At 42.4% G+C, this 243,793-nt stretch overlaps 9 protein-coding genes and 1 long non-coding RNA gene across 20 annotated transcripts; 5 read left to right on the top strand and 5 right to left on the bottom strand.

The window, feature by feature from the left end:
- Positions 1–277: 277 nt before the first annotated feature.
- LOC139544083 (uncharacterized) lies at positions 278–3,169 on the bottom strand. Its single transcript, XR_011668800.1, has 2 exons — positions 2,979–3,169; positions 278–2,580 (listed from the first exon to the last, which is right to left on the bottom strand). It is a non-coding gene; the product is annotated as an uncharacterized lncRNA (long non-coding RNA).
- Positions 3,170–5,375: 2,206 nt separating this feature from the next.
- On the bottom strand, positions 5,376–59,826 carry LOC139544082 (phosphatidylserine decarboxylase proenzyme, mitochondrial-like). Of its 8 annotated transcripts, XM_071350824.1 has the most exons (9): positions 30,799–30,949; positions 26,078–26,694; positions 25,176–25,628; positions 21,255–21,420; positions 11,531–11,767; positions 11,209–11,356; positions 10,798–10,947; positions 10,330–10,490; positions 5,376–8,766 (listed from the first exon to the last, which is right to left on the bottom strand). In XM_071350824.1, the coding sequence occupies exons 3-9, from the start codon at positions 25,205–25,207 to the stop codon at positions 8,491–8,493; spliced, it is 1,170 nt and encodes a 389-aa protein (XP_071206925.1). In that variant the 5' UTR covers positions 25,208–25,628; positions 26,078–26,694; positions 30,799–30,949; the 3' UTR covers positions 5,376–8,490. The 8 variants fall into 8 exon arrangements, with proteins under 8 accessions (XP_071206925.1, XP_071206922.1, XP_071206921.1 ...); XM_071350821.1 differs by lacking the exons at positions 21,255–21,420; positions 25,176–25,628; positions 26,078–26,694; positions 30,799–30,949 and adding exons at positions 48,410–48,585; positions 50,905–50,975; positions 59,692–59,826; XM_071350820.1 differs by lacking the exon at positions 25,176–25,628.
- A 2,805-nt stretch (positions 59,827–62,631) lies between these two features.
- Positions 62,632–80,673, bottom strand: LOC139544081 (uncharacterized). Of its 3 annotated transcripts, none has more exons than XM_071350817.1 (10): positions 80,266–80,673; positions 79,234–79,627; positions 78,717–78,777; positions 77,384–77,698; positions 73,332–75,312; positions 73,135–73,191; positions 72,722–72,914; positions 67,744–67,877; positions 67,554–67,625; positions 62,632–66,193 (listed from the first exon to the last, which is right to left on the bottom strand). In XM_071350817.1, exons 2-10 carry the CDS (start codon positions 79,606–79,608, stop codon positions 65,923–65,925), a joined length of 3,459 nt encoding a protein of 1,152 aa, XP_071206918.1. In that variant the 5' UTR covers positions 79,609–79,627; positions 80,266–80,673; the 3' UTR covers positions 62,632–65,922. The 3 variants fall into 3 exon arrangements, with proteins under 3 accessions (XP_071206918.1, XP_071206920.1, XP_071206919.1); XM_071350819.1 differs by having other exon boundaries at positions 72,722–72,911; XM_071350818.1 differs by having other exon boundaries at positions 80,475–80,673.
- A 5,898-nt stretch (positions 80,674–86,571) lies between these two features.
- On the bottom strand, positions 86,572–97,511 carry LOC139544077 (myb/SANT-like DNA-binding domain-containing protein 4). The gene is made up of 15 exons (XM_071350812.1): positions 95,829–97,511; positions 95,455–95,525; positions 95,191–95,367; positions 95,041–95,102; positions 94,869–94,958; positions 94,740–94,781; positions 94,498–94,671; positions 94,383–94,418; positions 93,730–94,284; positions 93,337–93,448; positions 88,160–93,242; positions 87,785–87,980; positions 87,565–87,673; positions 87,353–87,475; positions 86,572–87,147 (listed from the first exon to the last, which is right to left on the bottom strand). Exons 1-8 carry the CDS (start codon positions 95,984–95,986, stop codon positions 94,383–94,385), a joined length of 810 nt encoding a protein of 269 aa, XP_071206913.1. The 5' UTR covers positions 95,987–97,511; the 3' UTR covers positions 86,572–87,147; positions 87,353–87,475; positions 87,565–87,673; positions 87,785–87,980; positions 88,160–93,242; positions 93,337–93,448; positions 93,730–94,284.
- Positions 97,512–97,560: 49 nt separating this feature from the next.
- On the top strand, positions 97,561–102,744 carry LOC139544080 (vesicle-associated membrane protein 5-like). Its single transcript, XM_071350816.1, has 3 exons — positions 97,561–97,733; positions 99,763–99,906; positions 100,147–102,744. Exons 1-3 carry the CDS (start codon positions 97,731–97,733, stop codon positions 100,375–100,377), a joined length of 378 nt encoding a protein of 125 aa, XP_071206917.1. The 5' UTR covers positions 97,561–97,730; the 3' UTR covers positions 100,378–102,744.
- Positions 102,745–106,395: 3,651 nt separating this feature from the next.
- Positions 106,396–111,857, bottom strand: LOC139544078 (uncharacterized). Its single transcript, XM_071350813.1, has 2 exons — positions 111,661–111,857; positions 106,396–108,261 (listed from the first exon to the last, which is right to left on the bottom strand). Exon 2 carries the CDS (start codon positions 108,243–108,245, stop codon positions 107,400–107,402), a length of 846 nt encoding a protein of 281 aa, XP_071206914.1. The 5' UTR covers positions 108,246–108,261; positions 111,661–111,857; the 3' UTR covers positions 106,396–107,399.
- A 57-nt stretch (positions 111,858–111,914) lies between these two features.
- Positions 111,915–121,832, top strand: stard4 (StAR related lipid transfer domain containing 4). 2 transcript variants are annotated; one of them, XM_071350814.1, is made up of 6 exons: positions 111,920–112,063; positions 112,354–112,465; positions 112,700–112,749; positions 113,028–113,154; positions 113,425–113,539; positions 120,588–121,832. In XM_071350814.1, exons 2-6 carry the CDS (start codon positions 112,361–112,363, stop codon positions 120,824–120,826), a joined length of 636 nt encoding a protein of 211 aa, XP_071206915.1. In that variant the 5' UTR covers positions 111,920–112,063; positions 112,354–112,360; the 3' UTR covers positions 120,827–121,832. The 2 variants fall into 2 exon arrangements, with proteins under 2 accessions (XP_071206916.1, XP_071206915.1); XM_071350815.1 differs by lacking the exon at positions 112,354–112,465 and having other exon boundaries at positions 111,915–112,063.
- Positions 121,833–129,794: 7,962 nt separating this feature from the next.
- On the top strand, positions 129,795–150,038 carry LOC139543429 (uncharacterized). Its single transcript, XM_071349534.1, has 18 exons — positions 129,795–129,982; positions 130,730–130,842; positions 132,480–133,475; positions 133,721–133,941; positions 135,258–135,293; positions 135,457–135,599; positions 136,629–136,800; positions 137,275–137,325; positions 138,325–138,439; positions 140,256–140,316; positions 141,307–141,408; positions 141,772–142,420; positions 142,551–142,718; positions 144,627–144,760; positions 147,563–147,748; positions 147,950–148,121; positions 148,479–148,520; positions 148,796–150,038. Exons 3-18 carry the CDS (start codon positions 132,497–132,499, stop codon positions 148,892–148,894), a joined length of 3,330 nt encoding a protein of 1,109 aa, XP_071205635.1. The 5' UTR covers positions 129,795–129,982; positions 130,730–130,842; positions 132,480–132,496; the 3' UTR covers positions 148,895–150,038.
- Positions 150,039–170,771: 20,733 nt separating this feature from the next.
- Positions 170,772–206,833, top strand: LOC139543428 (TNF receptor-associated factor 3-like). The gene is made up of 25 exons (XM_071349533.1): positions 170,772–171,164; positions 172,498–172,629; positions 173,965–174,055; positions 174,709–174,778; positions 174,964–175,067; positions 175,410–175,505; positions 175,619–175,690; positions 176,141–176,221; positions 176,423–176,534; positions 177,369–177,485; positions 177,766–177,856; positions 178,151–178,255; positions 178,766–178,850; positions 179,355–179,391; positions 183,007–183,217; positions 183,436–183,514; positions 183,841–183,939; positions 184,172–184,333; positions 184,487–184,561; positions 184,764–184,838; positions 185,009–185,095; positions 185,614–186,090; positions 186,251–186,428; positions 190,194–190,342; positions 203,344–206,833. The coding sequence occupies exons 1-25, from the start codon at positions 171,052–171,054 to the stop codon at positions 203,560–203,562; spliced, it is 3,117 nt and encodes a 1,038-aa protein (XP_071205634.1). The 5' UTR covers positions 170,772–171,051; the 3' UTR covers positions 203,563–206,833.
- A 25,938-nt stretch (positions 206,834–232,771) lies between these two features.
- On the top strand, positions 232,772–234,947 carry LOC139544076 (chloride channel CLIC-like protein 1). The gene has a single exon (XM_071350811.1). The coding sequence runs from the start codon at positions 232,799–232,801 to the stop codon at positions 234,005–234,007; it is 1,209 nt and encodes a 402-aa protein (XP_071206912.1). The 5' UTR covers positions 232,772–232,798; the 3' UTR covers positions 234,008–234,947.
- The last annotated feature ends 8,846 nt before the right edge of the window (positions 234,948–243,793 follow it).

Below are 243,793 nucleotides of genomic sequence, written 5' to 3'. Positions count from 1 at the left end.
CTGTTGTGTGACTGTTACACCACAAACTAGTCATGGTTGGAAAGAAGATTGCAGGAGTAACCCAGTACACAGTACACACCATCATGAAAAAGGTCCATACTGTATTTGGACTGAACAATAATTACCTAAGAGTTTTTCCTCACCTAAGAGGTAACCTGGCCAGGAAAATCTCTGGGGCCTGCAGTTTTTCTTGGTTAAGTCACATTATCTTGTAAAACTCTAACAATAATAGTTATTCAATGCAGTTAACACACAGTTAATAACACAGCCACACAACTCAATCAATTCAATATAATTCATCCATTCTTCTCTCTTATTGCACTTTCTTATTACAACAGTCTATCATACGCAGTGTAGGTCTTTGTTATTATTCCTTGCTGTTTGACAGTGGCCTTTAAAGTGTTGCTCCAGACGTTTTGAATCATTTCAGCCAGTAGTTTTAAAAGTACTGCTCACGAACATAAACGGGTCCCCAATTTTTTTTCACACAATTATGTACTAAGTCATTAATTTTGTGTGATATGTTACGAATTACAAAAAAATTATATGTTTCGAATTCTGATTCGTACAATATGTTATGAATTTGTAACTGGATCTTTAACTTTGTGCCCTAGTCACCTGAGTAGTTGTAGTCCACTGCTGACTGGAGAGAAAGTAGCAATTCATACTCATGCATGTGTTGCCATGTAATTCTGTTGGGGGCTTAGGGTCTAGTGGTTAGAGCGTTAGACTAGTAACCAAAAGGTTGCAAGATCGAATCCCCGAGCTGACAAGGTAAAAATCTGTAGTTCTACCCCTGAACAAGGCAGTTAACTCACTGTTCTTAGGCCGTCATTGAAAATAAGAATTTGTTCTTAACTGACTTGCCTAGTTAAATAAAGGTAAAAAAACAGAGGCTTTCACACATGGAACCAGTTCATGGTGAGGTGACCCTGATATGCTGTAGTAGCTTGCTAAAAATGAAAGATCATTTCTATAAGCTAACGATGCAGAGTAGAATTTTAGTAATGGTTTCACAAGGCTAAACTATGGATGGTTTTGTGTAACTCAAACAAATAAGACAGCATGAGTGTGATCACATTACATTTCAATTCTCATCCAGTCAGACGAATCAGGCCTCTTGTTTCAACTCTTTTTGTCCAGGAGGAACAGTAAGGTGCTGTCTACCACATACACAGAGAAGAATGACTGGGGTTGGGGCTGTGCTGCAGGACCTGTGGCCTGGTTTCCTGAGACCTAGTTGCACAAAGGCAGCATTGTAAACCCTCAGCAGCAGAGGGACCAGCCCAGCAGACGGATAAGCAGGACAGAGTGGTGTGTTATGGTGTGGAATGGGTTGGGGTGGGGAAACTGGACTGATCAGTAAGGCCCATGAAAACTGAACCAGCCTCTAAACTAGCTTCCCCTCTAGTTTCACCTCACTGGTTCGGCCAGGTCTGTCAGTGCCAAGCCAAAGGCCTAGAATGTCATATTTTGTGACGGGTCAGTTTAAGAGAGGAAGTAAAGGGCTATTCACATTCTAATTCCTTGACATCTGTCTACTGTAGCACTTGTCTTACTCTCTAACACTCCCTGAAAACTGGCTAAGTGAATCATTCACTCAAGGGTGGCCTTTTCACATCATTCAAACACTGACAGACAAAAACAAAATCAGGCACAAAGGCATTAGGGTATAAATATAGCAAAAAATATTTCCATAGCTAAATATAGCACAGTTATGTTCGACAAGAAGAAAAAAAGCAAGCGTACAAAGTCATAAGTGAAAAGATTATGTGAATGACCTCTGTTTCAAAGGTAGATTCTGCCATGCTGGCTGTGAGGGCATTTTCCATTCAAGAAGAATCCATTTCGGAATTGCATACAATTTAAATGATACCACTGATGAATCCTTCAAAAACTATACATGTTTAGCCAGTAACGGCTTTTGGCTTTTAAACCAGCTGGTAACACTAGATTGGACAGTGTCTTCAGACAGTGTCCCTTGATTGTCTTAGTTCATATACCCAGAATCCTATGTGGCCGGGGAGTTGTAGGACTATTTCCTGATCTGGGCCCATGTTCCCGGTTTACTTCCGTCGGCAGCGAAAGCAGCAGGTCCGACAGCGTCCAAACTCCTCTTCCGTGTCCTCCTTTACTGTGTAGGAGGTCTGGCCATCATAACAAGGGGTGTTTGAGGCGCCACCATCTCCATTGTTGGTACCTTCTGAGGGGAATGGCGACTGCCCCCCGGGTTTGAAGGCACCATAGGGGTTAAGGGAGTAATTGCGGTTGCTGTAGGTACTGTCCAGAGCGATGGGGTTGATGATGACCGTGCTGTCCTCTGCAGAATGTAGCTTGGCCCGAGGGATGGTCACGTCTCCATAAGGGTTTTCCAGAGACAAATTCATTATGACTGACTGATTATGGAAGGCTGAGAGTACGAAACACAGGCAGATAGGGTCTGTGGCTGTCAATCTCTTGACAGGCTTTTGGTTTGATGTGTTGGATCTCAGACTGGGTATTGAGGCTCTGATCTGAAGCTTTGCTGTCAACGTTTGTTCTAGTTTCCTCTGGTGACTTGAACTGGCTCCAAGAATACTCCTATAAAAGACAGATTTAATCATTTTAATACAACTGTATAGTTATAAAGAGAATCCTGAAACTACAAAAGCTCTGGTTCTGTTCTGCTTGACCTTCACGAAATTCGGAGAAAAAAGTATTATCACAATGCAGTGAAATGACACTTGGATGTATTTCTTCATTTTCATCCCGACTGCTTCATCATTTTCCTGCGTATTCCTATTCGTTCTCAATTTAGGGTTTATCGATAAACTCCTCATATTGCTAAAATTCGATCCCATTCTCTTTCCAAATAATATTCATGATCATATTTCATGTTGACACCTTTATATGGATGACTACATATTTAAAAAAACACATCCTAACACCAACAGTAAAGGCAAAACCACCAATAACAAGCACTGATTGTTTATGCTTACCTTTTCAATTTGTGGAATTCCTCAGCAGTCAAGTGTTATATGATATCCCATGTAAAGTCCCCTGGTCTTCTGACGGTTCATATAATCCAGTCAGCACTTGAAGGTTGAATGGTTGTCTCTTGCAGATCTTTCTTAGTGTACTCCCACTGTGTCTTCATTGGAAAAGGGAGCCACACCTGTAGCGATGTGTGTCAGAGTGAGGACTGAGGTGGTGGCCACACACACACACACACACACACACAGGTGCAACCTTGACTCAAGGATAGACGCAACATAGTAAACGTAAATCGGTCTGCCTCCATTTAGTATGATACTGTATGTTACTTTTCGGATGGTATGTATCAGTTTGTGGATGTCTATCATCCATTTCATATATGTTACGAATTCCACTTTGTTGTGGCTAACGTTAGCTACGCTAGGGGTTAAGGTTACGGGTTAAGGTTAGCTAACATGCTAAATAGTTGCAAAGTAGCTAAAAGTAGTAAGTAGTTGCAAAGTTGCTAATTAGCTAACATGCTAAAGTTGTCCTTGATGTGATTCAAACACACAACAATTGGGTTGCTAGACGTTTGCGTTATACGCCCACCCATCCTCCCTTGACCAACCTCCCTTTTTTCGTTTTTTTTACTTTAGTAACCTGTCTTATGCAACCATACCAAACGTAACATATCATACTAATTTGAGTGTCAAAGATTTATGTTTGCTAAGTTACATCTAGACTTTGAGGCCAGGCTGTCAAGTGAGAAGGAGTGTTGTTGGTGTACCTGGGAGTCACCTGGTCCAGTCCCTACGAGAGCAGAGCAGCAACCTGAAACCCAAAGAGGGCGTGGTGATGACTGGCTGCCTCAGCCCTGGTTTATCATTCCTCTAGCTGCTCAAAACACAGGCGTATTTGTCATGGCAACCAGGGCCCATATCCACAAAGTTTCACGGAGTATGAGTGCTGACCAAGGATGTCCTTACAAGCTTATTCATTATGATCGAAAAGTTAAAACTGATGCTAAATCAGCACACCTACTCTGAGACACTTTGTGGAAACGGCCCCCTGCCCCTCCTCTCTCTTTCTCTCACAATATCTCAATCGGTATCTGTCACCTGCTGCTAACACCACCCATTGCAAATATTCACTTAAAAGCCCTAATATAATGTAACTGGTAAATGACAGTGTAAACATTCAAAGTTATAATCACACAGGTTGATCATGATAATGACAGCAACAAAAACCCTATGACAAAGATTTGTGTTTGTTATTTTTAGTCTGCGTTTGTTGTATTTAAGAGTTTTTTAGTTGCAGGGAGTGGTTTATAGAAAATAAAAAGAGAGCATTCTAAGTTTAAATCATGATATTTCAGTCAATCTGAACAGGACTGCCGACACAGCAGCCTAAATGGGTGTTTAGGCTAAGTTCCAGTGTTAAACATTAACCTGGTTCCATATGAAACACCTTCCTGCAGCTATTTCCTCTGCTTTGACCCAGAACCTTTACATTTGCACGTGGGTGCGCTCAGCAAAAATTCCTCATACCAATGTTTGTTAAACGGATCAAAGTGAACGAGAGCTTGCTCACAGACAAACGTACACACACCCCACACATACGCAGGCAGGCATTCACACACACGTAAACAGCAATGATTTATATATACACACTCGATGACTAATAGGAGGCACAGTGCCTCCATCTTGGCACTCCCCCACCATTGTACAAAATATTTTGGAAGCTTTAGAAATGCATGTATTCATTTGTACATTTGTTTTTGCCTTTAATATATGTTTTACAGATTAATGTTACTGTCCCCAATACAACAACAAAAATACGCTCAGACGTCGTGCTTTTGTAAGATAATTCTATGGCCTTTTGTTTTCCTCAAGTGGTTTTCCTCGTCAAACCTTTTCACTTTAGTTACTAAGGCATGGTACCTTTTTTGTGCATTTATGTTCTTAGCCTGCATATATTCGAGTCGTTTTTCACTTTCAGAATTGGCCTCACAAATTCTTAGAGCTCATAACCATGTAGACATACATTGCACTTTTCCCCCATAGGTCAGTGCAGTACCCTCATTTCACCAGTGAGAGAAAGTAGCGTGAGGTTAGTTTAAATTGCTTCACCAGTGTCAGATATTCCTTCATCCTTACTATCAACATTAGGAATGGGGGTAGGGGAATCTGATCCTTGATCTGTGATTTTGGGTAACTTCTACCTTAAACTAATTTACATAGCAGGGGATTGCTCCCATTACCCAATATGACCTTTATATTACCCAATATTTTTCCCTTGTGCTCCAATCAAATCCCTCCAACATTATCAGCATGGAGTAGCTTAGCTCTGGAGGTCAACTCTAATCCTATAAATATGTGAAGTACATACTTTCTCGTCACACACATATATTCAAAAACACATTTTTAAGAATACGCAAAAATTTATTAGACATGTTTTCTTGCTTTTCAAACAATTTAGGTTAAAATCTATGCAGTGTTGAATGAGTCACATGATTCAAGTATATTACAATGTACATATAAAAACAAGTGTGCAACAGGCAGTAGCCAGGCCAGACCCTGGTGTTTGGTTTCTGTATGCAACACTTTTTGTGGAACGACGATGTAGCCAAGGGGAGTTTGTGTCACCGGCATCTCCCCGGTCTGTCACAGCTGTGACCCCCACTCCTCTGAGGTTAAAGTTAAAAGTTCCTTTACCCAGGGGTCAGAGTCAGGTGAGGTCTCTACCCCCTCATGCAGAGAATTAATCCAGCAGCAGCAGCAACACAAAAAGCACCAATGTCCACATTTGTTCAAAGCAAAACAAATAAAAAATAAATTGAAAAACTAAAACCCCCAAAATAAATTTTTGGCACTACTATAAAACAAACAGAACTACAGAAAAAAATTGCTTTAAAACAGCTCAGCCCTGGGTATCTGAACATTCTGCCAAGGGTGTCACAATCGTTATACAGTAAGTGCATGATACATAGTTAGTATTGATATCAGCATAACTTAAGCTTTAGTCTTAACAAAAGTTTGTTATTTAACACTGTCATAGGCAGATAACTTCCAGTAACAACTTATTCCAATTCAACCGAACAGTAGAAGACAAAAGTATCAGTTGCCAGTACCAGTTTGCACATTCTCTCCCATGATCCTACCACCAGTGCTGCACATCGTCATAGGTTTGTTTTTGGAATGACGGTCAGAGGGCTGTACTGTATATTAGCATAAAAAGGTATGGCTCCATTCAGAGGAATACGTCAGGATTTAGTCCATTAATAGATTGGGTTAGATTAACACACGTCATCGATCATCTCAACTCATTATCATATGTTAAACAATGTGTATTCAAATGTGACATACACCTTTTAGCAGTCATTTAGGAATGAAAGTGCCATGTGAGTGAGTTATGCTGGCATGCTAAACTGTAACACTACAATAGAACTCCATTAGATGAGATCCACCTGGTTTGAACCCCCTCCATGTAGACACCTGTTAGCAGTGCTTGACTTGGAATGAAAGTAGTGCAGGAGCTGTCTTTTTCCAAGTCCATCCATTAGATCATGTTCACCGAAATTCACAACTGGTATGCTACAGATATTATTTTAAGAGTTCATACACATTTTCCATTACTTCAGACTTTTAACCAAATGTTCATGACTATTATTATAGCCTACATGAAATAGTAAGCATTATTGACACTGGAAGACTGCGGTGTCTGATCCCATGTAGGCCTTCCATCTCCTGCCATTGTGCCCTTCATCAAGGCAAACTTGTCAACATGTGGTCAACCCTCCATCTGGAGCTGTTGGATGTGCAGGCTTCGCTTTTGCTCCGGGCCTGAAACACTTCTTATCAGGGTTCTGTTGAGCAGCTGATGTTAATGCTACAATGTGGTTAGACCAGGACTTGAAGAAAAGCCTGCACACCCAGTAGCTATCCTGGAGGATGGTTGCCACACTTCATGTAAAATATAAAAATTACGTTACCTGCAGCAGAAATGAGCACACAGACACGCACTGAAGGGTCATTCCGATGATGGCTGATATGTCCATTTTTAAGTGTGCCTTCATGAATTACATTTGCAAAAATCATGAAATACATTTCCATGCCTTTTCATGACCTGATAAACCCTCTTTTGGCAAAAGCCCTTCATGCGCATTCAGGCTGGCTCATTTTCAATAGGCACAATCTTGAACTCACATCCTACTGTCAAGCACAGATTCACAGACCAGTGGAAAATGAATGCCCATTGGCCATTGCTAGTCAACGCAGATCCTGCCTCCATTCCACTTTGATCAAACTTTTTTGCCTCTGTATGAATCTAGATCGGTGACAGGCTACTTTGTTTTAAAGAGGAGCCGGTACGCAATTCATCAAACATTTGAAGTGTCGGTAAGGCCTCCGGGTAGCTCAGTCCCAAGTCAAGCACTGCCTGTTAGGCATCACTTACAGTAAAACAACAGCGATAATTGGCATCAGGCAGGCAACGCTACTAGCTACCACTAATGGTGATTAATAACGCATTGCTGTGATGGCAGAGATTGTACATCATGGGCTTACTACAACAGGGTTGTATTTATTAGGGCAGACTGAGGCAAAACATTTTACAACAGAAAGTCCAGGTATTCAGCCTGTTTTCTTCTGGCAGGTGCCTAATGAATACGACCCAGACTCGTCTGACTGGGAGGAGTGGTGCCAGTCTGTACCTCCATGATAGGGAGGGAAGAGTCCACATAATCACCCCCAACACAAGCACCTTCTCTGGGGATGGCAGAAGAGGGAGACCAAAGGAGAACAGGAAGGCATTCAGTATCAGAATGAAGGAGGGAAATTAGAGAAGGAAGAGGGTAGACGTGTGGCCTCTGGTACATTCCTTCTTCGTGGTATGTGTACTGTAGGTGTGTGTATACTGTACATTGTATAGGGAAGCCTGTCCACATGATAGAGGCTGTCTGTGACAGGGGTTATCTGTATGTGTGGAGATGCCTCTTGCTAGCCTGGTCCCAGATCTGTTTGTGATGTATTGCCAAAGGCCATATGAGTTGGGCTACACAGCACTAGCCAGATCTGTAAATCAGGCTGGTGTCTTGCTGCTTGTGTCTGAAATCTCAGGAGGAACTCCTAGTTGAAGAGGATACCCCTGACAAAAGGCAATATGGGTACAATTTTGCAATTTTTTTTATATATATTTTTTTAAAGCTATGTTGTTATTCTTATGGAACGTAAATGTAACTAATTGCTATAAACGATCTTGCTTTTGCTGGTCAGGTATGTACACTAGTTGTAATCAACTGTCCAACTGACAGAATAAGTAAATTGTTAATAGAAACTCTAGTCAATGAAACGGGGAGACCCCCTTAGTAGTAATGCAACAGTGGTGACTGAGTTTTTTCTGTAAGTCCATCAGTGTGTCGTATGCCAGCCGTACGTCTCAATTTCGATGTACAGTACAGTGTGTGAATGAGTGTGTGTCTAAGTCAGCCTGTGCACCTCCGCTCAAATCTGTACACACGTTAGTGTGTCCATCAGTTTATTTTAGTCCGTTTCCCCCCAGAAAGTGTCTCTCTGGTTGGCCATCTCGGCTCACAGTCCCCAGGGGTTCTCCGTAGCGGATCTTCTGGCCGGCCTTCAGGTTGAAGCTGAAGTCGTGCGGAGCCTCGAAGAGAAGGACTATAGTGGAGCCCAGGTTGAACTCTCCCAGGTGCTCCCCTTTCCTCATGCTCACGCCCTCCTGGTTGTTGTTGGACAAGTAGCTGAAGTCGTTGTACGAGCCTTTGCTGTAGCGTGGGCTGTTAGTGCGCAGCTCCTGGATACAGACACAGAAAGAGAGAGAGACAGAGAAAGGATACAGTTTAGTAAATCCAATACATACAATGTCAAGTGTTTTGAGCATCTGGTGGAAAGGATTTGATATAAAGCGACGTATAGTCACGCATATATTAAGTACACGTGACACATGGTGGAATCAAACCCATAGCCCTGATGTTGCATGCACCCTGCTCCAACCAACCCTTAACACTGAAAGGATATCTCATAACTGTCCCATTTATCCAGGGCCCATCATGTGATGTGTAAAAAATTTGAGGAGAATAGTTGAATTGGACTAAGCCCCATTAGACGATGAGCAGCATGATAGCTGCTGAATGAAGTCATATCCTCCTGTTATGTTGTTGACGGTCTGGTTGGGAACAGCTTATGCCACTGGCCCCCCCCCTCACTTTTCCTCTTCCCATTTAATCTTTCTCGTCCCCCATCCCCCCTCCTCGTTGACTCCCCTCTCCTCCCCTTCCACCTCCCCCCTCTCCTCACCCTTCCTTCGCTTCCCCCTTCCTGATCAGGCTCTTCTTAATGACAGCCAAACCCAGAGCAGGTGATGGTGTTGGCTTACAGTTAACCCCCTTACCTACATATTAAAACGACCACGTCATCCTAAGCCTCTGGTCTAATCAATGGAAGTATATGGCTCCTATGGGAAATCAGTCAGTTTAAACACAGAGTGGAGAGATTAAATATGCCTATCCGGTGTGTGTCGGCAGCTTAGGGAAATGGCCTGACGTACAGGTAAGTGGGACAGGAAGCAGAGGGAGCTGAAGGGAGTGAAAGCTCACACTGCGAGAAGTGTAATAGGGGTCAGATTGACATGGGGTTAGAACCTCTCTTAAGTCAGCATTATTTCTACTGTATGTACTGCTTTGTCCTAATAATTCATCTTTGAGTAAATACTATGGCACAGTACCAGAATAGGCTCAGACCAGGCCCTCAGTGTCTGGTCTGGAGTGTGAAGTCACGAGCTCTGCTGGTTGGCTACTGCGTAGCTACCTAGTGGTGTCAAGTCCTGGTCTGCCCTAGAAAGCCTATGTAAATTACGATCGTCAGAACAGCCAAACTATTCTTTATTTTTACGTCTGTTTTGGGCTCTAAAATGTGTTTATTATGATGAAGTTCAATCCCCAAAGTGAATTATTTTAAAGTTCGCTACAAATTGAGATATTTAGTTAAATAGTGATCCATTCTGACTACTACATTTGTCGTCATACAGGACCACGTGCTGACACAGACCAATCACGGGCTGGCAGGCTACGAGGAGGCTCTCGCCCTCATGCATTCTTTGCGCGACTCTTAGGCAGGATGACAACGACTACGTCGACCATGATCCTTTGCTAGTTATGGCCACTTTCACCATGATCCTTTGATGTTTTTGTGCCAGTCAGCAATATGGTGGGCTTCAAATTCAAATACTTCTATGGAAATCTCCCGATGGCGCGTGGAATACGTGGATGACGTCTGCGCTATCACTATCTACTGGTTTTAATGTCTATGGGTCAGACTAGTAAACATTCACATTAAGTGGGCTGTAGCGCTAACTAACCTTGTCAAAGTAGATGCGTATGGAGCCCACGTTGGTGGCCCCTACAGCGGTGAGGGAGAAGAAGCCGTGCGTCCACTCTCCGCTCAACACCACCCTCTCGTTATGGCAGAACAGTTCTTTGATCCAGCGGGCCACACCAGGGTTCACTGACATCAGAGAGCCTGGGAGGGACACAGACAGGGAGCAGGAGGTAAATACACAGCTATACAGACACGACACAAAACATGAGGTATAATACAAACTCTGCAAGCAGCACCATATTTATACACCAAATATGATTTTAGGACTGTGCCATTTTAGATCAGATAGGAGTGAGGGTGCAAGGTGCAGCATGGCGAGTCTGAGTACGTAGAATGATTATGGTGTGTGTCCTGGACATCCTGGGATTGTCCTAGCATCCTCCTACCGTAGCAGAGTAATTCTGGTGTTTATATATGATGCATATAGTAGGAGTGGGACGGTACTGACCAGGGAAGTGTCTTCTGTGGGCCACCCTCCAGTCTGTGGGGGAGTGGAAGCAGTGGTAGTCTCCTGGAGCCAGGTACACCACACAGTGGAACAGCTCATTCCCCTCTTTAGTCACCAGCAGGTCCTGAAACGAGCTGGGGTCCTCTTCATCTGGGAAAACACACATACATCCACCGTTATGGTCAGCAGGCAGGGTGTGCAAGGTGTGTCATACAAACCAATCCTAAATGACCCCTAATCTCCGTGCTAGACAAAACAAATGGGCAAGGTGAGCCTATTAGGTCTATAACATTAGTGAAATATTTCCACCCAATCCGTTGAGATCAACAAGTCTAAAGGAGGTAGGGGGGATTAAGGGTCAAATTGGGATTGGGCATTAGACCAGGAGGGGGAAAGGGTAGAGGTATTCACTTGATGGCTTGATGGTACTGTTGATGGCCTCAGCCCAGGTGTGTGGTCCCAGGAAGGTCTCCAGAGAGTAGGTGACTCCTTTGACTTGCTCCACCTCACAGTTCCGCACCCGCCCAAAGTGCAGGATCTTCCCATCTGCTGGGCTGATCTGGGGAAAAACCCGGACATAATGGCTTTAGCTAGGGATCTACTCCTCTGTGTGTATAAAAGCCAGTAGAGAGAACTCTGATCAGACACAGAGCAGAAAGAGTAGTTCAAATTCACACACACCGTTCACACACATAGACAGACAGTTCACATATACGTGTGAACACACACTTACCACACAGTGTGAGTCACACACGGGCCGGATAGCCGGTTTGAGTTTCCGTCTAAAGAACTCTCCCAGGTTCCTGTACTGAATTAGGTCTTCCACAGCAGCCTCCTGCATGTTGACACCAAACGTCCAGATATACAGACTGTAGACTGGCTTCCTCAGCCAGGTCGGCAGCTCCACCTGGTTCAGCCGACCCCAGGCCCGAGACAGCAGCCGTGTCGGGATGGTCTTGTACAGAGCAACCTGAACCAAGGAGGAGGAGAATGTTGGGTTACACTACACATAGCTAGACTCCATGTTCTCACATTGGCTACATCCTGGCTCCTTGTTTTTGTGGTCTGGCCAACTCCTATGGTCATTGTTACACCAAACGACCATAGGAGTTGGCAACAGTGCACAAACAGATCTGGCACCGGGCAACTGCTTCTCTACTGGGAGAACTCTAGAAGGAGAAGCTAGAACCCTGGCAGACGAGGCTATTGAATGCAAGGTGACATCTTGAATAAAAGTATTCGCCTCCCATATCACTAGGTCAATTGCATCAAGGACATGTGCGGGACAGGTAGTAAGGTTGAGGTGTTGACAGCGTTTTAAAGGTACCTGAATAGATCAAACTTTTGCACACCTGAAGTTCTGTCTTGGTGCATTGTAAAAGCCTAAAGTGAACAGGTAGAACTCAAACTGTGTACATTTGCAAATATAACTTTTCCAGATAACTGCAAAGTTTCAGTCGCATAGAAAGCCATCAATTCACGGCTTTAAGGATATCTAAACATAAACCTAGCCCTAAGCTGCACTCACCAAAACACGACCACATCTGAGCAGCAGCGTCGGTTTGAGCAGCAGCATCAAAAAAACAAATTAAATCGAAAGTTAATTGATTCCTACATCCCCTTCTGCTCCATTTATCTCTGTATCCACGAGATGTGACCAGTCAAGTTGAAGGAGCCGCCTGTCACTTGACTTCTCTGCACAGGTGTAGAACATCCATCTGCGACTCACGCAGAGACACTTACAATGTGAAGCACGAAATTCAGTGTGCGATGAAGTGATGAGTGACAAAGAGATCTGATGATCTGACCCTCCTAGCACCTGCAAGCAGTCAGGACTGTTTAGAATCCTCTATCGCCTGAGCGATCTATATGGTTTGCTGCTTGACTTGCTGCTGCTGCTTCTAGCTGTTCGCTGGGCCAGGCTGGCATCATCAATAGCTTCTGCCTAGCTAAGTGGATTAGTCAGGTTCTGGACCAGCTGACATGTGGAAGGAGGAGAAAAGGGCTCTAATAAAGCTTACCTATCCTCCCCTTCGAAAATGTTGCGAATCGGATGTTGCAAGATATCTGATGATATAGATGGGGTTTAATACGCAAAACATGATTAATTTAATACCGGGCTAATCCTGATGTGTGGAAGCAAGCCTCGTTAATTATAATTAGTTGACTGTGCACTTTAGGGATCTGCAGCCTACGGGATCAAATCCGTCTTCAAGTCCAACACGGCTACGAACAGCACAATATATATATTTTTTTACATGGCCTCAGATGCGAGGACAGAATAATTAATAAACACAATGGCAGATTTAAAATCGACCTAAAATAGAATAGGAGTTAAACAGGTAGGTAGGTAGGAGGGGAAAGGGCCTAGAAAATCCATTTGATCCACAGTGTGGCTCAATCCACATGGAGTTCAGGGCTAAATTAAAAACCATGAAGGTGATCAGAGTTCAGACTGAACAGAAATACAAACGTAGGAGAAATACTGGGGCTTATTTAATGTGGGTTACAACCAAAATTATTTTCCAATTGTTTCGTTCTGAACAGAACCATTATTTTTCCCCTTCCAGCCAGCAAAATTAAGTTCTGAACCGACTCAAACCGCCAAAAAGTGAATGTTAATATCGTTACTTTCTGATCCTTTTTTTATTATTTATATATATATATTTTTTTACATTTAGCTCGACATCAAATTACTTCACCAATCAGTGCACATAGAGCAGCTTGCTATTGGGCAAGCAAGTTATAGTTGTTCACATGCATTGGAGAGACAAATTTGGGTGCGAGATGCGACAAATTTTGCAGGTGGGGAGGGAGCAAGAAAGGGTGGAGAAGGAGGCTTGGTTTGAAGCGCTGGGCATCTTATGACATGCACTATCTGAATTAGGCCCAAAGAATTATACCTATGGAGGAGCGGCTTTTATGAAGAAACTTTGAATGTCTTCGACCAGAGAGTTGACTTAACGTTGGGCCACAGCTAGCTAGCTAGCTAACAAGCTTGTGGATGCAGAGGCACCAGAATTTAAATAAAAACATCTTACCTTTTAGTAGTTAATAAATCCAATGTGAAACATGATTACAATAGTATCTTTAACTTCTTTGGGAAAGGGGGCAGTATTGAGTAGCTTGGATGAATAAGGTGCCCAGAATAAACTGCCTGCTACTCAGGCCAAAAAGCTAAAATATGCATATAATTAGTAGATTTGGATAGAAAACACTCTGAAGTTTCTAAAACTGTTTGAATGATGTCTGTGAGTATAACATAACTCATATGGCAGGCAAAAACCTGAGAAAAAAACCAACCAGGAAGTGGGAAATCTGAGGTTTGTAGGTTTTCAAGTCTTTGCCTATCCAATATACAGTGTCTATGGGGTCATATTGCACGTCCCAATGCTTCCACTAGATGTCAACAGTCTTTAGAACCTTGTTTCGGGCTTCTACTGTGAAGGGGGAGAGAATAAGAGCTGTTTGACTAAGAGGTCTGGCAGAATGCCATAAGTCAGGCGCGCGGCCGTGAGAGCAAGCGGCGTTCCTTTTCATTTCTAAAGACAAAGGAATTGTCCGGTTGAAACATTATTGAAGATTTATGATAAAAACATCCTAAAGATTGATTCTATACATTGTTTGACATGTTTCTACGAACTGTAATATAACTTTGACTTTGTCTGAACTAATTGCTTGCGCACTGTGCATTTGGATTACTGGGCTAAACGCGCGAACAAAAAGGAGGTATTTGGACATAAATGATGGACTTTATCGAACAAAACAAACATTTATTGTGGAACTGCGATTCCTGGGAGTGCATTCCGATGAAGATGATCAAAGTTAAGTGAATATTTATAACGCTATTTCTGAGTTTTGTGACACCTCTCCTTCTTTGGAAAATGGCTGTATGTTTTTCTGTGACTTGGCGCTGACCTAACATAAATCGCAAGGTGTGCTTTCGCCATAAAGCCTTTCTGAAATCAGACACGGTGGCTCTATTAACGAGAAGTTTATCTTTAAAATGGTGTATAATACTTGTATGTTTGAGGAATTTAATTATGAGATTTGTTGTTTTGAATTTGGCGCCCTGCAATTTCACTGGCTGTTGGTTAGGTGGGACGATATCCCAGAGAAGTTAAATAACATTGAAAAAGTTCATCCATTCTAAATAAAACAAAAACAAAACTGTCCCTAATTTCTGAACCACGCTTGTAACGTCAGTAGGCTACAGTAGCCTATGCTTTGGAGGGGGAAGCACAGGTAGCCTATACACGCACTGGCAAAGATTTTAAGCTGGCAGGCAGACATAGGAACAAGTTTCTGAGTGACAGAGTGAGGGCTTTGCATAGGCACTTTGTTGATGGGAAAAAAGTTCCCGGAAAGTAAAATAACATTATTCCCAAGCTTTTAAAATAACGGTTCTGTTCCGGAACAGTATAGTTCACTTTCGTTCCCGGTTCCGATTCGGTTCCTCAAATGTGCTGAGGGGGGGGGGGAATTTGAGGAACCGAATCGGAACCGGGAACGAAAGTGAACTATACTGTTCCGGAACAGAACCGTTATTTTAAAAGCTTGGGAATAATGTTATTTTACTTTCCGGGAACTTTTTTCCCATCAACAAAGTGCGCAACATACGGAACATTGCAGATAGAACTATAACGTACAGATCAAACTGATGAAATGAGCTGACAAAATGATTCAATGTGATCGGAACCGGGAACGAAAGTGAACTATACTGTTCCGGAACAGAACCGTTATTTTAAAAGCTTGGGAATAATGTTATTTTACTTTCCGGGAACTTTTTTCCCATCAACAAAGTGCGCAACATACGGAACATTGCAGATAGAACTATAACGTACAGATCAAACTGATGAAATGAGCTGACAAAATGATTCAATGTGATTGATAGAGAAGCACCCTACATGACCATAAGTATGTGGACACCTGCTTATCAAACATCTCATTACAAAATCATGGGCATTAATATGGATTTGGTCCCCCCTTTTCTGCTATAACAGCCTCCACTCTTCTGGGAAGGCTTTCCGCTAGACGTTGAAACACTGCTGCGGGGACATGCTTCCATTCAGGCAGAAGAGCATTAGTGAGGTCAGACACTGATGTTGGGTTGATTAGGCCTGACTCGCAGTCGGCGTGCCAATTCATCCCATAGGTGTTCGATGGGGTTGAGGTCAGGGCTCTGTACAGGCCAGTCAAGTTCTTCCACACCGATCGACAAACCATTTCTGTATGACCCTCGCTTTGTGCACGGGGGCATTGTCATGATGAAACAGCCTTCCCCAAACTGTTGCCAAAGTTGGAAGTACAGAATCGTCTAGAATGTCATTGTATGCTGTAGTGTTAAGATTTCCCTTCACTGGAACTAAGGGGCCTAGCCCGAACCATGAAAATCAGCCCCAGACCATTATTCCTCCTCCACCAAACTTTACAGGTTGCACTATGCATTGGGGCAGGTAGCGTTCTCCTGGCATCCGCCAAACCCAGATTTGTTCATCAGACTGCCAGATTGTGAAGCGTGTTTCATCACTCCAGAGAACGCTTTCCACTGCTCCAGAGTTCAATGGCGGCGAGCTTTACACCACTCCAGCCAATGCTTGGCGATGCAAATGGTGATCTTAGGCTTGTGTGCGGCTGCTCGGCCATGGAAACCCATTTCATGAAGCTCGCCGCCACGTTGCTTCCAGAGGCAGTTTGGAACTCGATAGTGAGTGTTGCAACCGAGAACAGACGATTTTTACACGCGTCAGCACACAGCAGTCCTGTGAGCTTGCGGGACCTACCACTTCACGGCTGAGCCGTTGTTGCTCCTAGACGTTTCCACTTCACAATAACAACACTTACAGTCAACCGGGGCAGCTATAGCATTGCAGAAATTTGACGAACTAACTTGTTGGGAAGGTGGCATCCTATGAAGGTGCCACATTGAAAGTCAGAGCTCTTCAGTAAGGCCATTCTACTGTCAATGTTTGTCTATGGAGATTGCATGGCTTTGTGCTCAGTTTTATATACACCCGTCAGCAACAGGTGTTGCTGAAAAAGCAGAATCCACTCATTTGAAGGAGTAACCACATACTTTTGTATATATAGAGTACGTCTGTTCTATAACATTACTATCTGAATGTTCTGGAACGTAACACACCGTCCTGAATTTAAGCCACCGGTGCTGCCTGCTGAGTCTAGATCCGCCCACATAATTCACAGGCAGTTAGCTCCTGTAACTAAAGATAAATCACAGATAATGTCCAAACTGCAGAAAATGAGATCAGCAGATGCTATGGATGGCAGACAAGTTTCATCTCCACGACTGAGTTTCCCCTTTGAAAAGTGGTCCAGGGGAGGTGGAATAGATCAACATTTCATTAACATTAAATGCTTATTGGCTGATGGTAAGGGAAAAACAGCGTCCATTGAAACTAAGTGCACTCAGTCGCCCTGTGACTATGACAGCGCGAGCGAGCAAAGCAGGAGAACAAAACAAAGCATTTCTCTGTTATTGTGTGGCCCACACAAAGGGCCTTTGATAGGCTGTACGGTAGGGCCTGTACAGTGAAGCTCTGCAGGTCCATATGGGCCCAGCCATCTGTGTCAGGGGAGGGGGGGGGGGGGGGGGGGGGGTGCACGTCACACAAGGATGGGCATTTTAAATGATTTCACTATTCGTCTCAGGAGAGGCAGTGCACTATGTACAGACGGGTGGGGGTGGGGATGGTGCCCTCAGCACAGACGGGTGGGGGAGGGGTGGTGCCCTCAGCACAGACGGGTGGGGGAGGGGAGTGAGAGGACCAGGGGCGGGCGTGTCTGACATGGAGGGAGATAGAGTAGCCAAACCAAGTTAGACAAACTTGTTGCTGCGATAGGTTCTCTATCCTCTCATCTGGTAGTGTGTGTCTTGATGTAAAGGAGCTAGCTAGCTACACTAGTCAGCTAAGTTAGTAAGCCAGCTAAGTTAGTAAGCCAGCTAGCTAGCTGGGCTAATTGAGGCCATTTTGTTGTGCGTCCTTGACGACAACAACTCACTCATATTAAACAGCCTACCAGTTGGTTGATCATTGAAGCCTACTCCTAATTTAGCCAACTTAATTCTGTAATTGTAAATCCATTTTGCATTGATTAAAAATCTCTCACTTCACTTGCTACACATGGAGCCTCTGACGGTAATGCTTTGATTGACCGACAATAACAAGAGTGAAAAGTGTGTAGGTTACCGGTACATTTTATTATTATTAAATGGGGCGCACTCATAAAACTGTTGTTTTATTAAAATGCATAGTCTAATCATTTTATTACATTTTAGACAAAGTCTTTACATTAAAAAAAGGCAGACAGATACAGTACAGGTCAAAAGTTATGACACACCTACTCATTCAAGGGTTTTTGTTTATTTTTTTACTATTTTCTACATCGTAGACATCAAAATATTGAAATCATGTAGTAACCAAAAAAGTGTTAAACAAATCAAAATAGATTTTATATTTGAGATTCTTTAAAGTAGCCACACTTTGATAACAGCTTTGCACACTCTTGGCATTCTCTCAGAGCTTGAAGGAATGCTTTTCCAACAGTCTTGAAGGAGTTCCCACATATGCTGAGCATATGTTGGCTGCTTTTCCTTCACACTGCGGTCCAACTCATACCATCTCAAATTGGGTTGAGTTTAGGTAATTGTGGAGGCCAGGTCATCTGATGCAGCACTCCATCACTCTCTTTCTTGGTCAAATAGCCCTTACACAGCCTAGGAGGTGTGTAAAAACCTATGATAGTTCCACTAAGCGAAAACCAGATGGGACGGCGTATCACTGCAGAATGCTGGGCTAGCCATGCTGATTAAGTGTGCCTTGAATTCTAAATAAAATCACAGACAGTGTCACCAACTCCACACCTCCTCCATGCTTCATGGTGGGAACCACACATGCAGAGATCATCCATTCACCTACTCTGCGTCACTAAGATACAGTGTTTGGAAGCAAAAATCTTTAATCTCAGACCAAAAGGACAAATTTCCACTGGTTGAATGTCCATTGCTCGTGTTTCTTTGCCCAAGCAAGTTTTTTCTTATTATTGGTGTCCTTTAGTAGCAATTTCTTTGCAGCAATTTGACATTGAATGCCTGATTTCACGCAGTCTCTTCTGAACAGTTGATGTTGATGCGTTTGTTACTTTAACTCTGGGAAGCATTTATTAGGGCTGCAATTTTTTGAGTCTGGTAACTAATTAACTTATCCTCTGCAGCAGAGGTAACTCTGGGTCTTCCTTTCCTGTGGCGGTCCTGGTGAGAGCCAGTTTCATCATAGTGCTTGATGGTTTTTGCAACTGCACTTGAAGAAACTTTCAAAAGGTCTTGAAATTTTCTGGACTGACTGACCTTCATGTCTTAAAATAATGATGGACTGTCGTTTCTCTTATGCTCTTTGTTTGTCTATGCTTATTTCAGCTGTTCTTGCCATAACATGGACTTGGTCTTTTACCAAATAGGGATATCTTCTGTATACCACCCTTACCTTGTCATAACACAACTGATTGGCTCAAACGCATTAAGGAAAGAAATTCCACAAATGAACTTTTAACAAGGCACACCTGTTAATTGAAATGCATTCCAGGTGACTACCTCAAAGTTGGTTGAGAGAATGCCAAGAGTGTGCAAAGCTGTCATCAAGGCAAAGGGTGGCTACTTTGAAGAATCACAAATATAAAATATATTTTGATTTGTTTAACACTTTTTTGGTTACTACATGATTCCATGTGTTTTTTCATAGTTTTGATGTCTGTATTATTCTACAATGTAGAAAATAGTCTAAATAAATAAAAACCCTTGAATGAGTAGGTGTCTCCAAGCTTTTGACTGGTATTGTGTGTATGTATACATACACACACACATATATATATATATATACACACACATATATATACAGTGGGGAGAACAAGTATTTGATACACTGCCAATTTTGCAGGTTTTCTTACTTACAAAGCATGTAGAGGTCTGTAATTTTTTTATCATAGGTACACTTCAACTGTGAGTGACGGAATCTAAAACAAAAATCCAGAATATCACATTGTATGATTTTTAAGTAATTCATTTCCATTTTATTGCATGACATAAGTATTTGATCACCTACCAACCAGTAAGAATTCCGGCTCTCACAGACCTGTTAGTTTTTCTTTAAGAAGCCCTCCTGTTCTCCACTCATTACCTGTATTAACTGCACCTGTTTGAACTCGTTACCTGTATAAAAGACACCTGTCCACACACTCAATCAAACAGACTCCAACCTCTCCACAATGGCCAAGACCAGAGAGCTGTGTAAGGACATCAGGGATAAAATTGTAGACCTGCACAAGGCTGGGATGGGCTACAGGACAATAGGCAAGCAGCTTGGTGAGAAGGCAACAACTGTTGGCGCAATTATTAGAAAATGGAAGAAGTTCAAGATGACGGTCAATCATCCTCGGTCTGGGGCTCCATGCAAGATCTCACCTTGTGGGGCATCAATGATCATGAGGAAGGTGAGGGATCAGCCCAGAACTACACGGCAGGACCTGGTCAATGACCTGAAGAGAGCTGGGACCACAGTCTCAAAGAAAACCATTAGTAACACACTACGCCGTCATGGATTAAAATCCTGCAGCGCATGCAAGGTCCCCCTGCTCAAGCCAGCGCATGTCCAGGCCCGTCTGAAGTTTGCCAATGACCATCTGGATGATCCAGAGGAGGAATGGGAGAAGGTCATGTGGTCTGATGAGACAAAAATAGAGCTTTTTGGTCTAAACTCCACTTGCCGTGTTTGGAGGAAGAAGAAGGATGAGTACAACCCCAAGAACACCATCCCAACCGTGAAGCATGGAGGTGGAAACATCATTCTTTGGGGATGCTTTTCTGCAAAGGGGACAGGACGACTGCACCGTATTGAGGGGAGGATGGATGGGGCCATGTATCGCGAGATCTTGGCCAACAACCTCCTTCCCTCAATAAGAGCATTGAAGATGGGTCGTGGCTGGGTCTTCCAGCATGACAACAACCCGAAACACACAGCCAGGGCAACTAAGGAGTGGCTCCGTAAGAAGCATCTCAAGGTCCTGGAGTGGCCTAGCCAGTCTCCAGACCTGAACCCAATAGAAAATCTTTGGAGGGAGCTGAAAGTCCGTATTGCCCAGCGACAGCCCCGAAACCTGAAGGATCTGGAGAAGGTCTGTATGGAGGAGTGGGCCAAAATCCCTGCTGCAGTGTGTGCAAACCTGGTCAAGAACTACCTAGGGTCACGACGCAGGGGTTATTAGAGTGATGATAATGCTTTTTAAGTGTTCACGTTGTACTTTACCTTGTAAGAGAGGAACTCTCATCCTACTCCACAAGTATTCTAAGAGTTGGTGCCCCTGGATGCTGAGATTGACATTCACACACAAACCCACAGATAGACACAAATAAATTATGCAGCAGCTGTTAGCAGGTAAATACTCACCCTGCTTGTTGGTCTCCAGCCAACCTTGGCCAGGGGCTTGAGTGCACCGAAGGTCAGGAAGTAGTAGAGGAAGCTGAGCGGCCATGAGCGCAGCCGCAAGGCGGGCCGGGACATGCAGCTCAACTGGCCAAGACGACGCCGCAAGGCCAACTGAGGGAACTGCAACCTAGGCAACCATACAAAACGCTGGGTTGGCACAGGTATGGCCGTGTATACATAGTACACACAAAACAGTCTCAGTACAGAAACACTGAAAGAGGACAGACAGACGACAGGCAGGGACACCGACAGGCAGGCAGGGACACCCCCGGCAGTCCACCCGGCAGGCAGACAGACAGGCAGGGACACCCCCGGCAGTCCACCCGGCAAGCAGACAGCCCAGCAGGCAGGACAGAGGCTCACACATTCACCCACAGACTCTCTCCCCCACAAACACCCACACAGGCAAAGCACGTGAATAATGCACATACCTATGTCCACGCAAAGGACATGACACAATGGTTATACACAAAGACGTGTTAAATACCGGCATAATGGGAAAAACAAAATGACACAATGATGCCCTCTTACTTTATACTGTTCAAACACAAATCACACAACACATTCCTATCAGGAAATAGGCTACTGTAGGTTCACATGTTCTGACTGCACACATCCTCCCCACTGTATCCCCAAACTCTCCTCAACAATGCAGATGGTACTCTTCTACAGTATCTCATCCAAACCACCACATGGTTTCCTAAGAAACTCCTCATATATTCATATTTCATACAGAATCCACCATACTCTTCAGGCTGCTTTTAGTCAGGCCAACTGTGTGTGTCCTTAAAATATCCTAATGCCTAACTGCCATCCATCCAGATCTCTCAATATGCCATGTTAAAATAGCTAAAAAATAAATGAGCCTTCGCTGATAAATGCGGAGCGGGATTTTGATGACAAACCTTGTGCTTGTCATCAAAGTGTGGATGGTAAACACACCGCATAAAATGCATAGAAACAGCATATCCACCCAACAGCCAAATCAAATCATCTGTGCATGAATATGCCTGGCTGCACTGTAAAACAGTCTATTAAAATAGGCTTAAGTGGCTGTGATGTATTGCCCTGGTTCTGTACAATAGGACCAACTAGGGCAGCAGTGGCCTCTAAAGGGGGGAGGCCAATGTTACCGCAACAAGGGACATCAACGCACGCAATGTGCAAAACCACCGTCTTTGTCCAAAACCACAGGACGTGTACAAATACCCGCACTTGCGTTCTAAATAGTAGGTATTTGGGTATGCATTTCCCCCCCTCCTTTCTATTATAAATCTATATTTTTTATTTGATTTTTTGCATACCCAAATAATTTATTTTATAGTATATACATTTTCAAATAATAATGAACAAATGGCTCTGCTATGTCCACATTAGCTTCAGTATGTCAGGGGATGTGGATCATACTTGGCCCTGAGAGTGATGAGCCAGAGCTAATAGGCCTGAAAAGGGAGGGAGGGGGGAGAGAGGGGGTATAATACATTCTGCTATACAGCTATCTATAGGCCTAAAGAATACCAGTCCACTCTAATCAGGATAAGAGACAAGCGTGCCATGGATAGCTTCAACACTGACACCCTAATAGACAGTCAGCAGCACCTTAACACCTGCCACTGGCATACACACAGACACTGCCAACTAGAGGTGACCTGTAGGCCAAACCGAGGAGGCAAGTCTAATGACAACAATGGAGTAGGACCGGATACGTTCAATTACAACAGTTGACCCTGACAATCTCACGCATGCACACACACAGAAGCTCACAATCAATTGACACAGACACACTGACATAACTAAGCTAAGGACCCTGGGACTAAACACCTCCCTCTGCAACTAGATCCTGGACTTCCAGACGGTCCACCCCCACGTAGTGAGGGTAGGCAACAACACATCTGCCACGCTGATCCTCAACACCGGTTCCCCTCAGGGGTGCGTGCTTAGTACCCTCCTGTATTCCCTGTTCACCCACGACTGTGTGGCCAAGCACGACTCCAACACCAACATTAAGTTTGCTGATGACAACAGTGGTAGGCCTGATCACCGACAATGATGAGACAGCCTATAGGGAGGTCAAAGACCTGTCAGTGTGGTGCCATGCCAACAACCTCTCCCTCAATGTGAGCAAGACAAAGGAGATGATCGTGGACTACAGGAAAAGGAAGACCGAACAGGCCCTCATTTACATCGACAGGGCTGTAGTGGAGCAGGTCGAGGGTTTCACGTTCCTTGGTGTCCACATCACCAACAAACTATCATGGTTCAAACATACCAAGACAGTCATGAAGAGGGCACAACAACACCTTTTCCCCCTCAGGAGACAAACTATTTGGCATGGGTCCCCCAGATCCTCAAAAAGTTCTACAGCTGCACCATCGAGAGTATCCTGACCGGTTGCATCACCGCATGGTATGGCAACTGCTCGGAATCTGACCGTAAGGCGCTACAGAGAGTAATGTGTACGGCCCAATATATTACTGGGGCCAAGCTTCCTGCCATCCAGGACCTATATACTAGGCGGTGTCAGAGGAAGGCCCAAAAAATTGTCAAAGACTCCAATAACCCAATTAAGTTATAGACGTGTCTCTCTGCTACGGCACGGCAAGCGGTACTGGAACGCCAAGTCTAGGTCCAAAAGGCTCCATAACAGCTTCTACCCCCAAGCTATAAGAATGCTGAACAATTAATCAAATGGACACCCAGACTACTTATATTGATTCCCCCCTCTTTGTTTTTACACTACTGCTACTCGCTGGTTATCATCTATGCATAGTCACTTTACCCCAACCTACATGTACAAATCACCTTGACTAACCTATACCCCGCACATTAAGTCAGTACCGGGCCCCCTGGATATAGCCACGTTATTGTTATGTAATTCTACTGTTACCTTTTATTTTATTTAGTAAATATTTTATTAACTCTATTTCTTGAACTGCACTGTTGGTTAAGGGCTTGTAAGTAAGTATTTCACGGTAAGGTATATACCTGTTTAATTTGGCGCATGTGACAAATAAACATTTGATTTGATGACACATACTCACAGGTCGGTCAGTGGCCCTGTTGTGTCTTTAATCCCTGTGTCATTATAGACCTGTTTTGCCTCAGAGCTGAATCAGATCAATTGAATGGTGCTTTACAGGCTGGTGTTGATGCACCCTTTGTGAAACTACAGACAGTGCTTAACGATTGTCCCCAGCACAGCCATTCAGACAGAACACTGCCCATATTGTTCCACATACACACACAGATCTGAGGATGCTTTTTAGATCCGGAGCAGTGTGTGGAGCTGTGCGGTTCAGTGGGTCTACACAGACAGTCCTATCACCACCTTTAACTGTCTCATTTCTCAAGGGTTTGATCACCACAACATAAGTCGGGAGGGGGGTCATCAACAAATCTAATGATCCACAGCAAGAGATCAAAGATACGCCTGATTCTAGAAACCTGGAATTATTGAGTCATCAGGGAAAATCACATCTCTGATTACTTTGGCTACACGGATGACTGGGTAGGGGATGACTTCCACTGAGGCATGCTGCTGATGTGGCTGTATGGTGCCGTTCACTAGGTAGTGTACTGGAGCTAGCGACTGCTCTCCTCACAGTCACCGCTGGTTGGCTAGCCTAGTTTGGACTGCAGAGTGTGACACTGGGCCACTCATCTTTTCTACACTCTAAACAGGAGAGCAATATTTACTACTCACAGCCTGGACGGGTACACAACAGCATATAAGATTAGAGCTAATATAGATAATTTAGCATAACGTTTAACCCCTTTATAAAAGGATATAAAAAAGGCTAAGAAATAATTTAAATGTAATTGAATCTCAATTCTCATACAAGTCTACCAGTGCAGAACGTTTTAAATATTTAATATCTTTACCATAACCTGTCATATGCCTTGGTTTCAGCCATCGTATAGCTTAAACATCCCAGACACCCGGATAAATGTCACAAAAGTAACAAATTCAACATGTAAAGAGTACACTTCTACCCCTTAAAAAAAAAAATCCTGGCTATCCCGTCTGTAGCTCGCTCTCTACCACACAAAACACACGCTCCAGCAGCACCCCCCTCTCTTCCTCAATGCAGGCACATATTAGCCAATCACTGACTGCATAGCATTCTCTCTCTCCTGCCTCTATCCACACTAGCCGAGTCTTAGCCTTCACGCAGCTATTGAAAACTCCATCTATCCGTTACTTCTTTCAGGACCACTTCTGAGGCTGGCAGGGTAAGGCTGGACCAGATGCTTTGTTCCCCCTTTGACTGGCCTGCCTGTTCGGGGCTTAAGGATATTACGTTGCAATTAGGCCAAACAGGGGCTTTGTGCTGCCTGGGACACAGAGAGAGAGAGAGACAGACAGAAGATTGAGAGAGAAAAAACATTGAGGGGGCTTTGGGAGTGCAGACCAACTGTACCCACTCAATAGTCACCCCCTTGGCTCACACTTGTCCCCATGCTCATGAAGCAGCCAGGGCACAGCTGAACACAAAGTACACAACACAAACACCCACTCACAAACCACACCACTGCTACACCTTCAATCTCGCGGCAGAACATTACATTAATAGTTCCCTCTATGCTCGCTCAAGTCATCTCTCTCAAGCTCTTTCAATCTATCTCTACCACTCATGTACTGTAAACAATCCCTCTATAGGCTAAGTACCATTCATTCTCTCTCCATGTCAGTCCTCTCTCTGTCATGTACAGCAGGCATGTTATACACACGTCAAGTCATCCTGTAGTCATTCATCTCGTTCCCTCTCTCCCTCTCAGCATACCTGAATCGGTTCCTGTGGCTGAGTGCTTGGGCCCCCTGGGTGCCCTGGCCTGAGCTGTTGCCGCCGCTGACTCCCCCCTGCTCCCCAGAGGAGCTGATCGGCCGGAGCCGGCGCACATCAACCCTAACTCTGTGGAGATTGTAGCAAGACGGAGGGCTGTGCAAAGACTTGCAGCATCTCACCATTTCCCTGAGCTCCGCGCTGCTGCCCGCTGCAGGTTCCTGCTCTGACACATTATCACTGAAGGTGTGGGGGGATTACAGACACTTCTCTCACTGGGGCTGCCTCTCTCTCGCTCAGCGTGCACACGTCTGTTCTCTCGCTGGATCTTGTTCTCTCGCTCCGCTATTCTCAAGCCCGGCCCCCTTCTCTGGTAGGACGGATGTGACGTGGTGAAGGGGGGTAATCCGCTCGCTCCCTCTCTTCGCTCTCTGTCATCTCACTCTCTCTCGCTCTCTCAGGGTTCCAGGGGCCTCAACGTTATTTTGTACCAGAGGGCAGAGGCTGGGTGCCAGAAGGTGGGGTGACTGTTTCACAGCTGATCTGAGAGGAGCTGCAGCAGACTGGTGACAGTGAGAGACCTCAACGAGGACTGGTCTGCCTGGGGGGAGGGGCAGCTTAATGAGAGAGAGAAACAAATCCCATCAGCTATAGTGTTCATGGACCTTGTTAAAGATTCCTGGCCGCTCCCCTATACTGCTAATAAGTGTTGTGTAACAGTATAATTCAGCATTCATATGGATGCTGGCCGTACCTTGTTTTTTAAACTTAGGTTTTGGCCTGTTTTGAAAGCCTGGCTAGACTCCACTGCTTCCTACCTTATCCTATCCTACAATCAGCCGATTGGGGGGGGGGGGGGCATCTGGACCCTCTGTCTCCCAACTACACGAATAACAGAAATTAGACTAATTGTCATAATCTGCTATCTATTCATTCCCTGTTGTTTTGTTAAGAGTGAATCATTTCAGAACGTTAAGCATTGGTTACCATGAAGATAACTTGGTTAAATTAATGTCTATTTTTAAAGCCCATCAGCTTTCTTACTTGTCTGACTTTTCCAAAATAGCCTCTCGTCGAAATCTCATGTCTTGTTAAACACATAAAAAATTGCTTTTATGCACTAGCAAATAATCCCGTTGGTTTGGTGTCAGTTACATTAATCACGGTTCAAAGGGCTGAAATGCATCTTCAGTAGCCTTTTGAAACCATCCCTAAAAATACCACAGTCAGACAACACATGTCTAACGATGACACTTATCATTCTGAAATGATTCACTGTTTACAAAACAGCAGGGAGTGAAGAGACAACAGATCATGATCTTATTAGCTAGGTTTCCATCCAATTGGCGACAGATTTTCAATTGAATATTCTAAAATCTGCATTTAAAAATGTTGCATTCTCTCACCGTGGTGTGTTTCCACCAAACAGAGTTGTTGCGGATAAAAATCTGAGCATGATGACGTAGTGTGCGCAAAATGTACTTTTCCGTTTAAAAAATGTCATGCACTGAATAAAAATCTAAAAGTTCAATATGTTTCAATCACAGTTTCAACTCTACCGATAGTTTTGTCACAAAAACTGTTGGGTTAAATATCAAATGTGCCTATTCTGGTCCTGGCACCTGCGCTCTAGCCAACAGCTCACAGACACAGTCTGGGTAGACTGTGCTGGTAGGCTAATCTACATGATGAGATTATTATGGATAAGAGCTAAAATACTGTTATGTCAAATGGCAGTCAAGCATCGATCACGTCATCAAAGTAAGACCAATATTATTGGAAAGGGGCCAGCCGGTAATCCACTCGAGTGTCCCGGCTACCGGTTCAAACTTTCTCCATTCAGGCTGCAAAGGCTTCGACTTCCTCAACTTTATTACAGTTGAAGTCGGAAGTTTACATACACCTTAGCCAAATACATTTAAACTCCGTTTTTCACAATTCCTGACATTTAATCTCAGTAAAAATTCCCTGTTTTAGGTCAGTTAAGATCACCACTTTATTTTAAGAATGTGAAATGTCAGAATAATAGTAGAGAGAATTATTTCTTTCAGCTTTTATTTCTTTCATCACATTCCCAGGAGGTCAGAGGTTTATATACGCTCAATTAGTATTTGGTAGCATTGCCTTTAAATTGTTTAAATTGGGTCAAATGTTTCAGGTGGTCTTCCACAAGCTTCCCACAATAAGTTGGGTGAACGTTGTCCCATTCCTCCTGACAGAGCTGGTGTAACTGAGTCAGGTTTGTAGGCCTCCTTGCTCGCACACGCTTTTTCAGTTCTGCCCACAAATTTTCTATAGGATTGAGGTCAGGGCTTTGTGATGGCCACTCCAATACCTTGCCTTGTCCTTAAGCCCTTTTGCCACAACTTTGGAAGTATGCTTGGGGTCATTGTCCATTTGGAAGACCCATTTGCGACTAAGCTTTAACTTCCTGACTAATGTCTTGAGATGATGTGGATATATTGAAGCAACATTTTCCTCCCTCATTATGCCATCTATTTTGTGAAGTGCACCAGTCCATCTTGCAGCAAAGCACCCCCACAACATGATGCTGCCACCCCTGTGCTTCACGGTTGGGATGGTGTTCTTTGGCTTGCAAGCCTCCCCCTTTTTCCTCCAAACATAACGATGGTCATTATGGCCAAACAGTTCTATTTTTGTTTCATCAGACCAGAGGACATTTATCCAAAAAGTACAAATCTTTGTCCCCATGTGCAGTTGCAAACCGTAGTCTGGCTTTTTATGGCCGTTTTGGAGCAGTGGCTTCTTCCTTGCTGAGCGGCCTTTCAGGTTATGTCATTATAGGACTCGTTTTACTGTGGATCTAGATACATTTGTACCCGTTTCCTCCAGAATCTTCACAAGGTCCTTTGCTGTTGTTCTGGGATTGATTTGCACTTTTCGCACCAAAGTATGTTCATCTCCAGGAGACAGAACGTGTTTCTTTCCTGAGCGGTATGACGGCTGCATGGTCCCATGGTGTTTATACTTGCGTACTATTGTTTGTACAGATGAACGTGGTACCTTCAGGTGTTTGGAAATTGCTCCCAAGGATGAACCAGACTTGTGGAGGTCTACAATTTGTTTTCTGAGGTCTTGGCTCATTTCTTTTGAGTTTCCCATGATGTCAAGCAAAGAGGCACTGAGTTTGAAGGTAGGCCTTGAAATACATCCACAGGTACACCTCCAATTGACTCAAATGATGTCAATTAGCCTATCAAAAGCTTCTAGGATCGTGTCATGCACAAAGCAGATGTCCTAACGGACTTGCCAAAACTATATTTTGTTAATAACAAGAAATTTGTGGAGTGGTTGAAAAACTAGTTTTAATGACTCCAACCTAAGTGTATGTAAACTTCCGACTTCAACTGTAATGGTGAGAAGGTGAAAAAAAAAATGCTAATCGCGGATGTTGCGTATCGTGTTCAGCCATTCAGGTTGCTGCAGTGTTTTTTCACGCCTAACCTAGCGTAGCAGGTGTAAAAGAAACAGGACCCCTGGTCTGATTGTTTCAAAATAAAAAAAAGTTATGCTTATTGAACATAGTTTTTGTATTGGATTTGTTGGCATGAACTCGTTTACGGAACATTATTCATAGTTTTAATAAATAGTAAATATTTGTGAAATAATGCATCATACCGGCTGTATTTCTATATTATACATCTTGAAAACTTGATTGCTGATATGCAACAAAAATAAAACGGCACTATATCAACAATGGACTAATGAAACAAATACCAAAAGATAGTTTTGGGGTGGAATTTTCCTTTAACCCTGAGCAACATGGGCCTGGTATCCACAGTACTCCACTAATTATACATTTTTCAACACGATAACATCTTGTATCCACCCCCCCCCCATTTCATTGTTTTACCTAAATGTACTGTAATTTAAGATTTAAAACTGCAAAGTTCTCTGCCGCATGGCAAAATGTGTAGAATTGCAGGATATTAGCTTTAAAGCGGAAACAACAAAAATGATGTCTGAACTATGATAAATGTGTAGAATAGCAGGAAATTTGCTTGAAAACGGCAAAGTTCTCTCTCCGATGCCAAGAGGCGGGCCTTTAATATTGGTTAATCTGGCCATGCACTGCCGAAGTTATAAAACTCATATGCTATTTTTATCTAATGCGAGTTGTGTGCTGATGATGGGGTCCATAATGAATTTGCTATCACAAATGAGGTCCCAGCCGGTCCCAAAAAGTTTGAAAACCTGACCTAGAAGGCCTCTCTAGAAAAATAGCACACTATACTCCCAGAGCGTCCAACTATTTTCTCAATATTGTTTATCCATCAGTCTGATGTTGCACCTTTTTTGGGGGTGAGAGTCTTCAGTTAACACTATTAGTCTCTCAAGCAACGCATGTCTTCAACAAACAGGGAGCCGGTCCCTAAAAGCAGGACAACACCCACTTCCTTCCTTATCTGACACACTGATGCTACGGACTACTGTTATGAGTAATCTACTCATAATAACAGTTACTGTAAAGACATAGGAACTGTCAAAGTAACACTTCAGTACAGATTCTGTTTATCCCAAAATTCACTTTGGATTTTGTTACCACTTCCTGTAACAGTTCCCTATTAAACACTATTCTGTTGAATTAGATTACATTGAACACTTACATAAACATAGTTACATATTTCAGATAATGCATTATACAACGTTAATCTAAAATTGTGTTTATCCATTTTCAAAAAATAAACTCCGAACATTACCTTCTGTTGTCTGAAGCGTGAATCAAATTGACAAAGGGGAAGTTAAGTCTCTCACTGCGTGCTAGTTAAAGGTGAAGGCTAGTCAGTTCCCTCTACTCTCTCACAACAAAGTCCTGCGTACTGGCTGGACAAGCCCTTTAAGAGACTAGAGGGTGGGCGGGCAGATATCACGTTCAAGGGAGTATATTTGCTGGGTGATGTCATCTGACTCACCACATGCCAAAGTAGCCTAATGGTCCAAATGCACAAAACTACTGTAGAATCTACAGCTGTAATACGATAATCATCTCATCATTCATCAGATTGACAGCGGGGCCATCTTAACGATAAGTTTGGGGTGATGAACTAGACTTCACAAATATTCAAATGTGTACAGTAAAGATAGCACTGTGTAATCAACTAAGCCTACAAGCAGCCATGTACATGTAACTGCTAAAATAAAGGAAACACCAACATAAAAATGTCTTAATAGGGCATTGGGCCACCATGAGCCAGAACAGCATCAATGCACCTTGGCATAGATTCTACCAGTGTCTAGAAATCTATCGGAGGGGTGCGACACCATTCTTCCATGAGAAATTCTATAATTTGGTGTTTTGTTGGTGGTGGAAAACACTGTCAGGTGCCGCTCCAGAATCTCCCATAAGTGTTAAATTGGGTTGAGATCTGGTGACAGACAGCCATAGCATATGGGTTACATCGTCGTCATACTCAAAACATTCAGTGACCACTCGCTCATGCCCCGTTGATGGGGACATTGTCATCCTGAGGGCATAGCCATGGTAGAATAAATTACCCTAAGCATGATGGGATGTTAACTGCTTAATTAACTCAGGAACCACACCTGTGTGGAAGCACCTGCTTTCAATATACTTTATAGCTCTCATTTACATTATTTTTTTCAGTTACCAGTAGAAAGCGACCAATATGGATTTTTTAGGGGCGATGCCGATTTCTGGGGGTCAAGGAGGCCGATATTAAATGTTTTAATTACAATTTCCCAAAGATAGCCATGTATGCATTAATGCATACATTTGAATGGTAATACTTTTATTTGAATGGTAAATCTCTTTATAAAATGGATGCATAATTTTTCCATTCAAATAAAAGTATCTATTCATGTTAATGTTTTTAAATGTATGTAAACTGTAAAGTTTTTTGTCTGTAATGCATTTGTGCCAATCAGTTATGTTGTGACATGGTAGGGTTGGTATACAGAAGATAAACACATTTGACCAAATAGGGATAACACTTTTGGTTACTACATGATTCCATGTGTGTTATGTAATAGTTTTGACGTCTTCACTATTATTCTACAATGCAGAAAATAGTAAAAATAAAAACCCTGGAATGAGTAGGTGTCCAAACTTTGGCTGCTATACTAAGCTTACTAATGACAATGAAATTATTATAACAACAACGAGATCAAGGAAAAAAAGAGGGTTATTATTATTATAAATATCATTTGACAATTTGGAAGTGTAAACACTAAATAAATTTGAAATAATACCAGGGAGGCTGGTCTAATGAAAAAAAAAGTGCAAAGCATTTATCACAGCATAGCAAAGATTAAAAACTGCAGAATTTGTGAAATTGTTGTGTGAGCCTTGGTGCTCACGGAATCAGTAGGCTTTCAACCAAACACTCAAACAGTCAACATAAATCAGGATCGGTCTTATTTCTGTAGATATATATGGATGATTTATAAAGCCAGGCACATTTAACAGTTAGGCTATTGGTTATAGACCTAATTAAGTTGGGGTTTCCTCTATCCTCTCTTTTCTTAGACAATAAGGCATGGGCTGTTTTCTCGTCTCCTAACTCTGCTGCTGCCTCCGCCGCATTGCTCTCAACACCAATATGGTGGTTAACTTTGCTAATATGCACATAGCAACATGGTCAATGAAAAGGCGCCAATTCAACAGCGCACTGATGTGTTTCAGAACCGTGGACAGCAACCACTATCCAACGCGGGAGAAAGTGCATTAGCTTATAAAATAATATTATTTGTATTGCACCATTGTTCTTACATAATATGACCATATACAATTTCAGTTGCATATGTCTTAGACTGATGGACTGTGCCATCCCAATGGATCAGTCCACTCAGACAGGCATGAATCAGAAAGGTATCTTGTATACCATGATTTTTTGTTTTGCTACTGTTAACTTAAGAAATCTTCGTCAACCAACAGCCTATCGACCAAACAATCGACCAGTCGTCTAAATCTGGTCAGCCTTACAATTTATGCATATAATTGCGGCTGGTCAGATCAGCACACCAGTAAATAGCTAACATTACACCGCAAGTCACCGCATTGCCGAAAATGGTGCATGTTCAAAATGATAACCAGCTAAAGCTAGCTAGCTAGCTACGTTTTCTATTAGCTCCCATCTAATATCGTAGGACCATCTTTATCTAGCCAACTAGCATAGTAGCTAATATAGCTAACACCACAGATTAAAGGGTTAGTTATTGTAATCTTTGCTAACAGGTCACATAGCTATCTGGTTAGCTAGCTTGCTTATTGCATGCATATCCGGGCAAGTCGACACGAGCCTTATTATTAGTGAATTAACTAAAACTAATAATTTGCAACAGGAGTTCGATTTGGGTCACTGTGTCAGTCATTCATTTCTCAATACTGCACCTTTTTGTTGGAGAATGAGCTAGCTTGCTGCTGCTGGTGATCTCCCCAGATTGACATTTATGGGCATGGTGCTGTGATCGTGGCTCAGACGGAGAGTGGCGACTGGTGTAAAGGGACTATCGGCAAAGCCAATATCGGTCCGATATAGCAGCCCAGCCGATTATCATTCATTCTGTAGTTACCTGTATACTGACATAGGCTAAGCAGATGGAAAGCACCGCAATTAGCCTATTTCAACATACGAGATCTTCAGTTTCTTGGCAATTTCTCACATGGAATAGTCTTCATTTCTCAAAACAAGAATAGACTGACGAGTCTCAGAAGAAAGTTCTTTGTTTCTGGCCATTTTAAGCCTGTAATCGAACCTACAAATGCTGATGCTCCAGATACTCAACTAATCTAAAGGCCAGTTTTATTGCTTTTTTTAAATCAGGAGAGTTTTCAGCTGTGCTAACATAATTGCAAAATGGTTTTCTAATGTTCAATTAGCCTTTTAAAATGATAAACTTGGATTAGCTAACAACGTGCCATTGGTTGGTGATAATGGGCCTATGTATATATTCAATTACATTTTATTTATTTAAATCAGCCGTTTCCAGCTACAATAGTCATTTACAACATTAACAATGTCTACACTGTATTTCTGATCAATTTGATGTCATTTAAAAAACAAGGACATTTCTAAGTGACCCCAAACTTGAACAGTAGTATTTATCCGCATTTATCCATACTACATGCAAATGTAAAATATGTTACATAAACACACAATACCTGTCTTTACCCAAAGAGGAACTGCTAAATATGTCTGTAGAGAGTGAGACACAGGGAATGCTCCTATCCCCAATTTCCCTGTAGCTGGCTCAGAATGCTGTGTCTTTGGCTTGTCGGAGGGGAAATTGAGAGCCCCTGTCTAGTCTGCTCATTACCATTCCATTCACGTCTCAGCCCAGATTCACCCTGAGAAGAACTCAGGCCATTGTTAGGAGGCCATGTGCATGTGGGTCTTTGAGAAGCCAAATGAGACTTGTGAAGTGTGAGCCTAACTCTCTGACAAGTGTGTGTGTCCACAGTAGCGCTGAGCAATAAGTGCTTTTTGAGGTCAGTTCATATAATCACGGTTTTCAATGCTGTAACACAAAACAAATGATGGTAGTGATTGGCCATTACAGCATATCACTTTTTAATAAACCATCCTTTATTTCACATTACTTTAATAAAATATTTCAGTTCTGTATATTACATTTTTTTATTTGATGAATATTTTACTCAAGTCATCATATAATCTCTGCTCAGGCTGTAGCAGCCAGCTATCTCTGTGCTCCCCAGAGTCATCCTTCAGGTTAACCATAGCAGACTTGAATCACAATTTCAGTAGTACTTCAAAAAGTAGATCAGGCATACTTTTAACACTGCTAAATAACAACTATCAATCAATTACATGTACTGTCGTGTAGAGACCTAAGCAAACGCTCTTTATTCCCCTCGTATCGCTCTATCGCTCTTCCTCTCCATGTCTGTCTGCCTGCCCCACAGGCTTGCCCGGAAAGAACCAATGAGAACAGGCACAATGGATTCTGGTCACTGTAGTTAATTACCATCTTTCGGCGCTTAACTATGATGAGTTGGGACAACATATCCCAGAGACAAATCTCTCTAAAGAAACAGCACAAATGGTGTGTTGAGCGCACAAAAAAACATGGAATTCAAATACTTGAACAGATTTCAGTCAGTTATTTAAAAACTAAAATAAATCAACATTTTGGTTAATTGCTCAGCACTAATATAAGGCGAGTGTGTATGGGTGTTCACACTTCAGAGTGTGTGTGTGTGTGTGTTCATAGTCACGGTGGGAAGTTGAGATGCCATGATGACAATGCTGACCTTGACAGTGACCAGGGGACCTTGCCAAGGCACTTTCTGATAGTCGCATGTTGTATTGGACAGTTCAAAAGGGGGTGCGACCAAAAGTCCACCACGTTGACAGTTCCATGCTTATTTACAATATAGCGAGATAAAAACGTCAACTTAAGTCTGGGAAATTCCCTAACCCGATCCCCAAACTAGCCAATGAGCTTCCATTTGCACTGTGACAAAACCTCACCCCACACTCAATTCATTGCAAAGCCCTATTGAGAAAGTCTGCATACCAGGCAAACAAAGGGTACACTTCAAAATAGGCAAGAATTTATTACAGTACTGCCGTATAAATATTCACCCTTTTGTAGCTAAAGCAAATAAGCCCACCAATCTGTTCGTTTACATAAGATTAGTTCCTTTACATACAGAGGTGAAACAGTTTAAAATTGATGTTTTGTCAAATACAATTTTGTCAAAATAAATTCTCTCTGGGTCACAGTAGTATAACAGTATAAAAGAGACTATGGTGCATAAACAACAGCACTGATTCTACAGAAAGGTAGAGATGATAGAAATGACATACGATACATTTTTACAGGGTCGGGGGAGATTCCATTTATTTTCTGTATGTTATTTGGTTAATGAATGTACATAAAATGAAGAGAAGACAATTTGAAGTGATGCCTTCTGTACTTCTTTGCATTCTCATACGGTCCCATGGTATCTGTAAAATTACGTGCCAGTGGCACAAGTCCTAGACCAGGGGTCTAAATCACATTCAGCTGTGGGACGATTTTTCCTTGAGCAGATGGTCGGAACATAGTTACAAATAATTTGTACACTGCAAATCGACTGCAAGAAACCCAAACAGATATAGTATGAGAAAAACAGAATACTTTCAAACCATGAATACTTTGGTATATGATCACATATGCCCAGAGCTTGACTTAAATTTAAAAAAATATATATAATAAATAAAATTAACTAGGCAAGTCAGTTAAGAACAAATTCTTAAATACAATGACGGCCTACACCGTCCACACCTGGACGACGCTGGGCCAGTTGTGCGCCGCCTTATGGGACTCCCAATCACGGCCGGTTGTGATACCGGCTGGATTCGAAACAGGTTGTCTGTGGTGACAACATCTAGCACTGAGATGCAGTGCCTTGGACCGCTGCGCCACTCGGGAGCCACAGACTTGGACTGAAATAGTACTGGCACCCAAAATGAGTACCGGAACCTGTTTATATTTAGGTGCAGGAGCTCCACAATACTTTTGAGATAATATTCTATAAGAAGAACAGGAGCTCAAGCACTAGAAAATGTGAGGTGTCGGTACTTTGCTCCGGTGAGCTCCTGCCCAAGTCAAGCACTGCATATGCCTATTTATGTGTGGGAATACTTGGGAACAGATTTCCTAAATAAAGAAAAAGCACTGAGCTCATTTCCTGGTGATATTACAATCATGTCCAAGAACAAAAATGCTAATTTTGTAAGTATTATTTTAAGTAATTTTTTGCTCAGAAAACTTGAGAAGCCCCAAATTAAAATCACCGGCAGGCCAAATTGGGGAACCCTGTTTTAGACTCTACAAAGTCATGATTTAGCCTATATCACTTAAACCTTTCCCCTTAGGCATTCAACATGGACCTTTCAGGCTACCACTTGACCTCAAAACGTACACAGTGCCTACACCTGCAATATTGCAACCCTGGGCTTTCCCCATGATAATTTGCGCTAGCATAGAGCTCTATATTGCTTCATATATAGGCTACACAGGGCTCTACAGTGCAACCATTTTACTCGCATGTGTGCCTACAAGACTCCCAGTGATTTGATAGATACTGTATGACCAAGTCAAAGACTAACACATGTATGGTAAGATGATTACACTACAGAAAGGGAGGGGAAAAGTCACAGAAATGGCATGGAAAACAGGCTTACGATTGGTCGTTCTGATCGGTCTGATCTTATGGTTGTCGGTTATCTGCAATGACATCACCTATTTTGACACTTGGCCGTCTCCCATGTTAAATAGCCTAAACAAACAATAGGCTACGTGGAGCTTGTTGTGCTTACTACCATGACACACCGACACGGGGCCTGTCGGGATTACTCCTATGACACTAACACTACGTACACTTAAAAGATCACTATTCCAACAATAATTTCCCATGGAATGAGCCTCAGTATCACTTCTGGATTAAGTTTGCTAATCCAGCTGTACCAAACCAGTTTGATTAGGTCAACAACTTGTAAGGCATTAGAGACAAAGGGATAGACCAAATACACCTAGTTCTGCACTCAGAAAAATAGACAGAACGAAAAACTGACAAAGACCATAATTTGAAGCTATGATTTACGGAAATCCAGAGAGGACAGATTAATAAAAAATAAAATAATCTGTTATGTCGAGATCACGACAGATGTGCTCTAAACAAAGTCTTAGATCTTTGTAGTCTTACTGCCTCTGATGCACTACGACATTGCTGTCAATCTATCATTAATACGTCCACTCCTATTAAATCAAGTTTATCTTGTGATCTCGACAAAACAACTTTTGGGTGCTTTTTCTTCACTCTGTGGTCCAACTCAACCCAAACCATCTCAATTGGGTTAAGGTCGGGTGATTGTGGAGGCCAGGTCATCTGATGCAGCCATCCATCACACACCTTGGTCAAATAGCCCTTACACAGCCTGTTTTGGGTCATTGTCCTGTTGAAAAACAAATGATAGTGGGACTAAGGGCAAACCAGATGGCATGCGTAATGCTGCAGAATGCTGTGGTAGCCATGCTGGTTAAGTGTGCCATGAATTCTAAATAAATCACTGACAGTGTCACCAGCAAAACACCCCCACACCATCACACCTTCTCCATGCTTCACGGTGGGAGCCACACATGCAGAGATCATCCGTTCACCTACTCTTCATCTCACAAAGACACGGCGGTTGGAACCAAAAATCTCAGACCAAAAGGACAGATTTCCACTGGTCTAATGTCCATTGCTCGTGTTTCTTGGCCCAAGCAAGTCTTCTTATTGGTGTACTTTGGTAGTATTGTCTTTGCAGCAATTCTACCACGAAGGCCTGATCCACGCAGTCTCCTCTGAACAGTTGACGTTGAGATGTGTCTGTTACTTGAACGCTGAAGCATTTATTTGGGCTGCAATTTCTGAGGCTGGTAACTATAATGAACTTATTCTCTTTAGCAGAGGTAACTCTGGGTCTTCCATTCCTGTGGTAGTCCTCATGAGAGCCAGTTTCATCATAGCACGCGATGGTTTTTGCGACTGACCTTTAAAAAAAACGTTCAAAAAAGTGATGTCTTAAAGTAATGGACTGTCATTTCTTTGTTCATTTGAGCTGTTCTTGCCATAATATGGACTTGGTCTTTTACCAAATAGGGCTGTCTTCTGTATACCCACCCCTACCTTGTCACAACACAACTGATTGGCTCAAAACGCATTAAGGAAAGAAATTCCACAAATTAACTTTTAACAAGGCACACCTGTTAATTGAAATGCATTCCAGGTGACTACCTCATGAAGCTGGTTGAGAAAATGCCAAGAGTGTGCAAAGCTGTCAAGGCAAAAGATGGCTACTTTGAAGAATCTCAAATATATTTTGATTTGTATAACACTTTTTTGGATACTAAATGATTCCTTGTGTTAGTTTCGATGTCTTAACTATTATTCTACAATGTAGAAAATAGTAAAAATAAAGAAACCCTTGAATGAGTAGGTGTGTCCAAACCTTTGACTGACTATGTAGAATGAACAAATTCTACGTACGGTAAATTTTTAATATATTTTTCTCAAAGGTTGCCTGAAGAGAGCGCTCTATGAGATTCTCATTGAACATAATTCATCCCTAAGTCACGACGTGAGAAAGTGGGCATGGTAGTTTGACGATGAGTAGCTTGCCACAGCCAGTGACAGCATATTTGAATAAGTAAATAATCAAAAAGTATACTTCACCAAGCAAGCAGCCCCTGTCCTCATCACACTCTCAGTTAGTTAACGTTAGCCGTCTAGCCAGCAATGTGGTTAGGCTCTATCTAGATCTGTTCTACTTGTGTGCTTACACTGGATTGTCGCCAAAGTGAACACATAAATAACACAGTTACTGTCTGGGCCTATTAGTGGGCTTCTTTAGTTTTACGAAATATGCCATCTGCAAAAAGCAAGAGAGTTGGCGCAGATCTATCATTCAGGTCATGTGCTTGCATTAATGATGAGATAAGATTGTAAGCCAGCTTGCTAAATTAGAATGTGTGTGACTAAAACCATATCGGCAAGCATTTTGCTGCATGAACTTTCAGTCTTCAGCGCATGCCATTTTCAATTGAAATATATAGCTAATACATTTAGAACCGAAAAACTATTTCACATTACGGTTTCAGTAAGAAAACATTGTCGTAATGAACAACTTGCGTGTGCTTGTCATATAAGGTTCATAACAAGCTCTCATTGCAAGGTTGCCAAGGTTCTTTACATGACCTTTGACTGCTGTTGTGAATCTATATAGTTGCGTTGGTGATTATCATGTAAACCACAAATACAATTCTTAAATAAAGTTAATTTTAACATTTAGTTAAAGATGCTCTTTGCAGAAATCCCACTGACATTTCCTGGTTGCTACAATTCTAATAGTTTGCCAAATTTCAGTTTGTGACAAAACAAGCAAGTATAGTTTAGAAAATCATTGTACCATTTAAACCGCTGTGAAATATATTTTCCATAACAAAAAAACATTGTATTTTCAGCTGTTATACAAAACCGAAAGTAAAATATGCAAAAACTAAACTTAATGGGAAGCATAGAAATAGCACATATAGAACAGATCTACCGCTTCTTCAACTTGCTTTCATTGAGAATGACAGATCTAAGTAACATTTCTATGTGAATTTGGTCAGGTTGTCCAAGAAGTTACACATTGCAGCTTCTTTAAGAAATCATAATTTAGAGTATCTGTTAATCATTTGGTGCACAATGTGTAAAAATGTTGTCTTTCAAAAAACGATATACTGGTAAAAGGTGTCTTTCGCTTCCCTAAATTTCATATCGTTCAAGCTTAAATTTTTGCCTACATACAGTGCATTTGGAAAAGTATTCAGACCACTTGATTTCCCCCCACATTTTGTTACATTACAGCCTTAATCTAAAATAGATTAAAATTGTTTCCCCCCCTCACCAATCTACACACAATATCCTGTTCTTGCTTTGTCATTATGGGGTGACATTTTTGTAAATCTATAAAAAAACAAACTGAAATTTCATATTTACATAAGTATTCAGACCCTTTTACTCAGTACTTTGTTGAAGCACTTTTGGCAGCAATTACAGCCTTGAGACTTCATGAGTATGACGCTACAAGCTTGGCACACCTGTATTTGGGGAGTTTCTCCCATTGTTCTCTGCAGATCCTCTCAAGCTCTGTCAGGTTGGATGGGGAGTGTTGCTGCACAGCTATTTTCAGGTCTCTCGAGAGATGTTCGATCGTGTTCAAGTCCGGGCTCTGGCTGGGCCATTCAAGGACATTGAGACTTGTCCCGAAGTCACTTGTGCGTTGTCTCTTGGCTGTGTGCTTAGGGTCGTTGTGAGGTCCTGAGCGGGTTTTTGTCAAGGATCTCTCTGTACTTCGCTCTGTTCATCTTGATCCTGACTAGTTTCCCAGACCATGCCGCTGATTAACATCCCCACAGCATGATGATGCCACCACCATGTTTCACCGTAGGGATGGTGCCAGGTTTCCTAATGACGTGATGCTTGGCATTCAGGACAAAGAGTTTATCATGGTCTGAGAGCCCTTTAGGTTCCTTTTGGCAAACTCCAAGCAGGCTGAGAAGTACCTTTTACTGAGGAGTGGCTTCTGTCTGGCCACACTACCATAAAGGCCTGATTGGTGGAGTGCTGCAGAGATGGGAGAACCTTCCAGAAGGACAACCATCTCCACAGAAGAACTCTGGAGCTCTGTCAGAGTAACCATTGGGTTCTTGGTCACCCCCCTGACCAGGGCCCTTTTCCTTTGCTCAGTTTGGCCGGGCGGCCAGCTCTAGCTAGAGTCTTGGTGGTTCCAAACTTCCTCCATTTAAGAATGATGGAGCTCACTTTGTTGTTGAGGACCTTCAATGCGGTAGACATTTTTTGGTACCTTTCCCCAGATCTGTGCTTCAACAAAATTCTGTCTCGGAGCTCCACAGACAATTCCTTCGACCTCATGGCTTGGTTTTTGCTCTGACATCTACTGTGGCACCTTATATGTGACTGACCGGCTCAAATCGGTCTTATGTTGCAACATTTGAAAGTGTTTTTTACATTGGCTAAAAGTAGAGACTCAGAACTAGAAAATGGTATATCATACATTACAGTTGAGGAACAATGGGAAAGTAATTTTGCTTTGAAAGTTTATAAACTCACTTATGAGAAAATAATGTTTTGGTACCACTATTGAAGAGCCCCTCTGTCTACACCCATTCAGCATCGTTCACACGTTAAGCTTTAGCCCCACCCATCTCTGTAAGGGTTGATCTGAATGTACTAACAGCAGTCAAGCCCCCAAGCTAACTTGATAGCTACTTCCAGACATCTACTTGAGAGAGAGAGAGAACAGCTCACTGAACATTACTCGCCCTAGCGGAGCTGGTTTGGCTGTTATGTTATCCAGAGCGTTGGTGACTGCAACTGTGAAGTCAGATTGTCCTTTCATAAATTCAGAGCATTTCACGTTCAGTGCGCACACCGGATGCTCTGGCCGATGAGTAAAGTTGATCCGAACGTTCTGACCTCACAACAGCAGTCAAACACCCAAGCTAACTGGCTAACATTGGCTAGCTACTTCCAGACAGAATGAGAACACACCCCACTGACCATTTTACTCACCGTAGCAGAGCCGGTTAGGCTGTTTTCATGTTATCCAGAGTGTTGGTGACTAACTGTGCTGCTGGCAACAATTTAATTACGCTTTTTTTGCTGACTTTTACTGACACCCGCCATATTCAACGGGCGTGGAGCGTTCGTAAATTCATCAGTTATTCAGCGCTCTCTGGCACACTCCGACTAGAGTGCTCTGAAAATACAGTAGATGGCCAGACTGTATTTACAAATGCACCAGAAATGGTTACTTGCATAGTGGAGTCTTTTGTTAAAACAAGTAAACAACTAACCATAATACGAATAATAAGGTCATACACGTAACGTTAGCAAGCTAGGTAAACAATGAACCATAATAACTCATGACGTTACTTCCTTGCATGAATCTGCAGGTTGCTAACCAACCAGGTTCAATGTTAGCTAGCTAATATTAGGCTATTGCTAGCCAACCAAATGGCTCTGTCAAAATTAGAAACGTGTAATATCTGAAAATGTAGCTAGCTAGACTATCTTACCCGTCCGTATACATCTTTCATGGTTGGATGCGTCTCCTCTCGGATGCCATGGTTGCCCTTGGTTTGAAGAAGACAAGTGTTTTCTCCATGTCCTTAGCTATCATACTCAAATTCCACTGATTTTAAAACTCAGTCCTCCAGAAAGTGGAGAGCAACACATATGCAGTTAATTAAAAAAAAATAAAAGTCGTGTTAGACAAAATTACCTAGAAATACTGACCAGCTCAAATAGACAGAAGTGTGCTATATGGCAGACCAATCCAAACTCATCTCTCGGCATGACCAGCCTTCTCATTATCTCAGCCAATCATGGCTAGTGGGAAGATTGCTGTCTTTCTGTGGCTAAACCAACTAGGCTCGTAATTTAACAATTTTATTCGTATTTACAGATGGCATACAAGTTTGTTAAGGCACATGAAAGTTCACATGTTTGAGAAGGCATTTTCTCCCCCCCAAAAAATCGCATTTTGATAAAATAAAATAAAGTTTACGTTCGAACGGCTCTACTGTAGTAGAAGTAGTGGCCCGCGACATACTGCGTTTCAAAATCAAAGTAGACAGCCCTCAGCCCTTGGGGGAATCCCCGCGGCCATATTTGTCGTCGGTCAAAATGATTAGCTAAGCAAGGGAAGCTTGCAACGTAAGCCCCTCAGCCCTCGTTTTTAAATTAAGTTTACGAATGTACAATTATGTTCACTTCGGAGCCTGAAACGCTCCACAATTCAATTTGCGATGACTGTACATCCCCTAAGAAAAGTCAGCCAAAACTTAAAACCTCAACATGGAGTCAACATACAAGTGTAAGTAAATAAGTTAGAAATTGTGCTACTAATGCACAAACAAGTCTCATAAAAGCAATGATGTTTTTGTTTGGTTGGCTATTGGAAATCGTAGAAATATAACATTTTCCTTCTTCAGAAGTAGCTAGGCAGGCTAATGTTAGTTAGCCAATTAATTTGCTAGCTATCATACAGTAGGCATATATTAATAATTATATAGTTATTAATATAAGTAGACATGCAATCATAATTGACTGTAGCGCATATAAAGCACCCACAAGCTATTAGACGAATTTAGACGAATTTCCGGGCAAGGGCGGTCCATTTAATAATCCTTCCTTCCTCCCTCGCCTCATGCCCTGCAAGTGTACACCCGTCAGATGTCATGATACGTCATCAGAAGTGTCCACTTAATTTGAGGGCTGAGGGGATAGGGTGTCTTAAAGTGTTTGGAATGCAGCCCTAGTTTCCTGAAACGGGTCACATAGACAGGTGTGTGCTTTTCCAAATCATGTCCAATTTATTGAATTTACCACAGGTGGACTCCAATCAAGTTGTAGAAACATCAAGGATGATCAATGGAAACAGGATGCACTTGAGCACAATTTCGAGCCTCATAGCAGAGGGTCTGAATACTTATGTAAATTTGTTTTTATTTTTTAATATATTTGCAAAAATGTCTAAAACCTGTTTTCACTTTGTCAATATGGAGTAGTGTGTAGATTGATGAAAAACATTTAATCATTTAAAAAATGAATACTTTCCGGATGCACTGTAGGCAAAACCATAGGTTTAACAGAACTGAAAATGTTTTCAGGTGAAAGCAATTACTTTAGCAAAAGCTGCTCATCTTGAACTCAGGGGAAGGTACATTTCAACTATTGGGAAAGGAACCGTTATGGCGACACCCCAAAAATATTCTCTGAGAATCCACAAAATACAGACATTGCAACAGAGCATCAAAACACAGACAAGCAGGAAGAAAAGAAAGATCAGCATCATGAAGGAAGGACACAAATGGAGTCCGACAGACAAACACACCCAAGCTCAATCACACACATCCTTTGAGTCTAAGCTCTGTACACACTTCTCAGCATCCAGAGGTATCAAATAGGTATCAACTATTAAATAGCCATCACTAGCCGGCTACCACTCGGCTACTCAACCCTGCAACCTAGAGGCTGCTGCCCTATATACACATAGAATCACTGACCACTTCAATAATGTTAACATACTGCTGTACTCATTTCATATGTACAGTTGAAGTCGTAACTTACATACACTTAGGTTGGAGTCATTAAAACTCGTTTTTCAACCACTCCACACATTTCTTGTTAACAAACTATAGTTTTGGCAAGTCGGTTAGGACATCTGCTTTGTGCATGACAAGTAATTTTGTTCAATTAATTACAGACAGATTATTTCACTTATAATTCACAGTATCACAATTCCAGTGGGTCAGAAGTTTACATACACTAAGTTGTGACTGTGCCTTTAAACAGCTTGGAAAATTCCAGAAAATAATGTCATGGCTTTAGAAGCTTCTGATAGGCTAATTGACGTAATTTGAGTCAATTGGAGTTGTACCTGTGGATGTATTTCAAGGCCTACCTTCAAACTCAGTGCCTCGTTGCTCGACATCATGGGAAAATCAAAAGAAATCAGCCAAGACCTCAGAAAGAAATTGTAGACCTCCACAAGTCTGGAAATTGATCCCAAGGATGAAACAAACGCCTGAAGGTACCACGTTCATCTGTACAAACAATAGTACGCAAGTATAAACACCATGGGACCACGCAGCCGTCATACTTCTCAGGAAGAAGACGAGTTCTGTCTCTCAGAGATTAACGTACTTTGGTGCGAAAAGTGCAAATCAATCCCAGAACAACTGCAAAGAACCTTGAGAAGATGCTTGAGGAAACAGGTACAAAAGTATCCATGTCCACAGTAAAACGAGTCCTATATCGACATTACCTGAAAGGCCGCTCAGCAAGGAAGAAGCCACTGCTCCAAAACCGCCATTAAAAACGCCAGACTACGGTTTGCAACTGCACATGGGGACAAAGATCGTAATTTTTTGAGAAATGTCCTCTGGTCTGATGAAACAAAAATAGAACTTGTTGGCCATAATGACCATCATTGTGTTTGGAGGAAAAAGGGGGAGGCTTGCAAGCCGAAGAACACCATCCCAACCGTGAAGCACAGGGATGGCAGCATGTTGTGGGGGTGCTTTGCTGCAAGATGGACTGGTGCACTTCACAAAATAGATGGCATAATGAGGGAGGAAATTATGTGGATATATTGAAGCAACATCTCAAGACATCAGTCAGGAAGTTAAAGATTGGTCGCAAATGGGTCTTCCAAATGGACAATGACCCTAAGCATACTTCCAAAGTTGTGGCAAAATGGCTTAAGGACAACAAAGTCAAGGTATTGGAGTGGCCATCACAAAGCCCAGACCTCAATCCTATAGAGAATTTGTGGACAGAACTGAAAAAGCGTGTGCGAGCAAGGAGGCCTACAAACCTGACTCAGTTACACCAGCTCTGTCAGGAGGGATGGGCCAAAATTTACCCAACTTATTGTGGGAAGCTTGTGGAAGGCTACCCGAAAGGTTTGACCCAAGTTAAACAATTTAAAGGCAATGCTACCAAATACTAATTGAGTGTATGTAAACTTCTGACCCACTGGGAATGTGATGAAAGAAATAAAAGCTGAAATAAATAATCCTCCTCTATTATTCTGACTTTTCACATTCTTAAAATAAATTGGTGATCCTAACTGACCTAAGACAGGGAATTTTTACTATGATTAAATGTCAGGAATTGTGAAAAATTCAGTTTAAATGTATTTGGCTAAGGTGTACAGTGAGGGAAAAAAGTATTTGATCCCCTGCTGATTTTGTACGTTTGCCCACTAACAAAGAAATTATCAGTCTATAATTTTAATGGTAGGTTTATTTGAACAGTGAGAGACAGAATAACAACAAAAATATCCAGAAAAACGCATGTCAAAAATGTTATAAATTGATTTGCATTTTAATGAGGGAAATAAGTATTTGACCCCCTCTCAATCAGAAAGATTTCTGGCTCCCAGGTGTCTTTCATACAGGTAACGAGCTGAGATTAGGAGCACACTCTTAAAGGGAGTGCTCCTAATCTCAGTTTCTTACCTGTATAAAAGACACCTGTCCACAGAAGCAATCAATCAATCAGATTCCAAACTCTCCACCATGGCCAAGACCAAAGACCTCTCCAAGGATGTCAGGGACAAGATTGTAGATCTACACAAGGCTGGAATGGGCTACAAGACCATTGCCAAGCAGCTTGGTGAGAAGGTGACAACAGTTGGTGCGATTATTCGCAAATGGAAGAAACACAAAAGAACTGTCAATCTCCCTCGGCCTGGGGCTCCATGCAAGATCTCACCTCGTGGAGTTGCAATGATCATGAGAATGGTGAGGAATCAGCCCAGAACTACACAGGAGGATATTGTCAATGATCTCAAGGCAGCTGGGACCATAGTCACCAAGAAAACAATTGGTAACACACTACGCCGTGAAGGACTGAAATCCTGCAGCGCCCGCAAAGTCCCCCTGCTCAAGAAAGCACATATACATGCCCGTCTGAAGTTTGCCAATGAACATCTGAATGATTCAGAGGACAACTGGGTGAACGTGTTGTGGTCAGATGAGACCAAAATGGAGCTCTTTGGCATCAACTCAACTTGCCGTGTTTGGAGGAGGAGGAATGCTGCCTATGACCCCAAGAAACCATCCCCACCGTCAAACATGGAGGTGGAAACATTATGCTTTGGGGGTGTTTTTCTGCTAAGGGGACAGGACAACTTCACCGCATCAAAGGGACGATGGACGGGGCCATGTACCGTCAAATCTTGGGTGAAAACCTCCTTCCCTCAGCCAGGGTATTGAAAATGGGTCGTGGATGGGTATTCCAGCATGACAATGACCCAAAACACACGGCCAAGGCAACAAAGGAGTGGCTCAAGAAAAAGCACATTAAGGTCCTGGAGTGGCCTAGCCAGTCTCCAGACCTTAATCCCATAGAAAATCTGTGGAGGGAGCTGAAGGTTCGAGTTGCCAAACGTCAGTCTCGAAACCTTAATGACTTGAAGAAGATCTGCAAAGAGGAGTGGGACAAAATCCCTCCTGAGATGTGTGCAAACCTGGTGGCCAACTACAAGAAACATCTGACCTCTGTGATTGCAAAACATGACTTAGTACTTGGTGGCAAAACCCTTGTTGGCAGAGGGGTCAAATACTTATTTCCCTCATTAAAATGCAAATCAATTTATAACATTTTTGACATGCGTTTTTATGGATTTTTTTGTTGATATTCTGTCTCTCACTGTTCAAATAAACCTACCATTAAAATTACAGACTGATCATTTCTTTGTCAGTGGGCAAACGTACAAAATCAGCAGGGGATCAAATACTTTTTTCCCTCACTGTATGTAAACTTTCGACTTCAACTGTATATACTCTATTCTACTGTATTTTAGTCAATGTCACTCCGACATTGCTTGTCATAATATTTATATATTTCTTAATTCCATTATTTTACTTTTAGATGTGTGTTTATTGTTATGAATTGTTAGATATTACTGCACTGTTGGAGCTAGGAACACCAGCATGTCGCTACACCCGTATACTAACATCTGCTAAATATGTGTGTGTGTGACCAATAAAAGTGTATTATATGTAGGGACTGAAAAAGCACGGTGCACAAATCATACCGGGTGTGGATTTCCCTTCGATTAGGCTATTTAAGTTCAATCAGTAAACAATGGGCTGAACTAGTGTTGACAGCAAGCATAAGAACACCTGTGATATTGTTCTCCATAATACCCATCCTGGTACCTGGGACCATGACTAGGTCCAAAGATACAGTAGATTGACCCCAGAAGTTCTCCCTACCTGGGTTTCATTGGCGATGCGTGGAGGCACCTCGATACCAATCTTTGTTAGCTCCCGGTCCTTGTAGCGGCCGTACTGGTCGTATCCCATGTAGCCTCCGCCAGTGGCGATGAGGAGAGTAAAGGGCCTGCTGCGAGCCTGAAGGCCGAGAGAGGCTGCATTGAACCGCTGTCGCCCTGCACCATGCATATAACACAAGGGTAATATTAGGATAATAATTTTTGGTTCCAACCGCCGTGTCTTTGTGAGACGTAGAGTATGTGAACAGATGATCTCCACATGTGTAGTTCCCACGTGAAGCATGGAGGTGGTGTGATGGTGCTTTGCTGGTGAAACTGTGTGCTTTATTTAGAATCCAAGGCACACTTAACCAGCGTGGCTACCACAGCATTCTGCAGCGATATGCCATCCCATCTGGTTTGCGCTTAGTGGGACTATAATTTGTTTTTCAACAGGACAACGACCCAACACTCATCCAGGCTGTGTAAGGGATATTTGACCAAGGAGGAGTGATGGAGCGGTGCATCAGTTGACCTGGCCTGGATGTCATTTGGATGTCATTTTCATGGACCGATGCAACGACTCAACGTTTTCCCAAGCTATGCTAACCTCCCTCCACAGCAACCATCTGAACCAGAATGATGCCTGGGCAGTGGTCACAGATAATGCCTCCTACTGCCTGAAGGCATACAAGGAGGTTCTGAAAGAAGTGATGCCCAACAGTGTCCATGTAACCTGTCTCTGCCATGTTATCAATATGGTGGGTGAGACCTGGCAACACTACAAATACTTCTCTGAAGTTGTGACATGGAAAGAGAAGATGGGTGAGCTTCCTCATTATGAAGGAGTTTGTGCAGGCCAAGGCTCCTCCTGAAGCAGTGAGCTCCAGTTGGAATAGCTGGTTTGAGGCAGTGAAGTACCATGCAGAGCATGTTCATCTGTACAGAGTTTTTGTTGGCAGAAAAGTTATCATCCCAGGCATTCACAAACATCCTCAGCCAGCTGGAAACAGAGGAGAAGGTTGCTGCATTGTAAACTAGATTCTTGCATTACTTTTTTTCAATTTATAATGAAACACTTAGTAGAACTCTGTATTGAAGCACTTGACTTGATAAAAAAATAGTGCACTGTTGTGTTGCATCATTACACATTTACTGTTATATCTTATTAAATTGTTGACGTTTAATTCATTCATATTAATAGACATTCTTTCTGATGATAAAATTAGCGTAAATCGTAAAACACAGAATCCCAGAAAAATTTCAAAAAAAAATTAAAAATTTGGAAAAGAATAAAACAGATTTCCAAGGGCCCTAGGAAAAGCAGCCAAAATGTGCTCAGCATATGTGGGAACGCCTTCAAGACTGTTGGAAAAGCATAGATAATGCCAAGAGTGCGCAAAGCTGTCATCAAGGCAAAGGGTGGCTACTATGAAAAATCTAAAATATTTTGATTTGATTAACACTTTTTTTGGTTACCACATGATTCCATGTGTTATTTCATAGTTTTGATGTCTTCACTATTATTCTACAATGTAGAAAACAGTACAAATAAAGAAAATCCCTTGAATGAGTAGGTGTCCAAACTTTTGACTGGTACTGTATATATTTTTATCATAATTCCTACTGTAGCTAAATGTGCACGTCATGTTATTATAAATAAACCATAGAACCTGGTAGACTAATTACTGAGTTGAGACAATGGCCTAGGCTACTCGCTGGATAGTGTGATAGAGTTGACTCACAAATTATGTAATTATTTGTGTCTGTGAAAGTTTTTACTGATAATGTACTGGCTAGAATGAGAGAAGCTCTAATATGAACAATTAATAGACCAGTGTTTGGCAATCCCACAGCCCAGGGTGGTTGCGCCAAACGTAGAATAATATCTAGGCCTAACAATTTATGTCTCGATTTTTGCATCAATGCACACTGAAACCATTGTGGTGTAACCAGAGGTGTAGTAGAGGGTAAATGTTTACCAACCTTTTGTTATTTTGCACAAGCATTTACACACATTTTTTACCCACTACATTACTGCGTGTAATCCATTAGCGCACAACTTAAGACTCAAATGTCTTGTAAAATATAAAAAATATATGGCTTTGTCAAAAGAATACTATAGCAACTGATTGATACACCTACTAAGGCCATTGGAATGTTCAGTAAGTTGGTACTACAATTTGCACCTCAGTTTCTGAATTTGCTACATTGGTGTCAGAGGAGAGATGGCGCCCCTGTGACGCCATTGGAGTAATGCACTAGTAAGGGTCTGAAGGTGTTTTAAAGAGAGTTTAAGTGATACAGGATAGCAGTAATGCCACTTTACTTTTGGTTAACACACTACTTACTACCACTGAGCATGTTCATCTTATTAGCACAGAGACTAATGGGAATGTAGTCTAAGAGTGTTTGACAGCCCCAGTCACCATGTTGGTTGTAAAAGCCTGGGTCTTGTCTGGGACTGTTGTGTGAGGATGTCAGTGTGAAACTCACCACTGGATAATGAACGCCATGGCCCTGGATGAAACTGTCCGGCTCCTTGTGCTCTGAAGTGGAGCCAGCCACTGCAGGCAGACAGAAGAAGCACATACTCTAGTTATATATTTCAATAACTATCCCAATACCACATTAAGAGATCGGAGATACAATATACAGTACCGGTCAAAAGGTTTTTCTTTATTTTTACTATTTTCTACATTGTAGAATAATAGTGAAGACATCAAAACTATGGAATAACACATATGGAATCATGTAGTAATATGGAATCAACTACGCCTGCAGCAGACGTGATACCCTCTGTCATGCATTGAAACGCCTGCTCCTCAAAACTGCCGACACAGGCTATGAACAAGCGATTCGGTGGCATTCTCTCTTTACTGTGTCTGTGCCTTGACCTAGCCTGCCAGCTTAGTGGAGTCTGCCACTAGCACAGTCAGTGTAGGCAGCTCAGCTATCCCCATTGAGACCGTGTCTGTGCCTCGACCTAGGGCAAAACTAAACATGGCGGTGTTCGCCTTAGCAATCTCACTAGAATAAATACCTCCTCCATTCCTGCCATTATTGAAAGAGATCGTGACACCTCACATCTTAAAATAGGGCTACTTAATGTTAGATCCCTCACTTCAAAGGCAGTTATAGTCAATGAACTTACCACTGATCATAATCTTGATGTGATTGGCCAGACTGAAACATGGCTTAAGCCTGATGAATTTACTGTGTTAAATGAGACCTCACCCCCTGGTTACACTAGTGACCATATCCCCCGTGCATCCCGCAAAGGCGGAGGTGTTGCTAACATTTACGATAGCAAATTTCAATTTACCAAAAATAAAATGACGTTTTCGTCTTTTGAGCTTCTAGTCATGAAATCTATGCAGCCTACTCAATCACTTTTTATAGCTACTGTTTACAGGCCTCCTGGGCCATATACAGCGTTCCTCACTGAGTTCCCTGAATTCCTATCAGACCTTGTAGTCATAGCAGATACTCTAATTTTTGGTGATTTTAATATTCACATGGAAAAGTTCACAGACCCACTCCAAAAGGCTTTCGGAGCCATCATCGACTCAGTGGATTTTGTCCAATACGTCTCTGGACCTACTCACTGTCCCAGTCATACTCTGGACCTAGTTTTGTTCCATGGAATAAATGTTGTGGATCTTAATGTTTTTCCTCAATCCTGGACTATCGGACCACCATTTTATTACGTTTGCAATCGCAACAAATAATCTGCTCAGACCCCAACCAAGGAGCATCAAAAGTCGTGCTATAAATTCTCAGAAAACCCAAAGATTCCTTGATGCCCTTCCAGACTCCCTCTGCCTACCCAAGGACGTCAGAGGACAAAAATCAGTTAACCACCTAACTGAGGAACTCAATTTAACCTTGCGCAATACCCTAGATGCAGTTGCACCCCTAAAAACTAAAAACATTTGTCATAAGAAACTAGCTCCCTGGTATACAGAAATTACCTGAGCTCTGAAGCAAGCTTCCAGAAAATTGGAACGGAAATGGCGCCACACCAAACTGGAAGTCTTCCGACTAGCTTGGAAAGACAGTACCGTGCAGTATCGAAGAGCCCTCACTGCTGCTCGATCATCCTATTTTTCCAACTTAATTGAGGAAAATAAGAACAATCCGAAATGTATTTTTGATACTGTCGCAAAGCTAACTAAAAAGCAGCATTCCCCAAGAGAGGATGGCTTTCACTTCAGCAGTAACAAATTCATGAACTTCTTTGAGGAAAAGATCATGATCATTAGAAAGCAAATGATGGACTCCTCTTTAAATCGGCGTATTCCTCCAAAGCTCAGTTGTCCTGAGACTGCACAACTCTGCCAGGACCTAGGATCAAGAGAGACACTTAAGTGTTTTAGTACTATATCTCTTGACACAATGATGAAAATAATCATGGCCTCTAAACCTTCAAGCTGCATACTGGACCCTATTCCAACTAAACTACTGAAAGAGCTGCTTCCTGTGCTTGGCCCTCCTATGTTGAACATAATAAACGTCTCTCTATCCACCGGATGTGTACCAAACTCACTAAAAAAGTGGCAGTAATAAAGCCTCTCTTGAAAAAGCCAAACCTTGACACAGAAAATATAAAAAAACTAAAAATCGGCCTATATCGAATCTCCCATTCCTCTCAATTTTTAGAAAAAGCTGTTGCACCGCAACTCACTGCCTTCCTGAAGACAAACAATGTATACGAAATGCTTCAGTCTGGTTTTAGACTCCATCATAGCACTGAGACTACACTTGTGAAGGTGGTAAATGACCTTTTAATGGCGTCAGACCGAGGCTCTGCATCTGTCCTCGTGCTCCTAGACCTTAGTGCTGCTTTTGATACCATCGATCACCACATTCTTTTGGAGAGATTGGAAACCCAAATTGGTCTACACGGACAAGTTCTGGCCTGGTTTACATCTTATCTGTCGGAAAGATATCAGTTTGTCTCTGTGAATGGTTTGTCCTCTGACAAATCAACTGTACATTTCGGTGTTCCTCAAGGTTCCGTTTTAGGACCACTATTGTTTTCACTATATATTTTACCTCTTGGGGATGTCATTCGAAAACATAATGTTAACTTTCACTGCTATGCGGATGACACACAACTGTACATTTCAATGAAACATGGTGAAGCCCCAAAATTGACCTCGCTAGAAGCCTGTGTTTCAGACATAAGGTAGTGGATGGCTGCAAACGTTCTACTTTTAAACTCGGACAAAACAGAGATGCTTGTTCTAGGTCCCAAGAAACAAAGAGATCTTCTGTTGAATCTGACAATTAATCTTGATGGTTGTACAGTCGTCTCAAATAAAACTGTGAAGGACCTCGGCGTCACTCTGGACCCTGATCTCTCTTTTGACGAAAATATCAAGACTGTTTCAAGGACAGCTTTTTTCCATCTACGTAACATTGCAAAAATCAGAAACTTTCTGTCCAAAAATGATGCAGAAGAATTAATCCATGCTTTTGTTACGTCTTGGTTAGACTACTGCAATGCTCTACTTTCCGGCTACCCGGATAAAGCACAAAATAAACTTCAGTTAGTGCTAAATACGGCTGCTAGAATCCTGACTAGAACCAAAAAATGTGATCATATTACTCCAGTGCTAGCCTCCCTACACTGGCTTCCTGTTAAGGCAAGGGCTGATTTCAAGGTTTTACTGCTAACCTACAAAGCATTACATGGGCTTGCTCCTACCTATCTTTCCGATTTGGTCCTGCCGTACATACCTACACGTACGCTACGGTCACAAGACGCAGGCCTCCTAATTGTCCCTAGAATTTCTAAGCAAACAGCTGGAGGCAGGGCTTTCTCCTATAGAGCTCCATTTTTATGGAATGGTCTGCCTACCCATGTGAGAGACGCAAACTCGGTCTCAACCTTTAAGTCTTTACTGAAGACTCATCTCTTCAGTAGGTCATATGATTGAGTGTAGTCTGGCCCAAGAGTGTGAAGGTGAACGGAAAGGCTCTGGAGCAACGACCCGCCCTTGCTGTCTCTGCCTGGCCGGTTCCCCTCTCTCCACTGGGTTTCTCTGCCTCTAACCCTATTACAGGGGCTGAGTCACTGGCTTACTGGTGCTCTTCCATGCCGTCCCTAGGAGGGGTGCGTCACTTGAGTGGGTTGAGTCACTGACGTGATCTTCCTGTCTGGGTTGGCGCCCCCACTTGGGTTGTGCCGTGGCGGAGATCTTTGTGGGCTATACTCGGCCTTGTCTCAGGATGGTAAGTTGGAAGTTGAAGATATCCCTCTAGTGGTGTGGGGGCTGTGCTTTGGCAAAGTGGGTGGGGTTATATCCTGCCTGTTTGGCCCTGTCCGAGGGTATCATCGGATGGGGCCACAGTGTCTCCTGACCCCTCCTGTCTCAGCCTCCAGTATTCATGCTGCAGTAGTTTATGTGTCGGGGGGCTAGGGTCAGTCTGTTATATCTGGAGTACTTCTCCTGTCTTATCCGGTGTCCTGTGTAAATTTAAGTATGCTCTCTCTAATTCTCTCTTTCTGTCTCTCGGAGGACCTGAGCCCTAGGACCATGCCTCAGGACTACCTGGCATGATGACTCCTTGCTGTCCCAGTCCACCTGGCCGTGCTGCTGCTCCAGTTTCAACTGTTCTGCCTGCGGCTATGGAACCCTGACCTGTTCACCGGACGTGCTACCTGTCCCAGACTTGCTGTTTTCAACTCTCTAGAGACAGCAGGAGCGGTAGAGGTACTCTCAATGATCGGCTATGAAAAGCCAACTGACATTTACTCCTGAGGTTCTGACTTGTTGCACCCTCGACAACTACTGTGATTATTATTATTTGACCATGCTGGTCATTTATGAACATTTGAACATCCTGGCCATGTTCTGTTATAATCTCCACCCGGCACAGCCAGAAGAGGACTGGCCACCCCTCATAGCCTGGTTCCTCTCTAGGTTTCTTCCTAGGTTTTGGTCTTTCTAGGGAGTTTTTCCTAGCCACCGTGCTTCTACACCTGCATTGCTTGCTGTTTGGGATTTTAGGCTGGGTTTCTGTACAGCACTTTGAGATATCAGCTGATGTAAGAAGGGCTATATAAATACATTTCATTTGATTTCTGTCACCACCATGCTCATGCTATGTACAAGGACCGCTACTTCGATGCAGACAAGAAACAGGGTTTACGTGAAATGTTACATACAGTGGGGCAAAAAAGTATTTAGTCAGCCACCAATTGTGCAAGTTCTCCCACTTAAAAAGATGAGAGGCCTGTAATTTTCATCATAGGTACACTTCAACTATGACAGACACATTGTAGGATTTTTAATGAAATTATTTGCAAATTATGGTGGAAAATAAGTATTTGGTCAATAAACTTTTGTTATCTCAATACTTTGTTATATACCCTTTGTTGGCAATGACATAGGTCAAACGTTTTCTGTAAGTCTTCACAAGGTTTTCACACACTGTTGCTGGTATTTTGGCCCATTCCTCCATGCAGATCTCCTCTAGAGCAGTGATGTTTTGGGGCTGTTGCTGGACAACACGGACTTTCAACTCCCTCCAAAGATTTTCTATGGGGTTGAGATCTGGAGACTGGCTAGGCCACTCCAGGACCTTGAAATGCTTCTTACGAAGCCACTCCTTCGTTGCCCGGGCGGTGTGTTTGGGATCATTGTCATGCTGAAAGACCCAGCCACGTTTCATCTTCAATGCCCTTGCTGATGGAAGGAGGTTTTCACTCAAACTCTCACGATACATGGCCCCATTCATTCTTTCCTTTACACGGATCAGTCGTCCTGGTCCCTTTGCAGAAAAACAGCCCCAAAGCATGATGTTTCCACCCCCATGCTTCACAGTAGGTATGGTGTTATTTGGATGCAACTCAGCATTCTTTGTCCTCCAAACACGACGAGTTGTGTTTTTACCAAAAAGTTATATTTTGGTTTCATCTGACCATATGACATTCTCCCAATCTTCTTCTGGATCATCCAAATGCTCTCTAGCAAACTTCAGACGGGCCTGGACATGCAGGGGACACGTCTCGCACTGCAGGATTTGAGTCCCTGGCGGCGTAGTGTGTTACTGATGGTAGGCTTTGTTACTTTGGTCCCAGCTCTCTGCAGGTCATTCACTAGGTCCCCCTGTGTGGTTCTGGGATTTTTGCTCACCGTTCTTGTGATCATTTTGACCCCCCGGGGTGAGATCTTGCGTGGAGCCCCAGATCGAGGGAGATTATCAGTGGTCTTGTATGTCTTCCATTTCCTAATAATTGCTCCCACAGTTGATTTCTTCAAACCAAGCTGCTTACCTATTGCAGATTCAGTCTTCCCAGCCTAGTGCAGGTCTACAATTTTGTTTGACAGCTCTTTGGTCTTGGCCATAGTGGAGTTTGGAGTATGACTGTTTGAGGTTGTGGACAGGTGTCTTTTATACTGATAACAAGTTCAAACAGGTGCCATTAATACAGGTAACGAGTGGGGGACAGAGGAGCCTCTTAAAGAAGAAGTTACAGGTCTGTGAGAGCCAGAAATCTTGCTTGTTTGTAGGTGACAAAATACTTATTTTCCACCATAATTTGCAAATAAATTCATAAAAAATCCTACAATGTGATTTTCTGGATTTTTTTTCTAATTTTGTCTGTCATAGTTGAAGTGTACTATGATGAAAATTACAGGCCTCTCATCTTTTTAAGTGGGAGAACTTGCACAATTGGTGGCTGACTAAATACGTTTTTTGCCCCACTGTACACTGCTGGACAAGATGGAAACGGACACAGTGACAGTGCGCACTAGAGGTCGACCGATTATGATTTTTCAACGCCGATACCAATTATTGGAGGACCAAAAAAGGCCGATACCGATTAATCGGCCAATTTTTATAATAACATTTACAACAATACTGAATGAACACTTATTTTAACTTAATATAATACATCAATTTAGTCTCAAATAAATAATGAAACATGTTCACTTTGGTTTAAATGATGCAAAAACAAAGTGTTGGAGAAGAAAGTAAAAGTGAAGTTTACTTTTTTTAAGTTCCTTGCTCAGAACATGAGAACATATAAAAGCTGGTGGTTCCTTTTAACATGTCTTCAATATTCCCAGGTAAGAAGTTTTAGGTTGTAGTTATTATAGGACTATTTCTCTCTATAACATTTGTATTTCATATACCTTTGACTATTGGATGTTCTTATAGGCACTTTAGTATTGCCAGTGTAACAGTATAGCTTCCGTCCCTCTCCTCGCCCCTACCTGGACTTGAACCAGGAACACATCGACAACAGCCACCCTTGAAGCATCATTACCCATCGCTCCAAAAAGCCGCGGCCCTTGCAGAGCAAGGGGAACAACTACTCCAAGTCTCAGAGTGAGTGACGTCACCGATTGAAACGCTATTAGCGCGCACCTCGCTAACTAGCTAGCCATTTCACATCGGTTACACCAGCCTAATCTCGGGAGTTGATAGGCTTGAAGTCATAAACAGCTCAATGCTTGAAGCATTGCGAAGAGCTGCTGGCAAAACGCACGAAAGTGCTGTTTGAATGAATGCGTACGAGCCTGCTGCTGCCTACCAATGCTCAGTCAGACTGCTCTATCAAATATCAAATCATATACTTAATTATAACATAATAACACACAGAAATACGAGCCTTTGGTCATTAATATGGTCGAATCCAGTGAAATACGGAACCGTTCCATATTTTATCTAACGGGTGGCATCCCTAAGTCTAAATATTGCTGTTACATTGTACAACCTTCAATGTTATGTCATAATTACGTAAAATTCTGGCAAATTAGTTTGCAACGAGCCAGGCGGCCCAAACTGTCGCATATACCCTGACTCTGCGTGCAATGAACGCAAGAGAAGTGACACAATTTCACCTGGTTAATATTGCCTGCTAACCTGGATTTCTTTTAGCTAAATATGCAGGTTTAAAAATATATACTTCTGTGTATTGATTTTAAGAAAGGCATTGATGTTTATGGTTAGATACAGTCGTGCAACGATTGTGCTTTTTTTGCAAATGCGCTTTTGTTAAATCATCCCCCGTTTGGCGAAGTTGGCTGTCTTTGTTAGGAAGAAATGGCCGATTAATTAGGGCCGATTTCAAGTTTTCGTAACAATCTGAATTCTGTATTTTTGGACACCGATTTGGCCGATTTAAAAAAATGTATTTTTAAAACACCTTTATTTAACTAGGCAAGTCAGGATCGGTGTCCCTCCCTGCAGGACAGTTGAGCTAACGTAGGCTAATGTGATTAGCATGAGGTTGTAAGAAACCAAATAAAATCCCAGAACATAGACATATCTGATATGGGCAGAAAGCCCATTAATTAATTCTTGTTAATCTAACTGCACTGTCCAATTTACAGTAGCTATTACAGTGAAAGAATACCATGCTATTGTTTGAGGACAGTGCACAATAATGTACTTAAATGTATCAAAAAACAATTAGGCACATTTGGGCAGTCTTGATACAACATGAACAGATATGCAATGGTTCATTGGATCAGTCTAAAACTTTGCATATTGCTTCCATCTAATGGCCAAAGTCTAAATTGCACCTGGCTGGAATAATGCATTAAGGATTTACATTTCAAAGATGGTACAAAAAAAACGTTTTTTTCCTTTGCATTATCTTTTACCAGATCTAAGGTGTTATATTTTCCTACATTAATTTCACATTTCCAAAAACTTCAAAGTGTTTCCTTTCAAATGGTATCAATAATATGCATATCCTTGCATCAGCTCCTGAGCTACAGGCAGTTAGATTTGGGTATGTCATTTTAGGTGGACATTTAAAAAAAGGGGGGGATCCCATTAGGAACAATGACGGCCTACATCGAAGCAGGATGTCTAGTATGGGTGGTCCCGAGAATCAAATCGACTACCCTGGCGTTACAAACACCATACTCTCCCACCAGTTCAAATTTTTGCGCCAAAAGTACATTCATCTTTTTCCTGCCAGCATGGTCGCCAAACCACTAAACTGTTAGTGGCACTGTCACAATGCAGAATCATAACATGGTAGGTGGGGTTGTAAACAACACAAATATTACTGACTAGTAGTAACGTTAGATATAAAATCTTCTTGACACGAGTGACAAGACATTGGCATCATAAGAGTTAGTTATGTGGCTAATGCTAGCCGCAAGAACCTGTGAAGTGAGCAAACCGGTGTTCATTTACTCCCATCAACACAATTATATTATGACTCTTCCAATGGTGTGTAGCCACCATGCATTGGAATAGCAACATCATTCTGCCAAATAAACTTTCACAAGCAAATTACAACATTACCTGCCAATTTTCCTCGCTGTCAGTGGCAGCTGATTACAGCACAACTTTCCTAAGGACGCTGCCATCTTGTGAGTGTGTAGAACGCTCGTGTAAACAACCAATCGGACCTCGGTATTGAGGAAAGCTTCTTCGTCTTCGCAAGACAAATATTAATCCTAGCTGGAGGTCTTTGTCGCCACCTAATGGATTGTGATACTGTAACACTGTGTCTGATTGTGCCAAAGAGTATGGTAAAGATTTGTATAACTAACCCAAGATAGACCACAGCCTGTTGTTTCCTATAGGAGCAAATTAATCATAGTGGGCAGAACGAGCAAGAAGGTGGGCAGAGCCAAGCACGAGCTAGTGAGAGCCTATTGGGGCGTTCTAGCATGTATTTGCATATTTCCGTTAGGGAACGCATACTCTGTGAGGTGCGCGTGTGCCATTTCTTCATTCGCGCTTGCATTCCTTCTAAACAACGAAATTTTTAGAAACTTTGAAAAAAGGGTAAAATCTACAGAACTTAGTCCACTCTACTCGTAACGTCTTTTCGTTTTCGAAACAGAAAACTATTCAGATCAAATGTTTAATAGATGGGACAATTTGCAGAATGTCGGGCAAAATCCATCTCGCTCTATCTTCTCCCACTTCCAGTCACATCCGGATAAATATCTTGTCTCATTGTTCGAAATTTGAGTAGGAGTTGTGGCGAGATTTACCATTGAAATACCGCGAGAGTTTGGACTTCCCGGCGAATTCCGTTGCTATGGAAATTGCTTCCTAGAGTTAGGTCCTTTGGCGATGGTAGAAAATATACTTTTAACTATAGACTGTATATTGGTTTGCTCAGTCATCTGTGATGACAGTTAGTATTCATAAGGATACGTCATAAGGATGCAAGCTAAGGGTAAATTGATGCTTATTTATAAACCCCTCTTAGGCCTCACTCCCCCTTATCTGAGATACCTACTGCAGCCCTCATCCTCCACATACAACACCCGTTCTGCCAGTCACATTCTGTTAAAGGTCCCCAAAGCACACACATCCCTCGGTCGCTCGTCTTTTCAGTTCGCTGCAGCTAGCGACTGGAATGAGCTGCAAAAAACACTCAAACTGTTTTGTCTCCATCTCTTCATTCAAAGACTCAATCATGGACACTCTTACTGACAGTTGTGGCTGCTTCGCGTGATGTATTGGTGTCTCTTCCTTCTTGCATCTTTGAGCTGTTGTCTGTGCCCAATAATGTTTGTACTATGTTGTGTTGCTGCCATGCTATGTTGTCTTCTTAGGTCTCTCTTCATGTAGTGTTGTGGTGTCTCTCTTGTCGTGATGTGTGTTTTGCCCTATATTTTATTTTTAATCCCAGCCCCCGTCCCCGCAGGAGGCATTTTGCCTTCTGGTAGTTTGTCATTGTAAATAAGAATTAGTTCTTAATGGACTTGCCTAGTTGAATAAAAATAAATAAAAGGATGTCACCGTGACATGCCAATTAGCTAACATCACTGTCCTCGGGAAGGACGACAAGAAAGTGCACCATTGCGTTTATGTTGTACTTGTACGGAGGTGCTTACCAACTTTAAGTGCGTCAACATGGCAGCTGTATTCACAGTTTGGCCAATGTTTTCTCTGCCATGATTTTATTTCAAGTAGTATAGTAACAATACGTTATTTATTGTGTAGGCTGTTAATATACTACTTGAAATAAACTACCACTCTAGATCTGTGATTCCCAAACCTTTATGCTCGGCCCCACTTCCAGCATTGGTGAATATCCCGATTTGGACATGAAGCGCGAACATGCAAATATATACTGAACATAAATAGAAACGTAAAGTGTTGGTCCCATGTTTCATTAGCTGAAATAAAAGATCAACATTTTCTATATGCACAAAAAAACTTTTTTCTCTCTCAAATGTTGTGCACAAATTTGTTTATATCCCTGTTAGTGAGCATTTCTCCTTTGCCAAAATAATCCATCCATCTGACAGGTGTGGCATATCAAGAAACGGATTAAACAGCATGATCATTACACAGGAGCACCTTGTGCTGGGGACAATAAAGGCCACTCTAAAATATGGATTTCACATGAATAGGCAGGGGCGTAGCCATGGATGAGCCTGGGAGGGCATAGGCCCATCCACTGGGGAGCCAGGCCCAGCCAGTCAGAATGAGTTTTCCCCCACAGAAGGGTGTTATTATAGACAGAAATACTCCTCAGTTTCATCAGCTGTCTGGGTGGCTGGTCTCAGACGATCCCGCAAGGGGAAGAAGCCAGATATGGAGGTCCTGGGCTGGCGTGGTTACATGTGGTCTGCGGTTGTGAGGCCGGTTGGACGTACTGCCAAATTCTCTAAAATGACAGAGGCGGTTTATGCTAGAAAAATTAACATTCAATTATCTGGCAACAGCTCTGGTGGACATTCCATCAGTCAGCATGCCAATTGCGAGCTCCCTCAAAACTTGAGACATCTGTGAAAAAACTGCATATATTAGGGTCTTATATGAACTATAACGGAGTAAAATTGTTGAAATTGTTGCGTTTATATTTTTGTTCAGTATAGGTACCATTGACTTACATTGGATTTGTGCCACACATGCTAAAAAGTTATAATTTTTAGTTGTAAGAGGCCAGGTAAACAAAACCAAAGCATGGATTGCTGTCATACCTTGTCCATAGACTGTTTATCCTATGTAACCGGTGTGAAATTGCTAGTTAGTTAGCGGGGTGCGCAGCTTTTGTGGAGCGATGGGTAATGATGCTTCGAGGGTGGCTGTTGTCTATGTGTACAGAGGGTCCCTGGTTCGAGCCCTGGTATTGGCGAGGAGAGGGACGGAAGCTATACTGTTACACCTACATGGTCTCAGTTTCACTTCCAGATTTCTCAAAAGGAAAGATGGTTATTTCAGCCAAACAAGTAAATCAGTTTGCATATGCAACTAATTAAGAAATTACACAAATACACTTTAAACACTATTTTATTCGTAAAATGTATTACAATTAAAACGATTGACAATACTAATCTTTAGTGTTGGTCTGTGAGATGCATGTCTACGGTAAGAGCCCATCACTTTTAACATAGGATGAAATAAGGAATACATTTTTTTTTTTTTTAAGCAATGTAAAGTTTTATTTTCAGACATGGGGGATCCCAAAATGTGTTGTGTTTTCCACTACACGCCAGTGTAAACTAAAGAATCCTGTTAAAGTCAAATTAAAAGAAAATATATATTTCACATCACTCACCAATAACTTTGTCACATTTTTCTACCAACTCAAGAGCAGAGGTCAGAGTGAGGAAGAGAAGGGGCACTAGAACACTTCACAGGGTCTGGCTCTTTGGGAGTAAATATGTGCAGACTTCCGCCACACCAGCAAAGCTACTGGCAAATAGGTCCAGGGCAGTGGAGGAGTATATAAACAAAGATTGCAATCCGCATGAAGGCTCTCTTAGAAAGTAACCATACACTTACAAAAGAATACAAGAGAAAATAAATGACAAAAGAAAAAAGTTTTTATAATGGCAGAACACTAGAAGTTATGGAGAAGTTTGAACAGTGGAATACTTGGGTGTTAAATGCAAACCCCATTAAATCAGTCAGGTAATGACACTTTTGAAAAAATATGCTGAACAATTCATGAAAGGATTATGTCAATGTGTGCTGATGCTGAGCTGAATGTTTCCACTTGATTCCAAACAAAGACCTATCTGATATGTAATGATGATTGACCACAGATAGACAAAGTATTCACTTCAAATGAGTGTTCCACAATAAATTGTCATGATTTAAAAATAATGCATGATGGGAATTATGGTAATGAATTGAACACTACAACTATTTCATTGCTGGCTCCTAGATAAGGATTTTGTTAAAGCAGAAACTTATCTCCACAGTCATTATTCAATGTAAAAATAAGATTGCAATAAGGACAGGCTGTTTGGTATGACAATGCTAGAAGTGTAAGCTGAAGTAGAAACAGATCGGGCAACCAAGCTAGGTCTTCCAATCTAAGGCATCAGAGTTCTTAACGGACCTATTTACAGGCCTGATTTAACTTTTACATGAAAGATTGCTGCACACACACAAAGAGAAGATAGGTAAATGCTGTTTTAAGACAGACCAGTTAGTGGATCCATATTTTGCTCAACATCATGTGGCATGGACTGATGTGGATTTTATGGATCACATGATTAAAAAATTATAATTAAATACAAAAAAAAATCCATTCTTAACTTTAACACAACATCTATAATATACATTTTGCAATATAATATACTAGGTAGGCGGTTTAGCAGCAATAGGAATTAGGAAAACATCTACAGGCCCGCAGCCCACACTTACTTATCCAAGCACAGGACCACTCAGTGCACATTACTTGTAATCCTCATGTTGTGAAGAAATGTTAGAAATGTTCAGCAGCTATTAGAAGATGAGGCCAGATCACAGCCAGACAATTGAATAACCCTAACCTGTGACCATCCAGCATTAGAATACTGGGAGACAGACACGGTCAATGGTGTCAAGAGTCCCTATTCAGAGGAGTTTGAAGTCTATGACAGTTTAAACAAAAAAGGGTCTGCCTACAAAAAAATCCAAACACAAAGATGTTGCATATTTCATATGTCCAAAGAAAAATGATGCACCAAAAAGGAAAACCAATCCACAGGAAGGAACCGCAAGAAGAAAAAAAAAGAATCCAGTTTGTGATCAAAGATTAGGTACATTTCTACCAAATGACTATTTCCATGGATACCGAGTCCTTTACAGTGAGCCAAGGGACTTAAACCTTGAGGCCTTTCGACCCAAAAGGTCCTCGTAGTACGACTGTGTAGCTAGGTCAGGGAAAGGCAAACTTTTTGGCTTCAGGGCCACATCGGGATTTCGAAATTCAATGGAGGGCCGCACAGATTTTTGGGGGACGGACGGGTTTGTTAAAATCAATTTGCGGGCCGGAAAAACTGCTGTTATTTGGAAATATATAGGCCCATTATAATTTCTACATACCATCATCTAGATTTAAACGATCAAGAGTGGCCTTGAGTATTTTATCTAACCCAAAATAATCATTTTTATTTTAAACTTGTATTACTCAAACCTCCCGTGGGCCAGATTGAATGGGCTCATCGTTTGCCCAGTCCTGATCTAGGTCCTCAACACTGAAGTAGAGATAATATACCATCTATAGGAAATACACATTTTCATCAAATCGTGTTCGCACATCAGATGATGGACCGGATGATGCACATCAGGTGAAAAAGAAGACTGTTAATCATGGACTTTTCCTTTTCTTTACAAATACTGCAAAATATACATATTGTTTCACTATGATTCAAGATGGGAAATCCTCATCATCTAGATCCCAGTCGGGTTATCAGGGGGATGTACTGAACTGATGCCCCCACATGTAACATCTTTCCCAACAATGCATGAGGAGGTAGAGAGAGAGATGTGACACCAATCCAAGTTGCTACTGGTGGTCAGTTACCTCCATTCCTAAGGCCAGGCTAGCAGTGAGGCTGTCATCAGGTGACTAAAGCTGCACATATACCGTTGACTGTCAGAAACGGTTGTGTCCTCACAAGGTCCCGTTCAAAACAACAATTTAATGAATGAGTTGATGAGAAATCTGAATGAGGTAAGAAGGAAAGTGCTCAGGTATGGGTTATCAAACTTGTTGTCCATGTGTTCACATGCGAAAGTTCCATGTGTGTGTGCATGTGTGTGAACGAACACACGCATCCAAGTATCAGCGCACAAAATTCTGTTATCACAGTTTCAATTATAGTTCCCAAGAACAAAAAAGTAATTGTTCAACCACTATTCATTATCTATCATAAAAATCCTCTCTTTGCTGGATTGAGTTTAAATTTCCATAAAGGCACACATTAAGTCGATTTGTTCTAGCACTTCAAAGTCTGCCAGTTCTAAAACAAATAATCTGAATGGGCATTTCAGGGGCCCCGAAGTAGCAAAACCTAACACGATCATAGAAATCTCTTTACATGCTCTAATCATTAAAATCCAGTTTCATAAGCCCAATCAATTTACAAAACAAGCTGCCCAAAAACTGAGAATGATGAACTGTGTGCAATGCATGTGTGTAGCATGTCACAATTGATAACTTGTTCACTCTATAATGTGCTACTTTGACCCGATGGGCTTGGGTCAAAAGTAGAGCACTATGATGAATAGGGTACCATTTGTGAGAGTCTATATTTGGATGTGAAATAGGGGGTATTGTGGGACTGCTCAGTCCTCCAGGCCTTGGCGGGTGAAGAAGTCTTCCAGCTCGCTCAGCCTCTCGATGAGCATGACATCCAGGTCGGTATCGTCAGGCCTCCCCCGCCGACCACGCCCCCTGGGGCCCTTTACGCGCAGGGGAGCCATGTTGGCCCGGACTTTGCGTTTGCGCGGCAGTGTGAAGTCGGGGAAGTCCAGTACACGCTTCCTCTTCTGGTGGCCAATGCAGACCAGCGATCCGTTCTTCTCCTTGGGCTCCTCGAAGATGGTCTCCAGGCTCCTGGTATGGGAAAACAATATGATAAACCATATACTAAACAATATGATAAACCATATACTAAACAATATGATAAACCATATACTAAACAATATGATAAACCATATACTAGTGCTGAGCGAATAGTGCTTTTTTGAGGTCGGTTCAGATTCGATTATTAAAAAATACATTACTGTTTTCGATTACGGTTATTTAAAAAAAAAAAAAAACATTAAATGCACTATGCATTATGTGTGTTGAATGCTTTAACACAGAATAAAACAATTAATAAAGGTCCCATGATGGTAGTGACTGCCCATTACAGCTCATCACTTAAATCATAATATATTGACATTAGTTAAAACAAATATTTCAGTTGTGTGTATTATATTTGTTTTAGTTATTATTTCATTATAAGTCATCCCATCTCTATAGAGCTGCTGTCTTTGCTGTCTGACAAAATCACTATTTTAGAAGTTCTTCAAAGTAAATAAGGCATACTGTTATGACTGCTGAATACCAACTATCAATCACTAAGATCATGCATTTTCAGGTTGAGATACCTCGCTAAGCAACTGCTCTCCTCTTGATGACCCATTTTTCTGTCTCTTTTACAAAACATGCGTAAAAGCTACACAGACCGGACAAGTAGGCGCATAATGGTTTATGGTCATTGTAGTTAATTACCATGTTTTCTGCGCTAAACTACAAGCTCACAAAAAAAAAAGACCGAAATGGAATTCAAATAACAACCAACATTGGTCAATGAGTTGTTTAAAAAAAATGTCAATAACAGAAATGTCAGTTAACCGCTCAGCAATACCATACACTAATCAAAATGATAAACCATATGATGAACAATATTAAAGGGGAAATTACACTGAGATTAAGATTTTTCACATTAAAATGTATACCAAACAAAAACCTTTGAAATCAAAGTTTAATAAACCATACAACTACGTACAAGGAATACTTTTAACAATTTCCCCAGAAAATGTTACAAAAACAAATTTACAGGAAGAACTGTGCAGATACAAAGTTTGGTAACAGAATAAATATCAGGGAAATTTTACAGTAACTGTTACCAAACTTTGTATCTGCACAGTTTTTACAGTTAAGTTTTTTTTAAATTTACTGTGTAAATTGGTAAAAGTAGTCATTGTGCATAGAGGTGTATGGTTTGTTAAACTTTGAAATCAATGGTTTTAGTTTGGCATACATTTTAAAGTGCAAAATCTGAGCCTCAGTGTAATTCCGTTACCTTGGAATTGCCCTATGCCTATTTTAAAAGCCTATTGACTAACAAGTGGTTTCAATATACTGTAAATTGTCATGTTCTCCAACTTGAGGTACAGTTTGAATAATAAAAAGGATGATGGCTGACCTGTTGGGAGTGGGTGATTTGTAATTCTTGTTGGTGTAAATCTCCTCCAAGCTGAACTCCTTCTTCTTCAGTCTGATGGGATGTACGCAAAATAAAACATGTAAAACACAGTTGGCACTCTGTGTGATCACATGAGCCGTGGTATTTCAATAATCCCATTGTTTTGTTAGTTACTGAGTTTTTAACTTACCTCTTTGGTTTGGGCAGGCCCATGGGAGTGAGGTTGTTGTCTGGTTTGGGAACAGTCTTCCGAATGCGGATCTGGGATACCCTCTTGGAGCGCTGGCATGGCTGGGTTCCCACACTCGCATCATACAGACCACCCTACAGAACAAAAGAAAGAAAAAGTGAGCAAGATCACAGAACCAGAAAGGAATTATATTTTAATAATATGGAAAAGAAGTCACAAGGGACAGGTACAACTAGCTGGATTGCAAGAGTTTGTGTTCAGACAATGGAAGAGGTGCTTCCTTGAAAAATCAATGATGCTCACAGGAAATAAAATGCAAAACTCACTCCGTGGATCAAATGAGCATCCTCAGTCAACACCAAAATGGTGTTCCCACTGTCACACAACATTCATCAGCCGCCTTAGGTCCAGGACTAGACTGCAGAGACTGCAACTAAGAATTAGCTAAATTGCTCAAATCTGGCAGAACGTTTGTTGTGCATGATCCCTATAAAATGTAAGGATTGTACAGAATCAGAGCCACACCTACAGGTAACTGCCAAAATAAAAGGAAACACTTGAGTAAATGAGGGATACAAAGTATATTGAAAGCAGGTGCTTCCACACAAGTGTGGTTCCTGAGTTAAGTAATCAACAACAAATTCTGGGCGGGCCATTATTTTGGCCCCCATAGGTTGACAATGTCCCCATCCACAGAGCACGAGTGGTCATTGAATGGTTTGATGAGAATGAAAACAATGATAACCATATGCCATGGCTGTCTCAGTCAGCAGATTTCAACCCAAATGAACACTTATGGGAGATTCTGGAGTGGCGCCTGAGACAGTGTTTTCCACCACCATCAACAAAACACCAAATTCTGGAAATTCTTGAGGAAGAATGGTGTCTAGGGATGTGCATCTCTTCTTTCATATGCATCTAGATACATGGGCTCCGATAGAAAACATTTTCATTTGGAACAATTCGGTGCGATTTGGTTTGATTAGGGGAATGAATTTATGTGATTTGGATCAATTCGATACAATTACATGCATTTTTTTGTATGAACACATTCATTTTCCATTTATATCTGCTGCTGATGGGAGCTCAGGAGCTGGGCCTCTGGATCTGTCTGAGATGACTTCTCTAAGCTGAGTGGCCCTCAGTGTGTGTATGTTCCTCAATGGTGTGTGTAGGTACCTGAGCTGAACCATAGGGCAAGCTCAGGTACCTATGCTTTTTGTCCCCCTACTTTTTTATCTGAAAAATCACCAATTTGTCATTTTTGCAGATAAAATGTTGAGTTGACATAATGACAATACTAATCTTTAGAAATTAGAATGGCATTTAGCCAATTAGTATACTGCAGCTTTGGATTTTACCCAGTCTCAAAAGCAAATAGTTTAGACCGATTGGAATTTTAAGGAGAGTTTCTTCCACTCCAACCAATGAATGTGACCATGCACAGCTCCAAAAAAGTATTGCTGTCATTTATGAAATTACCCTGTTCATGTAACAATGACCAAATACACTGACTGTTTAAAGCAAAAACTACCAAAACGATTTCTTATAGTGAACCTAAACAACTAAATCAAATATGAATGATTGAAAACCCCAATCAGCTGTTGGATGGGAGTTGCGTCCACTCCGGTAGGCTACACAACTCCGGTAAAACACAATTGGTAACATTTAGTTGAGTTACAATTAGTTGAGAGACATTCAAATTACATTAATTGTTTTATTTAACTAGGCAAGTCAGTTAAAACCTTTCTGAACCACCCATCCCGGATATTTGTCATCAGAAACACTGACTAGCATAGCGTAGCCTAGCACGAACGGTATATAATAAAATATAATTTCATGAAATCACAAGTGCAATATTGCAAAACACAGCTTAGCCTTTTGTTAATCCATCTGTCGTCTCAGATTTTGAAATTATGCTTTACAGCGCAAGCAATACTTGCATTTGTGTAAATTTATCGATCGTTCGACAAAACAATAAGAACACTTAGCGTCAGGTAACTTGGTCACGAAAATCAGAAAAGCAATCAAATTAATCGTTTACCTTTGATGATCTTCGGATAGTTTCACTCACGAGACTCTGTTAGACAGCAAATGTTCCTTTTGTTCCATAAAGATATTTTTTATATCCAAATACCTCGGTTTGTTTGCTGCGTTATGCCCAGGAATCCACCGGAAAAAGCGTTCGCGACAATGCTGGAAAAAATTTAAAATTATATCCATAATGTCCACAGAAACATGTCAAACGTTGTTTATGATCCAACTTCAGGGTGTTTTTCAAATATCTATTCGATAATATATCAACCAGGACAGTTGGCTTTTCACTAGGACCGAGAGAAACAATGGCTGCCTTTCACTTTTGCGCAAAAATCACTCGGAGAGCCCCCACCTATCCACTTACGCAATGTGCCCTTTCACGCTCATTCTTCAAAATAAAAGCCTGAAACTATGTCTAAAGGCTGTTGACACCTTAGGGAAGACATAGAAAAAGAAGTCTGGTTGATATCCCTTTCAATGGGCAATAGGTATGCATGGGAACAGAGAGGTCTCAAAAACAGGGCCACTTCCTGGTTGGATTTTCCTCAGGTTTTAGCCTGCAATACCAGTTGTTTAACACAGACAAAATTCTTAGTTTTGGAAACTTCAGAGTGTTTTCTATCCTAATCTGACTATTATATGCATATTCTAGTTTCGGGGGCTGAGAAATAGGCCGTTTCAAATGGGTACGCCTTTTTAGCCAAAAGCGAAAACTGCGCCCCCTAGTCTTATTAAGAACAAATTCTTATTTACAATGATGGCCTACACCGGCCAAACCTGGATGACGCTGGGCCAATTGTGCGCCGCCCTATGGGACTCCCAATCACAGCCGGTTGTGATACAGCCTGGATTTGAACCAGGGTGTCTGTAGTGACGCCTCTAGCACTGAGTTGGTGCCTTATACCGCTGCGCAACTCGGATGCCCAAAACTGAACTGAAGGAAAGGAAGCACCAATTCAGTCACAACAGATGAGGTATTTTCAGAATAAAGTTTTTAAAAAACAGATTGGTAACTTTTGAATCGGTTTTCTGGCTGATGCATGCTTCATTTGGATCGGTTAGGGTTCATATCTTAAACATTTGAACTGAAGACCGTTGGGTATTGATGAATGGTGAATCGTTACATCCCTAACATGTGGGCTCCCAAGTGGCACAGCGGTCTAAGGCACTGCATCTCAGTGCAAGATGCATCACTACAGTCCCTGGTTCGAATCCAGACTATCACATCCGGCCGTGTTTGGGAGATCCATAGGGCGGCGCACAATTGGCCCAGTGTCGTCCGGGTTTGGCCAGGGCAGGCCGTCATTGTAAATAAGAATTTGTTCTTAACTGACTTTACTAAGGGTTGGTAACAGGCTGATTGGTCTGCTATTTGAGCCAGTAAAGGGGACTTAGGTAGCGGAATGACTTTTGCTTCCCTCCAAGCCTGAGGTCACACACTTTCTAGTAGGCTTACATTTCAGATATGGCAAATAAGAGTGGCAATATCATCCGCAATTATTATTTTTAGTTAGTCTCACTCAGATACCCTTAAAAACTGCAAACATTTCTCCCCACCTTATGACAAAATGTGTAGAATTGCAGGAAATTGGCTGTAAAACAGCACATTTTCCTCTCCGCCCTATGGTAAAATGAGTAAAAGTTTAAACATAATTTTTTCTCTCTAGGGCTGCACGATTTGGACAAAATATATAATTGCGATTTTTGGGCCAGATATTACAATTGCTATTATGAATTGCAACACGTGGGTGAAAACTTGGTAATTCCATCAGACATGGTTAAAACAACTGTCAGGGTAGAGAACATCACTTCTAATATGAGATCATGTGAATTAACACACTGTGCTAACTGAACACAAAACCAAATGAAACTCATCTTCCCAACATTGTTATAGGCTACATATGATAACAGATAGGATTATAACCCCTACATATTAACAAGTCAAAATATATTATTGATTCATTCATGAATAACATTATGAGTTCCTATTTCCCAATACGAGTTCTTAAATAACCTAAGTTAATTATTTATTCAAGCAGCCATGGGCTGCAGATGGAATATGAAGCTTATGATTGTGTAATTATGTATAAATAGGCTGAATCATTATTATAAGTCAAAGTGCCTTAAAAAAAATTGTAACACGTAGCCTACTGATTGCAAGGTGCAGTCTGTGTCCAAAACATTGGCGTCTGGTCCAGTCATTCAATGTGACATGTTTCAACTCCTCCCTTAATTTTGTTATACAGTGTTGGGATGGTGATTTGGGAGAAATATGTATACTTCTTATCCAGCTTGTTTATCATCTTCTTGAAGCCATCTTTGCTGACTGTGTAAATAAGAACCATGTCTTTGGCTATCTGATAGCCCCTGACTTCTATGCGGCTGCGGGATGTTTTTTTGTAGGGTGTTACACTTGAAAACGCATCAGCAACCAATGCGTGTTTCACGTAGGCGGCTGGTTGTGGCTGAGGGGCTTTGCTGCTCTCGGGTTCTTTTTTTACTATTCAATCATCGTAAAGTAGTGGATGGTTATTCTTCAAATTATTAAATCAATTGTCGAGACAACTCAGACAGTTTTTGAGGTTTGCCTGTAACGAAATACTGCCATAGCACTGAAGATGCGCCCTTCTTTGGCACCAAATTGACATTCTTGTTAGCATTAGCAGCACCGGACACACTGAGGTAAAGCCACAGAATTGCTAAACCTCATACTGTACTGTCTTTGGTGAAGCCCTTTCTCTCCTCACCAGCATCTAAATGTGCGCTCTAACCAGGGACGCTTGTGATTGGCCAGCATGTGCATGCCATGCAGAGTGTGAGAGTCACCCGCGAGCAAATGCGGCCCCTCATGAGTGTGGCCCCCACACCCATCAAAGTTGCCCATCCCTGTCTAGTCAATCAAAGTCCATTCTAAGACAGTTACTGTACATGCCAGGCTCACCTCTCTGGATGGGCTGCGGCCATGCAGACCAGGGTATTTGACGTTGGCAAAGCTGGGTACAGGCTCGGGCTGGTTATCCAGACGCATGGTCTTGGGGCTGTGGCTATGACTGGTCTTGGGGCTGGAAAGGGCCCGTTCTGGGGGGAGTCTGACCCAACGTCGCCGTGTCGGTGAGAAGGTGAGAGACGTACTGCTGGGCAGAAAACAGGATGGAGACACACAGTTCGTGATGATATTCAATAATAGGCATAGGTTGTGCATCACTTATACATGCTGTTTATCCTTTGAGATGCCACTGACAACAGCAGTAACAGATGTAATGTAGCCAGCCCATATTCGTTTGCCAATCAATTATTACATTGCATTTGCATTTCATGGACATTCAATAGTGCCACGTCTAGACGTCTGCTCACCTTGCTGTGCTAGACATTCTGACAGAGGTAGCTTCTTGACTGCATGATTGAGCATAACTGCAATTACAAACCAACAAGCAAGAAATCAGCAGAATATCTTCAAATGTTTACTATAATAAGTAAATCTTTATTCTCTCTATTAACATAGAGCCATTTTCATAAGCCATTAGCACATGAAAATGCCTATCAATACTGACCTGTGGTCATTGTCCAGGCCAGGAGGGCCTGTGTAGTCCTTGAGGGGGGGATACATGTACTTCTTCTGTGACTTTATAATCTGACACATCACCGTCTCCACCGCTGTGGCCGACAACCTCATGAGGGGCATGGGGCACTTATGTCTGAACGAGAGGCGGAAGGAGGCGGGGGAGGATGCAGCCAGCATGGTGCTCAGACCCGCCTTGGAAAACTTGGAGAAGCCCATCTGGCTGAAGAGTGACATGGGAAACTGGCCTGTGGCATGGAAGAGGCTGTGCTGCAGGGTAGAAACATCTCTGTCCAGGGCCTTGCTGCTACAGCAGAAGGAGGAGAAGGTCTGAGCTAGGGGCCCTAGCTGCAGGGGGGACAGAGGTAAGACTGGGCTGCCCAGAATCACCAGGGGCTGCCAGTGGTGCTGCAACGTCTCCTCCTCCAGCTTCGGGAGAGACATGGCTAGAGCGCCACTAGTGCTGCGAACACCTTTCAGGGGCCGCTTCTTACAGGAGGACCGGTCCTTATTCCAGTGGTTCTTGAGCTTGGAGTTGAAGAAGCACGGAATGTTCCCCCATCTGCTTTGACCACCATCCGGGGGTAAGGGGAGCTCCGGGGAAGGGCTGGAAGGTACGAGCTGGCTGGCTGTGTCCGACAGCTGGAGTAGGAGGGCCTGGCCTTGGGGGTGGATGGATCTAACACCAACCATGAGAGATTTAGAAGAGCCATTTCGGGGAGAGGAGAGCTTGGAGACCACGGAGGAGTCTAGAGAGGGGCTGGAAGAGTGGAAGGGCAGGAGGGATCGATCCGTGGCTTGTTTTCCTTTCTGAGGGTCCACGTAGCCAGACATGGGTGGGGAGGGCAGAGGGGACCAGGAAGAGGGTGCAAAGACTGAACCTGATAGTGACGATGCTCCGTCTGGAGACTTCAGCTGGGCGTGGGACAATGGATTGTGTTGCTGATGAGGAGGTATGGTAAAGTTCAGAGTCTGATTTTCTCGGCCACCATATGACACCCTCATACTCTCTACAAACTGCTTGTGTTGTTGACTCTGCTGCCTCTCCTCGGCTGCCTCCCTGCCCACACCAACCTGTGGTCGGTCCTGTATCTGAGCAGAGAAGCTACTCTTGACGGACATAGTGGCGGTAGAGTTAAACTCACCAACCGAGTGTGCCTTCTCTTCTCTCTTGTTCCGCCTCTTCCTCTCAGGCTTCCGGTCTTTCTCTGCCTCTTTGGAGGACTGAGTGTAGGCCGTGTGGTCAGTGCGAGGTGGGCTGGTGACCCTAAGTTGGACATTAGTTGAAGCAAGAGCTATTCTTCCCATGTGCTCAGACCTAGATGACTCTACAACTTTAACGGAATGTGGCGACAGAGAGCAAGCTCCTATAGGGCTCAACTGTACCCCCTCAGGAAATGCAGCCATAGTCCTACCCTTATCTGTAAGTGGACACTTATGGAACTCAGTGCTTTTGGACTGGCCTTGGGATTCAGTGGGGAAGTGTACATGAGGAGAGTGTGGATGTATCTCCATACTCTCGCTCCTGTTCCCAGATTGTGCCTTCTGAGAAGGGGATGGAAGGGGCACTTCCTGGCTGTCACTAGACTCTGTGTCTGCCAGTGCAGAATTGACCAACCAGTTAAGAGCATCCTGCCCCTTCTTGGCCGCCAGCTCCATGTCCAGATCTTCAAAGTCCGACACAGGGGAGTAGTTTCCTTGTTTGCACCCCTCAGTGACCCCCTTAGAGGGAGCTTTTCCTATGGGGGATACGGACCGGCCTGACTCTGTTCTTTTCATTTTCCCACCTAACCCCTCTTTGCTCGGGGCCGGACTGTGGCTGGGTGAAAATGTTGTCGTCATCATCCATTGACATCCAGTGACGCTCCCCTTGTCTAAGTCTGTTCCTGAGGAGCCCATATTGCACGAAGGGTTAGGACTGTGTGGTAACAACTTTGTGAAGTCCTCTTCTTTCAGCACTCTTGGTTCCTTTCCTGTACAACACAAGAAACATTACTTACCAACAAAATAATCTTCAATCAAGTAGTTAAACACTGGCAGCCCGTGGCCCCCATGTTTGGGGTCACTTAGAAATGTCCTTGTTTTTGAAAGAAAAGCTAATTTTTTGTCCATTAAAAACACTGTGCAGACAGTCATTTACAACATTAACAATTGTAGCTGGAAACAGTGATTTTTTAATGGAATACCTACAAAGGCCCATTTTTCAGCCACCATCACTCCTGTTTGTCAATGGCATGTTGTGTTAGCTAATCCAAGTTTATCATTTTAAAAGGCTAATTGATCATCAGAAAAGTCGGAAATTTACATACACCTTAGACAAATATATTTAAACTCAGTTTTTCACAATTCCTGACATTTAATCCTAGTAAATATTCCCTGTCTTAGGTCAGTTAGGATCACCACTTTATTATAAGAATGGGAAATGTCAGAATAATAGTAGAGAATGATTTATTTCAGCTTTTATTTCTTTCATCACATTCCCAGTGGACAGAAGTTTACATACACTCAATTAGTATTTGGTACCATTGCCTTTAAATTGTATAACTTGGGTTAAACATTTCAGGTAGCCTACCACAAGCTTCCCACAATAAGTTGGGTGAATTTTGGCCCATTCCTCCTGACAGAGATGGTGTAACCGAGTCAGGTTTGTAGGCCTCCTTGCTCGCACACGCCTTATCAGTTCTGCCCACAAATTTACTATAGGATTGAGGTCAGGGCTTTGTGATGGCCACTCCAATACCTTGACCTTGTTGTCCTTAAGCCATTTTGCCACAACTTTGGAAGTATGCTTGGGGTCATTGTCCATTTGGAAGACCAATTTGCAACCAAACTTTAAGTTCCTGACTGGTATCTGGAGATGTTGCTTCAATATATCCACATAATTCCCCCTCCTCATGATGCCATCTATTTTGTGAAGTGCACCAGTCCCTCCTGCAGCAAAGCACCTCCACAACATGATGCTGCCACCCCCGTGATTCACGGTTGGGATGGTGTTCTTCGGCTTGCAAGCCTCCCCCTTTTTCCTCCAAACATAATGATGGTCATTATGGCCAACAAGTTCTATTTTTGTTTCATCAGACCAGAGGACATTTCTCCAAAAAGTACAAATCTTTGTCCCCATGTGCAGTTGCAAACCGTAGTCTGGCGTTTTTAATGGCGGTTTTGGAGCAGTGGCTTCTTCCTTGCTGACCGGCCTTTCAGGTTATGTCAATATAGGACTTGTTTTACTGTGGATATAGATACTTTTGTGCCAGTTTCCTCCAGCATCATCACAAGGTCCCTTGCTGTTTTTCTGGGATTGATTTGCACTTTTCGCACCAAAGTACGTTAATCTCTAGGAGACAGAACGCGTCTCCTTCCTGAGCGGTATGGCGGCTGCATGGTCCCATGGTGTTAATAGTTGCGTGCTATTGCTTGTACAGATGAACGTGGTACCTTCAGGCATTTGGAAATTACTCCCAAGGATGAACCAGTCTATAATTTATTTTCTGCGGTCTTGGCTGATTTATTTTGAATTTCCCATGATGTCAAGCAAAGAGGCACCGAGTTTGAAGGTAGGCCTTGAAATACATCCACAGGTACACCTCCAATTGACTCAAATGGTGTCAATTAGCCTATCAGAAGCTTCTAAAGCCATGACATCATTTTCTGGAATTTTCCAAGCTGTTTAAAGGCACAGTCAACTTAGTGTATGTAAACTTCTGACCCAATGGAATTGTGATACAGTGAATTATAAGTGAAATAATCTGTCTCTAAACAGTTGTTGGAAAAATTACTTGTGTCATGCACAAAGTAGATGTCCTAACCAACTTGCCAAAACTATAGTTTGTTAACAAGAAATTTGTGGAGTGGTTGAAAAACAAGTTTCAATGACTCCAACCTATGTGTATGTAAACTTCTGACTTCAACTGTATATAATCCACACTCAGTCTTAAAAACATTAAACTTTTCTCCTTTTTAAATGACTTAAAATGTAACAGGGAGGCATGCACACACATTTCAGCGTGGTGCCTTCTAATCTTTAGTGCGTCAACTTCAACTCACCCAGACCATGGAGAGGTGACAGGTCCTGTTTGGCGACAGCAGCAGTCATCCCTCTTGCCAGCTGGCCCACCTCGTTCCTGAGCAGAGCCAGGCTGTTGCCATGTGTGGTGCCCTGCTCACAGAGCTGCTCCATCCTCCTCTCCACCACCTCCAGACGCTGGCACAGGGAGCCGAGGGAGCCCGTCAGCAGCCGCTTCATCTCTGCCTGGTGGGCTTCCAGGCAGCGCTTCAGGGTCCCCAGCTGCTCTCCCGTGGGGCCAGCCAGTGGAGTAGAATCAGAGGGGCACACCGGAGGCGGAGGAGGGGAGGTAGGCTCTGTGCACAGAAAACAGTCACAGAGAGGGTGGGTTGGAACTGGGGAGGTTGATTGTCAGGTTTGGGTAGCTGAAGGACACTGTTTCATAATTTCACCCGATCACTTCTCCTCACGTTTCAGTCTGATCATTTAGATTGCTGCTGCCTCCTGTTAGCCTACTACTATGATAAATCAAATGGTGAGAACGTTTGCTAGCAAGATATAGCCTATCTAACAAGCGGGGAAGGGGCAGGTAAATATAAAATCCCGAAACGCATAATATATATATATTTTTAGCCCTTTTTCTCCCAAATTTTGCGGTATCCAATTGGTAGTTACAGTCTTGTCTCATCGCTGCAACTCCCGTATGGACTCAGGAGAGGCGAAGGTCAAGAGCCTGCGTCCTCCGAAACACAACCCAACCAAGCCGCACTGCTTATTGACACAATGCCCATTTAACCCGGAAGCCAGCCGCACCAACGTGTTGGAGGAAACAGCATGCACCGCACCCGGCCCACCATAGGAGTCGTTAGTGAGCGATGGGACAAGGACATCCCTGCAGGCCAAACCTTCCCCTAACCCGGACGAAGCTGGGCCAATTGTGCGCCGCCTCATGGGTCTCCCGGTCACGGCCGGGTGCAACAGAGCCTGGACTCGAACAAAGAATCTCGACTGGCATAGCTAGAACTGCAATGCTGTGCCTCAGACCACTGCTCCACTCGGGAGGCCCCGAGGCGCATTCTTACTGAGTGACTGCAAATTTGTCTGCCTGCTGCAAGTTAAGGACAGACAGACACACACCTTCAAGCGCTACACCTAATATGAAGCTTTTTTGGTCTACAAACTTGTAGACAAATAAGTAAATGTTGACAAAATACCTAGGCATATTACAACACTTCCGTGTTTTCTGAACATGAGTATCTTCCAATCCAATTCGGCTATCAACTGTCAATTTACAGATACGATCACGAGTATGGCCAGGTTGGCACCCCCTTAGTTTCTATGCACAACAAACTGATAACAACAATTGTACATTACCTAGTTGTTTTGGATGAACCCAGACATTGCCTTTGTTGCCGGGTCTTTGAGTGCCTTGGACCTGAAAATTACCACGCACAAGTTTACACACGATCCAATACACAGACATTGGATACACATGCAGAAACATACTCTAAGACAGGGTTGCCCAACCGGCAGCCCAAGTTTTATTTGGCCCTTCACGTTTTTTGGGGGTATTTTTATTGTTGGACATAAGCCTGTAAAAACACCAGGAAATCAGCTCCAAGTGACTTCAATTTAATAAATATGTTGCCAAGTATTCCCATGCATAATAGAAACACACGTGATCATACACAAACATAAACAAGGTTTGAAATTATTATGTTTTAGTCAAACATATGTGATAGGTCCAACAGATTGCGGTTCATTTGCAGTCTAAAAATTATTTGTAATTATGTTACGGCCGCCCCCACTCAAGAAAAATAATAATACAATAGTCCTACAGCTGAATCTAGTTGATGATCGCTGCACTAAGAACACCACACACATTCCCCACCTGGTCTGACACTTGTGTCTCTGTTCTTCTGAAATCGGAAGAGCCTACAGTCCCATAGACAGGACCTCTCAAACTGGAGACTGAGCCCAAATCCCTCTGCCTGTGCTCTGCCAGGGTCTGTCTCTCTCTCACACCAGAGTCCACCCCAAGACTACCATCTCTAGCTCTGCTCTCTGCTGGTCTGTGAGACATAGTCACAGTCACCAGAGGTCCTCCACCCTCCGCAGCATTCCTCTGGTCCTTGCTAGTCTCTCTGCACCCCGTGGCCAGTTGTTCATGGTACAGCTGGGAGAGAGAAGGGCATGGACCCACCGACGTGGAGCCGGGCAGCTGCTGACCACCTCTTAGATCAGCCGAAACAGATGAGAACATCATCACACATGGGCTGAAGGGCCTGCGGAGCAGAGAGGGGACAAGAGGGGTTCCTGGGTCAGATTCCAGTTCAGATAATTGTATTGCCAATACAACATGGTTGATTAACCAAGAGATGCTCAGTGATTTAATATAAGATCTTATGATAGCTGGATAATCAACTACATTTAATACACAAATCTACATTTTTAAAAATGTCTAAAATAAACATATTTCAATCTAATTCTTGCATGCAACCTTGAGGCGAATACCAAATAATTTCTCTATTATTACCCAGCAGTGTGATACATTTAGTTAATCTAGCCATCGTTACCTAACCCCACGCATAATCCCCGACTGCTACAACAAGTAAACTGGCTCGCTATCTTCTGTGGTTTGACAGATCGAATCAACTACTAGCATGACAAAAATAGACACCAAACAAAATAGCGAGTCTATTGCAGAGTCAATTGTGAAAACACTGATCAAGCGTAAATCCCTCACTCACTGCCTGCCTGGATTCCCAATACTCTCTACAATATCACGACTGTCTACATCTTTTATACTATAGCTATAATGTTGCTAGCCACTGCGATCAAAACGTCGAAGGGCCCGTGCTACACGACTCGCGCTTTGTTGAAGCATTTTAGCCGGTAGGTTTAGACAATTGTGATAACATACCTCGACCAGAGCTCTGCGCCCACTGTGGATATGTGGCTTTACCAAACTTTCCCCAAGACGTGCCCTACAAACTCCTAGATAAAATTCCAGTTTGCTGTTCCACCCAGACGTCCCGTACTAATGATTTCTATTTCAACTGCGCTTCCGGTGGAAAGCGGCGCTTGAAGGAAAGGCGAAAAGGCAGTTTAGCATTAAATTTCAGAACCTACCCACTTTGTAAGCCAGTATACAGAGATGGCAAGATGTCTCTTCAATGTCTAGCTAACCGTATATTTGCAAAATAGTTATATGCTAACATGGCATTGTTTTTTTTGCAAGAAATACAGATTTGTTTACGAACAAATAACTAAATGAATCTCGCTCTCGGATCAGGGCGAGACAATTGGCCAGATTGGATCGTAGCCTACTTCCTTTTGAAGGACTCAGCCATTGGCGCAGACCAGCCGGCTCGAGCACTCTTCTCCTCCCATTGGTGCATCGATGAGAAACGGCATTATGGGTTACCATAATAATGTACAGTATAGGCCTTGTTTGCATGACGTAATATTTACAACATATACGTTTTAGACAAATCACACACACAAAACCAGTCTTTTTTTTTATTTCGTCAGTAGTGCTGTCATATTGGGGTCCATATCAATAAGATTATAAAATATTTTTATTTGGTCCCCAACTAAAAACAAAAAAATGTAGGCCTGGCAAAAGGACAGGGTTCCGGTCTTGATGCATGGTTTCGAATACTCCTACAGTTTTGCTTCGGTACTGCACTTTAACTGACGCCCGGCCTAGAAATACAATTTCCAATGGTAATGGAGGCTCCTCAGAGGAGGAATGAAATAAAAATGGTAAAATATTGAAAAAGTTATCCTTTTCAGATAAAACTATACTAAATATATTAATGTCACCAAATAACTGATTAAAACACACTGTTTTGCAATGTAGGTCTACAGTAGCCTCAACAGCACTCTGTAGGTAGCACCATGGTGTAACCGGAGGACAGACAGTTTCCATCCTCCTCTGGGTACATTGACTTCAATCCAAAATCTAGGAGGCTCATGGTTCTCACCCCCTTCCATAGACGTACACAGTAATTATGGCAACTTCCGGAGGACGTCCTCCAACCTATCAGAGCTCTTGCAGCATGAACTGACATGTTGTCCACTCAATCAAAGGATCAGAGAATGAATCTAGTACAGAAAGCATTAACTACAGCTAGCTTACTCTGCAGTGCATAAAATGTGGTGAGTAGTTGACTCAAAGAGAGAGAAAGAAAATAGTTGAAAAGTTTTGAACAAATGAATTTCTTCAAATATTATGGCAAAGCAAGAGAGAGAGAAAGCTAGCTATATTTCCTTGTATTTTTTTTTACTTTCACTTACATAGCTAGCGAATGCAGCTAGCTAACGTTAGTTTAGCCTACTCAAACACCCGGCTCAAACAGAGAGGGATAGTATGTTAGCTAGCTGACTGTGGCTATCCAACACTGGAACTCTTCCAAGTCAAGGTATTCATTTATTTCCACCGGGGCCCGCCGGTGTAACTGCTAAAACTGCTTGCTGACTGTACACTGTACTGCATGATTGTAGCGGGTTTACAAATGTGTTAGTTCTATTAGCTATGTTTACTATAATGTTAGCTAATATGGTGACAACGATGTAGGCTATGTGTAGAGGTTAGCGGTTATGATATGATGGTTTGGCTTGGAAAGGTTTTTTCGCCTGGTCACAGACAGTTGATGTGTTGTGCACTGAAGTCCACAAACAAAGGGAAAATGTGAGAGCTAGATGTAGGCTAGAGTGTGGAAGGCGGTTTTGAATGTGTCACTGTCTGTCACCTGATTACTCAAATTTATCTCGACCTGTACACAAACGTTATGAACTTGGCTAAGGTTGTAGCAACCTCATGATGGGTATAGGGAAAATGTGAGTATCATATAGTAGCCTAAACTTATCAATGTTATATTGTTGTACATCAATGTTACAATATGCTGTAATAGAAATAAGACCATGCTCATTAAAAAAATAATCGTCCTTCCTAATCTTAAATGGTACCGATTGCCACTGATTTCCAAACATGGCCACATATAGAGAAATCAGATTTGAAAATTCCTAATAAGAAACTTTAGGTACATATTGTATAAACACAAACTCACTTCCTTGACGACTTCCTTGAATGGACAACTTTGACTAAAGGCTATCAGAATAAGTTCACATATAAAAACATCTTTATGATACCTTGTGTAGTGATTTTAAAGACACGAAAATGAGTTGGAACTCCTGGAAATAATTTGGGGAGGTATTGGGCACAGGAGGCCGGTGGCATCTTGATTGGGAGGACGGGCTCATAGTAATGCCTGGAATGGAATAAATGGAATGGTATTGAACACATAAAACACATGGTTTCCATGTGTTTGATGCTGGATTGGCGCACATTCAACAAATCTGATACAATAAAGTGGATATTTGTCAAATCTGTCATGATTGATGTATTGTAACAGGCCCACAATGTGGATACTAAAATCTGATTTTGATATTTGGCTGTTTTTGCTGCATAACATTTAGAAGTTGTCCCTTTTCAGGTTTAGAAAAAGTGACTGCCAAATGCTAACTCCTGTTCGTATAAGCTGGTAGCATAGCTAGCATACAGACATCGGTGGTGGTAGTCAAAGTAGTTTCAATTGTAATGCAGTTGATTGATGATGATGACATTAATATGTATTTGGTTGACATCCATACAAGCATTATACTCCGAATTTTAGCTCAACATAGTGTGAAATACACATATAAACAATAGCCTAAATGTGGGAAAAGTTTTGCTGGGGGGCAAAGGGGAGATTCGGGATAGAGATTGAGGTTGGAAAATGGTGTAGCCTTTTTAATTTATGTTATTTTGGCTGAGCTACTAAGTCAAGCACCGGGAAACGGACTCCAACATTTTAGAAGAGGTAAGGTCTTGTCTTTCGTTTAGCCAGTTGCTTGTAATTACCTGGATGGCTATAGCGATTAACCCTGAATCACTACGAGTGGTGCGGTACAGTCCAATTTATTGGATGCAGTATGACAGCTCCTCAAAGCACAAGAAGTATGAGAAATGCTGACTTCTGCAGAGAGGCATTGCAGTAAATGCTTTACAGCCACTGCAGATGTCGGATTGACCATGAAGAGTCTTTGAGGCGCACGGCATCGCCTTACAGAGGCATCGATTTAGCATCCGCAAGCCTCCAGAGGCTCCGCAATTGTCTCACACCATCCGTATGGAGCCTCCGGACCCCATTTTCGGATCAAGCATAAATAGTTTTTTATCCTCCTTCTGCTATCCCTAGTCAATCCTATACATATAATGTCTTGTGCTGCAAAAGTGAGTATAATTTCCTAAATAAATGTACTCCACTGTACAAAAGTTTTGTATCCCTACTTGAGTTGTGTTGGTGGTTCTACCACAGGGTAAGTAGTGCGTCAAGTGCAGTTGCCAAGGGCCACAGCTTGAACCTAGATTTAGGAAGACTTCCCCTGACAGTAGCCTCTCCACTACCAAGACCCTTGCAGTGCCTCCTCATGGCAAAACATATGGTAACTAGCTAACTTACGACTTAGGCTAAACTGCTTGCGATCTTGCAGCAGCAGTGGGCCATAGAGGAGTAATGTGCATGCCCACTGGCATGTGGACACGCCCAACCACTGCCCCAACTATGTGTTAATAGCCAGTTAAAGAGCTCCAAGCATCAAAGGGTGGAGTAGGACCTTGAGCTAAAATGTCAGGAGGATCTGTTCCCCCTGATCTACTCTGATGCTCCAGGACATGGGGAGATTGAGGCAAAAAAGATGGTAATTGTTGCCAAATAGTTTTCCAATTGTAGAAAATATAAATTTGATTCTTTATTTGTGTTCTTATATCCATTGATATGTCTGGTTTCTATCAGTTATTCATAGAAATGTAGGTCATGTAGGTAATTAGTCCAGACTCATCAAAGAGTAGGGTTATTGTAAGTACACATGTTGTATAAGGAAATTATTTATCTGCAAATTAACATAAAACTATGGTCAATAAATACAATGTCAATAAAGGTCTAGACTGGATTGTATCAATACTAATATGTTGGGGTGTGGATAAGGCAATGGAACTTAGATGTAAGAAGCATGGGTTGAGCAAGAAATTGGGTTTAGGTGCAAGTTTGCTGCCAAGCTGATGTGTGGCAGTAAATGACTGTTTTGTTCATTTACAAGGACATGATATTCAGAAGATGTTACCCTGCATCTCAATTTTTGTTTTAATCTATTTTAAGCCATTACTTCTTCAGGATTGGTGGGTCCCCCACGGACGGTTGAGCGAACGTAGCCTAATGCGATTAGAATGAGGTTGTACGTAAGTAACAAGAACATTTCCTAGGACAAAGACATATCTGATATCTAACTCCACTGTCCAATTTACAGTAGCTATTACAGTGAAAGAATACCATGCTATTGTTTGAGGAGAGTGCACAGTTTTGAACTTGAAAAGTTATTAATAAACAAATTAGGCACATTTGGGCAGTCTTGATACAACATTTTGAACAGAAATACAATGGTTCATTGGATCAGTCTAAAACTTTGCAGATACCCTGCTGCCATCTAGTGGCCAAAATCTAAATTGCAACTGGGCTGGAATAATACATTATGGCCTTTCTCTTGAATTTCAAAGATTTTTCTTAAACAGTTGGTTTTTCTTTGTCTTTTACCAGATCTAATGTGTTATATTCTCCTACGTTCCTTTCACATTTCCACAAACATCAAAGTGTTTCCTTTCAAATGGTATCAAGAATATGTATATCATTGCTTCAGGGCCTGAGCTACAGGCAGATAGATTTGGGTATGTCATTTTGGGCGAAAATGGAAAAAAAGGGTCTAATCCTTCCACACGGAGGAATACACCTTTTCTCTCAAGAGGGTTTATAGCAAGATAAAGGAAGTGTTTTTTGCAGCTGACTAGCTTCCTGCAGTGGTGGCCTATGTCCAGGCTCCACCAGCAAATCTTTCAGCAGCAGGTTCTGAAGGACATGTTTTCCTGCACTGTATGCAGAGGTGAGTGATGGCTGACCTCAATGACTGCCATAATGAAAGCAGTGTGTAGGTTACACTATAGTCTTTTGGAATATGCGTTTAATTTAGCTATTGTCCTTGCTCATCCAACAGGATGTGTTACACACAGGTTTTTCAGCATTAGAGACAAGGACTATAGAAAGTACAGTACTTTGCCCTCTGGGGAGCATAAGGCAGCATCAAGCACTTGCCATGCCTAATGGTCCTTGGCAACATTTTCAGCTTCCCCCAGACAGGCTCTTGGTCTTCATTCCTTTGTGATTGAATCAGAACTAGGGGTTAAGGTTAATAATGACATCAAAAACATGTTGTCCTGTCTAATTTGGTAGGGACAAATCATTCACTAAACGCTAAACCTGAACAAAATATTGTAATAATTAAGGTGGAAAATGAGCAAGTTGAGGAGACTAAACTGCTTGGAGTAACCCTGGATTGTAAACTGTAATGGTCAAAACATAATAATACAACAGTAGCTAAAATGAGGAGAGGTCTGTCCATAATAAAGCACGGTTCTGCCTTAACGCTACCAACAAGCCAGGTCCTACAAGCCCTAGTTTTGTCGCACCTGGACTACTGTTCAGTCGTGTGGTCAAAGAGGGACATTGGAAAATTACAATTGGCCCTTAAATGTACACGGAGAGCTAACAATAATATACATGTCAATCTACCCTGGCTCAAAGTAGAGAGATTGACTTCATTACTACTTGTATTTGTGAGAAATATTGACATGTTGAATGCACCGAGTGGTCGGTTTAAACTACTAGCACACAGCTCAGACACCCATGCATAAGACATGCCACCAGAGGTTTCTTCACAGTCCACGTCCAGAACAGACTATGGAAGTCACACAGTACTACATAGAGCCATGACTACATGGAACTCTATTCCACATCAAGTAACTGATGCAAGCAGTAAAGTTAGACTTAAAAGTCAAATAAAAATACACCTTATGGAACAGCGGGGACTGTGAACAGACACACACAATAACATACGCACTATACACACATGGATTTTATGTTGTAGATATGTGGTAGTAGAGTAGTGGCCTGAGGGCACACAGTGTGTTGTGAAATCTGTTAATTGTTTATAACTGCCTTCATTTTGCTGGACCCCAGAAAGAGTAGCTGCTGCCTTTGCAGCAGCTAATGGGGAGTCATAATAAATACAAAAAGCCAGTTGAAAGTAGACTCAGCAAAGTATTCCACTCAGAAACCAGATCATAGACATAGCATTACTTTCATTTATAATTTTATTCATACAAATTTGTAGAGTGATAAGAGCCAAAGCAAAGTAGCTGTTAATGAAATTATAACACTCGAGGATAAAGTTCATAAAAGAAAAAGCATGGAAAATATACAAGACATGAAATTGTATTTTAGTCACACCAACTGACAATTGTTGCAATCGCCATATCAACACAGTTGATAGAAATTAGTTTTAATGCAGCCAATACAAACAAAAGACAGTAAAAACAGTGTCACAAAATAAGACAAAACCTCCATAAAAGCGTTCATATTTGATGATTGAGGGCCTCTGTACATACTAGTGTAACCAGAACAGTATTGTCCTCACTAAAGTGACAGAGGAAGCTACTAACTCGACTATTGAGATTCAGGCACAGTGTGTGTCGTCAAGGTGAGGAGCTGTTGAAGGTGCCCCTTGGGGGTTGGCGGGAGGCGAAGGGAGATACGTCTTCGTGGGTGAACATGAAGGCGTCGCTCGGTTTTTGAAGTAAGTAAGTCAGCCATCATACCGTAGATCACCGGGTGCTTCGCAGGTTCGAGGCATGCTCCGCCTTCAACTCCTCCTGTAACACACAGGTCATGTTGGAAACTTAGGGGTTAGTGGTTTAAGTTTAAGGGGCTAGGTGAGAGTAGGAGGTAATGGTTGTCTCCCACACCAGACACCTCTTCTCAAACACTGGCTTATCCTCCCTCACCTCTGACACACCACCATGTAAAAAGGGGGAACATTCCTAATTGTGTGTATGTATTTGGGACACGAGAGCTCACCTGGACTTGGCCAGGTGCCTAAACAGGATATGTCATCACACGGGGAGAAAGATGGCAGGAGCAGTGTGTCCCAGGTTCCCCTTGTGTAGGCCAGGTTACTGTAAAAGCACTTTGTGACAACTGCTGAAGTAAAAAAAAAAAAAAAAAAAAAAAAAAAAGAGGCAAAATTTAGACTTTTGATTGACTGATTGTATAAGTAGATGTCCACTTACCTGTCATGTGGGAAGTAGCAGTGCCGACACTGCCAAGTGGCTGGGATGTCCTCCACTGAGTCCACTGTCCTTGCTACCCCAAACACCTCCACCATCTACACCCAGCTCCCTATGACCACAGTTTGACACATTGGCAAACCAGACTCATCACACAGTTGGGTGGAAGTGTCTAGGAATTAAATCAAAACTGAGAACACATAGAACAGTGTAGAACACTTACCTTGCACAAAAAAAATGAGTAGGGCAGTGACTAAAACAACTGACTTGAGATGTGTGTGTGTGTCCTGGTGAGAGGAAGGTCATGTTCTTCGAGACGTTCTTCCTCATAGGGAGCAGCAACAGAAGCAGCAGGCTAGAGCCTTCACACACTAACCCCTTCAGAGGACAGAGGGTAAAACAGTCTGCCTCCTCAGTTCCTACACACACATACAGGTTAGAGCCTTCAGATACATACCCTCTAACAGAGCACATCAGGAAACACACCACCTTAACTCACCACACAGACACATGCACACACAAAGAAACCCCCTAAGATTCTCAGTGCAGACTTTAAACCTTTCTATGCGGAAATGATTACCATGTGTGTGCTCGTTACCTGTAGGAAGTTGTCGATCTGCTGCAGCAGCTCCTTGTCTATGGATGTTCTTCTCTCCTGAACATGTGCAGGATAGGAGTATAATTCTGCATCCAACGTCTCTATGGAGAACGAAGATTCTACACAGTTAAATACAGAGTGAATTTAGTTAAATCGCACATTACACACAGTCCCTGTCGAAAAATGTCATTATACTCTAGTATAGGGGTATTCAACTCTTACTCTCCAACAGCGTTTTCCAAACTCAGTACTCGGGACACCAAGGGATGGACGTTTAGTTTTTCCCCGTAACACTACACAGCTGAGGATTCTTCTTCGGTATCATGGCGTTCACACATTTTGTCTGTGCATGCCACCACCTACTGTGCGGTAGTGTATGTTCAATTGCAGTACATTTGTGATACAAAAATAAAAAGGGGGGGGGGGGGGGGGGATTTTTTTATTGCACCACCAGCCTACCCTACACCTATATACCACTACTTCATCCAAAATCTCTAAAACATCTTATAAGTCTTCTGCAGTAAAATATTTTACACCCAGGTACTTCTCTGCAGCTGCCACCTACACTCTAAAAACCCACTACCCCAGTCCACTACTTTGACCCTATTGACCCTGCTCCTGCACCATGCCAACAGCACACAGCTGATTCAAATTATCAAAGCTTGATGATTAGTTGTTTATCAGCTGTGTAGTGTTAGGGCAAAAACAAAATGTGCACTGAGTTTGGGTAACTCTGCCCTATGAGGTCCAGAGCCTATTGGATTTCTGTTCTACCAGAATGAATTGCACCCACCTGGTGTCCCAGCTTTAAATCAGTCCCTGATTAGAGGGGAAGAAAGAAAAAGGGTTGTGGAACTGGCTTTGAGGTTCAGAGTTGAGTTTGAGTGCTCTAGTACAGTGGTTCTCAAACTTTTTATAGTCCCATACCCCTTCAAACATTCAACCTCCAGCTGTGTATCCCCTCTAGCACCAGGGTCAGCACACTCTCAAATTATGTTTTTTGCCATCATTGGTAAGCCTGCCACACACACTATACAATACATTTATTAAACATAAGAATGAGTGTGAGTTTGTCACAACCTGGCTCGTGGGAAGTGACAAAGAGCAAAGAGCTCTTATAGGACCAGGGCACAAATAATAATCAATAATTTTGCTCTTTATTTAGCCATCTTACATATAAAACCTTATTTGTTCATCAAAAATTGTGAATAACTACCTACAGATTAATGAGAAGGGTGTGCTTGAAAGGATGCAGATAACTTTGCAATGTTGTGTTGTATTGGAGAGTCTGTCTTAAATAATTTCCCACAGTCTGTGCCTGTATTTAGTTTTCATGCTAGTGAGGGCCGAAAATCCCCTCTTACATAGGTACGTGGTTGCAAAGGGCATCAGTGTCTTAACAGCACGATTTGCCAAGGCAGGATACTCTGAGCGCAGCCCAATCCATAAATCTGTCAGTTGCTCCTGATTAAATTACATTTTCACTGAACAGCTTGTTGCAATTTCGATGGGGCTCTCTTGTTCAGATATCAGTAAGTGGACTGGAGGCAGAGCATGAAAGGGATAACGAATCCAGTTGTTTGTGTCATCCGTTTTGGGAAAGTTCCTGCATAACTGCGCATCCACCTCAGATGCTTCGCTATATCACATTTGACATTGTCCGTAAGCTTGAGTTCATTTGCACACAAAAAAATCATACAATGATGGAAAGACCTGTGTGTTGTTCTTATTAATGCAGACAGAGAAGAGCTCCAACTTCTTAATCATAGCCTCAATTTTGTCCCTACATTGAATATAGTTGCGGAGAGTCCCTGTAATCCTAGATTCAGATCATTCAGGCGAGAAAAAATAAATCACCCAGATAGGCCAGTCGTATGTGATGACGAGTTTCTCACAAGCAGTCAGACAAGTGAAAATTATGGTCAGTACAGAAAACTTTAAGCTCATCTCTCAAAAAAAAACATCAATAATTTGTCCCTTGATAACCAGCACACTCCTTTCTGTACATTGTAAAAGCATTACACGGTCGCTGCCCATATCATTGCATAGTGCAGAAAATACACAAGAGTTCAGGGGCCTTGCTTTAAGAAAGTGAACCATTTTCACTGTAGTGTCCAAAACGTCTTTCAAGCTAGCAGACATTCCCTTGGCAGCAAGAGCCTCTCGGTGGATGATGCAATGTACCCAAGTGGCATCGGGAGCAACTGCTTACACATGCGTTACCACTCCACTATGTCTCCCTGTAAAAGTTGTTGCGCCATTAGTTCAAATACCAACATGAGCAGCAGCTATGTTTGGCTACATTTGGACCGTTAGTGGAATTCCTGCGAGAGAGTAATGGTTAATGTGATTGGATGTTAATTATTTGACTAGGCTACCTGTATTTGACATTGTGTTATTTCACTGAACACCAGCAGGTATTTCTCACTGGTCATCCCCAAAGCCAACACCTCCTTTGACTGCCTTTCCTTCCAGTTCTCTGCTGCCAATGACTGGAACGAATTGCAAAAATCGCTGAAGCTGGAGACTTATATTTCCCTCACTAACTTTAAACATCAGCTATCTGAGCAACTAACCCATCGCTGCAGCTGTACATACCCCATCTGTAAATAGCCCATCCAATCTACCTACCTCACCACCATATTGTTTTTATTTACTTTTCTGCTCTTTGCCCACCAGTATTTCTACTTTCACATCATCATCTGCACATCTATCACTCCAGTGTTAATTTGCTAAATTGCAATTACTTCGCTACTATGGCCTACTATTGCCTTACCTCCTCACGCCATTTGCACACACTGTATATAGACAATTTTTTTCTATTGTGTTATTGACTGTATGCTTGTTTATTCCATGTGTAACTCTGTGTAGTTGTTTGTGTCACACTGCTTTGCTTTATCTTGGCCAGGTTGCAGTTGTAAATGAGAACTTGTTCTCAACCAGCCTACCTGGTTAAATAAAGGTGAAATAAAAATTAAAAAGATGGTTTACTTTTATTATGGGCAGTGAAACGAGGCTACTCAGGCGAGAAAAAAACATCACCCAAATGTATAACCCTGTTGGAAAATATAAATGGACTGTTTGAAAATGTGAAGCAAAAAAGTCACACAAAAAAAGTATATTTTTTATTTGGGTACCCCTGTTTGGGAATACCTACTCTAGTATATACGAAGCCATACCATGCAAGGAATGGCAGTGCCTGCCTGTACATGTGTAGTGTCACCATCAACCAAACCAGCTTCAATCTCATGCAGTGGTGCAGGTGTAGTAGTGGCCATATGCAGTATGCCCACCTATTTCTCTACAGATATACTCACGAACTACCATTGAGAATGATTGAACGATCCATTTTACTTCCTTAAATCTCTGCCATTATTAGGTGGAGGGAATTACCACCTACATACACCATACAGAGTAGAAAATTGTTGATCATTAACTCATACTCACCTGATGGCAGAGAAAGGGTCATGGTCAAAACTCGGTATGTCAAGCCGTGTTAGCTGGGGCTGGATAGTCTTGAACGATCCTTGTAACCTACCATAGACAGACATACATACATGCATACATACATACATACGCACACTCACCTGGGGCCTGTTGCACAAAACTAGGATAAGGGATTAAGCCAGGATATCTTGGTGATCCTGGCTCAATTGATCCGTAATCCGGTTGCACTAAAGATGGATAGGGGGCAGGAGGATATGTTATGGTATAAATTACCATGGAGATTTATTCTGTGGAGCTAGCCTGCTCCAGACCAGGCTAAATTCCAGGATCTATTTAATCTCATCCCTAATGTCAGTCAGCAGTCGCCACAAATGGAAACCAATAGTTATTTCACTGCTCACTATACATTGTTATCACATATAACTAGACCCACTGTTATTATTTAAACGTTTGTGATCATTAATTTCAATGATTTTGGATAAAAAATGATTTCTAGATGATGTTGCTATCATTAGATAATTTACAGTTTCCCATAGACTATAAGGCTATATATAAAATGATAGAATATTAGGGCCACAGAGGGGAAAAAAACACAAGTCATAATATTGTAACCAGTTGTTTTAAAGGAGGACAGTTGTTAAAATGACAGATGTGGGGCATTTCGTGAAATTGTACTTCAGTATGGTTTCATAAACAAAGACATGCTGATGTGCCAGAATATTAAGTATCACATTGTCATAAGTATCAAAACTGTAAAAACAATATGTAGCTTTTCTGCAGAAAGAACCAGCCTCATAAATTTATGACTTTATCCTTTTTCTTCAGTGTGGCCCTAGTACTCTGTCATATAAACAAATACACATTCCATATGAATATAAAAACACAATGTGTAACATTATGTTCCTTTATTGAATAAGGACAAAACAAAGCAGGTAAACCATCAGCTCCTTTCGAAACTGAAGTCACAGTGACTCTACAAGATGGAAAGCACAGAATCCAAGCATATTATACAAAATGATACATACACATTCAAAGGTCTGTATATAACACACCCTGCATGTCTGCACACTAAAATAAATGCAGGACAAATCCATACACATCAACTGAACAGACAAATGAATGGATGCAGTAGCCTCCCTGCAGCCTTGTATTACACACAGTATACCGCACAAACATCATAAGAGGCCAAATTCGTCAAAAAACTAACCCAAAAAAACCCAAATTCCTCTGCCACCGCAGGACATATTTAACCAAAATTGAAAGCACACATACTAACTAAAATAATTCAACACATATTGGTCCCTCAGCAGCCGACCACTGTCGTCATCAGGCAAGATTGCCGGATTGTCCCAGTCCATGGCTGGTGGCACTCTGGGGGCCCTCTCCTTCCTCAGGCAGGCCACATTGTGGAGGACAGCACAAGCCACAGTAATATCACATGCCCTAACAGGGCTGACCCTTAATTTGTGAAGGCAGTGAAAGCGTGCCTTCAGGAGGCCAAAGGTCATTTCAACTCTGGCCCTGGTATGGGCATGGTTGTAGGCCTGCTGTGCTTCCTGGGGGTCTGTGAAAGGTGTCAGGAGAAAAGGCTGGCAGCCATACCCCCTGTCTCCCAGCAACACACCAGAGAATTCACCTGTCAACACAAAATCTCATCATTACTACCTCATAAACACAGTGATATTCTTGACACAGCCATGATGGTTATAAATAGGGGTTGTGTGGCTTACCTTGTGATAGGCACTGATAGATTTCAGAGGCCCGAAAGATTCTGGAGTCATGGACTGAGCCAGGCCATTTTGCCACAACATTGCTGATCACACAGTCAGCATTGCAGACCATCTGAAATCATAAGATGAGGAATATTACACCAATCAATGCACATCACTGGCAATGCAGAGTGTTCGTCAATGGACAATATCAAAAAGTTATGTTCACCTGAACATTAATGCTGTGAAAGGATTTCCTATTCACAAAATCGGCCTCATGGGCACCTGAGGGGGCTTTTATCCTTATGTGTGTGCAGTCCACTGCACCAATGACATTGGGGAAACCTGTCACACAAAGTAATGAGTATCCTACTATGTGTTAACAGTTGTCCTGTAATTTGTAGATCCTCTTACCTGCAATCCTATAGAACTCCTCTTTGATGTCACAGAGTCTTCTGTGGCCAGGGAAGGAGATGAAGACATCTGCTAATGCTTTGATAGCCAGACACACACTCCTTATTGTGCGGCAAATTGTGGCCTTGTTCAGCTGTTCTGCATCCCCCACTGAGTACAGGAAGGCTCCACTAGCAAAAAAGCGCAAGGCCACACAAACCATTTGCTCCACACTCAGTGCATGGCTCCGTGCAGTGCGGTGCTTAATCCTGGGACCCAGTAGTCTGCATAGATACCTGATGCCATCTGCAGAAAACCTGTATCTTTCATATAGATGGTCATCAGGGAAGGCCAGTGGGTCCAACCGGTCCCTGAAGACCCTTTCTCGCCTGAAGGCTCTCCTCAGCACAAGTGCTTCTTCATCCACCACATCTCGCACGAATGGGCATGCCATTGTCAGAGCAGAAAGGAACACACAATTTTGGGCCTTCATATAGGCTAGTGGCCACACCTGGTGCTGGGGGGGTGGGCAAAAGAGGGCGATGCCTTATAACGATGACTTGGTTGTACTGATTGCTGGGAAAATAAAAAAAACCTTAGAAAGATGCCACCGTCCTGTGTGCTCACAATAAGAGCTCATATGTCATGGCTCACTTGACTTTACGAGAATATACCTAATTTTTATTTTGAGCTGTGTCATCTTCTTGGAGCTGGGGGAGGAAAGAAAAATAATGAATAATACATTTGTGTTACAGTTAGCATACAGTGTACATTGAAGGCATATCTCACCTCCCTCTCAAGTTTTTTTATTTCAAGGTCCAGTTTCCTAATTGTCCTCTTTTTTATTTCGGACTCCAGTGCAAGATTTTCCATCTTTTTCTTCTTGTACTGAATGTCTATGTCTGCCAGTTCTATTTGGCGCCGGAGGTGGTTGCCATACAACTTTCTGATAGCTTGTGAGCTCTGTGAACACAATACAATTAGCGCAGCTGGAATTTGGCAGGATGTGGTGTCCTTTTATTAATACGCACTATGTTGCCAGGCTGGTTTTCCCACTGTATAGCATCTGGGTCCTGTAAAAGAAATTAGATTTTTTGATTTTGATGAGGACTCCTCACCATTGTAGAGTAAATAGTACTTTCACAGTCTTAACATGATACCTCATGCCTTCTGGAATCCAGAGAGATGGTCTCCTCCTCATCATCGTCGTCTCCATCATGTGCTGTTGCTGCTGCACTGGGGCCTTCACCCTATCACATTTAATCGGATTCATATTGAAGCTAGTAGACAAGACATGCCAGGCCTACAGTATGCCTTTGATGGAGTACTCACTGGATCAGCATCGTCTGGTGCTTGTGCTGGTGGCTCTAACAGGAACACAGTGCTGCCAGACACTGCAAGGCAATAGGTAAACCAAAGTCAGACAGTCCAAATTGATTCAATATGAATGTGGTTGTATCCCATGTAGATGGAAGGACATACCTTGAATGAAGCGGGTGGCATCTTGGGAGGAACCTATGCTCGTCTCTTTCCCCCCAGGGATCCCCTCTAAGACGGGCCTGCCTTTATTTAGCTCCAAGGCCATGTCCTCTGCTGGGGTAAGGTCAGCCTTTGGTGACCCACCACCCGTGCCTTGTCTGTGGGTATTCTTTTTCACTGCTAAAACAGTACAGACAATGTGTGAGCAGGCACCTTCTGGGTACAATATATGCTTGTGCTTTGTTAAATATTAGTCAGGGACCATACCATTCTGCAGAATGTTCTTGTATTTGATTTTGACCTGCTGCCATGTCCGTTTTGGCCCGTTCATGTTTAATCTACACACACACACACACACACACACACACACACACACACATTTAATGGAGTCACACTGCAAAAAATTACTTGGTATTTTTGTCTTGTTTTCAGTAAAAATATCAAAAAATTTATCATAGCTTTATACAGTGTGATGGAGTTACTTTACACAATTTCACTCATATCTGCAGTGCATTTCAATTAAAAATTTAACCGTTTCATAATTACAGTACAACTGCATTTTTGGAGATGTGAATTAAATATTTGAATTGTAATTGTGATGTTTCAGCGGAGCGGTGAGTGTGTAATTGTGCACTACTTACGCATTCAGGCGGTCTGCAATACTTTGCCACGCTTTTTCTCTTTGCTTTATCACTGTGGCGGTGTTGCCTTTCTTCTTAATTATATCTTTTACCTCCTCGTATGCCTCCATGAGGATTTGTGCTTCCGACGGGGAAAAGTACGCGGCTCTAGTTGCCATGGTAAATCAGTTAATCTGTGGCGGGGTCTATTTGAGTGAGCCGTGAGCGCGCACCTATCCAGGATTGGTTTCACCTGGCTTAATGAATCCGTGTCTGCTCATCCTGGCTTGGTCTTTGTGCAACCAATTAAGCCTGGACGCACATGTTTTGGCTTCATTGAGCTCAGCTGAGTCATTTATCCCGGATGTCTTAATTCTACTTTTGTGCAACAGGCCCCTGTTTGGTATGATAGCTAGCTAGTTTTAGCTCAATGCCTGGTGGCTTATAATATAATCTCCCTGTCGTGTCTGTAAAGCCACCAATAATTGAAGGCAGCTAACTAACTAACGTTACTTATTGGTGACTTTAATTTATAACTAACCTGCGAAAGCTAGCTAGCTGGATATGTTCAGGTAATATCAGTAACACAGCTTTTACTTTGAAACCAGCTAGCGACGTAATCATGTTGCAGCCCCTCCTCTCTATGCCCACACCATCTCTGTTCAATCTTGTGGACGACATAAAAAAAATGAATTAATGCAGTCGAAATGATTATCCGTCTTGGTTGTGTATATTCGGAAGTTGATTGAACGAACAGTACACGGATGACATTTGAACAAACAAATATAAAACGATCATGTTGTAGTTCCCTCCAGTAATCACAAGAACAAGCGTTCCTTGATTTTAACTGGCGGCTTTATTCTGTAGATTTAGTCAGAATTATCACCTTCCGTGAGAACTATAAAGCAAATGAAAATACAGTTAAGCACACTCTTACAACCTCCTTATCTTACGAGTGACTTATTAGCTTGGTATAACTCTGAAGTGCTTACATACATAAACAGTTTACCCAGCGCTATAACAGTATCAGATTAAACACATGAATAAAGGAAAAATACCTCATTGGCTGCTTATTACAGAAGGGAGGAAATCAAACTTCACACTTATTATTTCTAGCATGAATTCACACTTCATTCTTAATTATTCTAACTTTACCATCCTAACATACATGCTTCAACCTTTACGAACTACACCCGATGACATGAAAACTTAGCTAATGGGATTGCCTTCCCTCCAAAAGTGTGTTGCTACAATAAGGATCCCCGTTACAACAGTTATTAGCTACGTAGTTCCGCTTGTCTTATCATTTCCCCCGCACAGCGAACACGTAAACAATTCAAACAAAAAACAACGACATAACCTGTAAGTCTAACTGTCAGTTACACATGTGAATATATCATGGGTAGCCATGGAAAAAGTCCCTTATCAATAAACCTTGCCACTTACACTATAAAGTGTAAACTATATGCTTTAACGTGAGTAGAATAACTATCATAGATTAGAATATAATAACTTCCCTGAGATTCTTTCAAGCTGCAATAGAACATTTATGCAAAGTCAACCAGGGAGGAAGGTTACCCTCCTCTTCCTTCTACGATATGTCAGGCTGCAGAAAGAATGTTGTAATAATAATGTGCAGAGCAGTTCACTATCACGAACGAGGCGGAGTTAGTAATTCCACATTCACATGCTAGTCCTCCTTACTGGGTAACTCGGAAATGTCAAAATGACTAGATGGTTGAAGTACACGTGCCGTCAACCAGTTAGCAAGTCGGAAATTTCCGAGTTCCAACTAGCACTTGAACGCGGCATAAATTCCAAAAGTCTTCACGCTGTCTCCCAACTAGAATAGTTTCTACTGGATTTTTCACCGACTCGGATAAATTATTTATTCTCGGGATAACAATACGATCGTGCAGAAACATGGTAAGCTATTAATCCAAAGTAAATCAATAAAAGGGAATTGTTTTGTGTGACATTCAAAAACAATTTATTATCATTTGGAATTTAACTTCAGATGCATGGGCTACTTCCACTTTCTTTTTGCCTTTGTTGACGGAATAATGTTCTATGTCATTACTTTTGAGACTAGGGAGGATTCATATAGAGCCTAGTCCATATGTTATGATAATACAGAATATTTTGTAAACACCAGTTACAAGTGGTTAATTAAATGCGTGTTTGAAACTCTGCTTTGTTTGAGCATTCACCTTGGGTGCATCTCAATAGCCAAAAGTGGGTTCCTCTGCTCGTCCCTCTCCATTCGCCTGTAGTCTAGTGATTTCAAAGAACATGACAAACAGGTAAGATTAGATTCCACATGCTATGTCGGGATTTATTTTACAGTTTAGTTTTCAGACATTGCACAGATGAGGAGACGGAGAGAGGAAGACAGTATACGTTGAGACATATCCCAGCATATCCTTGCCTAGTTGGAGGTCGTTGACACATTTTATTGCACCTACAGGATAACAATTTAACATATAGGCCTATTCATATTTCAGAGGTGTATCATAAGATTGACTTACTGTAAATCAAAACAGACAACATATTGTAAAATAGATAATATTAATTTGAGTTTTCAGAACACAGTTCAATCAAATGTGGAATTGATTTGACAAATACATTATATATTGAAAGGGTATCATTTATCTTCATATTTTGTTGAATAAAAACATAAAATCAAAATCAAATCAAATGTATTTATATAGCCCTTCGTACATCAGCTGATATCTCAAAGTGCTGTACAGAAACCCAGCCTAAAACCCCAAACAGCAAGCAATGCAGGTGTAGAAGCACGGTGGCTAGGAAAAACTCCCTAGAAAGGCCAAAACCTAGGAAGAAACCTAGAGAGGAACCAGGCTATGAGAGGTGGCCAGTCCTCTTCTGGCTGTGCCGGGTGGAGATTATAACAGAACATGGCCAAGATGTTCAAATGTTCATAAATGACCAGCATGGTCAAATAATAATAATCACAGTAGTTATCGAGGGTGCAGCAAGTCAGCACCTCAGGAGTAAATGTCAGTTGGCTTTTTTAGCACGTTCGGTGAACAGGTCAGGGTTCCATAGCCGCAGGCAGAAAAGTTGAAACTGGAGCAGCAGCAAGGCCAGGTGGACTAGGGACAGCAAGGAGTCATCATGCCAGGTAGTCCTGACGCATGGTCCTAGGGCTCAGGTCCTCCGAGAGAGAGAAAGAAAGAGAGAGAAGGAGAGAATTAGAGAGAGCATACTTAAATTCACACAGGACACCGGATAAGACAGGAGAAGTCCTCCAGATATAACAAACTGACCCTAGCCCCCCCGACACATTAACTACTGCAGCATAAATACTGGAGGCTGAGACATCCATGAATACAACCCCATGCATTATTTAGCTGTAGCCAACAATTACAAAAAATACATTCCTTGACAGCTGCTTGGTTTACAGTTCTTCCTGTTTTAGAGTGCTACATTTCAGCCTTGAACTCAGGGTGAAGTTGCCCCTATAAATGCTGATCTGGGGCCAGTTAATGGTTAAGGTTAGGATTGGGGGAGGGGGAACTGATCCTAGATCTGTACCTAGGGGAAACTTCACCCTGTAGCGAAACACATTCTACCTCTTCCTCTGGCTAAAAAAGAGAATCTCTTAAATCTCAAGGGAGTTTTGTTTCATTGTTTATATTATATTTATTGTTATATTTTCTTTTCCAGGTGGTTACAGGTTGAGTGACATCTTCAACTTTTCTGAGGATGATATCAATATCTTGATTCAATTATGAGATCTTCCTGAAAAGGGGTGACAGTTACAAGCAGGAGGCTCATTATATTTTCAATAAACATGGTGTGGTGCTGTATAATATGCAGTATCCAGTTCATATGTTTTTCAACCCAGTTCATATGAGTTTATCAGCATTCCAGTGCTTTGACAGAACTGTAGGAAAATATTTTTATTTAATTCACGTGTCATCTCTCTCAGCCTGACAAGAACAGTCGGCTGCGTCAGGCTCAGGAAGAGGCGGAGGAGGTGAAGGTGATCATGATGGACAACATGGAGAAGACAGAGGAACGCAAGGCAAAACTGCAGGACCTTGATGAAAGGGCTGAGGAACTGGATTTTAAAGTGAGACTGGGATTGCTTTTTAATTATTATTATTTACACACACACACTTGCACTGATACCATTTTTATCCTGATCTGATCCAATTCAGATATTTTCTTCAGATGCATCACTTTTTAATATTAAAGCTGTGGCCAAGCCTTCCACAACCGGAGGTCCTTTTTGGTGTTCAAGATAGACAGTGGTGTTTTGTCAGAACGGTGAATTGACTTTAGTGCTTGATTGGTTTGTTTGTTTGTTTAGAGCAAGTCCTTCCACAAGACCTCAAAGAAGTTGAAGCAGCAGAAGAAATTTGACAACATCAAGGCCAAATGGAAGCTCATTGCTGTTGTTGCAGCCTCGGCCATAATTGTCATTCTAGTAGCCACCTTCATGTTGGTCAACAGATCTAGCCCTGAAAACACACATGATATAGGCAGTATCCCAATGAACGAAGGAGGCATTACACCAACAACCATTGGGCCTGGGAAGTAGGCTACAGCCTAGAATCAATAGGGCTGAAAAGGAAACAAATAGTGGACACTACTTGAAGGATACTACTATCGGTCAAAAGTATTTTCTAGCTTCTGTTGTTGATACTTTACTTGTCTCTAATGGGTGTACAAGGACTTCTACAGATCCATCAGGGAAGATAAATAATTTATTAGGTGCAAAACTTGTTAAAGAATTCCATTATTCAGAATCTTGTTGGGATTACCAATTATCTGTAAACTATTACATCTGATAATATTGAAATCAGAAAAGGTAAGACATTAGGGGTGATGACGAGATAGATTTGATCTATTTCCTTTCAACAGCATTTATAATGCATTACTGTACATCTTGGGATACATAACTAAGGTTAACCTGAACATAAAATAGTTGTATTTTGTAGTTTATTTGAAAATACCATCTTTTCAAATACTCGTGGCAATCATTTCCTTTGATATTCAAATACAGGTCTCAGAAAAATATATATATTTTGAATTCGTCTTTCAGAAAATACTGCAGAGAAATACCTATTTTTTTGAAAACAAAATATTTTATGGTTGCCAAATATTTTATGAAAAACCAAAAACTACAATAGTTGAGTTGAAATATAATGACCATAAGCACATGGTTTGGAGGGCTCCTAGATATGAATCTTAATATAGCCTAGAATTAAATACATGAAGGACATGGAATCCCCTCAACAGCTTAAAAATGACCAACAAATATACAGTATTTTCATAATGATTGAGACAAGGTAATATAGTAACAGTTGACATCAAGTTCTTATACATGTGTAGTAATTTTGTGACATTGTTGTTACATAGGACTTTGGAAATTGCTTTATAATTGCACAAAGGAGTTATTACACAAGTGGAATAAGGACAGTCATTATTCCTCGTGTACAGTAGTTACAAAAATTCAGCTCATTGCTATGCAATTAAAATGCAATTACCAATTATGTAACATGCTAATAAAATGTTGCTTCAAAAGTAATTACAGTTTTATTACACAGGCACAAGAACAGTTATGTTAAGTGGAATGCTAATGGTTACAAAATATAGCTATTAAGTGTCAAGGAAACTAATTCTTAAAACTGAAATAACTATAGCCAAGGTAGGTGGAAAATCATGTTAGTTCGTATTCTGAGTAAACTGTCTCTTTAAATATGTTATAGTGTGTGTTTGAAACAACACTTACCCACAGATGGACAAAGAGGTTCCAAGTTGGTTTTGCTAAGCATCCAACTTGCTGTTTGCAGATGGCTTTTGAATTTCTCTGCAGTAATTTCAGGTATCATAAAATTAATTGCAACTTTCTACCTTTTCAGTGGCATGTTGAAAGAGTCATACTGTAGTTGAACGTCAACTGATTTATACTTATCTTTACAAAATATCATTGGTTTGACTTGATTATGTACACCTATGGCAATGGACATTTACAGAATGTTCAGATATAAATGTATTGTATATATCAAATATGACTGTCAAATAGATTGGAATAGTATAGGAGATTGTGTGTGCTCTATTAATTATATTTCTATCTTCAACATGCAGTTGCAGATAAAGTTTGTTAGTTGAAGGCAGACAATCCAATAGTTTCTTAAAAGTAGTCACTTCCTGAGATCGGTATTGAAATATAAAAAAAAGGTACTTGCTTTATCAGTTGCGTATTTAAATGGTTTTAGAAAGTAGTCATTTTTTGGGATCTACATTCAAATACTTTGTCACCTCCAAAGTAACTATTTGTTCCCCCTTAAAAAATGGTTACCTTCCACAAAGCATAGTTAAAACTATAGTTATCCCAGGTCTGAACCTGAATAACCTCACATTTTCAATGACACCATTCATTTCCCAAAGAGATATATCCAAACAAAAATGTGTGTTTATATTTTACTGAAGGTACACCACCATTTACTCTGCCATTCTTGAAGGCCTAGTTGATAGACATCACGTGTTGACAAAACAAGGCATTCCATTGTCAAGATCAGGATTTAACTGACAATATTATTCCCTTTAAAATTGGTCTGAGAGATGTTGTATTTCAACATGCAACACAATTTTTTAGAAAGGAGTGTAATGTCCCTCAATGCTGAACAACTGATTGATAGTCACATTAAATAATAGGCAATAACAAAAATGCCCTTGATTGCTAAATAACTGACGTATGTAGTGTAAACACTAGATGGGATTATGTTGTTGACAATGACACCTGTTCAACCCTTTTATAAACAGTCAACAGGAACTCCCCAATAGACAGCTGTGTCTAGTTCATTGACCAGTTGAATGGACATTGAGTCAAAAATATGTTTTGTTATCGTGCAGTTGCATTATTGATTTATTTTATCCAGTTGATTAAAAAAAAGTACATTAACCCTGATTGCTCATTATTTCAACATGATTGGCTGGCAATTACCAATAGGCTATTTTGTCTTTAAGTGATTTGAATGTATCAACCTTACTGCATTCCAAATGGGAAATAATCTCCTTTCCCTCATCACAACTCTGCCAGATGGTTTAGAATGTTTAAATTCCCTTAATACATGCTTTGACTCTGCCCTTTCAACCTATCCAATCATTTGGAAAAAGTCATCAAGGACAAACTAAATATAAAGTTTTTAAATGGAATTCAGCCTAGGGCACATAGCATTTGTTTTGCATGCCAGTTTACCCCGGTGAAGGGATTTTGCACTTGATCCAAAAACCTGCATCTCCAGGAGGGACATCGAAAGAGTATGTTCCACCCAATGTAATGTATTAACCATAAATGACTGAATGGTGTGCTCGTTTGAAGAAACTGCGCATCCAGGGGCGTAATATCAGCAAAACAATTAAGCTAATTTATTTACTGCATTTCTACACAATTTAGAAAAACTAAAACACAAAGACATTATCACCTTGTTTCTGTAATTTCATCCACATCAATAGGGGACTTGCCTAAGCATCAGTGTAATGGGTGCGTGTCGGTGGCAGGGAAGTCAGGCGCAGGAAAACGAACTTGGTATAAATGGAGTCGTTTAATAAGTGCTCATAAAACTCCAAAAAACAAAATATACAAAAAATAATATAAGTGGGTACAAAACCCGTCGCACACCGACACATGACTTGCACATAACATACAATAAAACAATCTCCAACAAGGACATGAAGGGAAACAGAGGCTTAAATACACAACATGTAATTGATGGGATTGGAACCAGGTGTGAAGGAAGACAAGACAAAACCAATGGAAAATGAAAAATGGATCAGTGATGGCTAGAAAGTCGGTGACGTGGACCGCCGAACACCGCCCGAATAAGGAGAGGGACCGACTTCGGCGGAAGTCGTGACAATCAGACTGTTACCATGGTTACCGTATGATATGCTATTCAGTCTGAAATAAGTATGCCTAAAATAGAAGCAAGAGTCTCTACAAGCCAGAATGTTGAATACAATTATATTTACAAGTACTTTACCGGTTGTCTGTGCCGTTGGTCCTTTTGACCGTAGGAGGTGGAAATAGGGTATCCACAGGAAAGTGTTGTTTCACCGACTTTTTGCTGCCCCAGTAAATTCTGTCTCTTGTATTTTCAATCTCCCAAGGCATTGCAGGTGATGCACAACATGTTAACAGTAGCATAATGTAAAGGTATGTAATCAGCTGGAAGTGTTTGTGAAATCTACCTGCTGATTGTATGGGCCAACTTTCAGTCTGTGGTTCGGTAGGCTCAGCCATTTGTGCAAAGGTTTGTCACAGTGCGAATTGCAAACCAATAAACAGACCATCGTACTGAAGGTCGGGTTGATAACACTTCCCTGTGGATATTTTGTCTCTGATTACCTCCGACATAGGGACAAAAATCAGCTGACAACATGTAAAGTAAATTGAAATCAAGTTTGTTCAACATTCTGACTGTTCGGCAATGCTGCGCTACATGTTAGAGAGGTGAGTAAGTATTTCACTCTCTGGGTTCTAAAATAGGCTAATAGGGGACTTAATATTCTACAAACTCATGTCATTCAATAATTAACTGCTACGCCTTAGCTCAGCATCGGGATTAAAACGGTTTGATTTGACTAAACTAGCAGTTACCCTACCTATCCAAAGCCATCTACTACAACCATTTTACCTCTGCACTGCTTGGAGAAAAAGTAATGCTGTTCCATGCAGCTGTTTCGATGAGATATCCATAAAGCCAGTCCACCCGCCGGCATACAAACAGCCTTCCCTCCCGCTCCCAGGCATCTACATGGTCCCTTTTATGTCGCTAAACTGCATTTGCCTTCGGGATTGGAATTATTTTATAATAAACGAAACATGCAACCATTTCAACGGTTCTACTGAGTTACAGTTCATATAAGGAAATCAATCAATTGAAATTAATTCATTAGCCCTAATCTATGGATTTCATATGACTGGGCACAGCCACAGGCCCAGCCAATCAAAATGAGTTTTCTCTACAAAAAGAGAGAAATAATATTCTACAATGTAGAAAATATTAAAAAATAAAGAAAAACCCTTGTTCCAAACTTCTTCCATTTAAGAATGATGGAGGCCACTGTGTTCTTGGGGACCTTCAATGCTGCAAAAAATGCTTTGATACCTTCCCCAGATCTGTGTTTCGACACAATCCTGTCTTGGAGCTCTACCGACAATTCCTATGACCTCATGGCTTAGTTTTGGCTCTGACATGCACTGTCAACTATAGACAGGTTTGTGCGTTTCCAAAGCATGTTCAATCAATTGAATTTACCACAGGTGGACACCAATCAAGTTGTAGAAACATGTCAAGGATGATCAATGGAAACAGGATGCACCTGAGCTCAATTTCGAGTCTCAAAAGCAAAGGGTCTGAATACTTATGTAATTTTTTTTCTTTTTTATACACTACAGTTGAAAAGTTTGGGGCCACTTAGAAATGTCCTTGTTTTTGAAAGAAAAACTATTTTTTTGTCCATTAAAATAACATCAAATTTATCAGAAGTACAGTGACAACATTGTTAATGTTGTAAATTACTATTGTATTTGGAAACGGGCTGATTTTTTATGGAATATCTACAGTACATTTACCAAATTATATTTTGAAAGAGGAAGCAAAATATTTTAAGTATATGTTTTCTTTTCAGTCTCCTCTATTTCTCCTCTATTTCTTTTCAGTCTCCTCTATTTCTACTGAATGTAATTCAGGATTTCTTCCCTAATAATAATAATAATAAGGGAAATTTAACAAATGTTCAGAAAGACCAGTGTGAAGGCCAACTTACAGAAGAGGAACTTTTTGAGGCAATAAAATATTTTCATTCTTTAAAAACACCAGGACTTGATGGTATACCAGTAGAGGTATATCAGACCTTTTTTTGATGTACTCAAAGATCCATTATTAGCATGTTTTAATTACTCCTTTAAAAATTGTAGACTTTCAGGTACTCAACAATAAGGTCTAATTGCATTCCTACTTAAAGAGAACCCAGGTGGTAAGTATAAAGATCCAGTCCATTTAAAAAACTGGAGGCCTCTTACACTTCAATGTTGTGATTTGAAAATCCTGGTGAAATGCATAGCACATAGAATAAAAAAGGTTTTACCAGATATTGTTCATCCTGACCAGACAGGTTTTTTACATGGACGATATATTGGAGATAATATACGACAATTACTTGAAACAATTGAACATTGTGAAGCATCAAAGATACCAGGCCTGGTCTTCATAGTGTCACGTTCTGACCTTAGTTTCTTTTTTATGTCTTTGTGTTAGGTTGGTCAGGGCGTGAGTTGGGGTGGGCAGTCTATGTTCTTTTTTCTAGGTTGTTTGTTTTCTATGTGTTTGGCCTGGTGTGGTTCCCAATCAGAGGCAGCTGTTTTTCGTTGTCTCTGATTGGGAGCCATATTTAGGTAGCCTGTTTTCCATTGTGTGTTGTGGGTGGTTATTTTCCGTTTCAGTGTTTGCACCATACGGGACGGTTTCGGTTGTTTGTTTGTGTCACGGCTGTCGTCCTCTTCTTCCTCTGAAGAGGTGTAGCAAGGATCGGACCAATACGCAGCGTGGTAGGTGTCCATGTTTTAATAGGGAAAACTGAACATGAACACAAATACAAAAACAATAAACGTGAACAAACCGAAACAGTCCCGTGTGGCACAAACACTGACACAGGAAACAATCACCCACAAAATACCCAAAGAACATGGCTGCCTAAATATGGTTCCCAATCAGAGACAACGATAAACACCTGCCTCTAATTGAGAACCAATCTAGGCAACCATAGACTTACATAAACACCTAGAATGAACACAACCCCAGAAATCTACAAAATACCCCTAGACAGTACAAACACCCTAGACGAGACAAAAACACACAAACCACCCTCGTCACACCCTGACCTAACCAAAATATTTAAAGAAAACAAAGAATACTCAGGTCAGGGCGTGACAGTACCCCCCCACAAAGGTGCGGACTCCGGCCGCAAAAACCTAATCTAAAGGGGAGGGTCCGGGTGGGCCTCATTCATGGCGGCGGCTCGGGTGCGGGACGTAGACCCCACTCTACCATAGTCATTGCCCTCTTCAAGGGCCTCTTCAGAGGGACGACCCTCGCCTCCGACCTAGGGTCTAAGATCCTAATTAAAGGCCCCACTGGACTGAGGGGCAGCTCCGGACTGAGGGGCGGCTTCGGACTGAGGGGCGGCTCCTGACTGAGGGGCAGCTCCTGACTGGCGGGCGGCTCTGGCAGCTCCTGACTGGCGGGCGGCTCTGGCAGCTCCTGACTGACGGACGGCTCTAGCGGCTCCTGACTGACGGACGGCTCTAGCGGCTCCTGACTGACGGATGGCTCTGACGGCTCAGGACAGACGGGCGGCTCAGACGGCGCTGGGCAGACGGGCAACGCAGGCGGCGCTTGGCAGACGGACAGCTCAGATGGCGCTGGGCAGACGGGCAGTGCAGGCGGCGCTGGGCAGATGGGCACACCTGTAGGGAGGAGACGGAGAGACAGCCTGGTGCGTGGGACTGCCACAGGACCCACCAGGCTGGGGAGACCTACAGGAGGCTTGGTGTTAGGAGGTCAGCTGAAGGACCGGGCTGTGGGGGAGCACTGGAGCTCTGGTGCGCAGCCTTGGCACCACTCCCCCAGGCTGGAATACTACTCTAGCCCGGACTCTCCAGAGTGCAGGCACAGGTTGAACCGGGCTGTGGGTGAGCACTGGAGATCTAGTGCCTACTACACGCACCTCTCCCTTAGGCTCCACTCCCACATTTGCCCGGCTCGAGCGGAGCGCAGGCATAGAACGCACTGCACCCTCCCAGCGCCCCGGAGACACAGCACGCAGAGCCGGCGCAGGATAACCTGGACCGAAACGGCGTACCGGAGACCAGACACGCTGAGCAGGCACAATACGCCCTGGCTGGATGCCCACACTCGCATGACACTTTCGGGGGGCTGCCCTATAGCGCACCAGACTATGGGCACGTACTGGCGACACCGTGCGCTTAACCGCATAACACGGTGCCTGACCAGTAACGCACTGCTTATAATAAGCACGAGGAGTGAGCTCAGGTCTGCTACCTGGCTTAGCCACACTCCCCGTGTGCCCCCCCAAAAACATTTTTTGGGGCTGCCTCTCGTACCTGTCGCGCTGCCGTGCTGCCTCCTCATATCGCCGCCGCTCAGCTTTCGCTGCCTCCAGCTCTGCTTTGGGACGGCGATATTCCCCAGCCTGTGACCAGGGTCCTTTCCCATCCAGAATCTCCTCCCAGGTCCAGGAGTCCTGCGATCGCTGCTGCCCGATACCACGCTGCTTGGTCCTTGGTTGGTGGGTGATTCTGTCACGGCTGTCGTCCTCTTCTTCCTCTGAAGAGGTGTAGCAAGGATCGGACCAATACGCAGCGTGGTAGGTGTCCATGTTTTAATAGGGAAAACTGAACATGAACACAAATACAAAAACAATAAACGTGAACAAACCGAAACAGTCCCGTGTGGCACAAACACTGACACAGGAAACAATCACCCACAAAATACCCAAAGAACATGGCTGCCTAAATATGGTTCCCAATCAGAGACAACGATAAACACCTGCCTCTAATTGAGAACCAATCTAGGCAACCATAGACTTACATAAACACCTAGAATGAACACAACCCCATAAGTCTACAAAAAAACTCTAGACAGTACAAACACCCTAGACTAGACAAAAACACACAAACCACCCTCGTCACACCCTGACCTAACCAAAATATTTAAAGAAAACAAAGAATACTCAGGTCAGGGCGTGACAGTTTGTACTTTTGTTATTTTGTTCAGTGTTCTGTTGATTTATTAACTATCTCATTATGGACACTTACCACGCTGCACATTCGTCCGATCCTTGCTACTCCTCCTCAGACGAAGAGGAAATCCGTTACACATAGCAGATTTTGAGAAGGTGTTTGATAAAGTATGACTAGAATTTATATTTAAATGCTTGGATTACTTTAATTTCGGTGAATCTCTTATACAATTGCTTAAAGTTATGTACAGCAACCTCAGATGTAATATTGTAAATGATGGTTACTTTTCAGAAAGTATTGAGCTTTTAAGAGGAGTTAAACAAGGCTGTCCATTGTCTCTATATCTGTTTATTATGGCCATTGAAATGCTAGCTATTAAAATTAGATCCAACAGGAGCATCAAGGGGTTAGAAATCCAGGGGATAAAAACAAAAGTGCCAATGACTCTGGATCCCTGCACAGTCTCATTGAAGATCTTGATCACTTTTCTAGCCTCTCTGGACTAAAACCTAATAATGACATATTAATTATGACATATTACGTATTGGATTGTTAAAAGACACAGTGTTTACACTACCTTGTAGTTTACCAATAAAATGGGCGAATTGTGAAGTAGACAACTTGGTATTCAGATCTCAAATCATATAAATGAAGTTACCACAATCAATTTCAATAGAAAGTTTGCAAAAATAGATAAGATTCTGCAACCATGGAGAGGTAAATACATGTCTATTTATGGAGAAATCACATTGATTAACTCTTTGATCGTATAACAGTTTACTTACTTACTAATGGCCCGCCTACTCCAGAGGACTCGTTTTTTAAATCATATGAGCAAAAAATTATTTGTTTTATTTGGAATGCTAAGCCAGACAAAATTAAATGTGCCTATTTATATTATGAATATGAGTTTGTGGGGATAAAATTATTAAATATTAAAGCTTTAAACCTCTCACTAAAAGCATCACTCATACATAAATTATATGTAAAGACTGTCGTCTGGAGAAGGAGAAGAGGACCAAAATGCAGCGTGGTAAGTGTTCATGATAATAACTTAATCAAAACTGAACACTACACAAAATAACAACGAGGAAAAAACGAAAACGAAACAGTTCTGCAAGGTGACATACACTAAACAGAAAACAACCACCCACAAACAAAAGTGGGAAAACAGGCTACCTAAGTATGGCTCCCAATCAGAGACAACGATAGACAGCTGCCTCTGATTGGGAACCACACCAGGCCAAACACACAGAAACAGAAAACCTAGACCTACAACATAGAATACCCACCCACATCACACCCTGACCAAACCAAAAATAGAAACATACAAAGCAATCTACGATCAGGGCGTGACATTATATTTAAACCCAAAATGGTTCTCCAGTAGATTATTAAGAAAGGGTCATCCATTGTTCAAAAATGGCCTTTTTGCCTTTATACAGATTACAACTTCTCATTTCCAACTAATTGAAAATTTAATTTTGTTGACAGTATCTTCCTTTCTTCAACAAGCCATATAAAGCTGCTTACAATTTCAGTTTTATCCTCCAGAAATGATAGAACAAATATTACAACAAATGTTATGGTTAAACTCAAATATACTGATTAATAAAAAAACATTCTTTATGGATTTATTTTTATTGTATTATATTTATTAATGATATTATGAATACAAACGGTGAAGTTATGTCACATGTGCAGCTATCGAAAATATATGGGAACGTTTGCTCAATAAAAAAATTATAACCAACTGATTGCAGCATGAACACAATAATGGAGGAGGCAAGTGAAAAAGGGAGAAGGTAGGGAACTTATTTGCCTTCCATATATTAACGATACAAATTGGCTGAAAGGAATTGGCATAAATAGAAATATATAGCAGTTTTATTTGAGGACAGAAATGTTGACAGCTGTCCGTGTTGTCCAGCAACAGCCCCAAAACATCACTGCTCTAGAGGAGATCTGCATGGAGGAATGGGCCAAAATACCAGCAACAGTGTGTGGATACCTTGTGAAGACTTACAGAAAACGTTTGACCTCTGTCATTGCCAACAAAGGGTTTATAACAAAGTATTGAGATAAACTTTTATTATTGACCAAATACTTATTTTCCACCATATTTGCAAATCATTTCATTAAAAATCCTACAATGTGATTTTCTGGATTTTTTTTCTCTCATTTTCTCTGTCATAGTTGAAGTGTACCTATGATGAAAATGACAGGCCTCTCTCATCTTTTTAAGTGGGAGAACTTGCACAATTGGTGGCTGACTAAATACTTTTTTGCCCCACTGTATATATGGGGCATACAACAATCTCAGCTCTGTAGATTTTTCTGCGAAGAGACAGAATCACTAGATCATTTATTCTGGCATTGCCCCTGTGTAGTTTTTTTCTGGTTACAGGTTCAGGAATGGTAAAAAAAAATCACAACATTAATTTAAAATGTACCTTACAAATAGCAGTGTTGGGCGATTTGGAAAGCCATAGTCAGTCAATAAATAATATAATTATACTCGTAGGAAAGGTTTTCATCTTTAGCTCTCAATCTGTGGATACTATACGACTAGAAAGGTTAAAAATATAACAGCACAATTTAAAAATATATGGCACATGGAAAACAAACGAGGGTGGTCTATGGTGATAGGTGGGAGGGGCTGAGAGTAGTGAGGGGTGAGATTAAAGAGTTTATGTTATGTATTATTGTTATATGATTGCTTTATATAAAAGTACCATGAATGTAAGATGTGTATGCAAAATGTGTATGTAAAATGTATATGTAAAATGTATATGTATATATAAAATATATGTATATGTAGCAGAAAAGCTGTAAAAAACAAACAAGATATGTGTCCTCCGAAGAGGGGTGGTGGTGCATGGGTTAATAATACAAAAAAAAAATACAAAAAAAAGAATGTTTGGCAAATCCTCTCCTTGGTGCAATCCAGAATCCTTGCGACTAAACCCTAAACCTTAACCCTTACCCTTACCCTAACCATGACCATAAACCTTACCTAACCCTGACCTTAATCCTAACCTTAACCCTTACCTTAACCATTTTCAATTCCAACTTCATTGGGTAGGGATGTCCCACAGATAGCATGGACCATTGGCCAATACATAGCATCAGCAATCCAGGGTTTATACAGATCCCTGGTTCCACCTGTGCCGTTTAACACATTAGCTTTCAAAAGGAGCGCACCTATTCATGCAGGTTCATATAAACTCTCCACACTCGCCTACTGCTCCCACTCGATGGTCCGATATACAGTAAAGCATCTGACCAATAGGAACACGGAACATACCAAACACAGGAAACGACTACACTTCTGATTGGGTGATAGAGGAGCCCTCACATACAGGGACAAAATTTTCGCTCACCGTTTGCAGATGTGTCTACTATAAATACATGAAAACTGAACCACTATCGTAAATTGCAACACCATTCAAAGGTAAGGACTATTCGGTGAAATACCTTATGTGAGCTGAGCGATAATTGTCTGATTTAACTGTGCGGTATTGGGGTGTCAGATTTCACCAAAAGGAACTGGCTTTTTAAGGTCGGGCAAACTGTGCCGCTGTTTTCTCTTTTGAATTGAGCATATCAGCTTTAAAAAGAGTACAATATTCTGGTAATTGAGCTGTGCTAAATAAGCCATGAATATAGATTTGCTCATAATTGCTATAGGCCTATGTTTCATAATATACAATGCGGATTGATGTTTGAAGTTGTTTTGAATAGGATCAAAATGGGAAGCTTGCAGGAACCCAGTGCTTTGACAGCCAGACTGCAGAACACTCTCATGTCTTACCATAGCCTGGATGAGAATGAGTGGAGGGTAGCCAAGAAATCGGTGGGTGATACAGTATTTTCACAGTCTATTTAATCACCTCCTATACTGTAGGCTCAAAAGTTAATTGATTGGAAACGATGTATACCACACACCAAATGCTATCTTCAACCACTTACACTTTCAATTCCTCCTAAGCTCATTTTGTTTGTGCAAAACTGCGCTGGCACCAGACTGTTTCTTCTGCTTCTATGGGGTTTCCACTATCTTGATGTTTTTTGTAATCTTACATTGTAGAAAGATGTCACGGTATGGAGAAAGTCATCAGAGGAGTTTCATGGCTATCTGTAAGTATGGGCCTTCTTTCAGCAATGACCCTGGGCATGAAATCACAAATATCATGCCTATATTCTGTGTTTTAGCCATATTGCAGTTAATGCATTCCCTTTTATTGATGGAAAAGAAAAAGGAACCCACTGGCCACATACATATATTAAACGTCTATTCCATGTTGGTTCAACATAATTTAATTGAAATGACGTGGAAACAACGTTGATTCAACCAGTGTGTACCCAGTGGGAAGGTTTATTTGTCTGATCTGATGTGTGATGGTTTTATCTTGCAGGTATAAAGCCCAGGGTAAGGTCGACGATAACCCCAATAGAATAGTGGATTACATACGCCCTGGGCCTTATCGATTAGACTGGGATAGTTTGATGACAGCAATGGACATAATAGAGACCCTTGATCAGGTAAACCCATCATCCCTTAAGTTTTCTTTGATAACTTGATCAAATGGCAAAAGTATCTTATTTCTCTCATGAAGATACATGTAGACTGCACACAGTTTTTTGTTTGTGTAATTCTTATTTTACCACACTTAAGTAGACCCACTGCCCTAAATATTACTCAATTTGTCAGAATAATGATTTTCCATCTTCTTATTAGGTGATATAAGAGGGCTTTGTCACAGTTAGCATGTTATCCCAAATGAATCAATGTTTATCTCTGTCTGTCTGCAGGGCTGTTGTGTGATGAGGTACACTACTGCAGGCCAGCTGTGGAACATCATAGCTCCCAGAGAGTTTATTGATTTCTCCTACACCACAGACTACCAGGATGGACTATTGTCCTGCGGTGAGTAGCAATGTGCAGTTATGGAACCACAAGGGAAGGTAGCATAATGAATACAAAAGTGTTATGTGTAAGGAGTCTGGTGTTCACTACTTTCTTCTAACTATAGTATTAGTATCTAACTAAAATGCTGAATCCCAAACAGCCTCACAGGTTTGATATTTAAAGACTGTGATCCAGGAAATGTTTTCTGTGTAATAGCTCTGTGTCTGTGTAATAGCCCGTGTCTGTGTAATAGTTATGTGTCTGTGTAATAGCTCTGTGTCTGTGTAATAGTTCTATGTCTGTGTAATAGTTATGTGTCTGTGTAATAGCTCTGTGTCTGTGTAATAGCTCGTGTCTGTGTAATAGTTATGTGTCTGTGTAATAGTTCTGTGTCTGTGTAATAGCTCCGTGTCTGTGTAATAGCTCTGTGTCTGTGTAATAGTTCTGCATCTGTGTAATAGCTCTGTGTCTGTGTAGTAGTTCTACGTTTGTGTAATAACACTGTGTATATGTAATAGCTCTGTGTCTGTGTAATAGTTCTGAGTCTGTGTAATAACTCTGTGTCTGTGTAATAGCTCTGTGTCTGTGTAATAGTTCTGCGTTTGTGTAATAGTTCTGCATCTGTGTAATAGCTCTGTGTCTGTGTAATAGTTCTGAGTCTGTGTAATAACTCTGTGTCTGTGTAATAGCTCTGTGTCTGTGTAATAGCTCTGTGTAGGTGTATAATAGCTCTGTGTCTGTGTAATAGTTATGTGTCTGTGTAATAGCTCTGTGTAGGTGTGTAATAGCTCTGTGTCTGTGTAATAGTTATGTGTCTGTGTAATAGCTCTGTGTAGGTGTGTAATAGCTCTCTGTCTGTGTAATAGTTCTGAGTCTGTGTAATAACTCTGTGTCTGTGTAATAACTCTGTGTCTGTGTAATAGCTCTGTGTCTGTGTAATAGCTCTGTGTAGGTGTGTAATAGCTCTGTGTCTGTGTAATAGTTATGTGTCTGTGTAATAGCTCTGTGTAGGTGTAATAGTTCTGTGTCTGTGTAATAGTTATGTGTCTGTGTAATAGCTCTGTGTCTGTGTAATAGCTCGTGTCTGTGTAATAGTTATGTGTCTGTGTAATAGCTCTGTGTCTGTGTAATAGTTCTGTGTCTGTGTAATAGCGCCGTGTCTGTGTAAAAGTTATGTGTCTGTGTAATAGCTCTGTGTCTGTGTAATAGTTCTGTGTCTGTGTAATAGCTCTGTGTCTGTGTAATAGCTCTGTGTCTGTGTAATAGTTCTGCATCTGTGTAATAGCTCTGTGTCTGTGTAATAGCTCTGTGTCTGTGTAATAGCTCTGTGTCTGTGTAATAGTTCTGCATCTGTGTAATAGCTCTGTGTCTGTGTAATAGTTATGTGTCTGTGTAATAGTTCTGAGTCTGTGTTATAACTCTGTGTAGGTGTGTAATAGCTCTGTGTCTGTGTAATAGTTCTGCGTTTGTGTAATAGTTCTGCATCTGTGTAATAGCTCTGTGTCTGTGTAATAGTTCTGAGTCTGTGTAATAACTCTGTGTCTGTGTAATAGCTCTGTGTCTGTGTAATAGCTCTGTGTAGGTGTAATAGTTATGTGTCTGTGTAATAGCTCTGTGTAGGTGTGTAATAGCTCTGTGTCTGTGTAATAGTTATGTGTCTGTGTAATAGTTCTGTTTAGGTGTGTAATAGCTCTGTGTCTGTGTAATAGTTCTGAGTCTGTGTAATAACTCTGTGTCTGTGTAATAGCTCTGTGTCTGTGTAATAGTTCTGCGTTTGTGTAATAGTTCTGCATCTGTGTAATAGCTCTGTGTCTGTGTAATAGTTCTGAGTCTGTGTAATAACTCTGTGTCTGTGTAATAGCTCTGTGTCTGTGTAATAGCTCTGTGTAGGTGTGTAATAGCTCTGTGTCTGTGTAATAGTTATGTGTCTGTGTAATAGCTCTGTGTAGGTGTGTAATAGCTCTGTGTCTGTGTAATAGTTATGTGTCTGTGTAATAGCTCTGTGTAGGTGTGTAATAGCTCTCTGTCTGTGTAATAGTTCTGAGTCTGTGTAATAACTCTGTGTCTGTGTAATAACTCTGTGTCTGTGTAATAGCTCTGTGTCTGTGTAATAGCTCTGTGTAGGTGTGTAATAGCTCTGTGTCTGTGTAATAGTTATGTGTCTGTGTAATAGCTCTGTGTAGGTGTAATAGTTCTGTGTCTGTGTAATAGTTATGTGTCTGTGTAATAGCTCTGTGTCTGTGTAATAGCTCGTGTCTGTGTAATAGTTATGTGTCTGTGTAATAGCTCTGTGTCTGTGTAATAGTTCTGTGTCTGTGTAATAGCTCCGTGTCTGTGTAAAAGTTATGTGTCTGTGTAATAGCTCTGTGTCTGTGTAATAGTTCTGTGTCTGTGTAATAGCTCTGTGTCTGTGTAATAGCTCTGTGTCTGTGTAATAGTTCTGCATCTGTGTAATAGCTCTGTGTCTGTGTAATAGCTCCGTGTCTGTGTAATAGCTCTGTGTCTGTGTAATAGTTCTGCATCTGTGTAATAGCTCTGTGTCTGTGTAATAGTTATGTGTCTGTGTAATAGTTCTACGTTTGTGTAATAGCTCTGTGTATATGTAATAGCTCTGTGTCTGTGTAATAGTTCTGAGTCTGTGTAATAACTCTGTGTAGGTGTGTAATAGCTCTGTGTCTGTGTAATAGTTCTGCGTTTGTTTAATAGTTCTGCATCTGTGTAATAGCTCTGTGTCTGTGTAATAGTTCTGAGTCTGTGTAATAACTCTGTGTCTGTGTAATAGCTCTGTGTCTGTGTAATAGCTCTGTGTAGGTGTAATAGTTATGTGTCTGTGTAATAGCTCTGTGTAGGTGTGTAATAGCTCTGTGTCTGTGTAATAGTTATGTGTCTGTGTAATAGTTCTGTTTAGGTGTGTAATAGCTCTGTGTCTGTGTAATAGTTCTGAGTCTGTGTAATAACTCTGTGTCTGTGTAATAACTCTGTGTCTGTGTAATAGCTCTGTGTCTGTGTAATAGTTCTGTGTAGGTGTGTAATAGCTCTGTGTCTGTGTAATAGTTATGTGTCTGTGTAATAGCTCTGTGTTGGTGTGTAATAGCTCTGTGTCTGTGTAATAGTTATGTATCTGTGTAATAACTCTGTGTAGGTGTGTAATAGCTCTGTGTCTGTGTAATAGTTATGTATCTGTGTAATAACTCTGTGTAGGTGTGTAATAGCTCTGTGTCTGTGTGTAATAGCTCTGTGTCTGTGTAATAGCTCTGTGTCTGTGTGTAATAGCTCTGTGTTTGTGTGTAATAGTTCTGAGTCTGTGTAATAACTCTGTGTCTGTGTAATAGCTCTGTGTCTGTGTAATAGCTCTGTGTCTGTGTAATAGCTCTGTGTCTGTGTAATAGCTCTGTGTAGGTGTGTAATAGCCCTGTGTCTGTGTAATATTTATGTGTCTGTGTGTAATAGCTCTGTGTCTGTGTAATAGTTATGTAGCTGTGTAATAACTCTGTGTCTGTGTAATAACTCTGTGTCTGTGTAATAGCTCTGTGTAGGTGTGTAATAGCTCTGTGTCTGTGTAATAGTTATGTGTCTGTGTAATAGCTCTGTGTCTGTGTAATAGTTCTGTGTCTGTGTAATAGCTCCGTGTCTGTGTAATAGCTCTGTGTCTGTGTAATAGTTCTGTGTCTGTGTAATAGCTCCGTGTCTGTGTAATAGCTCTGTGTCTGTGTAATATTTCTGCATCTGTGTAATAGCTCTGTGTCTGTGTAATAGTTCTACGTTTGTGTAATAGCTCTGTGTATATGTAAAGCTCTGTGTCTGTCTAATAGTTCTGAGTGTGTAATAACTCTGTGTCTGTGTAATAGCTCTGTGTCTGTGTAATAGTTATGAGTCTGTGTAATAACTCTGTGTCTGTGTAATAGTTCTGAGTCTGTGTAATAACTCTGTGTCTGTGTAATAGCTCTGTGTCTGTGTAATAGCTCTGTGTAGGTGTGTAATAGCTCTGTGTCTGTGTAATAGTTATGTGTCTGTGTAATAGCTCTGTGTAGGTGTGTAATAGCTCTGTGTCTGTGTAATAGTTATGTGTCTGTGTAATAGCTCTGTGTAGGTGTGTAATAGCTCTCTGTCTGTGTAATAGTTCTGAGTCTGTGTAATAACTCTGTGTCTGTGTAATAACTCTGTGTCTGTGTAATAGCTCTGTGTCTGTGTAATAGCTCTGTGTAGGTGTGTAATAGCTCTGTGTCTGTGTAATAGTTATGTGTCTGTGTAATAGCTCTGTGTAGGTGTAATAGTTCTGTGTCTGTGTAATAGTTATGTGTCTGTGTAATAGCTCTGTGTCTGTGTAATAGCTCGTGTCTGTGTAATAGTTATGTGTCTGTGTAATAGCTCTGTGTCTGTGTAATAGTTCTGTGTCTGTGTAATAGCTCCGTGTCTGTGTAAAAGTTATGTGTCTGTGTAATAGCTCTGTGTCTGTGTAATAGTTCTGTGTCTGTGTAATAGCTCTGTGTCTGTGTAATAGCTCTGTGTCTGTGTAATAGTTCTGCATCTGTGTAATAGCTCTGTGTCTGTGTAATAGCTCCGTGTCTGTGTAATAGCTCTGTGTCTGTGTAATAGTTCTGCATCTGTGTAATAGCTCTGTGTCTGTGTAATAGTTATGTGTCTGTGTAATAGTTCTACGTTTGTGTAATAGCTCTGTGTATATGTAATAGCTCTGTGTCTGTGTAATAGTTCTGAGTCTGTGTAATAACTCTGTGTAGGTGTGTAATAGCTCTGTGTCTGTGTAATAGTTCTGCGTTTGTGTAATAGTTCTGCATCTGTGTAATAGCTCTGTGTCTGTGTAATAGTTCTGAGTCTGTGTAATAACTCTGTGTCTGTGTAATAGCTCTGTGTCTGTGTAATAGCTCTGTGTAGGTGTAATAGTTATGTGTCTGTGTAATAGCTCTGTGTAGGTGTGTAATAGCTCTGTGTCTGTGTAATAGTTATGTGTCTGTGTAATAGTTCTGTTTAGGTGTGTAATAGCTCTGTGTCTGTGTAATAGTTCTGAGTCTGTGTAATAACTCTGTGTCTGTGTAATAACTATGTGTCTGTGTAATAGCTCTGTGTCTGTGTAATAGTTCTGTGTAGGTGTGTAATAGCTCTGTGTCTGTGTAATAGTTATGTGTCTGTGTAATAGCTCTGTGTTGGTGTGTAATAGCTCTGTGTCTGTGTAATAGTTATGTATCTGTGTAATAACTCTGTGTAGGTGTGTAATAGCTCTGTGTCTGTGTAATAGTTATGTATCTGTGTAATAACTCTGTGTAGGTGTGTAATAGCTCTGTGTCTGTGTGTAATAGCTCTGTGTTTGTGTGTAATAGTTCTGAGTCTGTGTAATAACTCTGTGTCTGTGTAATAGCTCTGTGTCTGTGTAATAGCTCTGTGTCTGTGTAATAGCTCTGTGTCTGTGTAATAGCTCTGTGTAGGTGTGTAATAGCTCTGTGTCTGTGTAATATTTATGTGTCTGTGTGTAATAGCTCTGTGTCTGTGTAATAGTTATGTAGCTGTGTAATAACTCTGTGTCTGTGTAATAACTCTGTGTCTGTGTAATAGCTCTGTGTAGGTGTGTAATAGCTCTGTGTCTGTGTAATAGTTATGTGTCTGTGTAATAGCTCTGTGTCTGTGTAATAGTTCTGTGTCTGTGTAATAGCTCCGTGTCTGTGTAATAGCTCTGTGTCTGTGTAATAGTTCTGTGTCTGTGTAATAGCTCCGTGTCTGTGTAATAGCTCTGTGTCTGTGTAATATTTCTGCATCTGTGTAATAGCTCTGTGTCTGTGTAATAGTTCTACGTTTGTGTAATAGCTCTGTGTATATGTAAAGCTCTGTGTCTGTCTAATAGTTCTGAGTGTGTAATAACTCTGTGTCTGTGTAATAGCTCTGTGTCTGTGTAATAGTTATGAGTCTGTGTAATAACTCTGTGTCTGTGTAATAGCTCTGTGTCTGTGTAATAGCTCTGTGTAGGTGTGTAATAGCTCTGTGTCTGTGTAATAGTTATGTGTCTGTGTAATAGCTCTGTGTAGGTGTGTAATAGCTCTGTGTCTGTGTAATAGTTCTGAGTCTGTGTAATAACTCTGTGTCTGTGTAATAACTCTGTGTCTGTGTAATAGCTCTGTGTCTGTGTAATAGCTCTGTGTCTGTGTAATAGCTCTGTGTCTGTGTAATAGCTCTGTGTAGGTGTGTAATAGCTCTGTGTCTGTGTAATAGCTCTGTGTCTGTGTAATAGTTCTGTGTCTGTGTAATAGCTCTGTGTCTGTGTAATAGCTCTGTGTCTGTGTAATAGTTCTGCATCTGTGTAATAGCTCTATGTCTGTGTAATAGCACCGTGTCTGTGTAATAGCTCTGTGTCTGTGTAATAGTTCTGCATCTGTGTAATAGCTCTGAGTCTGTGTAATAGTTCTACGTTTGTGTAATAGCTCTGTGTCTGTGTAATAGCTCTGTGTCTGTGTGTAATAGCTCTGTGTCTGTGTGTAATAGTTCTGAGTCTGTGTAATAACTCTGTGTCTGTGTAATAGCTCTGTGTCTGTGTAATAGCTCTGTGTAGGTGTGTAATAGCTCTGTGTCTGTGTAATATTTATGTGTCTGTGTAATAGCTTTGTGTAGGTGTGTAATAGCTCTGTGTCTGTGTGTAATAGCTCTGTGTCTGTGTAATAGTTATGTATCTGTGTAATAACTCTGTGTCTGTGTAATAACTCTGTGTAGGTGTGTAATAGCTCTGTGTCTGTGTAATAGTTATGTGTCTGTGTAATAGCTCTGTGTAGGTGTGTAATAGCTCTGTGTCTGTGTAATAGCTCTGTGTAGGTGTGTAATAGCTCTGTGTCTGTGTGTAATAGCTCTGTGTAGGTGTGTAATAGCTCTGTGTCTGTGTAGGTGTTTCTCTTTCTGTTCAATTTCCAAAAGTTGTGTTTAACTGAAACATTGAAATTGTTCTAAACTTTAGGGAGTACATTTTTTATCTTTCCTTTCCACAAGGTCTATATGCAGGGTCAACTTATTTTAGCGAGACCCGGAATGCCACTCCAGGAAGTTGTCTGACCACTTCTGTCTCCACCAGGTATCAGTGTGGAGCATGAGGAGCAGCACCAGAGTTATGTTCGGGGCTTCAACCACCCATGTGGCTGGTTCTGTGTGCCCACCCCAGACAGCACCACCACCGCAGCCCAGAGCCTCCTGACAGGGTACATTCAGACAGACCTCCGGGGTATGATCCCCCAGTCTGCCGTGGACACAGCCATGGCCAGCACCCTCATCAACTTCTACACTGACCTGCGCAGGGCTCTGAAGAAGGCCTAACCAGTACTAGCCCGGTTGCCAGATTGGTTTATGCTTTAGCCAACTCTGTCGTATTTGTTGTTATACTGAATGTATGGGATGGCAAGGGAAGTAAGAGGGGTTGGCTAAAACACGTTCAAATCTGGCGACTAGGCTAAACCAGTACATCCTAATAGCTCTCCTTTTCAATACACCAGTCGATTGATCAGTCAGTCTACACTCCACCCTCATAGAGGGCTATAGAGATCCAACTCCAATTCACACCAACTCAGGGCAGGATCCAGTTTAGGTTGAAACAGGGTAGGAGTTAAAGGACGTGGTCTGACCTGGTCTGCTGCTCACTGGACTTTGGAGTTGTGACTTGTTATTTGTCTGCTCTTTAAATCATTATATAATACTGAAAATTGCTACGAGATTAAGGTAGTACACAAACACTGAAGCACTTGATCAAAGTCGATGTTTGCCTTTTTTGTTGATCTTTTTTGCTGATTTCGGACAAACATCGAACGTACCCAACAAATTAAATCGTTGGGGGTAGATAGATAAAAAATATAGGTAGACAGACAGCCAATACAATCAATGCAATGTTGCTTTCAGTTGGAAGTTACAAGTGAAAGTGTTTGCAGGACTATACATTGGAATTTGACTGGTGTGTCACGCCCTGATCTGTTTTACCTGTCCTTGTGCTTGTCTCCACCCCCCTCCAGGTGTCACCCAGCTTCCCTATTATCCCCTGTGTATGTATACCTGTGTTCTCTGTCTGTTTGTTGCCAGTTGGTCTTGTTAGTTCAAGCTTACCAGCGTTTTTCCTGGCAGCGCCTATCGTTTCCCAGCCTCTCTTTCCTCGTCCTCCTGGTTTTTGACCTTTGCCTGTCCTGACCCTGTACCTGCCCGCCTGACCTCTCTGCCTGACCCTGAGCCTGCCTTCCGTCCTGTACCTTTGCCTTACCCTGGATTTTCGACCCCTGCCTGCCTTGACCTGTCTTTGCCTGCCCCTTTTGCTACAATAAACATTGTTACTTCTACAGTCTGCATCTTGGTCTTACCTTGAACCCGAGATATGGTGCTAATATAAATTGGTGATGTCCATCAAATGTCTTCAACGATAGCTACCGATAACAGTTTCCAGCCAGACGTGCATCTATCTGTTTACGTTTTTATAATAATGATTAACTGTAACTCTTTGGACTATAATAGTAAATATCAGACACTGATTTGACATTCGTCCCAAATAGTCCTCGGTGAGGCAATAACAAATGTCACTGCCAGACAAAATCCATGATAAAAAGAACTACAACAATAGGAGTAGGAAAGCATGGTACTGTACACTAAAAGCCTCATGTAAAAGAGTTTGCAAAACCTTTTTGAATTATTTTCACATCTGATGGATAACCAGCTCAATATCAAGTACAGCATATTATGTACACTGTAGATTGATGCATTCTTTTAAATTTCATGTGTATTTTTATTTGTATCCCTTCTTGCCTTCCTTAAATTATTGTTCTGTAATGTAACAGAAGGAAGAAATTGGATGCCACACGTACCTTTTTTGATCCTTTACACTTCTCCCTATTGTTCCTTGCCTTAGGACTAAATGAACATGAGAAGACTACTTAACAATTCTATTCTGAACAAAAATATAAAAGCAACATACAACAATTTCAAAGATTTTACTGAGTTACAGTTCATATAAGGAAATTAGTCAATTGAAATAAATTCATTAGGCCCTAATCTATGGATGTTTTACTGTTGTTTTATTTCTTTACTTACCTATTGTTCACCTAATACCTTTTTTGCACTTTTGGTTAGAGCCTGTAAGTAAGCATTTCACTGTAAGGTCTACACCTGTTGTAAGGTCTGGGCCTGTACACCTGTTGTATTCGGGGCACGTGACAAATAAACTTGGATTTGATTTGATTTGATGGGCCATGGGTGGGCCTGGGAGAGCATAGGCCCACCCACTTGGGAGCCAGGCTCACCCACTGGGGAATCAGAATGAGTTTTTCCCCACAAAAGGGCTTTATTACAGACACAGTTTCATCAGCTGTCTGGGTGGCCAGTGAGCTGAGATAAGGCGGAGCTTTACCTAGCATAGACTTATAGATGACCTGGAGCCAGTGGGTCTGGTGACGAATATGTAGCGAGGGCCAGCCGACTAGAGCATACAGGTCGTAGTGGTGGGTGGTATAAGGGGCTTTGGTAACAAAACGGATGGCACTGTGATAGACTGCATCCAGTTTGCTGAGTAGAGTATTGGAAGCTATTTTGTAAACGACATCGCCGAAGTCGAGGATTGGTAGGATAGTCAGATTTACTAGGGTATGTTTTGCGGCGTGAGTGAAGGAGGCTTTGTTGCGAAGTAGAAAGCCGATTCTAGATTTGATTTTGGATTGGAGTGTAACAGTCCTGACCTGTTTTATGTTGTTTTTTATGTGTTTATGGTCAGGGCATGTGTTTTGGGTGGGCAGTCTATGTTATCTGTTTCTATGTTGGTTTTGGGTTACCTGGTATGGCTCTTGATTAGAGGCAGGTGGTTTGCATTTTCCTCTAATTAAGAGTCATATTTAGGTAGGGCGTTCTCACTGTTTGTTTGTGGGTGATTGTCTCCTGTGTCCGTATGTCTGTTCGTACCACATGGGACTGTAGCGTTTGTTTGTTTCGTTTCGATGTCGTCTGTTTTTCCTGTACGTAAGTTTATGTTTAGTTATGTAAGTTTATGTTCAGGTTGCGTCAACGTCGTTTTCTTATTTTGTAGTTTGGAAAGTGTTTTGTTTCGTTTCGTGTGCCATCAATATTTATAATAAAGATGGCTTATTTCCCTGAGCCTGCGTTTTGGTCTGAGGATCCTTCTCTCCTCACCTCATCCGAGGATGAGGAGAGCGACAGCCGTTACAGAATCACCCACCAACAAAATGTGACCAAGCGGTATGGGAATGCTCGACGGAGCAACAAGAATTTCTGGACTTGGGAGGAGATCCTGTCTGGTAGAGGACCCTGGGCGCAAACTGGAGAATATCGCTGCTCTCGTGAGAAGAGTGAGGCAGCCACAGCCCAGGAGCGGTGGTTTAAGGAGGCAGCTAGGAGACGTGGATGGAAGCCGGAGAATCAAGCTCGAAACCGGAATTATGAGGGGACACGTCTTGCACGGAAGCCCGAAAAGCCCGTGAGTAACTCCCAAAAATTTCTTGGGGGGGGGCTAAAGGGTAGTGGGCCAAGGGCAGGTAGGAGACCTGCGCCCACTTCCCAGGCTTACCGTGGAGAGCGGGAGTACGGGCAGGCGCCGTGTTACGCAGTAGAGCGCACGGTGTCTCCTGTACGAGGTCATAGCCCAGTGCGGGTTATTCCACCTCCCCGCACTGGTAGGGCTAGATTGAGTATTGAGCCAGGTGTCATGAGGCCGGCTCAACGCGTCTGGTCTCCAGTGCGTCTCCTCGGGCCGGCATACATGGCACCTGCCTTACGCATGGTTTCCCCGGTTCGCCTACACAGCCCGGTGCGGGTTATTCCACCTCCTCGTACTGGGTGGGCGACCGGGAGCATTCAACCAGGTAAGGTTGGGCAGGCTCAATGCTCAAGAGAGCCAGTACGCCTGCACGGTCCGGTATTTCCGGCGCCACCTCCCCGCCCCAGCCTAGTACCTACAGTGCCTACATTACGCACTAGGCTACCAGTGCATTTCCAGAGCCCTGTTCCTCCTCCACGCACTCTCCCTATAGTGCGTGTATCCAGTTCAGTGCCTCCAGTTCCGGCCCCACGCACTAAGCCACCTGTGCGTCTCCTAAGTCCTGTACACACTGTCACTTCTCCCCGTACTAGTCCTGAGGTGCGTGCCCTCAGCCAGGTGCCACCAGTGCCGGTACCACGCACCAGGTATAGAGTACGCTTTGAGAGTTCAGTGTGCCCTGTCCCTGCTCCACGCACTAGTAGGAAGGTGCTTATCATTAGCCCGGTGCCTCCAGTTCCGGCACCACGCACCAGGTCTACAGTGCGCCGTATCCGGCCAGAGCCATCCGTCTCCCCAGCGCCATCTGAGCCATCCGTCTCCCCAGCGCCATCTGAGCCATCCGTCTCCCCAGCGCCATCTGAGCCATCCGTCTCCCCAGCGCCATCTGAGCCATCCGTCTCCCCAGCGCCATCTGAGCCATCCGTCTGCCAGGAGCCTGCAAAGCCGCCCGTCTGCCATGAGCCTGCAAAGCCGCCCGTCTGCCATGAGCCTACAGAGCCATCCGCCAGACAGGAGCCGCTAGAGCCGTCAGCCAGACAGGAGCCGCTAGAGCCGCCCGCCAGACAGGATCTGCCAGAGCCGCCAACCAGACAGGATCTGCCAGAGCCGCCAACCAGACAGGATCTGCCAGAGCCGCCAACCAGACAGGATCTGCCAGAGCCGCCAATCAGACAGGATCTGCCAGAGCCGCCAGCGAGCCATGAGCAGCCAGAGCCGTCAGAGAGCCATGAGCAGCCAGAGCCGTCAGTGAGCCATGAGCAGCCAGAGCCGTCAGTGAGCCATGAGCAGCCAGAGCCGTTAGAGAGCCATGAGCAGCCAGAGCCGTCAGAGCGCCATGAGCGTCGAGAGCCGTCAGCCTGCCATGAGCGTCGAGAGCCGTCAGCCTGCCATGAGCGTCGAGAGCCGTCAGCCTGCCATGAGCGTCGAGAGCCGTCAGCCTGCCATGAGCGTAGAGAGCCGTCAGTCTGCCATGAGCGTCGAGAGCCGTCAGCCTGCATGGACCTGCCAGAGCCGTCCAAACAGGACCTGCCAGAGTCCTTCAGCCGGGATCTGCCCCTTGTCCCGGTGTTGCCCCTTGTCCCGGTGCTGCCCCTTGTCCCGGTGCTGCCCCTTGTCCCGGTGCTGCCCCTTGTCCCGGTGCTGCCCCTTGTCCCGGTGCTGCCCCTTGTCCCGGTGCTGCCCCTTGTCCCGGTGCTGCCCCTTGTCCCGGTGCTGCCCCTTGTCCCGGTGCTGCCCCTTATTCCGGTGCTGGTCCTTATCCTGGTGCTGCCCCTTGTTCTGGTGCTGCCCCTTGTCCCGGTGCTACCCCTTGTCCCGGTGCTGCCCCTTGTCCCGGTGCTAGCTGTTTATTTAGGGGAAGGTAGTGTTAGGGTGGTCAGTAGAAGGGGTAGACAGAAGAGGGGAGTGACTATGGTGGTATGGGGACAGCGTCCTGAGCCGGAACCACCACCGTGGTCAACTGCCCACCCGGACCCTCCCCTGGACTTTGTGCTTGTGCGCCCGGCGTGCGCATCTTGAGGGGGGGGTACTGTAACAGTCCTGACCTGTTTTATGTTGTTTTTTATGTGTTTATGGTCAGGGCATGTGTTTTGGGTGGGCAGTCTATGTTATCTGTTTCTATGTTGGTTTTGGGTTACCTGGTATGGCTCTTGATTAGAGGCAGGTGGTTTGCATTTTCCTCTAATTAAGAGTCATATTTAGGTAGGGCGTTCTCACTGTTTGTTTGTGGGTGATTGTCTCCTGTGTCCGTATGTCTGTTCGTACCACATGGGACTGTAGCGTTTGTTTGTTTCGTTTCGATGTCGTCTGTTTTTCCTGTACGTAAGTTTATGTTTAGTTATGTAAGTTTATGTTCAGGTTGCGTCAACGTCGTTTTCTTATTTTGTAGTTTGGAAAGTGTTTTGTTTCGTTTCGTGTGCCATCAATATTTATAATAAAGATGGCTTATTTCCCTGAGCCTGCGTTTTGGTCTGAGGATCCTTCTCTCCTCACCTCAAGTGAGGATGAGGAAAGCGACAGCCATTACATGGAGATGTTTAATATGAGTCTGGAAGGAGAGTTTAAAGTCTAGCCAGACACCTAGGTATTTGTAGTTGTCCACATATTCTAGGTCAGAACCGTCCAGGGTAGTGATGCTAGTCGGGCGGGCGGGTGCGGGCAGCTAATGGTTGAAGAGCATGCGTTTGGTTTAACTAGCGTTTAAGAGCAGTTGGAGGCCACGGAAGGAGTGTTGTATGGCATTGAAGCTTGTTTGGAGGTTAGTTAACACAGTGTCCAAAGAAGGGCCAGATGTGTACAGAATGGTGTTGTCTGCGTAGAGGTGGATCAGGGAATCACCCGCAGCAAGGGCGACATCATTGATATATACAGAGAAAAGAGTCGGCCCGAGAATTGAACCCTGTGGTACCACCATAAAGACTCCCAGAGGTCTGGACAACAGGCACACTGAATTGACACACTGAACTCTATCTGAGAAGTAGTTGGTGAATCAGGCGAGGCAGTCATTTGAGAAACCAAGACCTATTGAGTCTGCCGATAAGAATACAGTGATTGACAGAGTCGAAAGCCTTGGCCAGGTCGATGAAGACGGCTGCACAGTACTGTTTTCTATCGATGGCAGTTCTGATATTGTTTTGCACCCGTGACGAGCTCGGAAATCGGATTGCACAGCGGAGAAGGTACGGTGGGATTCGAAATTGTCAGTGATCTGTTTATTAACTTGGCTTTCGAAGACTTTAGAGAGGCAGGGCAGGATGGATATAGGTCTATAACAGTTTGGGTCTAGAGTGTCACCCCCTTTGAAGAGGGGGATGACCGTGGCAGTTTTCCAATCTTTAGGGATCTCGTACAATACGAAAGAGAGGTTGAACAGACTGGTAATAGGAGTTGCAACAATGGCGGCAGATAGTTTTAGAAAGAGAGGGTCCAGATTGTCTAGCACAGCTGATTTGTACGGGTCCAGGTTTTGCAGCTCTTTCAGAACATCTGCTATCTGGATTTGGGTGAAGGAGAAGGAGAAGCTGGGGAGGCTCGGGCAAGAAGCTGCGGGGGGCGGGGGGGGGCGGAGTTGTTGGCCGGGGTTGGGGTAGCCAGGAGGAAAGCATGGCCAGCCGTAGAGAAATGCTTATTGACATTTTCGCTTATCATGGATTTATCGGTGGTGACCGTGTTACCTAGCCTCAGAGCAGTGGGCAGTTGGGAGGAGGTGCTCTTGTTCTGCATGGACTTTACAGTGCCCCAAAACTTTTTGGAGTTAGAGCTACAGGATGCAAATTTCTGTTAAAAAGCTAGCCTTTGCTTTCCTGACTGACTGCGTGTATTGGTACCTGACTTCCCTGAACAGCTGCATATCGTGGGGACTATTCGATGCAATTGCAGTCCGCCACAAGATGTTTTTGTGCTGGTCAAGGGCAGTCAGGTCTGGAGTGAACCAAGGGCTATATCTGTTCTTAGTTCTAAATTTTTTGAAAGGGGCATACTTATTTAAGATGGTGAGGAAATTACTTTTCAAGAACGACCAGGCATCCTCGACTGACGGGATGAGGTCAATATCCTTCCAGGATACCCGGGCCAGGTAGATTAGAAAGGCCTGCTCGCAGAATTGTTTTAGGGAGCGTTTGACGGTAATGAGGGGTGGTCATTTGACCGCGGACCCATAGCAGATGCAGGCAATGAGGCAGTGATCGCTGAGATCCTGATTGAAAACAGCAGGGGTGTATTTGGAGGGCAAATTGGTCAGGATAATATCTATGAGGGTGCCCATGTTTACGGATTTAGGGTTGTACCTGGTGGGTTCCTTGATTATTTGTGTGAGATTGAGGGCATCTAGCTTAGATTGTAGGACTGCCGGGGTGTTAAGCATATCCCAGTTTAGGTCACCTAACAGAACGAACTCTGAAGATAGATGAGGGGCAATCAATTCACATATGGTGTCCAGGGCACAGCTGGAAGCTGAGGGGGGTCTATAACAGGCGGCAACAGTGAGAGACTTATTTCTGGAGAGATTCATTTTTAAAATTAGAAGTTCGAACTGTTTGGGCATAGACCTGGAAAGTATGACAGAACTTTGCAGGCTATCTCTGCAGTAGATTGCAACTCATCCCCCTTTGGCAGTTCTATCTTGACGGAAAATGTTTTAGTTGGGTATGGGCTCACTGTGGGTGAAAAGATACATTTATATGACATGACTGTTCTAGTCATGTGTGTCAGATTAGCCTGAGAAAATGCTCGTTACTCTCAATATTCACATATTTAAAATGCTCTATAATGTATAATATACAACCTCTTATTGTTTTGTACAGCATGTCTGCCCCCTGGTGGTCATCTAATGGATGTTCTGCACTTTTCAATTGTGCAAGTTCTGTACTTGTTAAATCTATGCTACTCCATCTGCAATGAATACCTGCAGGTGCGCTTGACTTAATGTATTTGATGTGTGGATGATAGCAATGAAATCGGTAAGTGATACAGTATTTTCACAACCACGACACAGATGCATAATGATGTCGTGATCCCTGTGACCACTGTCAGGAGGTCCTTTAACATCAGTGAGGTGAAGGTTTTTTTCAGTGTTTGATAGTCACGTGCACAGGGTTACAGGTGTGATTGCAGGGTACAGTGAACATCTTGTGTGTGTGTGTGTGTGAGGCAGACAGGCTCCTTCAGACAACCTGTTGCTGTTTAACGGCCTATCCCTGCTGCAACCTGGTTCTTATGAATTGCACATAACACCATTGGTCTGGGTGCCGGTCTTTTTCTGCTTTAGCCAATTTGCTGTTGTCTTTCCAAACTTGCTAAACATAAGGCAAGACAACAATGTGATGTTTTACTGTTGAGTTTAGAAGCAATCAGATACCCAGACTATGCATCGGGGATTATGTTTAATCAGTAACAGATCTTCTACTGGGTTGTGTTGTACTCGGCTGTATTCATTATAAAGTGTCCTTTGTCAGTTTATTTGACCGTAGGGAATCACAACATCCCTGCAGAGAGAGAGAGAGGAAGAGAGAGAGAGACTGTGAGAATTAAAGGAAAGAAAAAAGAGAGAGATAAACAGTGATAGGCTACCTCTAGGCTGTGTGCCTACACTTTCGATACCCAGTCATAAATTAGTCATCAGTATCACTTCCCTAGTGTGATCTTATTTCCACACAGTCCTCTAGTCTAATTGCAGGTGCGCTCGATTTGGCTGATCTGACCTGGCCAGTGGGAGGACAGTGCACTTTAGGACTAATAAATGGGTCAAGCGGTGTGCCGGGACAGCTAAATCGGGCTCACTTCTTGGCGCGATGCTACAGGTAGATCGTACTTTTTCGACTGACGTCACTCCCAGGGATGGGCTTGTCACGTGGTTAAAGTCTGCGCTATCTAGTGGAAAACAACCTCTGAGCTGCAAGGGAAAAAACTGGGAGAAAAACTACTGGAGAAAACAAGCTAATTTAGCAAGGGCAACGGTAAGCCCAAACTATTTCAACAACGCACTCTAATAATCACAATTTTTGTAAATGACCACGTAGACAGAAGCCTATAGCTTTACCATAACATATTCAGAAGCTACTTTTCACTCCAGTGTTGCCGGAGAATGGTGCCAAGTTTCTAATTCGTCGCGACTGCATTCGGATAGCCTATTGCTGATAGCCTTACCAAATGCACAATCCACTATTACGTCCAAGTAGGTTATAAACTTGTCTTTATTATTAAATGCGACAAAACTAAATCCAACATTCACAGACACTGAAAAGGTAGACTGAAGTGCCATGACAGCGAACGTGCCCTTTGAAACAACTGAGTGAGGGGTGCTGGATACAATATAACGTTAACGTTACTGTATTAAGTTATATTTTGTTTCAAGTCAAGTGATAGTGTAATAAGCAATAATATAAAGATTCGCATGGTAGGCCTAATTATTCCTGTCTTTCAATGGTTGTTTTACTTCACCTGTGAAATACTCTTATGTGTTTGTTAATAGTGTTATAGATATTTTGAATGGTTTGCTTTAACAAATTGCAGGGCAATTCAAAATGCATTGTTTTATTTGTTTTATCAGTAGGCTATAATGATATAGTGCTTTAGCCCCGGGCTACTCTTTTCTTTTACCACCTATATGATTTTGGAGACTTGCATTTTTAGTCAATTACATTGTAGAATGTGTATCCATTTAATGTGTGTATAAACCCAAAGACTCATCTTTGTGTCTGCAGGTGATTCCTGGATGTATGTATAATCTGTATGTCCAGACAAGGTTTGCACTCTGACCTGCAAGCCAATGTAAGTCGTGCTGAGTGACTGCGTGTGAAAGAGGTATTCCAACACAGTATGTTCATTTATCATCATCTAATAACATCATTTATCCTCTCCAATTGAAGATGGCATGCTGGCTGATGATCATCAATAATATATTTTTGTGTCACTACTGCTAGTAATTAAAGCAACACTTCGCTGACTATCCAACCCTTACAAAAAAAGATTGCAGTTTTGAAACTGCAGTAAAAGTGCAGTAACTGCAGTCGACTGTGGTATTTTGGACGCAGTATTTGCAGCAGTTGTACTGCACTCTAACTCAAATCAAATGTTATTTGTCACCTGTGCCAAATACAACAGGTGTAGACCTTACTGTGAAGTGCTTACTTACAAGCCCTTAACCAACAATGCAGTTCAAGAAATAGAGTTAAGAAAATATTAACTAAATAATGCAAAGTAAAAAAATTATATAAAATCAAAAAGTAACAGAAGAAAATGACATAACAATAACGAGGCTATATACAGGGTGTACTGCTACCGAGTCAATGTGCAGGGGTACAGGTTAGTTGAGGTAATTTGTAAAGGGACTATGCATAGATAATAAACAGCGAGTAGCAGCAGTGTAAAAAAAAAACTGCAGTTATACTGCACTCTGACTGCAATCTTTTTTTCGTAAGGGAAATGACTCCAGTACTCAATAGTCCAATGTAGGCTAGCCTATTTGACCACCTCCTTTTTTAGTTGTGGCACAAAAATGTGTTCCTGACTCAACTTGCACTCATTCATTGGTACTTTTAGGGTGTTTTCACATATTGTCCTCTTTAAAAGAACTGATCGCAGTCCTCTTTAAAGTGCTAAATAACTCAGTTCACTTCAACTATTTTGTCCTCTTTGCATGTTTAGAAAGGAACCAAGATATTTCTCCAACATCTGGATCTGGCACTCTGGATCTTTTACAAAGAGCAGGACAAGCCATCTTTTTGGGGGGGGGAACCTGAACATCATCATATTCTCTCTTTTGTGGGACCAATGTGAGGGTTTAGGGCAGGGGAAACGGTGTTGCAGTAGTCTAGTGTGTGGTGCGGGAATAATGACACGTGAACCTGGGGAGTGTTGCGTTCACATTGTCCTAAAAATGGGAACTGGACGACGGACTTCAAGCAAACCGAACTCAGATCACCTCTTAAGAATGGTCTCAGTTCGGTTCGCTTCTGGGGATCTTTTGAGGGGTCTGAGTTTTCTTTGGAGTGTTGCTTAAAAAATTAAGCAAACCGCAAAAGAAAAAGGCTGAAAGGGACCAAGTGTGACAACACCCTAAGTGCAGGTACTCCAGTTCTCTACCCTTCTTGATGACCTATGGTTTAGTGTTAGTTTTCTATGGTGCTTGGGTCAGCATATAGTTTTGGGCTGGTATCTATGGTTTGGTTTACCATTACATTGTGCATGTTTGGTTGACGTTATCAGTGGTGTGCCTGTTTTTTAAGTTTGTGATCTGGGATTTCTGATTGTTTTGACACATTTCCTGCTTCTGCTTTCCTCATGTATTGTGCTCTTGTAGTCTCTTCTTGCTGTACTTATTTCATCATCATGCCAATCCTAAAAGATTTTTAATACTTTTGTGAAATATAAAAAGTTTTGATATTTAGCTGTTTTGAAAAGGGCACTATAACATTTGTGTGTGTGTACTCGTGTGCGGGTATGTGTGTGCAGGGCTCATCTCCTTCCCCATGACCTCTGGAGGAGGTCCCTGCGGCCGCACTGAGCGTGTCCGTCATGAACCCCATTACGACCAGGTCCCGCCAGGCTCCCTATGCCGAAACGACCCCTTTGACCTTCAACCCCTGAGGTACCAGCGGAGCACCGAACTAGCCCTGAGCTCTGATCCCCTTCCGCCCCCTCCCCTGCCCGACCAGCCCCCTGTGGGGCCCGAGTATGACCCCAGCGTCAGTGAGGACAACCCAGATCCACACCTCGAACTAGACCCTGCCCTCGACATCAAACCGGTCCACCGTTTCATCCCGGACTCGTGGAAGAGCTTCTTCCGAGGGACCAGCCTCCGCAGCAGCAAGCCCTGCCCCATGCCTGCCTCCTCCTCCTCCTCTAACAACAACAACAGCACCAGTGGCGGGGTGCGCTGCTCGCCCCCACACTCGCCCTCCCTGCCCAGATCCTACCGGGACCCCTATGGGGGGTCAGGGGGAAGCAGCTACAACTCCCGCAAGGAGCTCCTGGGAGTGGGCGACCACCAAGAGTCAATTTCGGGACGCACACTCCACACGGCGCTCACCTACAGCGAGCGGGTGGAAGAGTACCACGAGCGCTACGGCTACATGAAGTCCTGGGCAGGCCTGCTGAGGATTCTGGGATGCGTGGAGCTGCTGCTGGGTGCAGCGGTGTTCGCCTGCGTGTGCGCCTATGTGCACAAGGACAACGAGTGGTTCAACATGTTTGGCTACTCCTCGCCTGGAAGTGCATATGGAGGCTACGGAGGGGGGATGTACGGAGCGGGCACCGGAGGGTCCTACTACTCGGGTCCTCAGACTCCGTTTGTGTTAGTTGTGGCGGGGCTGGCCTGGATAGTGACTGTGATATTGTTGGTGATCGGGATGACTATGTACTACCGCACCATCCTACTGGATTCCTCCTGGTGGCCACTGACAGAGTTTACTATAAACCTTGCCATGGCCGTGCTCTACATGGCTGCAGGTGGGTGGGACGTGAACTACACACTTTAGAGAGAGAATACAATGCTATGTCAATGCAAACTATGATGATGGTTACTATTATTTGTGGTTCTTCCAACTGCTTAGCTGGTTATAGCATGATACTTGTAACACCAGTGTTGTGGTTGACTCCAGCATGGGCCATACATTTTATAATAATATACAGTAACTGTGTTGACACGTTGGATAAAAGTATTTACTAAATGACCATACTACTATCATTATTAGCTGTAGTCTACGTCAGAGACACCACGCGGGGCGGTCTCTGCTCCCTTCCCATCTTCAACAATGGCATCAACGGGGCTTTTTGCCGCACCGAGGCCGGACAGACAGCCGCCATCATCTTTCTGTTCGTCACCATGGTGATCTACCTGATCGGGGCCATTGTGTGTCTGAAGTTGTGGAGGCACGAGCAGGCACGCATGTACCGGGAAAAGTACGGCCTGGAGGTGAGATTGGGTGTGTGCCTGAGGCACGGGGTTAGGTTAAAAGTACGGCCTGGAGGTGAGATTGGGTGTGTGCCTGAGGCACGGGGTTGGGTTAAAAGTTAGGACTGAGAAGAAAGTTACACATCCTCACAGAAATGTAAGTTGCAGGTAAGTAACACAAATAATGTACTCTGTGAATACATATTATTTGCTTTCATTGGTGTCTGAATCAGAAAATCCAACAGTTGATGCAAGCTTGGCAATGAAAATAAAGCTGTGTGAACCACTACACTAATGTGAGAGGGGTGTGCATGTGCACGTTCACACTGCGTGATGGTCCATTGAGAGAACATTGTTCATTAGTGGATGGGGGTTGCCATGGTAGCTTGCTATGTTCTATGTTAATTGCTAGGCAGCTCAGGTACCACTTGTTCTATCGCTTTCATTCAGTTCTCATGTGAGGAAGAAAATCTGTTGTAGTTATGAAAAGATTGGAGCAATAGTTTTTGTTAACATTTTATTTGGATAGTCCATCTGTAGATGCTCTACAGACTCAGTAACATTAAACTATCTTCTAACCTTAACCCTAACCCTTATTCTAGAACTAACCTTAACCCTTTTTCGAGAACTAACCTGAACCCTTATTTTAGAACTAAACTTAACCTTGCTTAGCAACAGATAGTTTGACCATCTGTACAGCATCTACAGATGGACTTTCCAAATCAAGTGTGACCATGTCTTTCTGTATGCTGTATACATTGAGTGTACAAAATATTAAGAACGCCTGATCTTTCCACGACAAACTGACTAGGTGAATGCAGGTGAAAGCTATGATCCCTTATTGACGTGACTTGTTAAATCCACTTTAGTCAGTCTAGATGAAGAGGAGGAGGCATGTTAAAGAAGGATTGTTAAGCTTTGAGACAATGGAGACATGGATTGTGTATGTGTGCCATTCAGAGGGTGAATGACCAAGACAAAAGATTTAAGTGCCTTTGAACAGGGCATGGTAGTAGCTGCCAGGCGCACTGGTTGTATCAAGAACTGCAACGCTGCTGGGTTTTTCATGCTCAACAGTTTCCCATGTACATCAAGAATGGTCCACCACCCAAAGGACATCCAGTCAAAGGACACAACTGTGGGAAGCATTGGAGTCAACCTGGCCCAGCATCTCTGTGGAATGCAAAAGGGGGGTGCAACTCAATATTAGGAATGTGTTCATAATGATTTGTACACTCAGTGTATATGCAGTCTTATATTACAAAAATATAAGCTCTATTTCTTTTTGCAGAAGTGTCATTTTAGACTTGCACAACTTCTGTTTTGTTATTACGCAGATGCATACGACAGATTTCCCTGCGGCGAGGTCTTTGGTAAGCATTTACCGCTGAGCTTAATGTTTTTATTTATGGCTTAATGCCAAGAAAGAAATCTATGGTGTTGATCAGCTCCTTACAGTGTTACACATACTCCAGGTACAACCATGGTCTATATTTCATATTTCTATGGTTCTGTCTTTGTTCTTCTTTCTCCCAGATGCCGGTTCCAGAGCCAATTCAGGGTTCTACTGTGGTTCCCATCCAGACTGCGGTACCCAAGGCAGGGCCACCGAAGGTTCTACAGGGAGCTATCCCTTCTGGTCACATCCCCAAACCAGTCATCATGCCTGACTATATAGCGTGAGTGGCACCTTCACACACAGGGCAGTGGGAGAGTAGTTGATACAGGGGTTTTATTGATAGAATTCAAGCACCATGTTCAAATCTGAATTGAGTTTATTTGAAAGCTTTCAGGGAATGCACAGAGATTTCATTGGTGCATGGAATTATGCTCAGGATGTAAAATTATTAGGACAAATATCTGCCCTGTAATGTTAAGCGGGTGTAAAAAAGGACAGTCAATCTAGCACAAAGGTAGAATGTGTTATGTGCAACGCTTACTGAGTCCTCTGGCGGTATTGTAAGTAGAATGTCATGTGGGCTGATTGTACTTCCCACTAAACAAAAACCATGAGCCATATGCAAATTCAAGCTCTGCCTAACCAGTCTAGACAGGAATTGTAATTTTATTTCTCTGGACATTTTGGGGGCAAATCCTAAGCGTTCAGGAGAAAAATTGCTTCTTTGCTGTTTTTGATCCCACACATTTTCGCCACTCGTAGTGAGCACAATGTTGAATTTTCGGCCTTCCTGATGTAAATATCCTTTGTTGTTTTTATCACTCCCATAACAATGACCCTGTTAGTTTTTTATCCCTCCTATAATCATTAAGCCTGTTTAAGTTTAACACTTTACATTGAGTTGCCCTAATGCCTTGCAACTATTTTAGTACTCAGAATGTAATTACCCAGTTCTGCATGGTATGTACATATTAGGTTACATTGAATAGTAATAAGACAGGGAAATGGTGTTTCTAATTAGTAAAGGGTGTAGTAACTGTATTTACATTGACAACAATAACTGTATACCTTAATAAATATACATTTTGTAAAGTAAATACATTAATACCTTGCAGTAATACATTTAATTTATGTAAAGTGTGACTGATCTCTGTTTCACTGTAGTAAGTAGGCTACCCTGTGTTCTTTCTAGACCTGTTTTTGGAAGTAAAGTTACACTGTCTGCCATGGAGGAAGCCCCCTTTTCTTTCTGCCTCTCGTGTTGTAATAATGAATCTGTTCCTCCGCTGCCCTCTCTTCCCCCCTGCAGTAAGTACCCAACCATCCGTACGGTCGATGAGCGGGACCAGTACCGGGCTGTGTTCAATGACCAGTACTCTGAGTACAAGGAGCTCCACGCTGACGTGCAGGCCACCACCAGGAAGTTTGACGAGCTGGACGCCATGATGCGTGCCCTACCCCAGCACCCCAACAGTCAGATGGTGATTGGCCATGTCCTGCTGTTACGCAACCACACATTCACTTCCTGTTTATTGTTTTTGTTCTTTTCTCATTGCTCGCATCTATTTGGTCTAAGAGTCTTCCTCTCTCTTTGTCTGCTGGAATTAACACTGATATTAAAAGAACTGGATAGGTGACAGGAAATAGCATTATAAACGTCAGCCATATTGCTTTCACCTAGCATGTTTTCAGATCAGTGCCGATGGAGACAATGAGAGGAAGCCATATTGAGAATATCAACACTAAATAGTTGTTTGTTCTGCTCTCATTGTGGTGCTCTGCCTCACCCCCCCCCCCCGTCCTCAGACTTCCTTGAATCCTCCCCCTCTATTTCCTCTCTCCTGTAACTTCTCCACCCTCCACTTCCTCTCAAAGCCATCAAACTGTACTTTTGATTCCTGAAGTTTCCTGATTTTTGAACTCATTACAATCTTGCATTATCTTTTTTTCACCAGGAGTATGACCGCGTAAACAAAATCCTTCAGGAGTACCAGAGGAAGAAAAATGTGAGTTTGTCCCCTGCCTTTCTCTCAATCATTCAGCTGCCCATTCACTAATTCAGCTGCTCATATTGTAACAGTTTCCAACTCCAATTGGCCCTATATTCAGATTAAAAGACCTAGCCTATCCTTGTAAATTAAGCACCATTAGCAGACAGGGTGTAGTAAGTCACCTGGGTGCCAGTGGTTGTTAATCTATACTGCCACTGTGGGAAAGATGAATCAAGCATGAGTGGTCATAGAGAGGAAGTGTGTGTGTGTGTGTGTGTGTGTTGGTTCTTCTATCCTTCTGTCCTTAAAATCACAAAGTCCCCACAAGGATAATAAAACAAGGAAACTTCTCCTTCGTGGGGACATTGGTTATCTTAAATTCAGGGGTTCGGGTTACAATTAGGGTTAGATTAGGATTAGGATTAGGGAAAATCTTATATTTTTTTTAAGGAAATTTATTTTAGGTCCCGACGAGGATAGAAGAACATAACGTGTGTGCTTCTGTTCCGGCATGAGGGAGTATTGAATTTCCTTGCAAACCTTCTCACATGAATGGGCTCATTGTGTTTTCTCGAAACCTAGAGTTAGAGGAAACGGCATCACTTCATATTCAGCACAGTGCTGATAGTCTCTATCCTTCTTTATTTAAAAGGAGTGGGGTCAGGGAAAAAACAAGCTGAACTTGTATAAAGAAGTAGTACTAAGCTTCTTCTTCCTGGCACACTCTACTAACTTACAAAGCTGTTTAATATCAGAATTATCCACGCTTGAATGCCAGAGTTCTACATGTGGCATGTTATTGGCCTTACATGGTCTTTTTGATATTTGACACAGAGCTAATTCATATGCATTATGCTTAGCCCATAAGAGGTTTTCTGCCATGCAATGACGCAAATACCAGTAACTCTTTAAACTGGATTTTGATTTGCCAGAACATTGCAGGATAACTGATTGGTTTGGTTGGGTTTGAAAATTCAAGAAATCTGAAGCTACTCTTCTCTCTCTCGCTGTTAGGATCCTACGTTCCAGGAGAAGAGGGAGCGCTGTGAATACCTGAAGAACAAACTGGCCCACATTAAACAGAAGATCCACGAGTACGACAAGGTCATGGAGTGGAACGATGGCTACGGCTAAACCAGCATGGCCTATCTGTCTGGGGAGACCACTGGGAACCAGTAGGAGACCAGTTAAAACTAGTAGGGACCAGTTTAAAATAATGGAAAACATATGGGGACCAGTGCAAACAGATGGGAGCCATTTTTAGTTTAAATTTGATTGAATGAATTGAATGAAACCGGTTCAGACTGGTTGGAACGGTGGTTTAAAATGGTGTCCTTTTCCTTTCAGAGACTGCACTTCTTTTTGAACCGGAACAAGCTGGTTACACACGTACATTTTCTTAATTAAACCACAAAAGAAACTGGAGTGTGTGTGTGCGCATGATGGAGAATTGACCAAAGGGGCATCTGGAGCAATGCTTTACTTTTTTACTGAAAAATGACCTTGATATGCAAACAAAGACAAGTATGGTACTGTAACTGGACATACCACTGTATATAAGGCCTTCTAATCCATTTCACTATACTCACGCAACACCAGCTGCTCAAGTGTTTCACAAAGGGAGAATAGGATTAGCCTATAATCCTTCAAACGAATGATGGATCATGGAAATTGTTGCATGCGTTTACACATTACATGCTTTAATCAATCACGTTTTTATACTCCCTCCATTCCTTGACTCCTAGCTCACTGAATCATCGGAACACTAGAGTAATGCGATTGTCATGTTGCAATCCATTTTGTTTTTACTCAATCACTGTGCAAACTTTACAACCACTGTTCAACCACTATCCAAAGTTAATTTATGAGGTAACCTTGATACTATGGCTCACTTTGGGTATGGTTTACTACCTGAACTCTTCAACTGCTGTATCTCAAGACTGTCTGTGTTATACACTGACTATCTGGAGGATTTGTGAATTTCCAAATCATCATATTGTGAGAATCAGGTAACATACAGGTGTCCCTCCTGAGTGATGATTGTGCTTTTTGGAAAGTTTTTATGACCACACTAATTTCTGTGTAGTTTTAGTACCATGTTCTACCGTTTCATTAAACAACACTACTTATTTCCTCCACTTGTGTTAGACTAGCAGTTTGTAGTAGTGAATAACCTTTGCATGTGCCTTGGTGTGTTAATGTAAATAAATGTCTGTTATATTTATGTCTGTCTTCTATCATTTTGTGACTATGAACAAACATATCACTTGTTTTATTGCATTTAAATGTTGTCTTCCTGTATTAGACCAAATGTGATATTTAGAAATGTTTTTGGGGGTTCTTTCGAAAGTCAGTCATGATGAATTGGTGCTTGCTGTCTTTGAGACTACACCTCTGCTATTGCATGTCAGTTTGCCACTCTCCTTAAAAACATACAGTAAAATATGTCTGAAATTGAAAAACAAGCAGTTGTTGTTGATAGCTCACAAGCTGAAATAACAGGGTCTGCATACACTTGGCAGTTTACTTTTGTCATTGTTATAGTAAAGCATTTTTGCTGATGGAAATTCCATCGATTACAGTCTGCTTTATGCAAACTTGTGTGATATAGGCCTACTGCATCTGCAGGTATTCAATAACACTTGTAACCAACTAGATGTTTTCCATTATATGTGTACCACAGGGATGTATATAAATATGTTTGTAGTTTCTGGCTTTTGACACTTGCTTACCACCGAACTGAATGGAAGACATACAGGGGAAAGAAAAAGGCTAGCCTAGGCTACTCCCAGAGGAAGCCTCTTGTAGGCCTATCAAGCAGCCAAAATAAAACGTATTAGTGCACGTGCATTTGACTTGGATTATTTTCGTATTGTTTCACTTCTCTAGACTTTGTTTCGCTTCAATACATTTTTCGTTGTAACAACTCTTCATTGTGGTACTAGCCTGTCTGATGGAGATGAGAGGAGAAGACCCGACACCCTACACATTCGGGGGCGGGGAAATGTGGGTGTGTGGTGTGTGGTGAAGGGGCGGGTCATATTTTGATGATTCCACACCTGAACAAGGTGTGGTTTGTTATTGAGAATCGGACGGAATTTCACCAGAAACCACTGGTGTTAGACGCGCGGACTATTTTCCAACAGGTGAGTGGTTTGGCTATATTTTGTGGAACATTTGTTTCATTGTGAAATCGTGTTTGTGGTAAGATCACATTATCTTTTTTCGCAATGTTATCTAAATTTTTAAAATAGGAATTAAAATGTCGTGTTGGAAACGCAACAAAAGTTTTTTTTTTGTATCAACATTTGTTCAGCCTAGTTCAAAAGCTTTACTGATATTATTTTATTGGTTATGAGTAGCCTATGATTTAACACCGGGATCATCAACTAGATTAATGCAAGGGCAGATTTTTTTTACCCCTTTGAAGCGGATAGTCGGGGAGGAGCTGAAAATAATTACAAATAGTTTGTCGATTGAAAATTTACTTCATGAATCTATATTATGTTTGCCTTAAACATAATCATTTCAAACCATGCTTATATTTGTTTTCACAGTCTTTTATGTCCAACAATGACATTTGTTTTTGTTCATAAAACTTGGGGGGCCAAATAAATCCACCCGCAGGTCAAATTCGTCCTGTGGCAGCCAGTTGGGGAACCCTCATTTAAGAAAACAGTAAAACATGTCAGTTACTGTGTCATTATTCAGGTTCAAAATGTTGCAGATATACATTTAACCTGGTTGACAAGCCATATGGCTTATGTGGATTAGAGAATACTGCAGATAATTGTCCTCTCATTTTTTAAAGCTGAATACCCCACTGAAAACACCTCTTTGTGGACTGTTTTTTTTTTTGTCACACTTGTTCTCACTGTTTCCCTTGGGGAGGAAGCCTTGTGTCATGATTCCCTGTGTTTTGTAACCCTCCTGTGGACACTGATGCAGTGAGCTGTATGTTTCTTTGCTTTATTCAAATGTTTTTCTCTCCAACAGAGCTCAAACAGTTTTAAAGAGAGAGACCCTTCGGGCCCCTGTGGATTCAGGAATGTCTTCCAAGCCCAACGGGAGTCCGCCTCCCTATGAGTCAGATGGATAGTGAGTCTTAACTTTTACTTTACCCCTACTATATCTTTGTCAAAAGGTTTATGACCTTCCTGACCTATACATATTTGATATACTTGTTTTGGTGGAAAAGGCATGAACTTTTACCTAAAGGTTTGATCTTGTATTATGTTTATCGAAAACCATAGTAGTGCGAATAGTCATACTATACGAGGTGTTTGCTCAATAGAGATTGTAGATTGTGTTGTTGACCCAAGGCAGTTTATATCTCTCCTCTATATGTGTCTCACACACAATTGTCTTTGCTAACTCGCTCATCCTACAATTTATGTTCCTACACTTGACACCCACACCCACACAATCCACGTTTAATCGGTTGTCTGTCTCCCTCTGCAGTCATGAGCCACCCCAGCCGGCGTATTCCTACTACCCCGACGATGAGTTCCAGCACTTCTACAAATGGACGTCTCCCCCGGGCATCATCAAGCTGATGTCCATCATCGTCATCGTCCTCTGTGTGGCCATATTCGCCTGTGTGGCCTCTACGCTGGCCTGGGACAGCCAGGGGGCCATGTCTGGCTTCGGTGGTTACGGGGGCAGCTCGTACGGGGGCAGCTCGTACGGAGGCGGTGGTTACTCGGGTAGCTTCGGTGGTGCTGCCTATGGCGCCGGTAACAACTATGGCTACGGCGGACTCGGAGGGAACTACAATGACCCTCGCACGGGCAAAGGATTCATCATTGCCATGGCAGCATTCAGCTTCATCACGGCCCTTGTCATTTTCATCATCGTGGTGTCGAGGCAGAGCCTGTCGGAGTCTAGAAGGTTCTACCTAGCTGTGGTGATCATCTGTGCTATCCTGGCTCTGCTGATGCTCATAGCGACTATAGTGTACCTGGTGGCGGTGAACCCCATGGCTCAATCTACAGGGTCGATCTATGGGAGCCAGCTGGCAGGCCTGTGTGCCCAGTACCAGGGCCCCCAGGTTTCAGGAATGTTGGTCAACCAGTATCTCTACCATTACTGTGTGGTGGAGCCTCAGGAGGTGAGTGTACTTTGTGTGTGTTTGTGAGAGAGGGGATGTATGTGTGCCTCCTTTCACCGCATACTTCCTCTCATCTCTGTGGTGGTGTCTGGGTCTGTGTGTCTCACCCAACTTCCCCATCCCGACCCAGGCCATAGCGATAGTGTTTGGCTTCCTGGTGATGGCGGCTCTGATCATCATGATGGTGTTTGCCTTAAAGACGCGCCAGAAGATCAGGAACTATGGCAAGTCCAACGTCCTGTGGAGGAAGGTGAAGATCATCAACGAGGAGGCCCCGCCCCAGGACGTGGAGGCATGGGTGAGTTAGGGAGTGGATGGGCACACATGGGGGATGAATGTCAAATATATTTTTTTAAATTCCTTGTGTCCTCTCCTGTCTTTCACTTGCATCCCACACAAAACCTCAGAGGGGAGGAAATGTGGAAACAATGATCAAAGGAAACACACTTGTAAGAAATGAGACAATACGGTTTCATATTGATCTCACCTGTTAGGCGCTAACAGATCAGTGATCATGAAGGATAGGACAGAAACGATCGAAGACATTTTACAATATTGAAATGCTCTCAAATTCTATTCAAAGGTAATACTTCCTCTAAACATGTACAGCTACAGTGCTAGAGGTAGGAAATCGTATCTGCAGAGTTTGTCTGACCCTATAGTTTCTATCCCTTCCTGAAGGCTGTATGAAAAAGGAAGAAAGGAGGGGATTTTTTTTTTTAGACCGTTCCAGTTGTTATGAATGACAACCTACACAGAATTGTAGCACTTCGTTCACCTTAACCCTTCAGGGTTTTCTGTCTCTGAACAAACTGCGGCGGTCAGAGTTGTTGTTCTCATGCATGGAGAACGGTTAGTCAGGCCAATATGTCTGCCTGTTGACTGTTTTGTTCTACAGCAGTAGTCTGATAGGTAAAGTAGTAAGACCTGTTCTCCCAGAGTCAGCAGCATTGGAGGTATGAGGAGAGAGCTCTCTCACACTCAGTTTCTGGGTGTGGTTTGTGTATGGTGGTTTCACTCTGTCAGTAAAATGGCGGGTGGAATAAGGCCCTCAAAAACAAAAATGGCAGTTGGGAGGTATATTATTTCAAGAGGTTGTCTCTGTTGAATGAGGACAGTAAGCAGTTAAGGAAAAACATGGTCAATGCTCAAAAGTAAAAAGATGAGTCAACGATGAATCATGGTTTCTGAAACTGTTCTTAGAACACCCGCTTTCCACATACCTAAATCATGATAATGAAGTGTGACTTCAGTCAAGATAGTAAGTGGCTGATAGTTAAGGTAAGTTTCAGTATGGCCCAACAAAATTATTTAACATTTACACACTGCAGCTTTTTTTACCAAACTCACAGCTGGTATTTGAGTTTTGCACTAGAGGACAATGTGAAAGAGGAAGAGCTGGTCTAACTAGTATTTAAACCCATGCTGACCAATACAAGAAAAGTAGACACATGCACAACATTACAGAACAGCAACATGACCCTGAGAAACTGAAGAGGCGGTGAAGGGCTGTGTGGCTCGTGAAAACCTTTCTGAAATTGCTGAGGCAGTGTTATTGCATGGATGAGTGTGTCTTCCCTGGTCTACTGATTACTCTGATGGGAAAATTCTGTCTGTCTACAAATGACACCTACTTAGTACCTACCCCTTATGCACTTGTGGAGATCTGAGAGGAGTGGATAGGTGTAAACCATACTGTGAACATTCCACTTAGCCTGTCAGAGGTAGTACCATATTGCTAGCCTTATACCTATGCAATTAGCTATTTCAGATTTGAACAAAGTCCCAACACCGACGCTCCAAGCATTACTGTAGTGGCTGGCTTTGCTCTGGGAAGTATTTCTGCTTGTTTTTTTGGACTGAAGGAAATCCCAAGTCTCAACCTGTCAGTGTAAATGTGTCTTACTATCAAGTTGGTACAACGTCATCAAATACAGTATGTCATTGTTTTGATGAGGATTCACTCACTCTAAGCATGATGTGGCATTTCACTCCCCAGAGGAGGTATACTTCTATTACTGTACATCTGCATTTCAATTCCCCCCTCTACACATATAGGCCTACCTGTTCAGATGACACTTTTTCAATTTGTATCTCAAGGTGGTTCTGTTGCCACAGTACAAATAGTATGATTATCTTGCCTGTTGTGGCTCTCTCAGCTGTTGTGAGTTAGGTCACTGAAGTATATGTTGTGTCCCCTCTGCAGGTGAACAATGTGTCAGGTTTTCCTGATGAAGGTATGGTGCTGACCGACTACCCAGAGAAGTTTGGAGGATCCAGGAGTCACCTGGACGACACCAGCACCAACTACGACAAACCTCCCTACAATGACAGCCCAGCGTGAGTACAGACAATACAGTACAGTTACAAACAGGCTTACACTGCAACTACAGCCCACTTTAGTACAGACTAGATTAGATGTGGAATTTATCAAAGAACAATTACCTTATAATGTCTTATCATCTCATAATGTTATACTGGGAATTAAACAAAGAGATTTTAACTACCAAAGGGAAGGAAAGCTATCTCCATGGGTGCATGGAACATTAGCTCATGAAACAAGATGGTGGTGGCCTATTTAAGTCATTAAGTTTGCAGCCGACACAACAGTGGTAGGCCTGATCAACGACGAGACAGCCTATAGGGAGGAGGTCAGAGACCTGGCCGGGTGGTGCCAGAATAACAGCCTATCCCTGAACGTAACCAAGACTAAGGAGATGATTGTGGACTACAGTAAAAGGAGGACCGAGCACGCCCCATTCTCATCGACGGGGCTGTAGTGGAGCAAGTTGAGTTCCTTGGTGTCCACATCAACAACAAACTAGAATGGTCCAAACACACCAAGACAGTTGTGAAGAGGGCATGACGAAGCCTATTCCCCCTCAGGAAACTAAAAAGATTTGGCATGGGTCCTGAGATCCTCAAAAGGTTCTACAGCTGCAATATCGAGAGTATCCTGACTGGTTGCATCATTGCCTGGTACGGCAATTGCTCGGCCTCTGACCGCAAGGCACAACAGAGGGTAGTGAGTACGGCCCAGTACATCAGGACCCAGCCATCCAGGACCTCTACACCAGGCGGTGTCAGAGGAAGGCCCTAAAAATTGTCAAAGACCCCAGACACCCCAGTCATAGACTGTTCTCTCTACTACCGCATGGCAAGCGGTACCGGAGTGCCAAGTCTAGGACAAAAAGGCTTAACAGTTTTTACCCCCAAGCTATAAGACTCCTGAACAGGTAATCAAATGGCTACCCGGACTATTTGCATTGTGTGTCCCCCCCCCCCCCCCCCAACCCCTCTTTTTACGCTGCTGCTACTCTCTGTTTATCATATGCATAGTCACTTTAACGATACATTAATGTACATACTACCTCAATTGGGCCGATCAACCAGTGCTCCCGCACATTGGCTAACCGGGCTATCTGCATTGTGTCCCACCACCCACCAACCCCTCCCTTATGCTACTGCTACTCTCTTCATCATATATGCATAGTCACTTTAACCATATCTACATGTACATACTACCTCAATCAACCTGACTAACCGGTGTCTGTATGTAGCCTCAATACTTTTATAGCCACGCTACTTTATATAGCCTGTCTTTTTACTGTTGTTTTATTTCTTTACTTACCTATTGTTCACCTAATACCTCTTTTGCACTATTGGTTAGAGCGTGTAAGTAAGCATTTCACTGTAAGGTGTATTTGGCGCTTGTGACAAACTTTGATTTGAGAAGATTGTTCTGTTTTCTACATATGTCAGTGCAGACCAGTGTAGTGCTTCCACAGTAATGGCAGGTTTGAGGTTGATCCGAATCTTATGGTGTTATTCTACACAGCTGGGAGGGGACGATAGCAAGTTAGGGGTTGCTGCTGTACTGAGATGACTGGGCGTGTTTGTGCAGGGGTTGTGGGCATATGTGATTTTCTGTGCAGAAGACAGAGAATGTGGAAATGGGTGAAATCTTCCGTCCATTTAAAGTCCATTTACTGTAAGACACTGCTATGAAAGGACAATGGGAATGGTAGGTGAGGGCTGTAGTGAAGGAAGTGTGACATTCCTTATTTCCCCTCCATCTTACTATGACATCATCACATTGAACAAGTCTGTATTTCCATTGTTGGAGAGGAGAAACTGTTGTCTTGAGCAACATATTGAAAGTCAGGCATAAACTTGCTTGGCATTTCACCAAGATTGGATTTGTTTTTTAATCAAATTCTTCAAAAAAGATGTCACCAGACCCCTTGTAAAAATAGGCTATCATCCCATGATCAGTTATGTACATTACCTAGTCCCAAATAAAAGTCCAGAGTGGTTGTACTATATTTGTAAAAACTGTTTATCGCACAACCTGGATATCAGACAGTTGTTTTTAAGGAACAATAGTGACCGTGTGTATCTCTGGGATGATTATCTTAGATGTAGGAACTTAGAAAGAAATACCACCCCTGGACTCTGGAATGCAAGACATGTGGTGCGTGTGTGTGATCACACATATAGCTGGAGAGAGTGGTCTCATGTCAGAATCATCCTTTTATTATCATTATTTGGCATGAGGAAATCTTTCTGGCAGAACCAAATGTTCATGTTTCCTGTAGTGCAATCATCAGTCTTGGATGGTACTGTAGGTCAACTCACGGCTTAACTCACCCCAGAAAGTCAAGCAAAACGACATACATTAAGTTTGTAACCTTTACGCAACTCAACCACCAGTATGACTGGTGACTGAAATACACTAATGCACCTTGTCATGCTTTTTTGAAGCAGAAATGTTTTGCTTTTATTTTTAATTCACATTACGCAACATTAGTGTAAATGTTTTCCGCCCTGTCAGCAAAGTAAAAATGGGCAGTGCAAATATGGCACTTTTTTTTTTACATTTATTTATATTTTTTAAACTTTTGCTTGTGGCAGTAGCTGTAATGGCCTACAACAGCAATCCAACACTAACTTGAAGTATTAGCAGGTAGACCGCAGCATTGATCACTGCTTAGGAGAGGTGAAGCATTAACTGATCTGGGTCATTTTGGTTCGTCAATGGTTAATAATACTAAATTGAGTAATTTGATCAGTTTGTATAGGGGCAACTCCATTTCGTAAAGTACTAAATCAAGACTCCCCTCTTTCCTTGTCTGTCTCCAGTCCTCCAGTAGTTTGTGACTTCCCTGTGCACAGTAGCGCCCCCTACAGCAGTGGCTCAGAGATGGCCAGCTCAGCAGCAGGGAAGCCCAAAAAGAGACGGGCCGGTCGTCCTCGCCGTACTGACGGACAGGATACAGACTACGCTTCCTCTGGGGACGAGCTGGACGACGACAATGACTTCGACAGGTACAGAGAGAGTAACAGAATTACGGTTGTAGTGATAATGGTTGTATGTATTTTAGTTGACAGCTACTATTAATACTACAAGATTGAAGTTGCTGTTCTGTGCCACAAAGTCTGAAAACATATTGCCGTCTAGGTTTCCACAATAACATTTTCAAGTGTATTCTGACACACCCTCTCTCCCCCCTTTCTCTCTCTCCTCAGTGAGTTCCCCACCATTGCCAATGAGCAGGAACGTGTGGACTACAAGCGTGAGTTTGACCGGGATCACCAGGAGTACAAGGACCTGCAGGGAGAGCTGGACATCATCAACAAGAGCCTGTCAGAGGTGGACAGAGAGCTGGATGAGCTGCAGGAGGGAAGCCCCCAGTTCCTGGTGAGTTTGAGGGAATCAGTTTGGTGAGGAATGGGCTAATCTTGATCACATAATGACTAGTTATTTGGGAAGCAAGGTGATTTGTTGATCAGTGACTACATTCAGACTGCACAGAATCAATCTCAAATGTGCACTTTAACTAACTAGCTAGGGTCCTCTAAAGGTTTCCTGGTCAGGTCATGTGGCCAGTAAAAACTCTGGTCCCTATTTATAACATTGAGATAATGTCCATGATATGTTGCATCGTTTCCTAATCACATGCTAACTTTAGGGTGTGGAAGAAAGGGGTCATGAGAGGGATAGTTGTTTGAGAAGTAGATTTGTTTGCATTTTCAATAATCTTTCTCTGCCCTACAGGATGCTATGGAAAAGTACAACAGGCTAAAGGACATAAAGAAGGTACGTATCCACAACATTTAAGCAACGCCTCTTTGTTTGATCTACTTCCTTATGTACTCCCTCTTGTGTCTCTTCTGAGTACTACACCCCAGTCCCACATTGTCAGGAAGTTTGAGAAAGTACATGTGGTTATCATGTCCCTTGTGAACTGATTTAGAACCAGCTTTCTATACACTTGTACTTACCACACTTATTATAGTCATAAAACAAAACTGATCTCAGACCAGCTACAGAAGACAATGTACCTTCATTGGCCTATTCTTCCTGGTCTACAGTCAGCAGATTACCAGTTGAAGAAGCGCAGGTGTAAATACCTGAAGGCCAAACTGTCCCACATCAAGAGGATGGTCGCTGACTACGATCGCAGGGCCTGAACTTCCTGTCACCTGACGTCAGCCAGGATACTTCTTCCGGTTCAGAGTTGATGCCAGATGTAACACTGGGGGTTTGAGTCAGATTCTACTTATTTCTTTGGCTCTGCTCTAGTAACACTAGCATATCACTTAGAATTAAGCAATGTATTGAGCATTTATTATAAGTGGTATGCTTGTGTAGATATAAGAACGTAACCTTTGTAATTAGGTTTGTGGTTGCAGTATACTAAGCATCTTCACTGAGAAGTGTCTGCCCAAGGATCTCCACTGTGATTGGATGGATGTGCTAGGGATCAGCCAATCCACAGTATACTACAAAGCTGTTAAACATGAAGTATCTCGCACATACTTCCCGAGACAATGGCTGTAGAAATATGTGTGGGTTTTGTGACTTTTTAAAAATGGGTCATTTGAATGTGCAGAAATAATATATTTATATGACTGCATTAAGTTTAGTGTTCAAAGGCTTGTGTTCACTCTTGTTTCGTATAATGAATGGTACTTAGAGTGCAGTTTATCCTCACTCTGTCTGTTGGTAGTGTTGGTAGCCAATTTAAGGGATGGGACAAAATGACAACCTCAAACTGTGATGTTGTGAGATGGATTACACTCTGATACATTAGACATTTTTTACAGCTTCCTCTTTTAGATGAGATGTTCACTTTTTATTCTTTCTATTTTCTCTTAACCTCATTGTCAGGTTTTGATACTTATACTTATGAAAGGTTTGCCATTTGTAAATATGTGAATATACTTGTCTCTTTATGTACTAATGCTTTGTCCCCTCTCCTGTAATTTTTTTGTCAGTTGCTAAAGACTTTGAAACTGTTGTAAATCATTATGCATTTGTTTCATGTTCTGTTTTACTTTTTTGACCTAAATGTAATATATTCAAGGTCACTTTATTAAAACTGAAAATTCAATAAAGATTTGCGTAACAGTTGAAATCAACCCAATCAAATTTTTTTCTATATGGTCTCTTAAAGACATTCTCAGGTTTTTCAATGTGTGAATATACTGTTATATACTTGGTTATATTGATGTAATATGGTCTGCGGTCTTTTGTCAGTTGCTAAAGACTTTGACTTTTTTTTTTTTTATCAAGATGCCTTAAGGTCTTTTTAAATAAAATAATTAAACAGCACTTTTTTTGCAATAACTTATTTTTAATACTAGTACTTTTCATTGTCAGTCTACTGCGAACACTATTAATCATAGCTAACCAGCAATTAACACTTTTATAACGTGGTCAAACCATTACTTATCTTCAGGTCGGAAAGTCGGCGCTCTAGAACGATGCCAGAGTTTCCGACTTGGCGGTTTTGAAGTGTATGTCATATCTATGAGGTACTGCATAAGAATGCTCAGAAAATATATTTTTGTTTTTGGACACATTTAACCCCTTATTTTTGTTGGCACAAAGATACCTTGAGTCTTTTTTCACCTAACTTTTAATCTAATTCCAATGACAGGCAATTTTTTGGGGTTGATTTCATGTTGATTTCATGTTAGTTGACAACAATCAAATTTGGCCTAAATCAAAACTAGATGTTGAACTGAAAGCTGTGCCCAGTTGGAAAATAAAGATGGCACTTCTAAAAGCATATTTCACACCATAGCCTGCTGAATTTGTAAGAACTTTTTTCATTTTGATTTCGGCACAAATTAAAATGTGGCACTGACTCGCTCATAGACTTATGTTTCAGCATTGTCTCAATGAAGAGTTTGGCATTCGACTAGTGCTAGCCATGTGCAACATCATGCACGCGCAGTTACAAGCCTGCTGAGTTAGCAGCAGGCAGACGAGCAATATCCACCTTCGTAGTATGGATGAAGCCTAAACTGCAATGTGAAACTAACTGAAGCTGGTTGTCTTTAGAAAACCCTGAGTAGATCTAGATTGCAGACACCAATCCGGTGAGTCTTTTGCATTAATATTTGTGTAATTGTCCTGCTGAAAAATAAAACTATCCCAGGGTTAGGGTTTGAGAAGACTGAGGTGGGTTTTCCTCTAACTTTTTACCTGGACTTTGCGCTTTTCATATTTTTTTTTGATCCTGACATAGTGCCTTCAGAAAGTATTCATAACCTTGACTTATTCCACTTTTGTGTTACAGCCTGAACTCAAAATAGATTTTTTCCCTTCATCCAGCTATACACAATACCCCATAATGACAAAGTGAAAACATGTTTTCAGAACATTTTGCAAATTTCAAATTTACATAAGTATTCACACCCCTTAGTCAATATTTTGTGGAAGCACCTTTGGCAGCTTCCTTGCAGATTTTCTCAAGGTCTGTTAAGTTAGATGAGGATCTGCGGTGAACAGCAATCTTCAAGTCTTTCTACAGATTTTCAATGGGATTAAAGTCTGGGTCACTCAAGGACTTTCATATTCTTGTTCTGAAGCCATTCCAGCATTGCTTTTGCTGTATGTTTGGGGTCATTGTCCTATTGGAACGTAAATCTTCGCCCCAGTCTGGAATCTACAATCTGAAGAAGATTTTCATCAACGATTTGCCTGCATTTAGCTCCATTCATTGTTCTCTCTATCCTCACCAGATTTCCAGTCCCTGTTGCTGAAAAGCATCCCCATAACTTGATACTGCCACCCCCATGCTTATCGTAGGGATGGTGCTAGACGGATTATGAGCTGTGCCTGGTTTTCTCCAGACATAACACTGCGTTCCTGCCAAAGAGTTAGATTTTTGTCTAATCAGACCACAATCTTTTGCCTTATGCTCAGTCTTTCACATGCCTTTTTACAAACTCCAGGCATGTTGTCATGTGCCTTTTTCTCAGGAGTGGCTTCTGTCTAGCCACTCTGATAAAACCCAGATTGGTGAAGTGCTGTAGAGACTGTTGTCCTTCTGGCAGGTTCTCCCATCTCAGGCAAGGAACTCTAGTTCTGTCAGAGTGGTCATTGGGTTCTTGGTCATCTCCCTGACTAAGGTCCTTCTTGTCCGATTGCTCAGTTTGATCGGACGGGTAGTTCTAGGCAGAGTCTGGGTAGTTCCATATTTTTTTAATTTCCCAATGATGGAGACCACTGTGTTCTTGGAAACTTTCAACACTAGACATGATTTAATATCCTTCCCCAGATATATGCCTCATCACAATTCTATCTCGGCGATCTTCGAACAGTTCCTTGGACTTAGTATAGTTTCTGCTCTGACATGCACTTCTTCGGTGAGGTTTAACAGCGGTTGGTATCCAATATGTTGCATTACCGCCCCCAACTGAACTATAGTACTGATCAATTACACTTTATGATACAAAATGGGAAATTGGAACTGTATAGTTTATCCTCCCATCACCAGAGTAACTCATCAACACCAAAAATAACATTACAATATAACCCAATTCAGGTGTAGGCCTACCTTTTAAGCCAGCTATGTTATCAGACTAGTACCCTTCTATGTTACAGTTCAGACTTAGTGAGAGGTGTGTGTCTGTTAGGCTATGTGTGTCTGTGTTAGGCTATGTGTGGTGTGTGTGTGTGTTGGTGGGTGCTGTGTGAGCACTTTAAATTATTAGACTTAAATTAATGTAATTATGTATTCTGTGTTCCTGAGAAGCCTCTCTATAACATGGAATACAAAGTATAACACCAGAAACAAAGTTGAATTTTGTCCCATTACACCCTACTCAAGGTATGCTAATGGGCGCTATTATTCCTCATCTAGCAGACCTTGGGGCTAGGTACGCATGTGAATACGACAATACAATCTCTATAGCTGTGGGTTAGAAGAAGGAATGTACTAATTAACTGCAACAGTGCATTCATAATGGTCTATTTCCTGTAGCTAAATTAGCACCACACCCTGTTCCTCTTCCACTCTAGGCTCTAGTGTAGCTATGATTAGAGTTTTGTTATAGTTAGACTTTAGACTAGTGTTTCAAAAAAAATTGGTTTCACAGCATTACACTTCTACATTAATGTGGATGCTACCATGATTACTGTTACGACACAGGGTGAGACCCAGATGCAGACACTGGAGGCAGATGGTTCGAGCCTCTGATATTTATTAAAATACAAGGGGCAGGGAAAAGGCAGGTCGAGGACAGGCAGAAGTTCATTAACCAGGTCAGAATCCGAAAGGTACAGGGCGACAGGCAGACTCGAGGTCAGGGCAGGCTAAATGGTCAGGCAGAAAATGTCAGAACCGGGAGGGCTAGAAAACAGAGACTAGGAAAAACAGGAGCAGTGAAAGAAACACGCTGGTATGCTTGACCAGACGAACTGGCAACAGGCAAACAGAGAACAAAGGTATAAATGCACTGGGGATAATGAAGAAGATGGGTGACACCTGGAGGGGGTGGAGACAAGCATAAAGACAGGTGAAACAGATCAGGGTGGACAGATTACGTGATTACATGATTACATGATTACACGTCTACATTAATGTGGGTGCTACCATGATTACAGATAACACTGAATGAATTGTGACTAATGACAACTGAGAAAGTTACAGAGGCACAGTCATACTCCCTCCCCCCAAAATTCTAACCTCTCCTGTTAAAGTAATGGTGAGAAGTTAGCATGTCTTGGGGGTATGATTTTGTGTGTCTAACTTTCTCACTCATCATTATTGACGATTCATTCAGGATTATCCCTAATCATGGTAGCCTCCACATTAATGTAGAAGTGTTTAGAAACATATTCTATTCTTATTTACAATAAAAGTGACTCCAAAATGACACAATGCATTATTTATCATTCATTTCTATTGGGCACAAAATAATCTGAAACACAACCAAAACAAACAGCACATGCATCCAACAAGTCTGTAGAGACACAAGCTTGATGTAGTGATTGCATGCTAGGAATATTGGACCAAATACTACTTTAAACTACTTTAATACACATATAAGTCAATTTGTCCCAATACTTTCGGTCCCCTAAAATGGGGGGACTATGTACAAAAAGTGCCGTAGTTTCTAAATGAATGAAAATACTCTCAGATGAAAGCTGACAGTCTGCACTTAACATCATAGTCATTGTATATTTTCAAATCCAAAGTGCTGGAGTACAGAGCCAAAACAACAAAAAATGTGTCACTGTCCCAATACTTTTGGAGCTCACTGTATATACTGTACCTCTTAACATTAAATACATACAACTATTGAGTAGGCCATGTCTAGAGGAAATATTTAAACTTTTCACCCAACTGGGGTTCACTCTCTTATACGTCTGACCTTGACACTATCATTTCTTTCAATTAAGAATATGAAAATATAATAGGCTAAGATGACTGTGGGCAATCTCCTTGAATATATTCAAGGACCTTCACAGTAAAGGTGAAGTTAGGATCTCTGTCTGTGTTCAGCATACATGTAATAATGTTTTTTTTAACAGTTTTTTTTAGCATATTTTTTCTTTGCTTATCATTCTTCCCAGTGAAATTTTAACTGAGCTGTTGTTGCCTTGGCGGGGAATGATGTAATTTTGCCATGTAACCTCAAACCCAGCATCAGTGCTGTGGGCACAAAGGTGGAGTGGCTCAGACCGGACAAGTCCCTCACTACTGTCCATATTTATGAAAACCAGAGCGACAGAGAAGAGGAGCAGAATGACTTCTACAGAGGAAGAACAGCACTGTTCAAAGAACTTCAGAAAGGCAACACTTAATTAAAACTGACCGAAGTGAAACTCTCTGACGCGGGGCACTATAAATGCATTGTAATTTAAATGCACAGCATGAATGTATTTTCCTTTGTCATATTGACATTCCTGCTTACTGGTTTCTTTGCTCTGGAAATCCATTACACCTGCAGAAATATTACATTGTTTGTCTGGCTCATTACTACATTTTAACTAATGCTGGATGAGTGTCCCCAAAACATAAAGTGAATCTTTATCACTAAGATCATCTTAAATCCATTGTTGGGAAATGGATGAACCATGATCTTAATGCCAAAGATGACCTGTATGTTTTTTGGGGGAAACTAACGTTTTTAGTTTAAAAAATAAGTAGTTTAGGTGAAACAAATTCCTGTTGCTGTTAAAGCCCTAGTGCAGTCAAAATTATGTTTTACCTGTGCTTTATATCATCAGTGGTGTAAAGTACTTAAGTAAAAACTATTTTAAAGTACTACTTAAGTAGTTTTTATGGGTATCTGTACATTACTATTTATATTTTTTACTACTTTTACTTTATTATACTTTTTACTCCATACATTTTCCTTGTTACCCAAAATAACTAATTACAGTTTGAATACTTAGCAGGACAGGAAAATAGTCAAATTCATGCACTTATCAACCGGAAATCCCTGTTCATCCCTACTACCTCTGATCTGGCGGACTCACTAAACACACATTATTCGTTTGTAAACTATGTCTGAATGTTGGAGTGTGCCCGTTGCTTTCCGTAAATTAAAAAAAACAAGAAAATGGTGCCATCTGGTTTGCTTAATATAAGGAATATGAAATTATTTATTCTTTTACTTTTAATACTTAAGTATATTTTAAACCAAATACTTTTAGACTTTTACTCAAGTAGAATTTTACTGGGTGACTTTCACTTTTACTTAAGTCATTTTCTATTAAGGTATCTTTACTTTTACTCAAGTATGACAGTTGGGTACTTTTTCCACCGCTGTATATCATATTGTAGAACAGCTGAGGAAAGTGTGAAAAAGTTTGATCAGGGTTATTTGCTGATAGTTGATGGTTCAAAATACAGTCTACAAAGGACCTTCTAATCAGCAGGTTTGCATGGGTGGGAGTTTTGGCTTTCCATGGTAACATCACTATGTGGTAAAAGCTAGTTTTCAGTTTCCCCTCCCCACTCAGACTACTCCCAGACAGTCTTAGCAAAATTCTTCCTTGAAAAGAGTAAGGTACTTAATTGTTACCCAGAAATTATTTGATATTGATATAAAAATGGTTGCATTGGGCCTTTAATTAATAATTTGCAGTTTAAGATGTACAGTTGAATTTGGAAGGTTACATACACTTAGGTTGGAGTCATTAAAATGTATTTTTCAACCACTCCACACATTTCTTTTTAACAAACTATAGTTTTGGCAAGTCGGTTAGGATATCTACTTTGTGCATGACACAAGTAATTTTTCCAACAACTGTTTACAGACAGATTATTTCACTTATAATTCACTGTATCACAATTCCAGTGGGTCAGAAGTTTACATACATTAAGTTGACTGTGCCTTTAAACAGCTTGGACAATTCCATAAAATGATGTCATGGCTCTAGAAGCTTCTGATAGGCTAATTGACATCATTTGAGTCAATTGGACGTGTACCTGTGGATGTATTTCAAGGCCTACCTTCAAACTCAGTGCCTCTTTGCTTGACATCATGGGAAAATCAAAATAAATCAGCCAAGACTTCAGAAAAACAATTGTAGACCTCCACAAGTCTGGTTCATTCTTGGGAGCAATTTCCAAATGCATGAAGGTACCATGTTCATCTGTACAAACAATAGTACGCAAGTATAAACACCATGGGACCACGCAGTCGTCATACCGCTCAGGAAGGAGACGCGTTCTGTCTCCTAGAGATCAACGTACTTTGGTGCGAAAAGTGCAAATCAATCCCAGAATAACAGCAAAATACCTTGTGAAGATGCTGGAGGAAACAGGTACAAAAGTATCTATATCCACAGTAAAACGAGTCCTATATCAACATAACCTGAAAGGCCGCTCAGCAAGGAAGAAGCCACTGCTCCAAAACCGCCATAAAAAAGCCAGACTACGGTTTGCAACTGCACATGGGGACAAAGATCGTACTTTTTGGAGAAATGTCCTCTTGTCTGATGAAACAAAAATAGAACTGTTTGGCCATAATGACCATCGTTATGTTTGGGGGAAAAAGGGGGAGGCTTGCAAACCGAAGAACACCATCCCAACCGTGAAGTATGGGGGTGGCAGCATCATGTTGTGGGGGTGCTTTGCTGCAGGAGGGACTGGTGCACTTCACAAAATAGATGGAATCATGAGGAAGGAAAATTATGTGGCTATATTGAAGCAACATCTCAAGACATCAGTCAGGAAGTTAAAGCTTGGTCGCAAATGGGTCTTCCAAATGGACAATGACCCCAAGCATACTTCCAAAGTTGTGGCAAAATGGCTTAAGGACAACAAAGTCAAGGTATTGGAGTGGCCATCACAAAGCCCTGACCTCAATCCTATAGAACATTTGTGGGCAGAACTGAAAAAGCACGTGTGAGCAAGGAGGCCTACAAACCTGACTCAGTTACACCAGCTCTGTCAGGAGGAATGGGCCAAAATTCACCCAACTTATTGTGGGAAGCTTGTGGAAGGCTACCCGAAACGTTTGACCCAAGTTAAACAATTTAAAGGCAATGCTACCAAATACTAATTGAGTGTATGTAAACTTCTGACCCACTGGGAATGTGATGAAAGAAATAAAAGCTGAAATAAATAATTCTCTCTACTATTATTCTGACATTTCACATTCTTAAAATAACGTGGTGATCCTAACTGACCTAAGACAAGGAACTTTTAATATAATTAAATGTCAGGAGTTGAGAAAAAACTGAGTTTAAATGTATTTGGCTAAGGTGTATGTACACTTCCGACATCAACTGTATCTAATTGTCGTCATTTTCGCGATGTTAAAAATGAATTGAATACATTGCAAATGGACAAGGCTGTTTCTCGACCTGAGAACCTTCTAGAGCCACGTAACTCACCGTGCACTGTAATTTTCCGGTACAGCAGAAAAATGTTTAAAAAAAAGATATATATTATATCTCGGTAACCGAGTGTTCCACGTCCGTTGGTCTTGTGAGTACCTGTGCTCTGTTGAATCGGCTAGCGTTTTAGTGTGCTCTTGTTATTACGGGTCTCGTCCCATGTATTGTTATTATGGGTCTCGTCCCGTGTATTTATTAGAGGTTACACCTCGCTCTTTGATTGGGTTACAGCCCTGTGTTATATATATTACGTGTTTGTTTGGGCTTCGTCCCCGTCATGGTCATGACGTACGCTATTTTGTGTAGAGAAATAAAAGCCCCTATTTCGTATTCCTGCGCCTGTCTCCTATCATTATATAACGTGACAGAGTAATCAACTCATCTAATGGAGACAGCAGGAAAGACCGAGCTGGCGACCATCGTAGGGACAGTCCAGCATCAAGAGGACTGTCTCTCCAGACTCGGCAGCGCCACGGACAGCGTACTGGCAACCATCCTGCGTTTGGAGGGGAATGTGCAGTCCCTCCAGTCTCCAGCACGTTGTGGACCGTTTTTTCAAACTTGTCGCCTCCAATCTCTGCCTGGGCTCCTGTCGGCCATGCAAACTGTGGAGGCTCTTTTTACGCACGTCTTCCGGCACTACGGGATCCCGGAGAACATTGTGTCAGACTGTGGCTCTCAGTTCCCCCTCAGTATGGAAGGCATTCATGGAACGACTGGTGGTCACTGTCAGTCTCATCTCTGGGTACTGTCCTCAAGCAAATGGGCAGATGGAGAGGGTCCATCAGGAACTGGGCAGGTTCCTGAGATGTTACTGTCAGGACCGGCCGGGGGAGTGTGCGGATTTTCTACCTCGGGCTGAGTACGCGCAGAATACCCTTCGCCACTCCTCCACTGACCTCACTCCTTTCCAGTGCGTGTTGGGGTATCAGCCGGCCCTGGTGGGCGAGTGGTTTCGGCGCGCTGAGGAGATCTGGAACGCTGCGCACACTCGTCTCCAGCGGGCCGTGCGTCGGCACAAGTAACAAGCCGACCACCACCGCAGTGAGGCGCAGGTTCTCTCCAAGCAACTGGGTCTGGCTCTCCACCCGGAACCTGCCCCTCCGCCTTCCCTGACGGAAGCTGAGCCCGCGGTTTGTGGGGCCGTTTAAAGTCCTGAGGAGAGTTAATGAGGTAACATACCGTTTGCAACTCCCTGCTGATTACCGCATTATCCTGACTTTTCATGTGTCTCTCCTTAGGCCAGTGGTGCCTGGTCCCCTCGCAGAGGCTGGACCCAGTGATGCCCCGCCTCCTCCTCTGGATATCGAGGGAGGTCCGGCGTACTCGGTCTGTGAATTCCTAGATTCGAGGCGTCGGGCAGGGCGTCTCCAGTACCTCATCGACTGGGAGGGGTACAGCCCAGAAGTGCGGTGCTGGGTTCCTGCGGTGGACATCCTGGACGCTTCGCTGACCAGGGATTTTCACCGTCGGCGCCCTGACCAACCCGCACCGTGTCCCTGTGGTCGTCCCCAAGGCCGGTGAAAATGCAGCGTGTTGGGGTGGGGGCGTACTGTCACGGCCTTTTAGGCGTCACTGAACTGGATCATTACCACCAACCCCGGACTGTCTTGTCTTATTACGCGCACCTGGTTCCCATTCCCCCTGATTAGTATGTGTATATACAGTGGCTTGCGAAAGTATTCACCCCCCTTGGCATTTTTCCTATTTTGTTGCCTTACAACCTGGAATTAAATAACATTTTGGGGGGATTTGTATCATTTGATTTACACAACATGCCTACCACTTTGAAGATGCAAAATATTTTTTTATTGTGAAACAAACAAGAAATTAGACAAAAAGACAGAAAACTTGAGCATGCATAACTATTCACCCCCCCCAAAGTCAATACTTTGTAGAGCCACCTTTTGCAGAAATTACAGCTGCAAGTCTCTTGGGGTATGTCTCTATAAGCTTGGCACATCTAGCCACTGGGATTTTTGCCCATTCTTCAAGGCAAAATGGCTCCAGCTCCTTCAAGTTGGATGGGTTCCGCTGGTGTACAGCAGTCTTTAAGTCATACCACAGATTCTCAAATGGATTGAGGTCTGGGCTTTGACTAGGCCATTCCAAGACATTTAAATGTTTCCCCTTAAATCACTCGAGTGTTGCTTTAGCAGTATGCTTAGGGTCATTGTTCTGCTGGAAGGTGAACCTCCGTCCCAGTCTCAAATCTCTGGAAGACTGAAACAGGTTTCCCTCAAGAATTTCCCTGTATTTAGCGCCATCCATCATTCCTTCAATTCTGACCAGTTTCCCAGTCCCTGCCGATGAAAAACATCCCCACAGCATGATGATGATGGTGTTCTCGGGGTGATGAGAGGTGTTGGGTTTGGGTTGGGTTATTTTACTTGATGGCCATAAAGATCAATTTTAGTCTCATCTGACCAGAGTACCTTCTTCCATATGTTTGGGGAGTCTCCCACATGCCTTTTGGCGAACATCAAACGTGTTTGCTTATTTTTTTCTTTATGAAATGTTTTTTTTCTGACCATTCTTCTGTACAGTCCAGCTCTGTGGAGTGTACGGCTTAAAGTGATCCTATGGACAGATACTCCAATCTCCGCTGTGGAGCTTTGCATCTCCTTCAGGGTTATCTTTGGTCTCTTTGTTGCCTCTCTGATTAATGCCCTCCTTGCCTGGTCCGGAGTTCCGTGAGTTACATGTTTAAAGTAATAATAAGAGAATCTGAATGACATTAAGAGTAATGACTAAAGTATTTCACCCTAATAGTTACAGAAGCTTAGACAATGTGTTTAGACATAATACTAGAATATTGTGAGACAGTGAGAACATTGTGTTTGTGTGTGATAAAGAGGAACTGACAACAGACATGTTTTGGTACTGTGAGACCAAGGACAGGAGATGAAGTTCCTCCACCCAGATGCGCTTGTAGACTTGTACCCAGATGCGCTTGTAGACTTGTAGGCGCTTGTAGGAGTTATAGAAAAGGCTATGCGCATTATATGATTTTTAGAGCTCTCATGAATAAACTACAACAAACCTTTTGCAGAATCTGAGTCTTTTCCTAATTCTTATTAACCCTAGCTTTACAAACTAGGGGGAATTGGTCAAAGCTATAGTGATTGTTATCGTCATTGGGATTGAAAATTCTCGTGACAGCGGCCCTCTCTTGGCAGGTTTGTTGGGTGCCATATTCTTTCCAGTTTTTAATAATGGATTTAATGGTGCTCCATGGGATGTTCAAAGTTTCGGATATTTAAAAAAAACCTAACACTGATCTGTACTTCTCCACAACTTTGTCCCTGACCTGTTTGGAGAGCTCCTTGGTCTTCATGGTGCCGCTTGCTTGGTGGTGCCGCTTTCTTAGTGGTGTTGTGACTCTACGGCCTTTCAGAACAGGTGTATATATACTGAGATCATGTGACAGATCATGTGACACTTAGATTGCACACAGTTGGACTTTATTTAACTAATTATGTGACTTCTGAAGGTAATTGGTTGCACCAGATCTTATTTAGGGGCTTCATAGCAAAGGGGGTGAATACGCACCACTTTTCCGTTTGTAATTAAAAAAATAAAAAATAATTTCACTTCACCAATTTGGACTATTTTGTGTAAGTCCATTACATGAAATTCAAAATAAATATCCATTTAAATTCCAGGTTGTAATGCAACAAAATAGGAAAAACGCCAAGGGGGATGAATACTTTTGCAAGGCACTGTATGTGCCCTCTGTTCCCCATTGTCCTTGTTGATTATTGTTCCATGTCTGTTGGTCTTGTGAGTACCTGTGCTCTGTTACCGTGTTAGTGTGCACTTACATGTCATTACATGTCTCGTCCTTTGTATTGTTATTATGGATCTCGTCCCGTGTATTTATTAGAGGTTATACCTTGCTCTTTGTTTGGGTTACAGCCCTGTGTTATATATATTAAGTGTTTGTTTTGGGCTTCGTCCCCATCAAATCAAATCAAATCAAATTTTATTTGTCACATACACATGGTTAGCAGATGTTAATGCGAGTGTAGCGAAATGCTTGTGCTTCTAGTTCCGACAATGCAGTAATAACCAACCTAACAATTCCACAACTACTACCTTATACACACAAGTGTAAAGGGATAAAGAATATGTACATAAAGATATATGAATGAGTGATGGTACAGAACGGCATAGGCAAGATGCAGTAGATGGTATCGAGTACAGTATATACATATGAGATGAGTAATGTAGGGTATGTAAACATAAAAGTGGAATAGTTTAAAGTGGCTAGTGATACATGTATTACATAAAGATGGCAAGATGCAGTAGATGATATAGAGTACAGTATATACATATACATTATATTAAGTGGCATTGTTTAAAGTGGCTAGTGATACATTTTTTATCAATTTCCATTATTAAAGTGAGCTGGAGTTGAGTCAGTATGTTGGCAGCAGCCACTCAATGTTAGTGGTGGCTGTTTAACAGTCTGATGGCCTTGAGATAGAAGCTGTTTTTCAGTCTCTCGGTCCCTGCTTTGATGCACCTGTACTGACCTCGCCTTCTGGATGATAGCGGGGTGAACAGGCAGTGGCTCGGGTGGTTGTTGTCCTTGATCTTTCTGGCCTTCCTGTGACATCGGGTGGTGTAGGTGTCCTGGAGGGCAAGTAGTTTGCCCCCAGTGATGCGTTGTGCAGACCTCACTACCCTCTGGAGAGCCTTACGGTTGTGGTTGCCGTACCAGGCAGTGATACAGCCCGACAGGATGCTCTCGATTGTGCATCTGTAGAAGTTTGTGAGTGCTTTTGGTGACAAGCCGAATTTCTTCAGCCTCCTGAGGTTGAAGAGGCGCTGCTGCGCCTTCTTCACAACGCGGTCTGTGTGGGTGGACCAATTCAGTTTGTCCGTGATGTGTACGCCGAGGAACTTAAAACTTACTACCCTCTCCACTACTGTCCCGTCGATGTGGATAGGGGGGTGCTCCCTCTGCTGTTTCCTGAAGTCCACAATCCTCTCCTTTGTTTTGTTGACGTTGAGTGTGAGGTTATTGTCCTGACACCACACTCCGAGGGCCCTCACCTCCTCCCTGTAGGCCGCCTCGTTGTTGTTGGTAATCAAGCATACCACTGTAGTGTCGCCCGCAAACTTGATGATTGAGTTGGAGGCGTGCATGGCCACGCAGTCGTGGGTGAACAGGGAGTACAGGAGAGGGCTCAGAACGCACCCTTGTGGGGCCCCAGTGTTGAGGATCAGCGGGGTGGAGATGTTTTTACCTACCCTCACCACCTGTTGGCGGCCCGTCAGGAAGTCCAGTACCCAGTTGCACAGGGCGGGGTCGAGACCCAGGGTCTCGAGCTTGATGACGAGTTTGGAGGGTACTATGGTGTTAAATGCTGAGCTGTAGTCGATGAACAGCATTCTCACATAGGTATTCCTCTTGTCCAGATGGGTTAGGGCAGTGTGCAGTGTGGTTACGATTGCGTCGTCTGTGGACCTATTGGGGCGGTAAGCAAATTGTAGTGGGTCTAGGGTGTCAAGTAGGGTGGAGGTGATATGGTCCTTGACTAGTCTCTCAAAGCACTTCATGATTACGGAAGTGAGTGCTATGGGGCGGTAGTTGTTTAGCTCAGTTACCTTAGCTTTCTTGGGAACAGGAACAATGGTGGCCCTCTTGAAGCATGTGGGAACAGCAGACTGGGATAAGGATTGATTGAATATGTCCGTAAACACACCAGCCAGCTGATCTGCGCATGCTCTGAGGACGCGGCTGGGGATGCCGTCTGGGCCTGCAGCCTTGCGAGGGTTAACACGTTTAAATGTTTTACTCACGTCGGCTGCAGTGAAGGAGAGTCTGCAGGTTTTGGTAGCGACCCGTGTCAGTGGCACTGTATTGTCCTCAAAGCGAGCAAAGAAATTATTTAGTCTGTCTGGGAGCAAGACATCCTGGTCCGCGACGGGGCTGGTTTTCTTTTTGTAATCCGTGATTGACTGTAGACCCTGCCACATACCTCTTGTGTCTGAGCCGTTGAATTGCAACTCTACTTTGTCTCTATACTGACGCTTAGCTTGTTTGATTGCCTTGCGGAGGGAATAGCTACACTGTTTGTATTCGGTCATGTTTCCGGTCACCTTGCCCTGGTTAAAAGCAGTGGTTCGCGCTTTCAGTTTCGCGCGAATGCTGCCATCATTCCACAGTTTCTGGTTTGGGAATGTTTTAATAGTTGCTGTGGGTACGACATCGCAGATGCACTTTCTAATGAACTCGCTCACCGAATCAGCGTATTCGTCAATGTTGTTGTTGGATGCAATGCGGAACATATCCCAATCGACGTGATCGAAGCAGTCTTGAAGCGTGGAATCAGATTGGTCGGACCAGCCTTGAACAGACCTGAGCTTCTTGTTTTAGTTTCTGTCTGTAGGCTGGAAGCAACAAAATGGAGTCGTGGTCAGCTTTTCCGAAAGGAGGGCGGGGGAGGGCCTTATATGCGTTGCGGAAGTTAGAATAACAATGATCCAGGGTTTTACCAGCCCTGGTTGCGCAATCGATATGCTGATAGAATTTAGGTAGTCTTGTTTTCAGATTAGCCTTGTTAAAATCCCTAGCTACAATGAATGCAGCCTCAGGATATGTGGTTTCCAGTTTACATAGAGTCAAATAAAGTTTGTTCAGGGCCATCGATGTGTCTGCTTGGGGGGGCTGTGATTATAATCTAAGAGAATTCCCTTGGTAGATAATGCGGTCGACATTTGATTGTGAGGATCATGTTCATGATGTACGCTATTTTGGGTAGAGAAATAAAAGCCCCTATTTCGTATTCCTGCGCCTGTCTCCTATCATTATACAACGTGACAATTGTGTTTCTCACTGAAATTAATTAAGCCACCTTTATTTGCAGTGTCTCAAACAAAAACGTGGTAATTTGTTGGTGTGTGTGTGCGCGGGCCTGTATGAGTGTGCTTGTATGTGCAGTGTTTCTCCAATCATATTCAATTAACAGGTGTGCGTGTGTGTGTGTTGATGCTTGTATTTCTTTCAAATCTCACTATTACAAAGCAGTAACTAAGTGATTACAGTCCTGTATACCTGTTTGTATACAGTGCATTCGGAAGGTATTCAGACCCCTTGACTTTTTCTACATTTTGTTATGTTACAGCCTTATTCTAAAATGGACAAAATTGTTTCCCCCCCTCATCAATCTACACATAATACCCCATAATGACTAAGCAAAAATAGATTTAGAGAATTTTTTGTAAATTTAGGAAAAATGAAAAAATTAAATATCACATTTACATAAGTATTCAGAACCTTTACTCGGTACTTTGTTGAAGCACCTTTGGCAGCGATGTTGCTACAAACTTGGCACACCTGCATTTGGGGAGTTTCTCCCATTCTTCTCTGCAGATCCTCTCAAGCTCTGTGAGGTTGGATGGGGAGCGTTGCTGCACAGCTATTTTGGTATTTTGGTATTTTATTAGGATCCCCATTAGCTATTGCAAAAGCAGCAGCTACTCTTCCTGGGGTCCACACAAAACATGAAACATAATACAGAATGACATAATACAGAACATCAAAAGACAAGAACAGCTCAAGGACAGAGATACATACATTTAAAAAAAAAAGGCACACATAGCCTACATATCAATGCATACACACAAACTATTTAGGTCAAATAGGGGAGAGGCGTTGTGCCGTGAGGTGTTGCTTTATCTGTTTTTTGAAACCAGGTTTGCTGTTTATTTGAGCAATATGAGATGGAAGGAAGTTGTCACGTGTGCTCCCTCTCCGGCCTCTAGGTCACCAGGCTGCTCGTTATGGTGCTCACCTGGATTCTATCACTTCCCTGATTACCTTCCCTATATATGTCACTCCCTTTGGTTCCTTCCCCAGACGTCATTGTTTCTGTTTCTGTTTCTTGTCTGTGTGCTGTTAGTGTTTATTGTTTTGTTTTATGTTCTGTTTATTTTATTAGAACACTCACTCCTGACTCTCAGTGCACAGCGTTACAGAAGTTCCATGCAATAAGGACTCTATATAATACTGTACGCTTTCTTGAATTTGTGGGGACAGTGAAAAGACCACTGGTGGCATGTCTGGTTGGATAAGTTTGTGTCTCAGAGCTGTGTGTAAGTTGATTATGCAAACAATTTGGGATTTTCAACACATGAATGTTTCTTATAAAATGAAGTGATGCAGTCAGTCTCTCCTCAACTCTTAGCCAAGAGAGACTGGCATGCATAGTATTTATATCAGCCCTCTGATTACAATGAAGAGCAGAAGTGCCGCTCTGTTCTGGGCCAGCTGCAGCTTAACTAGGTCTTTCCTTGCAGCACTGGACCACACGACTGGACAATAATCAAGATTAGACAAAACTAGAGCCTACAGAACTTGCTTTTTGGAGTGTGGTGTCAAAAAAGCGGAGCATCTCTTTATTATGGCCAGACCTCTCCCCATCTTTACAACCCTTGAATCTATATGTTTTGACCATGACAGTTTACAATCTAAGGTAATGCCAAGTAATTTAGTCTCCTCAACTTGTTCAACAGCCACACCATTCATTACCAGATTCAGCTGAGGTCTAGAACTTAAGGAATAATTTGAACCAAATACAATGCTCTTAGTTTTAGAGATGTTCAGGACCAGTTTATTACTGGCCACCCATTCCAAAACAGACTGCAACTCTTTGTTTCAGTGACTTCATTAGCTGTGGTTGCTGGTGCATATATGGTTGAATCATCAGCATACATGGACACACGTGCTGTGTTTAATGCCAGTGGCAGGTCATTGGTAAAAATAGAAAAGAGTAGAGGGCCTAGAGAGCTGCCCTGCGGTACACCACACTTTACATGTTTGACATTAGAGAAGCTTCCATTAAAGAAAACCCTTTTAGTTCTATTAGATAGATAGCTCTGAATCCACGATATGGCAGAAGTTGAAAAGCCATAACACATACATTTTTTCAACAACAGGTTATGGTCAATGATATCAAAGGCTGCAGTGAAATCTAACAGTACAGCTCCCACAATCTTCTTATTATCAATTTCTTTCAACCAATCTTCAGTCATTTGTGTCAGTGCAGTACATGTTGAGTGTTCTCTATAATCATGCTGAAAGTCTGTTGTTAATTTGTTTACAGAGAAATAGCATTGTATTTGGTCAAACATAATTTTTTCCAACAGTTTGCTAAGAGCTGGCAGCAAGCTTATAGTTCTGCTGTTAGAGCAGTAAAGGCCGCTTTACCACTCTTGGGTAGCGGAAATACTTTGGCTTCCCTCCAGGCCTGAGGACAAAGACTTTCCTCTAGGCTCAGATTAAAAATACGACAGATAGGAGTGGCTATAGAGTCAGCTACCATCCTCAGTAGCTTTCCATCTAAGTTGTCAATGCCAGGATGTTTGTCATTATTGATTGATAACAATACTTTTCCCACCTCTCCCACACTAACTTTGCAAAATTCAAACTTGCAATGCTTTTCTTTCATTATTTGTTTTTTAAATTAATGAATACAATTGCTCACTGTTCATTGTTGGCATTTCCTGCCTAAGTTTGCCAACTTTGCCAATGAAATAATCATTCAAATAATTGCCAACATCAAATGGTTTTGTGGTGAATAAGCCATCTGATTCGATGAAAGATGGAGTTGAACTTGTCTTTCTGCCCATAATTTAATTTAAAGTACTCCAAAGTATTTTTCCATCATTCTTTATATCATTGATCTTGGCTTCATAATACATTTTCTTATTATTTTTGTTGAGTTTAGTCACATAATTTCTAATTTTGCAGTAAGTAAGCCAGTCAGATGTGCAGCCAGACTTATTAGCCACTCCCTTTGCCCCTTTTGTCTCTTTCAACCATAGTTTTTCAATTCCTCATCAATCCATGGAGTTTTAACAGTTCTAACAGACAGTTTCTTAACTCTTAACAGGTGCATGTTTATCAATAATTGGAAGAAGCAATTTTCTAAATTCATCAAGTGCAGCGTCTGGATGTTCCTCATTAATCACATCAGACCAACAAATATTTTTAACATCATCCACATAAGAGTCACAGCAAAATCTTTTGAATGATCTCTTATACACTATTTTAGGCCCTGCTGTTGGAACTTTGGCTTTCCTGGATATATCCACTATATTGTGATCACTGCATCCAGTGGGTACGAATACAGCTTTAGAACAAAGTTCTACAGTATTAGTAAACATGTGATCGATACATGTGTATGATCTTGTTCCTGTAGTGTTTGTAAACAGGTCTCTCCACAGAGATCATAAACTTTATATGATTGGCCTGACTGAAACATTGCTCAAGCCTGATGAATTTACTGTGATAAATGAGGCCGCTCCCCCTGGATACACTAGCGACCATAACCATGCACATCCCGCAAAAGCGGGGGTGTTGCTAACTTTTACAACAGCAAATGTCAATTTATGGAGGAAAAAATTACTGCGCTATTGTCTTTTGAGCTTCTAGTCATGAAATCTATGCAGCCTACTCAATACATTTGTAGAGCTACTGTTTACAGGCCTCCTGGGCCATATACAGCGTTACTCATTGAGTCCCCTGAATTCCTATTGGACCTCATAGTCATTGCAGAAAATATTCCGAATTTTTGGTGCCTTCAATATTCAAATAGAAAAGTTCACAGACACACACCAAAAGGCTTTAGGAGCCATCATCGATCCAGTGGGTATTGTTCAACATGTCTCGGGACCTACGCATTGCCACAATCATACCCTGGATCTAATTTTGTCCCGTAGAATAAATATTGTGGATCGAAATGTTTTTTGGGTGGACTATCGGACCACCATCTTATTAAGTTTGCAATCGCAACAAATAATGTGCTCTGACCCCAACCAAGGATATTCAAAAGCCGCGCTATAAATTCTCAGACAACCCAAAGATTCCTAGATGCCCTTCCAGACTCCCTCCACCTACCCAAGGACGTTGGAATACAAAAATCAGTTAACCACCTAACCAAGGATCTAAACTTAACCTTGTGTAATAACCTAGATGCAGTCTCACCTCTAAAAACAAAAAACAACTGTCACAAGAAATTAGATATTTTAAACTCTAACAAAACATAGATGCTATCTCTAGGTCCCAAGAAAGAAAGATCTGCTGTTTGATCTGACAATGAATCTAGAATAAAACTGTGAAGGACCTCGGTGTTACTCTGGACCCTGATCTCTCTTTTTACAAGCACATAAAAAATATTTAATGGGTAGCTATTTTCCATTTTCGTAATCACAAAGTTATTGTCCAGAAATTCTGCAGAAAAGCTCATCCATACATTTGCCACTTCTTCTGCTCTACTCTCTGGCTACCCGGATAAAGCACTAAATAAACTTCAGTTAATGCTAAATACGGCTGCTAGAATCTTGACTAGAACCCAAACTTTTGATCATATTACTCATATTCCAGTGTTAGCCTCTCTACACTGGTTTCCTGTTAAGGCTAGGACTGATTTGAAGATTTTACTGCTAACCTAAAAAGCATCACATGGACTTGCTCCTACCTATCTCTCCGATTTGGTCCTGCCGTACATACCTACACGTACGCTATGGTTGCAAGACGCAAGCCTCCTTATTGTTCCTAGAATTTCAAGAGGGCTTTCTACTATAGAGCTACATTTTTATGGAATGGTCTGCGTATCCATGTGAGAGACTAGGTCTCGACCTTTAAGTCTTTACTGAAGACTCATCTCTTCAGTAGGTCCTATGTTTGAGTGTAGTCTGGCCCAGGGGTGTGAAGGTTAAAGGCAAGGCACTGGAGTGACAACCTGCCCTTGATGTCTCTGTCTGGCTGGCTCCCCTCTCTCCACTGAGATTCTTTGCATCTGACCCTATTACGGGTTTCACTGGCTTACTAGTGCTCTCCCATGCCCTCCCTAGGAGTGGTGTTTCCTGTCTTGACAGGCTTTTTCCCTACTCGATTTGAGTGGGTTTAGTCACTGGTGGGAGATCTTCCTGGGCTATACTCAACTTTGTCTTGGGGTAGTAGGTTAGTTGATATCCCTTCGTTGGTGTGGGAGCTTTGCTTTGAGAAAGTGAGTGGGGTTATATCCTGCCTAGTTGGCCCTGTCCGGGGGTATCGTCGTCATATAGGGCCATAGGTGTCTGGTTAGACTGTAAACTCTCCTTCCAGACTCACATCAAACATCTCCAATCCAAAGTTAAATCTAGAATTGGCATCCTATTTCTCAACAAAGCATCCTTCACTCATGCTGTCAAACATACCCTCGTAAAACTGACCATCCTACCGATCCTCGACTTCGGCGATGTCATTTACAAAATAGCCTCCAATACCCTACTCAATAAATTGGATGCAGTCTATCACAGTGCCGTACGTTTTGTCACCAAAGCCCCATATACTACCCACCACTGCGACATGGTATGCTCTCGTTGGCTGGCCCTCGCTTCATACTCGTTGCCAAACCCACTGGCTCCAGGTCATCTACAAGACCCTGCTAGGTAAAGCCCCCCCTTATCTCAGCTCGCTGGTCACCATAGCAGCACCCACCTGTAGCACGCGCTCCAGCAGGTATATCTCTCTGGTCACCCCCAAAACCAATTCCTCCTTTGGCCGCCTCTCCTTCCAGTTCTCTGCTGCCAATGACTGGAACTAACTACAAAAATCTCTGAAACTGGAAACACTTATCTCCCTCACTAGCTTTAAGCACCAGCTGTCAGAGCAGCTCACAGATTACTGCACCTGTACATAGCCCATCTATAATTTAGCCCAAACAACTACCTCTTACCCTACTGTATTTATTTATTTTTCTCCTTTGCACCCCATTATTTCTATTTCTACTTTGCACATTCTTCCACTGCAAATCTACCATTCCAGTGTTTTACTTGCTATATTGTATTTACTTCGCCACCATGGCCTTCTTTTGCCTTTACCTCCCTTATCTCACCTCATTTGCTCACATTGTATATAGACATATTTTTCTACTGTATTATTGACTGTATGTTTGTTTTACTCCATGTGTAACTCTGTGTTGTTGTATGTGTCGAACTGCTTTGCTTTATCTTGGCCAGGTCGCAATTGTAAATGAGAACTTGTTCTCAACTTGCCTACCTGGTTTTAAAAAAATTAAAAATATGTATTTGTGTCTGCCTATTCGACACACGATGGCGGCATTTAGCAACTGCCCTGTGCCATTGTGAAATTAGGGGAGAGAAGTAGCGAGGAAGGGATAAGAAGGAAAGGGGGGAGTAAATTAGAAACTAAACGAGGCGGGGGTGTAAGTGAAGGCTTTATTGATATTGTCCTGAAATAAAGTGATTAATGTCAGCGCAGTGCCATGTTTGGTTGCCCCCACTCGGGCCACCAGATCAACCCACCCCCTCTTCCATGTCCTACCTCCACATAGTGTCCCGGGTATCGAACGATCTTCCCAAATTTAACCCCTCCTTGGCGTAGGACGGAGTCACTGCCAAAGTTTTTACGGAGTTAGGGAACTGTTAAGGAAAGCGAATCCAGGCTGTCCCTCAAGAGATGGTACTTATGACCGAACAACCGGACAGAGACCTAACTCCGTTATCTACGCCAGAACAAGTTGTAAAGTCTGTCAAACCGGTCAGAAAAGATCCGAGAGGGATCCAATCGACGTAAGTTTGTATGTTTTCAGTCCAGTACAGCGCAAGGCCGGGGGCCTAGTAAGCTTGCAAGTTAGCCATGTAACCACTTTTGTTGTTGATGCATAGCTAGCTAGCGTTAGCTAGTTAAGTCCTTGCTTTCCCGACCCCTGTCGATAAACTTTGCGTTTCATTTGGAAGCAACCTCACACGAAGTTATGATAGGTTGTGTATTTTTTATGCAGTTATTTCTATAATGCTAACGTTAGCAAGCGAACAGTGTTTTCAACTTTAAAGACATGGAATTGGAGAACTAAAGTTGACCTCGTCCCAATGGATTTTCCTCCATTGTTTGTCTACCTAGTTAGTTAAGTTTCGCAAATGCACAATCAAGGTTATTTGTCGTCATTCTGATGGGGGATATCGTTAACATTTGACGCGTGGCACTGTTTGGTCTTAATCAGCCAGTTAAGTATGTCCAATCAGTTCATTGCGCCAATTCTGTTGCAAAACGTTTTGCAACAAATTGTTTACTCCAAATAGAAAACGTTTTGCAATGAAAACGAGTTTCTATTGGACAAATTCAGGTAGTTCCCTTGTTGTTTTGTACTATTTTCTTTGGGGTGTATTCATAACCGTTAAGAACTAAACCGAAGCGAACTGCGCAAACGAAACGGGGAGGGACCTACCTGAATTTGTCCAACAGAAACGATTGTTTGTGTTTTCCATTTGGAGCATGTTTGGGATGCTCTGGGTCCCAGTTCCCACCAATATTCAGAAACTTCGCACACCCATTGAAGAGGAGTGGGGCTACAGTTCACAATCAACAGCCTGATCAACTCTATAAACTGTAAATCAGTACAGTCTTTGTAATTGTTGCATGTTGCATTTTATATTTTTGTTCAGTGTTGCTTGCTAGCTAAGGTTGACAGCAGTGAGAATTGTTGATTGCATTTTAATGTATGGTTTTCAAAGGTTAATAAAGATTGTATGACTTCAGTAACTAAAGTTGACTGCGATTTCCAAAAACTACAGGCTTCATTGGTAAATGTGCAATATCAATGCTCAGACAGATTTGATCCTCTTTTTGAAAGAGTTTGAATGGGGATTTTGTTAAATGATTTCCCAATGATAGGTAGCTAGTTGAATCAATGTCCATGTTCATAAAGAAGGAAAACCTCTTCTACTGACTGTTGTCCCACATCAAAAGGTGCCAGATCTTTGTATTACTTCTGCCCTGCTGTTTTCCTTCCCATCACTTGAGACTAAACGTTTTAATAATTCATCTCTGCAGGTCTGAATGGAGAAACAACACAAGTTTAGCTAGCTACAACGTTTCATGTTTGACTGTCACTACTGTGTCCAGGTCAGAGGCAGCGAATGGAGGAGAGGACAGGCACAGGAGGAGTGCCAGTGGGAGGTCTGCTGGGGACACTCAGGTGTCAATGGACACTGAGTCAGACCTCTCGGAGAGCAGGAAGAAACCGCCCCTCATGAAGTGAGACTTACAGATACCATAAATCATGTATTATGTGTAATGATGTGAATATGTGGTAAAATGGTCAACTGTCTGTTCTAGCACATAGGGTGCACATGTTTTGTTTTAGCCCAGCACTGACATATTTGATTAAACTAATCTCCAAGCCCCTTAGTTTAGTGTCCGTAGATCAAGTTAGTTTGTGCTGGTCTAGAACAAAATGTGCACCACCTGTGGATCCCCTAGGGATGGAGAAACAATGCTTTAGCCATTATTGTCATACCAATTTGTTGTGATACCATACATGTGAGGTTTTGGAACTTGGATATATACACTTCTGTTTAAAAGTCACTTCGAAATTTCCTTGTTTTTGAAAGAAAAGCCATTTTTTGTCCATTAAAATAACATCAAATTGATCAGAAATGTAGACATTGTTAATGTTATAAATGACTATTGTTGCTGGAAACGGCAGATTTTAAATGGGAAATCTACGTAGGCGCACAGAGGCCCATTATCAGCAACCATCACTCCTGTGTTCCAATGGCACGTTGTGTTAGCTAATCCAGGTTTATCATTTTAAAAGGCTAATAGATCATTAGACAATGGGCCTCTGTACACCTATGTAGATATTCCATTAAAAATCAGCCGTTTCCAGCTACAATAGTAATTTACAACATTAACAATGTCTATGCTGTATTTCTGATCAATTTGATGTTATTTTAATTGACAAATGTGCTTTTCTTTCAAAAACAAGGACATTTCTAGGTGACCCCAAACTTTCGAACGGTAGTGTAGATTACCAACTCTCTAATCCTTGACCACATTCGATGGCGCTAGAACACAGTTTTATGTTATTGATTAATACATCAGACTGCACTGTCTGGGGCTGTTATGTGATCCACACCTGGATCGAGTTCATTAGCTGCAAATCAGGAGAAACTGTTTCGAAACAGGAGGTTCTTCTTTTGCTTGACTAATAAGAAAAGCCAATTTGTTTTCCATTTCAAAACATTTTGGCCTGTTTTGTGACCTACGAAGCTTGGCCGAGTATTGTGTTGACGAACCTTGATGTTGCTGTATAAACAACACACTTTACATAACCATGCTGCAAGGGATGTGGCTGGCTGTCCTCATGGGAGTTGCTCGTCTTTTTCACTGCTGTAGATCTAGGGGAAACAATATTTCATTTCAATGGGAGTCAAAGTGGATGTGTCATTGACAGTAAGAACTTAGCCAAGTCAACTTGTTTTGGACTATTCTATTGAAGTTGTCTGTCTACATTTATTGTTTTTGTACCAATCACTTGCAGTATGGGTTGCTACTGTGCTTGTGTGTTAATCTTGTCCCCTTTTTCAGATTTAAGGCTGTGGAGCTGCCTTCCCCAATGCAAACTCCAAGTGACGGTGAAACTAAGTTTGAAGGAAGAAAGAAATCCCAGTCCAGCCAGGTGTGTTTATACTGTATATCGGGCCACCCACACAATCACATTTTCCATTGGTCTCCACAATGTGTGTATGTTTGTTTGGAATTAGCATAATGGCTGAGCAGCTGACTTGCAAAACTAGAGTTTTGTGAGTAAAGTATCTTGACCAAGTTAAAGGTGCAATATGCAGAACTCACTCTGCCATTTCCTGGTTGAAAACGTTCTAATAGTGCGCCTAATTTCAGTTTGACAAAACAAGCAGTCATTGTGTAGAGAATCATTGTACCATCTAAACCGCTGTGAAATATATTTTCCATCACCAAAAATATTGTATTTTCAGCTGTGAAACTGAAAGTAAAAGATCCAAAAAACTAAACTTAAAAAATGGGAAGCATAGAAATAGTGCACATAGAACACTTCTTAGCCTTGCTTTCAATAAGAATGACAGATCTCTAACTTAAATTTCTATGTGAATTTGGTCGAGTCGCCCAAAAAGTTAGATTGTAGCTTTAAGTCTACACAACCCTAATGATCTTTATATGGATGGTCGTATTTGACATTACCTAGTTGCACATGCACCTCAATACGTTTGGTCATTTGGAAAGGGAGGTAAAGAAAGTAATACATTTCAAAAGGTCACATTTATCAACATTTGGATGTATTGTCTTCTCTTGCAGATATCCAAGACAAATGCCCAGTACCATAAAATATTCAAAGAAATCAGCAAGGATGAGTTACTGAAACAAAGTAAGTGGCGTAATCTTCAATTTAAGTGAAAGTTAAAAAGACATAGGGTGACTTTCTCCAGTTTCCTCTTGTTTATAAAAATACATAAGATTTGCATTCTTCTTTCACTTGAAAATAAGCCATACAGTCTTGTCATTTGTGCAGAATAGATTTTGCCTGACATCCTCTGCTATGCCTCTTCTCAGGTTACACCTGTGCACTGCAGAAAGACATGCTGTATCAGGGCAAAATGTTTGTGTCTGATAACTGGATATGTTTCCACTCCAAAGTCTTCGGCAGAGATACTAAGGTACAGTATAACAATGGAATACTATAGTCATTACTCCTCCAGTCTAGATTTAATTACATTGTTGTTCCTGATAACTGCAAGCCCCAGTTTAGTGCACACACTATCATTACAATTCTGAGTCGTTACATTTATCAGGAGTTGACTTTCCTACTAATGAACTGAAGGTTGTAGACCAGGAGGTGTGTTTCACTGACTCAATGTCAACAGATTTGCTATAAATGTTTTTAATAATACTTTTTATTGACTGTTTCTCCTTGCTGGTCTCTCTAGGAAAAGAGGTTCAAACAAGACATTCACTGAAATATAGTTGAAGTGAAATAATGTTTGCTTTCCCTTTCCCAGATTGCTATTCCTGTACTCTCTGTGACTCTTATCAAGAAGACAAAAACTGCCATTTTGGTTCCAAATGCACTCGTTATCACATCCACAAACAAGCGGGTATGACCAGTTTTATTTGTAGATATTCAATTGTCAAGTTTGGTCTTAATTAATAACACTTATTATTTTTCATTATTGTCATTATAATTCATTATTTAAAATCTGTTTTCCAGCACGTATTTGCATCATTCCTATCCCGAGATACAACCTATAAACTTCTGAAATCCATCTGCGTTCATCTGGATGTAAGTTCTTCCTCCTTGTCCTCTTTTCTTTAATGCATTGTTGTGACATTTTAAATAGTCTTATTCTGTGTTGTTTTACAGATAACATTAGCACTGAGGTTAAACATGTTCTTTCTGTTGTCATAATACTGTATTAGACTGCAACAGGGACTTTTCCATAGGGCTGTGACGATACCAGTATCAAAGTAAATTTTTGCCATGGAAAAAAATAAACACGAAGTAGAGCAACTCTTTGGTCCTTTAAAAACTTCCTCTATGTAAAATATTGTGTGCTATAGCTTGGGAAATAAATACATGTGACTGGATGATGTTTGTTTACAACATTAGGGCTGTTTTCCTAAAGAAATTGAATACGCTTTTTGTTTCCTTGCCACGGTACTAATGAGTATTGCGATACTGGTATCGTCCCGGCCTTACTTTTCAAGTCTAACTCATTGAACACCATTGTAGGGGGACAATACAGGGAGCAGCCTCATTACTTCCTCTGCTGAGAACAGCTTCATAGCCGATTGTCCCTCCTCACTTCCTCTGGTCAGTACTAAGACAGTTGCCTTTCTCCTTTCTCCCAAATCTTCTTATTTTATGACCATACAGCATAGGGTGTGTGTGTGTAATGTAATGGTTCTACTGTACCCTCTGTGTCTGGACAAAGTTTCATTTATATTCAATAATGTTTTTATTTCAATGGGTTCAACTGTATGGACAAAATGAATGTAAATATTCTGTGTGTAGGATTTCTCTGGAGACTTCTCAGACCTGGATGGGGTTGTGTGCCAGAGGAGGCAAGACATGCTGGAGACCAGCAGCTCAGGCTCCCAGACCCCAGACTATGAGAAAATGACGGGTGGGTTCTCCCTTTATGATGGCAGGGAAGTCCAACCCTCCACCTTGTGAAAAACAAGACAATCATCATACACAATAGACAGACAGATGCAACATCATAGAGACAGAAATAAACCTTGCGAGATGGTGATTAGAAAGAGAAAGGAATTGCCCCTGAGTATGTAGTCTTATCTATACAGCTTAGAAAAGAGCAGTACTCTCACAGCTTCTAATAACCTAATAGATTAGTTATTACTGAGTCATGAGTTGGACTGGGAGGTGCAATCAGAGGCTTTCAGTTAGTTCAGCTTCTCTGCCCAGACACAGCAGTCGTCAAACTTGTACTGTACAGGCTCACTTTTTCTTGTAGGCTTGAGTTCAGCTGTATTTGAACAGACACGATTTACTTTTTACATGTTGATACAGTCATGATTTTATGGTTTGTTTAAGAAAATCAATAACGTCTATTTCAAAAAGTAATTGGGATTAATTGGCTATAGACAAATCAGTCTTAGTACATACATCAATGAGAGAGCTGTATATCCTTTCACCTGTTCACTGCATATGCTTATTGGAAGGCTGAGTGTAACACAGATGGTTCGGTGAGCCACGCGCACATGAAGAGTAATCTTGCCTGAGACCTGAAGACTCATCTTAGCTCCCCGAAGGAATGCCTTGGCTTTAGCTCAGTGGGCTAACATGGTTTAGTTTGTGCACAGGTGACCTGGCCTTGATACCAATTAACAAGACCACATCTGATAATGTTGGTAGTTAGGCATGTTGAATTGAAAGGAAATTAGTTCAAATATTTAACGACTTGTGGTGTTCAGAGAGCAATCTGTGTTTGTTTCTGCAGAGTTCCCCAGCATCCCAGACACGTTCCTGAGCGCAGTGAAGAATGGAGAGGTGGCGGTGCACGCAGACATCCACCTCCAGACCCCCAACCAAAAACACGGAGCCGCTCACCAGAACGGTGAGGCCCCCTTATGCATGAGCGTGGTGCAATGGAAATGGCTAGACTCTGTTAAATACTTCTGCATTCTCTCTCCCTGGTATCCTTTGGCTTCTATCATTTTCCAGAGGGAATGGAATCTGAAAAGTACAACAGATTGTAATATAAACATTAATAGAAGGATAAGATCTTAAAGATGTAGTTCTGCAAGTGTTAATTAATTTGTTTGGCTTCGTCTTTTTGGATTTAAGTCCGGCCCTCTGTGTTGCTGACCTGTGCACTAATCCTGTCTTATCTGTAGGGCCGACCAAGCCTGCCCAGGGTGTTGTACACAAAGTGAAATCGCTACAGCCAGTGTCATTGAACACCCTTCTACTCGTCTATTTGTTCCTGTGAGTATCCTCTCATTATGAGTCATAAGGGGGTGTCGAGGCCATCTGACAAGTTTTGTAGCTAATCTAATAATTTCACTTGTCGCCAGGCATGTCAAAACAAGTTAAGTGAACTGGGTGTTTTGTCCTGCCTTGGGTGTTAACTTGGTTGTGGAATTGTGACTGTTTGTCTTGTAGGAGATGATTCAACAATGGGAGTTGAATTGGAAATGCTTGTTTCTTATTGAACGCCAATGGGTTCCTGTAGATTCCAGCCCTCATCGGGGTGCGTGACGTGTTTTGTTGTCTTTGCAGAGTTAGTGTCCTTGTCTTGTCTTCGTGTTACATGGCCTTCAAGATTGTGGCTCTTGAGAAGCGGCTGAACTCATTGAGTTCCGTGGGGGAGTATGCACACAACGAGTAAGAGCTGCCATTTAACACTCACAACAGCTTTGTCTGAGATAACAGAGCATCAATGGGAATTTGTTAACAGATGAACAATTGCAATGCGAATCCAGTCCTAGTATCCGTGGTATACAGTAGATAGTGTTATAGTGCATGATAAACCTGGAATTTGACATCACAAACTGTTGGAAAACCCGAAGAATGACTGTCAGTCAAGAAACTGTCATTCTTTATCATGTTATAAATATATGTAATATGCATGTTTTGATGTAATTTTTCCAAACATTTCCTGACTTTTCCATAGAAAATTGTAAACTCACTTGTGTTAAAAATCCATACAATCTAAATGTTAATTTCTTTAGGTGTTTAATTTAAAGGCTATTTTACAATACGTACATGTATTCTAATGACGGGATACAGTAAAATTGACCTTTTGCATTTGTGGTCTTTCATTTGCGTCTTGCTATAGGAATGAGCTGAAACTGAATTCATACGACGGCTAATTCAGAGCATATTTTGTTTCAGAAACGTTGTGCATCACAGATCGCAGGTCGACTTCAATGCCGAAATTTATGGGGAGCTGTCTACAAACCTGTTCAAGCTAGAAAAGGTTTGTTTCCTTGCCAACGAAGACAGTGTCAATATCTGCTCACTGTTTGCTACTCCCAAAAGTTGTTTAATCCGCTTCATTAAAGTTCACTTTTTGGGAGTAGCTTATAGTTACTAGTCTAGCTTGTCTGAGTTTGCCCAGCTCCTGTGTCATGCTCGAGTGTGTGTGTGTGATACTCTTTCATTGTCACCTCGCCACTCCATGGAACTGCTCAAACATGCCACGCAAGTCAGCTCCATGGAACTGCTCAAACATGCCATGCAGTCAGCTCTGTCACTGAGCTAACAACTACTCATTAAGTGGGACAATAGCTCTGCTTTCCCAATAACATATTTTGTATGAACCATTCCCCACTCGGTTACATAAAGTGAGCTTGTTGGGGACTGAAGAGGCCAATGTGGGAGTGTTCTCTGCTCATCAGCCTCTCATGCATGCTATTGTTTTGAGGTGTGTTTTTATTAATTCAGTGCATGTTTTAACCTGTCAATAATCCTACCAAACCAGATTCAGAGAAATCTCCGTAAGCTACTTGAAGAGACCTGACTTAAGGACCCGTTGGTCGCCTCGCTGGACGGAAGTGGCGCCTTCATAAAACGCTGGTGAAAACACTGCAGATCTGATCGGCAATCTGTTACCAAATAACAGACTGCCACTTTGGAAAAGAGACCATTTCTTAATTGTGCAATAGCAGTATCTTCCTTCTCTTTCTACTCAGGACAAAACCCATTATTTTGTGTCTGATTAGCATGCCAGAGTAATCAAGACATTTCAGCAACTGTAGCTAGTTTGGGCTGAATCCTAACTTGAAACTCACGCGCTTAATAACGCAGAATTCTGCTTTTAGGGGCAATCTGCAGTTGCTACATTCATTTTGGACTGAATTAATGATATTCTTCAAGAATCAATGGGTACATAACTTATAGGTGTTTCATGAGCTTAGTTCAACTGTTGTACCCCACCAGAACCCAAAATATAAGCTTGTTTTACTCCAATATTTGAAAACGAAGTTAATGTAAACAAACACTATATAGCCTAAAAACATGGTTAAAACTATGACATCATTGGTGGTCAGTCTTTGCATCCATAGCTTTGTCTATTAATTTGAGTGGTTACATTTCCCCAGCCCCATGTGTTTTTTACCGAAACCGGGGCGGGAAAATGCATTGTTTCAACTGCTGATTGCCGCATTAAATCATGCCTCGATGTCAATGGGAGATTTCTGTGGAAATTTGAGTTAGGTGTTCAGGTTTTAAGGTATAGGATGCAACCCTTAGCAAAGAGAAGCCATAAGCTTTAGCCTATGTAGTACTGTACCTGAGAAGCTTTTCAATATTAATGTTAGGTTTTCAGGTATGAGTAGGTCCCAAGGACCCACCTATTTCAATGTTTTTCTATTAACATTTCAAAAATGGTCAGTCTTGTAATGCCTACTGGTCATGTGCCCCTTTTGTTACAGGTATGACTTGCCAATAAAATATTTATAGTTCTTGCTTCATTTTTTGTCTCAAACTGTCGTCCAACATGCCTAAATGCTGTTTGCAACCACTCAGTAAATAGGCTCCATTTTCTCAATTTCCATTAAGCACTGAATGATTCACACAATGTATAACTGAAGTGAATGCCATCTAAAAGATATGACAAGTCTATGGCTTCTACTGCATCATGGATGTATATAGTAAAAGAGACATGACTCCCTCACCTTGTCTGACAGTGTGGTCCAACACTGGTCCCCTACTTTGTGTAAGATTTGCATTCAGGTAAAGCAGAGCATGAATTTGAGTGCCCCATTCAACCTCATACCACAGAACAGACTGCTCTTTCAGTGCGTTTTGCCAGTGTCAAGTGAATTAATGGTTTGCATTCACTTTGAGTGTTCACAATACATAAAGACTACACTGTTGATACATTTGTCATGCTTTTCACATCTGAACAAAATATCTGCATTTTATTCTAATGAATGAGGGAGGGAAGTTGTTATAATAGTGGCAGCTACTAGCCTACTATTATAGAGCCTCAATTGATGTCTTGTCAATCATTATAAACTCACCTATTGGGAGGTATGCTTGGTAAACATGAAAATTATAAAACTAAATTATGCACAACTAACCTATATAATTTGTCCAAATGCCTATATTTTCATTATTTTAAATGTCATATGAAACCATTAGCAATGGATTATCGTTAGGAAGGCACCCCCTTTACATTTGGCCTGTCTCAACCCATGTTAAGGCTGCACATGACGTAACACCCACACTGCAAAGTGTAATGGCGAAATTGAACAATAACAGCCATCGCTTCTCGGTACCATATGTATTATGTCGTTAACATTAAAGAAAACAGAATCATTCTTCTGCAGAGTCACATCATGCAACATCTGTAAATTTAACGCGCGCGGGGCTGCGACTAGGAGTATTCTACTGTCTCTGCAAGCGATGACAGTTTAAAACGCGGGTAAGTTTTATGTAATTGCAATACCGTCCATTTTCAATGCCAAACCATTTTCGCAGCAAACTGGTTTGTGCACCTGGTTTTAAAGGGGCGTGGCGGCTGGAATGCAGGGTACCCCACCTCCAGCTAAAGATGCTGATAGCTTAGCAACTACGATAGGGGAATGCAGACGAGAGCAACACCAATGGATTTACCATTTGTAAGCATCATTCGCAATGTCTGACTATGCACGGAGCATTTTTGTGTGATGACCCGACCATCAACTGTTCTGACACGACTGTAGCGCGAGCTACACGGTGCTATGACTGCTGACTCGAAATGTAAACAAAGGGAGACGGGCCTTTTGCTATTTCTCTCAATGCCTGGTTAGCTGCATTGAAGTTGTCGTTGATAGTGTCAATAACTGTTTTTATTTATGCACGGTGCATGTATTAGTACAAGCAGACCGTAGGTCCATGTGGTCGTGTCTGCTAAACCATAAATGTTTCAAAATATAGAAAAATATGTACTGAACAAAAATATAAACGCAACATGTAAAGTGTTGGTCCCATGTTTCATGAGCTGAAATAAAAATTTCCCGAAATTCTCCTTAAGCACAAAAATATTATTTCTCTCAACTGTTGTGCAGACATTTGTTTACATCCTTGTTCAGTGAGCATTTATCCTTTGCCAAGATAATCCATCCACCTGACATTGGCAAATCAAGAAGCTGATTAAACAGCACAATCATTACACAGGTGCACCTTGTGCTGGGGACAATACAAGGCCACTCTAAAATGTGCAGTTTTGTCACACAACACAATGCCCCAGATGTCTCAAGTTTTGAGGAAATGTGCAATTGGCATGCTGACTAGGAATGTCCACCAGAGTTGTTGCCAGATAATTTATGTTAATTTCTCTACCGTAAGTGGCCTCCAATGTTGTTTTAGAGAATTTAACAGTACGTCCAACCGTCCTCACAACCTCAGACCATGTGTAGCCATGTGTAACCTGGCTTCTTCATCTGCGGGATTATATGAGACCAGCCATGAAATTGAGGAGTATTTCTGTCTATAATAAAGCCCTTTTGTGGGGAAAAACTAATTATGTTTGGCTGGGCCTGGCTCCTCAGTTTCAAATCCATTACCTTTACAAAAATTAAACCATGGTTTTCAAGCGCCCCTGCCCAGTCGTGTGAAATCCATAGATTAGGGCCAAATACATTTATTTCAATTGACTGATTTCCTTATATGAACTGTAACTCAGTAAAATTGTTGAAATTATCGAATGTTGTGTTCATATTTTTGTTCAGTATAATTATTTTCTCTTCTAATACAATGACAAGCTTTTTTGAATGCACAATTATCAGGCTAGATGCCATACCATTCCAATTGTTTATTATGGGCAATGGGCTATAATGCCTAAACAAGAACCTAAACAAGAAATACATACTGGCAAATACATCAGATCTGCCAAATTGTCTATCTCTGACCCGACTGACGTAGTATTGTATTAGTGTCATATACAGGAAAAGCAGTGGCCTACTGTCTGCAGTACCTTTCTCTCAGTCTTAATTAAATAGTATTATAGTTTGGTTTCCAAAATATATTCAGATGGAGACCTGCGCTCACTGATAATCTAGCTTTACCATGTCATCAACACATCAGAAAAATATGCCTTCATAGTAAACTTTTCAAGTTAATTTGGACTCTGACGTTGTTGTTGCCAGGTCTTAGGCGTACTGAGGGAATCATGGCCACGCAAGAACCATCCCCTCCGTCGTCCATGGAGAGCAACAAACCCGGCTTCCCCAAGCAGATCCTGGCCAACAAGCTGGAAGATAAACACCTGTGTAACTGCTGTCAGAAGCTGCTGCGGAGGCCCTTCCAAGCCCAGTGTGGACACCGCTTCTGTTCCTACTGCTTCAATAGGACTGTCAGGTGGGAGTTCAAAGAGTGTATCTCAACTGTATATACTCATCTGTATTTTCTTCTTTAGCTGTAATGTGTAAGTACTGGTCTGGTAAAACCTAAGGAAGAAACTTTAGACTATTGAAATGCACCCCAGGTTATGATGCCTGATGAATATATTACACATTTGACAATACTGACTGTACTGTTATTTTGTACTGTTTGTTGACATAATATTCCCATTACAGAGATGGACCTCAGAAATGCAATGCTTGTATCAAAGAGGACATTTTTGAAGAGCCCACGTCGATTCTAAAACAAGGCTGTGTAAGTTTCTACAATATGCGTCTTTCATTACAGTGCCACTTTATCCTCTCAAAGAAAAAGTAAGATCAAAATGTACCCTTCAAATAATATGCGTCCATGTTATTTGGAGCGTGTGCGCTTATCTCACACACACACACACACACACACACACACACACACACACACACACACACACACACACACACACACACACACACACACACACACACACACACACACACACACACACACACCTCTCAATCATAAATTAAGCATTCGGAAACAGTACAGATTCACTGTAAAGGAAAAAGCCTCAGCAAAATGTTTGTTTGCTCTCACTTCTGCAGGCTTTTCCTGACAACGCAGCTCGACGAGAGGTCGAAAACCTCTCTGTTGTCTGCATCAGCGAAGGCTGTACCTGGAAAGGCAATATTAAAGAATATGAGGTTAGTTGAGTGTGGTTTTAGACTGATTATAAACCTTTTCATCATTCAATGATGCATTTAGACGGACGTTTTTGTTTGAAAAAAGAAATGGTGCCACAGATGGTTATAAGCAATGCACCTCAATACTCTATTTGCTTTGCTGTGTTCTTGCTTCACAATCAGTTTGACCGAAGATCCTTGTTTAGGCTGTTCTGAACGTATACTAAAGCCAAATGAATCCTGTCTCTTACAGTTGAGCCACGAGGGGAAGTGTGAGTACATGATCATCCCCTGCCCCTCCTGTAAAGAGCAGATCCGCTTCAACGAACAGGAACGCCACAACGAGCGAGAGTGCCCTGAGAGAACTCTCAACTGCAAGTACTGCAAGGAACCATTCCATTTCAAAAACATCAAGGTGAGAAATAATGCATGCTCTGAGAGAGAACTTCCATCCATCTGTTTATTTGTGAAATCTCTCAAATGGATGGCTTACGATTGTATCAATTTTGCAAGGAACATTAGGGTCAATATTTGTAAGAAGCTATACAAAAACACGTCCTTTATTTAGGCCCACGACGAGATCTGCCCCAAGTACCCCATGATCTGTGAAGGCTGTGCCAAGAAGAAAATACCCAGGGAGAAGGTGAGTTCTTAAAGTTTCAACACACACAATATAGCCAATTATAGCCAAACGTGACTGAATGCGTTTGGAAAATGCATAACGGAAAAGGAAGCTCAATATTGAGAGAAAATAATCCACTCTCTTTTAAGAAGGTTGATGTTTGAAATAGCTGTAGAACTTGTCAAATCATTGTGTATTGTTTTGTCTTTGGCTCTTTCCCTAGTATGTGGACCACATTAAGTTCTGCAGCAAATTCAGAACTCCATGCAGATTCCATGTTGTTGGGTGTGATATGTCAGTAAGTAGCTTTCTTATCTCTTCAGAGCTATGGTTTTAATGAATCCCAATTAAACAAACGAGGTTGTTACTGTGTAATTACTATTTTACCATGTTATTTCTTAAATATTACCTGGTAATAATGCAGTGCTACTGTTAGAACAGCTGTCCTCACCCCCTATCTCTGTACAGGTGGAGAAGGAGAGGATCCATGACCACGAGAGGGCCTGCGCCTACGAGCACCTCAACTTGCTGCTGCACTACATTATGGGCATGAAGGTGAGGATGAGTATGGATGTAGTGGAGCGGAAATGCCCATTACACACACTAAAGCAGTGGTATTCAAAGTCGGGGTCGTAGGGGAACTGCAATGGGGTTGCCCAAAAAATTATTATAAAAGTACAAGATATTATATGGGACTATATAAAAAAGTTGTTGAGAAAGATAATGAAATACAATTGTATTTAGTAGATATATTTATTGGTTTCCTTTTGTTTTGTTAAGAGATGAAAACGTAATGAATTGAAGGTTATGTGCTGATGTAAAAATCGAAATGTACCAATTTTATGGTTGTGTAATTAGATTTGGGGTGGGGTCGCGAGAAATTAATGCGAAAAAAATGGGGTCCCCAGAAATTCTGGTGGAAAAAATGGGGTCCCTGCTGAAAAAGTTTGAATAACACTGCGCTAAAAGATGGTTGTTTGCATTAGCATTTACTTAGCATTTACATTAGCATTAGCAGACTTGGCTCTGTGTTTACTTTACCTACCTTATTTTCTTCCTCTCCATCCATGAAGGTGAGCATGGAGGGCCTGCAGCCGCAAGGCCTGGAGCTGGCTGGAAACAAGCTCCTGGAGCTCCACCATTCCCTCAGGGAGCTGGAAGCACGCGTCTCCCAGCTCAGCACTACCTCCACCGGGCCTACCGTGCAGGGGGCCACCAACTCTTCTTCCTCCCCGGGCCTGTCCGGGCCTCCCGCCCTAGCTCTTCCCCTGCCTCCACCTCCCGCCCTGGCCCCCACCCTGACTGTGTCCACCTCCTTCACCCCCTTGCCCAGCTCGGTGGGGGCGGCCCTGGAGCTGCAGCTCCACAGTGAGAAGACCAAGGTGGCGGAGCTGGGACGCAGGTGCACCGACCTGGAGGTGAAGGCGGGGATGTTTGAGAATGTGGTTTGCGTGTTGAACCGAGAGGTGGAGCGCTTTGCCACAACCATGGAGGCCAGTAACAGACAGCACCGCCTAGACCAGGATAAGATCGAGGCCCTGAGCAACAAGGTAGGAAGGCCCTGAAGCAGAAATTAAATTCAGTCATTTAATTTATATAGCCCTTTCCCAACATTTTAATTCAATGGCATGACTTACTGGGGTATAAAGCTGGAGGTTCTGAGGTTATTGAATTCATAGAAGCTAACACATATTGGTGTGTGTGTCTCAGGTGCGGCAGCTGGAGAGGACGGTGGGGCTGAAGGACCTGACGGTAGCAGAGATGGAAGGCAGGCTGAGGGAGATATCGGCCACCACATTCGACGGCGTCTTCATCTGGAGGATCTCTGACTTTACCAAGAAGAGACAGGATGCCATCGCTGGCCGAGCCCCTGCCATGTTCTCACCAGGTAAACCTAACTATTGCAGTCCGTGTTAAGACTGAGACCAAAGGGTCTTCGAGACCGAGTCAAGACCGAAACCAGAACTACCATATCGAGACTATATTATATCATAGTAGTGCAAGTCATAATGACAGTGCAAAACGTAGGCTATTGTGTTTCCATAATAATATTTAAATCACAGTTTTTCAGCCTTCTACACCAGTAAATATGGCTATAAAATATGTCTGTTTTTCCCCAACAGCCTTCTACACCTGTCACGTCCTGACCATAGTTCTTATGTGTTTTGCTTGTTTTAGTGTTGGTCAGGACGTGAGCTGGGTGGGCATTCTATGTTGTGTGTCTAGTTTGTCTGTTTCTGTGTTCAGCCTAATATGGTTCTCAATCAGAGGCAGCTGTCAATCGTTGTCCCTGATTGAGAATCATATATAGGTGGCTTGTTTTGTGTTGGGATTTTGTGGGTGGTTGTTTCCTGTGTCAGTGTTTGTGCCACACGGGACTGTGACGGTTGGTTCGTTTGTTGTTTTGTATTTTGTCTAGTTTTCGTGTTATTAAATCATGGAAACTTACCACGCTGTACATTGGTCCTCCGATCCTTCTCGCCTCTCCTCGTCCGAGGAGGAGGACGACTTAGACTGCCGTTACAGAACCACCCACCTAACTCGGACCAAGCAGCGTGGCTACGGGCAGCGACAGCAGCAGCAGCGGCCAGCTACACAGGACTCCTGGACATGGGAGGACATTTTGGAGGGAAAAGGACACTGGGCTCACATTGGAGAATATCGCCGCTCTCGGGAAGAGATGGAGGCAGCTAAAGCCCAGGAGCGGTGGTATGAGGAGGCAGCACGGAAGCGTGGCTGGAAGCCCGTGAAGAAACCCCAAAAATTTCTTGGGGGGGGGGGGGCTAAAGGGTAGGAGTGGCGAAGGCAGGTAGGAAACCTGCGCCCACTTCCCATGCTTACCGTGGAGAGCGGGAGTACGGGCAGACACCGTGTTATGCGGAAGAGCGCACGGTGTCTCCTGTACGTGTGCATAGCCCGGTGCGGGTTATTCTACCTCCCCGCACTGGCCGGGCTAGATTGAGCATTGAGCCAAGTGCCATGAAGCCGGCTCAACATATCTGGCCTCCAGTACGTCTCCTCGGGCCGGTATACATGGCACCAGCCTTACGCATGGTGTCCCCGGTTCGCCAACACAGCCCAGTGCGGGTTATTCCACCTCCCCGCACTGGACGGGCTACGGGGAGCATTCAACCAGGTAAGGTTGGGCAGGCTCGGTGCTCAAGGGAGCCAGTACGCCTGCACGGTCCGGTATATCCGGCGCCACCTTCCCGCCCCAGCCCAGTACCACCAGTGCCTACACCACGCACCAAGCCTCCTGTGCGTCTCCAGAGCCCTGTACGCACTGTTCCTTCTCCGCGCACTCGCCCTGAGGTGCGTGCCCTCAGCCCGGTACCACCAGTGCCGGTACCACGCACCAGGCCTATAGTGCGCCTCGAGAGTCCAGTGTGCCCTGTTCCTGCTCCCCGCACTAGCCTTGAGGTGCGGGTCTCCAGTCCGGTACCACCAGTTCCGGCACCACGCACAGGCCTACTGTGCGCCTCAGCAGGTCAGAGTCGGCCGCCTGCCCAGCGCCGTCTGAACTGCCTGCCTGCCTGAGCTGAAACCTGAGCTGAAACCCCAAACATTTCTTGGGGGGGGGGGATAAAGGGTAGTGTGGCGAAGGCAGGTAGGAAACCTGCGCCCACTTCCCATGCTTACCGTGGAGAGCGGGAGTACGGGCAGACACCGTGTTATGCGGAAGAGCGCACGGTGTCTCCTGTACGTGTGCATAGCCCGGTGCGGGTTATTCCACCTCCCCGCACTGGCCGGGCTAGATTGAGCATTGAGCCAAGTGCCATGAAGCCGGCTCAACATATCTGGCCTCCAGTACGTCTCCTCGGGCCGGTATACATGGCACCAGCCTTACGCATGGTGTCCCCGGTTCGCCAACACAGCCCAGTGCGGGTTATTCCACCTCCCCGCACTGGACGGGCTACGGGGAGCATTCAACCAGGTAAGGTTGGGCAGGCTCGGTGCTCAAGGGAGCCAGTACGCCTGCACGGTCCGGTATATCCGGCACCACCTTCCCGCCCCAGCCCAGTACCACCAGTGCCTACACCACGCACCAAGCCTCCTGTGCGTCTCCAGAGCCCTGTACGCACTGTTCCTTCTCCGCGCACTCGCCCTGAGGTGCGTGCCCTCAGCCCGGTACCACCAGTGCCGGTACCACGCACCAGGCCTATAGTGCGCCTCGAGAGTCCAGTGTGCCCTGTTCCTGCTCCCCGCACTAGCCTTGAGGTGCGGGTCTCCAGTCCGGTACCACCAGTTCCGGCACCACGCACCAGGCCTACTGTGCGCCTCAGCAGGTCAGAGTCGGCCGCCTGCCCAGCGCCGTCTGAGCTGCCTGCCTGCCCAGCGCCGTCTGAGCTGCCTGCCTGCCCAGCGCCGTCTGAGCTGCCTGCCTGCCCAGTGCAGTCTGAGCTGCCTGCCTGCCCAGCGCAGTCTGAGCTGCCTGCCAGTCATGAGCTGCCTTCCAGTCATGAGCTGCCTTCCAGTCATGAGCTGCCCTCCAGTCATGAGCTGCCCTCCAGTCATGAGCTGCCCTCCAGTCATGAGCTGCCTTCCAGTCATGAGCTGCCCTCCAGTCATGAGCTGCCCTCCAGTCATGAGCTGCCTTCCAGTCATGAGCTGCCCTCCAGTCATGAGCTGCCCTCCAGTCATGAGCTGCCCTCCAGTCATGAGCTGCCTTCCAGTCATGAGCTGCCCTCCAGTCATGAGCTGCCCTCCAGTCATGAGCTGCCCCTCAGCCCGGAGCTGCCCCTCAGCCCGGAGCTGCCCCTCAGCCCGGAGCTGCCCCTCAGTCCGGAGCTGCCCCTCAGTCCGGTGCTGCCCCTCAGTCCGGAGCTGCCATTAGTCCGGAGCTGCCCTTCAGTCCAGAGCTGCCTCTGTCCGGAGCTGCCCTTCAGTCCTGAGCTACCTCTCTGTCCTGAGCTACCTCTCTGTCCTGAGCTACCTCTCTGTCCTGAGCTGTCTCCTCAATTTAGTGGGGACCTTGGTGAGGATTCCTAGGCCAAGGTCGGGGGCGAGGGTCGCCACTCAAAGGACGCTAAGGAGGGGGACAAAGACAATGGTGGAGTGGTGGCCTCGTCCGGAGCCGGAGCCGCCACCGCGGACAGATGCCCACCCAGACCCTCCCCTTGAGTTTTAGGGGTGCGTTCGGAGTCCGCACCTCAGGAGGGGGGTACTGTCACGTCCTGACCATAGTTCTTATGTGTTTTGCTTGTTTTAGTGTTGGTCAGGACGTGAGCTGGGTGGGCATTCTATGTTGTGTGTCTAGTTTGTCTGTTTCTGTGTTCAGCCTAATATGGTTCTCAATCAGAGGCAGCTGTCAATCGTTGTCCCTGATTGAGAATCATATATAGGTGGCTTGTTTTGTGTTGGGATTTTGTGGGTGGTTGTTTCCTGTGTCAGTGTTTGTGCCACACGGGACTGTGACGGTTGGTTCGTTTGTTGTTTTGTATTTTGTCTAGTTTTCGTGTTATTAAATCATGGAAACTTACCACGCTGTACATTGGTCCTCCGATCCTTCTCGCCTCTCCTCGTCCGAGGAGGAGGATGACTTAGACTGCCGTTACAACACCAGTAAATATGGCTATAAAATATGTCTGTTTTTCCCCAACAGCCTTCTACACCAGTAAATATGGCTATAAAATATGTCTGTTTTTCCCAACAGCGTTCTACACCAGTAAATACGGCTATAAGATGTGTCTGCGGATCTACCTGAACGGGGACGGGACAGGGCGTGGCAGCCACCTGTCTCTTTTCTTTGTGGTGATGAGGGGACTGAGTGATGCTCTGCTCAAATGGCCCTTCAACCAGAAGGTAAGGACCAGGGGACACATTTAGAAAATGCATAGAATATGCGTTAGAAGGTCATACATTTTACATGCTGTATATTGAAATCCACACGAATCCTGTAATTTATACAGTACCAGTCAAACGTTTGGACACACACACTCATTCAAGGGTTTTTCTTTTCTTTTTATTATTTTCTACATTGTAGAATAATAGTGATGACATCTCATCCCAAACCATCTCAATTGGGTTGAGGTTGGGTGATTGTGGAGGCCAGGTCATCTGATACAGCGCTCCATCACTTTCCTTCTTGGTCAAATAGCCCTTACACAGCCTGGAGGCTTGTTGGGTCATTGCCCTGTTGAAAAACAAATGATAGGCCCACTAAGCGTAAACCAGATGGGATGGCGTATCGCTGAAAAATGCTGTGGTAGCCATGCTGTTTAAGTGTGCCTTGAATTCTAAATAAATCACAGACAGTGTCACCAGCAAAGCACCCCCACACTATCACACCTCCTCCTCCATGCTTCACGGTGGGAAACACACATACGGAGATCATCCATTCACCTACTCTGTTTCTCACAAAGACACGGTGGTTGGAACCAAAAATCTCAAATTTGGACTCATCAGACCAAAGGACAGATTTCCACCGGTCTAATGTCCATTGCATGTGTTTCTTGGCCCAAGCAAGTCTCTTCTTCTTATTGGTGTCCTATAGTAGTGGTTTCTTTGCAGCAATTCGACCATGAAGGCCTGACTCATTCAGTGGCCTCTGAACAGTTGATGTTGAGATGTGTCTGTTACTTGAACTCTGTGAAGCATTTATTTGGGCTTACATTTTTGAGGCTGGTAACGCTAATGAACTTATCCTCTTTAGCAGAGGTAAAGGACCAAAGGACAGATTTCCACCGGTCTAATGTCCATTGCTTGTGTTTCTTGGCCCAAGCAAGTCTCTTCTTATTGGTGTCCTTTAGTAGTGGTTTCTTTGCAGCAATTTGACCATGAAGGCCTGATTAACGCAGTCTCCTCTGAACAGTTGATGTTGAGATGTGTCTGTGAAGCATTTATTTGGGCTGCAATTTCTAATGAACTTATCCTCTGCAGCAGAGGTAACTCTGTCTTCCTTTCCTGTGGCGGTCCTCATGAGAGCCAGTTTTATCATAGCGCTTGATGGTTTTTGCAACTGCACTTTAAGAATTGCAGTTGCAAAAACTGATTGTCTCAAACGCATTAAGAAGGAAAGAAATTCCACAAATTGACTTTTAACAAGGCACACCTGTTAATTGAAATGCGTTCCATGTGACTACCTCATTAAGCTGGTTGAGAGAATACCAAGGGTGTGCAAAGCTGTCATCAAGGCAAAGGGTGGCTACTTTGAAGAATCACAAATATAAAATATATTTTGATTTGTTTAACACTTTTTTGGTTACTACATCATTCCATATGTGTTATTTCATAGTTCTTATGTCTTCAATATTTTTCTACAATGAAGAAAATAGCAAAAATAAGGAAAAACCCTTGAATGAGTAGGTGTGTCAACTTTTGACTGGTACTGTATATCTTCAAATTGATGTGAAAATGTGCAACACAATTTTGATTTTGCATGACACGTGTGATGTATAAATCAGACATGCTTTTGTGGGATTCTCTCTCTCTCTCTCGTTGTCCTGGCTGGAAACTCCAAAACATGTCTGTAATGGAGATTATAAATATCTAATTCTATGATTTATTACTTTTCTATATCAGACATTGGGGTGTTTTGTTCTTACTCTTTTTAGTTGTAAATAATCATTCATCAACAAAGAGGTGAAAAGAGGGCGACACAGTCAAGTGTTTTCTCATCTTATGTCAGACAGAGTTGTTGAGGTAAAGTCAGAATGGCAGCTGGCAGGTTTGTGAAGTCATCTGGTTTGCACTCATGAGGTCTATCCCTCACACTTTCTGTATCTCTCTCTGTATCTCTCTCTCAATTCAATTCAATTTGCTTTATTGGCATGACGTAACAATGTACATATTGCCAAAACTTACTTTGGAGATTTACAATATTAACATAATTAAAATAATAATAACCAATATTGACAACAGTAACACCAATATTCAAGGGTCAAAATAACCATACATTGAGCAATAACAATACAATAAGCATAGAGGACAGGTTGGTTGGTCTGTCAGACACTGTCCCTCATCTTATGGCAGGCAGCAATGTACGTAGTGCGCTGCCAATCCACAGCTGTCTACGTCCTCCCACAACAGGATGGGTAGCCTATTCTCATCAGAGAGGTCTTTGAAATCTTGAATAAGGGTTTCAATTCTGGGGAAATGACACTCTCTTGTTTTATATTTTTGACATTTTGTCAGAAAATGCAGCTCTGTCTCCGGTTCTGCTGTGGTGCAGTGGTTGCACAGCCTTTCCTCTACAGGGAGCCAGGTTTTCCTGCGTTTACCCTTCTTAATGGCAAGGCTGTGCTCACTGAGCCTGTACTTTGTCAAGGTTTTTCTAAGGTTTTGATCAGTAACAATTGTCAAATAGTTAGCCACAGTGTACTGTCGATTTAAGACCAGATAGTACTGCATATTGCTTTGTGCTTGTGTTTCCCAATAGGTAATATAGTTTTGTTTTGATTGTGTTGTAATTTTGTTTATTCTGATTGATTGGATGTTCTGGTCCTGAGGCTTCAGTGTGTTAGTAGAACAGGTTTGTGAATTCAGCCCCAGGACCAGCTGGATGAGCGGACTATTGTCTTTGCTCAGCTCTTGGCATTGCAGGGCTTGGTAATGATATGAGAGGGGGTCACTGTATTTTAAATGTTTCCAAAACGTAATTGCTCTATTTTATAATTGTTTTAATTATTAGTGGATATTGGCCTAATTCTGCCCTGCATGCATTGTTTGTAGTTTTCCTCTGGACACGTAGGAGGATCTTACAGAACTCTGCATGCAGGGTTTCAATTGGGTGTTTGTCCCATTGGGTGAAATCTTGTTTTACAAGTGGACCCCACACCTCGCTGCCATAAAGTGCAATTGGTTCAATGACACATTCAATTAGTTTTAGCCAAATTTTTATAGGTATTTCAATTTGAATTAGTTTTTTAATGGCGTAGAATGCCCTGCGTGCTTTCTCTATCAGTTCATTCACTGCCTCATTAAGGTGTCCAGTTGAGCTTATTTTTCAACCTACTGTAACGATTGTCGTCGGGAGAAGGAGAAGAGGACCAAGGTGCAGCGTGGCAAGTGTCCATATTAACTTTTAATAAATACTAACACTTGAACAAAAAACAACAAAGCGACAACCGAACAGTTCTGCAAGGTGCACTACACTAAACAGAAAAACCCTACCCACAAACACAGGTGGGAAACAGGCTACCTAAGTATGGTTCTCAATCAGAGACAACGATTGACAGCTGCCTCTGATTGGGAACCATACCAGGCCAAACACATAGAAATACAAAACATAGAACAAAACATAGAATGCCCACCCCAACTCACGCCCTGACCAAACCAAAATAGAGACATAAACAAGGAACTAAGGTCAGGGCGTGACACCTACGTAATTGTAGTGTGTGCAGTACTCTGTATATTTTGTATCAATTGAGAACTCACTCTCTCTCTCTGCATGCTGGGAATTGTATGAGTGTTGTGTAGAGTTAGAAATCCTGGTTTTTCTTTTACGTTTCCTTTTATTGGTGGTATCTTTTTTCTTCCTATGCATGATTAAGGTTATCATTATTTTTATTTAGTTGTTGTGGTAGAATTAAGTATATTGTTTGTCGTGTCGATAATTACCCTGGCTTTGGCGGGGATGGCGACTCATATGGGGACGCCGTCGCTGTCACTTCGGCACGGCTTTAGGTGTGTTACTGAAGCTACTGTCACTGTGGAGGAGTTGTTGGTCGCCGTAGGAGAGAAGGCATGCTATGAGAATGTTGCTTATGCGTCACGGATGAATAACGGACGCTCTTCTTAAAGAAGAGCGTCTTGTTGATCGTATGGTTGAGCATGGCGTACGTCTTAATTAAAGGTATGTTTATTCTAGTTACGCCGCTTTTTTTCCTCTGTCAACAAGGGTAACGATTTCGAATATACCGCCATTTATTCCCGTTGAGATATTCCCATAAGCGATATGCTTGCCAGAAAAGGGAGAAGGCGGAGGGAGGGGCGCATGTGGTCCTCGTAACGCCTGGGCCCAGTGATGTAGGGAGAAGTGGGTCGACAGTGGTTGAGCAGCCACAAGCACCTGTTGAGGAACAAGTTGTCCATGTTGAGGGCACGGAGTTGCAACTTGTACCAGAGGAGAATGCTATGCAGCAGAAAAATATTGTTGTAGAAGGTATGGACAGATCTGAAGAGCAATTTCCTCAGACTGGTGATGAGTTGCCCAGTACAAGTGCTGGGGTACAGGCTCCCAGGTAGTGGAGAAGATGCCCACTACGAGTAATGGCGTACAGGAGGGGGTTCAGGTGGGGCTAGTCTCCCAGGTAGTGGAGGAGATGCCTGGTACGAGTGATGGGGTGCAAGTGGGGAGTGTTGAGAGGGATGTGGTAGAGGGGAGTCAGTGGTCTGTGGGCTCAGTTGGGGAGGATAAGGATATGGATATCTCTCCTGATACGATAGCAGCTGATGAAGACTCAATTTACAGTCTAGAGGAGGTAAATGGGTTCCTGGATCAGACTTTTGGGAAATCTGTGAAATTGGCAGATTTTTTTGATGTTGGTAAGTTTGTGAGGTCAGCTGTGATGTTACAGAAGACGGTGGGGTTAGACCAGCTGAGTGAGAAGAAGCGTTTTCGCTTGAGGAAAGTTACTACTGCTGTCACTGCAGCAAAATGCAGTGGGAAACGCGGTCAGGTTAAGAGAAAAATAAAACAATGATGATGATCATGCCTCATATGGTGTTTTTTTTCTCCTTGTCTGGTTTATCTGTGGTGTTTTCTGCTTCTCCTTTCTCTTTTCTATATGGCGGTACTAAGGGTATGTTCTCTCAATATAAATGGGGGAAGGGACAGGAATATGAGGGCTTGGTTATTAGAAGTAATAAAACAGAAAAGGCTTAATGTAGTTTTTCTACAGGAGACACATAGTGATGAGGCTAATGAGGTTGACTGTGGTGGGAGGGGCAGCATATACTCAGTCATGGTACTAATTTCAGTGCTGGGGTGGCCATTTTGTTTTCCTCAGGCTTAGGGGTGGCTGTGGTATCTACAACAGAGATTGTCAAGGGTTGGGTTTTATTGGTCAAGGTGGATGTTATGTTTATTATTTATTTAAAAAATGTATGCTCCTAATGAGGGTACAGAGTGTATTGCTGTATTTGATAAAATAAAGGAAACCTTAAGACAGTGTGACCAAGAGGGGTGTGTGGTTTTAGTGGAGGACTGGAATTGTACAGTGGATTTTACTGTTGACCGCACTGCTGAAGAACCTCATCTGCGGTCAACCACTTGCCTGTCTGGTCTATTAACTGAGTTTGAGCTTTCTGATGTGAGGAGAGTAAGGAATGCAAAAGTTAGGCAGTACACATGGTTAAAAGTTAATGAAGGTGGTGTCAGTGCAGCAAGGTTAGACAGGTTGCATGTATCCGAGCTAGAGGTCGACCGAATATGATTTTTCAACGCCGATAACGATTATTGGAGGACCAAAAAAAGCCGATACTGTAACGAACTTCGTTGGGAGAAAGAGAGGAGGGCCAAGGCGCAGTGTGGTAAGTGTTCATGATGAATATTTAATGGAACAAACCTGAACACTGAAATACAAAACAATAAAGTGAACGAACTAAAACCGAAACAGTTCCGTGTGAAACACACAGACACGGAAGACAACCACCCACAAAACACAATAGAAAACAGGCTCCCTAAATATGGTTCCCAATCAGAGACAACGACTAACACCTGCCTCTGATTGAGAACCATATCAGGCCAAACGAAAACCCAACATAGAAAAACAAACATAGATAACCCACCCAACTCACGCCCTGACCATACTAAAACAAAGAAATAATAAAAGAACTAAGGTCAGAACGTGACAGTACCCCCACCAAGGTGCGGACTCCGGCCGCAAAACCTGAACCTATAGGGGAGGGTCTGGGTGGGCATCTGTCCGCGGTGGCGGCTCTGGCGCGGGACGTGGACCCCACTCCACCATAGTCTTAGTCCGCTTCGGTAGCGTCTTTAGAGCAGCGACCCTCGCCGCCGATCTTGGACTGGGAACCCTAATAAAGAGCCCCACTGGACTAAAGAGCGCCTCTGGACTGAGGGGCAGCTCCGGACTGAGGGGCAGCTCCGGACTGAGGGGCAGCTCCGGACTGGCGTGCGGCTCTGGCGGCTCCGGACTGGCGTGCGGCTCTGGCGGCTCCGGACTGGCGTGCGGCTCTGGCGGCTCCGGACTGGCGGGCGGCTCTGGCGGCGCCGGACAGGAGGGAGACTCAGGCCTGCCGAGGCACACTGTAGACCTGGTGCGTGGTGCCGGAACTGGTGGTACCGGGCTGGGGACACGCACCACTGGGCGAGTGCGGGGAGCAGGAACAGGGCATACTGGACCCTGGAGGCGCACTGTAGGCCTGGTGCGTGGTGCCGGAACTGGTGGTACTGGGCTAGGAACACGCACCTCAGGGCGAGTGCGGGGTGCTGGAACTGGAGGCCTGGTACGTGGTGCCGGCACCGGAGGGTTGGTGCGTGGGGCTGCCACAGGAGAGCTGTTGCGTGGGGCTGTCACAGGAGGGCTGTTGCGTGGAGAAGGCACCGGATAGACCGGACCGTGGAGGCGCACTACAGGTCTCGAGCACCGAGCCTGCCCAACCCTACCTGGCTGAATGATCCCCGTAGCCAGGCCAGTGCGGTGAGGTGGAATAGCCCGCACTGGGCTGTGCTGGCGAACCGGGGACACCATGCGTAGGGCTGGTGCCATGTACCCCGGCCCGAGGAGACGCACTGGAGACCAGATGCGTTGAGCCGGCTTCATGGCACCTGGCTCGATGCCCACTCTAGCCCGGCCGATACGAGGCGCTGCTATGTACCGCACCGGGCTATGCCTGCTCTCCGGGGACACCGTGCGCCTCACGGCATAACACGGTGCCTGCCCGGTCCCTCTCTCTCCACGGTAAGCACGGGGAGCTGGCTCAGGTCTGCTACCTGAATTAACCACATTCCCCGTGTGCACCCCCCCAAGACATTTTTGGGGCTGCCTCTCTGGCTTCCAGTCGCGCTTACGTGCAGCCTCCTCATACCGCCGCCTCTCCGCTTTCGCTGCCTCCAGCTCAGCCTTGGGGCGGCGATACTCTCCAGCCTGTGCCCAGGGTCCCTTGCCGTCCAGAATCTCCTCCCAGGTCCAGTTCTCCAGGTATCGCTGCCTCTCATCACCACGCTGCTTGGTCCTTTCTTGGTGGGTGGTTCTGTAATGATCTTCGTTGGGAGAAAGAGAGGAGGGCCAAGGCGCAGTGTGGTAAGTGTTCATGATGAATATTTAATGGAACAAACCTGAACACTGAAATACAAAACAATAAGAAAAAGAAATTAGAAAAACAAACATAGATAACCCACCCAACTCACGCCCTGACCATACTAAAACAAAGAAATAATAAAAGAAATAAGGTCAGAACGTGACAGATACCGATTAATCGGACGATTTTTATATATATATTTGTAATAATGACAATTACAACAATACTGAATGAACAATGAACACTTTTATTTTAACTTAATATAATACATCAATAAAATCTATTTAGTCTCAAATAAATAATGAAACATGTTCAATTTGGTTTAAATAATGCAAAAACAAAGTGTTGGAGAAGAAAGTAAAAGTGCAATATGTGCCATGTAAAAAAGCTAACGTTTAAGTTCCTTGCTCAGAACATGAGAACATATGAAAGCTGGTGGTTCCTTTTAACATGAGTCTTCAATATTCCCATGTAAGAAGTTTTATGTTGTAGTTATTATAGGACTATTTCTCTCTATACCATTTGAATTTCATATACCTTTGACTATTGGATGTTCTTTAGTATTGCCAGCTTAATCTCGGGAGTTGATAGGCTTGAAGTCATAAACAGCGCAATGCTTGAAGCATTGCGAAGAGCTGCTGGCAAACGCAGTAAAATTCAGGCAAATAAGTTCGCAATGAGCCAGGCGGCCCAAACTGTTGCATATACCCTGACTCTGCGTGCAATGAACTCAAGAGAAGGGACACAATTTCCCTAGTTTAATATTGCCTGCTAACATGAATTTCTTTTAACTAAATATGCCGGTTAAGAAAAATATACTTCTGTGTATTGATTTTAAGAAAGGCATTGATGTTTATGGTTAGGTACATTCATGCAACGATTGTGTGTCACGGTTGTGTGGAGAGACGGACCAAGGCGCAGCGTGATTAAAGTTCCACATATTTATTTACGCGAAACTTCCAAACAAAAAGAAACAAACAACGAACCGTGACCTCAGAGGTGCCACATGCACTAACTCAAAACAAGATCCCACAAAACACAGTGGGGAAATGGCTGCCTAAATATGATCCCCAATCAGAGACAACGATAAACAGCTGCCTCTGATTGGGAACCATACCAAGCCAACATAGAAATAAAACAACCTAGATTACCCACCCTAGTCACACCCCGACCTAACCAAAATAGAGAATAAAAAGGCTTTCTATGGTCAGGGCGTGACATTGTGCTTTTTTCGCAAATGCGCTTTTGTTAAATCATCCCCCGTTTGGCGAAGTTGGCTGTCTTTGTTAGGAAGAAATAGTCTTCACACAGTTCGCAACGAGCCAGGCGGCCCAAACTGCTGCATATGCCCTGACTCTGTTGCACAGAACGCAAGAGAAGTGACACAATTTCCCTAGTTAAAAGAAATTCATGTTAGCAGGCAATATTAACTAAATATGCAGGTTTAAAAATATATACTTGTGTATTGATTTTAAGAAAGGCGTTGATGTTTATGATTAGGTACACATTGGTGCAACGACAGTGTTTTTTTTGCGAATGCGCTTGTTATATCACCCGTTTGGCGAAGTAGGCTGCGATTCAATGATAAATTAACAGGCACCGCATCGATTATATGCAACGCAGGACAAGCTAGATAAACTAGTAATATCATCAAAAAATATTGATTATTTTTTATAAGATACGTTTAAATCCAGCTAGCACCTTACCTTGGCTCCTTGCTCCACTCGCATAACAGGTAGTCAGCCTGCCACGCAGTCTCCTCGTGAAGTGCAATGTAATCGGCCATGATCGGTGTCCAAAAATGCCGATTACCGATTGTTATGAAAACTTGAAACCGGCCCTAATTAATCGGCCATTCCGATTAATCGGTCAACCTCTAATCTGAGCACTACTGTAGTAGGGTTGGAAGGTGTGATATTACTCCTGTGGGTTTCTTTGATCACCATAATGTGTCTGTTGATATTCACTTGTCCTGTCCTCGAAGGTCATCACCTTACTGGTATTTTATTGTTAAATTGTTACATGGTCATATTTTGTGAAAGGTTTTTGTTGTTTTGGGAAAAATGGAGGGTTATTAAAGGGAATTTTGAGTCCTTGAGCCAATGGTGGGAGGTTGGGAAGACCCAAATACGATTGTTTTGTCAACAGTATACTGCTCTGTCTCGAATTGAAGATAAAGAGACTATTAGGGCCCTTGAACAGGATATCAAATCTATTGAATTGAAGTTGCTCACTCAGAATGACCCCGGACTAGTCATGAACTTACAGGACAAGAGACATGAACTGAGGTCGTTTCTGCATGAAAGAGTGAAGGGTGCCTTGATTAGGTCTCGTTTCGCTTCCCTCAAGGATATGGATGCTCCTAGCGCTTTTTTTTATTTTAACCTAGGACAGTCAACATTGCAACGTAAACAGATGGTCTGCCTTTGTCTCCCTGATGGTGTCACGGCCGTTTAAAGGAGTGGACCAAGGCGCAGCGTGATTTGAATCCTTTCTTCTATTTATTAAACGAAGAACACTTAACAAACTCACAAAACAACAAAACGAAACTTGAAGCCAACGTAGTGCTCACAGGCAACTAAACAAGGACAACTACCCACAAACACTGGTTGGAACAGGCTACCTAAATATGGCTCCCAATCAGAGACAACGATAGACAGCTGCCTCTGATTGGGAACCACACCAGGCCAAACACATAGAAACACAACAACATAGAAAAATAACATAGACTGCCCACCCTAGTCACACCCTGGCCTAACCAAAATAGAGAATAAAAAGCCTCTCTATAGCCAGGGCGTGACAGATGGGAAGGTGACCACGGATGACAGTGAAATGCGCCAACATGCCGTGGATTTCTACTCTGCCCTCTATAAGGCGGAGGATTGTGATTCTCTGAGTACTGATCAGTTGTTACAAGGTCTTCCTCAATTGGGCCCTGAGCAGAGAGTTGCTTTGGATTCTGACATTACTCTGCAAGAGCTGTCCACAGCAGTTATGCAGCTCTCATCAGGCCAAGCCCCTGGCATCGATGGTTACCATCTGAGTTCTATAAGCAATTTTGGGGGTCTATTGCGGAGGATTTTTATGAAGTGGTGTGTGAATCTTTTTCTGAGGGTTCTCTTCCTGTATCTTGTCAACGTGCTGTGCTTTCATTGTTGCCAAAAAAGGGGGATTTGGCTCTTATAAAAAATTGGCGACCTGTTGCGTTGCTGTGTGCGGAATATAAAATTGTATCTAAATGTCTCTCAAACAGGTTGAAAGAATATCTGGGGCTGTTGGTCCACAAGGACCAGTCTTACTGTGTACCTGACCGCTCTATTGTTGATAACTTGTTTCTAATAAGAGATGTTTTAGACATTAGTAAACTGTCTGATGTGAATGTGGGTTTACTTTCATTGGATCAGGAGAAGGCTTTTGACCGTGTGGACCACGAGTACTTGTTCAAAACAATGAAAGCCTTTGGGTTTGGGGATGTGTTTTTGTCTTGGATGAGTTTACTGTATGCTGTGGCCTCATGTATGGTGAAGGTGGGGGTGGTTTGAGTTACCCCTTTGGACAGGGATGGGGCATCAGGCAGGGATGCCCAATTTCGGGACAGTTATATTGTCTGGCAATTGAACCAATGCTTTGTTTTTTAAGAGCAAGGCTTACTGGTTTCTCTGTGCCAGGAGTAATGAAGGGTTCCATGATAGCACTATCTGCGTATGCAGATGATGTGACAGTTTTTATTACAGGGGATGAGGATGTTAAGGTTCTCTCAAACGCTTTAAAGGTGTATGAGAGGGCCTCCTCTGCTAGAGTCATTTGGGAAAAGAGTGAATCGCTGTGGGCAGGTCAGCTTCAGATAGGGTCCACTCCACGGTTACCAGGGGGGCTTCAGTGGGGAAGAGATGGGATGAAGACTAGGGTTTTGTCAAAGGCTCCGATGTATTTCAGAAAAATAACTGGGAGGGTGTAGTGGAGAAAGTGTGTGCCAGACTGTCAAGGTGGAAGTGGGTGCTACCCCAGCTGTCTTATAGGGGAAGGGTACTGGTAGCTAATAATCTTGCTGCCTCTACCCTGTGGCACAGACTAATGATTTTACAGACACTGGGGGGTCTGATACAAGAGCTTCAGAAGACCCTTATCAATTTATTTTGGTCTGGACAACATTGGATTAAAGCTGCAGCCCTGTACCTGCCACTGCATGAGGGTTGGCAAGGTCTGGTGGACATTTCTTCCAGGATCATGGCTTTTCGGCTTCAAGCAGCCCAGAGACTGTTGTACAGTGACGGTTTTAGCTGGGTTGACACAGCCTACACATTGATGAGGAGAGCGGGCTGTTTGGGCTTAGACAAGCACATTTTCCTCTTAAAGTTAGAGGGCGGTGATTTGTCTGGACTGACTCCATTTTATGAGTCTGTTATGCAGGCTTGGAGAGTTTTTGTCAAGTCCTGTAAGGCCGGCACGCCACCAGGGATGTGGCTTTTTGAAGAGCCTCTTTTTTACAACACTGCCATCCAGTCCCGTGCTATGGGTTCAGCCAGCCTACGTTCATGCCTGTTAGGTGTGGGGTGTACTAAGCTGGGTCATCTGATGAGGAGCAGGAGTAGATCGTTGGAGGAGCTGGGAGAAAGAGCAGGGATCCGATCATCTCGCCTACTGAGGAAGGTCGTCGCTGAGGTCTGTTATTCCTTGCCAGTACTTCATCGACAATATGTGACTGACACTTCCAATTCTGATCGGTGGAAGGACGGTCTGGATTATGTGTTCCCTGCACTGATTGTAAGTTCTGCGGCGGGGGATTTCGAGGAGGACGTTCGGATGCTGCTTTCTTTCGATACCCCGGAGCGGGGGGAGTTTAAGGCGGTGGGAAAGAAGGCCATGTATAAAATCTGTGTAAAAGTGTCCTTAGCCTCTTCCCTGGAAGGGAAGATCGATGAGGTGGGCGGGTGTGTTTGGTCCAGGTGCCTCCCCAAAAGGCTGTTGGAGGTCTTTATATAAACTGCCTATTGAAAGAGGACAGCTGACCTCCAATGGAGGATAATACATGGAGCCATAGCTACCAACATGCATCTGGTACACCTGGATCCGACAGTTGAGGAAGGGTGTCCATTTTGTGCTGAGTCTGAACCTCTGGCACATTTTGTTTTTACAATGTCCCAGGTTGGTGAGGATGATTGACCTGATCACTAATTGGTTCTCAGCTCTGGGAGAGGTTTTCTCTTCCCAACTGTTTATATTTGGGCTAAAGTACAGGTTTAGTCAAAGGGGTGTAGTTACTTTGCTTAATTTTGTGTCAGGGGCAGCCAAATTAGCAATATGGAAGACCCGAAAGAACAGTATTCGGGGACAAGGGTCTGTGGATGTGGTGGGAATGCTGGAGGGAATGTTGGCAGCGAGACAGAGTTGAGTTTGCCTATTACAAACTGGTTAACAATATTGAACTGTTTGAGTATATGGGGTATTCAGAGGCTGTTATGTTTAGTTACTGTGGAGGAGAATTTGGTGTTGTTTTTAATTGATGTGTAACTATGGTTTTGTATGAGTGTATATAGTGTTGTGGGCTCCCAGACCCAATAAAGATTATTTAAAACTCAAACTCTCTCTCTCACCAGGTGACTCTGATGCTGCTGGACCAGAGTAACAGGGAGCACATCATCGATGCCTTCCGGCCCGACATCACTTCCTCCTCCTTCCAGAGGCCTGTAAGTGAGATGAACATTGCCAGCGGCTGCCCGCTCTTCTGCCCGCTCTCCAAGCTCGACGCCAAGAACTCCTACATCCGCGACGACACCATTTTCATTAAGGCCATCGTGGATCTCACAGGCCTCTAGGATGCACCCTTTGAAGTGGAAGTGCAAGACAACTGAGTAGCACTGTGGCCATTCAGGCTTAATTTTGGCTGCTTTTGAGCGCCATTTCGGCTCCATTTTGGTTCCGTTCGGGCCTATTTCAGTCCCCTTGCTACCGTGTGCTGCATGTGGCTCCAGTTTGCCCAGCTCAGGAGGCCCTTGCACTGTTGTAGCTCTACCATCTCTTAATGCCACAATACTGGTTCCTCATGTTGCTTGAACCCCAGTTGGTGTGGTGTGTAGCTTTATTATTTGTATCCATGGAAATAACTCCAGAATATAGTCTCAATATTTAGTAGGACAGAACCTGTGGTATTTAAATGGGGATATGTGGCAATTGAATTGATTTGGAGGGCATCTTTTTCTCTTTGTTTTTCATAAGACTTAATTAGGTCTCAGAGAGAGTGAATTGTAGCCATTAGAGAATAGTAAAAAGAGGGATATGAACCTTTTCCTTGTCAGTGTAGAAAACTGCCCCACTGCTTATCGCCGAAGTAGAGCTTATCGTGGCAGGGTATTCACTTTTTCTCTTGTTTCCGATCTCAACCCGAGTAATTTTGATTGTGGATATCGTGATCTTCTCAATGCCATTGTTGAGTATATTTGCATAGACAAACGTGGAGTTATGTTATGAATAAGAATATGGGCATTTGTTTGCCTTTTTGCGCGAATTGCATGCCGGCTATCTTTTATTGGCCTTGGTGTTGAAGTGCTCTCTCTTTTCATTGAGCTGCTGAAGGGATCCTTCCTTGTTCGTTATTACACTTGTTAGTGAGTTAAACCATCTGTGATGGTGGACATTGCCTGCATGTCTTGGATCCAGGCATATACTTTTACATATACTTGTTGGTGTTGCGTTTCTTGTTCCTCTTTAGGGGTTGAGGCTTATCTGATTGGTGGTTCGGTACATCTGTGGAAGATACAGTGGCGTTATCAGGGTGTTATAAGGCAGCTTGCCAATCAAAGCCTGAGGCGTACGACAAGTGTATTTCTATCACTGGTAAATACATCAAGCTGGAAGAGCTTTCCCCTCCAGGATATGCTCATTACAGTAGCTCATATATCAACACATAGTACTGTGCCCCACCACAGATGTTAATACAGGTTCCATGAACTGAAGGAATGGTGTGTTCCTTGTTTTCTGTTCATATTACAGTGTGGTACATTTGTATGTAGTTTTGCTGCTATGTCAGATATGTTGGTGATGTAAAACAAATGTGTTGCGATCGATGCGAAATTTAGCACAGACAGTTGAAGGTGTAAAGTGGAAGGATAAAGAGAGATGTAGCCACGAAGTGAAAACAAGTGAATGTGATGGTATACTTTGCCATTGGACCATAGTGGTTGATCATCGTTAATTGATGTTTGATGTAACTCTAGATAAATCCCATTAACCTGTGGGTGACAGTGAAACCTCTTAGCCTAGGTGGTGTTATTATGATTCATGAAGCCCCACAAATGACGCTGAACCAAAATGCTAAATCTGAGGAAATCCTTTAGATCTGAAATATATCTGTATGTTGTATGCTTGTCCATCAGGGGGTGCTGTTTTACTTGGTACGCCTGTGTGCGTCCCCAATAGTCTTCCCCCTCTGGACTTGTGTCAGGGTTTTCACCTGCCTGTTTTGAAACCAGTCTTGACCTGTTTTGAAACCTCTCTGTGCATGGGAGGGTTCAATTCATATTCAGTATCGCAGTTCGTGGTTGGCTTACCTCGTAGACCAATGGCGAATGCATTTATTTGCATTTGTTTGGAGGAGTATAAATAAAGATGCTAGAGTTATTATTATGTCATATCTCGCACAGCTTCTGTTCAACACAAGCAGATGCCTATATATATATATTCATAAGAATTTATAAATATAATATCATCATGTTGAACAATTCAATATATTGATGTTACTATACGCATATTGTTATTAATAAATATAGTATAGTTGAATATATTATTAATGATATAAATAATACCTTTGTTTGTCGAGATGGTTTAAGACAGGTCTGGAAAACCCCTTAAATGTAACCCAAATACATCAAAAGCTGTGCTACATAATACCAACCATGGCACCCCATTCTCCTGGGTTAACTGAGGGTTAAAAACCAAAATATGAAGTGGTTGTGTTTACATTCCCCAAAATGACCCTTTAAAGGTTCCCCCAGTAATTATGTGTCATATAACTGTGCTTCTCAACCTTTTCTGTACCACTGGGACCGGGAAACGATGGTCCCTCTTGTACCAAGAACCGTCAAGTTGCTATGGTCCTTCCTCCTCGAAGGACTCCTTAGGCCTATATCAAAACAGCACTTGAGATCTGGCTACATTATTGTCAGCTAACTATCTGATGGAACAGTCAGCAGCATCCCTGGGACTGGTGCGGGTCCACGGACCAGAGGTTGAGGACCACTGATTTTTTTTCTTCTGAGAAAGGGTGCGTTGGTTGTTATTATAGGTAGTATTTGCGCTCTGAACATCATATTTGTGCAGTCAGTGAATATGGTGTTTGGTCTTTTGATGGTTATAGACAGGGTTTGGTTCTGCAGGAGTTGATTCTGACTATGTTCATTATAGGGCGAATCCCTCCTGCAGAGGTAGCTTTTTAGCATCAAACTGGAGAAGTTGTTCAGTCAGTTTACAGCCCTCAACAAAAAGGAATTCATATATAATCTTTCCTTTCCATAAATACTTATTCTTGTGTTATGCCAGAATGTTATATTACCTCCAAATTATTGCAAAGCTGTGTTATATGTTGTACTTGTATTCTATGCTAAAAAATGGTGCCAAATATGCTTAGAGAAAAAAATAGATATTATGTACATATGAAGGTTTATGGTTTGTATTTTTGTTTCATTCCAATGTAATGCATGGGTCACTTTTGGAACCACCTAGACTGATGGAGTACTTTCAGCAAAATATCTCCTTGTAATCCAATAATATACCTTTCTTTAGGTCTCTGAATGTAAAGCTTTTAATGCAGTGGTCCTTTACTTTTTCTGGGAGAGAAAAACAGTTCTGTTTTAATAGTTGTTTATGCAGTTGAATTTAATAAACTTTAATTGTGCACTTTGTATTATTTAAATGTCAAACAGGGTACTACTGTCAAACAGGGTACTACTGTCAAACAGGGTACTACTGTTCTGTGATTTGTATACTGTGAAGTCAGAGCTATATACATTCTGATGTGTTGATCATTTATGTTCTCTATACGCTATAAAGGCTGTTACAGGACATGCAGTATGCAATAAATTTGTCATTGAATTCCTGGGTTTTGTTTGTCTCATACCAAATCTCTATTTGTGTCCCAAATGGCACCCTATTCCCTATATTATGCACTACTTTTGACCAGGACCCATGGAATATGGTGGACATTTGGGACACTGCCTCTGACTTCCATCTCTTTCCTGCTGGCTAGAGGGAGTCATTGGTTTTACTGTTCCTGTATTCACCCAGAAGAGGGTGCTGCTCACCATTGTTTTACACTGGTTACCATCAGTATAGTTACCATGTATGATCTTCAAACAGGGATTATTCCATTCCTTTTAATGAGATTTGGCCATCTGCCAGAGATAAAGATCTAATACAGATTCTGGTTTCTGAGAATCTCGGATTTACTCTCTGAGTCAAATACCCCCTTGACCGTATTCTGCGCCTTTTAAGGAGGGACGAGTCATAGGCAAAGCAACTGAACCATGGACAGATTTATGTAACAGGCTCTTTATCGAGAAGAATAAAACAGACATGAATCATTGGAATATAGCAAATGGAAATAATACATTATTCTATGTGGAGTAGATTTTATAGTGTGATTTGGCTCCTTGAATAGTTTCTATGTGTCTTTCAAAGGCATGATTGAGCCCTAGACTGATACCCACAATCCTTCTGTCAAGGATTCCATACTTTTATGTTTTGTGTGTACAAGAAATAGCCAAGGACCCACATTTCATCAATCTACTGGCAAGTCTGCTTGGAAAACTTGTACTTTTGTCATGCTACAATACAAAAAATTCAACTGCACAATTGCAGTCAAATTATTTCCCTGACAGTGTTGGGACAATGAATAAAAACCCAATGACCCAAATTTCACCAATGCACCTTGTGCTTAACGTCACAATACAATATCCACCTCACACAAATTCCAGTGAAACAAATTCCTTCCCAGACAGTCTTAGAGCGTCGGGACTCTAACTGGAAGTTTCACTCTAATATATCCCAGAGAGGGGTATTCTAGTATAGTAGTGGTTGGGTGAGTCATGATTCATGATGGGACAGTGGAACTGAATTGGCAGTACCAAGGCTTTCCTACAGGAAGTGGTGGGAAGGGAAGAGGACTTGCCCACTCAGCCGTTGAGGCTCCTGTAGCTAGGGCTGCCAACCCTGCCCATTGGGCCTGAACTGGAAGCTCCTGGAGGATGGAGAAATCAGCCTTTGAATCCCAGGGAGCAGTAAAGTTATTACATGTCTAATTGAAATGAATGACTTAGTGTTAAAACTGCCAAGGGATTTTTACAATCTCCCAGAAATGAGTTTGTTCTGACTTGGCAACCAACTTGGCTGCAGTTGTCACTAGCGGGATATGCTAGAAAGTATGACTGTCTATTAAGCACAAATGTGGTGTTCATGGTCTTGTTGATTAATTCTAACAATGTTCAATAGTGCCATTTCTGTACATTATTGCATGGTCTGTCTGTTTGGCCTGAACCGAAACCCCTGGATAGGAGGAGAGTCCTCTGACATGGTGTTGATTGGTAGGATTACACAGACCTAATACAGTGTTGCCAGTCTGCCCTCCAAAAAGAGATTAGAGGTTGCTGATGATAATTGATTAACTCTGGAAGAGATGTGGATGGACAGGACAATTAACTCTGACCTGGCATCTGTCTGTAGTGGTCTTACAGCACCAACCAGTTAGTGAAATGTCAGTTAGACATACACAATGTGGCTCTATACTAACGATAATAAGCAGATCTAGTTTCCCTACTCTGGTCAGAGGGCATTCTACCAGCATATACACCCTCGGTGGGCAGAGGCCATATGCCATTATGCCATGATATCATTCAGGTTTATGTCTGTGTGTGAGTGTCAGAGGAGGCTGGTGTGAGGAGCTATAGGAGGATGGGCTCATTGTAATGACTGGAATGGAATTAATGGAACGGAGTCAAACATGTGGTTTCCAAATGTTTGATATGTTTGATACCGTTCCATTTATTCCATTCCAGCCAATACAATGAGCCCATCCTCCTATTGCTCATCCCACCAGCCTCCTCTGGTGTGTGTGTATGTGTGTGCTTGCACACGTTTTTTACGTGCGTGTGTGTGAGCGTGTGGGTGTGATTGTGTGTGTGTGAGAGCCATTATGACGTGATTTCATTTGGGTCCTTGCTTACACTCACAATGTGGTGTTTTTAGTAACAGGCTACCAGTGAGTCACTTCCTCTGTGCAGCCTGGAACCTCTTCATCACATGCTAGTGGAACATTATACTGGTCCAGTATGGCTGGGGAATGGAGCTTTCATTTCCATAGACATGTAACTGGAGATGATTCTCCTTGTGCATTGTGGTGGCTATTGTTTGTGAAATTGTTTCATTCCATTAGTTATTGTCCATATTCAGATTTATACATATTCATCTTTCATCTTTCATCTTTCATCTTAACATCCGGCCAAAACAATATACTGAAACTTACCGTAAGTCACCAACCCTGTCTTCCTGCCATAGGAAATGAACCTGGGTTATATCAAGGTGCGTTCAGATATCTTGAGGAGACCTAACGTTGCAATGCTGAAGTTGCCAGCCAATAGCTTTTACTATTTGTTTCTAGGCAAACATGAAAGGAGTTAGTCTGACCATCTGTCATGTACACTTTTATATGACAGCGTTTTATTAGAGACCATGAGAAGAAGCTGGGGTGCTTCATCATACTTGGAGAGGCTGGAATCAGAAGGATACATCTTCGTGCTGTTTGGATAGAGGATTGGAATGGTGGAACCTTTTCAGCTAGTTGTGCCTGTTATAAAGATCATGGGAAAAGTGTGTGTGTGTATGTGTGTATATGTGTATGTGTGTTTGGAAAGGCAGATGAATAAGTGTGGAATTGATGTGTCTGGTTTAAATCTTTGATGTGAACCATGCATTGTAAAGTTCAAATAAGTTCATAATGCCTGCAGTAACTCTTCAAGACTATCTTCCTCTTCAAAAGTGAAATTTCAAATCAGACACGAAGACAGGAAGGTGAGGGAGAGTGAGAAAGAGAGAGAGAGAGAGAAAGAGAAAGAGAGTGAGAGAGAGAGCGAGAAAACAGCGAAAGAGAGTTCACCCACATAGAGTACACACAATAAGAGACTGTATTGAAGAGGCAACAACTACACCGCTAATGGGGTAATGACACTAACATGTAATCACACTGAAGACAGTTGCTTCAAGTTGTCTAAGAAAATAAGGCTCCAAAAAAATAAGGCTCCACACAAAATGTTCTGTCTTAAATCCCCTTATTATGCAACACCCTCAGTTGCCATGTCCCCCGCTAGCTTTATTAGGGCAATAACCAGCCCCAGGCATGCCCATTAACCCTCCCTCTGACAAGCACTCTTATTGGCGCTCAGAGAAGATGTGATGTCACAGACGGCCCTCTATATTCTGGGTCACAGGTCCGCCATGAAAATGGGATCCAGTACGTTCAACCGAGTTTTCGGTTTAAAAGAGGTATTTGTTTCAGTCTCAGACTTTGGTTTTGGGTTTAGGAAAGCTACCTAGTTGTTTTAGAGGACCAGTCTTTTAAGAGAGGGAGACGAATGGGAAATTGGGGGAAATACATTGGCTATCAAAATACTGTAGATCTAGAGGCTACTACCTTTGATCAGGCAAGTTTGAATGGCTGTGTTCACTGGGGACCACATGGAAGAAAAAATACTGAAACAGGGAGGGACTACCGGATTTTTCCAATTAGAAACACACATTTTTTTTATTTCTGTTGCAAAACGTTTTAAAAATGTTCCATTGCATGCCCTAATGAACAAGACCATGGTGACGGCTTGTTGGGTTTCCCTCTCTGTTCACTCAAGAGAAACCAACTTGATCCACAGCTTTCAGGAGCCAAGTCTTTGAATGACACGTTGCATAGGGAAAACTCTTTCAGAGCCAAATTTTTCATGAAATCTATATGGAAACGGTTAGCGGATAAATCAAAACGAGGGATATCTGTAAAGTTTGCCATATGTCATCATAGTGAGGCAGTAGGGAAATGGAAAAACGGAGCGTATGCAAGTCCCCAGTTTGATAATGATCCCTAAAGACCGCCGTACCTACAGTACCAGTCAAAAGTTTGGACACACCTACTTTTTCTTTATTTGTACTGATTTCTACATTGTAGAATAATAGGGAAGATATCGAAACTATGAAATAACACATATGGAATCATGTAGTAACCAAAAAATATATATTTTATGTTTTAGATTCTTCAAAGTAGCCACCCTTTGCCTTGATGACAGCTTTGCACACTCTAAAATTTATTTTGATTTGTTTAACACTTTTTTTGGTTACTACATGATTCCATATGCTTTATTTCATAGTTTTGATGTCTTCACTATTATTCTACAATGTAGAAAATAGTACAAATAAAGAAAAACCCTAGAATGAGTAGGTGTGTCCAAACTTTTGACTGGTACTGTATATGGTTCCACAATGCAGGGGCTGGGTGGGAAACCCCAGTTTTCACCCTGAATACTAGGCCTACAGGCCGTCCTCAAATGAGTGAGTTGACCACTGGGGTAATAGGCCCTGACACACTCCCCCATCTCCCCTGAAATAAACACACGGCTACCCACAGGAGCCACTTTTACAAGCCCCCATCCCAAACCGAGGGTCAATCACTCATATGAGAGAATCCTGGACCGACACGTCACAGCGATAAAGCATGAGTGCCCCACTGGGATAATAGGGTACTTCAGGTTCAGGCACCATATGTAGTATACTGAGGTGAGGAGGGCTATAGACGGTACATTGCTGATCTATTTCCCAGCATTTCTAAATTGGTTTCACTGTATATTAATCATACGTGGCTATGTTCCATGTCAATGTAGGTGATTATTTGAGAAATAGTCACTGTTTCTGCCTGAATTTTCAATAAAAGTTTTTTTCTCTCTGATTCATAGCTATGGTTTTTGTTGTTGCCTGAATTTCCCCACTCAGCAGGGACTTCAATAATTCAATTATTATAGTGCTTCAAGGGTCACAGTATACAGCTCATTGATACAATGACCCTAAATTGCTTACTCCATAAGGGCCCGTGCTCTGATGCTCATTTGAAAATGTGAAAAGATGAGGTGGTATGACCTTCACAGAGATTGTGTTGCAGTGCTGTTTTGCCAAACAACAGTGGAAAAATAGCAGTCACTTAGTTGGCATCAATACTCGAGTACAGTCCATCCATAGAATCAATATCAGTGCCATTTCTGGAATTAAAAGCAACAATTCTGGAGAGTACTGAAGCTGTCCCTCTGGGCACAGACGTCAATTCTATATTGGTCCCACGTCATTTCAGACGTGGACCACTGACTCGTGAATCTTTTATGAGAAGATAAGGAATTACTCTTATTGACTGAGGGATATAATGACTAAGTTACACTGTGGCTGATTTGATAGAGATTGCCCTCTTAAGAGAGTTTTCCGATGCTGATTCAAAGTATTTCACTCTCGAGGTACTCAAACCAATAAATACAACACACTGAGTGGAAATCTGCATTGTTGAGGATCTATGTCTATCCAACTGTCGTAGGCTTGAGCTATTAGCTTCCCCCAGTGTGCTTTTACACAGTTGGGTGCGATAGGTGAATAACATAGCAAAGAAACAGGTCTTCAGTAGATGGAACATTTATGAAATACTGACATAATAGTACTCCACTTGTCTCTGTTTTCCCCTGTTGCTGAGGAAAGGCTGTGGAAATTGGTTATGGGGGTGAAAGTGGTGGAGGGGAGAGTTTGTTTTCCCCTGTTGCTGAGTAAAGTCTGTGGAAATTGGTTATGGGGTGAAAGTGATGGTGGGGGGGATGCGAGGGTTGTCTTACAAACACCACCGGTTTGGCCCTGGTGGTGACAAGGCTGGGGATGACAGCCAACAGTCATTTCGGGGATCCTTTTGAATTAGAGCTTGTGGGTAGAAAGCCCTCAGTGTCTGTGTATTCATTTTTGACTTCCACATAATTCTGTTTTCCTATGAGAGCTTCTCAATCCTGATATACTGATATGGTCCTCCAATAAAGATCAGGCTCCAGTAATGAAGAAGTGTCCAGCGGAAAAGAGGGAGAAGGGTGTGGTTTATATACTGTAACTGCAAACCTGTAAAAGGGACTTGATCAAGCTATGTTGAAGGCTATAGGAGGGCCTGTTGCTCTATGTCAGGGTTGTCGAACTCATTTTGCCCCCAGAGGCCTGCACTCGGTCTTCAACAAGGTCCGTAGGGACGCACTCGATCTTCAACGAGGTCCAGAGGGCCGCACTCGATCTTCAACGAGGTCCGGAGGGCCGCACTCGATCTTCAACGAGGTCCGGAGGGCCGCACTCGATCTTCAACGAGGTCCGGAGGGACGCAATTGGTCTTCAACAAGGTCCGGAGGGCTGCACTCGATCTTCAACGAGGTCCGGAGGGACGCAATTGGTCTTCAACAAGGTCGAGAGGGCCGCACTCGATCTTCAACGAGGTCCAGAGGGACGCAATTGGTCTTCAATGAGGTATGGAGGGATGCACTGAAAATATGTTATATTTCCTCGCCGTAGAAATTTGAAAAAAAGATAGTCCTCTATCCATTGTTTGGGGGAATTTTTTATACTCCCTGACTGTCTAGCTTTAATTTAGGTGATTATTAATGAGCTGGACACAGTCAAGAAACTGTATAAATGTAGGTCCATGAACATTTCTACACAGTTTTCAGTTTTCAGTTGGTTTTAGTCATTTTCAAGTATATTAAGTTTGTTTCCCCTCCCAGAGCGTCTGCTAAATGACTAAATGTAAATAATACGATGGTGTGATGCTCAGTGAATATATCCATACAATCTCTTTTTTGTATACTTTATAGAACTGCAATGCTCTATACACTGAATGTACAAAACATTAAGAACAGGACATAGACTGACCAGGTGAATCCAGGTGAAAGCTATGATCCCTTATTGATGTCACCTGTTAAATCCACTTCAATGTAGTTGAAGTGGAGGAGACAGGTTAAAGAAGGATTTTTAAGCCTTGAGACAATTGAGACATGGATTGTGTATGTGTTTCATTCAGAGGGTGAATAGGCAAGACAAAAGATTTAAGTGCCTTTGAACTGGGTATGGTAGTTTTGTATTAAGAACTACAATGCTACTGGGTTTTTCACGCTCAACAGCTTTCAGTGTGTATCAAGAATGGTCCACCTCCCAAAGGACATCCAGCCAACTTGACACAACTGTGAAAAGCATTGGAGTCAACATGGGCCAGAAACCCTGTGGAACGCTTTCGACACCTTGTATAGGACATGCCCGTACAAATTTAATCTGTTCTAATGGGGGGTGTTGGGGGTGCAACTCAATATTAGGAATGTGTTCCTAATGTTTGGTATACTCTGTGTATATCTCCATACAATCACTTTTTTTGTCTTGAGACTCCAATCAAAATGCACATTCTCTGGCCATGAAGTCTTCAACACCTTGGAATCAGTTACAGTCCAATCAGAGTCTGACTCAAAACTTTAAATCTGACCAGACTAATCACAGCATTACCTATTGCCCATGCGGCTCCTTTTGCTCCATGCATGAAGAGTAATGGAGCTTCATTCTTATTCTGTAGATGGCCATAAAAACCAGGAGAGAGAGCTGGATATTCCTTAGTCATGACTGGATGGAAAGATCTGTAAGATCTGAGCCGATATTATCTAGGGTCTCCCCACATACACTGCCAGATGAAGGTGAGACAAGAGTGATGTCATGAGCAGTGGTAGGTCTACTTCAGTACTAGAGTATCATTTAAATGTGAATTATTTTAAATCCAGTCCTCTATTTTGATTAAAAAACTGTGTGTGTGTGTAGTGTGTATGTTAGCGTGCATTTGTCTGTCTGTCTGTGTCTGTGTGTGTGTGTGTGTGTGTGTGTGTGTGTGTGTGTGTGTGTGTGTGTGTGTGTGTGTGTGTGTGTGTGTGTGTGTGTGTGTGTGTGTGTGTGTGTGTGTGTGTGTGTGTGTGTGTGTGTGTGTGTGTGTGTGTGTGTGTGTGTGTGTGTACTGTAAGTGTGTTTGTTCCTCCTGACCTAAATGACCAACCAAATTAAATTGTTAGGCCTATCCATGCTTTTTTTACAGGTTATTAGACACCTGGATCTGTCCTGCGGTTTATGAGTAGAGCCTGTAAAATGGCAGCAATGACACCGCTTACCATTCAAATTTACCACTGTGCCTTTGACTTGTCAACAGTATAATTCAAACAACGTGGTCCAGAGGTGCTCAACTATAGAGATAGCTGTATGTCATGTTTGAGGTTCCCAAATCGTATTTCTGATGGACAAAGGCGTCAGATGGCAGTGAAGTAAGGGGACTGTCACGGTTTTGTGAGGGGTTTGGACTGGAGGCTGTGAAAACTACATACCAAATGCAACAGGACTCTGGAGACACACTGTATGTGTGTGATCTGGACTCCTAGCAAAAGTTTTGACGACAGAGAGAGAGAGAGTAGTACGCCTGCATAGCATTCAGTTCTGTTCACTTTTCCTCACCTCTTACTCACTGTCTTTCTGTGTGTGCACTGTGTGTGTATGTGTTTGTGTGACCTATATTCACTCAGAGGCCGATTCCAACCCGAGTTAAGAGTGTGTAAATGGAATGTAATTCCCTTTTTATGCACTTTTCTCTCTATGCATATTCAGACCTGAACTTAATAGCATGCTATTCACCCGCTATTCGTTTCTGGTGGAGATCAAAGAAATGAAGGTGTGGCGGAGGTGTGTCTACAGCTGTATTCTGACCTTGAATGAATTCCTTCATAATTCCACCACCTTTACGAGCGATGAAACGATGAATAAGGTGGAGCAACCTGTCGGTTCCAAGTGGAACAACATCTACTTTCTTTATCCCGATAAAATAACACCATTCTCCATGCACTGTAATTGACTAATTGAAACGAGCTATTGATAAGAGCTAAGTAAATGAGTAAGCCATTTGGATAAGGAGATTGTAAATATAAATTACACTTGTTTTAGATATATTTTAGGCCTTATGATCGCTGGAGACAAATGTGAAAACAGTCATACGGCAACAAACTGAAGCATATCAACATATCACCTTTTCCATAGTGAAGTTTATGAAATGCTGGCCTTATAACTTGCAGGGATGACATTTGGAGACCCAAGCTATAGGCTTCTCTAGCAATGACAGTATAGCGCAAAACCTACCAAGTTGATTTATGATTTTTAGGTGTTAATTATATGGCTGGACTTTTCACTTTATTAAAAAAAATGGTATTGTGTTAAATATTAGCCACGATCGGTAGCTACCGTCAGCTATACCCACATACATTTATAATTGTCACTTTAGTGTTTGTTTCCTTACATTTTGCATCATTCCATTCCATTCTTAGTTGACCTTTTTTCCCCTCTGCGTTTGTTTGGATGCTGTTAGGCTAATGTATTAGAAGTTGTGCAATCATTTGGGACAGTTCACAACGACTGGACCGTTGTCATCACAGTTCCATGATTAGTGAGAAATATTAAGGTCGATTTAAAGAACTACTGTTCAACCCCTATTGTACACTTTTCTCATCTTCCAATATTTCATGTATTGAAAAATGGAATATGGCAACTTTAAGGAGGAATCAAACCACTGTATTTTTGATTCACCAATATATTTTGTGCGTAAAGGCTCTCCAAACCGTTTTATTTTTCATAAATACCTTCCTAACCTTAATTAATATACAAGATCAGAGTATTTTTTTATATACCAATTGGTGCAGAAAAGGAGATGAATATGCATGTATTTACATGGCTTTCTTTCATTGATCCCAACCCTAATATTCTGCACCTTTAACTTGAGAAAATGAAAGGTACACCAAATTTAAAGGAATGGCTTTAGATAAATGTACTGAAAACTCTATTGAATGAAAACTTGACGAGAAAATCAGTTTACCAGCAAGTGGGAGGGTTTTCAGTGGTTGAATTAATTGTATTCAGAGCACGCAAGGGAACCACGCCTGCAAAGTCAGTTTCGCACTAGCATAAGGTAAGTCTGAATACCAACTACTGAGACGTGCGTAGAAAAGACGTACATTTCCTAAGTCTGAATCGGGCCCTCAGACCTTTATTTACCCACATGAACATTAACAGTCCCTTGACTTATGCCCTGTCCAACCCTGTCTAAGTTCTAAATTCAATACCGGCTCAGTTTAATGGTTTGTATGCTACTTCATGCCCAAGGCTATATCATATGTACTCTTTTAAGCACATATTCCCTTTTAAGCACAAGACTTCTGATATGTCATCTATATAAAAGTGCAGAAACATTACACCACATGATCTAATGTACCCTTGCCGTCCCACACAAACACACTCATCATGGCAGACTAGTGTGTACAGTAGTGAAGACAGTAGGAGTTAGTAGGCTGCAACTGAGAGGAAAGCCTGATGTGTGTGTGTGATGGACACCCCTGACTCACTGGCCTCAGCCTCTGTTTCTAGCCGAGGCTAGGAAAGGACAGCCGGCGATGACAAAGCAGCGCGTGACCCCGTCCTCCCCCAGGCCCACAGACTGAAAATGAGATCACCGTCTTCTATAGTCTGCGCTCCACCACTTTTGTGCTCTGCATTCTAAATCATCATCCCTATTCACTGATGCCAACAGTTTCCATTCAGACTAAACAGATAGCATAGTGGATGCGTTATTTTGTCTAGACCTCTGCTCTGACCCCGTAAATAGGGATATACAGTATGTAATGCACTTAGTCCCAGCTTCAGACTCTGTTGAATGCTTTTACACGGAACTCCCCAATCAGTCATTCAAAGGTGATTACGGCAGGGCACTTACTGTAGTGGATGATGTCGATGTTCGTCGGCACTTTGGTTTTAAGGACACTTGATATCCAACAATATCCAACAAACCAGTGAAAGTGTCTTTGGTAAATTGGGAGGCACTTGGATATAGGACACATGTACTATATCATACAATAATCTTTGGAACATGGTTGTTAAAGTTGTTAAATGTTGTGTTAAATGTCTGCTACTTTATCAGATTGTCTAGCTAAGCATCTACTGTGGACTGCATCTATATAATGCCCCAACAGTGAAACCATAGCCTCAGATAATAACTCTGATGCTCTTATTTAGAACAAGCAGCTTTGTGGTAGAATGTCGCCTTCCCATATGGTAAATATCAGAGAAAGACATTTCAAAATCAATGTACACCTTTGAACCCTTGATTGCTGTCACCAGCGTCTTGGACTATTTCATTGCCAGCCATAATGATAGACATTCATCATGCCCATGGCCTATGCTCTAAGAGTTGCAAAAAAACTATTTACATTATATGCTGGGTTGTGACTCACACAGTAGCAGCAGTAGTAGGTGTACTGTAGACTACGTGTCTCTTTACTGTTCCCCTAACAAGAGACGTCAACATGTTAATGGTCTCAGTGCTTGTTTTGACAGCTAGGGGCTGAATACTAACGATGATGTCAAGTTTTTCCAGGATTCCCGAGCTCTGTGTAATAGGACTTACTTTGACCAGGCAGGAGGATGGAGGGTTAGAGTGTTTCGGCTCTCTTCCCAGACGTTTCCCGGGTGTTTGAAAGATTGTGGCTGGTGAGGTATCGTAACATTGATTTTAAAGTGCCTTTAATGAAAATAAAATGGGGATTTGTCAGAATGACCCACAGCCTGTCTAGCTGGTAAGGAATGTTGATGAGCAAAACCTTTCCGATAAATAGACCTAAGGGTATGCAGTTGTTCATTCACAACCCTCCATGTCACTTTCTTACAATGGCAACGTCTTTGTTAACTGCTGCTCATTCGGAAAGTATTCAGACCCCTTGACTTTTTCCACATTTTGTTAAGTTACAGCCTTATTCTAAAATTTATTAAATAGATTTTCCCTCATCAATCTACACACAATACGCCATAATGACAAAGCAAAAACTGTTTTTTTAATACATTTACATAAGTATTCAGACCCTTTACTCAGTATTTTTTTTAAGCACCTTTGGCAGTGATTACAGCCTTGATCTTCTTGGGTATGACTCTACAAGCTTGGCACACCTGTATTTGGGGAGTTTCTCTCATCCTTCTCCGCAGATCCTCTCAAGCTCTGTCAGGTTGGTTGGGGAGCGTCACTGCACATCTAGAAGCCACTCCTGCGTTGTCTTGGCTGAGTGCTTAGGGTCATTGTCCTGTTGGAAGGTGAACTTTCACCCGAGTCTGAGGTCCTGAGCGCTCTGGAGCAGGATCTCTCTGTACTTTGCTCCGTTCATCTTACCCTTGATCCTGACTAATCTCCCAGTCCCTGCCGCTGAAAAACATCCCCACAGCATGATGCTGCCACCACCATGTTTCACCATAGGGATGGTGCCAGGTTTCCCCCAGACGTGACGCTTGGCATTCAGGCCAAAGAGTTCAATCTTGGTTTCATCAGACCAGAGAATCTTGTTTCTCATGATTTGAGTCCTTTAGGTGCCTTTTGGCAAACTCCAAGCGGGCTGTCATGTGCATTTTACTGAGGAGTGGCTTCCGTCTGTGTAACGATGTTTCGTCTGAGGAAGAAGGATTAGACCAAAGCGCAGCATGGTACGTGTTCATGATGTTTATTATAACCTGAACACTGAAACAAAAAACAAAAGTGGAACAAAACGCAACAGTTCTGTCAGGTACTCACACAAAACAGAAAACAACTACCCACAAAACCAACATGGAAAATGGCAACCTGAATAGGCTCCCCAATCAGAGACAACGAGAAACAGCTGTCTCTGATTGGGAACCAATTCAGGCCACCATAAACCTACAATCCCCTAGACCATACCAAATCCCCATAGATAGACAAAACCCCTAGACAAGACAAAACCCTTAGACAAATACAAAAACTAAACAAACCACCCTTGTCACACCCTAACCTAACCAAAAAATAAAGAAAACAAATATAACTAAAGTCAGGGCGTGACAGTCTGGCTACTCTACCATAATGGCCTGAGTGGTGGAGTACTGCAGAGATGGTTGTCCTTCTGGAAGGTTCTCCTATCGCCACAGAGGAACTCTGGAGCTCTGTCAGAGTGACCATCGGGTTCTTGGTCACCTCTCTGACCAAGGCCCTTCTCCCCAATTGCTCTAGGAAGAGTCTTGGTGGTTACTGTCATGACGTTGGCCTGGGGGTAGGTTTATGACAGTCATAAATACCTCTTCCCCCCTTTTTCCTCTCTCTACTCTACTGATGTGACATTAGAAAACCCCTTGGTTAACATAGAGATTCTGGGAACATCAGAAGTTGGGGGGAAATTAACTATATTCTGGTAATCCGACCAATTGAACATATGCGGTGGTACTTAAGGTATATTATGTCAGTTCGGTTGTCATCTGGCACATTCTCATCAATGATAGAATGACATAAACTCTACTGTGGAAAGTCTACACATCAGAGTTATCGGATTCACATGGAATTGTTGTTCAATTCAAATGTTTGAATATTAAATTATTCGTGATGGGATGAAATGTGATTTTAGCTTCTAAAATGTGAGAATTGGGTTTTCATGAGTGAACTAGGCCCGACTCAGTGGCCCACCCACCTGAAGAGACATAGGTTGTAAATTATGAAACACACCCCTTTTCTCCCTCTACTATATAAGCCATTGACGCAAATGTAGCCTCCTGTTCCGAGGATGTGAGGACGACGGTCCGATGTCAGAATGGTTCAGATAATAACTACAGAACGAAGCCAACATCAGCGTGAGCTTTGGTTGCGAATGGTATGAACTTTGAACTCTTATTCACTACAGAAGTGATACCGCCTAGCCGTTGAGTTAGCAACAGCAGCTGCAAACATAAATTAGGACAGACAGAGTCCCGTCTACCACACAACGACGTTACTACAACTATCCAATTGACCACCAGAGACATTCTTCAAAGGACAAAGGACTCGGTTGGGCAACACGGCCTTCCATCTACCACCAACATACCGAAGCGCAGCTCAGAGTAAATATTTATTGCATTTTCCTTTTCCAAATGGGCGGTAATTTAGAATGCATAATATATTGTATTTACGATAGCACAGCTTCGCCCTTTGTTCCTCAGTCTTCCCGCTCTTTCACTCAAACCCAGTCCCTTTTCTTTTGTGTAACAAGCTGTCATATCTGTTCCGCCCGCTAGGGACGTTTTCTTTTATGACGTAATTTGTAATCAAGTTATGATTAATTACGTGTATGTGTAATTCTGTGTGATTAGTTAGGTATTTAGTAAATAAATAATTAAACCCAATTTTGTATTGCTGATTCAACTTGTTAGCCAAGGTTCGTGAAGATTTACAACTTTCAGATGAGACTGAAATAAGGTGACGATTAATATTGACTGCCATTGATGTAAAATATTACAGGTCTTTAAGAGTTTATTCGGAAGATAACAGCTCTATAAATATTATTTCGTGGTGCCCCGACTTTCTAGTTAATTACATTTACATGATTAGCTCAATCAGGTAATAGTTATTACGGAGAAAGGATTTTATAGAATAGCATGTCATAACACTTAATCCGGCATAGCCAAAGACACGACATTACAAACTTCTTCCATTTAACCTCTAATTCCTCCCAAACCCGGATCCGGGAGCACCCCCCACAGTAAAAAAGCTGACTACCATAGCCTAGCATAGCGTCACAAGTGAATACTAGCATCTAAATATCATTAAATCACAAGTCCAAGACACCAGATGAAAGATACACATCTTGTGAATCCAGCCATCATTTCTGATTTTTAAAATGTTTTACAGGGAAGACACAATATGTAAATCTATTAGCTAACCACGTTAGCAAAAGACACCACTTTTTTTACTCCACCAGTTTTTTACTCCATCAGTAGCCATCACTAATTCGACCAAATAAAGATATAAATAGCCACTAACCAAGAAACAACTTCATAAGATGACAGTCTGATAACATATTTATTGTATAGCATATGTTTTTTTAGAAAAATGTGCATATTTCAGGTATAAATCACAGTTCTACATTGCAGCTGCAATCTGAAATAGTGCCGAAGCTGCCAGAATAATTACAGAGACCAACGTCAAATACCTAATTACTCATCTTAAAACATTTCTGAAAAATACACAGCGTACAGCAAATGAAAGCCCAACATCTTGTGAATCCAGCCAATATGTCAGATTTTTTAAGTGTTTTACAGCGAAAACACAATATAGCATTATATTAGCTTAGCACAATAGCCAGAAACACAAGCAATTTACCAGCAGCACAGGTTAGCGATCGTAACAATACAGCAAAAGATATATAATTTTTGACTAACCTTGATATACTTCGTCAGATGACAGTCCTGTAACATCATATTACACAATGCATATAGGTTTTGTTCGAAAATGTGCATATTTAGCAGGAACAAATCGTGGTTATACAATGTGATCAGTGGCAACAGGTCATGCATTCTGGCCGGCGCCATCTTGGAAAGGCACCTAATCTAATCAATAAATAATCATAAACTTGACTAAAAAATACAGGTTGGACAGCAAATGAAAGATGCATTAGTTATTAATGCAACCGCTGAGTTAGATTTTTAAAATTAACGTTACTAGACATACAGTGTGCGTTACAGCCAGACTAGTGCCGCAATAATGGCGGACAAATGCGTTTACATTTTTCCACATAAATACGGAATAACATCATAAATAGCTCTTACTTTTGGACGAGCTTCCATCAGAATCTTGGGCAAGGTGTCCTTTGTCCAAAAGAATCGTTGCTTGGTTGTAAAACGTCGTCTTCAACTTCGGAATTAGCAGCTAACAATAGCTATGTGGCCACAACATTCCCAAATCCCCAAAACGCAATACTAAGGAAATTCCGAAAATAGCAATATACTTGCATAAACTGATATAACTCGGTTTAAAATAACTTCGTTATGATGTTTCTAACACCTATATCGAATTAAATTACAGACGGATATAGCTAAGGCCGATAACTGAGCGTTTCAAAATGCCATCTTGAGGTCTTGCTTTGCGCAATGACGAATGACGAAAAGAGAGCGCACTTCGTTCCTTGGCCTTTTATAAGCTCTGAGAACTACGTAGACACTCCATTCCACTTCTCATTGGTTACTGACATCCAGGGGAAGGCGGGTGCAGTTCATGTCGACCCATAGGATACATACAGAGCTTTAAACTGATCTGAGAACAGAGCCTCGTTTTCAGACCTTCGCAGTTCCTGTCATGGATTTCGCTGCAGAAAGAGTTCTGGTTCACCTACAGACATAATTCAAACGGTTTTAGAAACTAGAGATTGTTTTCTATCCAATAGTAATAATAATATGCATATTGTACGAGCAAGAATTGAGTACGAGGCAGTTTAATTTGGGAACGATAAATGTCCAAGTTGAAACAGCACCCCCTGTAGTGTCAAGAGGTTATTAAGAATGATGGAGGCCACTGTGTTCCTGGGGACCTTCAATGCTGCAGAAATGTTATGGTACTCTTCCCCAGATCTGTGCCTCGACACAATCCTGTCTCGGAACTCTACAGACAATTTCTTCGACCTCATGGCTTGGATTTTGCTCTGACATACACTGTCAACTGTGAGACCTTTTATAGACAGGTGTGTGCCTTTCCAAATCATGTCCAATCAATTGAATTTCCCACAGGTGGACTCCAATCAAGTTGTAGAAACATGTCAAGGATGATCAATGGAAACAGGATGCACCTGAGCTCAATCTCAAGTTTCATAGCAAAGGGTCTGAATACTTATGTAAATAAGGTATTTATGTTTTCGCTTTGTCATTATGGGGGTATTGATGATGATTTTTTTTGTATTTAATCAATTTTAGAATAAGGCTGTAACGTAACAAAATGTGGAAAAAGTCAAGGATTCTGAATACTTTCCAAATGCACTGTATATAATTCTGAAAAACTGAAATAATTTACCTGTGAAGGGAGTCTAGAGTAGTAGTAGTAGGAGAAGTGTTTCTTCATTTGAACTATACAAAACTGCATGATGTTTAGTTACTAGCGGTACTAGTTAAAGTAGGCCATCCTGCCTTGACCTGTCAATTGCCTGCCCCTGTGGTTGTAATAAACTCTTGTTACTTCTACACCTTCTGCATCTGGGTCATACCTTTAAATGTGATAGTTTATGGAACATGGTAAACTGCAATCCATGGGGTGTCTACTCCAAGAATGTTGAGTTGGCTTCGGTCAGCACTTATACAAAGAAGTAATCATTCTGTCATATATTTACTTGAGATGTCGTAGCAAGAATGCTCAGCTTTTTAAACAGAGTAATTGAGGTGTGTGTATTGCTTGACTCTCGCCATGACGTTCCTGTTTTCTGAGGTTTGTTGGTATCAGTCATGTCACCGACTGGAATGAACACTCACGTAGACCCTGACTGCAGTCTGATTTCACACTCCTGCTATTCAGTGGGAACTCTGATCCAGTAACCATGCAGAGCTGGGACAGGAAGTTGTGTGCATATTGAGGGGAATGCAGTTCATGGGCATATCTCAAATCAATCAACCCATCCATTAATCCATCCATCAATCCATCCATCCCTCAATCAAATAAAACCAATTCTATAAATCTGAATATGACCAAATAACTTTTGTTGCTAAGAAATTGAGATGGGGAGATAGATTAGAGGGAAGACAGTGGGTTTGTAGCTAAAGTCGCTGGGTGGGATTCGTACCTTAGCTCAGAGTTGGCTTCCATACCCAGGACCAGACTCTGGCTCATTGGCAGTTTCATAATATTGACTTCGGCTCATTGGCAATTTCATGATATTTGTTGTGTAACAACAGTCATTATCCATAATTTATTCACAGTCACACCAGCAGGATTTTAGAGCAGAAATTAACACTGTTTTGTCTTTTCTCTTTGTAGAGGAACATTGGGGTTTGGACAGTGCTTCTGGTTTCCCAGCCAAATTCCCATTCTCCATTTCAGAATATTATTGTTCACATCTAAGAGTTGCCAGGTCTTCTGCGCCCAATCACCATAAAACACTGGCTTTCCTGTACGGAGTACATGTACACTAAGCACGACTAGCGTAGAAGCAGTATGTCACATTAAGGAGAAGAACACAGTTATGAAACTTCACTCAGGGGGTAGAAACAAGGTGACTTCATGGTAAATGGGGAAAAGCAGTAAACAGCGTCACACTTCCAATGTAGTGATGCTTCGACACTATGGATTTTACAGGAGCTGTGATTTCCCAGGGCTGAATGAATGTAAAAGGCCCCTGGTTAGTTTCGAGCCCGGGGCCTTGCGAGCCCGTTTTACCACCGGTGGAATGGCCAAACAAGGGATTAGTTGCTAGGCATATCATGAAAGATGTTATTGTTCTGATCAGGGCAGTGAAATGCCTGGACTGAGGTGATGCCAGTTTGAAATGAAGGGTTGCATTTCTCTTCTACTGTCTCTGTAACGGTTTTCTTCTGTGGAAGGAGAGGACCAAAGCGCAGCGTGATTAGTGTTCATCATGTTTAATAAAAGACAAAAAACTGAACACTTCCAAAATACAAAACAACAAACGTGAAAACCGAAACAGTTCTATCTGGTGCAGACACACAAAGACTGAAGACAACCACCCACAAAACCCAACACAAAACAGGCTACCTAAATATGGTTCCCAATCAGAGACAACACAAAACACCTGCCTCTGATTGAGAACCATATCAGGCCAAACACAGAAATAGGAAAAACATAGAAATACAAAACTAGACTGCCCACCCCAACTCACGCCCTGACCATACTAAAATAAAGACAAAACAAAGGAAATAAGGTCAGAAACGTGACAGTCTCTCAGGACTGCTGTTGAGTACAAGTTCAGGGATTACCAAATATAGTATATTTTACCTTTATGTCCTTTTACCTGTTTGTTATTTAATGATATGGTTTCTAAGCAATAGATGAATTCCCCTAAGGGTATTATTCAATTTGATGTGCGACAGGATGTAGTCAGGGTTGGATAGGTTACTTTCTAAATTTAATCTGTTACAGTTACTAGTTACCTGTCCACAATTGTAATCAGTAACATACCTTTTGGATTACCCAAACTCTGATTACATTTAGTTACTTTTAGATTACTTTCTTTTTAAGAGGCATTAGATAAAGACAACAATTTATGTTACCAATTGAAGGACATCTATTGCAGGATAAATCAATGTTAAAGTTTACATAGCTGGCCATATATGGATGCTACATTTTACTTCATGGGTTGGTTATGTAGGCTTCTTCTAACCCATCGCTTTCTACTACGTACATATAATAATACAATTAAATTATATGTTTACATTAAAAACCAAAGTCTATCAGAATTCCAGTCATTCCAATAAATGTTATACCCCTTGATCTTCAAGAATAGGACTCGGAAATATGGACGTATAAATTAGCCAAATTGTGTTACCTGAGCATGACCCCAAAACTAAGGACTTATTAGCCAGCCCTACTCTGTTCTTTATTATTTTGTTGTAATGGAGGACTTATTGGGCTCATTGATTCGAGTTGAAAAATAAATGCTGCGCTTGTGGAATGGCATGCTTTGAGTACTACTAAAAAGTGCTATTTACATGTGAAAAATGAATGCCATATGCTGCATTTGCTATAGGTCTATTGTTTACCTTTTTCTTGGTGACACTTTGACATCTTGATAATATGCAGCTGTTTAAAGGGCAAATCCATAGATGAAACAATAACAAAACGGTCGCCCCACCTCTGCTTTGGTATAAAACTGAGGGATTGGGCATGGAGAAATGTAACCAGTCTCAGATTAATAGACAGAGCTATGGATGCAATAAAATTATTGTTTTAACTATGTTATGAGGCTATACAGTGTTTGTTTATATTTACAATGTTTACAAACATTGGAGTAAAACAAGCTTATATTTTGGGTTCTCATGGAGTGTGACAGTTGAACTCAGCTCATGACTCATTTATAAGCTATATTCTTCAAGAATCAATGGATATACAGTATCAGTCAAAAGTTTGGACACACCTACTCATTCAAGTGTTTTTCTTTATTTTACTATGTTCTATATTGTAGAATAATAGTGAACATATCAAAACTATGAAATAACACATAAAGAATCATGTAGTAACCAAAAAAGTGTTAAACAAATCAAAATATATTTTATGTTATATTGAGAGAATGCCAAGAGTGTGCAAAGATGTCATCAAGGCAAAGGGTGGCTACTTTGAAGAATCTCAAATATAACATATATTTTGATTTGTTTAACACTTTTTTGCTTACTACATCATTCCATATGTGTTATTTCATAGTTTTGATGTCTTCAATATTATTCTACAATGTAGAAAATAGTAAAAATGAAGAAAAACCCTTGAATGAGTAGGTGTGTCCAACCTTTGACTGGTACTGTATATACAGGATCCTGCTCTTATCCTGCTCTAATCCTGCTCTTTTCCCGCAATCCATCAAACACATTTTGTGTGTCATTGTAACGGCTGTCAATGTCGTTCTCCTCCTCAGACGAGGAGGAGCATGGATCGGACCAAGATGCGGAGTAGGAGGTATTCATGATTTTAATGGCAAACCAACAAACACTACAAATAAACAAAACAACAAACGTGACTAACCTGCAACAGTCCTGTGTGGCCCAAACGCTAACACAGGAAACAAACACCCACAAAACACCAGTGAAACCCTGGCTGCCTTAGTATGACTCTCAATCAGAGACAAACGATACACACCTGTCTCTAATTGAGAATCATACCAGGCCGAACACAAAACCCAACATAGAAATAGAAAACATAGACTGCCCACCCAACACTCACGCCCTGACCAATAAAGACATACAAAACAAGAGAAAACAGGTCAGGAACGTGACAGTCATTATAGTGGTCTCTGACTTGTGGTCAGACTCGCTCAGGTGGAACAAACTTGCAAAGTTTTTTCAATGCTGATTTGAATGTCATTGAGAAAACAGAGAAGTGTAAAAAAAAAAAATTCTCGCAAACATGCTTTCTGAATTTAAAAGTAATCCTTGAACTAATTATGTTGTTTTTCAAAAGTATCTGTAATCTAATTACAATATTTTTGCTGGTAATGTAACGGATTACAGTTACCGTTTTTTTGTAACCCCTTACATGTAATTGATTAAATGTAATCCGTTACTCCCCAACCCTGGATGCGGTGATACACCAAGAGAAAAACAGAAGTATGATATTATCACAATTGATTGAGGTCAGTTAATAATGACAACATGACAAATCCAAAGATGCAGTATCAGAGGAAATAGTATATATTTTGTGATATCTAACATAAAACTGTACATATGAAACTCCCGTCTTACTGTTCAATAAAATATTTTGGCACAAAATCAAATTGAAAATAGTTTATGACAGAATTCCTCCAAAACCTTAATTTCTCATTACAGTTCACATTAATACAGCCATAGTTTATCCTGCTTTATTCCATTGTGTCTTTCTACAATGACACAGTGAAATGTCAGGACATTTGCTAAACAGCAGAATCAAGTCATTCCCTGAGGCCCTGTCAATACATGATTAAACAGACAGGATACAGATATACCCCTTGTTTGCCCTCTCCCTTCTGCTTCTTAATAAACCACAGTCCCTAAACAGTAAGCTACAGTGGTAACTGGTAACACTTTATTTACACCGAACAAAAATATAAACCCAACATGTAAAGTATTGGTCTCATATTTCATGAGCATGAAATAAAAGATCCCAGAAATGTTCCATACACACAAAAAGCTTATTTCTCTCAAATTTTGAGCACATATTTGTTTATATCCTTGTTAGTAAGCATTTCTCCTTTGCCAAGACAATTCATCCACCTGACAGGTGTGGCATATCAAGAAGCTTGTGCTGGGGACAATAAAAGGCCACTCTAAAATGTGCAGTTTTGTCACACAACACAATGCCACTGTCACGACTTCTGCCAAAGTCGGTTCCTCTCCTTGTTCGGGCGGTGTTCGGCAGTAGACGTCACCGGTCTTCTAGCCATCACCGATCCATTTTTCATGTTCCATTTGTTTTGTCTTGTTTTCACTCACCTGGTTTCAATTCCCTAATTACATGTTGTATATTTCCCCTCTGTTTTCCCCCATGTCCTTGTCGGGAATTGTTTTTTGTAAGTACGTGTGCTTTATGTGACTGGTGCGATACGGGTTTTGTGCCCATGTGTTTTGTTATTTTTGTATGCCGGTAGTTATGTACATTAAATGGCTCCGGCTATTTACCAAAATCTGCTCTCCTGCGTTTACTTCCCTGCCACCAGTTACGCACAACTGACAGCCACAGATGTCTCAAGTTCTGAGGGAGCATGCAATTGGCATGCTAACTGCAGGAATGTCCACCAGAGCTGTTGCCAGAGAGTTTCATGTTAATTTCTCTATCATAAGCCGCCAATGTTGTTTTAGAAGATTTGTCAGTACGTCCAACCGGCCTCACAACCACAGACCACATGTAACCACGCCAGCCTAGGACCTCCACATCCGGCTTCCTCACCTGAGGGATCATCTGAGACCAGCCATCCAGATAGCTGATGAAACTGTGGGTTTGCACAACCGAAGAATTTCTGCACAAACTGTCAGAAACCGTCTCAGGGAAGCTCATCTACGTGCTTGTCGTCCTCACCAGGGTCTTGACCTGACTGCAGTTCGGCTTCGTAACCAACTTTAGTGGGCAAATGCTCACCTTTGATGGCCATTGGTACGCTGGAGAAATGAGCTCTTCGTGGATGAATCCCTCGGTTCATCCCACAGCGCCAGTTCTGCTTACCAACAGTGGCCCACAAGGGTGAGCGGTTTGCTGATGTCAATGTTGTGAACAGAGTGCCCAATGGTGGCGGTGGGGTTATGGTATGTGCTTGCATAAGCTACGGACAATGAACACTATTTTATTTTATTGATGACAATTTCAATGCCCAGAGATACCGTGACCAGATCCTGAGGACCACTGTCGTGCCATTCATCCATCAACCATCACCTCATGTTTCAGCATGATAATGCACGGCCCCATGTCGCAAGGATCTGTACACAATTCCTGGAAGCTGTCACAGTTCTTCCATGGCCTGCATACTCACCAGGCATGTCACCAATTGATCATAATTGGGATAGAAACCTTTTCCATAATCTGAGGACTGACAACATGACACATCAAAACTGATTGTTCTAAAACTGATTGTTCTATCCTGTTCTTGTGAGCTTGTCATCACAACGATACCTCTCTAGAAGAACATTCTAGACTTGCCTGAAAAATGTTTGGATTCTTTGTATGACCCTTGAGAATATACACAACCAACACATTTCAATGGAAACGTATTCTGGGATCAGATGAAGATGATCCCTTCTGTTCAGAGAGTCAAAACAGATACACTCAATGATCCAGAACATTCCCAGTAATCCTGTACCATTAATCCGCTTTTTACCCAGGATGAATGGACACATTCAAGATGGTAATCCTTCAATTTAAAAGATCCTTCAAATCTTTAGAATTATGTCTCAGTATTGCACAATAGAGAGCAATCCTTTGGTGCACACTTTGAGAGGTACAGTACTGCACAAAACCGCTGAGACTTCAACAGTCATGTCATTAGCTGATACCTAAAACAGCATACCCGATGAGAAGTGTGTTGTTATGATTTGCTACCTTGGCTGTTGTAAAGTGACTTTAAAATCAAGCCTGTAGCCATCTTACCAGACTTAACGCTTCACCACTATTAGCGGATGGCGGATTATGTAGCTCTTACCTGGCCTCAAATGAGGAGTAACAAGACAATACGTGTCCAGAAATCACCTCTCTTTCCCATGTGTTCAATCTGATCCGTTTCCATGTATCCAAACATGGTCCCACTTCATTGATATACACTGAGTGTACAAAACACTAAGGACACCTGCTCTTCTGTAGCGGTCTTTATATGTACCACAGAAGACCCAAGAAATGAAGAGTGCCACCACAGCTGTCTTTTTGGTCTTTTATGTAGATCTGCTATAATATTATGAAAAGACAGGAATACATCAGTCTCCAATGCACCATCTGACAAGTTGTTGTTTCTCTCTCATTGTTTGCTCAGACTGTACAACTGAATGCATTATCCACATTTAACCCAACCCCTCTGAATCAGAGAGGTGCAGGGGGCTGCCATAATCAACATCCACAGCACCCAGGGAACAGTGGGTTAACTGCCTTGCTCAAAACAACAGATTTTTACCTTGTCAGCTCGGGGATTCGATCCAGCAACCTTTCGGTTAACCTTTTGTCAATAGGGGGAGCTGTTAGCATTTTTTTTTTTTTACATTTCCAAATTAAACTGCCTCGTACTCAATTCTTGCTCGTACAATATGCATATTATTATTACTATTGGATAGAAAACAATCTCTAGTTTCTAAAACCGTTTGAATTATGTCTGTGGGTGAACCAGAACTCTTTCTACAGCGAAACTCATGACAGGACATGCGAAGCTCTGAAAAATAGTCTCTGATCTCGGATCAGTTTAAAACTCTGTGTGTGCCCTATGGCTTGACATGAACTGCACCCGCCTTCCCCTGGATGTCAGTAACCAATGAGAAGTGGAATGGTGTCTCTACGTGTTTGTCAGAGTTTATAAAAGGGAATGGAGTGAGATGTCCCTTCTTTTCGACGCTCGCCAGGACGCAAGGGAGGACATCAGAATCGCATGCTCAAAAGCTCTCGTTATTGATCAAAGATATATCCGTCTGTGATTTAATTCGATATAGGTGTTAGAAACATCATAACGAAGTTATTTGAAACCGATTTATATCAGTTTATGCGAGTATATTGCTATTTTTCTGAATTTCCTTAGTATTGCGTTTGAGGATTTGGGCATGTGTGTGCCGTGTAGCTATCGTTAGCTGCTAGTTCCGAAGTTGAGGAGGTCGTTTTACAACAAAGCAACGATTCTTTTGGACAAAGGACACATTGCCCAAGATACTGATGGAAGCTTGTCCAAAAGTAAGAGTTATTTATGATTTTATTCCGTATTTATGTGGAAAAATGTAAACGCAGTTGTCAGCCATTTTTTGCGGCACAAGTCTGGCTGTAACTCACAATGTATGTCTAGTAACGTAAATTTTTAAAATCTAAATCAGCGGTTGCATTAATAACCAATGCATCTTTCATTAGCTGTCCAACCTGTATTTTTTTAGTCAATCTAATCGATAAATAATCGTAAACATAGGTGCCTTTCCAAGATGGCGCCGGCCCGAATGCATGCCATGTTTTGACAGATTACATTGCATAACCACGATTTGTGATGCTAAATATGCACATTTTCGAACAAACTCTATATGCATTGTGTAATATGATGTTACAGGACTGTCATCTGAAGAATTCTGAGAAGGTTAGTGAAAAAATTAACATATTTTGGTGGCGATAACGTTATCGCCCCTTTTGCCTTGATTTAATGCTGGTGTGATGTTAGCTCATGTGGTATGCTAATATAACGATATATTGTGTTTTCGCTGTAAAACACTTAGAAAATCTGAAATATTGTCTGGATTCACAAGATCTGTGTCTTTCGATTGCTGTAGGCTGTGTATTTTTCAGAAATGTTTTAGGATGAGTATTTTGGTAATTGACGTCGGTCTCTGTAATTATTCCGTCTGCTTCCAACGCTATTTCAGATTGCAGCTGCAATGTAGAACTGTGATTTATACCTGAAATATGCACATTTTTCTAAAAAAACATATCCTATACCATAAATATGTTATCAGACTGTCATCTTATGAAGTTGTTTCTTGGTTAGTGGCTATATATATCTTTATTTAGTCGAATTAGTGATAGCTACTGATGCAGGAAAAAAATGGTGGAGAAAAAAAGTTGTGTCTTTTGCTATCGTGGTTAGCTAATAGATTTACATATTGTGTCTTCCCTGTAAAACACTTAGAAAATCTGAAATATTGTCTGGATTCACAAGATCTTTGTCTTTCAATTGCTGTAGGCTGTGTATTTTTCAGAAATGTTTTAGGATGAGTATTTTGGTAATAGGTAACCAGCAATAGGTGTGCAGCCTATTGCTGGTTGCTCAAGGGCAGATGGACGACGACGAATGGCTTGATCCGCATGATATGTTGAACTACGATGCAAGCTCAAAGACTATGAGAAAGCCGGCTCAGCCTGCTGAGCTGAACAATTACCCTAATGTACCCACCAAAAGAAGGGAATACAGCCAGGATTTGGATCAAATGGAAGAAAGGGAGTGCAACAACAAAGTGGAAGGGTTACAAAAAGAGATTGAAGAGTACAAGAAGAAGATTACACAGGTTGCACAGCAGCCGTCAAGCAACCCAGTGTTCAAGCGATTCCTCACCAAGCTTCTGAAGGAGATTGAAAAAGTTGGCCTGCCCACCGATCTCAAGAACGATATCCACTACGACGCCAAAGTGAAACTGTCTCGGCAAGCGGTGACGGAGATCCGGAAGCTTCTGGAGGGAATGGACACCTGGAGAACGGGGGCTCTGGACAATGCCCTCAGCCAGATCCTGGTGGATCTCAAACCACATGACTACGAGGCCTGGAGATGGCACTTTGAGGACACCTTTGGTGTGGAGATCGACACAGTCATGAAGGTGTCTGTGTTTGTCTTAATCATAGTGGTCATCATCTGCAGCGAGCTGTGGTCTATAGTCTCCTGGTTTGTCCAGTTCAAGAGAATCTTTGCCATCTGCTTCCTCATCAGTCTGGTCTGGAATTGGTTCTATCTCTACAAGATTGCCTTTGCTGAGCACCAAAACAAAATGGTGAAGATGGAGGGCGTCGACGCAAAATGCACTGGGAGGAAGAAAATTGACTGGTGGGATAACTTGAAAGATTGGTACAGAGGTGCCATGACTCTCCAAGACGACCCCTGTAAGATGTACTACGAAGTCCTCATGGTCAACCCCATCCTTCTTGTACCACCAACTAAGGCTATCACTATGACCATCACCACCTTCTTCACGGAGCCTCTGAAGCACATTGGTCAGGGGATCAGCGAGTTCCTACGAGCCCTCCTCAAGGACCTACCAGTCACCTTGCAGATCCCTGTGCTCCTCACCATCGTGCTCTCCATCCTGGTCTTCATGTATGGCAGCGCCCAGGCCGCTATCCAGCATGGCATCACCAGACCGCTGCGTGTCGGTGGGCCCAGGGACCCCTCTCCCCCAGCCTTGGATCAGCCCATGCCTGCGGCTCGTCTGAGAGTGACAGACGACAACACAGTGGCAGGGGGGGGACGCCCCTCAATGCTCCCCTCTCCCGCTTAAACGCCGACTAGGACCAGCAGCCAACCAGGGGGCTCAGGACAGGACCTACGTCGGCCAGAGGAGCCCCCCCACAGGGCGCGAAACGAACCGACCAGGAGGTACGTGGAGACCCTGAGGAACGCCGACGGGCGGTACAGCGAGGACAAGATTATCTCAGAGTGTTGGGACGATTTCACCGATGCAGAGGATACCAACCCGCTAACGGTAGAGGGTAATACCGACATCCAGGCAGAGATGCAACAAGAACCAGTTGAAGTTGGATCCACAACAGAAGGCAATGACTCGCAAGAAGCTAAACCCTCTCCAGTGAAAGCTAAACCCTCTCCAGTGAAAGCTAAAGCCAAACCAGATGAGGAGGACGTGGCATCTGACAGCATGGCTGAGCACCAGGCTGAGTATACTGCAGGTCGCCCCAGCCCAGTGCATGCCACTCCAGCAAGTGGTCTCGGGCACGAGCAACATGACAAATTCTTGAAACACAAACCAAAGAGTAATTTTACACTTCAGACCCACCCTGCTAACGCAGCCAGTGTAGCAGGTTTCATTGACAACAATGAGAGCATGTCAGTCGCTGCTCATGCTCAGCTTAAGTAGCACATCCAGTGTAGCAGGTCTGTTAGGCCAACACATAGGCTTCATTCTAAGCGGTATGCTAATGGATATTGGAAACTGTTTCTGGGTACAGTCAGTAAGCCCCCTGTCCTTGTATGTTTAAATGCCAACCACAGCATTTTACATGGGATGATTCAGATTCTACATAAATTGGTAAATAGTACCTTCTCTTAAATCAGCTGATTCAGTGTTTTTAAATTTGTTATCCCAATTTTGTTTTTGCTGTCTCTTTCACGTGTTTTTCTTACCACCATTGTGCTTTTGTTTGTGTGCCTGGTCAATGTGCATGTACTGTCAACACGTGAATAACACCCATGTTTATGAATGACGTATGTATGTTGTGCAATAATCCTGTCACTGTTTTGTGGCAACTCGCCTTCTCTTCTGAAATGATGTGAATTATGTTCTGTGTGTTTAGGGCTCGACATTAACATTTATAGATTTGAGTTTACATCACCCTATCAAACAGGTGCCCTGATCAGAATAGGATCAGTGGTGTCTGGATGCAATGTATTGCTGTTCTCCCAATATCTGAGCAGGATCTTCAATCATCCCTGGTTGCGAGATCCGTGTGTAGCCACGTGTGCACATTTGTTGATATTCCTTGCTAATTAGTGAGTTATAGCAAACAGGCTTCATATGGTCATGAAAATCCTGTAAAAGTCATGGTTTGCGCATCGGCTGCATGTATGCGAGTGGGCCGGGAGACATTGCAGCAGGTAGGCCTAGCCTGTAAAATAAAGACCAAACTAACTAGATAGCCAATTCAACACATATCTTGTAGCAACTACAGTGCATTCGGAAAGTGTTCAGATCCCCTTATCTCCACATTGTTACGTTACAGCCTGTAATTAACGTAATGAATTCATTGTTTTCCTCAATCTACACCAATACCCCATAGTGACAAAGCTGAAATACCTTATTTACATAAGTATTCAGACGCTTTGCTATGAGACTCGAAATTAAGCTCCGGTGCATCCTGTTTCCATTGATCATCCTTGAGATGTTTCTTCAACTTGATCAAAGTCCACCTGTTGTAAATTCAATTGATTGGACATGATTTTGAAAGGCACACCTGTCTATATAAGGTCCCACAGTTGATAGTGCATGTCAGAGTGAAAACCAAGCTATGAGGTTGAAGGAATTGTTTGTAAAGCCCTGAGACAGGATTGTGTCGAGGCACAGATCTGGGGAAAGGTACCAACAAATATCTGCCACATTGAAGGACCCCCAGAACACAGTGGCCATCATTCTTAAATGGAAGAAGTTTGGAACTACCAACACTCTTCCTAGAGCTGGCCAAACTGAGCCATCGGGGGAGAAGGACCTTGGTCAGGGAGGTGACCAAGAACTCAATGGTCACTGACAGAGCGCTAGAGTTCCTCTGTTGATATGAGAGAACCTTCCAGAAGGACAACTATCAATCAGGCCTTTATGGTAGAGTGGCCAGACGGAAGCCACTTCTGAATAGCCACCCCTCCCCACGGGGGGACCAGGATGAATATGTATGAACTTTCCAATTTGTAAGTCGCTCTGGATAAGAGCGTCTGCTAAATGACTTAAATGTAAATGTCTGTAATTATTCCGGCTGCTTCCAACGCTATTTCAGATTGCAGCTGCAATGTAGAACTGTGATTTATACCTGAAAAATGCACATTTTTCTAAAAAAACATATCCTATACCATAAATATGTTATCAGACTGTCATCTTATGAAGTTGTTTCTTGGTTAGTGGCTATATATATCTTTATTTAGTCGAATTAGTGATAGCTACTGATGGAGTAAAAGACTGGTGGAGTAAAAAAAGTGGTGTCTTTTGCTAACGTGGTTAGCTAATAGATTTACATATTGTGTCTTCCCTGTAAAACATTTTAAAAATCAGAAATGATGGCTGGATTCACAAGATCTGTATCTTTCATCTGGTGTCTTGGACTTGTGATTTAATGATATTTAGATGCTTGTATTTACTTGTGACGCTATGCTAGGCTATGCTAGTCAGCTTTTTTACTGTGGGGGGTGCTCCCGGATCCGGGATGAGTACCAAGTAAAAGTTAATTGCCCAACGCTCCAACCACTAGGCTACCTGCCACCTGACGTAATCATATTCATACATAAAGCCATAATATATAGAATAAAATAGTAAACAATCTTCAAGACAAAGACTGTATAATAGTAGTTCTTAGACAATAGAACCAAACCTGGAATAATATTATGAAAAGACAGGACAGGAATACATCAGTCTCCAATGCACCATCTGACAAGTTATTCTATCGAGGAGCACGAAGAAAAGTAAAACACATACAGTTCAAGTCGGAAGTTTACATACACTTAGGTTGGAGTCATTAAAACTAGTTTTTCAACCACTCCACACATTTCTTGTTAAACAAACTATAGTTTTGGCAAGTCGGTTAGGACATCTACTTTGTGCATGACAAGTAATTTTTCCAGCAATTGTTTACAGACAGATTATTTCACTTAGAATTCACTGTATCACAATCCCAGTGGGTCAGAAGTTTACATACACTAAATTGACTGTGCCTTTAAACAGCTTGGAAAATTCCAGAAAATTACGTCATGGCTTTAGAATCTTCCGATAGGCTAATTGACATAATTTGAGTCAATTGGAGGTGTACCTGTGGATGTATTTCAAGGCCTACCTTCAAACTCAGTGCCTCTTTGCTTGACATCATGGGAAAATCAAAAAAAATCAGCCAAGACCTTAGGAAGAAAATTGTAGACCTCCACAAGTCTGGTTCATCCTTGGGAACAATTTCCAAACACCTGAAGGTACCACGGTCATCTGTACAAACAATGGCATGCAAGTATAAACACCATGGGACCACGCAGCCGTCATACCACTCAGGACGGAGACGCATTCTGTCTCCTAGAGATGAACAAGCTTTGGTGCAAAAAGTGCTAATCAATCCCAGAATAACAGCAAAGGACCTTGTGAAGATGCTGGAGAAAGCAGGTACAAAAGTATCTATATCCACAGTAAAACGAGTCCTATATCAACATAACCTGAAAGGCCGCTCAGCAAGGAAGAAGCCACTGCTCCAAAACCACCATAAAAAAGCCAGACTATGGTTTGTAACTGCACATGGGGACAAAGTTTGTACTTTTTGGAGAAATGTCCTCTGGTCTGATGAAACAAAAATAGAACTGTTTGGCCATAATGACCATCGTCATGTTTGGAGGAAAAAGGGGGAGGCTTGCAAGTCGAAGAACACCATCCCAACCGTGAAGCACAGAGGTGGCAGCATCATGTTGTGGGAGTGCTTTGCTGCAGGAGGGACTGGTGCACTTCACAAAACAGATGGCATCATGAGGGAGGAAAATTATGTGGATATATTGAAGCAACATCTCAAGACATCAGTCAGGAAGTTAAAGCTTGGTCGCAAATGGGTCTTCCAAATGGACAAAAGGACCCCAAGCATACTTCCAAAGTTGTGGCAAAATGGCTTAAGGACAACAAAGTCAAGATATTGGAGTGGCCATCACAAAGCCCTGACCTCAATCCCATAGAAGATTTGTGGGCAGAACTGAGAAAGCTTGTGCGTGCAAGGAGGCCTACAAACCTGCCTGAGTTACACCAGCTCTGTCAGGAGGAATGGGCCAAAATTCACCCAACTTATTGTGGGAAGCTTGTGGAAGGCTACCCGAAAAGTTTGATCCAAGTTAAACAATTTAAAGGCAATGCTACCAAATACTAATTGAGTGTATGTAAACTTCTGACCCACTGGGAATGTGATGAAAGAAATAAAAGCTGAAATAAATAATTCTCTCTACTATTATTCTGACATTTAACATTCTTAAAATAAAGTGGTGATCCTAACTGACCTAAGACAGGGAATTTTTACTAGGATTAAATGTCAGGAAAAACTGAGATTAAATGTATTTGGCTAAGGTGTATGTAAACTTCCAACTTCAACTGAATCCTGTCTCACCTCCTATACATATCTAGGTGCTTTCAGTGTTGACAGTATTACAATACAACAACTCATGTACAAAAACACTGTAATACAAACAAGCTACAACGTGAAATCGCATTTATCCCATTCAGACCCTATAGAGCTAAAACTACATCTCCCACAATGCAACGCTAGCATACGTTGGCAGCTCAGCTAACTATCTGCAACTTAATATTACGAAGGTGTTCTTAATGTTTCGTACACTCAGTGTAGATCAAATGTTTTCTGTAATTCATCTGGCAGGTATAGTATATGATAGATCAGCAGTGTTTTCACTGCCAAGACGACCCTGTCCTTATAAGGCTTACTGACCTTTATAACCTTTATAAGTATGCTGCTTCAGAGAGAGCGTTGTGCGTTTTATGGGGGACCTTGGACCAGGGAGCCGTGTTCAACAACTTCCTGACAGGAAATGGGAACATCCAGGGTCCCCTTGGAAGACCTCACTTCCTCCCGAAGTTGTTCTTGGAATAAGAACAGAGACAGAGGAATGTTTTTACTCTGAGGTTTTATATCAGCTGTGCTATTTGTGAGATTACCATCTGATATCAGGAGTGCGAGATGGTTTAGGCATGATAAGAGGATGTAAATTCAGAATAGCTATTAACTTTAATTGAGAATTGGGATCAATGAATGAAATCAAAGTGGAAAGCCTGCAGGCCTGAATCCTAACTTGACAGCAAGTCAAATATCCCATGCAAACCACCCATTGGCTTCAAGATTTACTCAAAAGTTGGAATGTACATACATTAAACTCAAGTTAGGATTCAACCTGTATAGCGTAATGTACAAAATAAACTAAATGTTGTTTGAAAAAATAACTACTGTGCGTGCACCATGATTCCATCATCAGCCCAGCCAGTGTATGTCACAGACATACTAAAAATGCAACATTTACACTGTGACCATGGGATCATATTTAGACATATGTTGGGGAGCTGGTTTGAAGGCTGTGGTATTTTGTGATAACTGTAGATAGAGGCTTCCATCAAATCATGCATGGCTGATGATCGCTATAATCTCAGCAATCACTGTTTAAATCAAGATGAAGCAAAGAGGGATTCCCAAAACATGTCTACAAATGTGGTAGTACATGTAATAACACCATTTATTATGTTGATACTATATAATTAAAATGCTTACATGTGGGGCCTCCCGGGTGGCGCAGTGGTTTAGGGCACTGCATCGCAGTGCTAGCTGTGCCACCAGAGACTCTGGGTTTGAGCCCAGGCTCTGTCGCAGCCGGCCGTGACCAGAAGGTCCATGGGGCGACGCACAATTGGCCTAGCGTCGTCCGGGTTAGGGAGGGTTTGGCCGGTAGGGATATCCTTGTCTCATTGCGCACTAGCGACTCCTGTGGCGGGCCGGGCGCAGTGCACGCTAACCAGGTCGCCAGGTGCACGGTGTTTCCTCCGACACATTGGTGCGGCTGGTTTCCGGGTTGGATGCACGCTGTGTTAAGAAGCAGTGCGGCTTGGTTGGGTTGTGTTTCGGAGGACGCATGGCTTTCGACCTTCGTCTCTCCCGAGCCCGTACGGGAGTTGTAGCGATGAGACAAGATAGTAACTACTAACAATTGGATACTACGAAATTGGGGAGAAAAGGGGGTCAATTTTTTTTTTTAAAGACAAAAGAAAACAATAATAAAAAATAAAAAAATGCTAACATGTAGGCTATTGCAAATGTAAGCACTATCATCTTCATGTGCTTATTATTATTTAGATGCTTTGTACTCCCTCTGTACAGTCTATGACCACTGCTGTGATACATGGCCTTCCTACCAGTGGGACAGAGTTCTACAACAGGACACCCTGACTCCTACTCCTTATTATCTTGCCTATCCATCATGGTGGTCCCCCAGTTGGCCCAGACCAATGTCAATGAGCCCATTTCAGCTCGCTCTCGGTAGATAGCGATGATATCATAGCTTCCTGACTGGTGTGCTGATTCATTAACATGAGACGGAGGTTTGTTTTGGTCTAGTTCCACTGGGCTGATTACACACTGGTCTGGCCTTGTTTGGCGTTGTCCCTCTGGGGTCTTTTGGGTTCACATCGGAGAGAAGATGTCCTCTTTGTGGCCTGACATTATGCCTAATTCCCAATCAAACACCTACCCTCTCAGTTTGTGTCTTTTGGATAAATGTCAAAGGTCAGTGAGTTTGTGAGATCATGTTGCGGTCCTATCCATACTGACATATCTTAGAAGTCTGGGGAGATATTAGCAACACAGGGCTATGCTAGGTGGGCTTTTGCAATATTGGTAACAACATCCAAATGCTGGGCACAATGTTATCTCCTCCCAACGTCTTCATCTCCTGTGCATCTCATCCTAATGTCTTCAACTCCTCTGGAACAGACGGCACTGTCACCACTGAGGGTTAAAGTAGTTTTGCGATTCGCCAAGGAATGCTGTTTTGGAGAACCCCTGGAGAACTTTGTCTGCCTCTCCAGTGACCTCCCGACCTTGGAGAACGGATGCCGTGTGGACGGGTTCCCCTGGTAACCAAATATTGAACTCAGCAGTGCTAAAACATGGAAATTTGCCTGGAATCCCCTAGGAGCCATACTTCATGCGTTTCGGATGGGCAAAGTCAAAACACGTCTATGGACCAGTGGTGTCTCAACAAGGGAGGCAGAGAAATAACTTGATAGGATTTGCGGAATCAGGGAATACACTTAATCTAGGTATCTATGGTCTTAAAAACACACTGGGCCTTTGTTTTATGATAAACACAGCTTAGATGGATAGCTACCATTATGCACACTTATGCACAATAATTATGCATTGCTCTATCAACATTCATGATACAACATCTTAAATGTGTGTGATAAGCAACAAATACTGTTCAGGAATTTTAATATTGGGATTCCTGTCAAAATACCAATGGCACTGGTTTCATTACGGGATATGGTCTGTCAGATGTTGATGTTCTGCATGGTGTGAAACAGGACGCATGTGAGCTAGGTAGTACAGGATAGATGAGACCCAAAAGTCTTGAATGAAGTACCTCTTCTACAGTTTACATCAATGGCAGAGGGAGCAGTTGATGACAAGTCTTAATATATATTTTATTTCAATCATTCCCTAGAGACTTATTCTTTATCAAAAGCCTTGAGGAGAGTCTGTTAGGCATGGACTAAGTCTCACACATGAAACAGTTTTATATATAGAGAGGGAAATCCTGTTTTTCATTTCAGGTTTGGATACGTGTTGGTATTGGCACTAGTTGAGGATTGCCCAATAGCTTTCCTCTTTCATGCGGTCGTAAATCAGCGAGCCAATGATTAGCTTCCCCTGGATGCCTCCGAGGCAGCCCTGTTAGAAACAGGATCAAAGAACCCCAAGAAGCTGTCAGCCTCTGACCTGGGAACCATTTAGAAACCACCAATATTTACCACAAGTTTTACACAGGCCGTTATTGACATATATTTCAAACTCCTTCCTATCATAAAGATGAAAGTCTTTCTTCATTTTTGTTGTATTAGGGTTTTGGTTGGACTGTTGTGCAGCCTTGAAGTAACCTTGGGGGCTGGACGATGTAAAAACTCTAAATCATTTTGAGAGGAGTGGTCTGTGTTTGAACGGGAGTACGACTCCCACCTTGTGATAATCTCTTTAGACGCATTTTAATACATGAAAGGATTCAGGGTGGCAATGTGGGAAAAGAGGTTTAAAATACTTTTGTATGGTTATTCAAACTCTAAAAATGTCTTCCTGCAAATAGAAATGAATAGTAGTGAGCCAAAACGATCCAATGTGTCTTTCTCTGGACAGGTCAAGGAGAATTTGTGTGACTTCTGGTTAATTGGTTCCAGGCGTTTGAGGATATGCTCTACTGTACTCAATTGACCCTTCACTAAGCCCCGCCCCAGCCATCTGGGAAACCAATCGCAGCACTCCAATGGATAGCAACAGGGTCGTCACTAGTTACTACAACCACAAAGTCATAATCCTACCTATTTTTACAATTTCTCTTCTAGGGGGAGCTGTTAGCACTTTTTTTTTTTTGACTTTGCCAAATTAAACTGCCTAGTACTCAATTCTTGCTCGTACAATATGCATATTATTGTTATTATTGGATAGAAAACACTCTCTAGTTTCTATAACCGTTGGAATTATGTCTCTGAGTGGAACAGAACTCTATCTACAGCACTTTTCCTGACAGGGAGTGAGATTTCAGAAATCTTGACCTCTGGTCCCAGGTCAGTTTTAATGTCCCTGTGAATGCTATGAGGATACAAACACTGCCTACACCTTCCTCTAGATGTCAGTAAGTGGTGACAATTTGAATGGAGTCGATTGCGCAATCAGGGCCTGTATAAAACACCAAAGACCGGAAATAGCTTTCTTTTGGACCCTGCGCTCGACGCACGATGGACGTTGGACCGACCTCTTTCCAAGCCTTGGTTTAGCCAGTAATATATCGCCGGTCATGTTTTTACTTGTTATAGGTGTTAAAAACATCATAAGGTAGTTAATTTAAACCGTTTTATAGCAATTTATATCCGTTTAGTGCGATTTTGAGGCATTTATTTGTGACGCCCTTCCATGAGCTGGGCACGTTTCCTGTACATACCGAACGTTAGTGGCCATTTCGACGGGACAAGAGGACATCTTTCGACCAAAAGACGATTAGACCGGAGAAAGGATACATTGCCCAAGATTCTGATGGAAGAACAGCTCATAGTAAGAACTATTTATGATGATAAATCGCTGTTCTGTTGAAAAATTTTAAACGCATATCGCCATTTTGTTTTGTGTAGCTTCGCTTTGGCGGACCCGGTATTGCACAGTAAGGATAATTTTAGAAATGTAAGTCAGCGATTGCATTAAGAACTAATTTGTCTTTCGATTCCTGTCAACCCTGTATTTTTTAGTCAAGTTTATGATTAGTTATCGATTAGACTAGATCACTCTCAAAGATGGCGCCCGACATTTTCAGGCCAGTTTTGCTACTATTCTCATTGTATAACCACGGTTTTTTGTGGCTAAATATGCACATTTTCGAACAAACTCTATATGTATGTTGTAATATGATGTTACAGGAGTGTCATCGGAAGAATTCTGAGAAGGTTAGTGAAAAAATTTATATATTTTGGTGATGATAACGTTATCGCTCCCGTTGCCTTGAATTCATGCTGGGGTAACGTTTGCACATGTGGTATGCTAATATAACGATTTATTGTGTTTTCGCTGTAAAA

Source organism: Salvelinus alpinus, chromosome 18 (genome assembly GCF_045679555.1).
Source record: "Salvelinus alpinus chromosome 18, SLU_Salpinus.1, whole genome shotgun sequence".
NCBI classification, from domain to species: domain Eukaryota; kingdom Metazoa; phylum Chordata; class Actinopteri; order Salmoniformes; family Salmonidae; genus Salvelinus; species Salvelinus alpinus.
This window is presented reverse-complemented; position numbering and strand designations above follow the sequence as displayed.

Excerpts from the sequence above, each read along its gene's own strand:
- LOC139544082 (XM_071350820.1), bottom strand. The coding sequence starts at position 26,262 with ATGGTGAGATGCTGCAAGTCTTTGCACAGCCCTCCGTCTTGCTACAAT. Across the intron at positions 21,421-26,077 it reads AGCCACAGGAACCGATTCAG|GTTGCAGTTCCCTCAGTTGG; the intron begins GTATGCTGAGAG and ends ATGGTTGCCTAG. Across the intron at positions 11,357-11,530 it reads TGTGTGACTCACACTGTGTG|ATCAGCCCAGCAGATGGGAA; the intron begins GTAAGTGTGTGT and ends GTTTTTCCCCAG.
- LOC139544081 (XM_071350817.1), bottom strand. The coding sequence starts at position 79,608 with ATGATGTTCTCATCTGTTTCGGCTGATCTAAGAGGTGGTCAGCAGCTG. Across the intron at positions 77,699-78,716 it reads GGTTCATCCAAAACAACTAG|AGCCTACCTCCCCTCCTCCG; the intron begins GTAATGTACAAT and ends TTCTGTGCACAG. Across the intron at positions 67,626-67,743 it reads GGCCTGCCCAAACCAAAGAG|ACTGAAGAAGAAGGAGTTCA; the intron begins GTAAGTTAAAAA and ends ACATCCCATCAG.
- LOC139544077 (XM_071350812.1), bottom strand. The coding sequence starts at position 95,986 with ATGGCAACTAGAGCCGCGTACTTTTCCCCGTCGGAAGCACAAATCCTC. Across the intron at positions 95,526-95,828 it reads ATTGCAGACCGCCTGAATGC|ATTAAACATGAACGGGCCAA; the intron begins GTAAGTAGTGCA and ends GTGTGTGTGTAG. Across the intron at positions 94,672-94,739 it reads AAAACCAGCCTGGCAACATA|AGCTCACAAGCTATCAGAAA; the intron begins GTGCGTATTAAT and ends TTGTGTTCACAG.
- LOC139544080 (XM_071350816.1), top strand. Across the intron at positions 99,907-100,146 it reads CTGAGGAACTGGATTTTAAA|AGCAAGTCCTTCCACAAGAC; the intron begins GTGAGACTGGGA and ends TTGTTTGTTTAG.
- LOC139544078 (XM_071350813.1), bottom strand. The coding sequence starts at position 108,245 with ATGGACACCTACCACGCTGCGTATTGGTCCGATCCTTGCTACACCTCT.
- stard4 (XM_071350814.1), top strand. The coding sequence starts at position 112,361 with ATGGGAAGCTTGCAGGAACCCAGTGCTTTGACAGCCAGACTGCAGAAC. Across the intron at positions 112,466-112,699 it reads GGAGGGTAGCCAAGAAATCG|AAAGATGTCACGGTATGGAG; the intron begins GTGGGTGATACA and ends CTTACATTGTAG. Across the intron at positions 113,155-113,424 it reads TAATAGAGACCCTTGATCAG|GGCTGTTGTGTGATGAGGTA; the intron begins GTAAACCCATCA and ends GTCTGTCTGCAG.
- LOC139543429 (XM_071349534.1), top strand. The coding sequence starts at position 132,497 with ATGACCTCTGGAGGAGGTCCCTGCGGCCGCACTGAGCGTGTCCGTCAT. Across the intron at positions 133,476-133,720 it reads CGTGCTCTACATGGCTGCAG|CTGTAGTCTACGTCAGAGAC; the intron begins GTGGGTGGGACG and ends TATCATTATTAG. Across the intron at positions 147,749-147,949 it reads GACGACAATGACTTCGACAG|TGAGTTCCCCACCATTGCCA; the intron begins GTACAGAGAGAG and ends CTCTCTCCTCAG.
- LOC139543428 (XM_071349533.1), top strand. The coding sequence starts at position 171,052 with ATGGTACTTATGACCGAACAACCGGACAGAGACCTAACTCCGTTATCT. Across the intron at positions 176,535-177,368 it reads AGACTATGAGAAAATGACGG|AGTTCCCCAGCATCCCAGAC; the intron begins GTGGGTTCTCCC and ends TTGTTTCTGCAG. Across the intron at positions 186,429-190,193 it reads CCCTGCCATGTTCTCACCAG|CGTTCTACACCAGTAAATAC; the intron begins GTAAACCTAACT and ends TTTTCCCAACAG.
- LOC139544076 (XM_071350811.1), top strand. The coding sequence starts at position 232,799 with ATGGACGACGACGAATGGCTTGATCCGCATGATATGTTGAACTACGAT.